Genomic DNA, 288,358 nt, shown 5'->3' on the forward strand with positions numbered 1-288,358 from the left:
CCTTTGACACGGTCGACCACTCCATCTTGGTCGACCGTGTCAAGGCGGCTGGTATTGGAGGGACGGCCCTTGACTGGGTTCGTTCCTTTTTGACGAACCGCCACCAATCTGTTCGAATCTCCCAATTCTCGGCGGATAGGATGAAACTCACCTGCGGAGTCCCGCAGGGCTCGTCTTTGTCCCCACTCCTTTTTAATTTATACCTTACCCCCCTGATCCGCTCCCTCCGGGGCAGGAATGTCACTGCATTTAATTATGCAGATGACATCCAGCTCATCTTCAACCTTGACTCGCAGGAAGCGGCCCAGGATTTCCAGTCCACCCTCTGCCATATCAGTGACTGGATGGGCGCTCACCACCTTAAGCTCAACCCCGACAAGACGGAGCTCGTTCTTGTCGGAGGCTCAGCCAACCCATGGAACTCCACCTTTTGGCTCTTTCCCTTGGCCCCCCTCCTAGTCCCGCCGAAAAAGTAAAAAGCCTAGGGGTCTACATTTCACAAGATCTTTCCATGAACCATCAGATCAGTGCCACAGTATCCTCCTGCTTCCACCAGCTCAGAAAAATCCGGAAAATAGCTCACTTCCTGACCACTGAAGCTCTCACCTTGGCGCTGCTGGCGCTAGTCATCTCCCGGATTGACTACGCCAACGCCCTATACGCAGGCATTCCGCAATACCAAATAAAGAGACTTCAGTTAATCCAGAATCAGGCTGCCCGTCTCATCTACCGTCAGCCAAAACATCACCACGTCCGTCCCCTCCTCAAAGCCCTTCATTGGCTTCCTGTGTCGGAACGCTGCAAGTTCAAACTTGGCTGCCTAACCCATAAATCCCTGGCTGGCATCGGCCCCTCTTTCATCTCCTCTCTTCTTCATCCGTACGCCCCCCCCCAGACACCTCCGCTCCTCCCATCACGCCCTTCTCCAGACACCTAGGTTCAGGCGAAAAAAGCACGGAGGCCTTGGATTCTCCTTCCTGGCCCCCTCACTCTGGAACTCTCTACCTCTAGACCTCAGACTCTCCTCTTCTTACCTTCACTTTCGGTCTCTCCTAAAAACTCACCTTTTCCGTGGTGTCTATACATAATGCTCTCCTTTCTCCCCTCTCTGCCTCTTCATGGGTTAGTGATCAGCGCCAAGAAACCGTCCGGTGAACGCAGCGCTCTACAAATCCTTTTTACATTACATTACATTACAATGATCACTAAGCGGTATACTTCTGTGCCAAGGTATTAATTTGCATGGGGCCTGTGAGGGGACTTCAAATAACCTTTCATGCCACCAGCACAGCACACCTGCAACACAGATAGAGCCATTCTTTAGACAACTTTCTAACGGGAGTTACGTTCTAATAATGGACAACAGCTGTTGTGGCATTGTGCCAGGGAAAGCATATCTTGTAAGCCAGGGGTCTCCAACCTTTTCTGTAGTGAGAGCTACTTCTGACCAGTGAAAATCGTCGTGAGCTACTAAAAGGCCAAGCAACTCGCGCATTTTTTTGAGGGACGCCACACGTCCAGTTTAATTGATTTTAAGCCTTTCTTTGGAGCCCTTACTGTCGTTTGAACAAAAGGGGCCGCACTCCCTCTTTAAAAGTGACAGACAGATGCAGGTTGTGCTACCTGAAGCAAAATCTTGTCTTGCTTGGAAGCATTCCTGGAAAGTATAACGAACTGCAGGATACAAGCCTATGAACTCCTTTTGTGATCCTCGATCAACTTGTTCACACACTGCAAAAGTTAAACCTCAACATATATTCCTTACCAAATGTGATTTATTAAAGTCTAACTTAGATGTGGTCATTAGTTTAAAAAAAAGAGACTCATTTTAGTAAGAAGAACCTTAATTATTTCTCCTTCACCACATACTCTTTTTTTTATAAAGTTTTACATGTTATACTTTGCATTGCATTGGTATGGTTTGTTGGGCCTCATTAGAACAATATAAAACCACAAATATAAATTAAATAAATACCATCACCTCCCCGAAGTCGATGTTCCCCGTAATGAACATGGTTTTAAAAGTTACTTTTCTGCTCATAACGCGCATTATTATTGCCCAGTCCCTTTGGTGATCAGGTGAGAATCGTGGGGAGAGGGAAGATGTGACAAGTCACTCTGAAGAATGTGTGGTGTGAGGACATGTTTGAAGGTTCAAGGTGATACAGCAGGCCTTAAGCCAGCCTTAAGTTGGAAAGAGTGTCTTCTGCTGAAAAAGTGCCAGGAGGGCAGCGACCTTTAACCCTGAGAGGTACAGAGGGGTTTGTGGGCGGTGATCTGGGTTAATAGTCAGTGGTGAGCGCCAGCAATGAAGAGGCAGATGAATTTGGCAAGATATGGGTAAAACGAGGCTGCGCGTGGGTGGCAGCTGTTCTGCTTTGTTACCCCTAGTAGAGCACTTTTCAGAGAAAACTATGTGGCTTATGAAATGAAACTTATCCTGCATGTCGGGGGGAAAAACTTTGCTCGAGAAGAGAGAAGTGGGAAAACTTGCAACCGCCACAAAGTGCAGAGAGCTGGACCTGCTCAGAATTTTGCTAGTGGGAAAAAATTGCAAAAATATATAAGGCTGCAGGTGGGCCTATGGATGTGCAGATTAACATAGTGTGGGACGGGTTCTGTTTCATGCAATATCCATAAAAATGATTCTTTTGATCGAAACAGAATATCACATATTAGAAATGGGACAGCATCACAGAGACTATTTGCAGTAATGTCAGTGAGCTGCTGCTGTGTTAGATATTGAAAACACACGTGACTGTCCCTGAATGTTGGATATGGTCACTCAGCCGATATGCGACTGAAGCAAACATGAAGCAAACATGCACTGTGGCGCCGTGTGAGTAACACTAAAGTCAGGATTCACTTCACTTATGCATGCCCCACAATGAGAACCACGTGAGGGCAAAATCACTCCCCTGCGACACGTGCAGGACAGAGCCCCGCACAGTCAAGCACCGCGTGTCATCACATCCGTGTAACAGAGCGGGGGTCCTTTGTTAGGCCGCATCATCCCGACACTGACACCGGCTAAACTGGGAAAAAGACAACACTCGAGACCACCACAGCCAGTGCTGCCCGCCCAGCGCTCCGTCATGCGTTTCCCCCCACCCGGAGGATTCTTTTTTTTTTTACAAACAATACTGTGCATGCATGCACGTAATTTCAGGTTCATAATTACTGTTGTAAGAGCATAACTCCTAGCAGTTAGTAACACAAGATGGTGTGATCTAAAGACCCGAGGGGTGACTGCGGCACGGAGTGAATCGCTAGTTTCGAAGTTTAGAAAGCTACAAACACGTCTATAGTTTGGATGACCATGCCTGTGCTCTGTCAGTGACCGGGCCACAGAGAAAAAGACATTCCCCATTTTTCAAGAGCCCGTGGCATACCAGCGGCTAAATATAGAAGGCGCACTTCGCAGCTCTAGTCTAGAGAACAGTGTATTATGGTGTTTACTAGCCAGGCAACTGCTTACCGTTTGATCTGCTCCTGATGAAATATGTTCCGAATCCGGACAGAACAAGGCAGGCGGTGGGGGTTCGTAGCAGTTCAATACTGCTTGTGCCAGGCTTTACGAAACCTGCTCCTCCGATCCCACCCGCCTGGCGCTTGCTCAGCACGCGTGTTGCACAATCAAGACTGTGGTGCCAGGCTCTGAAAGGCAGGTAGCGAGGTAACCAGTTCAACAACAGCGTCATCATCTTTGCCCCGCCCCAGCTGAGCTCAGTTAGGCCAATCGGAGCAGCTGGCTTTGGTGACGGCAGGCAGCGGCTACAAAAAAAGGCCTAAAAACAATAAATGGCAATAACAGGCTACCAAATTGAAACGCGAGGCGCGAGCTACTCATGGGGGTTAGGCGAGCTACCGGTAGCTCGCGATCGACCGGTTGGAGACTCCTGTTGTAAGCTTTAGTTCCATGGTCACTTGCTTTATGCAAGTATTGTATCTAAACGGCCCTCCTGATACAGAGGCGACGATTTGGCCTTCTTTGAATATCTCTTCTATACGAATTGATACTTTAAGCAGAATGAAGTCTGTTCTTTTACAGACAACCGTGCCTTTAACGTCATCAAAAGAAACGTATGATCTTCAAGTTGCAAGGACAACAGCAGAGATACATACACTTTTATCATCTAATTGCCCCGTGCATTTCGTAGAAATGCTAAGCCAAATTCTAAATATGTCAGATACCAGTGGCATCGCACATGTATTTAAGACAATTTTTTCGGGACTGTTAACACCCTTCGAAGCAGTTCTGGGCATCTTTCCCAATTTTGTCCATTCTGTCTTTGGGGGCCTACCACTACTTTTGGGACTCGTAGCAGGGATTTTATTTTTGACTCTTCTGCTCCGATATGGCAAGCCAAACCGCAGACAAGACTCCAGCAACGATGGAAGAAACGATCCTAGCTATACGCTATCGGGACCGCATAACTAAAGTCCTTGGATTAGCCCGGCTAAGAGATCTAAATATGACCTGGTTTCTTTCATTCAGACCTATATGGCAGAACTGCATCTTACCTGTGCTTCGATGTATGCTATGCTATGCATGTTGGACACCTGTCTTACACTACAATCAGCAGTACCAATGGATATCGATACTTTGCTAAGTCCTGTAACGGCTCATGCATTGTGTTGTCCCCAGCGGTTACCAATCCTGATGACGGTTAGGTGGCAGTGAAGCACTAGATGAGAGCAACATCACCCAGGTACGACCTTCTGTGAGCATTTCTGATCCTGACATCGATGATAGCAATCATTCTCACGACTGCCCCGTTGCAGCATTTTCAACCATGGTCGAACTTTCACCTGAAGCTGTAGACTGCTTTTTTGCACATCTGTCTGAAAAGATGTTCTCCCCTGAACAGAAAGAATAACTTTTTAAGCAAACCGGCACACAGTTTTCCCCTGAACTCTGAATTCGGCCTTCAGCTTTGATAAACAAAAGCTACTGAAAACATTTGGAACTATTTTCTCCCCTGAAAGCGAAATTATTTTTTTTCAAAATTCCAAAATATTTACCCTTTTTCTGGCACATGTACTCTGCTTAAAGTAGAACTATTCTTAAAGAACAGAGCTTCTATTTTTAGTAATTCTACAGACAAAATAGTACCTCAGCCTCTAACACACTTACAAGCAATTGCATTTATATGTGATGAAATAGTCTCGACCTTCTTTTCTGTATTAAGAGACATTTCATGTGTAATTTTCGCAAATCATTCAGCTAAATATATATGCATCCTTTTTACTGAATGATTACACTGCTTGATAAACGTACAGGACCAATAATCTTTCGTGTATTTCGCATACACCATTTCAAATGTAAAAATGTATTTTGGGGTGGGTTGGAATACACATGCACCTTTACATGTTTATTATTGCTTAGTTTTAGTAATGATGGACATTAGATCGTGGAGTGGGTATTGTGCTTTTATCTAGGAACCTGAATCAATATTGCTATTTTATGCCCTTGTACAGCTATAATTAATAATATCCCTATAACGGCATAAGAAACAGATCCATATTTAAGTAAATAGCCCTTGCAGTCCAAGGCACGGCAAAAGCTACTTCCTTGGATTCCTAGAAAGCACAACGAGTTCTTTTGACACACCAAACCTCCAGCAACCTGGGAAATCCCCATTTTCTTTGTTCTGATTTGTAATAGAACTCCTGCGAGCGCTGTTAGAACGGCCAGTTCTTAGTGACATCTTTATTGACGTCTTATGTCCAAACCTTAGGTCAAACTCGGCACCTTTCAGGTATAAATATACCAATGTTGCCTTAAGCAAACACACAGTGGTGGTTTTGGAGCAGAGCAGCTATCTACTTGCCGAGAGCCCAGCTGATGCGAGAGCCCACGGACGCTGCCCCTCCTCTTTGATGCGCTGAGAAAGACGCTGTCTTTTCTCCTGCCGAGAAAATCCAGCTCCGGCGTTTCCAGACTACCCTTGCGGGTTGCTGGGATATCAAGTCCTGAGGAAAGAGATACCAGACCTCCTACATTCTATTCCCAAGGTACAGTGCTGACTAAACCCTTAAAGAGAATTCTTGAATCATATTCCTGGCAAAACCAACTTAACTTAAACTGCTACTTACTTACTCCTTCCCACGTATTAGGCTTAGGTCAGGTACACCGGGGTAGGCGTATTTTAGAAGCACCAGTTGAGCACGTTAGTCAATGTATATATGTATATATGTATGAGGTATGTCCAGTTCCCAACGTAAGCAGCACAGCGCAATCAGCCACACCAACAAACAGGAACCGGCGAGACCCAAGATGGTGCAAATTAGTCTTTTTATTTAGTTTTCAGCCCAGCACCAGTCCGCCATGACGCGTTTCGGCTAGAGATAGCCTTGATCACATGACAACGTCACGAGGGATGACCACCCCTTTTAAAGTGCAAATAGTGCCATCACATGGTATAGAAAGTAAGGAAATACTCAACTTTCATAAAAACTACTGCATTTGTAGTATATGTATGTATATACTTTATCCATTTTAAAGTATCTTATGGCTAAGAAACCATATCAAGGCTTTTACAGTATTATTTCATAATGCTCCTTTTACTGTACGTACTTTACTTTATATTAAGTATTGCAATTGTGGCAATTCATTTGTCTTGCATGAGAAGGAAGACTGCTCAATAAATAATACCTTTTATTGAAAACGCCCGTCTCTCTCTTCTCCTCACTCTGGTGAAATTAAGAACGCACATTTGACTGAGTGAAATAGTTGTCTATTGTTTTCACACGACTCTAGAGATTTACTCTTATTCTGGGGGAGCAAAGTTGTCATGTTATATGGTTGTCGGAAGCTAATCCCTTCTTATCTATACAGGGAGGTTAAACTCTTCCTTGTTTATTCGAGAAATTTTCTAGTGACCTCTGAGCTAGCTGGCAAACCTTAAGTCTATTATAGTCAGTAGAGACCTAGTCGACCTCAGTCCTTCGTCTACACTGCTGAATATATTATTCCAATACACAAAGCCTATTGAGAATATAGGAACTACACTACAGTTTCATATACGCCGGTATTTACGCTGCTTATAATGAAGCATGGAAAGTCACGCCAATGGAAACTGCAGAACGAATATGAGACATTGATCGTATTCATTTAGAGAAAGCACTCTCTGTAGTTGACAATGGATTAACAACTCTGTCGTCCAGAATTTATTCTTTGGATAGCATCGTATCCTCTGCCATAGACATAATGGAACAAGACTTGCTAATGTTACAACATGGCCAGTCTCAATTACGTTCTATTATGCTGCTGGGCTGGACGTTACAAAACCTTCGTTCTGGCTATGTGCCTTGGTGTCTAATCAACACCATATCATTGTTTATTGTATTTAACCTTACACATGAACAAATCTCTTTGGCACAGAGGGGAGCAGATTATACGGTGCCGAGCATAGAAAAACTGGAGAGATTACCATTAACCGTTTCTGAGAAACCATCCGTTGAATGGATAATACATGGCACCATCACGATACCAGTGACGATTTTCCAGTTTCAATATTGCTTAAAACATATACCAGCAGGCCTGGATGAAAGGTTGGGTAAGGGGTACATAAAGTCGACCTGGGCTTGACCATACACACACAAATGTTGGAGTGGGGGAGAGGTATTTCCTAGTGGTAAAAATTGCAAAACCACATTAAGCGGTACACTTCTATGTCAAGGCATTAATTTACATGGAGCCTGTGAGGGTTATTTCAAACAACTTATCATGCCACCTGCAGGGTTCACCCACAGCAGTGATAGATCCAAGTTTTAGGCAGCTTTCCAATGGAAGCTACATAATGCTGAATGATCACAGCTGTTGTGGAATGATGACAGGGACAGCCTATCTCGTTTTTCAGCCGGGGTCACTTGTTGCATGCAAGTATTGTTTCCAAAAACTAAGACAGACGGGGAGTCGCCACTATGGCCTTCACTGAACATTTCTTCTACACAAATTGATAGTTTAAGCAGAATGAAAGCCATTCTTTTACAAACACTGTGCCACTGACCTCGTTCAGAGAGATGTATGATCTGCAAGTTGCAAGGTCCTCTGCGGAGATCCATGCATTTTTATCAACAAACTGTCACATACATTTCGCAGAAATGTTAGGTCATATCTTAAACATGTCTGATACCAGTGGTATTGTACATGTATGTAAGTCTATTTCTTCGGGACTGTTAGCACCCTTTGAAGCAGTCCTGGGCATTTTTCCGAACTACATGCACTCTGTTAAATCTGCTATTGTTTTTCCTATTTTGAAAAAGGCTGGCCTTGATCCCTCTCTTCCATCTAACTTCAGGCCGATTTCCCTTCTCCCCTACCTAGGGAAGATTCTGGAAAGCTACGTGACATCCTGCCTTTCCGCCTACATTGAGGAGAATCATCTTCTGGCCTCCCACCAGGCGGGTTTTCGTCCTGGCCACTCCACTGAGGGAGCGGTCCTTGCGGTCCTGGATGAACTTAAGGGCAAGGCCGATAGTAACCTCCCCCAGGCCTTGGTCCTTTTGGACTTGTCCGCTGCGTTTGACACGGTCGATCATGCCATCCTTCTCGACCGTGTCAGCGCAGCGGGCATCCAAGGCACTGCCTTCTCCTGGATCGCGTCCTTTCTCCAAGGCAGATCACAGGCAGTTCACCTTTCTGATTTTTCTGCTCCCCCACTCCCGGTCACCTGTGGGGTCCCTCAAGGTTCTTCCCTTTCCCCTCTTCTCTTCAATCTTTACATCCGCCCCCTCATCTCCTCTCTTCTCGAGCTGGGGGTCTCTGTGTATAATTACGCAGACGACCTCCAGCTCGTCTTCGATCTCTCTTCCCCAGCTGACTCTCTCTCTAAGTTCTGTTCTACCCTTGTTTTCATCTCTCAGTGGATGAGCTTCAACCATTTGAAGCTCAATCCCGATAAAACGGAGCTTGTCCTTACTGGCGGCTCGTCTAATCCCTGGTCCTCTGCTCACTGGCCCCTTTCTTTTGGTCCTCCCCCCTCTCCTGTCTCCTCAGTCCGGACTTTGGGTATCAAGATCAGCAATGATCTTTCCATCCACGCCCAAATCAGTTCCGTTGTGTCTTCTTGTTTTTCCTCCCTCCGCCTTATTCGCAAGATCTCCCGGTTCTTTTCTGTTGATGCCCTTAAAACCATTATCACGGCCCTCATTACATCTCGCCTGGATTATGGCAACGGCCTGTACGTAGGCATCCCCGCCTACGAAACTCGCCGTCTCCAGGCCATCCAAAACCAGGCGGCCCGCCTTATCCTTCGTCTTCCCAAATCCTCCCACATCACCCCGGCCCTCAAATCCCTCCATTGGCTCCCGGTTCTCTTCAGGTCCCGGTTCAAATTAGCCTGTCTGGCTTTCCGGGCGCACGCTCGTTCTGCCCTGCTCTTCATTAACTCTCTAATCTCCTCCCACGCTCCCAGTCGATCTCTCCGCTCTTCTTCTCTTTCTCTCCTTCATGTCCCCCGCTTCCGTAAATCCCGAACCGGGGGCACCCGATTTTCTGTATTGGCCCCCCAGATTTGGAACAATCTCCCTCTCTCTATCCGCTCTATCCCCATTTTTTCTCACTTTCGTAAAGCCCTTAAAACTTTTCTTTTTCTTGAGGCATTTCCCGGCTAACCTCTCATGGGACCCTCTGTAGATACTGTTGTGCTCCTCAGCGCCAGGAAGCCGCTTGGCCGCAGTGCGCTTTAGAAATGTCTTTTTCATTTCATTTCTGTGTTCAGCGGTCTGCTTCTCATCTTGGGACTCGTAGCAGGGATGCTATTTTTATATTTTTATTCCTTCTGCTTCGTTATGGCAAGTCCAGTCACCAGCGATACCTAAATTACCATGGAAAAAGCTCTTCTGGCAATGCAGTATCGTTAAGGCATAACACAGACCCTTGGCTTGGCTCGTTTGAGAGATCTGAATATCACATGGTTCCTGTCATTCAGACCAATCTGGCAAGATTGCATCCTACCTGTTCTACGATGCCTGCTTTGTGTGGAGAGAAATGTGTGTTAGATATCTGTCTAAAATTCCATCAGCAATGCCAACGGACGTTGATGCTTTACTGGGTCCAGTAACGGCTCATGTATTGTGCTGCCCCCTATGGCTACCAGTCCTGATGACTTCATTCATTTAGAATTCACCGACAATTCCAGCTGAATGTGTGATACGCGGACTAATAGGCACACAGGTACCATCAACTACGAACATTGCTAATGCGACTGACGCTGACGGCGATTCTTCTCATCTGTGTACGATTGATCTACTTAATGAAGTGGTTCAACTTTCATCTACTGTGGTAGACGATTTCTTTGCCAGCCTAGATGAATTAATGTTTTCTCCTGACACTGAGAATAACTTTTGAAGTTAGCCCACAGCATTCTTTCAACTCTGAAATTCGACATTCACTTTTTCATAACAAAACTTCTAACTTTGGAACTATATTTTTTTACGAATTGATTTGCCCTTTTTCCAAACACAATGAACTTTGGCACAAAGCAATCTGCTTAAAGTAGAACTATTCTTAGAGAACAAGAATTCTTTGAATACTTTCTAGGAACAATATTGACCTAATCCACAAACCAAAACAGTTTGTATATTCTGCTATGAAATGGTCTTGACTTTTCTTCTGTAACTAAGAGCCGTTTCATAATCGTAATTTTGTGATTCATTCGGTTAACATTTTAAATATGATGTTATGTGCTTACGATGAAATCATTGCTTTTTAATGCGTTCAGTACAAATGCTCATTTTTCGTGTGCAACCATTTCAAATGCATTTTTAATGTATTTTTGGGTGGGATTGTAAACACATGCTTTAGCATATGTTTTAGTGCTTAAACTTAGTAATGTTGAAAATGATAAATGTGGAGTGGGTGTTGTATAGCATTTTAGGACCCTACTGTAATTTTCCCGATTCATGCCCTTATATAGGTATAAATCACCATATCCTTATATAGGCATAGAAATCATAACCATATTTAGACATAGCTTATGCAGTCCAAATACGGCAGGGCTACTTCCACTAGTTCCAAAAATGCACAATAATTTCTTGGAAAACTCGGCTTCAGCAGTTAGGGACTTCCCCTTGCTTGAATACTGACTTGTCCAAGAACTCATGGAGTTTTCAAAGAACTGAGACTCTTTGATGTTATCATGTCCACCTTTAAGTCAAACTCTGCTCCTTCAAGGTATAAATATGCCCACACTTGCCTTAGCAAACACACAGTGGTTTGGAGGAGTTCGACTATCTACTTGCCCGACGCATCCAGATTCAGCAAGTGCCGAAGGAAGTCGACCTTCCAGCAGACGTACTGAGAGAGACACTGTCTTTTCTCTTGCCGAGAAATCCAGCTCCAGTGTTTCCAAGCTACCCTTGCGGGTTGTTGGGAAATCGAGTCCTGAGCCTGACCTTCTTCATTCTAAACAAAGGTACGGAGCTGAGTAGACCCTTAGAGAAATCTTGGATAGATTCTTGACAAAGAACACCACATTTATGCTACACGTCACTTACTCGTTCCCTCGTACTAGGCTTAGATTAGGTACATCGGGGTAGGCGCATTTCAGACGCACCAGTTGAGTACTTTATAGCCTCTGTTATTTATGTATGTATTTATCTATGGTCTAGGAACCATAAAATGCTCTTACAGTATTATTTTATCCTACTCTTTTTAGTGTACTCATTATACTTTGCAACCAGTATTACGATTGTAGCAGTTCATTTCTTCTGCTTGAGAAAGAAAACTGTTCAACAAATACCTTTTTTGGGATCACTGACATAATATAGAATGACAAAATATAGACTTACCAAAAATATAGTCACCAAAATATAGAATGCCAAAATATCGAATTCCTATCTACAAACAGGTAAGTACAAAAATATTGAATCCAAAATATAGTCTGTAAAAAATATAGTCAGTCAAAATATCGAATTTTTTTAAATGTCTTAAAAGTAATTTAAAATTGATGAAATAATAAATATAATTAACTAAAACATAATTAAAAATACTCAAAGAACCTTAAAATTAAGATATAATTAATTTAAGTTATTAATAAAAAATGTACAATATTTTACTGTAGGATAGCAGGAGGGTAACATTTAATATTACCACTCCACTGAGTGCAACAGTAGGGAAAGCGTTGGATAGCGAAGGGGTAAAAATTACTATTTCCACTCCAGAGAGTACAACAGTAGGGAAAGCATTGGATAGCGTAGGGGTAAAAATTACTATTCCCACTCCAGAGAGTGCAACAGTAGGGAAAGCGTTGGATAGCGTAGGGGTAAAAATTACTATTCCCACTCCAGAGAGTGCAACAGTAGGGAAAGCGTTGGATAGAGGGAGGGTAAAAATTACTATTCCAACTCCAGAGCGTGCAACAGTAGGGAAAGCGTTGGATAGCGTAGGGGTAAGAATTACTATTCCCACTCCAGAGAGTGCAACAGTAGGGAAAGCGTTGGATATTGGAAGGGTAAAAATTACTATTTCCACTCCAGAGAGTACAACAGTAGGGAAAGCATTGGATAGCGTAGGGGTAAAAATTACTATTCACACTCCAGAGAGTGCAACAGTAGGGAAAGCGTTGGATAGCGTAGGGGAAAAAAAATACTATTCCCACTCCAGAGAGTGCAACAGTAGGGAAAGCGTTGGATAGCGGGAGTGTGAAAATTACTATTCCCACTCCAGATAGTCCAACAGTAGGGAAAGCTTTGGATAGCGTAGGGGTAAAAATTACTATTCCCACTCCAGAGAGTGCAACAGTAGGGAAAGCGTTGGAAAGCGTAGGGGTAAAAAATACTATTCCCACTCCAGAGAGTGCAACAGTAGGGAAAGCGTTGGATAGCGGGAGGGTGAAAATTACTATTCCCACTCCAGTGAGTGTAACAGTAGGGAAAGTAATGATTTAATATATTATTAAAAATAAATTAAATATCAATACCAATAAAACAATAATTGAAATTAATAACCAATTTAATATTATGTAATAATTAATTAGAAACACAACTACATTTTAGTTATTAAAAATTAATAACCTAATCATAATTATTTATCAACTAATTAATTTTCAATAACAAAAACTAATTAGTAATAAAAAATAATACCAATTAAAAATTAACAGTACATTAATTATCAATTCACAAAAAGTATTTTTAATATGTAATTAATTACAATTACATTACTTCCCACCCTATTCCCCTATAAACCCACATCCCACTACAGAAAATACATTAATACAATTATCATAATTATCAAATATTTTATTAATACAAAATAATTACCAATTAATAAAAATGAATTGACAATTAATAGAAATTAATTACCAATTAAAAATTAATTAACAATAAATTTAAAATCAATACCAATAAATGAAAAAAATTATTTACTTTATTACATTTAAAGTACTTCCCACCCTATTCCCCTATAAATCCCACAACCCGCTACAGAAAATAAATTTAGAAAATTAACATAATTAACAATTATTCAATTAATACAAATTAATTGGCAATTATTACAAATTAATTATCAATTAAAAAATAACAATAAGTTCAAAAGGAATACCAATAAATAAATAACAATATTTAAGTAATTAAAATTAAATTACTTCCCACCCTATTCCCCTATAAACCCACAACCCGCTACAGAATTAAATTACGCAAAAATTAAATAACATAAAATTCATTACTTAAAATACATTAAACATACATTACAAAAATGAATATACACTTTTCACACATATACTAACATACAAAACACTTTAAAAAAATTGATATTATTAAAAAATCGATATATTTAATGCCTATATTGTATACTTCGATATTTTGACTTCTATATTTTGGAAATCGATATTACTTACCTTAAATTCGATATTTTTAACCACTATATTGTGTCCATTCGATATTTTGGCCATTCTATATTTTTACTTCGATATTATGTCCATTCTATATTTTGAATCAATATTATGACTGTTTACCCTTTTATTGAAAACGCCCGTCTATCTACTTCTCTGCAAACTCTGGTGAAACGAAGCATGCACGAATGACTGAGTAAAATATCTATCTATCGTTTCCACAACTCTGAAGATCAATTTTATCTTGGAGAAACAAAGTTGTCATGTTTATGCGGTTGTCAGAAATTAAATTCCTTCTTGTGAACTCGAGAAAGTTTCTAGTGACCTCTGAGCTCGCTGGCACTTACAATTAAGTCTAATATATTTCAATAGAGACCTAGTAGACATAAGTCCTAATTCACATCTATAGGATATATTATTCCAATGTGCAGAGCCTATTGGGAATATAGGAACTACACAACAATATGTAACCTTAATTGGACAAATTCGTTTAATGTGGTTGCAGCTGTGTTGCTGGCTACGTGCGTGCGTGTGCGATTGATCATGGCAAGCTTAATCAGCTGTCAGTACATTGTCTGCACACACCACAAATGTGCAGGGAACAACAAAGGTTTATTTTTTTAAAGGGCACGTATGTTCCAAATTTTTGCCTACTAATAAACAGTCTGTCAAAGTTTATTATTGGGAAAATGAAAACAAATTTGGTTGTCTATACATTAACTAAGCAGGCAAAGGGCAGCAATACTTAACGTTATGATGTTACAATTACGATATGGAGGCTACTGTTCTGTTCCAGTGTATTTGGGGAGAAAGTACAATTGTGCACACTGGAAAACTGTTCTACGTTTCTGGAGGGAAGAGATAAAGGATTTTCTCATGGCTAATTTTAAGACAGGGTGGGCAAGATTGCGGTGGTTGCGTTAATAGACCACCTTACAGCTGTAACCTACTCAGGCTGGGCATTGTCACAAACATGCATTTGCAATGCAGTAGGTCTCGTATTTGAGTTTTTTTAGCCATTGGCATTGTAAATGACAATGGGCCCGATGTAGGTCGGTCGGTAACGGCCGAAAATCGGTATTTTCGGCCATTACCGATCGGTAAATAGGCGAATGGTATGTAGGGGGCATTATTTTACCGAATTGGTAAAATTACTGATTCGGTAATTTTACCGATTCGGTAAAATAAGTAATCGGTAAATTTACCGATTCGGTGCCACCCATATGTAGCTGGGACTCTTCAGAGTCCCAGGAGCCTTAACGAATCGGTATTTTACCATCAAATCCAATTTGATGGTAAAATACCGATTCCGGTGTGCATGCACACCTATGCCATGTGACAGGCAGACCTGCCCTTAGGGCAGGTATGCCTGCCACATGGCACCCGTGCCTGTTTTGGGGGTGCCAGAGGGTGTCAAAGTGACACCCCTGCACCCTTGTGTGAATCGGTATTTACCGATTCGGTAAATACCGAATCGGTAATGCCCATTCATTCCAATGGGCTTCAAAGCCCATAGGAATGAATAGCCATTACCAATTCGGTATTTACCAAATCGGTAAATACCGAATTCATCCGATTCGGTATTCCAGCACATCTGGAATACCTACATGTCGGACCCATAGATTTACCGATTTTAAATTACCGAATCAGTAAAATTCGGTAATTTTAAATCGGTAAATCTTTCCTACCTACATCTAGCCCAATGTCTTTTATTTATGCGTTTAACAAAACCTTCAATAACAAAAGGCATTGTCATTTAGAATACCAAAAGGTCAAAGTTTCTAAAATGCGAGACCTATTGCATTGCAAACGCTTGTTTAAATATAGGCAGGACCATAGAATGTGTGATGAACTGAGAAAGCCAACAGTTGCCTTTTACATGTCGATTGATTTACACCTTGGATGTCAATATTATTTGTCTTGAGTAAATAACATTCAGCACCATTTTGCTCTGACTAGGTAGCGCTTGGGCACAGTACATCACTTAGCTGCCTTTCCAGAAATGAAGGTACAGCCACAGGATATGATCCTCTGTGATGGTCGATCTGAGCAAAGCACACAGCACTTTATATTATTTTTGTGATTTTTATATGGATCTAAGAAGATATTCTCTTAAACCAATTCTGCTTGCACTGAATATTAGAGACCACAAAATTGCTTGAAACTATCTGTTTGCACTTGTAAGGGGGCAATACACCTCAGGAAAAGTATTGTATGCTATACATTAATACAAGGGAAGACATGGCTGCTTTGTAGACACACGTTTTTATTCTTACCAGAGCATTTTATGTTTTATATTTGTTGATCAATTGAGTCAAGTCAAGTCAAGTCAGAGAATTTATATAGCGCACTACATACCCAGAGGGTCTCAAGGCGCTTAGGGAGGGGAGGAGGATTACTTGTCAAATATCCACATTTTAAGTTGCTTTCTGAATGCTAGGTGGTTCTGGGTAAGGCGAAGGTAAGTGGGGAGTGAGTTCCATGTTTTAGCTGCCAGGTATGAGAAGGATCTTCCTCCCATGGTGGTCTTGTTGATGCGGGGTACAGTGGCGAGGGCTTGGCTGGAAGAACGTAGTTGGCGGGAGGGGGTGTAGAAGGACAGTCGTGAGTTGAGGCATTCTGGTCCGATGTCGTAGAGTGATTTGTGTGCGTGGGTTAGCAGTCGGAAAGTGATCCTCTTATTGACGGGTAGCCAGTGGAGGTCTTTCAGGTGGCCAGAGATGTGTTTGTTACGCGGGATGTCTAATATGATCCTGGCTGAGGCGTTTTGGATTCGTTGGAGTTTCTTCTGGATTTTAGCGGTAGTACCTGTGTAGAGGGTGTTTCCGTAGTCCAGTCGCCTCGTGACCAGAGCATGGGTGACTGTTTTTCTGGTTTCGGTGGGGATCCAGCGAAATGTTTTTTTGAGCATGCGAAGAATGTTGAAGCAGGATGAGGATACGGCGCTGACTTGTCTGTTCATTGAAAGTGAAGAATCCAGGATAACGCCTAGGTTCCGTGCGTGGTCTGTCGGGATGGGTGCTTTTCCAAGGGCTTCCGGCCACCAAGAGTCGTCCCATGCAGAGGGGGATGTACCTAAGATGAGGACTTCTGTTTTATCTGAGTTCAGTTTCAGACGGCTGTGTTTCATCCATTCGGCAACTTCTTTCATTCCTTCGTGTAGGTTGGTTTTGGCGGTGCTGGGGTCATTGGTGAGAGAAAGGATCAGTTGAGTGTCATCCGCGTAGGAGATGATGTTGAGATTGTGTTGGCGAGCGATGGCCGCAAGGGGGCTCATGTATACGTTGAAGAGGGTGGGACTGAGTGAGGATCCTTGTGGTACGCCACAGATGACTTCAGTGGCCTCGGACTTGAATGGTGGAAGGCGGACTCTCTGGGTTCTTCCGGTGAGGAACGAGGTGATCCATTCAAGTGCTTTTCCTTGTATTCCGATGTTTCTGAGGCGTTGTAGAAGGGTGCTGTGGCAGACTGTGTCGAAGGCTGCAGAGAGGTCGAGGAGGATGAGGGCGACTGTGTCTCCATTGTCCAGTAGAGTTCGAATGTCATCTGTTGCTGCAATGAGGGCGGTTTCAGTGCTGTGTTTTGCTCGGAAGCCAGATTGTGAGGAGTCGAGGGATTTGTTGGCTTCGAGGAAAGCGGCGAGTTGGTTGTTGACAGCTTTCTCGATGACTTTGGCCGGGAAAGGAAGGAGCGATATGGGGCGGTAATTTTTGAGTTCGGTGGGGTCCACTGTGGGTTTTTTCAGAAGGGCGGTGAGTTCAGCGTGTTTCCAGCTTTCCGGGAAGGTGGCGGAGTTGAAGGAGCAGTTGATGACGTCTCGGAGGTGCGGTGCTATGACGGAGTCTGCTTTGTTGAAGATGTGGTGAGGACATGGGTCTGTGGGGGATCCTGAGTGGATGGAGTTCATCAGGCGGATGGTGTCCTCAGTGGAGATTGGGTTCCAGTCGTTGAGGGTGTTCAAGGGGGGAGAATGTTCAGCATATGGTTGGGTGGGTTGGTCTCCGGGTTGGTTGTCGAAGCTGTTGTGGATGTCTGCAATTTTGTTGTGGAAGAATAAAGCCAGGGAGTCGCAGAGGGCTTGAGAGGGGGTGATGTCGTTGGAGTTGGCCGAGGGGTTGGTAAATTCCTTGACGATGTTGAAAAGTTCCTTGCTGTTGTGGGCTTTGTTGTCTAGTCGATCCTTGAATGCTGTTTTCTTGGCCTTTCGGATTAGTTGGTGGTGTGTGCGGGTGGCGTTTTTGAAGGCGTCCTTGGTGCTAGTGGTTGGGTCTTTTTTCCAGGCCTTTTCAAGGGAGCGGCAGAGTTTCTTGGACTTCTTAAGATCATCGTTGAACCATGAGGCCTTCTTGCTGCCAGGTTTGCTTTGACGTTTTTTCAGTGGTGCTAGGATGTCGGCGGTGTTGGATAACCATAGGGTGAAGTTGGCGGCGGCTTGGTCTGGGTTAGAAGAGTGGGCTGGGGTGTTTAGAAGGAGCGATGAGGAGATCTGGTCGATGGTGATTTTGTTCCAGTTTCTTTGCAGAGTTGGTTGGAGGTGGTTGGTGGGTTTCGGCTTGTTGTAGGTGAAGTGAACGCAGCTGTGGTCAGTCCAGAGGAGATCCGTAGTGTGGCTGAAGGAGACATGATTGCTGGAGGTGAAGATGGGGTCGAGTGTGTGACCTGCGATGTGGGTGGGGGAAGTGACCAGTTGTTTAAGTCCGAGGTTGGCGAGGTTGTCCAAGAGGGTGGTGGTGTTGCGGTCGTTGTTCTTTTCAAGGTGAAAGTTGAGGTCTCCCGGAAGGATGTAATCTTTGGAGGGGAGCGCGTGTGGAGTGATGAAGTCCGTGATGTCTTCACTGAATTTTGCGCGGGGTCCTGGTGGTCTGTAGAGGAGGGTGCCTCTGAGTGTGGTCTTGGGGTCGATGTGGATCTGGAAGTGAAGGTGTTCAGAGTTGGCGAGGTTGACGTCAGAGCTGGTTGAGATGTGGATTGATTTTTTATGGACGATAGCGATTCCTCCTCCTGTGTGGCCGGTACGGTCCTTGCGTGTGATCTTATAATCTTCAGGGATGGCAATGGTGATGTCTGGGGCGGAGGAGGCGTTCATCCATGTTTCTGTTAGGAAGGCGACGTCTGGAGATATGGTGTCTAGTAGATTCCATAGGTCAATGGCGTGCCTGTGGACCGATCGGGTGTTGAGCAGGATGCATTGTAGGTGGTTGGGGTCGGGGATCTGAGGTGTGATCGTAGCGGAGTTGTTGACGGTGCCGATGAATTTGCAGGAGTAGCAGGAGAAAGGTCCATGGGTATGTCCAGGCGCGGCTTGGACGCAGTTGGGGGCGCGACCGGGGTTAAGGGCTAGGAGGGTGATGGCATCGTAGGTAATGCGGGTGGGCTGGGCAGCGCGAGGGGCAGGGGGTCTGGCGCTGGGCGCGGTCCAGGCGCGGACGGGCGTAGACGGGCTTACCTTTGGCGCACCTTCGGCGCGGATTGGGCGTGAACGCTGCGCGTAAACGCTGCACGCGGGAACTACTGTCATATATGGAGAGTGGAGGGGGAGGGGCGAGGGCGTCTCAGCTGGGAGGCGGGGCGGGCACACGAGGACGACAACAACAAACAAAATGGAGGCCTAGGGGGGAGCAAACTCGAGGTAAACGCGCTAGCAGACTTTAAACAGCACAATAATATCCACAGAGCGCAAATAAGCAAAGCGGTAAATCAGCACACAGTAGGCAAAATTAAATGGCAATATTGAAAGCAAACAAAGCAATGCAGCGCTACGATACCAGATGTCTGCAAGGGACACTGGGAGCGACCACTCAGCCCGTGAGAGAGGAGCGAGTCACGGCGCTGACTGTTATTCACAATCACTATTCATTGGGCCATCCTGAAATCATGAACTTCTCCAAAACTTCATCATCTTCTAGGGCTTCAGTTACACAATTCCTGCTTTGTGAATTGACTGTGGCATTTAAGCGTTCTGTAGTCTCCTCAAAATCAATGTCTCAGTCTTCCTTTTCCTCCTTTTATTGGTCTCCACAACAAGCAATTTGCATTGTTGTTTATAGAGCCAGCAAATGCTAATGTGGCCAGCCTGACAGTAAATTCACTTACGTAACACATTGTTTCCCCTAGAATGTACATTAACAGTTTGTGGTCTCTTATTAAGGAAAACTTGGTTCCCCAGGTATAACATTTGAACTATTGCACCACCAAAGAGCAGGCAATATCCAATATCCAATAGGCTGTAGCCAATCAGGCCTGACAGAGGCGGAGTCTGAGGTGGGGAACGGCTAGAAAAGCCACAGGCAGCGTGGGTGTGGGCACTTTAACCTCCGTGCCGCTTCCCTGCATACTGCTTGTCACGCGCTTGCTCATTTGAAAAAAATGCCGTACTTTTTAAAATCATTTGGATGTAAAAACTGTCACTGAATTGTGTGCTGTGTTATCTGGGTGATTACAAATATACCTGCTCGCAAAGCCGGCTTCCTCGCGCTCTCCTGATCACACGCCTAGGCTGTAGCCAATCACGCCTGACGGGGGAGGAGTCTGAGGCAGGGAACGGCTAGAAAAGCCACAGGCAGCCCCGGTGCGGACAATTTAGCCTCCGTGCCGCTTCCCTGCATACTGCTTGTCACGCACTTGCTCATTTTTAAAAAAAAGCCTTACTTTTTAAAATCATTTGGATGTAAAAACTGTCACTGAATTATGTGCTGTGTTATCTGGGCGATTACAAATATAACTGCTCGCAAAGCCGTCTCCCTTGCGCTCTCCTGATCACACCCCTAGGCTGTAGCCAATCATGCCTGACGGGGGAGGAATCTGAGGCGGGGAATGGCTAGAAATGTCACAGGCAGCGCAGGAGCGCAGCGGACGGTTGCAGAGAGGCGCGCCGGCGGTACGCCAAAGGCAAGCCCGTCTGCACCCGTCCGCTCCAGGCCAGACCCAGGGGCCAGTTCCCCTGCACAAATCACCACCTACTCCTCTGAGGAACTAAGAAGTCTACACCAGGTGGACTACATACTTTGTCCAGCCATTCATGCACGTCTCAAACATATATACGAATTGGTCAAAGACAGAGTACATTCCAAGGGCTCCCACACATTAAAACTCGCCAGGATCAGATTTCAACTCCTACTCAGGTCAAAAGTACCACACTACGGATACTCTACCTTAACACTCGCTCCCTCGTTAAACACCAGTTAGATATTTTTCTGCTCCTACTGTCGGATAAGCCTCATATCTTTTTTATCACTGAGACATGGTTAAACCTTGACTTTACTCCTGACATCCTGGCTCCCCTTCCCCAAAACTATTACATCCTACACGTCAACCGGACTCCAAGAAAAGTGGGAGGTGGAGTAGCGGTCATCATCCACAAAGACCACATATTCACTTCTATGTCCTCCCTAAATCTCCCCGCCGCAGACAACATGGTTATCAAACTTGACTCTAGTGCTGGGCCACTGATCTGTGTATTGATATACAGACCCCACAACATATGCCATCATTTCCCCTCTCACTGAGTGAGCAGCTGGTAAACCTGGTCACGGACTATGCAAAAATACTTTTACTAGGTGATTTTAATTACTGGTGCAACAACGAATCTGGCGGACCCCACACCATTAAACTGACGGAACTCCTCTCTAACCTTAACTTCGCCCACCACAATTCCTCAGCCACACACATCAAGGTCATATTCTGGACGAGGTGTGGACTACTAATCTCATGGTCTCACACCCACAATATCACTTTGCATCTGGTCCGACCACCACCTGATAAAATGATCCATCTCAATTCCCACTTGTATCAAGACCCCCGTGATCGAGGGGGGTTTGATCAGAAAATAGAGCACCCTTAATAAACAGGACTTCCTGGATAGTTTAACTAGCTCTATTCCTGCAGTGTTGATCTTGCTGAAGCCAACATCTCAGCCTTGGTACTTGCAGCTAGCAATAAACATGTCCCACTCAAAAAACCTAAAATCGCCCGTCGCTCTGAAGCTCAGAGATGGTTTTCCCCTGAGCTCAGAGCTCTAAAACTAGACCAAAAAGAGAGGAAATGAAGACTTACTTATACCCCAGAAGGTAAACATCAATATTTGATGGCCTGCAAAGAATATAAAAAAGCTATTATCTCAGCCACAGCCACCTACTTCTCAGGAAAAAAAATCACAAAGTCGAATATTAAATCAAAGGACATCTTCGCCATAGTGAACGAGTTATCCAACACTGAGAGAATCCTACCCAAGCCTGTTGCCACCTAAGTCCTGTGTGGTTCCCTGAACACATACTTTTTGGAAAAAATTGTTAATATCAAAGCTAGTATTCCTAACTCCTATCTCAAGGAGGCTCCCTTAGCCACGATATCCAACTCCCACACCCTCGACCACTTTCCACTCATAGATGTTCAGTCTCTCCAAGCTCTACTGGCCATGGTAAAAACTGGTTCGCCAAGGGACTGCTGTTCCCCGCATATCCTAAAGGACGCCTTCTCTGTCCTCTCTCCCCCTATCCTGGCCTTCCTGAACAAATCTTTATCTCTGGCCAGGGTCACCAAAGCATTTAAGGATGCAGTCGTAGTCCCCCTCTTAAAAAAAAACAGGAGCGTTCCCCCAGAATCTTTCCAATTACAGGCCTATTTCTCTGCTCCCCTATCTGGCCACGGTCCTTGAAGCTCATGTAGCAACATGCTTGTTTAACTTTATCGAGCAGTCTGACTACTTAGACCCTCATCAAGCAGGGTTCCGCCCTGCTTACTCCACCGAGACAGTAATTCTTGCAGCATTAGATGCTCTATGAGGAAATGCTGACAAAGGAATCCCTCAGGCCTTGGTCCTTCTGGACCTCTCGGCCGCGTTTCACACGGTTGATCATATCATATTAATGGACCGTGTCAAACAGGCCGGTATCCAAGGCTCGGCCCACAGCTGGATCAGGTCCTTCCTCAGCAACCGTACTGAAGCGGTACGCCTAGCTCCTTTTACTGCTCCTAAGTTACCCACAACATGTGGGGTCCCTCGGGGATCTTCACTTTCTCCCTTGTTGTTCAATTTATATCTGTTACCCTTGAAGGAACGAAAAACCATCACCCTCAACTATGCAGATGATCTCCAGTTGATTTTCACAATAGACAATTCCCCTGAATCAATTCGGGATTTCCAGGGCACCATGCTTCACATTCGCCTCTGAATGGACCAAAACCATTTGAATCTGAACCCCGGCAAGACCGAGCTGGTGCTGAACGGGAATAGCCAAACCCTCTGAGGCCCCCACTATTTGCCCACAGACCTTGGCTCTCCCCCCATTCCATCCTCTTCAGTAAAAAGCCTAAGGGTGATCATCAATCATGACCTATCCTTAAAGACCCAAGTAGGCACGGTTGTGTTCTCCTGTTTCTTCCAGCTTCGCAAGATCAGGAAGATCAGTCGCATGTTTACCCACTCGGCCCTGATCCAGGTTGTGATAGCCCTGGTACTGTCGCACCTGGATTACGCCAATGCTATATATTTGGGCCTTCCACTCTGCCTCAGCAAACGCCTCCAACTAGTTCAGAACCAGGCGGCCAGATAAATCCATCAGCAAACAAGATGGCAATCTGCCAGACCCCTTCTACAAAAACTTCCCTGGCTTCCCATCCCCTAACGCACTGCGTTTAAGACGGCCTGTATCATTTATTTATTTATTTATTCATTTATTCAAGAGTTTTATATAGCGCTGGCTAGACCCTGACGGTATCAGAGCGCTTTACATGAGGTTCCACAAAAATTGCAATTACAAGATTACATCAGTTCCAAATTACATCAGTTGCTAGACAAACAATTGCAAGAGTGTAGAAGTCGAGATAATTGAAGTGTAGAGGGGAAGTAGTGGGGTAAGGGAGGTGAGAAAGTGAAGATAGGGGAAGAGACAAACATTAGAGACGAAAGGAAGTCTGTCTAAAGACCAACTGGGTAGGTGACGACCAAAGGAGGTTATCTACGGCCCAACTCCCCTATAGCTAAAACAGGTAGCTCCATTGGGCATCAGACAGAATAGGTCAGTGTCACTACATTGAGAACGGAGAGAAGGAGAGAAATAGAAAGAGGGAGAAAGCGAGCGGAGACGACAAGAGAGATGAAAGGAAGTCTGTCAAAAAACCGACTGGGTAGGTGACGTCCAGGGAGTGAATCCCCGGCCTGTCTCCCCTAAAGCTAAACCAGGCAGCTCCATCGGGTGTCGGACAAAATAGCTAGGTCTCAAATGACGAGGGAAAAATTCACAGATAGAACGGGGGGACTAAAGGGATAGAACGGGGGGACTAAAGGGCCAGGACAGGTGAGGGCAAAGGTCAGAAGCAGGAAAGTGGAGAAGAGTAGAGTGGGAAGAGTAGAGTAGAGTCATTGCGAAGTTCCTTTTTGGAATTTTTTAAACATAGCCGCCAAATCCACTTTTGTGATCGCCATTGCAGTGGCTCCTGCGTCATCTCGCAGCGTCGGGCGTTTGTCTGAAGGAATGAAAAAAATCTGAGACTTTACCCGTCTGCTTGCTCATCGTCTTCTTTGACGGCATAGGGTGTGGACCAGGCTGGCCCCTGAGTAGCTGTCTGAGATGAGGCTGCTGCGCTCCCAGTTGTAGGTGACTGAGTGGGGTGATTAAGGAAAAGTGAGGGCTGTCGGACCCCCAGGCGCAAATTCTGCAAGGGATATGCGGCCTCAAATTTAGGAATGGGGAGTGCATCATGGCTAGTCGGTGCCAGCAATGCCATATAGGAGGACGACTAGCAAGTAAGGACTGATGGGGGGTGGTATGGACTGTGGCCCTTCTGGTCGAGCAGGAGTGCATAGGCAGCACGTTGAGAGTCATTGTTGTGGGCTGGGTCCAGCCTTCAGGCGTTGGTGGCCGCTGGCAACGTGGTGTGTGGAGGCCACAGACCCCCAGGGCGCGATCACTATCGCGGAATCGGTGTTGTCAGAGTCAGATCAGATCCGGAGGGAGATCAAAGTTGCTCTGTAGGGCCTCGAGGGGGAAACATCACTTACAACGCATTTATTACAACGCACTACCATTACAACGCAACCATTACAACGCAAACCATTCCAACGCATTGCGCTGGGGGGCGCTCTAGGATAGGGAATATATTTAATTTACTATCCAACACCTTCCCTACTATCCACGGGGACTGGAGTTGGAATAGTAAATTAAATAAATCACTATCCAGCACTTAAAAGCACTATGCGTTGTAGTGGTATGCGATGGAAAAACCGCGTTGTAACAGCAGGCGTTGTAATAGCCTGCGTTGTAATGACACCAATCCCCTCGAGGTAATCTGGCAATGTCGATATCCCCGGACCATGGTCTAGGCCAAGTAGCAGGCTGGAAATGCAGGGGGAGATCGCAGGCTGAACAGGGAGCTGGTGCGAGGTTAGAGTGAGCCAGATAAGGCACTGATCTTCATCCAACGGTCACCATCGTACGCCATCTTAGAGTCAGGCAAGCGCCTGATGGAATGTCTCAAAGTAGGGCTGCCGCCAGAGTGAAGCCGATATGTGTGCTCCCCGGCCCATAAGAATCAGCGGGAGTCTCCGCACGGTGGCAGCGCGTAGGCAGCAATCCTACCTCCCGGAGGCGCCCTTGGTCAGCGCCGTACTCGGCAATATGACGGCCGCCATTTTGTGCGCAGCCGCTTCTCTCCTCTTTTAGGGATATCAGTCGCGTCCGAGGTCTCAGGAACGGGCAAAGTCGCTCCGCTGGTGCCCCAAGCACTCCTCTTCAAGGAGGGAGTATTTTCGTCCAAGATGAAGCCCTGTAGCCACCCCTTACCGCAACCTCTGCTCCGCCAATCTTCAACTTCTGGCCACTCCATCCTTTGAGCTACAATGCCAGGGTGGCCGCAGGTTTGCAACCCTGGCTCCCAAACTATGAAATTCCCTTCCGTTAGAAATTCGATCCTGCAACAACCTTTTGAGCTTTAGGAAGATGCTCAAAACATGGTTATTCACACAGGCCCACGTGTAGTTCCTGCTTGGTCCCGACATACGCTAGAGTTAGCGCCATGAAACCTCCCGGTGAACGTGCGCTCTACAAGAAATTATTAACATAACATAACATAATATTGCACATGTTGCTCTCTCAGTACATGTGAAGTAAACAAAACAGTGACATCACTGTTCTTCATTGTGTTACCGGTTTCGTGGTCACTTGCATCCATTGTCACACATATTGGTACACCGGAAATTCGCATACACTGTCACACACAGTGACAACCCCAGAATATAAAAACATTAAAAGTTGATTGATGGGTGCACCACCCATCAATCAACTTTTGATGTTTTCATAAGCCTTCCTCTCAGAACTTCACTTAAGAAATCTAGCAAGTGATTTCATTAGAGATGCAAAGTTTAAATTTTTTTTTGATTAAAATGTACAGAACCACAAAAATGATAAGGTCTAATCTCTGTTGGGGGTTGCATCATCTTCCACAGCCATACTAGGTTGATCAAATAAAATGGACCAGACAGAGAGAGCGGGATTAAAAGTAATACAAAGTTAAAACCAAACAAGCGTGTTACTAAAAAGCAATGTTTTTTTTATTTTCTTCAAACACTTGAAGATGAGGCAAGGTGCATAGTTCCAATGGAAGATTGCTCCAGGCCTTAGGGTTTTCAACAGCGAGTGCTATTGTAATCTTTTATGTAAAGGGATATAATCTCCAAGTAGAACTTAGTGTCTGTCCTTTAATGTTCTAAAGGAACTGGTATTACTGTGTGGCAGCGTCGTGTAAGGAGCTGCCTGCTGAGGATCCTTTTGAAATAAATACAACTAGAGCTACACTTGCTGTTGTGTGATCTCTACATTTTCTGGTGACGCGCTGTCTCTGCGCAGGGGGCTGACTACTGGTATCCTCACCCCTGGACTAAATCGAACAAACAATCGCTTATTTCGTGTTATTTTATTAAGTAAACGTGGCAGAGATTCAAACATTTGCCTTGCCTTGACAAAAGTTGTGGATAGAAGATAAATCATCTTAATTTGGAAATGGTCTTATCGTTAAGGTTGTGGCCATTTGAAAATTCCCTTTGAAGAATCTTGTTCTTTAGCGCGTGACATGTTCCCGGCATTGTTTGAGCGAGAGTACAGCATGCGAGTGTATGCGCGAGGAAAAAAGAGCGCATTTACAAAGAAATCGGGTGTGCGGTCGTCAGGGCGAGCGAAGAAAAGCTGTATGCGTTTAAAAGAAGACCAAGAATGCGGTCCCGAGTGCAGCACGTGACCCGCAACATAGGGATCCTTCATTCCTCGAGTGCGCAACCCTGCTAAACCCTGCTAAATTTCGTCTGGTATAGAGTATTCAAACTTACCTAATTTCCTTTCGAATTGCTGGAAGCTGTAAAAGTTAATGAGTCATGTGTCATCAGCAGATTGACAGATGAGAAGTTGAAATCGTGTGAAGATCTTGAAGACACAGTACATCCTTCACACTATAAATCCATTAAGGTATCTGTGAAGTTTTCAAAGGCTCATAGTGTATCGATATTTTACAAATGCAATTTTAATTCTCCTGAGCATAAAGTCACTGAGATTATATAAGTACAAATTGGATTTATCATTACCTACCGTCCTTCATGTCTGACTGGAGTGCTGTAGAACTCAATATAGGACTGGTTTAATTATAAACTAAGAAGAAAGAGATAAAGGAAAAATAAATTAACATCAACAAAAGAAACACAGCTGATGGACTGAAAATAAATTCACATAAGGACTAGAATATTCATTATTTTAGTCCATTGTGTTAGTTTGTTCTATTAACCTTTTGTTTTAGGTATTTGTTTTAGTCTTCTATTACATTTTCTCTTGCAGTCAACATGTCTGACCAAACCAGGACTTCACCACCAACGTTTTTAGCTACTCCAGGGTCACCACCTGTTCCTCGGGAAGAATGGAAGTAATTATTTTTTACTTGCATATTATCTATAGGTGGTGATAGATATGGGCCTGTTGGGCACCAAGCTTTTTTTTTTTACACCGTCTGGGGGTAGAGGGAAAAAGATTATATGAAAAATTACCACAAATATCCCTGGGTATGGGAGACGGGCAACCTAACAATGTGTATGAGATGTCCACAATGATGCTTGATGTAAGATTTATTACTAAAATTAATGTTGTCATGGAGCCACATAAGTTCTTTACACCTGTACAATTGGTGGAAGAAGATATCAATACATATGTAGCAGCTTTACGTGGTTTGTCTCCGACATGTACATTTGAGAATTTGAGTGATTCCCTCGTTAGGGATCAGATTGTAAGATATACTAATGATAAATGGGTAAGAGAAAAGTTGTTAACTAAAGATCTCAATCTTGAGGGAACTATTCAAGTTGTCAAAAGCATGGAGCAAGCATCTAAGTGGTTGAAGGAAACAGATACCTCATTGAAAGTTGGAACTAAAGTTGAAAAATAGTGTACTCATATTTGTGAAGTTCAAAAACCAGTATGTAAAAACATTGCAAAGAATGACACTGATGGAATAAAGATGAATGTGTTGAATGATGCTGGAAAGAGAAATTACTACAAAAGAGGTGAAATGTTAATGTTGTGGAGCTCCGGTACATATTGCAACGAGTTTTAAATGTGCAGCAAGGGGAGTTGTATGCCGTAATTGTGGAAAGAAAGGCCATTTTCCTAAAATGTGTAGAACTAGATATAAACAAAGTATCTTTAAAGAGGTTGAGAAAGTATGTGAAAGTGTTACTGACATCTTTTTACCTGTTTATGATGAAGAATGTGCTGTTTCCAATAATGATATACATGCAAATTAATGTAATGCTGCATACAAAGAAAGCAATGGGAAACTAGAGAAACCACATTGCATTGTGGGTTTGGATAAATTACATGTGAAAATGTTGGTTGATTTGGGGAGTATGTATACCTTGGTGTCAAAAGATACATTATCTAAAGAATTGTATGATGATTGGTCTGAACCCAACATAAAAGCAGTAGGTTATGGTGGAAAACAAATAGAAATTTCAGCCATGGGGTGGATGAATATTTCATGCAAAGGACAAATATTATATGGTAGAGTGAATTTAACTGATTATGGGTGTAACCTTCTGGGATGGCGTCATCAAAAGCATTTGGGGATAATTTTAAATCCTAATGTAAAGGACCCTGTCCTAGTGTCACTACCTGAGTTGCAATACGTGAATTCCGTGGATACATTTGACGAGTGGGTAGTGAAGAAATTTCCTCTTGTGCTGAGTGATGACTTAGGTATATTAAAAAGATTTTCTCATAAAATCACTCTTAAAAAAGGAGCAATTCCTGTTGTACATAAAGTACACAATGTCCTTCCTTTGATGAAAGAATCTTTGAAAGGGGAATTGGACAAATTGTTGAGCCAAGGAATAATTGAGCTCATTGAGTCATCAGAATGGTTGGCTCCTATTGTTGTAGCTCCCAACAAGGGTGGTAAGATCAGGTTATGCATAGACTTGAGAGATCTTTGGGTTGACAGACGACGACTGCCCAATATTTCGGAAATGTTGTCAGCCATGTCAGGAGGAAAAATGTTTGCGGTCCTTTGATATGACAGCAGCCTATCACCAAATTAGTCTGCACAAGGATTCCAGACACCTGATATATTTTATCACTCAATTAGCGCATTCTGTTATCTACGAATGCCATTTGGACTAGCATCTGCATCAGCGGTTATTCAGATGGTGATGTCGAAAATATTTGAGGGCTTAAACGATGCCTGGTATTTCCAAGATGATATCATGATAGCTGGAAAGAATGAATTACATCATGACGAATTTCTGGTTGAGGTTATGAGGCGTTTGGAGCAGTATGGGTTGACTGTTAAACGTGAAAAATATCAATTTAGGAAAAAAGTGTTACATATTTGGGACACGTCATATCTTGCGATGGTATGCAACCTAAACAGAGTATTGTCCAAGGCATATGTGATGCACCCTATCCAGAGAGTAAAGACCAATTGAAGTCCTTCCTCGGGTTGGTTGAATATTGTTCAAAGTTCATAAAGAATTTTACTGAGATAGTGGAGCTATTAAGATTGTTGATGAAAAAAGATGTAGTATTTGTGTGGGACGATTCATGTGAAGGTGCATTCCAGAAAATCAAAGAATGTATTATAAGTGCTTCTTTCTTAGGCCATTTTTAAGTAACAGAAAAAACGTACCTGACTCCTGATGCCAGTGGCGTGGGGTTAGGAGTGGTATTGACTCAAGTTGTTGATGGACATGAAAGAATTATAGGATTTTCTTTCAGGAGATTGCAAGTTGCTGAGAGATCTTATTCGGTGATTGAAAGAGAAGCCCTTGCATGTTGTTGGGGGATCAAACATTTTAAATATTTCCTTTGGAGTTTGCCTTTCAAAGTTAGAATAGATCATAAGCCACTAGTGCATTTGTTCAAGGGTGGCAGATTGTTAAAAGGCGGAGTTACTCTGAGAATTTCGAGATGGATCTTATCTTTTTTAGAGTACAATTTTGAATTAGAATACTTAAAAGGTCTAAAGAACGTAGTAGCAGATTGCTTAGCTGGTTTGCCTACCAATAATCCAATAGTTGAAATGGTACATTTAAACTAAGCTGATGTGAATGTTGAATGTGCTGTTCATAAATGTGTAGCATTAAAGAAAGAAAAGTGGAATGTTGCTATGGAAGATGATTTGGTGTTGAGAAAGATGAAGGAAAATATTTGGAATGGATGGCAACCTGATGTGAGTCTGGAAGAGCTGATAAAAGAATAATGGAGTGTTAGAGAAGAGTTGAGCATCCTGGACAACAAGGTGATGAGGAGGAATTTCATCGTACCTCCTATGGCACTGTGGGATCAAATTGTGCAGCTAGCGCATAGGGGCATCCTGGAAGGAATATGACAAAGAGGAGGATAAGACAAACATATTGGTGGCCTAAACTAGATAGTATGGTTGAGGATGTTGTCAGACATTGTTATGCTTGTGCCAACAGTGATAAAGTGAAAACGTCGAGGGAACCCCCTCTTAAGTGTGTTGCGATACCAGAAAGGCCTTGGGAAAGGCTGGCAATGGTTTTTCTTGGTCCTATAAATAAGTTGCGTAGTGAAAACAGGTTTATAATTGTATTTGCTGATTACCATACCAAATGGTTTGTGTTAAAACCCTTGAGTGTAGTTAATTCCAAGGGTGTGATAGAATTTTTAAAAGATGTTTTTCTGGAAGAAGGTGTGCCAAAGACCATTGTGTTAGACAATGGTGTACAGTTCGCTTCAAGACAAATGAAAGAGTTTATGGAAAAGTGAGGAATTGTTCATGAAAGAGTAGCTTTATTCAGACCACAAGCAAATGGAATAGTTGAAAGAATTAATGGTTTAATTATGGACAACATACAGTTGTTATTGGCCAATGGACTATCATGAAAGAGGAGTTAAAGAAACTGGTGTGGGCACACAGTACCACACCTCATGTTGTCACTGTGGTTTCCCATTTTGTTTCTTTGAAGGGTGGAGAACCAGTAAGGTGGAAGAATACTGGCTGGTTAGTTTCCACAGATCGTATCTGGGTGGATCATCAAGGTATTAAAGCTGGAGTATCGGTAAAACAGAGGTGTGCGGAGGAGTGTTATAACATAAGAAAAGGTGTCAAAGGACCTAACATTGCTGTGGGTGATTGGGTCATTACTAAGAAGTGTGGAGTAGTAATAAAGGAAGACAGTACATGTTCTACTCCATTGAAGGTTGTTGAAGTCAAACGTAACGTGGTTGTGTTGGAGAATGGATCCGTGTGGAGTAATGGAAATGTCTGCAAAGTCATGTATTTGTAATGATTCTTGTTTTTTCAAAGTCATGCATTTGTAATTATTCTTATTGTTGATAAAAAGTCAGAAAATCATGCATTTATAATGATCTTGTTCTTTCAAAGTGATGCATCTTTAATTATTCTCATTGTTGTTGAAAAATGATTTAGTGTTCTATTTATTGTTATTATTAAGTTGTTTATGATCTAATTTGTTTCTATATTCTTTTCTATAAAGGAAAAGATGTGTAATGTTAATCTTTTATGTAATGGAGTGGAATCTCCAAGTAGAACATAGAGTGCCTGTCCTTTAACTTTCTAAAGGAGCTGATATTACTGTGTGGCAGCGTTGTGTAAGGATTGCCTGCTGAGGATCCTTTTGAAATAAATACAACTAGATCTACACTTGGTGTCGTTTGATCTCTACAACTGTGTCTACACTTCTTGTCTACAGGACCGGAAGAAGCCAAAGACTTAGTTAAACTACCCGAATATCACCTAGAAAATATTGGCCTGCCAAAATATCGTAGCCTAAATATAGAGGACCATAATCTTGATAAGGTAAATAAATATAGGTAAGTATAAGTGTACACATATATATCTTCAAGGTATGAAGATGTGGAGTTACAAATAGTAAATATGTACTTAACTATGTGTACTTCTCTTTTTTCCCTCATAATTAGGCTATAATATTTTGTCAGTCAACGTAGCTCAATATTCTGATATATAACAAATTCTTGCAAACAACAAAAGGTGCTGTGGGTTATAAGGTTTGACTTAGGTTGTAATAAAATAGGAGATGTGTTAGGCATTACTCAATTGACATCTATCTACCTGTGCTATTAATTAGCAAACCTTTTGGGTCCAATAAAGAGAATTCATGATAGGACTGATATGATCCCTTCTCCTTGACCAAAACTGAGCTTTGAAGCCCTATTTCAAACCATCTGCAACCTTTTCGTCAGTCTATCTGAAAGGGCAAGATAGCTGGAGTTGACCTAGTCTAGTGACTGAATTAGTGTTCTTATTACATGGATACAATGTTTTATAAGTCCCTTTTTTAAACAGTTTAATGATGTTTAACTTATGTTTTAATGTTATTACATGTATGATAATTTAAGATCAATATACCTACCTTTTTTTATGATATTGTGGTCTTCTATATTTTGTTGTCAATATTTTCGACTTTACATATAAAGTATGTGAAGTTGATATTTGTGTTCTTGGTTTGTTGGTGGAATTTTGGACCCCTTGAGAGAGTCAAATGCTCTAAAGAGGGTGCTTAGTTCCCAGCAGAAGGCAGTTTATGGGTGTATTACTTGTGAACAATCTGCATCCATATTTCCCATATTTCTCATCATTTCTTAGTATAATTCTTTGAGAAGATGTACTGCAACCAGCTATGCTCTCTTACTACCTAATATTCTCCCTTTCCTTTTTCCTTTGATACTGAGGGTAACTTATTTTTTTTGTACTTGACACCATCCTGATCAGGATACCAGTAAATGGCTTTCTCATGGGGTCAAAGCATCAGCATCTGCATTAACCAGAACTGTCATGCTCTAAGCTTTCACAAGATGGTATAAGGATATATACTAGTGCAGCTACTCAATATTTTTATATTTGACATGCATGTTCAGTTGCTTTATTTCTTTGCTTTTATTATCGGATTTTTATCAATATTTTACGCACATTGTTAAACTGGGACAGCGCACCACATTATTCAATATTTTGGAGCTCCTTTGTATGAATTTGCATGGTTGAGGCATTTTACTTACTACTGAGATGTTGCTCAATTATAGACAATTATGATTATAGAACCCATGTAGGCCCACTGAGGTACCTTTTCATAAGATACAAAGCAAAACTTTACCTAAAATGATTTGTCAGGTACAAGTGAAGCATAACAATGAGAGTGGCCTATCATGGTGAAGCTCTTGAAATGTAGACACCTACCTTTCACGAGAAGTGCTGAGTGGGATTGATAATATGCAATGGGAAGGGATAGTTGGCACTAATTGAACTCTGGGACACACTCCAAACATCTTAACTTTAGGAAAATAAATGATCATTTTGTAACACAGATTTCCTCACTGTTGTTATTCTAAGTTAAAAGTACACAATTGTGGTAAATGTGGGAGACCATGTGTGAAGGAATTGGGATCCACCTCATCTTCTCAGGGTGCATGAAGGAAGAGAAGGCATATTGTAAAACAGTACTTTGGAAATAAAGAAACATGTTTTATTTATTATCTTTTTCAATGTCATGATTGTCATTTTCTGAAGTGAGTTAACTTACATTGTGCAAGTTATGCCACTTTTCATCTGTTGTTAATGACATAACATATTAGGTTAGCTCTCATTGCCTTGCCTGCTTTTGTGATTGCAGAATTTGATGTCCTTTAAGAACAGACGTAAGTTTACCTTATGATTACTATAAATTACATCACTTTTATAACTCTTCCTGTAGATTTTTGTCTTTGCTGCCAAATGACTTGATTGAAATGGAAGCAGCAGTTTTGAATTTTGATTTGATGGCAGGTTTTGATGACGAATATTATCATAGCATAGTCAAAGACCAATATTATAGTTTACAGGATAATATATCTTGTTTTTTTATGTAGCATGAAGACAAATTATTGGTAGGATGAAGCTAGTTTATTCAGCAACAGGCCTGGTGCTAAAGGAATGTTATTGTTGAAATGCTTTCCATGTACAGTACAAATTTCTCTGAAGGGGGAGGAGGCGAGACTTAAAACTTCTGTCTGTTAATCAAACTGGTGATTGCTTTATTTTAGTATGTAGTTTGCAGTACTGAAAATAATTATTCTTTTGTTAACCATATTGTAATTGTAGAATTTGAGATTATATGTTGGTTACAGGAGGGACTTCTATTTCTTAAAACGTTTAGATACTTTTGTGATCTGTTTTCCTTCCATCTTTTTTTTAACCCTCCTTTTGCAAAAACACTTACAACAAAGACAGGGTTTGCAACCACAAAATCCCTTTGCCCAATGTATTAAACTCATTTTGAGATTCAGAAAAGATTTTCTTAATCACAAAATCCAGTTTACTGCTACCGTATTGCAGTTTGGAACAGGAATGTTTTGAGCTTTCCTTCCAAGCAATGAGTCGGTAAGGTATGTATGTTTGCTTCTGTAATTCTGGTCATAAACCATAGATCCATTCCCTATTCCCAAATTGGAAGTTTTAAATATTTTGCAAAGGGTAAAGGTCATTCTAGGAATCTCTCCCCCTTTGACAATCAGGGTGGCAACTTCAGGGGGAGTCGGCAATAGGGACTACTGCCAACTCTCTCTGAAGTTTTTCAAAATTACAAGCTTTTTTAAGGAGCCCTATTTTTTATTAAGGAACTCAAACTGCTTAAAAATCATTTTGAAATACAATCATATGGATGGTGGTCTATGTCCCTTTCAAGTTGCCATCCGTGTGAATGTATTCAGTCACAAGCGGTCGCAAATTGTGACCTACCTAAAGGATGTTAATTAAACAGGTGGTTCTGCGACCCCCTGCATTTATTTATTTTGCTAACCAACCTATTCTGGTTCACAAAAAGTGGGTGCGCAATTTGCAACCGCTTTTTACAAATCCAATCTTAGTACAAATGGTCCATAGTCTTGCGCATGGTGAAGCTGTAAAGGTTGATGCTACAACCTTTAGGTCATGTACCATGCCTCTTAATCTATTTCAGTCATTGAAGTTGGATGCTTATGCTCTCTTATGTTTTTCATGGCTTATTAATGGTTGGAGCTTGCCCAGAACAGCCATTGGTGTATTAAGTATGTGGTGCACTTCCAATCTCAGTGCTCATTTACAGTGTAATTTTTAGGGAAGGTGCATCCATTCTAAGTGAACAGAGATTTTTTCTTCTTGCTATTATACATTATACATGTCAGGTAAGTTGGCATTTTGGAATCTCTAAAATAGAATAATTTCCCTACATTTGATTTAGTTGCATATGTACATTTTTTGATGGGATGTAAAATATTGTTTTTATCCCAAACATATTTTAATATACTGAGCCAGAAACTATACCATTTCAACAAAGTTTCTTCTTTTTTAGCGCAGAGAGTTTAAACTGTTTTTTTCACTGGAACTATAAGTGACTTTTAATTTATAAATATCATTCAATATTGAATTTAGCACTTCTTACGGGTTTTAGACTAAATATATTTTTAACAGAGAATAAATGTACACTTACTTCATTTTGGCTTGTAATTGCATCAGTTGTGCACAGTAATGTTTTAACAGCCACTCAGGCAGGTTTGGCAAGAGCTTTGATTGCTTGGCATCTGTTGTATTTATATCCCTGCATTATTAAATATGGTTTTCTGTTTGGTAACCTTTGTACTTTTGAATGTCACCGGTTCAATAATTTTGTTTGAATGCTTTGGTATGTGTCATTGAGCAGACATTACATTTTAATTATTGTTTGATTGAAAGTTTTTTGTAAGTTTGTTATATGAACCTTTATTTTTTGATGTACATATTTAATGACTTGGTACTTATATGTTTTATCAATATTTGTGCAGTCATTATATATGTTGTTCATGTTTTGCATCATTCTACTATGTTTTTTGGAAACAATATTTTAGTCTTTTCCATTTTTGTGGCTATATTTATTTTGCCAATATTGTAGTATTTCAGTTAAAGTATATAGAAAATCGGCTTTTTTTAGTTGATGTTTAGACAGCAATACTTTTGTATCACAGTATTTTTTGTTCATGATGTTGTCACATAGAACTCAGACATAAGCTGATAACAAACATTAGGCATTGGCAGGGCAACTGGAATTATGCGATTTTGCAACCACTGCTGTTTTTGCATAATTATGGTTTTGCCATTTTTGCTACATATCCACCATCTGCTGTAAAATATTCAGATCTTAACAAAACAAAAATTTGCTTGTAGCCCAAACAGATAAAAAGTTACTAAAGTGCTGCAACATGTGCTGACACATAGTGCAAGGCCCTTTGCAAAAGTTAACTTGTCCTCATTTATTTTGCCCATTTCTGTATCTATTTGATTTTGATTTGGGTTTTGTATAGCGCTCTATCACTCCGAGGAGCATCTTGGCGTTTTTGTTCTTGGTATTTAGTTGTAAAACCGACACTAATGAGGTGAAATATTTGCTAAGACAAAATATCCATTTGAAAAAAGACAAAATAATGAATTAATATTATCAAAAATGTGCCACATTATGCCGCATATTTTGGCTTTTCTTGCAGCATAATTTTGTCAACCCTGCCCCATAATTTCGTTCATAATTACAGTGGACCTGGGCATAAGTGACTCTCCTCAACTGGCTGCTTTGAGACCTTGTTATGATATATCCTCAGCAACAACCCAACTACATTACGTTTTAATCACACCAAATGGAATGCTGGCATAGTTTGTATAAATAATTATGGAAAAAAACATGCAAAGAAAAGCATTAACATTTAGGTGACTGAAAACAGTACAAGGAACTTAGATGTTTAACCAGAAATTTGGAAAATGGTCATAGTATAATATTACAATGAGTTGTGCAAGAGGAGGGCACATCAGCACAGTACAGATGGTAACATGTACAAAAACACACAACCCAAATGTAGAGATAAGCAGAATGGAAATTGTGGAAATTGAGGGAAGGGGAAGAAGGAGAAAGGGGAGCAGTGTGAATGGTGAAATAATAGTAGCTCAAAAAGATTTTCATTAAACATAAGGAGCTCCTACTACAGGAAAGGTTGGAGATCCATGTTGTAGAGGAACAAGCTAATAAGGGGTCAAGAACAGGACCTGAAACAGAGGTAAGGTTGATTGATGTGAAGAAGGGCACAGGGTGCCCGGGTATACAGTGTGTGTGATATAACACTTTACAGTCTTTTCGACTTAACACAGTTTTAAGATTTACACAAATGATTTCCGGTAATATTACTAATTCCAATTGCATATCCTTATGGAACAATAAAAGAAGAGAGACAACCAACTCTGAAATTATTGGCCTTATTTGGGCAGCGAAGGATATTAATTTGCTCGCTGATCTCTACTTGGGCTCTGATCCTTTGACCTTTGCTAAGATTAAAAAAGGTTCGCCCTATTCAATCTAGATTTTTAATGAATTTTTGAAAATTAAAGGTAAGATTTTCGGTGTACAGACAAAATATCGACTCCAAAATATCGACTGGACATAATATCGAGTTTTAAATATAGCCTGGACATAATATCGACTGGACATAATATCGACTACAAAAATATCGTTTTTCAGGTAAGTGAAGTAATATCGACTGTATAAAATATAGATAGCAAAAATATCGATTTTTTAATAATACATAATATTTTATAGTGTATTTTTATGTAATAATATGTGTGAATAGTGTGTATTAATGTTATAAAATATTTTATTTAATGAATTTTGTTTTTATAATAATTGCGTAATGTAATTCTGTAGCGGGTTGTGGGTTTATAGGGGAATAGGGTGGGAAGTAATTTAATAATAATTAATTAATTAATATATGTTTGTTAATATTTTTAATTAATAATTAATTGATAATTAATTAATATTAATTAGTTAATTAATTAATATAATTTTGAACATATTTTGTATTAGTAATTAATTGTTAATTAATTATTTGTAATTAGTTAATTGCATTAATTAGAGTAAATTTTTTATATATTTAATTTTGTGTTATTTTTAAGTAATTAATTTGGAAAAAATAATAATTATTAAAATAATTACAGCTAATGTTCTAATATATTTACTTTATTGTTATTGTTAATTAATAATTAATTGGTCATTAAATAATATTGATACATTTTGGGTAAAGGAGCATTTTTAGGGTTCAGGGTCAGTTTTCAGTTTTAGGGTAAAGGGGTATTTTTGGGGTTCAGGGTCAGTTTTCAGTTTTTGGGTAAAGGGGCATTTTTAGGGTTCAGGGTCAGTTTTCAGTTCATGGGTAAAGGGGTATTTTTAGGGTTCAGGGTCAGTTTTCAGTTCATGGGTAAAGTGGTATTTTTAGGGTTCAGGGTCAGTTTTCAGTTCATGGGTAAAGGGGTATTTTTAGGGTTCAGGGTCAGTTTTCAGTTCTTGGGTAAAGGGGTATTTTTAGGGTTCAGGGTCAGTTTTCAGTTTTTGGGTAAAGGGGCATTTTTAGGGTTCAGGGTCAGTTTTGGGTTTTTGGGTAAAGGGTTATTTTTAGGGTTCAGGGTCAGTTTGGGGTTTTTGGGTAAAGGGGTATTTTTAGGGTTCAGGGTCAACTAATAAGATTGTAAAAAATTATTTTTATTATTTTCAGTTATTATTTAATTATTATAATTTAATTTAAGTAGTTTTAAGTATATTTTAGTAATTTAAATTTAATATTAATTTAATTTAACACTGTTTTTAATAAAGTCGATATTTTTTACATCTATATTATTGTTAACGATATTTTGTACTCGATATTTTTGTACTTACCTGTTTGTAGATACAAACTCGATATTTTGACTGTCGATATTTTGTCCACGATATTCTGGCAAGTCGATATTGTGTCCGTCGATATTTTTTCAGTGATCCAAGATTTTCAAATAAGGTCCTTCCCAGAAACCTGCTCTAATTACCTTTCTTGGCCAGAGACTTTTACCCGGTCATGCTGCTTTTAAGATTTACAAACACTCATCATTGCCAAAATGACATCCCTTCGCCCACTCAGATTGAATTGGCAAAGCAATTCCAGGGTATAAGTAGAGAGCCCCTACTTGTTAAATACCTGGACCAAAATTCGTTCTCAAATGCTGCAGAATTAAGGTGTACCTACTTTACTTAAAACCTAGCTATTCACAACTCCAGACATATTATTCAAATTAAATATCCTGGCTATAGATATATCTTGGCCTGTCTTGTAAAGAAGCTAGCGGTGATCAGGAACATATATTTAGTTGCTGCAAATGACTGACCCCCCCCCCTATCGGGATAAAAATGCAATTAAACTTAGATTTTTAACACTACAGTTATCCTTGTTTCCCTACAATCATATTCAGCCCTCATGCAGCCTGTAACTCAGTTTTTCTCCCAGAGACAAATTTCGCTCTTTTGCACCTCCCAACAACTATTGTAATCTAAATCATTCTTATTCAATGTAAGTCTGCTAACCATATTTACTTTCACACATAGTTGCCCCTAGGAGAACAATGCTCAGATGAAGATTTTGGGTAACCCAAAATATTACAGAAAAATTTGGAAAACATCATCTAATTTCATTTGACACTCAAATTAAGTACACAACTCTTCCTTTTTATGTTTACCAAAAAGAGGTGTTTGCTGCTGTAAGTTCATTCCTTGCTCATTCCACATGCCTTCCTCCACTCTAGCCCTTTCCTCTTGTCTTCAGTTCCTTTTTTTCCCTTTCACTATATTCTATTTTCTTCTGTATTACTGGCACTCTCAAGATCCCATTGTGCCTTTCCACAGTTGTTAAGCATATTGCATAGGTGAATTGTGTCAACTTTTATAAATCTATTCAGGTGGATCTGCTGTTGAGCCATTGCGTGCTTTACTATCACTTTGCCTGTGATGTCTTCTCAGCACTTTTATGTGAGACTTATTCTGTTCGCCAGTTTAGAAGCATGCACTAATATATGATGCAATTCTGTATTTCTTTTATTCCGATAAGTGTTGCATATCATCTGATTTGATTGTCTATGCTTATACTACGGGTGGGCGATATAGTGTGACACTCATAATGCAGAATTTCAGCCAAATTTTGCCAACCATAGCATGGCAGAGTTTTTTCTCATGCGCGATTCATCAACAGTAAGTTGGCGGGTAAAATTTGACATCCCGTAGTGTGATTAGGAGTTGCTAGGAGGGCACCCAGTGAGATTTCCCAAGTGCGGGCAGTTGTGATAGTTCGTGGTCAAAAAATGTATGCTCGAGTAGAAAATCTACTTGAGAGGCAGCAAAATGAACTCGAGACGCAGCACCCTCTGATGCAACATGTGGTGCCATGCAGAATGAGCTTGCGGCGCAAAAATTCAGCACAAGCAGCTCGACGTGCCTAATCCACAAATTTGCGGAACTCCACGAAATCTCACTGAGTTTTCATGTAACTCCACAGAATTCCGCTGAGTGAAGGTCTGCAAGTTCAGCTCACCCCTAGCTTATCCTTGAGTACCTGATGGGTATTTCTGATGTTTTTCTCTCTTATGTCTGTCAAAACTCAATGAGATGCTCTGAAATAAAAAAAATCTACCCAGAGAAAATACATTGTAAATCAGTCCTATTTTTCCTAGCTGAAAACAGTCCCTAGACTTTCTTGATTCTGAAAAAGTCCAATGTAAATCAACCCATAATTAATTAGAAAGGTTTTGCCATTCTTTGCACCTTGATCTGTGTTAACCTTGCCACTATCTGACATGAGGAGACATGACTTTTCTGTGGCGATCTATACCTATTTTGATTTTGATACTCTTTGTATTACATTAATAAACATTATATTTTCACTTGGAGTAGCGTAATTTTTATTCAATCCTCAGATACTGTAGGAGTGCATAATAATCATGCGCAGTCGGCACTCAAATATATTCTGTGTGATTAATGATTATTAATAGAAGATGGGGTATTGTGTAGTTACTTCTGGCCTATGTTTCTTAGAATAGAGTTGTTCCTTTTAAGGTAGCTTAAGGAGAGATAGTGTGCTCATGCTTTCCTTTGAGAATCATTTGATGTAATTTAACATTGAATTCTTTTTCCCTATTGCCGGAAATGTACTAACAGAGTTAGATGAATGTTTCTTGTTATATAGGGTAAATCTCTGTAGGAGATTTGGGGGCGAATGTACAACCCTTTTTTGCTGTCACAAATGGGAAATCGGCCCGTTTGCGAGCGCCAAAAAGGCGTCCAGGCATGTACAAACGATATTTTGGGAGTCACTGACTCGCAAAATAGCGTTTGCTATTAGGAAGGGGGGTCCCTTCCTATTGACGAGTCTCCATGCCATGTACTATTGTTTTGCGACCGCATTTGCGGTTGCAAAACACTCACAGTTCATCCCCAACTTCAAGTAAGTGGTAAACTACTTGCAATTTTCCTTTTTGAGTGTGTGTGAAAATATTTTTTAGGAGCATGCAGTGATCCCATGGACCACTGCCTGCCCTTAAAAAATTTAACTGAAAAGTTACATTTTTCTTTTTTAAATGCATTCCGTTCTCCGTTAAGAAAAATGGGTGTTGCAGGGATTCTGCACTTACATAGAACTATGCCCAGGAAAGCAAGATATACTCTTTCGCTCATTCACTCATACTTGTCCACCATAAGAATTGGCAGAGTTACTGAAATAGTTCAAAATATTTATTTTAACTATCATGCTCTACAATACAATATATAAGCCACTACCAGCAATAAAATGCACAAACTCAAAACAGTTAGCATTGTTACAATTACATAGAGTACAAGGGGAGAAGTCATTATATAAAGACAGTGGAAAAACGGACTTTAAGACCTAACCTACTCGTTTCCCCAGGTTTTTTGGGACCTTTCTGCCCTTTCTTGTGACCTTTGTGCCTCTGTGACACTCGTTTCCCCCCGTTTTTTGTGACCTTTCTGCCCTTTCTTGGGACCTTTGTGCCTCTGTGACACTCGTTTCCCCCCGTTTTTTGTGACCTTTCTGCCCTTTCTTGGGACCTTTGTGCCTCTGTGCCACTAGTTTCCCCCCGTTTTTTGTGACCTTTCTGCCCTTTCTTCAGACCTTTGTGCCTCTGCGCCACTAGTTTCCCCCTGTATATCTGTGACCTTTTGCCCTTTTTGTGACCTTTCTGCCTTCTGTGCCACTCGTTTCCCCCTCAATTGTTGTGCCATTTTGTCTTCGATTTACTTCGGCGTCCCTCGCCGCTGCATCCCCTGCGACCCGCCCCCTGACTGCCCATTCGCTGCCCCACCTCCTGCCTCCCAGCTGCTCCTCCCTCCCACTTCCCCATATAGGCCGGCGGCTGCACGGAGAGGAGAGCGATCCTTGACCCTTCCAGATAGGTCGCTCCCCCTCCGCACAGCACCGCCTGTGTGTCCCTGCCCCAGCTGCCGCTGCTGAGGGAGTATGGGGCCCTCCTCCACCCGCAGGCTACCACCTGCGCCTCATCCCTGGTGGTCAGTGGTAGGCGGTAGGTTTGCTCATCCTCCATTGTTTTGCCTGTATTTTCTTTCATTGCTCCAGTTGTAGTGACTGCATTTTCATTGTTGTGTATGTGACTGCTGTTGTCTTCTCCCCCCTTGCCTGTACGTGGTCTGTGCCCGTTCTATCCCCCTGTTCCCCTCGCTGCCCCCGTGTCTCTCTGCCTGGTTTCCCTTCTGCTCCCCTCGTTGCCCCTGTGTCTCTCTGCCCGGTTTTTTCTTCTGCTCCCCTCGCGGCCCCTGTGTCTCTCTGCACGTTTTTGCCTTCTGTTGCTTAGCTGCCCCTGCATTTCTGTGACCTTTGTGCCACTCGTTTCCCCCGTTTTTTTTAATCTTTCTGCCCCTTTCTTGTGATCTTTTGCATTCTGTGCCACTCGTTTCCCCCTTTTCTGTGACCTTTTGCCCTTTGGTGACCTTTCTGCCCTCTGTGCCACTCGTTTACCCCTCGATTGTTGTGCCCTTTGCCTTCTGTTTCCTTTGTCGCCCCTCACCGCCCCGCCGCTGCGTCCCGTGCGGCTCCGCCACTGACTGCTCATTCGCTGCCCCTGCCTCCCGCCTCCCAGCTGCTCCTCACTCCCACCTCCCCATACATGCCGGCCGCTGTGCGGTCCCGCCGCGCGGTCCCGCCGCTGGCGTGCTGCAAGCCCGTCTGTGCCCGTCCGCACCTGGACCGCGCCCAGAGCTAGCACCCCTGGCCCTCGCACCCGCCATGATGACCGCCGACACTATGACATCAGCACTCTGCACGCTCTCAACCCCGGACGGACCCACAACTGCTTCAAGGCCGCCCCTAAAAGCACACACGGACCCTTCACCTGCCGGAACTGCAGCTACACCATCCACAGAGCCAACGAACCACCCGCCAAGAAAGACCTCAACCACCTCCGATGCATAATACTGAACACCAGCTCTGCACACAAACACGCCGTCGAGCTCTGGGACCTGCTCAACAGAACCTCCCCAGACGTCGCCTTCCTGACAGAGACCTGGTTGAACAACTCCTCCGCACCAGATATCGCCATAGCCATCCCAGACGTCTACAAGATCACCCGCAGAGATCGCACCAACGAAGTCAGAGGAGGAATCGCCATCGTCCACAAGAACAGCATCAGGGTCTCGACTAGCACAGATGACGCGCTCAGCACCGCCGAACACATGCATTTCCAGATCCACACAGACCCCAACTCCGCCCTCAGAGGCACCCTTGTCTACCGACCCCCCCGGACCCTGCCCCAGTTCTGCGACTCCATCGCTGACTTCATCAGCACGCAAGCCCTGACCTCCACTGACTACATCCTCCTCGGAGATCTGAACTTTCACCTTGAGAACAACAACAACAACAACTCCCCAACCCTGATCAATAACCTCGCCAACCTCTGACTGAGACAACTCGTCACAACGCCTACCCACTCCGCTGGCCACATGCTCAACCCCGTCTTCTCCTCAAGCCCTCACGTCTCTGTCAGCCACACTACCGAACTCCTCTGGACTGACAACCGCGGCATCCACTTCACCTTCCAGAAACCCACCACACACACCACTGCACCCAACAGATCGCCCGCCGCCGCTGGAGCAAAATCACCGAAGACCAACTACATGCAAACCTCGCTCTCAACCCACCCACCGAACCCTCCAACACCGACGTCGCTGCCCACAACTTCAGATGCTGGTTCCAGGACTGCGCCAACACCCTCGCCCAGCTGAAGAAACCCCCCCACAGAGACAACAGCAAGAGGGCCAGCTTGTTCACAGCATAACTCCTATATTCCAAGCAAGCCTGCCGGAAACGAGAGAAGAAATTGCACAGTGAACAAACCCCGGACAGCCACCCAGCACACAAGGACGCCGTCCGCAACCACCACCACCTCATCAGGGCTGCCAAGAAGACCTCCTTCAAAGTCTGCCTCAACAACAACGCACACGAGAGCAAGGAGATCTTCAAAATTGTGAAGGAACTCTCTAACCCCAGCTCCAACACCAACGACATCCCGCCGTCGCAAGCCCTGTGCGACTCCCTCGCCACATTCTTCCACCGCAAGGTAGCAGACATCCACGACAGCTTCAACACCCAGACAGCCCCAACAGACAGCAACACAACAGACATCGACCATGTCCCCTTACAAACCTGGACCAGCGTGAGCGTCGATGACACCATCAAGACCATGAGCACAATCCACTCCGGCTCTCCATCAGACCCATTCCTGCACCACGTCTTCAACAAAGCAAGCAGCTCCATCGCACCCCACCTACGCAACTTAATCAATCTTTCCCTTGAGAATGCGACTTTCCCAGAGAGCTAGAAAGACTCAGAGATCAACGCCCTACTCAAAAAAACGATGGCAGACCCAAGAGACCTCAAAAACTTCCCACCCATCTCTCATCGAGAAAATCGTTAACAGACAGCTAACCTGATACCTCGAAGAGAACAGAATCCTGGACTCTCCCCAGTCAGGGTTCCGCAGCAACCACAGAACCCAGACCGCCCTCATCTCCGCCACAGACGACATCAGGACCCTGCTGGACAATGGTGAGACTGCATCACTCATCCTCCTAGACCTCTCTGCCGCCTTCGACACCGTCTGCCACCGCACACTACGTGCACGCCTCCACGCCGCAGGGATCCGAGACAAGGCTCTGGAACGGACCACCTCCTTCCTCTCCGGCAAAACCCAGAGCATCCGCCTCCCCCCGTTCCGTTCCGTCCCGAAGCCTCCGAGATCATCTGCGGCCCGACACTGTTTAACATTTACATGGCCCTGCTTGCACAAGTCGCCCGACAGCACAATCTCAACATAATCTCCTACGCCGACGACACTCAACTGATCCTCTCCCTCACCAAAGACCCCATCACCACCAAAGCAAACCTTCATGAAGGAATGAAGGCCATCGCCGATTGGATGAAGATCAGCCGTCTGAAGCTGAACTCAGACAAGACGGAGGTCCTCATCCTCGGCTCCAACCCGTCAGCCTGGGACGACTCCTGGTGGCCAACAGCACTGAGGCAGCCCCGACCCCCACCAACCATACACGCAACCTGGGAATCATCCTGGACTCAACGCTCTCAATGACCAAGCAAGTCAACGCCGTCTCCTACTCCTGCTTCAACACCCTCCGCATGCTCCGTAAGATCTACAGATGGATCCAGACAGATACAAGAAAGACAGTCACCCAGGCCCTCATCAGCAACAGACTCGAATACGGAAACGCCCTCTATGTGGGAGGCCCGACCAAGCTCATCAATCAACTACAACGCATCCAAAATGCCTCAGCATGACTGATCCTTGATGTACCACGACACGGCCACATCACCCCCAAACTGAGAAACCTGCACTGGCTCTCCGTCAACAAGAGGATATCATTCAAGCTCCTCATCCACGCACACAAGGCACTCCACAAGACAGGCCCAGCCTACCTCAACAGACAGCTCTCCTTCCACAACCCCAACCGCCAGCTATGCTCCGCTGACCTCTCACTCGCCACCGTCCCGCGCATCCGAAGAACAACCACCGGCAGAAAATCCTTCTCCCACCTCGCCGCCAAGACATGGAACACCCTCCCACTGAGCCTATGACAGACCCAAGACCTGCTGACCTTCAGGAGGACACTAAATACCTGGCTGTTTGATCAGTAGCGGCCCCCACCTCCCACCCAGCGCCTTGAGACCCTTGCAGGTATGTAGTGCGCTTAACAAATGACTGATTGATTGATTGAACCACCCTCCCCTTGCTGGAAGAAATGTATATAAAGGAAGATCTCTGGGCTTGGACTGCAGGCCCTATACCTTAAAGCCTGGATGTAAGGTTTAAATCATAGGAACAGCGGAGCTCTTCTCCATGGAATGGCTTTCTCCAAGTGTGTCAAAACAACATGCAGCCCCGTAATATCAAAGCTCAAGTCTCCAGCATTGCAGCTGTGTTGAGCATTATATGTCTAGGTGCTAGGGTCTGACCAGAACAGAATAACAAATGGGTATTGTTTATCAACCTTGCACATCGTGTTCAGTCTAAACTCCAGGAAAAGCAGAGAATGCAAAAAGCAGACCGTTCTCATGTGAAAGGGACAAAAAGAGTCTTGCAAAAACAAAGTCATGTAGGAATGTGAACAAAAGCAGCATCATGGCAGCAAAGCTCATGCTAACTTAGCAATGTCGACAATGTCCCTATGGGCCATATAACACCCTCCCGTTGGTAAGGTCATAAGACATCATCAATGGACCAAAACTGAGATCAAAAACCAAGCAGAGTTCAAACCGTATTTGGAAAATCTAATTGAGAAAAAATCAAACCCCCCAAAAAATGTCAATACTCTTATTAGGGATTATTGAAAGCGTGTTGTCTTGGGATAATAAATATGTTATGAAGGAGGTGGTGAATCCATCAAAGTATATGAACTTAAGAATGCAATTCCTTCCAAAAGATCATCCCTATCATTGGTAGAAAAAGGGCTGCCATCCAGTTTAGTAGGTCCAAGGAACAAGCGTGCTCCTCGTCATCATATGCTTCCAAAAGCATAACTGGACAACTTGTGTGATATTTGATGAAACTCTGATGAAGGACTGTCAGCGCAGCTGCACAGACATCCCATTCATCCAATACTCCAAGTGCCGCTGCACGCACCATATGGCCATCCCCAGAATAAGCCTGATCATGAGCCTCTAAGGGACCCATCAACTGGTTAAAATCTGGGACTGGACATGACGTATTGGAGAGGCATAAATCCATAGCCCAATAGAAGGAGCAACATCGACAGTAGAACACGGGTTGCACGCATGTAAAGTAGGCAAAGCGAAAAGTTAATCCATAACTCACGCCAAGCGTTGCTAATGGCAAGCAGCCAAAAACGTGTTGAATCCGATTATGGTACAGTTGCAACTGGCCTGGTCTGTGCATTACCAGAAGATGAGCAGCCATTGCCCAGCAGGAACTGAGGAAGCAGGATTTTATGACCTAACGCCAACACTAAGGGGAACCCTTCGAAGATGCTGGAAAAATGGAACAAAAGGTGTTATTACTCCAAATACCGTCTGACAAGAAGTCACAAGCCCGGAAAAAAATGTGCAAGGCCTTTTGTGTCAGATGCATTAAATATTTGATGTATAAGCTCCCAAAGTGAAGTGGGAGGTTAGTGCTCAGAAGGGACTGTATCTCGTTAGAAATCTTCGCCACCTGTAACTCGAAGGTCTCTCGAGCCGAAGTGAGAGCCACCTCTTGTCGGAATAATAGCCCTTTGAGCCTGCTCAATTTGTTGAAATCCATTTTCAAAGTCAGAATGGAAGGACAAATGGAACTAGCACATTGCTATAACAAGTTAGACGCTGGGAAACTGTTACTAAATACAGGATTTTTGCCTGTAAATCACAGCAGTCTTGGTTGTTCAAAATAGGATTACTGCCATTAGTAAGCAAGGTAAAAGTGGGAATTATTGAGGGTACTTGGGTTCCTCTTAAAAAACAGGCGAGATTAGACGCCGATACATTACAAGCGCCATACAACTTAACATGCTTATAAACCAGGGAATGTCCTACTGTGGAATTGCAGTCCTCCCCTGTTAGAATAACTTCTTTACCCTCCTGCTGACATCTGTAAGTGAAAGGAAGGGACCACAATTCATGTAGAAATGCACTACCCAGTGGTTCAAAAGAGCCAATCAGAAAATGTTGAATGCACAATTTAAAATGAAACCGTGAAAAAGGGAGGGAGATAACCACATGAACTAACCAAACAGCAGAGTCCATTACCACTACCGAGAACGGCAAGGGCTCTAATTGTTCAATATGCAAAAGTGTATATGCAGCATCTTTCATGGACATAAATCTTTGTTTATTAGTTAGATTAATTGGAAAAAACAAAGCAGTGGCATTCAAATAATCCCAAGGTACTTTTCCCATTTTAAGAGTTTGCAATGTCCATTCAAATTGCATTACAGATCTTAATAGATTTTGACCATGATATAACACAGATCCATCGCTTTGAACAATATCAATAACAGATGAGACAATATTTTCCAATGTATAGATGCGTGATGAAAGTGTATTAATGCCATTATCTACAACGGCAAGAACTTTTTCTAAATTGGCTTGATCAATTTTGCGCAGATGAAGAGCAGCCTTAATCTGTGAAAGTTTCCAAATTTCATTATAAGCGACATCAATCAATCTTTCAGATCTAGGAGACCTAGGTCCTAGGATGAAATCAGCCAGATCGATGTCATTCAACAAGAGTGTAAGGTGTTGTTCAACTGATGCTAATGTGGAATGTTCCAACCATTGTTGGCATCATTTCCCCACAGAGTATTTGGTGACCTAATGTGGATAACGAGGATCCGGTCTAGTCTGAGTCAAACCAGGTGTTACATTATGAAAGCACAATTGGCACGCATTTGTATTTGTTTGCCAACCAACCACTTGGATTAATCAATTTCAGAGACATTGAAAGTTTTGTTTCAAAACAATGCTTGCAGTGCATCAATAGTATCATTTGTCTGAGTTCGCCAATTGTCATATTCCACTAAGGACGGAATTAATGGAGTATTTAATTTTTTTACAGTTGCCAGGCCGAAACAAGTTGTTTGGTACACTGTATCATTCAAAAACAAAATTTGAGCTGGGATAAGGCAGGCACAATGTAAAGCCTCAGTTCCCTGAACCTGCCAAGGCTTCATACCCCAGATTGACTTTAAATCAACGGTCTCTTTCCAATGATCTTAACCCTGTGTAGTCAATTTAGTCCTAAATGAGTTGGCGTAAATAAATTTAGTATGGGTCAATATAAATTTTGATTGAGATGACAATTGTAGTTTAAAAAAATAGTATTCCTGATTAGACGTGTCATACTCAGTAAAATAAGTGAGTTTATCTCTTAAGAGTTTTAGAACTCCCCTATATGGGAGTAGGACAATGTTCCCATTGAGTGCGATTAAAAACAGGTCGTAACGTGTTTGTTTTGTGCAGAAAATTATGCCCATAATGTTGATAACAAAAGAGATCAGCATAGTTGGCAGAATTTAAATACACATTTTCAGCATCAAAGCAGCATAATATTTTAAATCTGAAAACAGTGCATGTACAACTTGCACATCCCAATCGTCAGAATGTATATCCCATGTTACCACATCTCCTAATGAGACGCAAAACACGTATGGCACCCTGAGCACCTCAGTCGGACCATGAATTTCGAAGGCTACTTTGCCCCAAACTATGCCATCTGCAACTGGGAATGCTGAAATGTTCACAAGTGTGCCTTGTGAACATTTCCCTGTCCTCAGGCACTGCTGCAACTGTGCTTCTGCCCCTGTATTGTGTTAAATTGAATTTAGCTGTATTTCGTTTTTATTCCTTTCTTTTTGCACTGTTACACTGTTTCTGCTCCCTTTGTCTTCTGTATCCCCTGCCCACTCTCCTTCCTGTTTTTACCACCGCTGCGTCCCCTGCGGCCCGCTCCTTGCTCACCCATTTGCCGAACTGCTCCTGCCTTCCAGCTGCTCCTCCCTCACACCTTCCCTTATATGGCGGCCGCTGCGCAGTGAGGAGAGCGACCCTTGACCCTGTCCTCAGCAGGTCGCTCCCTGCGCCGCACAGCACCCCCTGTGTGTTGCCGCCCCTGAGCCCACTGCTGCTGCTTGCTTGTAGGTTCGAGACTGCCGCTCTCTGTGCTCAATTTGCCCCCTTATTTCTGCCAGCACTGCTGCAACTGTGCTTCTGCCCCTGTATTGTGTTTAATTGTATTTAGTTGTATTTTGTTTTTTATTCCTTTCTTTTTGCACTGTTATACAGTTTCTGCTCCCTTTGCCTTCTGTATCCTCACCCGCTCTCCTTCCCGTTTTTTCCGCCGCTGCACCCCCTGCGGCCCCACCCCACTGTTCGCCCATTCGCCACCCCGCTTCCGCCTCCCAGCTGCTCCTCCCTCCCACCTCCCCTTATGTGGCGGTTGCCGCACGGCCTCGCCGCTGGCGTGCTGGAGGCAAGCCCGTCTGCACCCGTCCGAACCTGGACCTCACCCAGCGCCAGACCCCATGGCCCCTGCCAACACCACGACGTCCATCACCGATATGATGCCAGCGGGGGCGTGACTGAGCACGCAACTATGGCGGATGTGCCTGGGTAGAGCTCTGTAAGAAGCTCCCCTACCACAGGCGATTTCTCCGACAAAGTTGCCCGAATTAGCCCGAAATTGTCAGCAAGAGCGCCCACCACACCTGCCACCTTGCTGCTGAACTTTGGTGACTTCCGCCCGAACGCGGCGCTCTGGCGCTGTTTGTCCCTGAGCGGCCGACCGGCTTGTGCTTCCTGCCGGCGAGGGGTGGATATTGAGACCGGAGTCTTCGCCGGCCGGACGTGCCCTGCGGAGGCGAGCGAGGGCCTCTTGACACCATCGGACCCCGCCCGCCCCTACTGCTGGAACCGGGGAGTGGTGGTGAACCAGTGGGGGCCGGGGTGGCGGTGGCCCCCCTCTCCCTCCGCTGCCTGCTGCGTAGGCGGAAAACAGTCCGTGGGTCCTGAGCTGTGCTTCGCTGGGCTGTGGGAGCCGTTGAACTTTGACTACTATACGCGGCGGCTGATGCGGAGGTGAGCTGCCCCCCCTTTTGCTGAGAGTGACACCCGGCTGCTCGCCCCGCCTGGTCCCGCGGAGCTGTGCATGAACTGCCCCGGGCTGGGGCCACTTCCGGTGGGCAGAGCTTGTTACCTGAGGCCGGGGACGCGGCCTACTGCGGCGGAGGGGCGCGTGAGACATCGCTACTTCACGAGGAGCGTGCTTGCAGCCTCGCTGACCCCGGCACCTGGAGATAGGTGCCCACACTGCTCTCCCCCCCTCTGGTGAGACGCGGCCTCGGACCACCTGTGCCTAGCGCTGCAGGGGTGCTGCAACTGACTCCCCCCCCGCTGAATGCCGATTGTGGGGTTGTTGGCTCTGCAATTCATAGCCCCACAGCGCGATTCACCGAGATGCCATCGAGGGAGTGAGGCAGAGACCCTCTACGCAGTTCACTCGGCCACTTACCCGTCCTTGCTGCCACAGCCGCTGTAGGGCGCTGCAACCTGTGTACTCGATCCAAAATCCGGCTTCAAGCTGAGGAGTTGCCTTACTGGAGAGAGGGGGATCACGACCCGCGGAGTGCCGTCTGATATTGCAAGACACTTCTGATGACCACCCAGAGGTGAGCAACTACCAAGTGCGTCCATCCTGCTTGGATTGCGCTTCCTACAATGCCACGGCTGTCCATAAGTCGTTTCTACCAGCGCGTTAACTACACCTCCTGTCCCCTCCTTGCACTTGAGGCCTGCAACTCTGCTTTGTTCTTCTTGTCCCTACTCGGATCACCCGTTACCGCTCTGAAAACGGCGAGGATTGCCGGAATCATGTAGCTCTGGACACCTGGAGTGATCCCTATGAGGTGCCGCTGAGAAGCTCCGCCCTGCGGACGGCATAGGGAGATCCCCTGAGATACACCTATACCTGGATACTACGACGCCTCCCATGTACGTGGGACCCAAGACGAGGGCTGTGACTAGGGGCACCCAAGTGAAAGGAAAAATGGTGAAGTAAACTGATGCGGACCACACAACTTCTAAATTAGACACGATGTTAGCGGCTATGGAACGGCTGGAAGAGTCGCTGCAACTGACCCGCACCTCCTTAGAGACTAAAATTGATAGCGTAGCCATAGATATGACGCATCTCTGAGCAGATCACAAGAAGCTGGCGGAGCGAACGACCGCGTTGGAGACTACGGTGACTGAGCTGTCCCCCAAATTCACCCAGATGGACAAACACGTACAAAATCTCCTTAGTAGGGTGGAGTTTTTGGAAGATCGTGCGGAGGATGCGGAAGGGAGAGCGAGACGCATCAACATGCGCATAGTGGGCCTGACGGAGAGATGGGAACCAAGGGAGGCACCGGAACATGTGCAGCGCTGGCTGAGAGCCATCTTACCGGAGGGTACCCTCTCACAGCATTTTGTGGTGGAGCGTGACCACCGCGTGCCCACCCGACCTCCCCTTGAAGGCGCAAATCTGAGACCCATGCTCATTCGCGTATTGAACTACCGCGGTCGTGACACCATTTTACGCGAAGTTCGCAAATTACCTGAAGTCAGGGTTGATAATGCAACCATAATGTTCTTTACGGACTATACAATGCAAGTACAGCGTCAGCGTCACTCCTTTTTGGAAGTGAAACAGCGACTCCGCCGCCTGGCTCTCAAATATTCGTTACTATTCCCTGCACGACTGCGAGTTGTGGCTCAGGATAAGACTCACTTTTTCAATACCCCAGAGGCTGTGGAGACCTGGCTCGACTCGGGAATTGACACGGAGACCGGTGGAGTGCCCCCGAGGACGCGTCGGAGGGAGGTGCTCGACGGCGAAGACGAAGACGACTCTCGGTGGCCGGCTCGGTGCAGCAGGAGACAACTGTGGGCCCAACACCTGGGCACCGACAGGAAGAGCAGCAGGAAGCTATTCGCAAAGTAGTGGAGATCAGTGGCTCACTGACAGAACTCCCTGCCCCTGGAGCAAGTCCTGGGGGTCAAGTGAGCGATGATAAATACATATATGGACTGCCGGATTCCCAGGGTTTAACGGATCTTCCAGAGGTTACGCCGCAGACGGCTGATCTAATCCACTGAATTCGCCACAGAGTTGTTGACTACCAGTGCTGTGCAACGCGGATTTCCGCCAGTGATGAGCGGAAAATTTGTTGTGGGGATGACCCGGACATTGAGTGACTGGTTGCCGGGTTCTCCGTCGATGCCCTGCAGTGGCCGGTCCTGCCGGGGGTGAGTACGGCCTGCGGTAAGTTCCTGCTTGTGACTTGCTCAGTATGATCGCTGGCCCCCTGCCTCTCGACCCCTTCAGGTGCTCTGCCTCAACTAGTGGTGGATTATGAGACGCTTACAACCTGTGGTTGGGGGAGCACGCCCACATCCTACCTGTATGAACCTTCTGTACACATAACCTTATAACTCAGTTAACCCCCTGGAATTTTGGAATAGTTAGAGCTCATTAGAGCGTTTGGACGACAGCATGTTCCGCAGTCGACCTTTTGGCATTGTACTTTTGATTTCTTTAGTTACAGGACTGGTGCCTCCATTTCTTAACTCCGATGTGTGCTGGTAGGGAGGTGAGATGATGGGATCCGAATATGTACTGCATTATGTTACTATGCTTTGTGGAGCTACTGATGGTGGTGTGGGGCGTGGGGGGTGGTGCTGGAGGGTGGGGAAGATTAAACGAAATGTCTATGACTACATTTTGCACCTGGAATGTCCGGGGGATACATACCCCTTCACGCCGTTACCAGGTGTACTCATATCTCAAGCGACACCAGGTACAAATCGCACTACTACAGGAGACACACTTGACAGACACAGAGGCACTCGCGTTACGCCGTAGGTGGAGGGGACAGATATATGCCACGGGTTTTTCAGCATACGCGCGCGGGACTCTGGTGTGGATTCGCCCTGGGGTCCCCTTTGCACTCACACGCAGCCACATAGATGATGAGGGCAAATATGTGTTGCTTCAGGGTAAGCTAGACGGGCAGGACATAGTTATAGCCTTTATTTATGCCCCCAATGTTGATCAGGGGCGATTTCTCACTCGCTTGTCTGCGGCACTAGCGGCATGGCCGGGTGTACCACTTTTGCTGGGAGGCGACTACAATTGTGTTCTTGACATCCTATATCACGGCGAGAGCGTTCGCAGATTGGGCGATGCATTGGGATCTTATTGATGCTTGGCGTAGTCGCAATCCCAGCACAAGAACATACTCCTATTACTTGGGAGCCCATGCGCTGCATGTCAGACTTGACAGATTTCTGCTGACTAGTGACTTACTACCCCTTGTCACTGACTCCTGTTATTTAGGCCGCACTCACTCCGATCACAACCCCCATACTCTCGACTTTGCCTGGGAGCGCCCACGCCCCCCGATCCCCACGTGGAGACTCCAGCCTGATGTTCTCTTAGATGCCCCCTTCCGAGAATTGCTCTCGACTTGTATACTGCGCTATTTTGAGGATAACACTGATTATGCATCCACCCCACAGGTTGAATGGGATGCATTTAAGGTGGTCACGAGGGTACACTGCCTAGGAGCACGGGCGGGACTGAGGCGTCAGGTGGATAGGGAATTGACACGGGTGGAGGCTGATCTCCTGATTGCTGAATGTGCAGCGGTGGAAGGTGATGATGCGAGTTTAGCGGAAAGTCGAGGGGAACATGCAAAACTCCTAGACAGGCTGAAGAACTTAAATTACGCTGCACACTCGGCACGTACACATCACGCTGGGGACAAGCCTGGTAAGCTGTTGACTTGGTGACCCGAAAAGACGCTCAAATGCCACCATTATTGTCGATTAGCACAGTACATGGCGTTGTGGTACACACACAGAAGGCTATACGTGAGGCCTTTACGACCCACTATGAAAGTTTATACCGTTCACGTTTGTGAGCCACTAGGGATGACATTTCGGAGTACCTGTCTGACCTACTAATACTGACGATCACCAATACACAAAGTGAGGAATTAGGCGCGCCGTTTACAGCAGAGGAACTCTGCACTGTTATCTTCTCTCTCTCCAACGGGAAGTCTCCGGGTCCGGATGGACTGCCGACGGAGTTTTATAAGGCATATTCTACCATTCTCATCCCAGAACTCCTACGGGTGTATGCAGCAGTGATACATGATGCTGCCCTCCCATTGTCATTAAACAAAGTGAACGTGATATCGCTTTTGAAGCCCAACAGAGACGCACTAAACATGGGTCCTACAGGCAACTTGCCCTTCTTAACACGGACTATAAAATACTAGCAGCTGCGCTGGCCCAGAGGCTAGCGCCCCTGATCCCCACCTTGATCCATGCCGACCAGAACAGCTTTGTCCCCACCCGCAGCACTTCTTACAATATTAGGAGGCTGTTTCGTGTACAACACCTGGCTGTAACCAGATGGCCCCACTCGGGTTGCGTGGTTCTCGATCTCGAAAAAGCGTTTGATTCGGTGGAATGGGCCTATCTCACACTAGTGTTGGAGAAATTCGGCCTAGGTGCTGACTACCTACGCATGTTGGAACTTCTATACTCTGTACCCGTGGTGCGAGTGCGCACGGGAAAGCTCTTCTCTGCTCCGATACGTGTTTGTAGGGGAACCAGACAGGGGTGTCCTCTTTCCCCCTTGAGCATTGCACTCGTGATGGAACCATTAGCGGCACTACTGCGTGCTTCTGGCGAGACCTGGGGCATTCCCTTGGCTGATGGGATACACTCAGTATCCCCATATGTGGATGACCTACTGATCTATGTTAAAGATCTGACCCGCTTCCCAAGCGCGCTCACTGACATATTCAGCGCCTTTGGCGATATGTCTGGACTCCGTGTTAACTGGGCGAAATCAGGTGTATATTCCTTTGCTGCAGAGACCCCGGAGTGTGAGATCACTGTAATGGGAGAAAGACTCCTTTGGTACCCGACAGTCTTTCGATACCTAGGAATACAGATCTACCGTACGCCTGCCGACATACTAGACGGTAACCTAACAAGGACAATATCGTCTCTTACGTCGCAAGTCTCCTTTTGGCAAACACTTCCGCATAATGTGCCCAGCCGCATTGCACTAGCGAAGGCAGTTGCTCTCCCTCGGCTACTGTACTTCTATGCGAATTTGCCAGTGTATGTCCCGGCCCGCATCTTCCGTGAACTGGAAACCTTGACCAGGCGGTTGATATAGAGCAAGGGGCGACCCAGGGTTGCGCTGAAAACCCTCTACGCCACAGCGGAGAGCGGTGGGCTATTGGTGCCCAATCACGAACTGTACTATCTGGCAGCGCAGTTACAATGGGTTGCCTACTGGTTGAGTGAGAGGAATTTGGGAGACACAGCCTCAGGAGATACTGTAATGACAGTCCCACAGATACACGCTCTGTTTCACCCCTTGTCTAGACTCCACACTCCGGACCAGCTACATCTAGCGGTGGCGAGAAAAAGTTACGTGCAAAGCTTAAAACTTACCGCTACAGTGAAACCCTATGCGCCCAATCTACCACTACTTGGCACGCCTTGGGAGGGAGGTACATTTGCGTCGCCAATGTTAGATACTTGGGAGACAGCTGGTCTAGAGGGGCTGGGAGACCTCTTTGAGGATGGTGCACTACTCCTTTTTGCGGCACTGGCGGGCAACACAGGACTGCCAGCCGGGCAATTCTTAACCCATGCGAAACTCCTGCACACACTGACACAGGCCTGGGGTCCGCTCGCGGATGAGCCGGCGACACACCTCCTCATTCAGTATCTACATGTGATGGGCAATGGCTCTCACATAGTACAATGGCTCGCCCAAGCATTGCACGCACATACTCAATTCTCCCCACAACGGCTACGAGACAAATGGGCAGCAGATAGGGGTCGGGATTGGACTGACAGGGAGTGGACACAAATACTGGCTGGGACACGGAATATACCACGCAATGCACGCTTCAAGATCATACACTATTACATTATACACCGGGCGTACCTGTCCCCTGATAAGATTAACCGGTACTTAGGGCTTACCACAACAGCATGCCCCAGATGTGGACTTGTGGATGCGCAGTTCCTACATATCCTTTGGACATGCCCTTCATTGTGCACCTACTGGGCTACGGTGGCAAGGACATTGGCGAAGGCAACAGGGGGCAGCTTGCCGTTTACATGGGAGGCTTGCCTACTGGGCTTATTTAAGAGGACGAAGCAGACGAAAGATCAGGCGAGGTATTGGGATCTAGGGCTTATCATGGGGAAACGCCTCATTACTAAGCGCTGGAAGCATGCTGTCCCCCCCCCAGCCAATACACTGGCGTAACTCGTTGGATAACTGGGCAAGGGCTGAAAGTGTGGCGCTCCATAGAGAAGAGACAGCGGGACTCCGTAAGTTCCCAATAGCTCTAAATTGGGATATCATCTTGGCATCCTATCACCAAATATGCCAGCAGGACGCAATAGTGTGACCACTCCCCCCCCTCCTCCCGGTGACCCCCACGCGCCTGCCCCTACACTTTACACCCTCATAACTGTTGAGAGGCAGTGTGGACCTACTCGTTGCCTACCCCATGACCATCACACATACACAAGCTTTTGTTATCAGACACCACCCACTATTTTGTTTCTAGAATTTGTTGGACTGTTTTTTATAGTTTATTGCTTTAAAAAACAGCTTTGGATGTATGTTGAGCTATTTCTAGGCCCTTTTTCCTTTAGCGTTGCTGTTTCAACACCATTTGCACGTCCGATGAACAAATCTGCAATGCCATGAGAAAACAGTTTCGACTTTCTCCGACACCTAGTGCTGCAATTATAAAATGTTATTCTCTTGCATGTAAGCCAGACTTTATTGCCTTAACCATGCTGCTTCATTTGCACTGTCTTTATCTTGCTCCTTGCTAATGGGCTCATTTATGTGTAATGTTGTCCGCACTGAGCTAGGACGCATGATTTTTATAGCGGCACTGTGTATACCACCGACAACGCACGCAACCTAGGGTTCATCTTCGACTCAACACTCTCCATGGCCAAGCAGGTTAACGCCGTCTCGGCCTCCTGCTTTAATACCCTCAGCAAACTCCGCGGGATCTACAGGTGGGTCCCCACCAAAACAAGAAGAACGGTCACACAGGCCCTGGTCAGCAGGAGGCTAGACTACGGAAATGCCCTGTACGCAGGAGCTTCGTCCAAAGTCTTGAAATGACTACAACGCACACAGAACGCCTCTGCACGCCTGATCCTAAACATCCCTCGTGGCAGCCACATCACACCCCACCTGAGAGACCTGCACTGGCTTCCCGTCAACAAGAGTATCACCTTCAAGCTCCTCACTCATCCACACAAGGCACTCCACAACACCGGACCGGCATACCTCAACAGATGACTCACCTTCTACACCCTGAACCGCCAGCTCCGCTCCATCGACCTCGGCCTCGGCCTTGCCACTGTTCCCCTAATCTGAAGAGCGACCACCAGCGGCAGATCATTCTCCAACCTCGCAGCCAAGACCTGGAAAACCCTCACCATCCCTCTATGGCAGACCCAGGACCTACTAACCTCCAGGAGGCTACTCAAGACCTGGCTATTCGAGCAGTAGAAGCACCCCCCACACTTCCCCCCAGCGCCTTGAGACACTCACGGGTGAGAAGTGCGCTTTACAAATGTTGTGATTGATTGATTGATCACGTTTCATGATATGGGAAGATGTGTGAGGGGCCAGAATTCCATCAACCAAGTTCACAGCAGAGCGCTCTGGCAAGCAATGACAATTGATGAGTAAAAATAACATTGTCACAAATCCAATTGACATAAAGAGACTAAAATCAGGATAAGCACCAACCAAATGTAGGTCCATGGAGGGACCAGGTAAGTCTTTTTGAACCAAGAGAAGGAAATGTCTAATTTAGTTGACGGGACTGCCAAACTGAATGTCAAAGAGAATGAGTCAGAAGATAAGCTGGCATGATCTCTAAAGTCACCACTGCAGGTTTATTAATCCAAGGTGGTAGTGCTGAGCCCACCTGATGTTGTCGAGGACTGTTAGGCACCTCACTAAACGACTCATCTGTAGGATAGGTATACTCGAAGTCCGTATTGGAAGATAGAGGTTGGACTGGTGAAAGGTCAATTACAGTGTCTATCACTTCCTTAGTCACACGAGGACCAGTGTAAGAGGATGAAGTCAGCAGATCCAATGAAATTGTGTTAAACGAAACAGCAGGTGTGACACTACTCAGACTGGCCCACACGGTGTAACTTGACATTGTCCAGTGAGATGTATCTGTTGTCTTTGCGACCAAGTAAAGGTGGTAAAATGACTGTTCGAGTACCCCTCAGTCCAAGCACTGGAACCGGTGCATGATAAGAGGGACCACATTATGTTTTGTTCTCCAGCTTTTCTCATACCAGATCTCCGATTTTGGGAAGCAGCCGGCAACTGGAATACGCAGTGCTACATCAGTGAAGAGGGTAAATGTTCAGTTGCATAGCTGTCGCAAGTCTTTTGTAGATCCTGTGATCACAGTAGAATGATTACCTACGTCAAAAGTTGCGGCAGCGGCCACAAAGTCTAGACCATCAAGGTCTGGCACAAACATTTTAATGCCAAAGAGCATTTTGGATGGGGTCCGCCCACCCAGAGATCTTTTAGGGAGATTATTAAGTGCACGTTGTACCCCACACAAGTGGGCTAGCCAGTTCATGCCAGTACATAAGACTCTAGCTGTCAAGGATTGCTTTAAGTCACGGTTCATTTGCTCCACAAATGAATTGCCCTCAGGCCTGTATGGAGACGAAAACCGCACCAGCACCCCTATCGACTTCATTTCCTTCTTGTACGCCTTAGAAGCGAACGCTGGACCTTGGTCAGAATGGAAGGTGCCACAGGCAAATATCCTGACAAAGACACGCAGACTGTTTGATTTGCTGACAAATGTCACAAGAAAGTGCGTAATCATCCATTAGATAAATGTCATCAACGTAGGAGAATGCATCTGGGTCTATGTTGTGTACCAAAGACACAACACGTGCTGCAAATGCCCCAAAGCTATTCCCTACCCCATAGGCAAATGCGTAAATTCTTCTGATTACCAACTGCAGTAAATGCTGTCAAGTCACGACTCTCAGGAATGAGATTATGACTGTAGAAACCATTGGAAATGTCCAGTGTAGTTTTGTATTTTTTACGAATAAGATTGTTCACTAGCACAGAGCTGTGTGTGTTCTGCACTGCAAACGTGTGACAATGACTATTCAAATCTCAGTAATCCAATACAATCCGATACAAACCATCAGGCTTCGATACCGTAAAGAGTGGATTATTCATCGCTGATGTACAGGATTCAATCACTCCTTGATACTCTAACTGTGTTAGAATGTCACAAACATGAGCCTTTGCTTCACGTCTGATTAAATATTGCTGTTGTGGCTGTGTAAAGGTATTTCATGAGCCGGTGAATCAACATCCCAACCCACCTGATTATGGTACACCGCAGGGGCAAGGGCCAAAGCCCACTCTGCTGCGAAAGCCTTTGCATGCTTCTCAGGGATGTAACGCAAAAAACTCGGAAGTATCCCGTCCTCCTCTCTAGAAGCGACTAACACAAAGGGTGGATGCCAATCTTCCTCCGCTAACAAAATATCATACGAGGAGGTTAGATTCTCCCAAAAAAACGCCTTGATTGAACGAAGTATGTAACTTTCAATTTGAAAAATAATCTCATAGAGCCTATGCGGGGGGCAACCCGGGTGTCTGGAGTCTCTACTGTAATGTACCTATCAGTTGCTGTCACCTCCAGACAGGGACGCAGAACCTCCCGCACTATGGTAACCTCCGCCGCGCTGTCGAGCAGAGTCACCACCCATGTCCAGTCCAGGAGTCACATTCTCACTGTCTGAAGTATATCTCGCTGTTAAAGCAGCAAACTTTTTCTTTTGAAATGGGGGTCGAAAACGAAGCAGGTCCTCTTGTTTGGCTTTAATGTCAAACTGTCGAGGTAGATCTCATCCCTCTGTCACAGGTTGACTTTTGCCATGATCCTGGCGTTCTCCTCCACCAACTTGAGAGCCTGATGGGTCCCGTAAAGAACGAGGAGAGGGCTGATCAGGGACTTGAAATCTATCAGGAGGCTTAATTTTAGCACGGCCTCGCAAGTCATAAGTACGCTCAGAAGACTCAGGTGTCGGTGAACCAGCAGGCAAACCTTGCTTCTGCTATTGCTGCCCCTGTTTTTTGTTCTTCCAGTTCTTTTTAGGAAAAAATGGGTGCCCGCTTTATCAGACAAGGCTTTTTGTTGAGTTTGAGATTGTGTTTGCGTTTGAGTAAAAGGCTTAACTCCCAGACTATTGCGGCCTATGGTTTTATAAGCAATAATCTTTGGTAATTCACGTTGCTTGCCTGCATCTGGGACAGCCTCCAAGCGGTTTGCCACTTGAAAGCTTACCCCATCACCCTTGACATTGGCAAGGATCATTTCAGCAACCACGTCGAACACCCCCACCAGTCTCATCCCCGACTGAACAGCTGCTTCGGCTCCTTGTTCATCTTGAACACGCTTTATAACAGAGGGGAGCACGGTCATGGAGGGAGTGCCGAAGCACTTCGAATATACCGCTGCAAACACCTTGCCCCAGGTGTTACAATCAGCTAAATCTGGAAGTAAGTCTTTAGGTAAACTTATAGTTAATATTCTAGGTTTCTCCAAAGGACTGGCAATTGGAAAAACAGCTTCTAGCTGTCCAAATTTTTCAGCAAGCCAATAAGGTAACTCATCCCTATTCTGTGGATGCTTTCCCATTACTGCATTAATCATAAGGGGACTGATGGTCACACCACCAGGACCCACAGGTTGCACAGCAACGCCAGGTGGTCCCACCTGGAAGTTGCAAGACATGAACTGTATCACAGCTCTATGCACGCTTATTAAAGATGTATGTAACACCCGGAGTTCTGCAAGCGTCCCTGTTGTCCGTCGATGCGGGTGAGGGGTATACCCAGCCAAAACGGGCCATGTGGCCCCATCTATCTATAAAGGGCCTAAAGGGACCGGCGTTATTGGGTGAGAAAGGGTGCCATTAAAGCAAATTTGGTGTTGCCAAGCTGTGAGCGGACTTTCGAGAGCCCTATAAGGCTGGTAAGCTTGAGGAAGGGCCGTGGCAGTATATTCATGAAACAGGTTATCCGTTCCATCCACCGCCAGAACGGTGACCCAAGAAAAAAAACACCTCAAAGTGGTAAGCAGCATCCTGTTCTACCACAAAAATGAGCGCAACACCAGCATTAGAAACTCCATTTTGAGTCAAATAAGCTGTGTGTGCAGCCCGATTAGGTGGAGGAATTGCGACCGTCATATTGAACAACAAAGAACGACAACCTAAAGCGCAGCAGCGCAATAAAAGGTTAAGAATAAATAGAAGGAACCTTTTAAAACTTCAAGCTTGAAAGAACCTATAAAACATCAATATAGGACCATGACAGCCTTTACAACACAACTTTTACAACGCACTACCATTACAATGAAACTTTTACAACGCAACATCCATTACATCGCATGCCATTACAAGGCAACCATTACAACGCATGACACTACAACGCATACAACTACAACGCATGTCATTACAACTCAGTCATTACAACGCATACCGTTACAACGCATACCATCACAGCGCACAGTGCCCTTACACTATCCAATACTTACACTACTGTTGCACCCCCTGGAGTTAGAATAGTAATTTTTACCCCTACACTATCCAACACTTACCCTACTGTTGCACCCCCCTGGAGTTAGAATAGTAATTTTTACCCCTACACTATCCAATACTTCCCATACATGCAATGTAATGGTATGCGTTGTAATGGTATGCGTTGTAAAGGTAGTATGCGTTGTAATGGAATGCATTGTAAAGGTAGTTTTTAAAAACTCGTTGTAAAGGCATGCATTGTAATGGAATGCGTTGTAATGGATGTTGCGTTGTAAAAAATGCATTGTAAAGGTATGCGTTGTAAAAGTAATGGTTGTAACGTCATACATCCAGCACAAGCACTACTCAAGCATTTCGCAGATAAGAACCAGACCAAATGTTGGCGGTACCATGTTCCAGGGATTCTGCACCTACACAGCACTATGCACAGGAAAAAAGGACCTCACTGGAGTCATAATGTTTATGTTAACTATCAGGCTTTACAATACAGTATATGAGCCACTACCAGCAGCAAAATGCATTAATTCAAAACCAGTAGCATTGTTACAATTCCATAGAGTACAAAGGGGGAAGTCATTGTATAAAGACAGTGGAAAAAGGACTTTAAGACCTAACCAACCTCCCTTTGACTGGAAGAAGTTTATTTATATAAAGGAAGATCTCTGGGCTTTGACAGCAGACCCATACTTTAAAGCCTGGATGTAAGGTTTACATCATAGGAACAGTGGAGCTCTTCTGCATGGAAAGGCTTTCTCCAAGTGTTTCAAAACAACATGCAACCCGTAATATCAAAAAACGATTCTCAAGCATTGCAGCTGTGTTTAGCATGTTATGTCTAGGTGCTAGGGACTGACCAGAACAGAATAACAAGGGGCATTGTTTATCAACCTTGCACATCGTGTTCAGACTAAACTCCAGGAAAAGCAGAGAACGTGAAAAGCAGACTGTTCTCATGTGAAAGAAACAGACAGAGTTTTGCAAAAACTAAAGTCATGTGGTAACGTGCACAAAAGCAGCATCTTGGCAGCAAAGCTCATGCTAACTTAGCAATGTTGACAATGTCCCTATGGGCCATATAACCCGGGCTGCATTTAAAAAATAAACTGCTTTATTTGAAAAGCAGTCACAGACATGGTGGTCTGCTGACGCCAGCAGGCCACCATCACTGTGAGTGCTAGCCATTCCCAATGTGGTTGCAAATTGCGCTTGCCTCATGAATAATGATGAGGTATGCAATTTGCCACCCCATTGGGAATCGCAAACAGTGTCTGAGACACTGTTGTACATTCACTTTAGCGAGTCGCAATTCGGCACCATTTGCGACTCGCTAAGGTGAATGGTCATACATCTGGCCCCAACACTAATTCTTTTTGTTCTGTAGTTTTATATGGTAATCTTAAGATTGATCTAGATCAATTTATTTTTGGAATTTATAATTAAAACCTTTACTAATCTGAAACATAGTTGTTAAGTGGATTATTGCATAACTAAATTGGTTACACTATATTGAACTTTAATTTTGGCTCTTTCCTCCGTCTTACCTCTCAAGCAGTTAAAAAGACCATCTCGTTGAGTGGAAACATTTAAATGGACCCGAGCGTTCTCCCACTCCAATCATAAAATTGAGTTGTAAGTGATTTTCATATATAATATAATACTTTGACACAATACAGTAACCTACTTCACTACTGTGTGTGTATGTATATATTTATAAAGAGCCTTTGCTATTGGGGGTGCTCTGGTTGCGTTTCATTGTAAATCCAAACATAACATTTTGTGTCGGTTTGTAACACAAAACCCCACTCAAAGTGAGTTTGAAGCCAATATCGATGAAGTGCGGCATTGAGTATGATAAGCAGGTCGCACCAGATTTTTGCCTTAGAATGTTGGCTTTTTTATGGAGCTCCAAGACCTCAGTTGAACATGGCAAGCAATTGAAGCACACTGAGTCCCTGCTCCCTCAAAGTCAGATTTGACATCAGAGAGCTTGCACTGAAGCTGGTGAAATTAGTGTCAAACGCTCACTTAATCACTCGGGTAGATTTGCTGCCTTGCCCCAGTCAGTGGCGTAACAAAACTTGATGGGGGCCCCCTGCAAAGCATCATGAGGGCCCCCCCCAGCAGCCCAGCTCACCACCTACCACTTTGCCCCACCAACAAAAATAAGCAGTCACCTAAAGCCGTATTTTCAGCACTTATCTGTGCATACTTCGAACAGAAAATAGAAATAGGATGCGCTTTCATTGTGTTCTAGGGCTGCATGAATGATCCATGACTGATAATTAAAGGGAACAAAGACAGAAAAGTCAAATTACAAATAAATACATAGATTTTTATTTATAAACCTACTTAGTGTCAAGACGAGGTCTCTAAGGGTCTTTAAACAACAAATGGCTGGCATTTTTCTTTTGGCAACCCTACTTTGTATTGTATTGTATTGTATATGGCATTTATAAAGCGCAACAACCACCCTACAGGTACCCTGGCACTAGAAGGAACGTAAAATGCAGACCAGCAGGAGCAAGAGAATTGGCTGAAGAAGGAATACAGCCAACATAGGCATTATTATGGCCCAACAGAATTAATTTCTAGGGAACAGCCATGTTTTAATCTTTTTCCTTTTTTCTTTTTTTTTTCTGGAAATGTCTTGTTTTTATTGTCGAACATTACAAATGAAAAACATAAGCATGTATTATTCCCGGCAAAGTGTTACAGCTTTTGGATTGGTAAAATATCATTGATGAGTAAATGGTAACAATTGATGAGTAAATGGTAACACATTTCAGACTGGAGCTCATCAGAGGAGTATTCCTTATTCCATTTTTTTTAAATTTATTTATTCATAGGCAAATTCAGACAAGCAAAACAAGTTACTAAAATAAACAATGCAGATAAGTAAAGTATGCATGGAGTACAACGTGCAAGCATGTCATATGTTGAAGTGAGTAACCAATATAATACCTAAAGCATATGGAACATCCGTGAATTAAAGATATACTAAGGGATTGAAAGTAAAAGCAACCAAAAGCATATACATTTTAACCATACCGAACAGCGTCATAATGCAAAGCCAGAAACACGGAATATCAGATAGTTAATAAGGAAAAAAGGTGAAAAGGAAGGGAGAAGAAAAGAAACAAAGTATCAAAATACACAATCATATATCCAAATCATGATTTCCACTTTCGATATTATACCACCTAGTAATGGGCTCCCACAGCTGTTTTCCTATTGCCCTCATTTTCCTACCTCTTGTGGCATAAATTGCGATTTCCTGTTTATAGATGGCAATAAATCGACTAAGCCACCTATGAAAGGTAGGGGGCTCTACATCTTTCCATCTAGCTGCCAAAATTATTCGAAGTACGGCATATCCCAGAAAAAGTACCACCTGTTCTTCACTATTGTGATCCAGGGAATCGTCATGGCCTAATAAGTGCAATGTTATAGAGTCTCTTAACCGATGCCCAAAGATTTGGGCCCAATACTCCAGTATCATAGCCTTGACTGTTGCCAATGCAGGACATTCAGAGAACATATGCAAGAGATTTGCAAGTGGCTGATTACATCTAGGACAATTGTCATCAGTCCTGAGCCCCCAAGCAAACAATTTGGCTGGCGTATAGTATAGATTATATATGATTCTGTAATATTGGGCCTTTAAATTAGAAGCTATGAAGTACTTTGCTGAGAGAGCTAGCGAGAGATCTATATCTACGTTGGGGTTAACTAATTTCGAGGCCCAAGATTGTTCCGTGCGTTCAAGGTCGTCAGGAGCGTTGGCCATAAACATCTGATATAGAACCCCGATTCTTGTAGAGTTTTTCCCTATAATGTCCAGTAATGGTATATTATCTAGTAGAATTTTTGGTGTAGTATTGCAAATGCTGGACGATATTTGATAGAATTTTAGGAAATCGCGAGCGGGAATGTTGTATCTTTCTTGGAAAGACTCAAAAGATGATGGGATGCTGTTACCAAAAAAATCGCCTATTGTATTAATACCTAGGAGCTCCCACCTCTGAGATCTAATGTCGTTAAGAATGGAGGAGATGATTTTGCAGTGCCATAGTGGTGTATATTTCGTAAATGTAGGAATATCCAGATGTTTACAGCTAGCTTTCCATACCACACGTGCATCTAAAACTGTCTTTAATTTGATTTTTTTGTAGTATGATGGTTCTACCTGCCTTAAAAACAGCCCCTTGTATTTTCACCCAAGCTAAGCTCATATACCGACGGAATATATGGAACTATAGAGGTTAAAACTCCAGGTTTAGCAGTCAGAAGAGGGTCCATATATTGTACTAGTGTTGCCCAAAGATATAATCTTAAATTCGGTAAAGCTAAGCCACCTCTATCTTGAGGTAGCGCCAGCAGAGGGAGGGCCCGTCTTATTTTACCATAACTCCAAATAAACTTTGAAATAAGGGAATCAATAGTCTTAATAAAGTGTTCTCCAGGCAGTAAAGGGATTGCTCTAAAAAATTATAAAACCCGTGGGAATATATTCATTTTAACATAATTGGCCCTGCCTATTATCGACAGGTGCAAGCTATCTATCCTTCTAAGATCACCTTTAATTTTATCAATAAGGGGGGAATAATTTAGATTGCTAATCTTGCTTACCTCCGCAGAGAGGCATACTCCTAAATATGTAGCCTGTTTAACCCTGAGTGTGCCTTCATAATGAGTGTTATTAGTGGCTAGTACCACCGTTTTGTCCCTATTCAAAGAGTACCCTGAATACAACCCAAATGCCTGAGTGATTGTCTCGATTTCAAAAATTGCTTCAGAAGGATTGGTGGTTATAACAGCGACATCGTCTGCATATGCCATGACTTTAGTGGAGAAAGACCCGGTGATGACTGGTTGAATTGCAGGTGAAGTTAATAACTTCTGAATAAGGGGATCGATATAGAGGGCAAATAAAACCGGGGAACATGGGCAGCCCTGCCTTGTGCCTCTTTGTACCTTGATAAACTCCGACTCATCGCTGCCTATGGAGATTTTGGCCGTGGGGTTGATGTAGATGGCTTTAATGGCTTTAATAAAGTTGTTTCCAAAATTTTTACTTTTCAAGATGTTCCAAAGAAACTGCCATGATACTCGATCAAATGCCTTTTCGGCATCGAGGAGGATCATCGACATCTCACCCCCCGTGGCGCCCATGATGTCAAACAGGGTTATGGCTCTCCGAGTATGGTCTGTAGTACCCTTGCCGGGGATAAAGCCATATTGCCACGGGGACACAAGATGTTCGATGACCCCACTCAGCCGGTTGGCAAATATTTTAGCATATAGCTTTGAGTCGGAGTTGATCAAGGATATGGGCCTATATGAAGAAGGATGGTGAGGTGGTTTGCCCTTTTTATAAAAAATTATTATATTTGTTTGCTTCCATGACTCTGGAGGAGTTGTGTGGTACTGCACTCCAAGGAACAGATCAAGCAAAAAAGGGGTTATTTGATCACCAAGGATTTTATATAGATCCAATGGGATTTTATCCGGACCCGCCGCTTTACCGTTGGCCAGCTCAGCTAAAGCAATCTCCACTTCAATGAGCGTAATTTCTCTATCCAGATTAGCCTTGGTCTCGTCATCAATAGCTTTATGTAAAGCCTGGTCTGGGAGCCAATTGTTTAAGAATGTTGTTATTTCGCTATTAGAGTGTGAGATATCGCTGCGTAAAGTTTTTGATAATACTTTTGGAATACTTTAACAATCTCTTTAGGAGTTGTATGCTCATTACCCTCGAATTCAATCTTCTTAATACTGCCCAGTGATTGTTTTTGTCGAGTACGTAATGCTAGCTGCTTCCCCACGTTTTCTCCTGATTCATACAGTCTAGTCTTATTAGCCTGATACGTTTCAGCAGCTTTTTGAATGAGCATACTGTTGATCTCATTTTTTAAGATCATTATTTTGTTTAAAGTTTTTCCAGGATCTGGGGTAGAATCTACTTGACCTCTGTGAGCCTTATTTATTTGTGAGGCGTGATGAGTCTCGAGATTAGAGAGTTCTTGCATAAGTTGTGTGTTAATATGCTTTTCATTCTTTCGTTTATTAGCTACAAATGAGATAGTTTCTCCCCTCAATGCTGCTTTAAAACAGTCCCATACTATTAAACGGGACGCACTAAACTGGTTACAATCAAAAAAAGACTGGGCCAAGGATTTAATATAGGTTATATATTCCTGATTAACCAGTAACCTCCTGTCAAAAGTCCATTGAGTCTTTGGCTTAACCATACTGGCAGTATCGAAGATGAAGGTCAGCGCATTATGGTCGGATATTGTTTTCGGGGATTTAGTTATTTCTATAATGTCTCCCTCCTCTATAGATAACATAATATAATCGATTCGGACGTATTTATTATGGGGGAAAGAAAAGTAAGTAAAACCATCTGTGTTTGGCCCCCGGAGCAGCCCCCAACCGTCCACTAGAATATGGCTTTTCATCATCCGCCCTAGTGCGCTGTATACCTTCGGTTTAAGCCCTTTATAATTTAAAGACAGGTGATTCTCTACGGGCAGCCCTATATCAATATTAAAGTCCCCGCAAAGAATCAGAGGGCCAATCCAGGAAGCCAATTCAATTTCGAGCTCCCGAAAAATATCAGGGTCGTCTAGGTTTGAGCCATAAATTGCACAGATAGTAATACCTAACTGTAGTTGAACTATGACCCATCTACCATGTTTGTCGGCCAATTTACGAATTGGGGAACCTATTATAGGTTTAGCTAAGATGGCTACTCCTCTAGTTTTGGATGTTTGGGATGTAGTTGCCATGAGGCTATAACCAGGTAATTTGAGTAAGTCTCTGTCTGTGTATGCTATATGTGTCTCTTGCAGGCATATTATGTCAACTGGGTTCTGACGTGTCAATTGAAATAGCTGGGCCCTTTTATTTTTATGATTAAGGCCTGCCACATTCCAAGTGCATAAACTTATTCTCCCCATTTACTAACATGAGAGTCTAGCCCAGGTTTTATGTATTGGAACCGCGCACCACCAATGTTCTCAAAATGCAAAATACAGTTTTGCTTTTTATAATTTTGTTTTTTGTTTTGGCTATATTGGTTCAAATCAAACCATGATCTTTGTGTGCATCTCTCAACTTACGACTGAGTTTGCCAATTTTTTTGCATTCCCCCCCCCCCCTTCACCCCCTTACCCACCATCCCCCTCCCCGAGCCCCTCCCCCCACACACCACCCTTTGAGGCATATAGACTCTAGCTAGAGTCTGTAGTGATGGAGAGACACCCCCTGCGCCGTGCGATATTATTACTTCCGTGTTTACTTAGTAGCACATGTGCGGGCTAGCGGAGAGGTACAAAACAGGAGAAAGATAAATCTAGAATAGAATAACCAATTTAGGACCTTATGGAGCCTGCTGAGGCGAAAAGAAACCCCATAAGTGCCAAACAATAAATCATTGGAGCAGTGATAGAGACATCATATTCATACTCTAAGTGACTATCAGAGAGATAAGAATAGGCGCCAAAATTAGGACTACATAATTCCATTAAATGTACTTATACCTCCTATGTCATAAACCACAACCCACCAGCCAGGGGTTATATAGTAATCATAGTAATCACTGAACTTAGAGTTCTTGATGAAAAGTACCATTATCTCATATTTAGGTCAGGCTGTCTAAAAAGGCCTTCGCTTTGATTTCAGAAGTGAAGAATTTAACCTGACCCTTATACAGAACTTTGAGCGTAGCAGGGTTATTCAAATAAACCTTGGCCTTTTTGCCCAAAAAGGGTTTCATTAGCTGTTGAAGCAGCCATCTCCGCTCCACAGTTGTGTGGCAAAAATCCGGCCTAACAAAGTATGAGATGTCACCTCGAGACCGATGAGCATCAGGCCTCGCTTTCTCGGCAATAGCTTGACGTAAAAGAAAGTTGCCGAAATAGACCAGTATCGCCCTAGGGTATTTGCTTTGTGAGTTAGTAGCCCGTAATGTAAACGGGGTTCTGTGGACACGCTGGACTTCTAGCTCCCAATTCCATGAAGATAACTCGGGAAATGTATCTTTGAAAAGTTGAATCACAAAATCGCGTATGTTGTCTCCTTCGCTTTTCTCCGGAACCCCCAATATCCGGAGGTTATTGCGGCGCATGCGATTTTCCATCTCCTCGAGCTTCCACCTTACATCAGTCAGTTCTGCGTCATGGGCATCGACCTGTTCTTTAACCACCGTTGCTTCAGCCTCGTTGACCACTATCCGATCTTCCATATCTGCCATTCTTGCGTTGGAGGCCGCTACAGATTTGGAGAGCTAACGCACCACGCCTTGTACCTTTTGTAGGGCTTGCTGAGCCTTCCGACCATCTTTGGAGGTTTGTTCCCTGTGGGAGGCAATCGCCTGCAGCACCGTGTCCATTACCGATGTTAAGGTAGTGTTTTGCTCCTTCAAGGAAGAGGGACCCTGAGAGCTGGAGGTTGTTGCAGGAGCATAATCCCAGAGAAGACCTGCCGCGCCGTGATGGCTTCTTTTTTTTTTAATCACTGTATGCCTTCCCATCGTGGTTTCGCCCAATAGCTCATCCGCATCGCTATCTTGTGTGCTGGTGCTGGAACCTGTGTGCAAATCGGATAGGGAATCTAAATCGGAATCCAAATCATGGTGCCATCCTGGGTCCTCGCGGCCTTCAGAGATAGTATAAAATTCCGATGGTTCTAGGTCCGTGTCGGAAGCGATCCCAGCTCCACCAATAGGGTCCGGCATAGACGCTATTGACCCCTCTTCATTTTCATTCCCCAATAGTGTGGCTGCTGCCGGAGTGCCTTGTGCCTGAGCCAATGTCTGTACTGGAGGGGGTGATGTTAAATTGCCCCCCTCGTTAGCCAAGTTAAGTGGAGCAAAAAGAGTCCAGTCCGTGGCTGTTTGGGCATATTAACTGTGTTGCCTGTGCCAGTTGTAGGGGCAAGTGCAGCATCGGCCTGTGACTGTAACTGTAACTTCGGTTGTATGACCTCTGCTTGCAGTGACTCATTTGTGATAGGTGTTAATGCTGTAGGCACAATTATTATCGGACCTGGCTCCTGAAGCGGCACATTCACCCCTGCTAATGCTGCTAATACTGCTTGCGCTTGAGAATTCAGTGTTGCCGGTACTGTTAGAATTTTTGCCCCTACCGTCTCTTCAGTAAAACCCCCTGGGCCTTCTACAGAGACTGCTAAGCCTTGCGACGGTGTGGGCAAGTCGACTGTAGCTGTAGCTATAGCTGGAATACTCACTGGACTACTCACTCCCTCGAGAGGCTCGGAGCGGGCCGCTGCTAGCACCAACGAATCCGCGCTGGAGGGCGCCACCGGGATTGCGGGCGGTGCTGCAATCAGCGGCCCGCTTGTTGCGTGATGAAGGGAGGGGGAGGGCGCAGCTCCGGCCGGCGTTTTCCGAAGTAGGTCCACAACAGAGGGACCCGGGCCCGGAATGTTGGTGATTTTTGCCGCTTTCTGGTGTTTCAACTGGGACTGAGCCTGTCCCCCATCGGAGCCGACGGCTTCATCCATCAGGGAGCCAGTGCGCCTTGCCGCCAGCTTCTGATCACGAAGCGCTTGCTTGGCTGCCCGGGTTTTTGAAGCAGCCGCCACCGCTGCAGCATTCTTCGGAGCCATCTGCGTGTTCTGCGTGTTCTGCGTGTTCTGTGAGACGAGGTCAATAACAGGAGCACTTCTAAGCTTGTCCTGATCGCCAGGGGATTCTCTGCTGGCACGAAGCTGAATGAAGAGCCTTAACACCGTAAGGCAGAGGGCTGATGCGATACAGTGGAGTAGCGGCCGTGACTGCCCCGATGAGGATGAAGAGTCTCCTGATGCATCAAGGTAGGCACCATTCATTCTTCATGCTTTAACCCTGTATGCCACTGTAGTTCCAACACGGCTGCCTTCTGATGCCGTTTGTAGCACTTTCAAGCGGGCCTCAGTGAGCGCCAAGGTCCAAACCCTCCTCCTAGCCCATTAGTTAGGCTCGGCACGAGAGAGTGTCTCACAGCGGTCTAGTGAGCCGCCGCCATCTTGCCTCAACAGGCTTTAATCTTTTTCCTAAACAGGGACAGAGTACTGCATTGTCGAATTTCGAGCGGAAGCTCATTCCAAAGTTTCGCAGCAGCGAAACTGAAGGATCTTCCACCCAGTCTGGCCTTGTGAAACCTGGGTACACTTCCCAAATAGGCAGAGGAGGAGTGAAGACTCCGGGTGGGTGTGTACTAAACTATTTTCTTCTGCAGTGGCCTAGAGCCAAATCCATGCAGTGCCCTGAATCCAATACACAATGATTTGAAGAGTATTCTCTGCTGTACCGGAAGCCAGTGTAGATCGGCTAGGCACAGTGAGGCAGAGGAGCCCCTTGGCCTACACAGGGCCAATTTCGCTGCTGTGTTCTGAACACGCTGCAATCTCTGGATTAAATATTTAAGAGATTCTAATAGTAGGGCATTACAGAAGTCAAGTCTACTCAAAATAACGCCTTGAATGATCAAGGCTCTAGCCATCACTGGGAGCAATGGAAGAATCTTCCTTAAGGCCTTCATGAGGCCAAAACAACTCCTCACTGTCTTGTTCACTTGAGTCTCCAGTGAGAGGTTGGTGTTAAACATGACAGCCAAGTTGCGCACCGTCGTAGATGGCGTCAGAGGGGTGGAAGTATCCAGAGGCCAGAAATTACATGGAAGAGGCCGGGCAACCTTCCCAACTGCGCAGTGTAAAATGTCGGTCTTGCCCGAATTGAATTGTAAAGAGTTGTCACGTAACCACAGCGCAGTATTCTGCATGCATGCATGAAAATCCTCTAGGGCTTTAGAATGGATTCCATCCAGGGATAGGATGATCTGGGTATCATCAGCGTAGTTTACTACCTTCACATTATAAGAACGGATGGTATTAATCAAAGGGCTCAGATAAATGTTAACTAGGATTGGGCTAATAGAGGACACTTGCGGAACCCCGTGACAGAGGTTTGTGAAGGCTGACTGAAATGGAGGAAGGGCCACTGCCTGACACCTGTTAGATAAGTAGGATTGAAACCAGGCCAGAGCTGTGCACACTACTCCCACTTCCTCTAAACTCGCCAGCAGGATGTCGTGACTGACCATATCGAACGCGGCAGACAGGTCGAGCAATACAAGTATTGCTGATTGTCCCCTGTCTGCCATCTGACGCAGATCGTCCATCACGGTCACCAAGGCTGATTCGGTTCCATGTTCTGGACGGAATCCGAACTGTACATCTGCCAGACAACCAGAGCTCTCCAAGAAACCTGACAAAGATCTGCTAACCCAACGTTCCAGAACCTTCACTGGATAGGGGAGAAGCGAGATAGGCCTATAATTCCCCGGGCAGTTAGGGTCAAGAGTGACCTTCAAGAGTGGAGTGACTATCGCCCATTTCCAGCCAGATTGTACTGATCCACTGGAAAGTGATTGGTTGCAAATCTTTCGGAGCCTAGGAAAGAGCTCTGATGCCAATTCCTTCCAAATTCTATTCCTTTACATTGAATGCATTCTCACACTACAGCAGTAAATGTAAATTTCAACTGTAAGGAATAGGCAGAGTGGGGGCCCTCCTTTTTTTGGTCACAGCATGCCTAGGCTTTTGGGTGTCAACCTGCCTCAGGCCCATGGTTTGTACTGCTTGCACTCTCTAGTTATGCCTTACTGGCCTACACTCGTCTAATCCCACCTACCTGCACTCGTTGAGGCTACCCTGGTTGTACAGATACTGTATCTTTCATGTTCGTCCACAGCATTACCCTGCATATGTCTCAGAAATCAACATGTCTATCTCTGTTTATCTCTCTCCCTCCTCTCTCTCTCCCACCCCCCTCTCTCTCAGTCTCTACCCCCCTCTCTCCCTCTCTCTCTGCTCCTCCTATCATGGTATCACCTGGCCTGTGTTACCCCATCTTACTCTGGATTGCTTGCTGGCCGGAATGTCTGCATGTAGAGGCCCCCATTCTCACCACATTAAATGCCGTCCTTACTAATGGATTGCGGAGTCTTACAGTCTCCCAAAGTGACTTCCTGTACTTTACTGCCTCCGATTATAAAGGTACATATTGTCTCAGCGACTCCTGTTGTCATCCAGCGTGCCCTTAAGTGTTCATAGATTGGCGACTCACTGGGACAGAAAGTAAGCCTGGCAACAAAATAAAAGTGGCCCTTATTAGCAAATCAGACAGCTGAAAGAGAGGCCCATTTGCAAATAGGGGTCATTTTTATCTTATCAGGACATGCTTTATATGTGTTTTCAAGGTATGGTAGACTGCATGAATGTATGCTTGCTGCTGTGCAAAGTTTGTGGTAATATAATGGATATCAACAGTAAAACCCATCATACCAGATTCAACAGGCCGACAAACAGCCTACAAATCAGCCCACTCACTGAGGTGTCACATCTACTCTTTTGGGGACAGTACTAGCAGTGGGAGAGGCAAGGAAAAAGCAAGCTCTTAGCTGAAGGCTGCCACTTGTTTAGCAAAGAATGTACGGCTGTGTTAATTTAAGGATACTTCCGGCATTGTTTGTTGTATTATCCAAAAATCACCAGTAAAACCCTGAGCACCAGACCATACAGTCTGAAATAAGTCACTTGACACACTGACCTGGAAAGCTGCCCCACAGGACTGTACTGCAGAGGTGGCAGGCCGGCAATGAAAAAAAGGAAGCTGCCACCCATATGCTCTATATATGTTTTATAACTTAGGTACGAGAGATGTTGACTCTGCATTTAAACTTGCTCCGGCAAGGTTTATATAGCAGAGAAATAAGCAAGAAAACACAATGCACCAGAACCTACATGCCCACAAACAGCCAAAACAAATCATCCTACACTGTGACCTGTCACACATAGCCTTTGGGGACGGACATTATTGGCAGTGGGCGAGGCAAGAAAATAAGATAGCTGCCTTCTATCACTTCATACACGTTATAGGTGTTTCCACTTTTCAGTAATTACGCCATGCATTTGAGCTTGCTTCAGGCTTTGCTGTAAGATCGGGAAATCATCAATAAAACTCAGAACAAAAGACCTACATACTGCCAAAATGAACCAGCCCACACACTGACCTCCACAGGTACCCTTCAGGACTATAATGCACGGGCGGTGGGTGCGGCAATGAAAAGGGAAGCTGCAGTCCACTGGCTCAATATAAGGGGCCAATCAACACACTGCATAGATGCAGCTAGGTTTTTCACCACACAAGGCGCTGATAGGCCAGGTGGTATGCTTGAGGGGGAAGCCGGACAAGGCTTGTTTAAATCCAAGGGTCAGGGTCCACAATAAACAGACAAGAGGCTTCGAAAAAAACATGGATTAATGTGTCAGCCTAACATAGTCCAGTGGCAACACCAGAGATATCCAGCCTTTCTAATTTCGAGCACTTCAGGTCTCACGATTTCTGTTTAAAGACATGATTGATTTTGCACGGGAATGGCATGAGGTTTTATTTGCGCTTACTGAAAAGAAAAAGAAAAAAAAATAAGAAATAAATGTATACAAAGTAATCTCACAGGTATGCAGTGGCAGGTTTGTTTGTTTTTAAACATATTCCTGGAACAAGATAAAAAGGTTCTTGTTTTAAGACCAAAAGGGCACAGAGGTGCCCTCACTAAAATTACGAACACCTGAATTGTACTTAGAAATGTATCTGTCGCAGGTGCTTTCCTATTAGTTTAGTTTTCAGAAGAGCTATTTACCAATCAGAGCTCTCCATTTCGTTTAATGGTAGCAGGTTCTCTGAAGATTATCATACCTTTTAGTGGAGCAAGCAATTGAAAGATTGTGTAGTAGATTAGCTACTAGTGGCAAAGAGGCCCTTCCTCAGATAGTTACAGTGAATTGGCTTGACGTGCTGTATTATCTCAAGAGGCGAGAGTAAAGGTGGAAGGAGGTGGGGGGGCTTGGGGGATGATATGATAAGTAGGATTGGGTGAGGGAGATAATTTAGCTTCAGAGCTGAGCTACAGCTACACAGGGAGGTAATTACAAATTGAATGAACTGTGATTTTTTTTATTATGGGTGAAATAGCTGCTAAAATGTGTGCGTAGTCTTGTGGAATTAGAAAATATTGGGTAACAGGGTTCAAGGCCCGCATGGTGATGAAAATAAAGTCAGACTGCAGGAGTCTACTTTTATGGACAATTTAATCTAATGTCCAAATAGCAAACATGAAAGAAGCTGGAACAGTCTCAGGCCTCATCGCTGGTTTTGTTTTAATATTGTTCTGGGCGCGAACGTGAGTTTCTGCCCACGCTGGTATTACTAGAAGTGTGGTAATGCCACACACTTTGGGATTTCCACAGACACATTTCACCAGATTAAACTGACTGAATGGGTCCATAATTGATATCTGAAACGTCGGAATCTCGGTCCACATCCTCTGTTTCCATTCGTCAGTTGAAGACTCCTAATAAATATCATTTTACATTTACATTACAGAATTACTGAACACCTGCAGAATGACAGTAGCCCTGTTCCTGCATCACACGTGATAGTGTCTTTAGTGGCCAGTGAAAGATACTGTGTTGATACTGTCCCACTACAGTCAGGAAACCAAGAAACATCTTGATGTCACACATTTTGTGCACCATCTGCTCTGTTTACACTGATAGAAGCAAGAGTGAAACAAGCATTTGCAATGCAACAGGTCTCACATTAGTTAGAGTTAGAGAATTTGGCATTGTTTATATTCAGCTGGATATGTTTGCTGGTTTGTGTACTGTGTGTGTTAGGGAATGGCAGGTTTGTATGTGTCTGTGGAGTAAGTGTGGCTCAATGGTTAGAGCAGGCAGACCCTGAAGCAGAGGTCAGACCCGGGACCAGGGTTCAATTCCCGACGCGGCAGGGTGTTGAGCTCAAATGTCCATGGACTCGATAATTCTCGCTTCGGTGCCTGACCTAATCATGGGTTCACACTCTGCAACTCTGGGCATTAAGCTTGCTTAATCTCCACAACGGCCCCCCGCAGCGGGATGCCTGGCTTTCACCTTGGGGATGCCCTGTAGGGGCTATCTCACAGGGAAAAGCCAGGACGGGTTCCCAAGGCAAGCGCGGAGATACCCCTTCGGGGGTCGATTCAGGCGCTATATAAGAAACATAATAATAATAATAATAAGTATGTGCATTATAGCGTTCCCATGCCGTGTTTACATTGCCAGTGAGGCTAAAAGTAGACATATACACAGAGACAAACATACAGAGAGACACATGCAGCGATACACACATATGCACACAGAGACAGACACGCACCTAGAAACATACAGACAGAGAGGCACAGACAGTCACGCACACATAGAGACTGACACGTATAGAGACGCACACACAGACAGAGACACACATAGAAACAAAGATGCACACACAGAGAAGAGACGTGCTTACAGAGACAAATGCACATATAGAGACAAGTGGTATTTTGAGTGTATGTGGCATTGAGTGCTGTGTAATTATGTGGTGTGTAATTTTGTGGCACTGAGTGGGATTTGGAGTGTATGTTGCATTGAGTGCAGTGTAATTATGTGGCGTGTAATTATGTGGCACTGAGTGGTATTTGGAGTGTAGGTTGCATTGAGTGCAGTGTAATTATGTGGCGTGTAATTATGTGGCATTGAGTGGTATTTGGAGTGTATGTGCCATTGAGTGCAGTGTAATTATGTGGCTTGTATTTATGTAGCACTGAGTGGGATTTGGAGTGTATGTTGCATTGAGTGCAGTGTAATTATGTGGCACTGAGTGGTATTTGGATTGTTTGTTGCGTTCAGCGCAGTGTAATTATGTAGCAAATAATTATGTGGCACTGAGTGGTATTGTGTGGAGTATATGTTGTATTCAGTAGAGTGTAATTGTGTGGTGTGTAATTTTGTGGCGCTGAGTGGTATTGTTTGGAGTGTATGTCGCATTGAGTGCAGTGTAATTATGTAGCATATAATTATGTGGCACTGAGTGGCATTGTGTGGAGTGTGTGTTGCATTCCCTAGAGTGTAATTAAGTGGTGTGTAATTATGTGTCACTGATTGGTATTTGGAATGTATGTTGCATTGAGTGCTGTGTAATTATGTGGAGTGTAATTATGTGGCACTGAGTGGGATGTGGAGTGTATGTTGCATTGAGTGCAGTGTAATTATGTGGCACTTAGTGCTATTTGGAGTGTTTGTGGCATTGAGTGCAGTGTAATTATGTGGGGTGTAATTATGTAGCACTGAGTGGTATTTGGAGTGTATGTTGCATTGAGTGCTGTGTAATTATGTGGCGTGTAATTATGTGGGACTGAGTCGTATTTAGAGTGTATGTTCCATTGCAGAGTGTGTGAGGGTGCAGAGTGTGAGGGTGCAGTGTGTGTGAGGGTGCAGTGTGTGTGAGGGTGCAGAGTGTGAGGGTGCAGTGTGTGTGAGGGTGCAGTGTGTGTGAGGGTGCAGTGTGTGTGAGGGTGCAGTGTGTGGGGGTGCAGTGTGTGTGAGAGTGCAGTGTGTGTGAGGGTGCAGTGTGTGTGAGGGTGCAGAGTGTGTGAGGGTGCAGAGTGTGAGGGTGCAGTGTGTGTGAGGGTGCCAAGTGTGAGGGTGCGGTATGTGAGGGTGCGGTGTGTGAAGGTGTGGTGTGTGAGGGTGCAGTGCATGTGAGGGTGCAGATTGTGTGAGGGTGAGTCTCCTGGGAACATAAACTATGGGAAAATGGATATTGGGAAACATTACATACGTGCAGGAGTTTGCATGGCAATATGTAATGGCAAATACAAAATAAAGAAACACAGAGGTAAATACCAGCTATAAAAAATCCATTAAGTTGCGAGAGACGCACAGCAGCTGTGATTTCATGTAAATAAAATAAATCAAGTCACTGCGAACACACTGTGTAGCCAATAAATTAAATGTCTGCCCCCTAAGTCAACCAAGCTTCCCTTCAAGTCCCCGAGCGCATTCCTTTGAAGTCTGATGCCGAGGCTCACAGGCTGCCAAATAGTGTGCTATGTGCACGCACCAGGCTCACATGCACTGTAGGCAATCCGCCTTTGGGTGCACTTTTGAAAGCCCTTACTTTAATCTCGCCAAAACATCCCTAACGGGATGGCTTCAGCGAAACCTAAAAACAGGCAAGAGCTGGGTGGCCCTTGTGCGGTGTAGAGAAACCTTTGATTTGTAACACTATTGTCATTCATTTTGCTCCCCCAAAATGACAAAGGGAAGGAGGAGAGAGGGTAATAGCAGCGGTCAGCTGGCAGCCTTCTTTCAGAGGCAGGTGGAGTGTGAGAGTAAAGTGTGCATCACTCCCTGTACACACCCATCCCTGTGAACTCTGCTTTCCCTTTTGTCATCAAAATTCATTCTACCAATTGTCAAAAGTCATCATTTTCTATTAGTTGTAAGATGGTGTATTCATTGCCCACAGCACCCTTTGTCCTACTTCTCCAGGACATCTTCATGTAACTTTTTGCTGCTGTTGAAGTTTTGTGTAGCGCAACTGGAAGAGTCGGAGCGCTTACATGAGCACCATTAACATTACACAAGGTCAAATTCATTTTGTTAGGGACACGGAGATTACGTGATTTGCCCAGAATCACAGGATGTAGAGCTGATGCCGAACTCGAACCGGGTTCCCCAGCTTCTAGATCGAGCGCTCTAGCCGTTAGGCCACATCCTGTCAATGCACCTTCTCTTCACGTTCTTTCTTTTGTAGGTTTGTTTGAAATACACACTACATACAGAAGTCTGGCCTATGTACTGCCTCTGAAGTGTCAGATGCTGCTATGGACATGCAAATATCCTATCTGCCGCCGGTCTCCGCAGCTCTTCACACTTTTAAACACCTCAAGTAGAATGAATACAACTTTGAGGTCACACATATGCACTCACGCACACACACACAAGCGCTTTAACCCACAGGACTAAGCATGGGCGAATTTTGCGAATCTGGCGTTCGCGAATTTTGCGAATTTGCGAACTCGCAATCCGCAAAATCCGCGAATTCTCGCGAATTTGTGGATTTTTTGTTTTTTTTGTGTTCGCAAGGATTTCTGCCAGTTCGCAAGGATTTCTGCCAGTTCGCGAGGGTTTTGTACCAGTTCGCAATTGCAAACTTACATGTCGGCTCGCAACGGTCGCGATTATGTTGTTTCTACGTCTGGTTCATCATCACAGGTTCCAAGCACCCTCTGTTTCACCCCTGCCACCCTCTGTTTCACCCATGCCACCCTCTGGTACATCAATGCCACCCTCTGGTTCATCATCACTGTAGATTATGGGGGGAAAAAGCAAGCACACCTGCCTGCTTCAACTGACATGAATTAATTTGGGGTTGATTTATTAATGTGTCACTGTTTTAATATTCCAGTCTGGCACCTGCTTCCTTATCTGTAATTTGCTTTCTGTTGCAGTGCAATTTTTTTTTCCAGGACCTTTGTGGCCTACTTGTAGCTATTCTATGAGCCTGCTGTGAGTTTCAGAGCAGGGTCATACAATTGTTGCAACTAGCAACTGAACTCTGGAGGGGCCCTTGTCAGGAAGCACTACAGGGAATGGTTACTAATGATGAGTTTGAACTTTTGAACCTGCTGAATGCTTTCACTTTTGCAAAACTCGTTTTTCTGCAGAACAGCATTACAGCAACTGTAATGCCCCAAACAAGCTCATATGAGAAAGTTGATTTCTAATCCAAAAGTTATCCAAATAAAATCAAAAGGCCTCAAATCCAAAAAAGTGCAGGCAAATGTCAACCTGAGGAGTTATTCTGATAAAAATCATCATTTTCAGAAGGTCTATGCTGCTTGCTAGTAGATTTCTTGTGCAGAATTGCAATTTTTGTAATTTCGCGAGTGCGAGATTGTTGCTGCCCGCCGCACCTACATGTTCGCAATTGCGAACTTACACCACACGCCGCAAAATTGTATCACCAAGAAAAAAAAATCTGCTGCGTGCGAATCTGCGGATTTTCGGTAAATTCGCGAGCGTTCGCGGATTGCGAATTTACCGAAAATCCGCAAAATCCGCAAGCGGAACGGATTTTCCGCCCATGCTTACACAGGACTATCTCACTGTCATTGCAATGACGGTGATGGTTCACACCCCAGAATCTAACAGACTGAGCGCCCCTGGCCGCAGCGTCCATATTTCCAGTGTTCTGAGTGCTTTCCCTGACTCCCGGCGCAACTCCCAGATGCGGCCCACTTTTCACGAAGCGCTGCTGCCTCTCATTTGCGCTCGGGTCTGTAGGCAGTGCTGTCCCCCGGCATCTCGGTGCGGTGTAGAGAAACCTTTGATTTTTAACACTATTGTCGTTCATTTTGCTCCCCCAAAATGACAAAGGGAAGGAGGAGAGGGAGTAATAGCAGCGGTCAGCTGGCAGCCTTCTTTCAGAGGCAGGTGAAGTGTGAGAGTAAAGTGTGCATAACTCCCTGTACACACCCACCCCTATGAGCCCCCAGATGCGGCCCACTTTTCACGAAGTGCTGCTGCCTCTCATTAGCGCTCGTGTCTGTAGGCAGTGCTGCCCCCCGGCATCTAGATGCGGTGTAGAGAAACATTTGATTTGTAACACTATTGTCGTTCATTTTGCTTAGCCAAAATGACAAAGGGAAGGAGGAGAGAGGGTAATAGCAGCAGTCAGCAGGCAGCCTTCATTCAGAGGCAGGTGGAGTGTGAGAGTAAAATGTGCATCACTCCCTTTACACACCAACCCCTGTGAACTCCACTTCCCCTTTTCGTCATCAAAATTCATTCTACCAATTGTCGAAAGTCCGCATTTTCTATTGGTTGTAAGATGGTGTATTCATTCCCCACAGCTAACAAGTGGATAGTAAAGCCAGGGAGAAACAGCATGTAGGAAGCACAGAAACCAATTAAAAAGTACAACATTGAATTTATTTGTAAATGTACACATTTAGGGTAAAAACATTTGAAATTTCGAAAAAATACAAAAACATGACAACAAATTAAGAAACCAATAAATTCAATATAAAGAGATTATCTTTCTAACACAGTTATACAGAAATTCATAAAAAAGTGGCAGAAATAATCATCGACGCGTGTTTAGGCGTTTGGACAAGAACGCCTTCCTCAGGAGCCACATTAAAATCTGAAAAATATACATAAAATGAGTTAAAAACACACAGGGGAGTATTAACACTCCTATCGTCAATATATCAATATTTATACTAGGAACTGTGCCCGAAGCTGTGCTTACCAAACATTTCTTCCCTACTTATGCAGTTAATGAATCTAACTGCACAAGGAACAACCTAAATAATTTATATTTGAGCAGTGTCATAATCATTGGGCAGAACAAGACATGGATTAGGGCCCCCCACTAAATTACGTTCACACAGGGGACTACCTGTACTCATTATCAATGATAAACCACTGTAGGCTTTCTTAATTATTTGTAAACATACCTGACAAAGGGGAACATAGGTGAAACTAATCACTCCCTATTCCTTTAGAGAAGTATCACGGATGGGATAAGGATATATTTCTTGCTTGTCAAGTAGGTGCAGTCCCTTTGTACTTACATCAAATTTTAATCTGTGATAATTAAAACATTTATATTCACGATCTATTAAGAGAATCTATACATATCCTATTTATTTAGTGCTTGGATATGTAGAGCCTGTTTTGCTTACCTAAATTGATTGATGTATACACGATATTTGCTGATTCAAACACATAATTCCGCAGTTAATTTGTACCAGCGAGTCGTAGGGATTTAAACGCTGGGAGAGGGGATAGATGAAAGCATTTAGTTGTCTTTACATGAAAATTAGACGGGCCCCAATCTAATCTCAATTCTATTGGCCTCTAAACTATATGCATCTTACCGATTGTTGAATCAGTGTGTGTGGTTGCACTTTAGATAAATGGCGAATTCTTCTGGCAATTTTCACTGCTGTTGATAAAAAAGACCGACCAATGATTCGTCAATATATAGGGGGGAGGTTGCCTTTATTGGTACATTTGCACTGTTTAACGTGGAAAAAAACTTACCGCTAAAAAGTAAATGAATTCTTGCAAATATGTACCACGGAACGCTGAGGACCGAATATCTCTGAGCGTCTACTTTATAGCTTTTGGTGCTGTAGGTAAAAGATAGAGCAAAGAAAGGAACCCTGCCGTTATTAACCTCGTATATAAACGCGCTGCAGCAAGGCAAGTGTAGATGAAAAGCCTTCGTGTATTTGGGTAATGTTTTCAAAGTGACGGCAGCCAATGTTTAATTAAAACATGCGGTTAGGAGGATTCGTACATATGTTTTAAATTATATGCGCTTGCCGGAAAAGTCGAATAAGGTTATTTTGTTTTTACAATTCTTTATCTTTAAAAAAGGGGAAACCTGATACAAATTCAATACTTCGAAGTCGTAGCTGCAAGTATTGAGATCGTCAAGGAAGCATCGGGCAAGTATTATATAAAGAGAAACAAAGTAAAACTAGTGTCCGCGCTCTAGGTAGCGTAAACATTAACAATGTGTCCGCTTACCATTTCCTCCACCAGCTTGATATTTCTAGTGGGAACACGGGAGCCGCAGAAATGATGGCTGCTTGTCTCCCTTTTAGAATTCTCGAAACTACGAGTGAAAAGTAATAGCGCTAATAAAGTTTAATCTGTAACATAAGGTTTGGACAAGAGAATAGTCTCGTATTTACTAAACCCGATATCAGGGTGAAGGGGATCTCAGATCTACTTACCGAGATTAGTTGTAGATGGACGATAACATCAACCTGCGGGCGCCGCCTTCTGCATGTGTCCTAGCGTCCCGCAGCCGTTGGAAAGGCTAATTAACCTGACTGGAGATTCCGGCTCTATTTGAATGGTTCGTTTTTGATGACGTGTGAAAGTAGATATTTAAAGGGAAAGAATCTCTATTTACCGCTATGCATGGGGAACGTGTATTTAAACGGCCAGAACAGAATTTCCCAAAATACAATTGGTATTGGGAAATCGAACATGCCGCACAAGGGTTTAGGGGTGAAGAAAGAAAAATCGAGGGATACTCAAGTCCCTTGCATGCCAGGATATATTTTAATAATAATAGGGAACATTTCATTATAACAATTGTCCCAAGTATTTGTATCGGTTGAGACAGAACGGCAGATGGTCCAAGGTGGTTATTACTTATTTCGTAATGCCGTAAGAATATCTTTAAGAATATAACGAACGATCGGGACAAAAACCGACTGGAGGGATATTAAGACCAGATTAAGTTTAAATTTCCGGAAAGCCTAGAGAGATTAGTCGAACAGTGAAGTAGACACGAGGCAAAAAATTGCTTTGACGTATGGATCATTCCTGCTAGTTATCAGTGAGTGATATGCCTCACTTGGGGACTATGTCATATAGGAGGAAGCCGTGTGATCCTACATAAAGACAGAATCCCTATCAAAATATAGATTTCTGCGGTGATTAGAGAAGGAGGTCCTATTTATTGGCAGATGGCATTCTCCCAGGGTATTTCATTATTAAGGCCCCTTTTGTGTGTATCCAAAACAAAGATCCAAAAAACTTCGCGTTTTTTTCGGATGGCACATCCTCCTTTATTCTCTGGGGTTTTGATCTTTTCCAGGATTCTCCAGTGTATATCTTCTGGAGTATGTTGCAGTTCAAGGAAGTGCTTTACTAAGGGCGCATTCAGTTTTTGGGTTTTAATAGCTGATCTATGTTCGGTGAGACGTGTCTGTACTGACCTGCACGTCTCACCAACATAGCCCATGCCACATGGACAACTGATAAAGTAGACCACATTGGTGGTTTTACAGTTCCAGAGCTCAGTGGCTCTGAAAGTTGAACCATTATGGATGAATGTCTCACCAACCATGATGTTTTTACATGATTTACAAAAGGAGCAGGGAACTGTGCCTCGTACTGGTATATTCGATAACAGAGATCTCTGGGTCTGATTACCGTTGGGCAGTCTAGAATTGAATTTTGAGTGAACTATTTTATCTTTCAAGTTCCTATTTCTCCTGTGAGCAAATAGTGGTTTTGTGAGTTTCAACGTGGAGGAAGGGTTACAATTCAGAATGTGCCAATTGGCATTGATAATTTGCCTTATACGCTCATTCATGGTCGAATGAGTGGTGACACATACAATTTGATCGTTTGCCTGGTTTTCTCTAGGAGTCAGTAGCGCATTCCGATCGAAGAATCGGGCACGTTTGTAAGAATTCCTTATTAATCTGTGTGGGTAACCACGATCACAGAATTTCTTACGCATGATTGCTGCTTGCCGGTCGTAATCCGACAAGTTCGAGCAATTCCTGCGCACTCTGAGGAACTGGGAGAAAGGAATGCTCTCTCTTTGACACTTAGGATGGAAGCTACTGAAATGCAGTAAGGTGTTTCGAGCTGTCTTCTTCACAAATAAATCTACCTCCAGTTTGTTGGCATTGATTCTGATTAGAAGGTCTAGGAACTCAACCTGATTTTCACTATGATGTGCGGTGAATTTTAAATTACTGTCAGTTAGGTTGATCCACTCCAAAAATTCCAGGAGAGTGTCTTTCCCATTGGTCCAGATAAAAAAGATGTCATCAATATATCTGGACCAATGGGAAATAGACTCGAAAAAAGGTGTCATTTCATTGTATATGAAACGTTCCTCAAACTGGGACATATATATATTGGCAATTGACGGGGCGACAGAAGCTCCCATACTTACGCCTCTCAGTTGGCGATAAGTATTCGCTCCAAATTCAATTATATTCTCCGTCAGGACAATAAACAAGCAGTCTATTAGAAATTTCTTGGGACATATGATGTTGTGCTTGTCTATGAACCAGTCTGTTGCTCTTATTGCCTCATCTATCGGAATATTACTATAGAGTGATTCTATATCAAGGGTCACAAGTATGTCCCTTCCAGCTATGATGTCCAAGTTTTCTACTTTGTTGATCATATGGCAAGTGTCCTTAATGTAAGATTTGATTTCTGGGATATGAGGTCTTAAGAAGTGATCGACGAATTTGGACAATGGCTCTGTGGGGGTACCTATAGTAGACACTATTGGTCTATACGGGGGATTTTCTGGGTTTTTGTGTATTTTTGGAAGACCATAAATACAGGCAGTTTTGAATTTGTTAGTGTTTAGAAATTCGTGATCTTTGGTACTAATAACGCCACTGGAGAGGGCATCATTGGTCAAAGCATTAATTTTTTTGATGGTGGTATTAGTGGGATTACATTTGAGCTGTTGGTAGGTGGATCTGTCACTTAACATTCTTATCATGTTTTGCTCATAGTCGCTTGAATTAAGGACAACGATACCTCCTCCCTTATCAGCTCCTTTGATCGTTAGTTCTTTATTGTTAGCAAGTTCTTCAAGAGCGTGGGATTCATTCATACTGAGATTATATTTAGGTTTAGGAATGTATTCTAAAGTCTTTTCTAGCTTTTTCATCACAACCAGCTCAAAGGCCGCAACTTCTGGCCCCAACTGTTCTAACCCAGGGCTGAAGGTGGAAGGTAATGAAATTTCATTATGTCTCTGTATTGAGGAATCATTTAAGTTCTCCTCCTTGTCTTGAAAGAATTTTTTAAGGCGAATTTTCCTAAAAAAGGCAATAATGTCTTTATAAAGCTCAAAGGTATTTCCACGTTAAACAGTGCAAATGTACCAATAAAGGCAACCTCCCCCCTATATATTGACGAATCATTGGTCGGTCTTTTTTATCAACAGCAGTGAAAATTGCCAGAAGAATTCGCCATTTATCTAAAGTGCAACCACACACACTGATTCAACAATCGGTAAGATGCATATAGTTTAGAGGCCAATAGAATTGAGATTAGATTGGGGCCCGTCTAATTTTCATGTAAAGACAACTAAATGCTTTCATCTATCCCCTCTCCCAGTGTTTAAATCCCTACGACTCGCTGGTACAAATTAACTGCGGAATTATGTGTTTGAATCAGCAAATATCGTGTATACATCAATCAATTTAGGTAAGCAAAACAGGCTCTACATATCCAAGCACTGAATAAATAGGATATGTATAGATTCTCTTAATAGATCGTGAATATAAATGTTTTAATTATCACAGATTAAAATTTGATGTAAGTACAAAGCAACTGCACCTACTTGACAAGCAAGAAATATATCCTTATCCCATCCGTGATACTTCTCTAAAGGAATAGGGAGTGATTAGTTTCACCTATGTTCCCCTTTGTCAGGTATGTTTACAAATAATTAAGAAAGCCTACAGTGGTTTATCATTGATAATGAGTACAGGTAGTCCCCTGTGTGAACGTAATTTAGTGGGGGGCCCTAATCCATGTCTTGTTCTGCCCAATGATTATGACACTGCTCAAATATAAATTATTTAGGTTGTTCCTTGTGCATTTAGATTCATTAACTGCATAAGTAGGGAAGAAATGTTTGGTAAGCACAGTTTCGGGCACAGTTCCTAGTATAAATATTGATATATTGACGATAGGAGTGTTAATACTCCCCTGTGTGTTTTTAACTCATTTTATGTATATTTTTCAGATTTTAATGTGGCTCCTGAGGAAGGCGTTCTTGTCCAAATGCCGAAACGCGCGTCGATGATTATTTCTGCCACTTTTTTATGAATTTCTGTATAACTGTGTTAGAAAGATAATCTCTTTATATTGAATTTATTGGTTTCTTAATTTGTTGTCATGTTTTTGTATTTTTTCGAAATTTCAAATGTTTTTACCCTAAATGTGTACATTTACAAATAAATTCAATTTTGTACTTTTTAATTGGTTTCTGTGCTTCCTACATGCTGTTTCTCCCTGGCTTTACTATCCACTTGTTAGCTGTTATTACATTGTCTACTTTCCCTGTATAACAAATCCAGTTGTCTAGCAGGGGGTCCTTGTTATTTACGCCGTATTCATTCCCACAACACCCTTTGTCCAACTTCTCCAGGACATCTTCATGTAACTTTTTGCTGCTATTGAAGTTTTGTGTAGCGCGACCGGAAGAGTCAGAGCGCTTACATGAGCACCATTAAAATTACACAAGGTCACATTCATTTTGTTAGGGACAGGGAGATTACGTGATTTGCCCAGAATCACAGGATGTAGAGCTGATGCCGAACTCAAACCGGTTTCCACAGCTTCCAGATCGAGCGCTCTAGCCGTTAGGCCACATCCTGTCAATGCACCTTCTCTTCACGTTCTTTCTTTTGTTGGTTTGTTTGAAATACACACTACATGCAGAAGTCTGGCCTATGTACTGCCTCTGAAGTTTCAGATGCTGCAATAGACATGCAAATATCCAATCTGCCGCCGGGCTCTGCAGCTCTTCACACTTTTAAACACCTCAAGTAGAATGAATACAACTTTGAGGTCACACATATGCACACACGCACACACACACAAGCAGTTTAACCCACAGGACTATCTCACTGCCATTGCAATGACGGTGATGGTTCACACCCCCGAATCTAACAGACTGAGCGCCCCCTTGCCGCGGGGTCCATATTTCCAGTTTTCCCAGTGCTTTCCCTGACAGCTCCCAGATGCGGGCCACTTTTCACGAAGAGCTGCTGCCTCTCATTAGTGCTTGTGTCTGTAGGCAGTGCTGTCCCCCGGCATCTCGTCGTGTTTCGCGCCGCTCCTCCACTCGCCGTTTTATGGACCTAAACAGACACCATTTCAATATTAGGTTGACGCCGAGCCAGGCCCGTCGCTCTTGTGTCTGCCAGCATTATTGTTCGGTATTTGTAAAGATTACCCTCTGTCGCATGCCACGGATTCCAGGAGCACGGTGGCGACTCTCCAGGCGGAGCATGTTTTATGGGTAAGAAGTGAACCGTCCTTTCCCCAGAGAAAGGCCTTTCTTTGTCTCCGACGGCGCAAACCTCTTCATTAGAAGATGCGAGAGAGGGGTCTGCTGGTGGGCTGTGCCAATGAGTGCTCGCAGGGGCCGCAAAATGTGATCTGCAGCGTGCCCGAGGGCCGCAGGAATGGGCTTTGTGAGGAGAGGGGTTCAGGTGGGCGCCATGACCATCTTGGGAGATCCAAGTGTAACAAGTTGATTCGCCGTGAAATGGATAAAAAAAAACAAGCATATGTCTTCAATTATCGCGGACGTGTCTGGCCGCGATAATGGAAGACATATGGGCTTTGGTGCGCGTAACAGACACCAATAGGCCATAGGCGGAGCTACGCGACTGCGTATGGCCTATTGCGTGTTCTGTTAAAAAACAGCACGCACGCAAAGCCCAATCAAAATGAACCTTGAAATGCACATGCACGAGCTGTGTGGAATTTCAAGGTCCATTTTTGAAACCCTACTAAAAGGGCTTTTCGCTATGCTTCGCTTGCAAGCCCTAAAAAAAATACATGCTAACGCCTGCTACATCAGTGTGGCCACATTGCAGAACAAACTTATTTTTTTAAGAGATTTTTAATTGCACAGACAATGGAGTAAATATATTGCTAAAGGGCGTAAAGGTGATATAACATCCAAACCTGGTGAGTTTTTTCTAGAAATTTACAGTTTCGTGGCAGCACAACTGCAACGTTTGTACATAACAGTAGCAGGACACGGAAATTGCAGACATATGAAGGTGTCAAAAGCGACACATCAGCCACAGCCACAGTCTTACCTGTGAAGCGGCAGCAATTCCAGGGGGCTCCCCAGGTCCGCTTTTGTTTCATTTGCACTTTTAGTCTTCCACAGTTGAAGCACAGCAAGAAGCCTCATTTAATTTATGGGGAGGACGCCCCTGCGTGCATCATTTAATTCATGACTGAACTTCAATCATGAATTAAATGGTACGCATGCAAACCCAGAATTGAGCTCCACTGAGACTGAGGGAGGGGGCCCCCCGCACCGCGCCCCCCCCGCACCCTGTGGGCTGCGGGGGCCTGTGTTACGCCCCTGGCCCCAATCCAACTTTTTTCCTTCCTCAAATTTCACCTACAGGACACAGCTGGAAGATTTATATGGGCAAGGCTATATGAGGACAGATGCCTTGATGGTGAGGTCCATCTGAAGCATTTTTCAGTCCTCCAAAAGACTCCAAGCATGAAAAACCTATTCTTCTTGCCCCCCAAGTTTGTCTTTCCTGGGGAACCCACAGCATCTTATCACAGCACTCTGAAGGAGTAAAAGTTTACTTTGACCATCGTTCTCTATCTGTTGAGAAACGTCCATTAGTAATCAGTTGACCAGTTACAACTGGAATAGGACTAGCAGCCTGATTCATGTACGGGCCGTTTTGCGTGTCCCTAATAGCGATTCATAGCGAATCGCAATTGAGGACACGCAAAACGGCATTCATGTATTTTCATGTGAAAAAATAGCGACTCGCACGCGGGCGCAAATTCCGTTAGCGACCAACAAAAAACGCAGAAAATTCGCAATTTCCGCCCACCAGCGATCGGGATTGCGACACGCAATCCCGATCGCACGGGATAGCGACTCGCAATCCCGTGCGATCGGGATTGCGTGTCGCATTATCGCGGGATCCGGAAATACGGGATTACGCATTCCGAGCACCGTGATGACATCACAACCAGGAAGCTGCCAAATCGCACCTCCAAACACCACAGTGACGCAGTCATCCGACTCGAGACGACGGAAAGCAGCCGCCTAACCGCCGAAAGCGAATCCCGACCCGGCAGAAATTGCGCCCGCCATGGCTGAAGAACCACTGCCCGGCCCCAGCAACAGCGCTAGCCGAAAGCGCAAGCTGAAATTCTCCGAGTCGGAGTTGGAGAGCCTGATTGAAGGGGTGGTGGCCCACCACGCCCAGCTGTTCGGTGCAAACTCGAGGAGGGTCCCCGAGCAGGAGAAGAGGAGGATCTGGCTGGGGATTGCCTCCAGCGTGAACGCAGTTGGCGTAGCGTCAAGGTCAATCGAAGAAATCAAGAAGCGCTGGTACGACCTCCGAGGGCGTGCCAAGGAGAGGGTGGCGGCGCGTCTCGGAGAGTCATCAGGCACCGGAGGTGGTGGACCGACTGTCCCACCCAACACCCCCCTGGAGGACCAGGTTGAGGACACTCTGGAGATGGAGGCGTGTGTTGGTGTGATCTCCCTGGACTCCTCCCGGCCAACCCACAACACCCAAGGTAAGTGGCATGCGCCTGCGACCCTGTCCCTTCTGACCGTCCCTGCCCAAATAGGCGCACTCATTGGCCCTTAATCATGCCTATGTTGTGCAGCAGGAAATGCCCTGAGGCATAGTGGGAGACGTAGTATGTCCACAATGTAGTTGTACCACAATGCGGCCTGAAAGGTGCCCAAGCGCACATATCCACAGCCATCCAGGGAATGTCACCCAGCATGCATGTAACATCTGCACGTCTGACAGTCACATGCACCTAATGAGTATCCACTTACCCTCACAGGTGCAGACGACAGCAGTGACAGTGAGAGGCTGGTGATCGTCGAGGAGGCCCAGGAGGAGGTATCCCTACCCGCCACCCTGCCACCATCCCCTGCCGCTGCGGCAACACCAGCAGCCAGGCCCACCACCTTACCTGCAGCTAAATCCGCAGGACCACCGCCAGCCAAGGTCAGGCCCCCCACCAAAGTGCCTACAGTGCCTGCCGCACCTACAGTGCCTGCCGCACCTACAGTGCCTGCCGCACCTACAGTGCCTGCCGCACCTACACTGCCTGCCGCACCTACACTGCCTGCTGCACCTGCGACGCCAGCTGCCACGACACCTGCGGCTCGTCCTCCAAGATCTGGCCCAGCCACATCCGTAGCACAGCGCCAAAAGAGCAGGAGGGGCAAAGGGCATCTCCATGCCTGCATGTCCGTGGAGCGGCGAATGCTCCGTCTCCACCAGAGGCAGTCGCAGCAGCAAGGAGCCATCCAGCTCCAGCTGCAGAAGATTGGCCGCAATGTGGCAGGAGTGGGCCAGCGTGTGGACCGCATGACGGCGGCCATTGAGCGCATGGCAGTGGCTATGGAGGCCAACACAGCTGCGCTGGGGAAGCAGCGCAGTGCTGCTCGCAGGCGCCAACACCATCTGGTGAGCCAGATGGCAACTTACAGTCGCTCCAATTATGTGGCAGCAAATGCCACCTCCCAGCTCTCCCGACGCTCAATGACCCAGCAGCACCAGCTGGTGCAGTGCTGCGAAGAGGTCACCCGAGTGCTGGAGCACCTCACCACCGCCGTGGTCCCACTGCTCCAACCTGTGGTACCGGCTGTCGTTGGGGGAGACGATGGGAGTGAGGCTGCCTCCAGTGTCAGCAGCAATTCTGCCACGCAGGCCCCCCCACCTAGGCGCAGCACCAGGGCAACGCCTGGTCCATCTGGCCTGGATGAGGATGAGGAGCCGCAAAGGCGGCTGGGAAATGTGCGCAGGAAGCAGCATTGACATTGAGTCAGGGACACAGCCACAGGCTGAGGATAAGCCTGCCAAGCAAAATAACAAGCAGTATGCTGTAATACTGTATTTTTTTTGTAAATAGTTCATTCCATGTCCCTTTTCTGTTGTGAATCAAACAATTACATTTATTTTGAAGCATACATTTGCCTTGTGTTATCATTATATTTAGCATGCATTTGTGATATGTGGGGTGGGGGAAGGGGGTGGGCTAGAAATAGTTGTCTGTGATTTGGTTGCGACGTCTGTGGCCTTCAGCTGGGTTCTCCCCGCATGCATGGTGCGCATTTGCTGGTGGCCGGTCGTCCCCCTCGGATTCACTGCCTGAGATGTCAACTGGTATCCGCCGCTTGGTAGCAATGTTATGAAGCATTGCACAGACAGCCACAATGCGGCAGCACGCTGCAGGACTGTAATACATGGCCCCACCTGTCTTGTGCAGTATACGGAACCTGCTCTTGAGCAGGCCAAATGTCCTTTCTATACAGTTCCTTGTCCGGATGTGCGCAACATTGTAGCGCCGTTGCTGAGGTGTGGCAGGGTTGAGGTAAGGGGTCAGGAGGTATTCCCGTAGGGCGTAGCCACTGTCACCTGAATGAGAGGAGCAGATGTTGATTGCCTGTGCAGCGCAGTTACTTCATAGCAATGTGACATTGTCGACAAAGTGTACTTACCAAGTAGGTGTCCTTCCCCAAACTCTCCCCTGGTCAGTCGTGTATGGAGTCCGCTGTGCCTGAAGATGAAGGAGTCATGGGTACTCCCTGGGTACTGGGCCACAATGTCAGTGATGATGCTCTTGGCATTGCAGACCATCTGTATGTTGAGGGAGTGGTAGCACTTTCTGTTGCGGTACATATACTCCGTGCCAGCTGGTGGGCAGATGGCGACGTGGGTACAGTCTATGCAGCCGAGGACATGGGGAAAATGGGCAACATTATAAAATTGTAGTTTAGTGAGGTCCAATTCCTGTTGGCTTGTGGGAAATGTGATGTACCGGTGGAGCTGGCTGAGCATGGCGTCAACAAAAGTGTGGAGGCAGCGTGACATGGTGGGCTGGGATATCCCCCCAGCAGCGGCTACTATGCCCTGGAAACTGCCGGAGGCCAGGAGGTGCAGGCTGCACAATACCTGCACATGTGTGGGCACAGAATTGTTTCGCCTTGTTGGGTGCTGCATGATGGGGTCGAGTTCTTGTATCAGCCAGGTGATCATTTCCCCATTCAGCCTGTATTTAGCATAAATCTGTTCTCTGGTTTGGCCCAGCAAGGTGACCCGCAGCCGGTAAATCCTTGCCTGCCTCATGCGTCTCCTCCGTGCTGCTCGCTGTAGCCTTCGCCGCCTCACCACCATGTACATCCCTGGCATTGTGGAAAGCCTAATGCTGCTGCTGAATGTCCTTATGTGTGATTGGTCAGGCCTGGCCCTGTTGGTGATAGGTCAACGGTTTTTTGAAAAATTTTTCTATGCCTTTCATGGTTACCACCTGCTTTGAGTTGTCCTTATTTTGCGCCGTGCAAATAGCGATTTCTGGCTTTTTCGCACATTGCGATTGTTCTTGGATGCCGATAGCGTGTTTCTATTGCGATTACGCTATTATTTTCGCAGATTCCGTGGTGTGTCGCTAATTCCGATTCGCTAATGCTCTGCGGCAGGGATTCTGCGATTATTTTAGCGACTACGCAAATATGTGTTAGCGAATTCGCTATTTTGTTGTTGAATGCCGATTACGGAAATTGCGCCCGCAATTGCCTTTTCGCAGCGATTGCGGGCGCAATTTCACTTCATGAATCAGGCTGTAGGTCTTGCTTGTGACCTCTGCTATAGTGAGTACCGGTCCCTTAATAAATTGATTCAGAAAGTCTGAAATGTTGCACTTCCAAGATATTCGGCAGGACTTTGTGGAAAGGTATCCAATTTCGAGAGGTATATATCAAATGCAGGCCTAGGCTTGACAAACTGGGGGTTTTTGAGCTCCAAAAAAGACACTAAAGGCCTGATTTAGAATTTTGGGGATGGCTACCTAATCACAAACTGATACAATGCACTTGTATTGAAGCAGATAGGATATCCGCCGACCTCTATATCATGCAACTAGAACACAGTGTCCTAGGTGAAAGTCAATAGACAATTATCGATAGCATGCACATAGCAATACTTGGGTGGACCAAGAAGGAGATTACTCGTTTTTTTGTCAAAAGGTAATTACTCATCTTTATGTGGTAACATTAGTTTCAAGGTCGGACATATACAGTTAAGAACAGCACTGCATAGATTGTAATGACAACCACATGGAACTTGGTGCAACAAACGTGAATAAAAAGTGCAAGTGGCGACACAAGTGAAAGGAAAACAGCGTTGTTAGCTTGCACAGTGCATAAGGTGCAAGCTATTTACAGTGAGTCTCTTAACGGCGCATGTGACATTGTGATATCACAGTGGGCACAGTTGATTTAATTTGAATCTAGAGCCACGGAGAAGAAGTGCGCCTATAGGTCAGGCTGTCAGGTCGACGGCGTTTCGATCCGAGCATTTCGGATCATCATCAGGACTGGTTGTCTGAATGAGGGAGTGCTTAGAGGATCCTCGATGAGGGGAACCTTGTAACCAACAATTGGAGGATAACTTAAGGCAGCTTGGGTAGTCTCAGTATGAATAGAGTCTGGACTGCTGGGAGAAGCTGGCTGGACACTGTGTTCTAGTTGCATCTTACCTACCCAGTCCTGACTTGGTCTATGGGTTATACTCCTGTCTTGTTTATAAGACCTCTATATCAGGCACTAAATACAAGGTAAAAATATTGACTGGACAAAGGCATGAAAAGTATCTGGTCAGCAACGGACGTCGGCAGGCATGAAATCAGAAGTTTATTACTCTGAGCTTTTCCTGAAAAATCAATGGCATTAGTGAGACTTTGTCTTAAGTCTATCCAACTTCGAGAAGACTTCACCAGTTACAGCCTGCAACATTGCCCCACTGGAAGATTTAAATTTCCAAAAAGTAGACTAAGTCTGAATGTAAAAGCCTCAACTGAGACACCAACCTTGTGTGTTCCATTGCAGTGGACCTAAAATTGCTCCTAGGTACTGCTAAACTGTGAAAACTGACTTCTGATTAGGGCTTTACTTTTTTTGGGTGCTTTTCGTCCTAAAACATTAAAAATTCATATCTCTGGTTCTACTTAAAAAATCCTCTCTTACATTCTTTTGCCCTGCAATATTCGTCACTTTGCAATAAAACTCCGATAAATTAGTTGCCAATCTGGACAATCTAGCCTTAGTTTTCTTTATTTGAATGCCATATAAAATGCACACTAAAAGTCTATGGTCAGTTCTTAAACAAAATGTCCTTCCTCATAAGAATGGTTTGAACCTCTCTTGTTCCCCAGACACAACCTAGAGGCATGTTCTATCAGTGAGTATCTAGGCTCCACCTCTTTCATTCTTCTAGATACAAAACCAGTCATGAGGTCTTTACCCCCATCCAACTGTGACAAAACAGCTCCCATGCCATAAGCACTGACATCAACCATTACAAACTTCTGACAACCATCAACAAAAGCGTAGGATCAGAGACAATGCTTTGCTTGATTAATTCAATATGTGCTTGAGATATTGATGACCACTCAAATTCTGAACCTTTCATTAACAATCCTCTGAAACACTCAGTAAGATTGGAGAAGTTCTTTATAAACTTCGAGTAAATTCACAAAGCCCAATAAATGAACATGTTATGTTGATTTGTATAGCGCATTAATGACCTGCGTGGGTATCCAGGCATTTGAGCAGGGGTGTAGGTAAGTGGCCCCACCACTTTATTCGAAGAGCCAGATCTTCATCTTGTTGTAAAACTCGATCAGTGAGTTAAAAGCAGTGCTTTTAGGCTGGGCCCTAACCAGAGCACAATGGTGTTCTCTTCTAGTCATATTGTTTTGTCATATATGTGGTGGTACATACACACTGCATTTCATATATGACAATTACCTTTCACACTGCTGGTGCTTTTCCGGTGCCATGTACCATTATCTCACAGGAAAGTTGAATAAACAAATTAGGTGAAACCATTGCACAGTACTTGTCTAAGGGCACAAAATCACAACTCAAATGTTGTTCTTCATTACGCTTGTGCTATATGGAAATCTGCAATGCCTGCATGACCTCTAGTGCTTAATGTGCAGTCAATCTTTTGCACTACAGAAGGTCATTACGCAGAAGCAGCAATGCATCTGGTCGTTGCCACACATTCTGCGCCACAGCCAGGTTTGAAAGTCACTTACATTAAACTGCTTACAATATGTTTGCAATAAATTACAAACTGCATATTCACTTATTTTAATTCAGAGTACATATTCCACATGCATTCTACATAACTGCACCACAATATTTATTTCATAATAAAGCGCAGACACCAACGATATAAAGAGGGCAAGAAGAAGTGTTTTAACATATGGGAGGGTGTACTTTATCCCATAAATTATAGCATTTGTAGAGTGTGGTCTGAAATACACAGGGAGCTGTAAAACGAACCCAACATGTAATTGACAAAGCACAAATAAGCATTAAAATATCTGCATGGAACAGCATTTCAGGAAGGACCTGTTCGGAGAATGGTAGCAGCAAATAAAAGATACAAAGAGCAGCCATCAATTCAACAGACAATAATCCAGGAGGCATGCAGAGGCTGATGGAGGATCACAGAATGCAAGAAAAGCTGTAAATAAGGGAGACAGAAAATGGAGAGCAGGTGTAGTTTTCTGTACATGGAAATCTCTGACAGAAACATTATAGCTGTAGCATTCCCCCTGAGCTTTAATGTCAATGAAATCCAGAAAATTGGTTTCTGACAATGATGGAAGGAAACAGAGAAAAGGAGGGACATTTATTATGTTTGTAACTATTTATCCAACGCGTCGGTTTAAGGCTCAATGCTAATGTTACGCAGCGAACACCACATCAGACAATCCTCACTGTTAAAGTTAGTCATAGTGGCAGCCCAGCCTGGTACATACTTTGAAATTTAAGATAGCTCAGTGAAATAAAGCCTCTTCCAGGTGGCTCTCTATGAATTGTACAGGGTTTTATATCAGCAGTGTCTTCTCAAAGCGTAAAAATGATCACCATTGAGTTTTACAATAATAACATTTGATATGTTGTGGCCAAGGATATGGTATCTGACACCATAACAGATACCCTACAAAACAACAATGATACAACAGCTATTAAGAATATGGACGAAAAATAGTAAATTGCCTCAGGGGTGAATACCATGGTGCAATGTTCTGTAGGGATAATTATCCCTAGTACAATCTTGTCATGGGCCAATCTTACAGAGTACTAAGTTGAAGGATTGCCTCTGTCACTGCTGTTCCATGGTGGAATGCAGCTGTCAGCATTGAAAGTAGGGACATTTGGAAATGCTCTCTGTGGCTCTGTCTTCAAATGATAAAAGCATGCTGGTGACAATCTATGATGTCCCACTTATGCAGAATAACTGCAGGCCAAATATTGGTTTGAGGAGATCTTATTGAGGAAAGGCAAAAAAGAAAAACCCCTAATGTTCATTTTTCAAAATCTCAGTAATATAATAAGTCATAGTATGTGTGGGCTGGTGGGGGTAGCAGACCGGAATAACAGGCGTGGAGGCCGTATGTAGTGGGCTATTTCGTAGCCGGTGTTTATTAATGTACAAAGGGGCAAATGGGATGATACAAGGAAACAGAGAGTTCCAAACGGATTGCGGGTTCCGGGTCCGAGGTAGGGAGGGTTCCGGGTGTGGTCTTCCAGGGACAGCTGTTGGTCTTGTCGGTAGTCGGGCCGATCCTCGAGGTGTCAGTAGGTTCGGCTCCCGGACGGTGGTTCCTCGGAGGGGGGGAAAAGGAGAGAGAAAATAGGACCGTTAGCTCTGTCGGTGGATCTAAGGGTGAGATCCTGTTCCTTCACCGGAGTGTTGGGGTTAGAACGACTGTGAGGAAAGGGAGGGTAAGGTAAGAGGGGGCAGATATAGCGCGGACAGGGAATAGGGTGACGTGGGTGGTAGGACGTGCAAGGGTATTTATCTACAATCGTGATAGTGCCACTCTCACTCGTATATACAATCTATGCACAGTGCACGGTGAAACGTGAGGAGGGAACTATTTTATACACGGAGCTCTGTACAGACTACTTATTTACACACTCTCCTAACGCCTAATATTTACACGCACGCGGAACTGGTACTCACTTGGCCCGCCGCAACTCCGTCCTTGAGTTGCGGCCGCTCTCCAGCGTCCTCCTCTGGACTCCACCAGTCCTCCGTCCAGACCTCGTCTCCTGGTTCCTGGTCGTCTCTCTTCTCCGGGGGTTCTTCGCACGCCGTCTCCTGCCACGAGTCTTCCTGCTTGAACGCTGTGTTGTTGTTTCTTCCGGCTTTTCTGTGATCCGCCTCCGGAAAGGGGGAGGGACTTCCGGGGTCACGGGGATGTACTTCCGCTGTGTCCCGCGTTGTGACTGGTTCCTGCAGGGAAAGAGAAAGGGGTGGAGTCCGGGTTGTTTTGGTAGTCCGGGCAACAGGGGATTGTGGCGGTGATCGCGAGGGATGACGTGATATCCGTGCTGAAGAGGCCGTGTTCCCATCACATCCCCTTCCCCTAGCTGTCTTTCTTGTTCGGGTACTTTGGCAAGGATATCGAGAAAGATAGTCAGCGTTGGCTTGATCTGCGCCCTTCCTGTGGAGAGTCTTGAACCTGAAGGGTTGCAGGGAAAGGAACCAACGAAGGACTCTTTCGTTGTGTCCCTTGTTACGGGCCATCCATTCCAGTGGGGCATGGTCAGTGTATAGTACGAATTCTCTACCTTCAAGATAGTAGCGGAGGCTGTCCACCGCCCATTTGATGGCGAGGGCTTCCTTCTCCACTACTGCATAGTTTCTCTCCCGGGGAAACAATTTTCTACTTCAGAAAAGGATGGGTCGTTCCTCTCCATTCTGATCTTTCTGGGAGAGAACTGCTCCCAGTCCCTGCTCTGAAGCGTCAGTCTGGAGTATAAAGGGCTTTGCATAGTCTGGACTGATGAGAACGGGACTAGATAGTAGGATGTCTTTCAATCGGTGGAAGGCATCCAACAAGGAGGGGTGTGGTTGCCTCAGGGCTTCTTCGGTTTTTACGGTTTTCTTTAATAGGTCTGTGAGGGGAGCTGCTATCTGAGAAAACCGGGGAATAAAGCGTCTGTAATATCCTAAAAGGCCTAGGAAGGCTCGTAGCTCTTTTTGGGTCTGGGGAAATGGAATGGCGTGGATAGCTTCAATTTTATTGTTTTGAGGGCGGATCAGCCCTTCCCCCAACAGGAAACCCAAATATTTTACTGTCTGTGCAGCCAAGGTGGTTTTCAAGGGGTTGATCGTGAACCCATATGACCCCAGAGAGTGTATAACTTTACTCAGGTGACATAAATGTTGGTCCCAGTCATCACTATAGATGATTATGTCATCCAGATAGGCCCCAGCGTAAGAAACATGGGGCCGCAATACCAAATTCATAGCCCGCTGAAAGGTGGCTGGAGCCCCGTGGAGCCCAAAGGGCATCACCGTGAATTGGTATAGGCCTTCGGGGGTAGAGAAGGCCGTCTTCTTCTTGTCGGCAGGACGCAAGGGGATCTGCCAATAACCTTTACAAAGGTCTAGCGTGCTGATGAATTTGGCCCTACCAATACGCTCGATCATCTCATCAACCCGGGGTAGAGGGTATGTATCGAAGGAGGAGATCTTGTTGATTTCTCTGAAATCGATACAAAAACGGACCGATCCGTCTGGTTTGGGGACTAATACAATCGGCGAATTCCAATCGCTACTGGAAGGTTCGATGATCCCCATGTGGAGCATCTGGGCTACCTCGTCTCTAATAATGGGTCTACGAGCCTCAGGTAGCCGGTAAGGCCGCTGACGGACCGTTTTCCCGGGTTCCGTGATGATGGCATGTTCGACCACTGAGGTGAGGCCAGGAGAGGAGGAGAACACCTGCTGTAAGGGTTGAAGGGTGGAGCGGAGTTCCTGTTTCCGTTGTTCCCCGAGTTCTGAGTCTATACAGACCTCATAGGGGAGTTCCGGTTCTGGACAGTTGTTCAGAAGGACAGGACGGGGTCCCACCCACTCCTTTAGTAGATTTACATGGAAGATTTGTGTGGTCTGACGGACAGGGTCGAGCTCGATTTCATAGGTCACGGGAGTGACCTGTCTCAGAATCGGATAGGGCCCTTGCCATTGCCCTAACAGTTTATGGTCGGAGGAAGGCATTAAAAGGAGGACCAGTTGACCAGGAAGAAAGGAACGAGGTTTGGTACCCTTGTCATATTGCTGTTTTTGTTTGGCTTGGGCGGCTACTAGATTCTGACGTACAATGTCTCTTATCTGCCCCAGGTGGGTTCTGAGGTTTTGTATGTACTCTGGTAGAGGTCGTGTTCGGTCGGGTTCTGCCTCCCAGGCCTCTTTGGCCATATCTAGTAGGGTCCGAGGGGGTCTACCATACAGAAGTTCATAAGGGGAAAAACCTGTGCTGCTTTGGACCTTGCAGCGGATGGCAAAGAGGGCTAGCGGTAGCATTTCCTCCCACCTCTTACTTTCCAAGGCCAAGAGTTTCTTCAGGGTAGTTTTCAGGGTGGCGTTATACCGCTCCACCAGACCATCGGTTTGGGGGTGGTATGCGGATGTTCTGATTTGTTTCACACCTAGTTGGGAGCATACCTGTTTCATGAGGGAGGATACAAAGGGAGTACCCTGGTCAGTCAGGATTTCTCTGGGAAAGCCTACCCGAGAAAAAATGGATATTAGAGCTTTCGCAATGTTCTGACTGGTAGGCTGGCGGAGAGGTATGGCTTCAGGGAAGCGGGTGGCGTAATCCACTAGGACTAACGCATACCGACAACCACTTCGGGATGGGAGCATGGGACCTATAATATCCATTCCTACCCTACTGAAGGGGATGTCTATCAAAGGAAGGGGTTGTAGAGGGACTCTAGGAGGGCGATACCGGCTGTTCTTCTGGCAAATGGGGCAGGCCCTACAGTACTGTTTGACTTGCTGGTGGATGCCTGGCCAGAAGAACTTTTCTAGGATGGCCTGACTCGTCTTTTCGTCACCGAAGTGACCCCCAAGTAGATGGCTATGAGCCAGAAACAACACTTTGTCGCGGAAGGGACCTGGAACTATTAACTGGGACGGTTGTTGGGGTCCTCCCTTTCTGTATATGAGACCGTTCTTTTTATAAAAGTGGGGACCTACATGCAGCGGATCTTCATGGTCTAGGGCCCTTCCCCAGGCTTCTTGTAGTATAGGGTCTTCCTGCTGAGCAGCCCGAAATTCCTGGTCGACTTCCCAGGGATGTTCTTCTACTCTTACTGGGAAGGCTGTAGAGTAGTTCCTTTTTTCCTTTTTCTTTTGGGTTTTAGATTTGGTCATCCGACTGGTGTCTATTCCGCCTACAGGAGGACTGTCGGGAAAAGGAGCCTCAGACCACCACTTCTCTAAGCTGGTGGTGGTGTCCTGGAGAAGGCGAGGAAGACCAGGGTAGTCGCTGCCCAAGATAACCTGTTCAGGCAGGGAAGGAATAAGCCCGACATTCAGGGTACTTCCAGGATCCAGGGAGTGTTGTACTTTAACCTCGGCCGTCGGGTACACCTTTGTGTCCCCGTGTACACATTGGATGGCCACTGTACCGGTTATGGGCCCGATCGGGTGGGGTATCTCTTGAGGTCTGAGCACACTTTGTCTGCATCCAGTGTCTGCAAGGGCCGACACCTGATGTCCCTCTATTCGTACAGGTCGATGGAAAGCGGGAGGAGACGGGCCAGAGGATAGACACACATAGTTTCGGGCCATTCCCACCTCCATCGGCTCTTCTTTTTGAGGACACACCCGAGCAATGTGTCCGTAACCTCCACAATGGTAGCACTGGGGACCAGGTGGTGGGGGTTTGGACATCACGGGATAAGGAAACACCGGGGGAGGCTCAGGTTTCTTGGCGAGAAATGGACGGGGTCCTCGGGGTTGGCCATGGGGCTGTGTTCGGTGACCATGTTCTTCCTTTGGTTTCTGCAAGTCCTGAGCGCGACTGTACGCGCTGGCGATTTCAATAGCGTTCTCCAGGGTTAGACGGGCGTGCTGACGGACCCACTTTTGAGTGGCCGGATGCAGGGAAGCAAGGAACTGCTCCAAATATATTTTTGAAAGAATTTCTTCTTTAGTAGCGGTCGCGGACTTCAACCACCGGTCAGCCAGATCTTTGATCCTGAAGGAGAGGGCTCTTGGTGTTTCCTGTGGTCCCTCTTTTGCTTGGCGGAGCCTCACCCGATAGGTCTCATCATCGATACCTAATCTTTCAAGGATACAGGTCTTGATGTCGGCATAGGGGGTCAGTCCTTGTACATTAGCCTGTTGGAAGGCTGCCTGCAGTTCACCAGTCAGTAACGGACCCAGGTAATGACCCCAGCGGTCGGGTGGCCAGGCAGCGGCTAGGGCCAGCCGTTCGAAATTAGTAAAAAAGAAATCCGGGTCTTCCCCCGGTACGTATTTCTGGAGAACCACGGAAGGAAGCGACGCGGTGGGTCGTTGTTGACCTAGGACATCTGTGAGCTTCCCCAGAGCCTGGTCCTGAGCGGTTCCCTGCCCCTTCAAGACATCGTGCAATTGCCCACGGTCTTCTTCGGCCGTCTTCAAGAAGAGCTCCAACATCTTCCCGAGTTGTTCTTGGGAATCTGCTAACTTTTTCACCGCGGCCTCCATGCTTCCGGTTAATCCCACTTCTGACACCACTTGTGGGCTGGTGGGGGTAGCAGACCGGAATAACAGGCGTGGAGGCCGTATGTAGTGGGCTATTTCGTAGCCGGTGTTTATTAATGTACAAAGGGGCAAATGGGATGATACAAGGAAACAGAGAGTTCCAAACGGATTGCGGGTTCCGGGTCCGAGGTAGGGAGGGTTCCGGGTGTGGTCTTCCAGGGACAGCTGTTGGTCTTGTCGGTAGTCGGGCCGATCCTCGAGGTGTCAGTAGGTTCGGCTCCCGGACGGTGGTTCCTCGGAGGGGGGGAAAAGGAGAGAGAAAATAGGACCGTTAGCTCTGTCGGTGGATCTAAGGGTGAGATCCTGTTCCTTCACCGGAGTGTTGGGGTTAGAACGACTGTGAGGAAAGGGAGGGTAAGGTAAGAGGGGGCAGATATAGCGCGGACAGGGAATAGGGTGACGTGGGTGGTAGGACGTGCAAGGGTATTTATCTACAATCGTGATAGTGCCACTCTCACTCGTATATACAATCTATGCACAGTGCACGGTGAAACGTGAGGAGGGAACTATTTTATACACGGAGCTCTGTACAGACTACTTATTTACACACTCTCCTAACGCCTAATATTTACACGCACGCGGAACTGGTACTCACTTGGCCCGCCGCAACTCCGTCCTTGAGTTGCGGCCGCTCTCCAGCGTCCTCCTCTGGACTCCACCAGTCCTCCGTCCAGACCTCGTCTCCTGGTTCCTGGTCGTCTCTCTTCTCCGGGGGTTCTTCGCACGCCGTCTCCTGCCACGAGTCTTCCTGCTTGAACGCTGTGTTGTTGTTTCTTCCGGCTTTTCTGTGATCCGCCTCCGGAAAGGGGGAGGGACTTCCGGGGTCACGGGGATGTACTTCCGCTGTGTCCCGCGTTGTGACTGGTTCCTGCAGGGAAAGAGAAAGGGGTGGAGTCCGGGTTGTTTTGGTAGTCCGGGCAACAGGGGATTGTGGCGGTGATCGCGAGGGATGACGTGATATCCGTGCTGAAGAGGCCGTGTTCCCATCACAGTATGGCATTACAAACTCTATGAACCACTGAGAGAGGCTTAGCTGAGGTGGCATGCAATTCAGCAGATCAGGGAAGTGCTATCTTAGTAAGGTTCTCGTACGTAATATTATCCCAGTTTACTTCCGGCCTGACTTCGAGTTTGTAGGAGGGAGGGATGTCTGTCAGGGCGACGGAGCGATTTACTCCGTCACCCTGACAGACATCCCTGTCTCCAAATCTAGAGAAGTCTGCTGGCTATGCGAACATCCTAAAACGCAGGGGCGTAACACAGGCCCCCACAGCCCCCGCGGTGCGGTGGGGCCCCCACGCTCCAGGGGCCCCCTCACTCAGTCTCAGCAGAGCCATCAAGCAAGCCTCAATTCTGTTTGCTCACGCGTACCATTTAATTCATGTTTGAAGTTCTGTGGCTGTGGCTGATGTGTCGCTATCGACACCTTCAGCTGGCTGCAATTTCCGTGTCCTGCTACTGTTATGTACAAACGTTGCTGCTGTGCTGCCACAAAACGGTAAATTTCTAGGAAAAACTCACCAGGGTTAGATGTTATATCCCCTTTACGCCCTTTAGCAATATATTTACTCCATTGTTTGTGTAATCAAACATCTCTTAAAAAATTCCGGCCTGTAAAAAAACCTTTAAAAAAAAAGTTTGTTCTGCAATGTGGCCACACTGATGAAGCAGGTGTTAGCATATATTTTTTCACTCTTGCTTCTATCAGTGTAAACAGAGCAGATGCTGCAAAAAATGTGTGACATCAAGATGTTTCTTCGGGGCATATTAGCAAGGAACGGTGATGAATGACACAAAGCATGCTTAGCACTTTGTTATTCATCGCCGTCTATCTCTGAAATTTATCGACCTGGTAGCCCGTTATCTACAACGCGTCACTCCAGGGCGATAAAAATTTCAGAGATCGTGGGGGAAATTGCTGTTTTGCCGGGAACATCTCTGGTTTTCCAGCAATGTTCCCTGCAAAAGGGCGATAACCTTGTTGATACAACCCTGTGGTCGTAGCAGCATAATCCACCCCCTATGTTAGGGATGGGTAAGTCAGGATTTTAGCAGACGTTAGTTTTTGGAGAAAACCAGCAGTTTTCTCCAAAAACTAACGTCTGCTAAAATGCTGGGGCAGCCTTGTAAATATCGCGATGTGCACATCAGCGATATTTGCACTGCTGTACTGCCCAGTGATGCCCACGTTGCATCTCATTAGAGATGCAAAGGGAGGCGTCGGGGAAGAAAGGTGCTAACAAGCGATTATGCATGCTACAACCCTCTTGTAAATAGGGTTATGGTTTTATCTCCGCTTTTTTGGCTATTAAAGTCCAAAAAGAGGAGATAAAGTCCTTGTTAATATGCCCCTTGGTTTCCTGACTGTAGTGGGACAGTATCAACACATTCTTTCACTGGCCACTAAAGACACTATCACGTGTGATGCAGGAACAGGGCTACTGTAATTCTGCACAAATTTCCAACTCTGCAGGTGTTTAGTAATTCTGTAAAGTAAATATAACATGATATTTATTAGGAGTCTTCAACTGACGAACGAGAAAACAGAGGGTGTGGACCGAGATTCTGACATTTCAGATATCATTTATGGACCCATTCAGTCAGGTTAATCTGGTGAAATGTGTCTGTGGAAATCCCAAAGTGTGTGGCATTACCACACTTCTAGTAATACCAGCGTGGGCAGAAACTCACGTTTGCGCCCAGAAAGATATTAAAACAAAACCGGCGATGAGGCCTGGGGCTGTTCCAGCTTCATGCTTGCTATTTGGACACTAGTTTAAATTGGCCATAAAAGTAGACTCCTGCAGTCTGACTTTATTTTCATCACCATGCGGGCCTTGAACCCTGTTACCCAATATTTTCTAATTCCACAAGACTACGCACACATTTTGGCAGCTGTTACACCCTTAATAAAAAAATATAATATTTCATTCAATTTGTAATTACCTCCTTGTGTAGCTGTAGCTCAGCTCTGAAGCTAAATTATCTCCCTCACCCAATCCTACTTATCATATCATCCCCCAAGCCCCCCCACCTCCTTCCACCTTTATTCTCGCCTCTTGAGATAATACAGCACGTCAAGCCAATTCACTGTAACTATCTGAGGAAGGGCCTCTCTGCCACTAGTAGCTAATCTACTACACAATCTTTCAATTGCTTGCTCCACTAAAAGGTATGATAATCTTCAGAGAACCTGCTACCATTAAACGAAATGGAGAGCTCTGATTGGTAGATAGCTCTTCTGAAAACTAAACTAATAGGAAAGCACCTGCGACAGATAAATGTCTAACTACACTTCTGGTGTTCATAATTTTAGTGAGGGCACCTCTGTGTCCTTTTGGTCTATAAAAAAAGAACCTTTTTTATCTTGTTCCAGGAATATGTTTAAAAATTAACAAACCTGCCACTGCATACCTGTGAGATTACTTTGTATACATTTATTTCTTATTTTTTTTTCTTTTTCTTTTCAGTCAGCGCAAATAAAACCTCATGCCATTCCCGTGCAAAATCAATCATGTCTTTAAACAGAAATCGTGAGACCTGAAGTGCTCGAAATTAGAAAGGCTGGATATCTCTGGTGTTGCCACTGGACTATGTTAGGCTGACACATTAATCCATGTTTTTTTCGAAGCCTCTTGTCTGTGTATTGTGGAAAGATTAGAGAGGTTGTTTGTGGCTCATCATGTTGCAAGCTGTGCTCTTTGTAGGTGAGAGGCGGCTTTGCCCAAAGGGCCGCCTTATAGTGCTGCTGCTGAGGAAATAAAAAGTCAAATTCATACGTATTCTAGCAGGAACAGTAGTTTAACGTAAAACTACCACCCCCTCAGAATGTGAGAGGGGCCCCTAAATCTGCTATAGCTCATAGATAATCATGAGTTTAGGTTGAATGGGGCTTCCCTGAAGGGATGTGGGCCCTTGAAGGGGTGGAGTTTCTTGCACTACAGGGGTCATCGGCCCTGTGTTATGCCCCTGAGTGGGAAGGAAGGGAGGAGAACAATCTTTTTAATGGAGAAGGGCAGTTGTCCACCAGGGTTCCTCCAATGTTTCCGTGTTAATTACCACCACCACCACCACCGATAATGCCACCACCCCCATGGGCATCTCAACTTCAAGCTCCACGTGGACAGCAGGAAAACTATCAGACGCACCCTGGCATACCGACCTTTGGACCCGCACTCTAACGTCTGCAACAGCATCACAGACTTCATTGCACCCCTAGCCCTGGACTCCAAGGATTACATCTTCCTTGGGGACCTCAACTTCCACAACAATAACCCCAAAGACAACAACACCGCCCACCTCCTTGACAGCATGAGCAATCTCGGGTTCACCTAGATCATTGATGACCTCACGCACACACTGTCTCAAAGATACTTTGGCCTTTACTTACATCGGCCAATGCACTGACTTTATAGTTACTGGTTTAGATCGCTGACCCTGACCCTTGGATTTAAACAAGCCTTGTCCGGCTTCCCCCTCAAGCATACCAACTGGTATACCAGCGCCTTGTGTGGTGAAAAACATAACTGCATCTATGCAGTGTGTTGATTGGCCCCTTATATTGAGCCAGTGGACTGCAGCTTCCCTTTTCATTGCCGCACCCACCACCCGTGCATTATAGTCCTGAAGGGTATCTGTGGGGGTCAGTGTGTGGGATGGTTCGTAGGCCAAGTGTGTCTTTTGTTCTTAGTTTTAATGAGGATTTCCCCAAACTTAGATCAAAGCCTGAAGCAAGCTCAAATGCATGGCGTGATAACTGAAAAGTGAAAACACTTATAACGTGTATGAAGTGGTAGAAGGCGGCTATCTTATTTTCTTGCCTTGCCCACTGCCGATAATGTCCGTCCCCAAAGGCTATGTGTGACAGGTCACAGTGTAGGATGATTTGTTTTGGCTGTTTGTGGGCATGTAGGTTCTGGTGCATTGTGTTTTTTTGCTTATTTCTCTGCTATATGAACCTTGCCGGATCAAGCTTAAATGTGAGACGACATCTCTCATACCTAAATTATAAAACATATATAGAGCATATGGGTGGCAGCTTCCTTTTTCATTGCTGGCCTGCCATCTCTGCAGTGCAGTCCTGTGGGGCAGCTTTGCAGGTCAGTGTGTCAAGTTACTTATTTCAGAGTATATGGTCTGGTGCTCTGGGTTTTACTGGTGATTTTTGGATAATACAACAAACCTTGCCTGAAGTATCCTTAAATAAACACAGTCGCACATTCCTTGCTAAACAAGTGGCAGCTTTCAGCTAAGAGTTTTCTTTTTCCTTGCCTCTCCCACTGTTAGTACCGTCTCCAAAAGATTAGATGTGACACCTCAGTGAGTGGGCTGATTTGTAGGCTGTTTGTCAGCCTGTTGAATCTGGTATGATGAGTTTTACTGTTGACATCCATTATATTACCACAAACTTTGAATAGAAGCAAGCATACATTCATGCAGTCTACCATACCTTGAAAACACATATGTAGCATTTCTTGATAAGATAATAATTAGCTCTATTTGCAAATGGGCCTCTCTTTCAGCTGTCTGATTTGCTAATGAGGGCCGCTTTTATTTTGGTGCCAGACTTACTTTCTGTCCTAGTGAGTCGCCAATCTATGAACACTTAAGGGCACGCTGGATGACAACAGGAGTCGCTGAGACAATATGTACCTTTATAACTGGAAACAGTAAAGTACAGGAAGTCACTTTGGGAGACTGTAAGACTCCACAATCCATTAGTAAGGACGGCATTTAATGTGGTGAGAATGGGGGCCTCTACATGCAGACATTCCGGCCAGCAAGCAATCCAGAGTAAGATGGGGTAACACAGGCCAGGTGATACCATGGTAGGAGGAGCAGAGAGAGAGGGAGAGAGAGGGGAGTTAAGACTGAGAGAGAGGGGGGTGGGGGTGAGAGAGAGAGAGGGGGGAGAGAGATAAAGAGAGATATAGGGCCTGATTCATCAAAGGGTTTTGCCCATTCTGTGTCTATGGGAAAATGTGTTCATGAATATGGCCCATAGACATGTTGATTTCTGAGACCGTGGACGAACATGAAAGATACAGTATCTGTACAACCAGGGTAGCCTCAACAAGTGCAGGTAGGTGGGATTAGACGAGTGTAGGCCAGTAAGGCATAACTAGAGAGTGCAAGCAGTACAAACCATGGGCCTGAGGCAGGTTGACACCCAAAAGCCTAGGCATGCTGTGACCAAAAAAAGAGGGCCCCCACTCTGCCTATTCCTTACAGTTGAAATTTACATTTACTGCTGTAGTGTGAGAATCCATTTCATGAAAAGGAATATAAAGTAGGGTTGCCAAATGGAAAATGCCAGCTATTTGTTGTTTAAAGACCCTGAGATACCTCGTCTTGACACTAAATAGGGCTATAAATAGAAATGTATGTATTCATTTGTAATGTGACTTTTCTGTCTTTGTTCCCTTTAATTATCAGTCATGGATCATTCAGGCAGCCATAGAACACAATTAAAGCGCATCCTATTTCTATTTGCTGTTCGAAGTATGCACAGATAAGTGCTGAAAATACGGCTTTAGGTGACTGCTTATTTTTGTCGGTGGGGCAAAGTGGTAGGTGGTGAGCTGGGCCGCTGAGGGAGCCCCCTCATTGTGCTTTGCAGGGGGCCCCCTCAAGTTTTGTTAAGGCACTGCCCAAACGTTGGCAGGAACTGCTGTCACAGAGGTTCCTATCAATGCTGTAATGTTCAAATGTCTTTAAACTTTTTCGGTGGCTCCTTCAAACAAGACAACCTTCAAACTTTTATATAGTTTTAATTTTTCAAAAACAAAGGGCCCGATTCACAATGGTAAACGGAAACGAAAGTCTAACTTTAAGACTTTCGGTATTCACCAACGCCCTTCACAAGTAGTAAAGTTAGACTTTTGTCCCAGTGAAACTTACATTTTGATCTTAAGATTAACTGAGACCAAAACTGAGACAAATGTCTAACTTTACTACTCGTACATGCCCTTTTTGAATACCAAAAGTTGTAAAGTTAGACTTTCATCTCAGCTTACTTTTGTTGTTGTTGAATATCTTTATTCGGTAAAAATTGTTCACCATAAAAGAGTAAATATACACAATAAAAGTACATTTCTCCCGCTAAAAACAATGATAAAATATAACAGTATAATTAATATAGACCTAGGACGAAGCATCCTCAAGAGTTCACTTAATTAAGTAGGAGAGCCATCAATTACATACAGTCAATCAATTGGTAGCCTAGAATGCAGCTTCAGTAATCTTGAGCGCGTCAGCCATGCACTACTCAAAAATGTTGCCACCCCGCATATCATGGCAGTGGAAGTTGAGTCAGTAGAGAGTACACGTAAGGCCAGACTGTGACACCTCAACCCCAACTCCCTGCATACAGGTTTCAGCCAGATCTTCCGAGCCACTTTGTAGGCGGGGCAGGCAAAAAATAGGTGGGCCACAGACTCCTTAGGGGCTGCGCAGCCAGGGCACGAACGCGAGGGGACACCAGAGTTGGACCACCTCGCGGTGAATTCATGCACCGGGAGGGTCCCGTACCTTAGTTTTAAATATAGCGCTCTGTCTAAGGGTTTGGTTATCAGATCAAAAAGGGGTTTCAGCTTTCTAGCCCATTTGAACTCTAAAAACCTATCGGTGAGTGAACCCCCAACCATACCGCGTAATGCCTCGCCCTGTACCTAATCCCAGTATAGCTTCTTGATCACTAGTTTGGGCGGCAGCATTTGTGTCTCCCATGCATCTCTCAGTCCAGTTGGAAAACTAGGTGTCTCACATTGTTCAGCCATCCAATCTTATTGCCAGTATCAAGCAATAATAGGTCATCCAACCCTTCAGCATATTTAACAAGCTCCTTAGTCCTTCTTAAGCGGACCCAGAAGAGCAATAGGCGCAGCCTCACTAGGTCCTTAAGGGCTCGTCTACCCAAGTCTAGTCGCACGGGGATCAGCGGGGTAGAGGCGGGAAGAGCCACCACCTCCCTTAAAAACTCATTTTCCGCTAAGGAAAGTTCAGAAACATTTTAGAACCCCCAAAGCTCGGAGCCATATAATGCCGCCGGGAGTATCTGACCCTCATAAATGGCCATGGCCGGGGAGACAGGTTTACTGGTTGACTCTCGAAACTCCCTCAGAGTCACCCCAGATACTCTTTTGTGACTAAGTAACATTTTGGCCAGATGGTCCTTCCAGTTCATTCGACTATTTATCCGCACCCCTAAATAGTCGAATGAATCGACCACCTCCAGGGGGGCCCCATTAAGCGAAAGGCTATTTTTAAATCTTTTGGAGGGTGAGAAGGCCATCAGCTTGGTTTTCGAGGTGTTGATGGTTAAGCCTCTATTTGTACAGAAGGAGCTGAATCGATTCAAGAGTTTTTGCAGACCCACTGGGGATTTGGAGATCAGTATAGTGTCGTCGGCGAAGAGTAGAGTGGAGATTCTTTCCCCCGCCAGGGATGGGGCATCCGACTCATCCCCTCTCAGATGGTCCACCACTCCATTCACAAACAAGGAGAAAAGAGTCGGAGCCATAACACAGCCCTGGCGTACTCCACACTTCACAGGGACCCTATCAGTTAACTGTCCCTGGGTACCCCATCTGATCCTCACGTAGTTCCCCTCGTGGAGCTTTACAATTAAACTCAAGAGTCTACCGGGGAAGCCCATCCCCCCTAGAATCTCCCACAATTTAGCCCGAGGGACCAGGTCAAAAGCTGTTTTAAGATCTATGAAGGCCATATATAGACTGCCCTTTTTGAAGGTAACTGTCTTCCAATAGATAACAAAAAAGCGAAAGACCTGGTCCATCGTGCCTACCTTTCCGCGGAATCCAGCTTGGAAGTGGGAGAGGATGCTAGCCTCCTCCATCCAATCGCCAACCCTTGAGATAATGACCCTGCCAACCACTTTCTGGATTACATCTATCAAACTGATAGGTCTGTAATTGGCAGGGTCATCTCTTGCCCCCTTCTTAAACACTGTTACCACCTCAGCCCCCTTCCAAGAATCAGGTACAGGGTGGCCCCTTACAATCAGATTCATTATTGTGGCAATTAGGTTGGCCCAGGCCAAAGGTTCCGCAATCAAGAGGTCCCCAGGGATCCCGTGCGGGCCGGCCGCCTTCTTGGGGGTTAGGTGTCTAATAGCCACTGCTACTTCAGAGGCCGTAAATGGAAGCTCGTCCTCCCCTGTAGGATCCCCACCCCCACAGCTGACTACCCCGAGGCTATTTGAGTCCTCACTTCCGCCACATAAAGCTGAAAAGTGATTAAACCATTGCTGGCTAGTTATATGAGCAGCTTACTTTTGTGAATCTGGCCCAAAATTCGTACGGCGGAGTTTGTTTGAAAAAAAAAGAATAACTAATGACCCCTACAGAATGTAAGTTGTATTCCATGATGTGGTGGTTCCTTTCTTATTTTTACAAGAACAACCATTTGACTACCCACTCTGAATTGAGCAGACGGTGGGATGGCTAACCTCCAATGGCCTGTCCTCTGTTATGCCATATAAGGACAATGTTGTTTTTGGTGCCAGAGTAATCTCCATTGTTGCAATATATTGGTCTGCCCACCTCTAAATCATGCCGGTGGACCATGAGTTTGCAAATGAGGATACTACATCACCGTTGTGATGGAGTACCCTCTCTTCCAAACAGTAAATCAGCCACTTCATTTTTTCATTTCTGGCAGTTGCCCAACCTTGCTGTAATGTTTATTCTCCCCAGTGCAATGCTACAGATCTTACACGTGAAATCAGGTATGTCATGTGTAAATGGGGCACAGCTAGTGCAGTGACACCTGTGCAAGGTGAAAGGAGGACCAGTCTGTCCTGAACCAGCTGAACTTATTTTACAGGCTATCTTTTCATTTTTTTTTAAACACATAGCATGCCTGGGGCCAGGCTCAGTTTATAATCTACATGAAGACTGGAAGGACGAGGGGGTACAGATAGAGTCGAAGATAAGAGAGAAATAAATAATGAAATTAAAAGGGATAAAAGAAGAGGAGAAGGTTAAAGAACAGAGAGGAAGAGAGTGAGAAATGACAGAATGTCAGAAGAAAACAGGGAGGAGAGAGCAAGAGAAAAGAGATAAGAATAAGCAAAGCAGGCAAGGGAAGCAGGAGAGAAAAGTGCCAGAGATAAAGGTGTAGGGAAAGAAGGGGGGAGAAGATGAGTATGAGTAAGGGACAGAAGAGGGAGAAAGAGAGAGAGAGAGAGAGAGAGAGAGAGAGAGAGAGAGAGAGAGAGAGAGAGAGAGAGAGAGAGAGAAGAGAAAGAGGAAGGGAATAGGGAGGAGAGCATGTAAGGCATGAATGAGATGAGAGGGATGGGTATGGGGAAGCAAGAAAGAAAGACAGGTAGAATGATTAACCCAGAGAACCATAACAGAGGTTTAGCACTCATAAGTGCAGCAGGTGCAGTAACACCGGGGTACAAGTATGCGATGGGCCCACAGCACCACACTTATATCAGTATTTTATTATCAAGCCACGGTCCTAATTTCCTTCTCTGCATTAGGGCCCATGGTATCCAGGCTGCGCCATAGATGTGTAACATGACTCATGGGTTATATTTAAGCATGGGCGGAAAATCCGTTTCGCTCGCGGATTTTGCGGATTTTCGGTAAATTCGCAATCCGCGAGATTTGCGAATCTCCCACAAAATCCGCGAGCAGCGGATTTTGCTCGCACTGTTCGCGTGAGTTCGCGGCTTCCCAGTACAATTTCGCGCCCCGCGAATAAGTGCAAAATTGCAGAAATACGATCTTAGCAAAACTGAAACTACTTACCAGGTTCAAAAGTTCAGGCTCATCATTAGTAGCCATTTCCTGTAGTGCTTCCTGAGGGGCCCCTCCAGAGTTCAGTTGCCAGTTGCAACTATTATGTGACCCTGCTCTGAACCTCAGAATAGTTACACATATGCCACAAAGGTCCTGAATTACAGCTAAGGGAGACAAGCAGGAGCCAGGCTGGAAGTTCAAATCCATTAATCAGCCCCTAATTCATTATTGTCAGTTGGGGCAGGGCAGGTGTTGTAACTAATTTTGCAACAATGAAAGCACTTAGCAAGTGCAAAAGATCACTAATCAGGAAGCACTAAGGAAGCAGGTGCCACCTAAAAAAATATTCTGTGACACATTAATCAGCCCCAAATTTATTCAGGTCACTTGAGGCAGGGAAGGTGTGCTTGCGTTGCCACAATAATGTACACTGACTGGACAACCAGAGGGTGCTGTGATGAAACAGAGGGTGGCATGGGTGGGCCAGAGGGTGGCATGAGTAGTCAGAGAGTGGCAGTGGTGACAGAGAGTGGCAGTGATGAAGAAGAGTGTCCCAAACAGGCTGGACACGTAGAAACAACAAGTTCGCGAAACTTGCGACCCGACAGGTAAGTTCGCAATTTGCGACATTGTACAAAACCCTCGCGAACTGGCAGAAACCCGCGCAAACACAAAAAAAAAAACCCCGCAAATTCGCGAGAATTCGCGGATTTTGCGGATTGCGAGTTCGCAAATCCGCAAAATTCGCGAACGCGAGATTCGCAAAATTCGCCCATGCTTAGTTATATTATGCCAGTCCTAGTTTTTTAGGTGTTAGCCAAGACCTTTTGATTTTACTAAAGTTACATGTATAATATATGTACTTAAAGGAGCTTCCACCTTGCTTCATCCATTGGTCTGGTGTGTAATTTGCATTTTGCTTCTTCCCACTACAGCATACAGCATGGGGCAATGGGCCAGCCAGCCACTGGGTAACTACACTTTGAGTGGCTGCATTTTGCTCTTCACAATGATCACATCCACAGAAGGGAGTCCCCTTCATTCCCAGTGTTTTTGCAGTTTATACTCTAAAATTACTTTAGGGTTGCATTTATGTTTAAAGTAGAATGCAAGACCCTTCTACCCGATGCAGGCGAAGGCCACATTCCATGCTTTATCAGTTCCTGTCTCCTGCCAACACTGTGTTAAATTCCTTTTGAAGTGTAAGTTGACGTTTTCAAAGCATAACAGATTGAGTCCATTAGAAACTGTCCTGTATTAAGTTATTCTTCTTTTTACTATGCATGCAGTAAACAAACCAAACACTTCATGTATTCTTCAGAACACACTTATTCTGGATTTGATTCTTTAAATGGTTCTTCAATAAATTTTGCCCAGGATGAAAATCAGTCTTTATCGTGTTTAATTTGGATCACTTGTAACACTGTTTTTGTAATTCATTAATTTCTTTCTTTCTTTCCTTCTTTCTTTCTTTCTTTCTTTCTTTGTTTCTTTCTTTCCTTCTTTCTTTTTTCTTTCTTTCTCGCCTATTTTCTTTGCATCTTTATACCTTTACTTCTTTTTTCTGCCTCCTTTTTTCATTTTTCTTGCTTTCTTGCTTTTTTTCTTTTTGTCTTTCTTTCTTGCCTCCTTCTGTTTCATTTCTTTTTTCTTTCTTGCTTTCTTTTTTTGTCTTTCTTTCCTGCCTTCTTCCCTTTCATTTTCTTTCATTTTTAGGTTTCGCCTATTACCATTCGCTTGCGAATGGAATAGGCGAAAATTCATGGGCTTGATCGAATAGTGAAACCACTGCGGTTTCCACTGCGGTTTCTTTACAGTGCATGTGAGGTCACGTGACCACAAAAGCGGGTCACGTGACCACACACGCACGAGCATCTCCCTAATCCGCCTGCCCCCACCAGGCTCTCCCGCCCCCATCCGGCTTCCCTCCGCGCATCTGCCTATCACACTTCTCCCCTCGCACGCATTCCCGCCCCCCCACCAGGCTCTCCCGCCCCCATCCGGCCATTTGCTTTTTCGAGCCGAGCATGGCGGAATAGTCTTGCTTTCCCGGTTTTAGCTTGTTTTTCTTTCGTTTCTATTTTTGGATTCCCATCGTTTTCTCGTCATTCTATACCTTCCCGCCCCCCACCAGGCTCTCCCATCCCCATCCGGCTTCCCTCCGCGCAGCCATCTGCCTGCCACACTTCTCCCCTATTCCCATTGTTTTCTTGTTTCCCCCCTCCCTTTCTCATCACGTTGCTCGTCATTCTATACCTCGTAGTTTTTTTTATATTCATAAGTGTTGTTTGCTTTTCAGCCGTCGCTCATGTGCCCCTCTCTCCCAATCTACTTTACATGTTGCTCTGTCGTCAGCGTCCTTCTCCCCCACCCGCTCTACACTGCTCTTTCACCCATTGCTTCTCCTACCTACCCACGCCCTCTGTTGCTTCACCTCACCCGCACCTCACTGCTCGACTCTTCGCCCCCGCTCTCTGGTGTTCCTCGTGCACTCCTACCTGCTCCCTCCATGTGACTTCCGCCACAAACCCTGGCCCTCTGCGTTACTTCTCACAACCTGCGCCTTCAGCATTGCTTCTGCCCACACTGACCCTCCGTCTTTCTCTGCTATCAGCAGTTTAAAAAAAAAAATTGTTACCTTTCCAGTTCCGTAAATTAAAAATAACTGCTCTTTCACCCATTGCGTCTCCTACCTACCCACGCCCTCTGTTACTTCACCTCACCCACACCTCACTGTTCTCCTCTTCGCCCCCGCTCTCTGGTGTTCCTCGTGCACTCCTACCTGCTCCCTCCATGTGACTTCCGCCACAAACCCTGGCCCTCTGCATTACTTCTCCCAACCTGCGCCTTCAGCATTGCTTCTGCCCACACCGACCCTCCGTCTTTCTCTGCCTATCAGCAGTTAAAAAAAAAAAATTGTTACCTTTCCAGTTCCGTAAATTAAAAATAACTGCTCTTTCACCCATTGCGTCTCCTACCTACCCACGCCCTCTGTTACTTCACCTCACCCACACCTCACTGTTCTCCTCTTCGCCCCCGCTCTCTGGTGTTCCTCGTGCACTCCTACCTGCTCCCTCCATGTGACTTCCGCCACAAACCCTGGCCCTCTGCATTACTTCTCCCAACCTGCGCCTTCAGCATTGCTTCTGCCCACACCGACCCTCCATCTTTCTCTATCAGCAGTTTAAAATTGTCATTTTGTAGGCATGAGCATTGGTGGATCATACACACCTTCAAAATAACGTGACCGCCACTGAGGTTCCGTGACAATTGTAAGTGGTGCTTTCGACTCGTACGAATATGGTCGAGTCTGGTATCTTTGAACCGCAAATGACGAGTTTAGCAAGTGTGCGCAGTTTCGCTGTGCTGACTTAAACCGTTCGTTTGTTATGTGGGTTTTTCATCTGTACCCACGGGTTCCATTTTAGATACAGCATCCATTTTGTCTCTTGCCCTCAAGTAGCCAGCGAACGGACGCTGTCCGCTTCGCGACCCTGGGACTCCCAAGATATTTGCGGAAGACACATGTTCTTTGTAAGTGTCTTTATGACGAGGGGGATGCTGCTGTAAGGCAGATGACGCCGCATGAGGCTCATCTTGCCGCTCGGGCTTATTGTCTCAGCCGTGCATCCCATTAAGCACGTCCCTTTGATGCCTGTATCTCGTGTTTCCTGATACCTCCCCTTTTTACACCCTTTCCGATCTCCCCACTGTCTCCGTCTTCCTCTACACCTGTCCTTGTTCCTATTTCGATCTGTTTTACTGCCGATTGGAATTTGCTAATGGTGGGAAGATGGGTTTTTACAGTTGGGAACCGCCAAATGTTTCCGCACTTATGTTCCGGACCTCATGTGTTTCAAAGTGACCAAAGCGACCCCTCTGGGGGATAATTGTGGGAACCGGGTTGTAAACTTTTGTGTTCAATGTTATCCTATGGGTACAAACTGTATAAAAGGAGCGATCCACAGAACCAATTTGAAGCAGTCTCCCCAAGTTGCACGCTGTGTACTTGTCGTGATCTCTGTGTTCCCTGCAGCAAATAAACCTTGAATCTTTGACGCCGAAGGAAGTGTCCCGTGTCTCTGTGATTTGTACGCCGGAGCAGGTTACCCACGAAGGTTTCAGGTGTTGTGCCCTGGCACCGCTGGGTCTTACAGAACCCAGTCCTTCAGTTGGCGCCCAACGTGGGGCTGCATCAGTGGTACCGGTCCAAGCCCGACGATCGTGAGGAACTTCGTGTGAAATCTCCGAGGGAAGGTGCACTCCGCTTCATCGATCCTGTTGTCGAAATAAGTGGCCCGAAGACTTTTCCCGCGAAGATTCCCGCCTCCGGACGGCTGCGACGGACTGCTGCCCTGACTGTAGACCTGTTTTGGCGCCTGGCGTAGACCTTGGTATAGCGAGACGATTGACGGGCCTTCCTGGTGACGCCATCGATTTTTGAGTTAAGTATTTGTGGGTCGCTCCCATAGTTCTTGGTTGTTGACACTTTAGCGAGTGTTTTTGTTGTACACGCTGTGTAAGTGTTTTTGTCGGTGACACTTTGCCAGCGTACTTTGTTGTGTTGTTTGACGACTGCAGCCGCCAAAGATCGAGGGTTTTGTTCTTTGCTGGGACTTGGTAAATCCCGTAACCCTTGAAGTTTGTGAAACTCGGCTAGTGTGCAAGATGCCTGGTCGCAGTACTTTGTTTAGTTGTTTCAGACCTTGTGGTGCGGATTCCCTGCTGGAGGACTCGTGTCCGATACCTCCGGTTGGAACTCCTACTTATGATCTATATAGCAAACATGGGCTAGGCCCGATTACCTTTAACGATTATTGGGTTAAATATACAAAGAAGGACGGCGACCTTCGTTGGCCACCTCACGGTAGCTTCGAGGCGTCGATCTTAGATAATCTAGAAATGAAGTTGTTCGAACGAAAATCAAGGCCGGCCATGTTTGATGCCTTTCGGTTGTGGCGCAAGGAAGCCCGACAGAAGGAAATCAGACAGAATAAACGTAGTCAGCGAGATAATGTTGCTACCATAGTGAAGAAAGCTGAGCAGTTCCAGCGTGATAAGGAGGATAAGGATAAGGAAGTGTTTGAGAGGCTACAGCGTATGACCATAGATAAATGCTATCCTGCTTTGCCTACGGAGTCGGATAAGAAGGAAGAGGCAGTTGAGGATCCTTTAATGTCCTATCTTATGAAGTCGCCACCTCCGTACGTACAGGGTACCGCAGCTCCTGTGGTCCCTGCCGTACCTGTCCTTCCACCTATTCCTCCTCCACCTGTTCCTCAACCTGCACCCGTTCTTCCGACTGTTCCTGCTCCTTTGCCTGCTTCTATCCCTACTGCTCCTCCGCTTCCTCATACTCCTGCTCCCGCTACTGCTCCTGTTTTGTTAACCCCTGCTGTTGCTACTGTTTCTACTCCTTCTCTTGTTAGCCCTGTGTCGTATCTCTCCCCCTCTACTCGTAGTCGTAATTCTCCTCTTGCAGCCAGTTTCTTTCAGTCGCTCGGACCTGTTCATGGGTCTGCTAGCTCCGATGGTCCTCAGAGACGTAGTCAGCTTCCTGGAAACAGAGAACGCGTTGCGCTATATAATATGGCGATGGGTTGGATGGTAAACCCCCTTAGAAATCCGCCTCGTGTTGTCCTCGAAACGTTTAATCAATTCAACATACCAACCCAAAGATACGTGTTCGATGAAATGTGCAAGTTCCTACATGATCAGATAGCGGCCAATGCGCCTGACGAGGTGCTGACCGCCCTGTCTGAACTTCGGCTTCAGTTCGCAAATGGACTGATAGTAGATACTAACGTCCGACGTGCTATTGAACGGTTACTATCTCTTCGTCCTGCTCCCATACCTCATGCATTGTTTGTTGAGGATATTGGAAATCAACCAGACGAATCTGGCCAATATCCTATGCGTGAAGTTCCACCGGTTTGGATACCAGCTGATGCTAATGCTAATCCTCCGGTAGTGGCGCACTTCGAGAGAGTGTGGATACACCTCCCATGGAAACGATCGGAAGTGCTTCAGGTGAAGCAATCTTTGCCCGATCCTCGTAAAAATCCTACTGGGTATTATAAGGAATTATCGCAGCTAGTAGATGCTACGGTAATGAATCTTGCCGATATCGATATGTTGTTTGGCAACGTTGTACCGCAACCGGTATGGGCTAAAATTCGTCACCAAGATCACGCAAATGAATTAGGCGGTGATTGGGCTGCCATCACAGCGGCAGACGCTGGACAAGTGGCTGCTACTAAACCCGACCAATTGATTACTGCTCTTCCCCAGCGTATAATAACATTGATGAAGACTCTTATGCCAGCTATGAGGGTAAACTGGGACAAATTGTCAGCTTGTAAGCAAAAGAAAGATGAGAGTGTTTCCGACTTCTTTACGAGGTTTGAGGAAGCATTCATTGACCACAGTGGACAGGATATGGGTACTGAGGGTGGACAGAGGTTGTTTGTGGATAAATTTGTGTCGAATTTATTGCCCGACTTGAGCAATAAATTGAAGAATTCGGAAAGTGCATGGGCCGTTTCTACCTCAGCTCAAATATTGGCTACAGCACAATATTATGAGAATAGAGAGAAAGAAGAAAATGACCGTGCTGACAAAAAGACGAAAGAGCTTAAAACTAAAGTGTTGTTGCAACAAGCGTATCCTCCGCGGTCAAATCAGAATAATTCACAACAAAATAGATCGCAGTCGCAATCGAATCGGTCGCAGCCGCGTAATGATTCCTCCTCCCAAAGATCATCGTTAGGGTACAATCAATGTGCTTATTGTAGACAGGAAGGACACATCAAATTCAACTGCCCTGTTCTAAATGAACGTACTAGTGGTAATTCGTCTAAAGGAGGCCGTGGTGGTTCACAGCAGGCATCACGTGGTAGAGGTCGTGGTGCTCAGAACGATCGTTCAGATAACTCATCTAATTCTAATAACTGTTTTGATCAACGTGGATCGTCGCAAGGGCGATCTGCGCAGTACAATGTAGACGATTATTACGTCGATCAGGGAACTGACGACAGTAATTACTAGGACAGCCAAAGACAAGGAGAGGGAGTGGTATCAGTTCCGGTTGATCAGAGAGGGCCTTACGTCGCAGTTGCTACATCGGGCGTCGTTGAGCCTTTTCTGTTGGACACTGGTGCAGCGAAAAGTTCTATCATGCATTCGAAACTCCCTGGCGCACCTTTGTCTGGCTTAACAAATGTTTCCGTTGGATTTTCTGGCGCCCCCGTTAGCAATCCAGTTTCATGCCCTTTGCCCCTTCAAATTGGGCCACGTGAGCTAGAAGCTCCGCTGATTTTAACCACGGGTTGTGGTGAAAATCTATTGGGCCTGGATTTGCTTAAACGTCTGTATGCAACTTTGTACTGTTCTCCTGCGGGTGTAAAGCTTACGTTAGGAGAGAGGGTTGTCTCTCCCATGTACTTGTCTCTCGACAAGCTCCCACCGGAATTGAGTTCTCTTCCTGCGTCTTTGTGGGCGACGGGTCCAAATGACGTGGGCCTACTTGATATCTCCCCTTATGTTGTTCAGTTGAAATCGAATGTGCGATTGCCACGTATTCCCCAGTATCGTATCTCCCTTGACGGTGAACGAGCGCTGTTGGCGATCATCTATGATTTGATCGAGAAAGATGTTATTGAAGAGACTCGGGGAAACGTGTGCAATAGTCCTGTACTACCCATTCTTAAACGTACAGATCCTACGAAACCGCCTGTTTATCGCTTTGTTATCGATTTACGGGAAGTGAATAAAATTGTGGTTCCTCAATTTCCCGTCGTGCCTGACATCACGGCGCTCCTGACTCTGATTCCAGCTACTGCATCATGGTTTTCGGTGATTGATTTGAAAAATGCGTTTTTCAGCATCCCGATTGCCGAAGAGAGCAGGGACCTTTTCGGTTTCTCTCTCGGTGGACGTAGCTTCCGGTTCAAACGCGCTCCTCAGGGCTACTGTGAAAGTCCATCGATTTACAGTCAAGCCTTGAAGGGTCAACTGGATGCGTTTCAGTTGCCGGTTGGTGCGGCTTTAATCCAATACGTCGATGACTTGTTGGTAGCTGCCGACACTCAGGACATTTGTAAAATAGCTACGGTGTCATTGCTGCAACATCTCTGTGAGCTAAATCATAAGGTGTCACCTTCTAAACTCCAATATTGTTGTCAAGAAGTAACCTATCTAGGTCACTTATTGTCAAAGGAGGGAAGGAGATTGACCCCAGAGAGAATTGCAGCGATTGCGCGAATGGCTGTGCCAAAAACTCAAAGAGATGTGCGTGCCTTTCTAGGTATCACATCATACTGCAGGCAATGGATTCCTAATTTTTCATTGCTAGCGAAACCATTGGTGGCTCTTACGTGCAAGGATGTTTCGACTCCTTTACCATGGACGGAAGAATGTCAGAAAAGTTTTTCTGAACTACGTGATTCATTGTGTTCGGCTCCTGTGTTAGGTACTCCTGACTATAGCAAGCCGTTTACGCTATATGTTCACGAGAAGGAAGGTTGTGCTTTGAGTGTCTTAACGCAACCTTTTGGTGGTAAGCAGCGTCCATGTGCATATTTTTCCTCGACCTTGGACCCAGTAGCTAGAGCATTGCCGAGTTGTTTACGAGCAACAGCGGCAGCTGCGGTCTCTATCCGACAATCAGCAGGATTGGTCATGGATAATATGCTTACGGTGATGGTTCCGCATGCAGTCGATACTCTGTTGAATCGTACGAAAACTCAGCACTTGACGAGTGCGAGGTTGTCTGGGTATGAATTAACGCTCTTGGCAAGCCATATTCAGATAAAACGTTGTAATGTCCTAAATCCGGCAACTTTGTTACCAATTAGCGCAGAGTCAGATGAAGTAGCAGAACATGACTGCTACTTGAGGACTGAAGAAGAAACGAAAGGTCGAGTGGACCTTAAAAACACCCCACTGGAATATCCGGATGGCGCTCTGTATGTGGATGGGTCATGTTTTAAGTTGCCGAATGGTGATGTGACTACCGCTTATGCTGTTGTAACGTTGAATACTGTTGTTGAAACTGCAAGATTGAATCAGAATTCTGCCCAAGCTGCGGAATTGATTGCTCTCACTAGAGCATGTGTGTTAGCGAAAGGTAAACGTGTGAATGTGTACACCGATAGCCAGTACGCTTTTGGTGTAGCACATAGTTTTGGACGATTGTGGCGAGAGCGTGGTTTCTTGACGTCGCATGGTACGAAGATTCAGCATGGCCAGCTTGTGAACGATCTTTTGGATGCATTGACTTTGCCTACACAAGTTGCGATTGTTAAGTGTAGTGCGCATCGTAAAGTTACGGATGATGTTGGTCGTGGTAACGCGTTTGCAGATGAGATTGCTAAGGAGACTGCCCGGAACCTTAGCACTCGAATGTATGTGACGAGTTCGGTTAGGTGGCCTACTGAATCGAGTATGTGTGAAGACACCATCGAAAGTGTGAAAGAAATTCAGAATGAGGCCACCGAGACTGAAAAGGCGAAGTGGAAAGAAAGTACGGGAAAGTTGGATGCGAGTGGTTGTTGGATTGATTTGTCAGATCAGAAAAGATGGTTGTTGCCTGACGCGTATGTACTGGCCGTTGTGACAATGGCACATGGGTTAGCACATATTAGCGCGAAAGGTATTTGTAAGTTGTTGTCGTCTGTGTGGAAGAATGATGGCATTACGAAATGTGCTGAACGTCTGGTGAAGAATTGTATGGTGTGTATAATGTACAATCCTGGCAAAGGAACCCCAACTCCTCCTGGCAGTTTTGCTCCCCCTTCGTATCCCTTTGAGGTGGTTCAATTGGACTTCATCCATATGGAGCGATGCAATAACCTGAAATACGTTTTAGTTGTGGTTTGCGCATTCTCTCGATGGATCGAGGCCTATCCCCTCAAAGACAATACTGCTTTGTCTACTGCGAAAATCCTACTGAAGGAATATTTTCCTCGGTATGGAATGCCTAGAGTCGTGTGGTCAGATAATGGAAGTGAGTTTGTTGGAAGTGTGATGAAGAGTGTGTGTAAGGGCCTTGGAATAAATCAAAAATTCCACAGCGCCAATCATCCCCAGTCAGCTGGATTGGTTGAAGGATACAACGGCACCCTTAAACTAAAGCTAGCGAAGATTCAGGCTACGACTGGTCTTTCGTGGCCTGACGCTTTGCCCTTAGCATTACTGTCAACTAGGGCGACTGTACACTCCCGAATAGGGCTCAGCCCCTACGAAATAGTGTTCGGCCGTCCTGCGAATGTGTGGGGGGTTCCTAGGCCAGGAATATTCTCTGATCTTGAGTATCCAATGCTGATTGACTATTTACATGACTTGACTGCTAAACTGAGGTTAATTCATCAACAGGTTTACGACGCATTGCCGACGCAGACAGAGGGTCCAGGCCACCAGCTCCAGCCCGGAGACTGGGTGGTAACACGCAACTTTTCACGAAAAAACAATCTGGACCCCAGGTTTACCGGACCTTACCAGGTGCTCCTGGCCACGAGGACTGCCGTTCGTCTAGAGGGGCGCAAGAATTGGGTGCACGCTACGCACACCAAGCGAGTCCCTATCCCTTTGCCGGCAGACCCGTGGGTAAGGAAAGGCATTGCGTCAACAGAAACAGAAACATTGCCGGCGTTTGTGCCTTTTAGCGACGCACAGCTTGTTGGAGAATCCTCAGCGCAGCAGAAAGACACCGTTGAACAATTGTCAGCAAAGGGCTCAAGTCCAGAACAATCGACTGATCAGCAGGACGCTGTCTCTTCAACGGATCCTTTGTTCGACGAGCAGACACGTCCTGGGAAACATCGATATTCTATGCGATCTCGCGTTAAGGACAAATAAAATATTTTTTTTGCTTTGCTGAAATTGAAAACTGCATTATCCCCGATTTCCCGTGATCAGTTTGACTATTCGTATCATTGAAATTTTGTACATATTGAGTTTCCTCCCTGTATTTTTTTTTTTTTACTTCCATAGCTGAGAGACATTGTGCTTGTACATACATATTGTGTATTGAAGGCCGTAGGGCCGCGCGCGTACTTCCTTCTGGATAGTAGGTCTTGACGCTAGGTTAAAGACCGTCGGTTCCTGGGAACTCCTGGGGATTGACTATTGCTACACAGAACGAAGTGCGTCAAGAAACGTTGCGGACGGTCGTAGGGAATGGCATTCTCGAAGCTGAATGATTTGGAGGGAGCTAAGGCGCATCGATTCAAGCTGCAGCAACTCAGTCGTACCAAATGTTTTATATTCCAATTGTTTGTATTGTTTTTGACTGCTTCTGCATTATTGGCGGGTGGGGTGTACTATACGATGTCTTACTTCTTACCTGCTACACCTACTCCTACTCCCTACCCTAATCTTACCTCTACTGCTTCTCCACATTCCTTTCACATGTTACCGGAACACGAGCAGGCTAGACGTGTAGAATTCCGCAACAATTCCTTTATTCAGCTCCTCCATCAGCATCAGTTAGTGGTTAACACTACTAATTGTTGGGTGTGTGGGTTGATGCCACATACTACGGATAAGGGAATTCCATATCTGGTGTTACCGTATAGTTCCCAAGGGTCAGCTCGAGCATTTCAAACAATGTTTCGAAGCGCACTGGGTTTCCACCCCATTCGAGAACCACGTTCCCCCTACTCTGGTCCTACCTCGTATCAGAAGCCTTTGTCGATAGCCATAGAGGATTTAGATAGCGATATCTATGATCCTTCGCTTATCCCTGAAGAAGAGGTACAAGCTTATAGGGTCCTAAGTAGAGGCGAATATAGTGTGTTCACTAGCGAAAAGCAGCTTAAAAGCTCGCCTCCAATATGGGTCGTACCCCACACTGGTAATTTTTGTCTTATGGGTCGTGGCCGAAGATCGCAAGCCCGACTTGGAGCAAGTGCTTGCACTGAAAATTACATTTTGCCGATGTCCTCGTCCCCTGTGTTTCTGGCTGCCAAGGGTACATACTTTATCTGTTATGATCGTGCATATGCATGGTTGCCCGCTGACTTCATGGGCTCATGCTTCATTGCAAATTTGTTGCCTCCGACGTTCACTGTAGATGCTGATTATCACAAGACTAGAGTTGTGCGAGGCGTAGTTAGCGAAGAGGATACTGCCGGTCAAGAGGCAGGAGACTTTTTCAAGGGTTTCCTCCCGTTTTGGGGACCTATGGTTAACAGTAGGAACCTGAGACAGTTGACTCGAGTGGTAGAATCAACAGCTAATATTACTGCCAGTGCCCTTGGTAATATCACCACAGAACTTCAGGCGGAGAGACTTATGACGTTACAAAACCGTATGGTTTTAGATGTCATCTTAGCAGATCGTGGTGGGGTATGTAAGGTGATCCATTCGAGCTGCTGCATTTTCATTCCAGATAATGCTCCAACTGTTTATCAAGCCATCTCGAGGTTGCATAAGACCTCCGAATCCATACACGTGGATGTAGGGGATTGGACGTTGCTAGGATGGTTTTGGGGCCTGATGTCGACTTGGGGTTGGATAATTCTGATGATCATCGGAGTTGTGGTAGTGTTCCTGTTCACGTGTTGCCTTTGTGTGCAGTGTGGTCCTGCCTTATGTGGCCTCTGTGCTACAACGTGTATGAGACAACCATCTGTTACCAAAGGGACTCAGTTGGACAGAGCTATGCTACAGCAACATCTCGATGGTCTGATGAATATCGAATATGATTCCGACTAGTGCTTGCCTACATGAGGGCAAAAGGAGCGTCTGAGGTTCCGTGACAATTGTAAGTGGTGCTTTCGACTCGTACGAATATGGTCGAGTCTGGTATCTATGAACCGCAAATGACGAGTTTAGCAAGTGTGCGCAGTTTCGCTGTGCTGACTTAAACCGTTCGTTTGTTATGTGGGTTTTTCATCTGTACCCACGGGTTCCATTTTAGATACGGCATCCATTTTGTCTCTTGCCCTCAAGTAGCCAGCGAACGGACGCTGTCCGCTTCGCGACCCTGGGACTCCCAAGATATTTGCGGAAGACACATGTTCTTTGTAAGTGTCTTTATGACGAGGGGGATGCTGCTGTAAGGCAGATGACGCCGCATGAGGCTCATCTTGCCACTCGGGCTTATTGTCTCAGCCGTGCATCCCATTAAGCACGTCCCTTTGATGCCTGTATCTCGTGTTTCCTGATACCTCCCCTTTTTACACCCTTTCCGATCTCCCCACTGTCTCCGTCTTCCTCTACACCTGTCCTTGTTCCTATTTCGATCTGTTTTACTGCCGATTGGAATTTGCTAATGGTGGGAAGATGGGTTTTTACAGTTGGGAACCGCCAAATGTTTCCGCACTTATGTTCCGGACCTCATGTGTTTCAAAGTGACCAAAGCGACCCCTCTGGGGGATAATTGTGGGAACCGGGTTGTAAACTTTTGTGTTCAATGTTATCCTATGGGTACAAACTGTATAAAAGGAGCGATCCACAGAACCAATTTGAAGCAGTCTCCCCAAGTTGCACGCTGTGTACTTGTCGTGATCTCTGTGTTCCCTGCAGCAAATAAACCTTGAATCTTTGACGCCGAAGGAAGTGTCCCGTGTCTCTGTGATTTGTACGCCGGAGCAGGTTACCCACGAAGGTTTCAGGTGTTGTGCCCTGGCACCGCTGGGTCTTACAGAACCCAGTCCTTCACCACGTAATAGCGCCTTCATATATACAGGCATAATTTTGTGTTATCTTGTCTCTGTTTATATTCGTGCCTGACTTTCATGACTTTGTACAGTGATAAAATGACGCTTCTAGCTATACATTATATGCTTCATTTAATTGAGGTTATTGTTTATTATAGTTCCCAATAAGCAGTAGCTCGATATTTTGGACTTTTGAAAAGGCCATTATATCCTTTTTATGGTAGACGTTGTCAAGTATCACCAAATCTGTACCCCAAATAAACTTTTCTATTGCTCTGTGCCATTGTCTGGACTGTGAAGTAATTTCACCTCCTCTTTTTGTGGAAGGTGGTTCTGTTGTGTACTGGCAACAACACTGTAATATTTAAATAGAGCAAGCAAGGGGCCCAAGTGTGCTCACTTTTGCTGCCTTGCTGTGGACTTATAGGACGGGGCTCTATGCAAGACATCACCTTGGCCTGCCACACTTCTCCCCTCGCACGCATTCCCGCCCCCCCACCAGGCTCCCCTCGCACGCATTCCCGCCCCCCCTCCAGGCTCTCCCGCCCCCATCCGGCTTCTTCTTTTTCTTGCTTTCCCGGTTTTAGCTTGTCATTTTTTTTCTTTCGTTTCTATTTTTCGATTCCCATCGTTTTCTTGTTTTCCCCCTCCCTTTCTCATCACATTGCTCGTCATTCTATACCTTCCCGCCCCCCCACCAGGCTTTCCCGCCCCCATCCGGCTTCCCTCCGCGCAGCCATCTGACTGCCACACTTCTCCCCTATTCCCATCGTTTTCTTGTTTCCCCCCTCCCTTTCTCATCACGTTGCTCCTCATTCTATACCTCGTAGTTTTTTTTTTATATTCATAAGTGTTGTTTGCTTTTCAGCCGTCGCTCATGTGCCCCTCTCTCCCAATCTACTTTACATGTTGCTCTGTCGCCAGCGTCCTTCTCCCCCACCCGCTCTACACTGCTCTTTCACCCATTGCTTCTCCTACCTACACACGCCCTCTGTTGCTTCACCTCACCCACACCTCACTGCTCGACTCTTCGCCCCCGCTCTCTGGTGTTCCTCGTGCACTCCTACCTGCTCCCTCCATGTGACTTCCGCCACAAACCCTGGCCCTCTGCGTTACTTCTCACAACCTGCGCCTTCAGCATTGCTTCTGCCCACACCGACCCTCCGTCTTTCTCTATCAGCAGTTTAAAAAAAAAAAAAATTGTTACCTTTCCAGTTCCGTAAATTAAAACAAGCACTGGCGTTGCCAATAGGTTTCGCATTTGGAAAGTTGGAGCTATTGGTTTTGTAAATGACATTTTATATTTATATATTGTTATTGACCATGCCAATAATGATATATAAATATAAAATGTCATTTACAAAACCAATAGCTCCAACTTTCAAAATGCGAAACCTATTGGCAACGCCAGTGCTTGTTTTCTTTCTTTCTTTCTCTTTACTTTCCTTTTGGCTTTCTTTCTTTGATTCTTTCTTTATTTTGATTGCTTCTCTCCTTCATTCCTTACTTCCTTCTTTCCTTCCTTCTTGTCTTCTTTTCTTTCTATATTTCATTTCTACTTTCTTGCCTTCTTTCCATCTTTCCTTCACTCCTTCTACCTATACTTTCTTTTTTCTTTCTTTCCCTGCTTCCTCATTTGTGTCCTTCCAGCCAATCCTTCTTTCCTACCATCTTTCTTTCCTTCTGTATTTCCATTTTTCCATTCTATCAGCCTTTCCTTCTGAATTTCTTTCTTTCCTTTTATATTTCCGTATTTCTATTCTTCCATTCTTTCTTTCTTTCTTTCTTTCTTTCTTTCTTTCTTTCTTTCTTTCTTTCTTTCTTTCTTTCTTTCTCAAAGGCAATAGGCTGGCAGTCAATGGAAGAGAATGTTGTTGTTTTAGGCCTGTGTTAGCCAAGACCTTTTGATTTTACCAAAATTGGGTGTATGACATAGTTAATTATAAGGGTTTTCGGCCACACATCATTCATTTGTCTGCGATTTGTCATTGACATGTTCTCCAACTGACTCAAGCATGTGTGAAGGGGCAATGTGGCAGCCCACTTCAGCCATTAGCTGACTTCATTATGAGTTGCTGCCTGCCACCCTTTCACAATGAACACATCCACACACAAAGTAGTTCCCTTCAGTGCCAGGGAGATCTATGGTGGCCTGTGCTTTTTTGAGACCTAAAAATGTTTGCTTTTAATCAATGTGTTTTTTAGGTTGGTGAACACCTGGCAGCTTCCTGAACAAAAACGTTTTGAAAAAACCATGACAAACAAAACAAGAATTGCCAAAAAGCTGGCAGACAACGCTTGTTGGCTTTTGTTGCAAGTTCAGAGGAGCAGAAACTGTGTATACACTGAGACCCTATTTTACTGTTCCAACTAGGGTCCAAAAGTATTTTGGGGAACACATTATTCCATGACTGGAATAGGAGGGTAAAGTAGCCTCTGAACCTAGTTTGCAAAAATTACACTTTTCCCAAATGTTCTGGATTTAGAAAAGAATATCATTGTTTCCAGCTGCCCATTTGGTGATACTGAAGACTAACATCCCATGACACTGTTAATCTCATCTTAAAATACATCATTAGTAACACTAAACTCGAAATCCTAATCTCATGAAGTATCCCACATTCTCCGCTGTTTCTAGAGCAGTCACAACACCAGAGTCTGAGCAAGATCTATGAGCGGAACTATTTAAAGAAAGGAAAATAATTGCAATATTACATATTACTTTTAAGAAATTCTTATCTCTTCCTGCTGGTTGTAAACCCCTACAGAACACTGATAGGGGATGCAAGAGTGGAAGATGGGGGGTTAGAGAGGGACACAGGTGACCAAGAGTGGGTAAACTGAGAATCTTTCACTGGAACATTGAGAACAATTGATCCAGGAGTCCCCAGGTGGGGGCAAGAGGGCAGTGATCTTTGCGCCCATTAATCACAGTCTTTAAGTCTGCTCACCAAGATGTTCCTGGGTCTATTGTCCACAGGATTTCACCTCCAGAGAGAGCAGTGTCCTTGAGGGTTGAATTAAGCTCTGTGTTCCAACAGGATCCAGTATAAGTCCTGCTGGACTGATGTTATGTGTCTGACATCTTCAGGCCTTGCAGTAAAATCCTGTACCTTTGCCACCTGAATTAGTAACTGCTTTAAGAGCTATACACATTTCTCAGTATTCCAAGTGTGAAAGGCTCAAGTCTCAGATGATGTCCACTTTGTAGTCAAATCTGATCCTGGATATGACATTGTTTAGCTGTTGTGTCTAGAACTGGGTACTGGACACATGTATGCGTTAAAGCAATGCACACAACTCCAGTACTTGGGGCTCCATACATATCACTTTAAAGTGGGTTTGTGCTTGCTGATGATCACAACCCTATTGGATTAGCTGATCTGCTCCATGGTTGAGCCTTGAAGGTATATGAATTCTTCCAAAGTGCTGTAGAAGAAGACTATTAGTGTGTGTTTTATGTGATGTTATTGCCCATAACCTGTATGGTAAATAAAAACATCTAATTCTTCATGGTAATTCACTTAAACAAATGTTCTGTCATTTTTAGAAATAAGCCATTACACCTCCATGTAAGGGAAAGAGATCACCTTACAAGAAAATAGCGGAAGCCTAATAATGCGGTCTGTAACACATTAGATTTGTTTTATCAGTAAGTAGGTACACAAAAAGTGTGTCAAAATATAAATATACCAACTATTCAAATCACCAAACATTACGGGTGTACATAATTAGGGGTGGGTAGAGTTCCGCCAATGGGTGGAATTATACATGTCGCTCTGCAATTTAGTGTCAGTGGTGCGACAAATTTTGAAAAATCAGTGCAAACAGCACCTAGTGGTGTGCAAGAGCGCGCAGCCAATCGAGCTGATTTTGCTGCAGCTCAAGTAGAAAATCTGAGCCTAATACCAAATCTATACACAGTCAAAAAAATTATTTACTTTAACCCATACATGTGTAGGTAATCGTATTATACATCTGCATGAACTACATATTCAGAGGGAATCATGAGCACAGGGAAACATTTGTGCACACAATATTTACAATTATTTTTATGTAGCATATTTTTCCATTAAATCCCAAATCAGTTTTTGGAAACGAAATGCATACTCAAATCATCAATATGTATTGTCTGGTCATGTAACTTTGCTTTGATACAAGCTAGCTTTGCTGATGAGGGGTGATGCCCTAAAACGGGTCCCAGAATGCTTGCTTCCGGTCAAGGGAGGACCTGGCTTTGCAGTTCAGGCCAGACTGTTCCCATGAGGCACAGGGTCAAGACTGATTTGCATATGGTTGGGTCCTTACTGGGTAGCGTGGTGAGCAAAAGAACAATGTAGTAAACTCAGATCTTTGTGACTGGGGGTGAATGTTTGCATTGTTCAGCAGTCCGTCCATCATTTGTTCCTTTTGCGCCCTAAGTGGGAAGGGTAGGCCCAGAAGTGGATCCTGTGCTCACTGCTCCACTAGATTCAAGGTAGCCTGGCTTGGCAGTTCGGAATGGACAGTTCCCCTGAGGAACAGGGTCAAGCCTAATTTGTATATAACTGGGTCCAAACTGGGGTGGTGTGGTGAGCAAAAGAATGATGGATTACACCCAGATCTATGTGACTGGGGGTGAATGTTTGCATTGTTCAGCATTCTGTCCATCATGTGTTCCTTTTAAATAATGATTGCTTTCATTACTCTGATTCTGACGTTCTCACCCCAGTAGCCACTATAATGAGATATAGGCTCTCACCTCCATCTGCACTCTGTATAAATCTTTCTTTTTCCATGAACTTCCACATATTATCCTTCCCTCTTCCATAGAGTGCATACTCTCTGGGCTTCCTATTTCCTTTAGCAGGCCACAACAGTTGACCAGTTCTTTGAAGAATAAGTACCAAAAGAAGAGGCAGTGGGGAGAGCACCAGGACTGGAAAGGCAGAATCAGATCTGACTCCATCACAATCTGATATTATCTAAAAGAAAACACAGGCATAAAACAATGGCATAAAACAAAGGCAGTGCAGCTAAGTAACCTTTATTACAAACACTCTAAATCAACACAAGGTGAGAACTTTACTAAACAGTTTCCAGAAAATACATTTGAGCCAAAGATTATTTCCCTCTCCCGAGTCATGTTCGATCTGTAATGAGAAATTAATGTTAACAGAGTAGCCCATGTGGCTGTTCTGCAAATGCCAGAAATGGCTTGAAACACACATGGAAACTCTTTACCTGTACAGTAATGTAACTTGATTTTGAAGATTTATAACCCATTTAAGCTCTCTTCAATGCACTGTCTTCCTTTGCATCAACAGGACCAGAAACAACCTTATCTTATGTGATAATTACTGTTGGTCCTATAGGATCTGTCAACACAAGGTCTGGGGAGTTCTATATCACCATTAGCCATAGAGTACAGTCTTCCCACAAATTATTGAACATTAGATCTATATGTATCTTTCTTTTTTCTCTTTAAATGTCCTTGAACTGCTTGTCCATTGGAAATTTTAGTACCAATGATTTGTGGAACAGCCTCAACCAGTCCCCCTGGTGCTTGGCTGCTCTTCATCAGGAGAAAACTTCAGAATTGAGGAGAGATAGAACAATAACGACTGAAACTCCACTTTCAGAATATGTGTTCCACTTGGGGTAGAAGAATGCCCTAAAAACCTAGCTTTTCTACATCGTAATCTGTGGGAGGCCATGATGAGGACTCCAGAGATGTGGAGCAAACTGAAACCTGAGATTTTTTTGAAATATCAGGAGAGGTCTGTGGAGGAGAAGGCATCCCTTTGTTTACAAATGGCAAACGGAAGAAGACAAATATCTAATCACAATCTCAAGTTGATCCTTAGAAACATGTGGATGAGATCTGTGATGTGCCCTTCTCACACCATGTTCATTCTCCTCTCTGGTAAAGTAGGAGAGGAACTATATTATTTCTGAGCTACAGACTCAGGAACCAACAACCTGAACCCAGCCAAAACACAGCTTATAAAGAAGGAAAGGGGCTTAAGCCATGGTTGTCATGAGAAGTGCCTGACAAAAACAAACAACACTTTCAGACTTTTATTTGTTACAAAATAAAGTATATTGTTGCGTGAGGAATTATTCACTACTTTTAAAAAATTTTTAACACCCTTAAGACACCTAATAAAAAGAAAATCAATTTTACATAACAAATCACCCAACGACATTACAAGATCCACATGTACTGAAGAACCGGGTTTTAGAACCCAGCGGCGCCAGGGATAACGCTCGATGTCTTCGGATTCCCCTGCCTTGGCAAACACAGACACGGGACACTTCTTGATGACGTCAAAGACCAAGTTTATTGGCTGCAACCAGGAACAGAGGTCTACGAATCACAACACGGGTGGTTCGCTAGAGATCGCACAAATTCAAGGAGCGGAGCATCGTCTTTTATGCCAAAAATCACATTCCTGGCTAGCATCAATTACATACAAACTGACCAATGAAACAGTGACATTTCAAACATATCGCATGACGACAATCCCACTTTCCGTTGTCCAGCCCACCAGAAATGACAAAGCACATTCCAATATTCCTGTTCGATCAGGCCGAACAAACCCATCATAAAGACCTCAACCCAAATCAGTGATTAAGCCATAAAGGAAGGAACAGAAACAGATGAGAAGCAAGATAGAAGGGTGTGTGCGTGTACCATAAACTCAGCAATGTCCTGCTCTTTGATCTTAATCTGACCAGCTGCTTAACAAGGAACTGGCTCAACGAGGTCAGCCTCGGACAAGGGAGTCAGTTCGGCCAGGTCAGACGAAAGTCAGTTAACGTGTACATGTCCCAAAGACTCGTTCGGCCATAGTCATCGGCCTATGTGAGGGCAACCACACAAAATGGCTGCCACACCCAAAATGGAACCCGAGGGTTCAAACGAAATCCCTGAATACGTAGTGTTCTCATTGATCGATTATTCCGAAAAACACTCGTACAAACCGCACTCGTGATTTGCGGTCCGCTGATACCAAAATATTCTATATCCGACGACCTTCATTGAACGGGTTCAGAATCTCCGAAACACAGACCCTCGAACCATGGAACCACAGACCCTCCTTTTGCCCTTACATAGGCAACAGACCCAAACCCATGTCAGTCTAAATCCAGGTCGGTCTATATTCATCAGATCATCAAGATGTTGCTGTAGCATCATCCAAGTACTTAGCAACTCTCTCTGGACAGGTCTCCTCGCACATGATGTAGCACAGAGGCCACATATAGCCGGAGCACACTGTACACAGAGACAGAACAGGAAAAGGATAGCTAAGATTATCCCAATGACCATCAGAATCTTCCATCCCCACGTGGATATCAATCCCCAAAACCATCCCATCAACGACCAATCTCCCTCGTCTATATGTACAGACTCAGAGATCTTATGTAGTTCGGAAATGGCCTGGAAGACTGTCGGAGCGGTGTCTGGAATGAAAACGCAGCAGCTTGATTGAATCAGTTTACACACTCCACCTCTATCTGCAAGTATGACATCAAGAGCAACTCTGTTCTGAAGTGTCATAAGTCGATCCGACTGGAGCTCAGCAGTCAAGTTGCTCAGGGCACCGGCAGTTTCGACTATGGTGGACTCAACCACTCTCGTCAACTGGCGAATGTTTCTGCTGTTAGCCATCGGTCCCAAGAACGGCAGAAAACCCTTAAAGAAATCTCCCAACTCTTGCTCTGCGGTATCTTCCTTACTGAAGACACCTCTAGCAACTCTCGTCTTATGGTAATCTGCCGCAGCTGTAAAAGTGGGAGGCAACAGGGATGAAACAAAACATGTGCCCGAGAAGTCAGGGGGAAACCATGTGTATGCTTTGTCATAACAGATGAAGTAGGTACCCTTAGCTGCTAGGAACGCTGGGGAAGTCTGAGACGCAAATACATAAGTCTCAATGCAGACACTCTTCCCTAACTGAGCTCACGGATTCTTGCCATTACCTTGCAGACAATAACGACCCTGATGGGGCACGATCCAAATCGGTGGAGAACTTTTCGCTCGCTTATTAACACTCAGACTAACTCCATATCCAGTAACGCTCCAACCAATATATGCTTGTGTCTCATCTCTCGGGTTAGTCTCATACGAACTAATTCCTCTAATCATGTCGACTATGCCCTTGACCAGAGCACTAGTCTTCGGACTATCTTTCACGGAACGTTGGGGATAGACACTATGAGCATAAATGAACATTGTTCTATATGCCCAAATAGAACCATTATAGCTGAAAGGCAGAACCAGGTAAGGAATACCTTTATCGGTCGTATGGGGCATTAGGCCACAAACGCAACAATTTGTTGTGTTCATAACTAGCTGGTGTTGGTGCAGGAGTTGAACAAAGGAATTGTTAGCAAATTCCAGTCTTCTAACTATTTTATGTTCGGGCAGAGGGTGAAAAGAATGAGAAGAAATAGTAGGAGGAGGTATAGGTTGCGTAGTGGGCATGAACGTCACTTGAAAAGAGAATGTCACATATCCAATTAAAAACATCATTAAGCTAAGCAACATAAATAAACACAATATCAAAAATCTTTTCCGGCTCATCAATTTACAGATTTTGCTCTTTAAGCTTATTGTCTCAACAGGTCTCTCCATCTCGAAAAACTCCATCCTCTCTAATTTGCTGCTCGCGGTGGTAGGGTGTTCTATGCTAAGGAATGCTTCTGTCAGCCCAGGGCAACTCCCTTAGGCCAACCAGAACCGTCGACCTATTGTCTTCGGCTTGCACTCCAAAGACTTCGGCAACCGCGACCCTACAGCTGAACCCGGATGGCGGTTCGAAAAACAAAAATCAAAGTAGTTCCTCAGAGGAGAGTTAACCTGCAAAAATCATAAAAAGAAAACTTTATACTTTTATTTTTTCCACGACTCTCGGTCGCAAATTGTAACGCTCTTTGTCAGGCAATGTTTGTTCACGGAAAAGTAGCTCAGGTTCAACAGTGTTCGAACGGTTCAATGGAGGCACAGCTTCTTGGAGAAGATCGTCACTTTCTTGCTCAGTGTTTGTTCCAATCAAACGGGCATTGCTGAATGGCAAAAAACGAGGCACGGTCTCAGTCTCAGAATCAGGAAGTCCTTTCTGGACCCACCGGTTGTAAGGCAGAGGCAAAGGAGCCCTTTTGCAATGTACGCCGTGGATCCAGTTCTTTTTACCGTGCACTCGTACTGCAGAACGGGTAGATAACAACACCAAGTAAGGTCCGGTCCAGCGGGGCTGCTCGTTCTTGGTTCGATGGAAATTCTTCACGAGCACCCACGCGCCGGGTTCAATGGCGTGCCCTGGATCTTTAGAAGCTTGTGGCAATGAATTGTGAACCTGTTGATGCAAAACACGCAATTTCATACAGGTAGTCAAGCAACACAGGATGTTCTATTTCACTAAATTTTGTTGGCCTCGGCACTCCCCAAATGTTCGCCGGGCGACCAAAAATTACCTCGTATGGACTCAAACCCATTTGTGAATGCACAGTCATTCTAGTGGACAAAAGGGCTAGAGGCAAGGCATCTGGCCATTGTAAACCAGAGCTCGCTTGAATTTTGGCTAACTTCAATTTTAGGGTGCCATTATAGCACTAAACTAGACCAGCTGATTAGGGGTGATTTGCAGCGTGAAACTTCTGCCGGATACCTAACCCATCACATACTCTCTTCATCACTTGACCCACAAATTCACTCCCATTGTCACTCCAGATCATTCTCAGCAAATCGTACCTAGGGAATAATTCTTTAATAAGGGCTTTCGCTGTGGACAAGGCAGTATTGTCCTTCAAAGGGTAAGCTTCCACCCATCTAGAAAAAGAGCAAACAACCACTAACACATACTTTAGGTTGTTGCACCTCTCCATGTGGATGAAATCTAGCTGCAAAGCCTCAAACGGATACGTTGGAGGAGCAAAATGACCAGCTGGAGTTGGAATTCCCTTACCAGGATTGTACATCAAACACACCATACAGTTCTTAACCAGATTCTCTGCACATTTAGGAATTCCAGCATTCTGCCAAACCGGAGCCAACAACTTGCAAATCCCTTTCACACTGATATGAGCCAATCCATGAGCCATTGTAACCACTGGAAGCACATACGCATCGGGTAACAACCATCTCTGATGCTCTGACAAATCAATCCAACAACCATTCGAATCCAATTTACCCTTGCTCTCTCTCCATTCATTCAACACTTTCTCTGTAGCTTCAGCTTGGATGGATTTCACACTCTCAATCGTATCTTCACACATACTTCCATCTGGAACCCATCTCGCCGGACCTGCAACATACATTCGACTCATCACATTTCTTGCAGTTTCTTTCGCGACTTCATCTGCAAACGCATTACCACGACCAACATCATCCGTAACTTTCTTATGCGCACTGCATTTCACAATCGCTACTTGCAATGGCAAAGTAAGTGATTCAAGAAGTTCATTCACCAACTGACCATGCTGGATCTTGGTCCCATGCGAAGTCAGGAACCCAAGCTCTCTCCACAAACGTCCAAAACTATGAGCCACACCAAATGCATACTGGCTGTCAGTATACACAGTCACTCGTTTTCCTTTCGCCAACACACACGCTCTTGTTAATGCAATCAACTCTGCTGCTTGCGCTGAATTATGTGGGATACGTGCAGCTTCAACAATCGTATGCAAAGTCGTAACAGCATATGCCGCAGTCGTATCACCATTCGGAAGCTTGAAGCACGAACTATCAACCCACAAGGTACCATCACATTCTGGAAGAGGAGTATCCCTAAGATCTATCCTCCCTTTCGTTTTTTCCTCAGTTCTAAGGAAACAATCATGCTGTTCGATATCATCTGACTCAATTGAAATCGGCAACAACGTGGCTGGATTCAACATGTTGCATCTCTTTATATGCACATGACTCGCTAACAAGGTCAATTCGTAACCCGACAATCGAGCACTAGTTAAGTGCTGTGTCTTGGTACGATTCAACAAGGTATCCACTGCATGTGAAACCATCGCAATCAGTGTATTGTTCATTACCAAACCAGCAGACTGTTGAATCGAAACAGCCACTGCTGCTGTAGCTCTCAAACAACTCGGCAACGCTCTAGCTACCGGATCCAAAGTCGATGAAAAATAAGCACATGGACGCTGCTTATCGCCAAACTGTTGAGTCAAAACTGACAATGCACATCCCTCTCTCTCGTGGACATACAATGTGAAAGGCTTACTGTAGTCGGGAGTCCCCAACACAGGAGCCGAACACAACGCATACGTAATTCTGAAAAGCTCTTCTGACATTCGTCAGTCCAAGGAATAGGATTTGGAGTATCCTTAACAGTAAGAGCTATCAAAGGCTTCGCAAGCAACGAAAAATTAGGGATCCACTGTCTACAGTACGACGTAATACCTAAGAAAGCACGTACTTCTCTCTGTGTCGTAGGCACACTAATTTTCGCAATAGCTTGGATTCTTTCTGGGGTCAGTTTCCTTCCCTCCTTCGATAAGAGGTGACCTAAGTAGGTAACTTCTTGTTGACAATATTGCAACTTCGAAAGAGAAACCTTATGATGGAAATCAGACAAATGTCGTAACAACGACAAAGTAGCCTCTCTACAAATCTCTTCATTGTCGGCAGCAACTAACAGATCGTCAACGTACTGAATAAGAGCAGCACCGTCAGGTAAAACCAGCAAATCAAGTTGCGTCTTCAAAGCTTGGCTATAGATCGATGGACTCTCACAATAGCCTTGAGGAGCGCGCTTAAAGCGGAAACTTCGTCCTCCTAAAGAGAAGCCAAAAATATCCCTACTCTCCACGGCAATCGGGATGCTGAAGAAAGCATTCTTCAAGTCAATCCCCGAAAACCACGTGGCTGTAGCCGGGATCGAAGTCAGTAAAGCGGTGATATCAGGTACAACAGGAAATTGCGGAACTACGATCTTATTCACTTCGCGGAGATCGATTACGAACCTATATACAGGAGGCTGTGAAGAATCAGTTCTCTTCAGAACAGGCAAAACCGGACTATTGCACACATTACCTCTCGTTTCCTCAATCACACCCTTCTCAATCAGATCATAGATGATAGCCAAAAATGCTCTTTCACCATCACTAGAGATGCGGTACTGTGGAATGCTTGGCAATCTAGCATTCGCCTTCAACGCCACAACATATTGCGGAATCTCTAGAAAACCCACATCGTTCGGACCAGTAGCCCAAAGAAGATCAGGAAGAGAAGACAGTTCAGGTGGAAGTCGATCTTTAGATAAATACATCGGAGAGATCACTCTCTTACCCAATGTAAGATGTACTCCTGAAGGAGAACAATATAGCGTCGCATACTATCTCTTTAACAAGTCCAATCCCAACAAGTTCTCACCACAACCAGTCGTCAGAATGAGGGGTGCTTCGAATTCACAAGATCCAACAGAAATAGACAACGGACTAGAAATTGGATTCGTAACCGGGGCGCCAGAAAAACCTAGTGAAACATTCTTTAAGCCAGACAAAGGTGTGCCAGGGAGTTTAGAGTGCATAACAGAACTCTTCGCAGCACCAGTATCCAACAGAAAAGGCTCTGACACACCTGATGCAACCACTTCAACATAGGGTCCACTCTGATCTACTGGAACTGAAACAACTCCCTCTCTTTGTCTATGACTGCCCTAGCAATCATTACCATCCACATCCTCACCTTCGACATAGTAATCGTCCGCATAGTACTGTGGCGTCCTACCAGACGCACCCTTCTGCTGATCAAAGCTATTCATAGAATTCTGTGGAGGCAAAGAACGCGTATTCTGACCACGACCTCTACCTCTAGGCGCTTGATGAACACCTCGACCTCTCACACCAGAAGCACCATTTGTGCGCTGTAACAGAACCGCACAACTACTCTTGAAATGGCCCTCTTCTTTGCAATACGCACACTGATTAGGACCTACGGGAAAACGCTGTTGAGAAGACTCGAACCTTTGCGAGTTTCTCTGATATTGCTGAGGCTGCTGATAATAGCGCTGATTATTACGGGGCGGATAAGCTTGCTGTAGAAGAACTTTAGTCTTCAATTCCTTAGTCTTCCTATCAGCTTTCTCTATCTCATCTTTATTCCTATTCTCATAGTACTGGGCAGTAGCCAAAATCTGCGCTGACGTAGAAACAGCCCCAGCACTCTCAGAATCCTTCAACTTATTGCATAATTCTGGAAGCAAATTATGAACAAACTTGTCAACTAACAACCGTTGACCACCTTTGGTACTCATGTTCTGACCACTGCGGTCTACAAATGTCTCTTCGAATCTAGTGAAAAAGTCGGACACAGTTTCGTCTTTCTTCTGCTTACACACAGACAACTTGTCCCAATTGACACACAAAGCAGGCATTCAAGTCTTCATATAATTAATTATCCTACCAGGGAGTTCAGCAATTATATATTCAGGCTTAGCGCCACCTACTTGTCTATCATCTGCAGCTCTAAGATTGTTCCATGTATCACCTAATTCCTGCGCATGATCCGAATGACGAATCTGTCCCCAAATAGGCTGTGGAACAACATTCCCAAACAACATATCTATATCGGCTAAATTCATGATACATGAATCCGCAGTCTGAGATAGCTCCTTATAAAAACCTGCTGGATTTTTGCGCGGATCAGGCAAAGTCTGCTTAAGGGCTAAAACTTCAGCACGCTTCCAAGGAACATGTACCCAAACACGCTGAAAGTGTGGCTGAATAGGTGGAACAGCTTGTGCATCACCAGGTCTCCAAACTAAGGGAACCTCACGCATTGGATATTGACGCGCCTTTCTTCTAACTGACGAATCAGGCTCAAACAATCGCTCAGAAGGAGATGCATTCCTAAACGACAACAACGTCCCAACTGCTTTCGCAACCTCGAGACCCACAACAGTCCCTTTCGCAAACTCAGAATGTATACGGTACAACTCAGGCGGAGTTTGACCTACCTCACTATCTTCCCTATGTTTACGAAGGAAAGAACACATCATATCAAATACAAATCTTTGTTTTGGTGCTTCCCGTTGATGGAAAACATCCATAACACCCTCAAGATCATAGTGCGAAGGATACGTAACCCATTTACGTGCTAAGTGATCTAACACAGTCCGTTCATTAGCATCAGGCAATTGACTACGCGATTGTCTACGCTGGACAACAGGAGACATACCCAATGAACCCAACAGAGGTGAAAAGATACTAGCAACCGCATCAGTCTTTCTCTGTCGAGCAGAAGGAGAAGGTGACAAAAGAACAGGAGACGGAGCAGAATGAGAGGAAACCAGAGACAAAACAATAACAGGAGGAGTACACAAGACAGGCGTAGGAGTAGCAGACGAAGGAGGTAGCAAAGGCGGCGGCCCTTGAGAAGGCTGCACCAAAAGTATAGGAGCCAATGGAAGAGGAGCTGGCTGTTGAGGAATCGCAGGTGGCAAAGCAACCGGAGGTTGCGCAACCACAACTTGTGGCGGTGCCGTAGCATTCTGCACATAAGGGGGTGGCGAACTCAATAGATGCGACATTAAAGGATCTTTCACAAGATCTTTCTTCTCTTCTTGCTGTTGAGGTGGCAAAGCTGGGTAGCAGTTATCCACCGCTAGTTTACGCTGCCTAAGCATCTGTTCGCTCTCTTGTTCTTCTTCATTATCCCTAAACTGTATAGCAGCTTGCACCATTGACATACCTTGTTCTCTTTTATTTCGCTTCGCTAACTTAATTTCTTTCTGTTTGGCTTCCTTTCGCCATAAGCGGAAAGAGTCAAACATCGCCGGCCGGGCTTTCTTCTTGAACAGTTTAACTTCGAGATTGTCTAAAATCTCTGTTTCAAAGCTACCATAACGGGGCCACTGTAGGACACCGTCTTTCCTGGTATATTTAACCCATATTTCATTATACGCGATGGGGCCCACTTCATGTTTTACGTAGAGCTCATAGGTCGGAGTTCCAATCGGAGGAACCGGACACGAATCCTCCAATCGGGAATCCCTAGTACAACCAAAACCAAATATCTTTCCAAGTCTGCTAAGACCAGGCATCTTTGCTCACTAGTCTAGCTTCAAACTTCAAGGGAAATCTTAAAACAATAGTCTCGAGAATACACGAGTCCCTCGGCTTTGGGGCCTGCAGGTACCAAATCAAAGCGATCCCGAAGGATACCCAAACAAAACTAAGGACTGGGAGACGCTCCACTCATACTTAACTGAAATGTCGATGGCGTCACCAGAAGACCCGTCTATTGTCTTGCTCTACAAATCGTCTAACGGCTCCAAGACAGGGCGACAGTCAGGGCAGCAGTCCTTTGTAGCTGTCGGAAAGCGGGGAACCTCGCAGCAAAGACTTTCGGACCACGACGACATACAGTGGTCGATGAAGTGGCAGGCCTTCCTCCAGAATTTCCACACGAAGCTCCTCACGATCTTCGGGCTTGGACCGGTACAGCTGAAGTCGCCACATGTTGGGCGCCAACTGAAGAACCGGGTTTTAGAACCCAGCGGCGCCAGGGATAACGCCCGATGTCTTCGGATTCCCCTGCCTCGGCAAACACAGACACAGGACACTTCTTGATGACGTCAAAGACCAAGTTTATTGGCTGCAACCAGGAACAGAGGTCTACGAAGCACAGCACGGGTGGTTCGCTAGAGACTGCACAAATTCAAGGAGCGGAGCATCGTCTTTTATGCCAAAAATCACATTCCTGGCTAGCATCAATTACATACAAACTGACCAATGAAACAGTGACATTTCAAACATATCGCATGACGACAATCCCACTTCCCGTTGTCCAGCCCACCAGAAATGACCAAGCACATTCCAATATTCCTGTTCGATCAGGCCGGACAAACCCATCATAAAGACCTCAACCCAAATCAGTGATTAAGCCATAAAGGAAGGAACAGAAACAGATGAGAAGCAAGATAGAAGGGTGTGTGCGTGTACCATAAACTCAGCAATGTCCTGCTCTTTGATCTTTATCTGATCAGCTGCTTAACAAGGAACTGACTCAACGAGGTCAGCCTCGGGCAAGGGAGTCAGTTCGGCCAGGTCACACGAAAGTCAGTTAAGGTGTATGTGTCCCAAAGACTCGTTCGGCCATAGTCATCGGCCTATGTGAGGGCAACCACACAAAATGGCTGCCGCACACAAAATGGAACCCGAGGGTTCAAACGAAAACCCTGAATACGTAGTGTTCTCATTGAACGATTATTCCGAAAAACACTCATACAAACCGCACTCGTGATTTGCGGTCCGCTGATACCAAAATCGTCTATATCCGATGACCTTCAATGAACGGGTTCAGAATCTCCGAACCACAGACCCTCGAACCATGGAACCACAGTCCCTTATATTTTAAATAACTGAGAGGACTGCCAACAGACGAGCACCAATGATAAGTAATACTTCAACGTACTTATTATCCCTAAAAGGCAATGATGACCTTCCGCTGTGCTTCCACGCACATGTATCTAATTAGACCATGGGCCTTAAAACATATGCATTTCCATCCCGGCATTATAGGCCTCTGCACCATCCAAATCAGTCCTGAAAATGGAAACATATGTTAAAAATATTTACCTTTTCTCGAACACCTAAACATTTTATGACAAGATTGCATTGAAATCAATTTTCCCTACTCAAGACATTTATTTTGCTAAAATTTGTCGTTTTATGACAGCTTACTCCAATTATTATTCCTGGCAAATTTCTTAAAGAGATGTAAGAGGAATTCACTAGTCCTAAAGGAAATCCTTGAATAAGACATACAGAATATGCGTCTATAAAATTGTGGGACTCAGAACTACTATATTTCCAGAAGCATTATGTGGGAGTAACTCTAATCATTCATTAATTAACTTGATAAATGGGAAATCCACATTTGTAGATATTTACATATAAGTGCAAAGTGGTCTTTTACACTGCAACTTGTGCTGCAGGCCTTTCTCCTGGGCCAGAGCACATGCCTCCGTATAGAAGAGCACTTTCTGACCGCCAGCAAGGCAGTCGTATCCTAATTTGGCAGTCAGACCGTTGACTACTTGTTGGGCTGTCTCCTGACTGCTGCGTTAGCAGTCGGCGGTAAGATTGTCGACATCCTAACAAGGCACTAAATTACAGTTACAAACATGGATCCCCCTAGAAAGCCCACAATTGAGGAATCAACCCTAAATTTACATAGTAATTCTGCACACTGGCAGATGTTCTACATCCATGCGTGTTCTTTCCAAATGTAAAATTCCACCATTGTAGTCATTATGTGCATCATTGTCTGATAATAAGCTGCTTTTGCACATGTAAGAGGTTTCAAATTGGTGTTTAAACAAAATATAGGAAAAAAAAATTGCGTCAAGAATATCTAAAATATAGTTAGCAGGAATATCCAAGGTAAAAGTATTTTTTAGTGTTGTTTTTAATATCTTTGTAAAATATATTGATGTAGAACATATTGCTGTATTTAATATCGTTTGTAAGTGTTAATTAATATGTAATTTATTGTAGTGTGTTTGATTTTATTTGTATATTATTTTTGTATTTGTGTTTTTAGTTCTCTAATTGTTTTGTTATGAAATTTCTACCATTTTGTTGTTGTTGTATTTATGTATATAATTCATTGTTGAATACATTTTTGGTAGTGGGGTATTGATTTTTAGTGACTATGGGTAGGGAGATATTAAATACAAGTGTGTTTTAAATTCAGATTTTAAGTACATAATTTTAAAGATATGCAAATTAATGTGGATTTTTTTATTTTATTTTGTTATATTAATACTTTTAATATTGGTTAATTTGATGTTAATTTAAATATATATAATAATAGAATTAAATAAAGAAAAAGATTGTAACATTTAAAAATATGTAAAAAAAAGTATTTTATTAAAAATTGTATAAAGATTATAAAAAATAGATTTGCAGTTTTTATTTTCCTTTATTCAAATTCCTTTAAAATATAAAATGTATGTAAATTGTTTGAATGTATGATTGTTACTTTTGTTTTATGATTTTATATTCAGTTTATTCTTCAAAGGTTATGAACGCTAGGAAATATTCTCAACAATATATACATTTTTAATAGTGATAAAAATATTAATTATATATATTACATTTTTAAATATGTATATAAAGGTTTGTAGTTTAGATTAATGTGTTTTAGATAACATTGTAGTTAATTTTGTATTTAAAAAAATATGTGTGCATTTAGAGTATTGATTGTGTATGTAGAATTTTTTATTTGCATTACCTCGTGTAAACTGTTTTAATTTGAACTAGCTACTGTAAATGTTATCTCTTAAGCATCTACCATATTTTTCAAATAACAATAGATTGGAGTAGAAACAGTGATGGGTCTATTTCGATATGGGCAGAAAAGAATATGCTGATCGGATTCCTTTCCGACTGCCTCATTTTGATGGAGGCAGTCGGAAAAGAATCCGACCAGTCATTCCGGCTGGCTTCCAAAGGGCTCGGGGAGCCTGTCCACCAGTTTAAATGCGACCTGTAATCTCAAAAGTGCCTCTATTTGCCTTTGAGCTTAAGATGACGGTTTCCGACATGGTTTCATGATTTAATAGATTCGATGATTTTAGGTTGTGGCAATCTCATCAATTCAGATGTCACCTTCTCAACTAAACAGCATTATTCCATATCTTATGTATATTTGTTCTAGTTTCAAATTTCAAAATAATTTCTTTCCTTCAAACCCCTTAGGAAATGTTTTCATCACCTAACACTTTGCTTTTACTTGCAATGGAAATCGACCCAAACTCACCTAGCATAAACGTTTTCTGCAAGTGTTTTCTTTAATATTCAACACATCTTGGAGCATATTCTCAAGGACTCTTCGCCGATGTATCAGCTCTTTTTCGCCACTAAAGTGACAATAGATTTATCGCCCTATTCACAAGCCTGCGCCAACAGCCTACATCGAATGTTTTCCTGCAAAAGCTGCCGCCAAATCCATCGCCAAGGCAGACCGCGACATTCAACGCTAATCATATGCAGAGTAGGCTTTCCCGTCCAAAAAATCACGATAACCCCACTTTGCCATATTCTCAACGACCAGCCAGATCTGCGAGGTGGGCCAAAAACAGGCGATAAGGCACGTTGGCAGCAGGGATTTAAGACCTTGTTTTTTGTCTGGTCTTAAGTAGGACGAAAACCTGCAGTAGCAAGGGAGCCCAGCCCAGAGCCACATCCGAAGACAAAAAGATGCCATGGAGCCACTAATCATGCAGCTCAGAGAAGCAAGAGGGCCACCATACCCACGCCACCACCCTCAGGACCACTCCCACCCCCAGGACCACCCCCGGACTACCACCCAGGCAGCGCAGAACAAGACAATCTCACGCACCCTCATACTTGTCCACAATTGAAATAATCTGCATCACCAAATAAATCCAAGATGTTTATTCTGACTATGGTGATTCATGACACTGTATGCGAACCACGAGGAGCAGCAAAATGCATGCGACAAGCATCATCAGCATTGTCACAACACCATAGAAGACAAAAGTATCCATCATGTCATAATGACTGTGAAAAAGGCAGAACAACTAGGCAAAATCACCCTCCCCTTGGCAGAAAGAAGTTCTTAACAAAAGATCTCCAGGCGTGAGTAGCAGACCCCCAACATGAAAGCCCAAACCCAAAGGTGTACATCATAGGAACAGCAGAGCACAGCTCGATGGAATGGCTACCTCCAAGTGTTTCTCAAAACCATGCAACCACAGCATATCAAAGCACGATTATTCCATATTGCAGCTGCTGCTGCTAACATGTCATGACCAGGTAATGGAGACTGACCAGTACTTTTTGCACATCATGAACAGACAGAATCATGAGTGAAAGCTGAGGACGGCAAAATAAATCTGTAAACATGCACAAGGCAGAGGCAAAGTGCCGCAAAAAAAACTCCAGCTGAGGTGGGTGCAAAAGCAGCAGCACATAGCAAGCAAACTCGTGCTGACTTAGCAATGTCGACAATGTATCCAAAGGGCACGATAACCCCAGATGATACCCTCCCCCTGGTGAGTCTGTAGGGCATTGACAGAAGAAACAAAACAGAGTTCAAAAGTCATGCAGTGTTCAAAATATCAGTGAGGAACTGCTAAAAAATAAGACAAAATCGGCGGAACAATGGAAAGTTCGCAGACAAGAGCTAAAGGCACATTGAGCCTTTGGAAGAGAAGTCAATAATGCAGACAGCACAGTTGTGATGACCTAAGCAGTTAAACCATGAAGGTACGTGAGCAAAGAAATGCAATTCCCTCTAACAGTTCATCCCCATCGTTGTCAGAAAACAGCAATGACATCCAATTAGGTAAGTCAAAGGAACGTTCATGTACCTCATAGGCAGGAGCATCCAAAACCACAATTGGGAGACTTGCGTGATTTTCAATGAAACTACACTGTAGGAAAGTCTGCGCAGCCGTAGAGATGTCCCATTGAGCCAAGATTTCAAGTAAAGCTCCAAGCGTCATTTGACCATCCACAGAACAAGCCTGGGCCTGTGCCTCCAAGGGACCCATCAACCGGCTGAAATCAGGGACTGGACACCACGTGTTCGATAAGCAAAGTTCTATCGCCTAGGAAAAATTACTTCTCTTGCAATGAAGCACTGGTTGAACGCAAGTATAATGTGCAAATAGAAAGGTCAAGTCGTAACTTATGCCAATCGTTGCTAAGGGCACGCATTCAAAAGCCTCATACAGGCGTCGGCGGTACAGTTGGAGCTGGCCTGGCTTGTGCATAGCCTCAAGTTGAGCAGTCATTATGAAGCACAAAGAGGAGATGTGGAACACCAGCTTCTAGCACCAATATGATGTGCCACCCTCCAAAGACGCTGGAATGTATTGAATGAATGAAAGATGGTAACACCCCGGATATAGTTCGAACAGAACTGACCATGCCTGGTCCCACACATTTAAGAAAATGTGCAAGGACTGCCATCTCAGTTGCAGTGCATATTTAGTGAGTTAGTCCCACACAATGAAGTGGGAGGTCAGTTGCAAGAAGCGACTATATCTCACTCGATTTCCGCAGCTCCTGCAACATGAATGTATCTCTGGCATAAGTGAGGGTCACCTCCTGTTGGAACAAAAGGGCTTTGTGCCTGCACTCTGTTGCACTCTGCTTCCAAGCTCGGAATGTAAGGCCAAAGTGTAGAACCTATACTCCCTTGTGTGGGCGGGAGAATGACCTTGCTACAGCAAGGTGCGCCCTGGGGAACTTTTACCAACAATGTGACTGCAAGTCACAGCTGCCTTGATTGTGTAACATGAGTTAGCTGCCGTTAGTAGGCAATGAAAGACAGGCGTGAAGGATGGTCTTGGTGTCCCATTTGATAGGCATGCTGGATTCTGCTCTGACACGTTACATTTGCTGTGCATTTGAACGTTTTTGCACACATGTGGGTGACCCACTGTCGAGTCACACCCCTCCTCTGGAGGGATGACTGCTTCATCCTTCCTCAGACAGAGATGAGCAGAGGGCAGCTCCCATGATTCATGCAAGGAAGCGCTACAAAATGGTTCAGAGTGGCAAACAGGAAGGTGTTGTTGTCAGTGTAGGAGAGTAGGGTCTGCTTCCTATGGTTACACCCACTTTTTGCTGTGTTTCACAGATTTTTCGATTTTAGTATGGCTGTGGCCCTGCTAATCAGGCCCACAGCCTAGCTGTACTCTCTCTGAATTAATACCATGTACTTTAGGTATATACCAGATACTGGGTCACCCTTGTGAGCCACTGTATATGGTACCTTAGGTACCCAGGGCATAGGTGCACCCTAGGCCTACCAGGGGCTGCAACATGTATTGTGCCACCCCTGGTTAGCCTTCCAAACTGACACCACAGGTCTGTACTTACAGCCTGGGTAAGGTGGTATAATCACCCCTTACTTAGATATAGTATATCTATATCTACATCTACCTTATATATAGACACATAGTAACCTATAAGTCACTCCTATGGCAGGCCTTGACAATCCTGGAGGCAGAGTGCTTGGTTTTGTGTGAGAGGATGCCCTAGCATGAGCTGAGCCCCTCTGCAGCTTTCAGAACTATCTCCTTATAGCTGTTCTATGATATAGCCATACCATATACTCTTAAGTGCATTATAATCCTCGCGGTTAATGCTAACTTTGGTTTCGCTTTATCAAAACATGTTGTGTAAGGTATCAAGCACTTTGGAATACTACCCCCCCTGGCGGCGGGGGTAGCATTCCACACTTCTAGAGGGAGAAGACATGTAGTTACTTTTAAACCCGGTTAAAGTTAAACAGAGCCCTAGCATCACAAAATTGAGGCTGCTGTCACAGAAACGAGTCTGCCCTCTTGCTGCTGGATGAAACTCCAGCAGGAGAGACCTGGACAATAGGTTTCTTGTCCAGGGAGGGGCTCCCACCTCCCCTGACAGGCTTTAGTGTATTGGGGCAGGTAGGGCTGCATTCAGTGAATGCTTTTCAGACACAGCCTGGGGCACACAAGGTGCTCCATGCATTTCCCAGTTCAAACTGGTTGCTGGGGCACTCAACCACAGCTCTGGTGTGAAACTGGACAAAGGGGAAGGGATGTAACCACCCCCTCCCCAGGTCCACCCCTAGGATGTAGTGTAGTTCCTATATTCCCAATAGGCTCTGCGCATTAGAATAATATATCCTAGAGATGTGACCTAGGACTTATGTCTACTAGGTCGCTATCGAATATATTAGACTTAATTGTGAGTGCCAGCTAGCTCGGAGGTCACTAGAAACTTTTTCGAATTTACAAGAAGGGATTTAGTTTCTGACAACCGCATAAACATGACAACTTTGTTTCCCCAAGATAAAACTGATCTTCAGAGTTGTGGAAACAATAGATAGATATTTTACTCAGTCATTTGTGCATGCTTCATTTCACCAGCGGTGCAGAGAAATAGAGAGACGGGCGTTTTCAATAAAAGTATTTATGGAACAGTCTTCTTTCTCATGAGGAAGAACTGAACTGCTACAATCTTAATACTGGTTGCAAAGTATAATGCGTACAGTAAAAAGAGTATTATAAAATAATACTGTAAAAGCATTGTATGGTTCCTAGACCATAGATAAATACATACATAAATAACAAGAGGCTAAAAAGTACTCAACTGGTGCTTCTAAAATACATCCACCCCAATGTACCTAACCTAAGTCTAGTACAAGGGAAGAAGTAAGTGAGGTGTAGCATAAATGTAGTATTCTTTGCCAAGAATCTATCCAAGATTTCTCTTAGGGTCTAATCAGCTCCGTACCTTGGTTTTAGAATGAAGGAGGTCTGGGATCTCTCTGTCTCGGGACTCGATTTCCCAACAACCCGCAAGGGTAGCTTGTAAACACTGGAGCTGGATTTCTCGACAAGAGAAAAGACAGCGTCTCTCTCAGTGTGTCTGCTGGAGGGTCGGCTTCCTTCGGCACTTGCTGTAGCAGGATGCGTCCGGCAAGTAGATAGTTGAACTGCTCCAAACCACCGTGTGTTTGCTATGGCAAGTGCGGGCATATTTATACCTTAAAGGTGCCGAGATTCATGTAAAGGTGGACATAATAACGTCATCAAAGAGTCTCAGTTCTTTGAAAACTCCATGCGTTCTTGGACAAGTCAGTATTCAAGCAATTCCTAGCTGCTGTAGCCAAGTTTTCCAAGAAATTGTTGTGGATTTTCAGAACTAGTTGAAGTAGCCCTTCCGTATTTGGACTGCATGAGCTATGTCTAAATATGGTTATGATTTCTATGCCTATATTAATTAGAATTCACAGAATGGGATGCATCAATAAAAGCGAATAAAATAGGCGATTCGCAGTCAGCCGCAATTGCCTATTGCGATTTTCGCAAAATCGTACAAAAATCGCAGAATCGCCTGTTTCCCATGTTGAAATTGTGATTTTGCAATTACCGGAATCGCAAATTGCGATGCCGCTAATTGCGAGATCGCAAAAATGAGAAGTCGCATTTCGAGCACAATGATGACATCACAACCAGGAAGTAGGCAATTCCCTCACTCATTCTGAACACAGAGCCTGAGAGTGGAAGAAGCACAGCACAGAGCTCCATCAGACATACCCTGCAGCCCCACAACAGGACACACATTCAAAACCAGAATGTCCCAGGAAGAAGCAGGAAGCAGTGCACCTGGCAGAAAAAGAAAAATCAAATTTTCAGAGCAGGAGCTGGAGTTCCTCATCGAGGGTGTAACCAGGGACCATGTTAGGCTGTTTGGGAAGGAATCCCGGAAGGTGCCTGAAGCAGACAAGAGGCACATTTGGCAGCGCACCCGGTCCAGGGTAAACTCTGTTGGAGTGACCCAGCGCTCCATTGATGAGATGAAGAAGAGGTGGTATGACCTCAGAGGTCGTGCCAAAGAGCGCATTGCAGAGAGGCTGGGAGAGCAACATGCCACAGGGAGGAGGACACCCCGCAGTTGCGCCCAACACACCACTTGAAGACCTGATGGAGGACACGATCAACCCTGCAGCCTGCATGGGGGTCACCCAGTTGGACACCTCCTGACCCACCCAACAATCCCAAGCTAAGAGCCATGCAACTACGACCCCGTCCCCTAACAATGCCCATGCCCCCAGAGCTAGCCATTTGCTAACCCCAGTAATGCAGGCCATGCACATCTGAAATGCCATATTGCATTGTGGGACCTGTAGTGTAATAATAGTTCCCTGATAGCCACACACAGCCAGACCTGTCAAGTGAAACATGTCCCTAATGCCAGTCAGGAAAAGCAAGCCTGCATGCATGTTGCAACATCCCATGTGCAAGATGCATATCATTAATCATGCACCCATTTACATCACAGGTGCAGCAGAACCACAGAGCACTGACAGTGAGGTACTCCAAATTGAGGAGAACACAGAGGACACCGAGGGAGAGAGCCATCCTGCCCCACGACCTGGACCTTCACACACACCAGCACCAGTACCACTACCTGCCCATGTGGACAGGGCCACCCCTGCAGTGACAGGAGGCGCGCAACCACCCCATGCGTCACTAATGGCAGTGGAACAGGCCACACCGCCACCCAGGAGGCAGACACGGCGCACAGCCACTGTGCGCTCGCAGTCAAGCGGTCAGATGAGGCAACGTGGCAACACGAGCTGTCTGGGGGTAACATGCCCAAGATCCTGGGCTTGATATTGAACGCCGGATGCTAGCAGTCCACCAAAAGCAGACACGGCACATGGTAGCCATGCAGCTGCAGCTTTACAAAACAGCTAGAAATGTGAGCCAGCTCACCGACAGCATGCAGGTGTTAACGGCTGCTGTGAGGGAGAACAGCCAAATCATGGTGTCACAGCAGGACATCAGCCGCCGCCGCCACCGCCAGCTGCTGACCCGGCTGTCAGCAGATGGTGCAATGCTGCCAGGATGTTACTAGGGCATTGGAACAGGTTACAACTGCTATCCAAAACCAGCAGGTGTGTGGCCATGCCCATGCAAGGGTGGGGGGTAATGATGCCAGTGAGGGCACATCCAGTCTAAGCAGCCTGTCCCTGCCGGTGGCACAAAAACGACGCAGCAGCACCAGGCCCAGTGCGGCATCATGGCCCAATACTAGCGAGGTGGATGTGGAGAGGGGACAGGGCACGTCTGGCCGGAGGCACTAAGGATTGTATGACCATTAGCAGCAGTGCCATGCTGCAGTACAAAGCAGACCTGCTTCGCTATCATGGGGCTGTATGTCGTAATACAGTTTTCATGTTTTCTGAACAAAAAAGAGTTAAGGAAATATCCTGTTAACATAATAATAAGAATTTATTCCAAACGCAAATCCGACTCATGTCATTATTTCATTTGGCATGCATGAGTGCAGTGTTGTGTGAGGGGTATGGGGGCACTAGAAATAATTTAGTGTGATGTTGTTGCGGCACCTGTGTCCCTCAGCAGGATTCTCCCCACGTGCATGAAGTACATGTGCAGGTGGCCGGTTGTCCCCCTTCGACTCACTGCCAGAGATCTCCACAGGTATCCTCCGCTTGATAGCAATATTGTGCAGTATGGCACACACGGCCACGATGCGGCAGCAGACCTCAGGCTGGTATTTGAGGGCCCCACCAGTCTTATGTACGATGCGGAATCGGCTCTTTAACATCCCAAATGTCCGTTCAATTACATTCCTGGTGCGAATGTGCGCAGCATTGTAACACTGTTCCTGTGGTGAGGCAGGGTTGAGGTATGGGGTGAGGAGGTACTCACGGAGGCCATAGGCGCTGTCACCTGAAGGAAAGGAGCAGAGGGTCAGTGCATGTCATGCGCAGCTACATGGGCTTGACGTACTGTTTGTGGGCATGTGTACTTACCTAGGAGGTGTCCTTCGCCGAAGTCACCCCTGGCTAAGCGTGTGTGCATGCCGCTGTGCCTGAATATGAAGGAATCACGCGTGCTCCCCGGGTATTGTGCCACTATGTTGAGGAAATAGAAATTTTACGTGGCCAGTGTGTCCCCTACATGCACCCTATGCCTGTACACATACCCCATGTATGTCCATGTCACCATGTAATTCCCTTCTCATGCCTGTAATAATAGTGCCTCTGCATTTCCGTCCAATGTTAGCACGTCAGTTATCAGGCCCTCCATGAATGAAACGTTAATTCTGCACTGAGGCCTATGTTGCCAATGCATTTACATGGTACACGTTTTAATGTCGAGATGAAATCGTTTTCGTGGATCAACCGAGCCAGGACCCGAATTCAGGCTCCAAGCCTCCTGACACTCTGAAAGCTGCAGTTTAGCTATGTATCCCTGACCTCTCACATACTTCCTGCTCAGCCGAGAGGTGCCCAGCCTGGCCTGCCAAGACAGTATTTTGCCTACAGTTATCTGCTCTGCTCCACAGAAACACATTCCTCTTTAATGAAAAGGATAAACATATTCCGCCAGCAGAAGATAGGGCCTAGCCTTTCTGTCTCCATTCAAGTGATTTACAGAACCCGAATCTATAGAAGGCCCATGGCCCCACGCATTGCACGAAGAAATATAGGCACACACTAGCATTTAGTGATGAGCAGCCTTTTCAGCCTTTGCTCCAGCGACCTTTAAGTCAGACAATACATCCTCCAAGATCAAGATATCAGATAATGCCAGAGGTGCAGGTCGTCCTGACATCCAAGACTCCTCTACTAGCACGAAAGTCAGCTCCTCCTAGCTTTCCCCAGTTATACGTCAATTCTACGTCATGACCAGTTTTGCGCGCACAAGTAGGGTAAAGGTTCCTGCTGACCATGCAGACCCCCTCCATGTATCCACCCACCTATGACACACCTATGACTCATCAAGTGAACACCCATGTGTACGCCTTCTTACACGCCCTTTCTCACGCCCATGTGCTCTTATCTCTCTCTTTCACTTGCTCCACCTGGAGCGCTCTGCCTTCTCTATCCAAGTCAATGTATGTTTTAACTATATATAATGTGCTCTGTGAATAAAGATTCAGATGATGATCCTTCCTGATCCCTAGTGGAGATGGAACCCGATTCTCCAGTAACTCGAGTTATTGAATAAAGCCCTTCTGAATCGGACACCACGGACTCTGCCTCTCATTATATGCATGATCCTTGTTAATGTATAGAAACTCCGACAGGGTAATTTTTATTTACCACATTAATCTGGCGCCCGAACAGGGACCAGTCCCTTTCCCCACGCGCCGGCGATGTAGGTCCAGCCCCCTGCCTCCTTCTACAGCCGTGACGGACTTCAAGTGTACACGACAGCGGGACTTCCTGCCTACTCCCTCAGGCCCACGGAGGAGACGGAGACTGCGACCAGGCATCCACACGAGGCGGTGAGGATCGCGGACCATCCCAACCAGAGCCCAAGCCGAGAGAGCAAGGTCCGAGGTATCACGAGGCCCACCTGTTCCGAGGCGCATGTGCAGCAACAGCAGCAGTAACAGTCATGCAGTATCGAGTTTCCGAGGCCTTCAGTTCTGCTTCCCGGTGAGTACCGTTATTGGGAACGCATAGAGACGGGTTCATTTATTTGAGCCCGGTAAAGACGTGTCTGGGTACACAGACACGGTAAAGACGTGTCCATTTTGGTGGACGCGGTAAAGACGTGTCTCTTTATGAGACCGGTATGTTTGTGCTGTTTTACAGTACATAAAGTAAACAGTTTTTCAGGATCATGTTTCTTTTTCTATGTACCAGTTAGGACGTATCTGTTTTAATGTTGTAGTGTGAATGGTTGTTTTCTTGTGTATATTGTCTTTTCGTGAAAGTTAGGTCCATCCAACATGCCACTGTTTTCGAAATTACGTCAGATAGGGACCAGGAAAGGGATACTCGAAGAGGCAGTCCCTGTCCCGCCTAGAGACACCCCTGGTCATTTTATGTACCAGAAACATGGGTTAGATGCCATATTGTTTTTAGACTTATGGGTAGATTACACGAAGGATCTGGAAGAGAAATATAGATGGCCTGCCTCAGGGACATGGGATGCTGATTGCATTATGAGAGTAGAGGAAGCACTATGGAAAAAGAAAGCCAGACAGTCCCAGAAAGATGCCATTGAGTTATGGCGTAAAGAAGCACATAGGAGAACCGAGAAAGAATTCCACAAAGCAGAGAGAAGTAAAGAAGCAGCAGATAAAGCCAGAGAAAAAGAACTAAAGGAAGAAGGGGAACGGGTCAAGGCAGAACAAGCAGATAGAGAAAGAAATGCCCTTATCAGAGGCATGTATCCCGTCCTCGCTGAAGGACTAGCTAAAGTGACCCCGGAAGTACCCGGTAATTTGCCGTCACCACTGATTCCGACTAAAGTACGTAGTCATAAACAGACAGCCGCGGAGGTCTTCCTTTCCTCCTATTTAGAGGAGCCTGCTCCAGAGTATGCTAATGCAGGTTTTCCTCCTCCTCCTGGCAACAATCCTTTTCTCCCTCTGATTACGTCACAGGATCAGCATGCACAACTGCCTCCGCCACCGACTGTGAAAGACGATTTAGGACAAGGGGCAGTGGGAGGGGGGACGACAAATACGCCGCAAACACCGCCACCAACACGAGCACTCCAAGAGCTAGCATTGCAACGAACGCCGCAAATGACGGCATCACCCTATAAGCATAATGTAACGATTTCACACTGTATATACGATCCAGTACCAGGTGTGGGCCCAACGCTCATGTTCTCACTACGATTAAGACGCGTTGCAGAGTATTTGATCACATTACCAGGCATGAAAGACAATTTAGACAAAATATACCATTTTATTAGAACGGGGGAGGGACCTGAGAGTATACATGAGGCCATGGCACAACAAAAAGTGGAGGTTCAACGCGCACTTTTACGTTTTTTGATTAATTGTCTGATCAGGGAACAAGACCAGCAAGATAAAGGAGTAACTAGAGGTATGATTGAGTGGAGTGACAACATAGCTTCCTGTAAACATGATACAATGGCAAAGATAGAATGCATGTATAGGAAAATACGAAAAGAAATTCTAAAATTACACAGGAAAGAGTCAGACGAGAAAGAGGACGACTTAGCATCTGATGATGCTGAGTCCGAAACAGAGGAAATAAATAAAATGAATTACGTAGGCAGAGCAAGACAGTTTGACAGGCCCAAGTGCCTCGACTACAGCAAACAAGGACCTCCCATACCAGAAAGATATTCTCTCGAACACCTATTCCAAGCTACCGAGAATGCACTGAAAAGACGAGTAGGGGGCGGTAGACACCACACTATACACGAACAGGAACTAGCCCGGTCAGCCGTTCAATGGGTGACTAATTCTAATATATATAATAGTGATGTAGTGGCTCAGACCTTTTTGAGCCTTCCCCCGGTAGAACAGCGTTTGGCTGGTATTTACATGGTTCAACATCTGATCACGTTGTACGAGAGTCAACGTTCTGATCCCGGTCCCTTGTATAAATTACTGGATGATATACTCCTAGAGAGATGGATAGGCCTAGGTACCGAATTAATTAATGTCATTCTAGACCAACGACATAAGTACTTGACATTTCTGACCACGCACATGATTCCTGCCCCACACCACGACAGAAAGAGTTTACACATAGACAGACAGAACCCCCTACGAGAGGTACATCCCGTCAAAAATGCAAATAATGAACTTCAACGAGTATATGTTTACACACCCTTGACGAAATTAGAAATACTGGAAATGAAAAAGTTGCTGCCCTGCCATGATAAAGACCCAGGGGGATTCCACCGTGAATTAAAAGACATTCTCCGCATAGGGGATTACACGTACGCCGACATCATTAAATTATTAAAGGTACTGTTACCAGCAGGCATTTATGAAAAGCTTAAGGAGAAAGAATGGGAGGTGGGAGAGAAAAAGATAAATTGGACAGAATTGGAAGATGAGGATAGAACACGGCTCCCTGGTGTTGGTCTTGGGGACAAAGCTAAGGAACTACCTGAACTCTTGATACAGGTACTGCCAAGGCTATTGGTTATTAAAAAGGAAGATTGGGATGCTATTTCAGCATGTAAACAGAAACCAGATGAAGACACCAGGGATTTTTATTCCAGATTCGAAAAATGTTTTACTATTAATAGCAGCCTTAAGCCAAGTAGTGAATCGTATCCACATCTTTTTGTGAGCAAATTAGTAGAGAATTCCTTACCCCTGATCAAGAATAGAGTACTGAAGGTTGAGAGTACTTGGCAAGCAAACAGCCCTTCTCAAATGTTGCAAATGTTACAATACCACCAGAACAGAATTAGAGAGGAACAGGAACATGAAAAGAGACGCATGAAAGATACGAAAATGAAAGTACTAGTCGCACAATCAGTACCAGCTGATGGCCATAAAAAGGGCACGGCACCTGTTAAAGGGAACTGTAATTATTGCAAGCAACCAGGTCACTATGTAAATGAATGTGCTGTCCTGAAACACAATATAGCTACAGGCAAGACAAAAGAAAGGCCGCGTCTTCCCAGACAGAATAGCACCGCACAGAACACGCAAACGCCACAGAACACGCAACAGACAGTAGCTTTACCGCAACCAATCGCTGCCACACAACAGGTCACGCAACAAATGTACCAGTACGCACAGTCAGACTATCCAGAATATCAACAGTACTCATGAAATAGCCTAGAGAGGGAGGTTGGCTTGCCCCTTATTGAGGTTCCTGTAGATCAAGAGGGTCCCTATGTACATAGTCGTGTACTGGGAAAAGACAGAAAATTTCTGATTGACACGGGGGCGAGCAGAACTGCCATCAGTCATGCCGAGGTTCCAGGGGCACCCCTCTCAGGCTCACAGAATGTTTCCCTGGGATTTTCAGGAAAGCCTATTGTTAACGAAGTGTCAAAGCCAGTTTCCCTAGGAGTCGGTCCATTGTCCCGTACTACAGACTTGTTACTTACTAAGTCATGTCCAGAAAATTTGCTTGGTATAAAGACCTTGAAAGAACTAGGAGCAGTAATTTGTTGTTCTCCGGAAGGAGTGCGATTGTTTTTACGTGATTTTAAAGGACATTATGTGTTGAAAGATTTTGATCCCAGACTCCAGAATGTACCACAGTATTTATGGGCACGAGGTCCGACTGATGTAGGTTACATGCACATTACGCCACACCGTGTCACTCTCAAACCAGGAGTAGTACTGCCCCGAATCCGACAATACAAGTTGCCACCTGATGCCGTAGTAGCATTACTGAAAATTGTTGACAAACTCATTGCACAAGGAGTGGTAGTAGAAACTGACTCGAATGTATGTAATTCACCTGTCAATCCTATTCTTAAACGAACTGACCCTAATGCACCACCAGTCTACAGACTAGTGATTGACCTTCGAGAACTGAACAAATGCATAATACCCCAGTACCCAGTGGTCCCAGACATTTCTTCATTACTGACTGCAATTGATTCCGAGGCGACGTTCTTTACTGTAATTGACCTAAAGAACGCCTTCTTCAGTGTCCCAATACATCCAGAGAGCCAATACCTCTTCGGATTCTGTTTAAATGGACCCAGCTTCAAATTTACGAGAGCTCCTCAAGGTTTCACAGAAAGTCCTAGTATTTACAGTCAAGCATTAAAGAGACAACTAGACAGTATTCACATGCCTGCCAACACCGCACTGCTCCAATATGTAGACGATATCCTGATCACAGCACGTACAGAACCAGACTGTGAACGTGCATCACTGACAGACTTATACTTTCTGGCAGACAAGGGGCAGAAAGTGTCCCCTTCAAAGTTGCAATTCTGTGCACAGCAAGTGGTATACCTTGGACACTTGCTGTCCAAGAGGGGTAGACAGCTGACACAAGACCACATTCAGTTAATTGCCAATCTTTCACAGCCCAAGACACAAAAGGAAGTATGGGCCTTCATTGGCCTCACTTCTTATGCAGACAATGGATTCCCCAGTATGCATATCTAGCAAAACCACTCATACAGTTAACAACAGAGGAGGCAGCGTCTTCGACTGTCCTCCCTTGGACACAAGAACATACACTTGCATTTGAAGAATTGAAAAAAGCTCTATGTCAAGCACCAGTTTTAGCGACTCCTTGTTACAGTAAACCTTTTACACTTTTTGTCACCGAACGAGAAGGTACAGCATTATCTGTTCTTACACAAGATCAAGCAGGAAAACACAAGCCTTGTGCTTATTTTTCTAGTACATTGGACCCAGTGGCCCAGGCTCTGCCTGCGTGCCTGAAATCAGTTGCAGCAACAGCCCTAGCAATAAGACAGAGTGATTCCATAGTGTTAGGACACCCCCTGACAGTACAGGTTCCACATTCAGTGGAAGTTCTCTTGAACAGGACACAGACACAACATCTGACTATAGCAAGACTGACAGGATATGAACTGACATTATTTCAGCCACACATAGAGATCAGACGATGCAATATACTGAACCCTGCTACACTCTTGCCTTCAAGCACAGCAGACACTACACCACATGACTGTGTGGAAGTAATTAATACAGTGACGAAGCCAAGACAAGACTTGGCAGACATTGCATTACCAGATCCCGACCTGACACTTTATGTAGATGGTTCATGCATGAGAACGAGCACAGGAGAGTTAGTGGCCGCATATGCAGTGACCACTGATACTGAAGTCATAGAGACACAACGAATTGACACATTGTCAGCACAAGCAGCAGAGCTCATCGCTCTGACACAAGCCTGCATACGAGCCAAGAACATGAAAGTAAACATATACACAGATTCACAGTATGCCTTCGGGGTCGTTCATGACTTCGGAGTGTTATGGCAGGAGAGAGGTTTCCTGACCTCTCATGGGGCCAAAATTCAGCATGGTACCCTCATTCAGGCTCTGTTAGAAGCTATACACTTGCCAACAGCCATAGCCATTATGAAGTGCAAAGCACATACGAAAGTCACTGACATCATTTCCCAGGGTAACGACCTGGCAGATCGAACAGCTAAACTTACAGCCCAGACTCCAACAGACACGACAAAGACAGAAGTACCATCACTGACAAATTGCATGACAGTCAGGGATCCCTCACAAGATGTACTCGACATACAGACACATGCCACTCTAGACGAGATAAAGAAATGGACTGAACAAGGAGGGGTCCAGACTGACCAGGGCTGGATGACAAAAGGCAAAGCTACATGGTTTCTTCCTGACTCGATGGTTCAAGTCATCATAAACACAGCACATAATCCGGCACACTTAGGAGAGAAGGCTATGCTAGACAGTTTACAGAATATTTGGTTCAACAAGCACCTGCGTGCAGCAGCAAAACAGAAAGTACGTACCTGCATGATCTGTTGCCAGTTCAATCCAGGCAAAGGCATTCCAGTGGAACAAGGTGGATTTCATCCTCCTGACCACCCTTTTGAAGTCCTCCAGATGGATTATATCCAGATGGACAGATGTCGAGGATACAAATATGTCCTAGTAGTTGTATGTGCATTATCTAGATGGACAGAAGCGTACCCAGTCCCAGATTACACTGCTGTAACAACTGCCAGGCAGTTGGTTCGAGAGTTCTTTCCACGTTACGGATTGCCCCGTGTCGTGTACTCAGATAACGGTCAGCCATTCTCCTCTGAATTAATGAAACAAGTATCTCTTCTGTTAGGGTACCAGTGGAAGTTCCATTGTGTACGACACCCAGAGGCAGCAGGCCTTGTAGAGAGACACAATCAGACACTTAAGACAAAATTAGCGAAAGTCTGTGCAGAAAAAGGCGTGGATTGGATGGTAGCCTTGCCGGTTGCCCTCTTTTACATGCGTATGGTAGCTCATTCCAGAACAGGACTGTCCCCTTACGAGGTGGTTTTTGGTAGACCGCCGAATATGTGGGGTACGCCTATGCCAAAAAGAATTACCGATGTTGACAGTAATATGCTGACAGATTACCTGGCTTCCTTGATGTCTGCACTCCTTTCTTGTCGTTCACAGGTTGCAGCCGCCTTCCCCGACAACACCGAAGTTAAGGAACATTCCATTGTTCCTGGAGATACAGTGTTAGTTCGGAACTTTGATCGTTCAAGTCCTCTCGAGCCCCGCTGGCGAGCACCGAAATTAGTACTGCTTACAACGAGGACCGCCGTCAAGGTCGAGGGAAGGAAGGGCTGGATCCATGCCCAACACGTCAAAAGATTCCATGGACACGGAACTGTAATCAAAACTAAGGACTGCCCAGAAACCAGTGACTCAAAGCCCCCTTTGCTAGAAAAGACTCCGCAACAGGAGTTACGGTCTAGTAAGTCAGACAGCGTTTAATTGTTTAAGTCCACCCTGTGGTGAATCGGTTAGACAGGTTCCTGACATGTATAAGATCGTAGACCCGAGTAGTAGACAGAGAGATAAGAAAGAGAAATACTGCAAGACCTTACGCAGCAGATGTATAGTAACTCTGATCATTATGTTTCTTCTAAGCATATTGATTATATGTATCAGCTTGACGCTACATGTTTTCTTTCCTCCTCTTGGTTCACATATACATTCTCTCTTCAATGACACTGTAGAGCACACATTCAGTGATCTGCCACCTCATGAACTGTCATATCAACTAGCACTACGCAACAATACCTTTATTCGCATGTTGCACCATTCTCATCAGACCAGCAATGTAACAAATTGCTGGGTATGTGGCCGACTCCCACCTTATCAAAAAATGAAGGGAGTTTTGCCCCTCTTTCCTTTCCCGTTCTCGCACAATGGTTCGTGCGGAGCATGGTTTGCTTTAATGTCATCACAAGACAGAAGGTTCACAGATTCCCAGAGTGAAGGGATTTGGGGAGATTTAAATAAAGTAATGAATAAGGCATGTTTTCCAGACGAAGATGGTCTTCCCCAGAGAAAAGGAACAGATCTAGAAAATGAAGTGTACGACCAAGGAAATGTTTCCCTTAACTTTATGATTCTGAATGTCCAGTCCGAGAAAAATACAGGTTCACTGTTCATAACAGTCTTACCAGTAAAAGGTGAATTATGCATTAGAAAGAAAGGCTCAGTGCATTTAGGACACAGTGATTGTAATACTGTAGTCAAGTTCAATGATAAAGGAAAGTCTACTTTCAAAGCTTCCCGCCATTCCTATTTTATTTGCGGTCAGACAGCCTATGTGCGTCTGCCCTTAGACTGGGGTGGGACGTGGTACATAGCGTTCCTACTGCCACCCGTTTTCCTAGCCCCATCCCATTATCATCGAGATTCCCGACTAGTACATGTTAGAAATAAGAGGGAGACCGATTCCCCAGTTGTCGATCAGACTGAGACAGCTTTAGAACAATATACAGATTTCAATAGAGGATTCTTTTTCTTCATAGGTCCCATCCAAAACAGTAAATTAATACGTAGGTTAACAAGAACTCTTGAAGCAGTAGTGAATGAGACTACTTCTGCTCTAGCGAACTTGACAGAGGAGCAGGCTGCGATGAGACTTGTTGTTCTTCAGAATCGCCTTGTTCTTGACGTCATTCTGGCAGATAGGGGCGGGGCTTGTAGAGTGATCGGCTCCAGTTGTTGTGTGTTTATTCCAAATAACGCGCCATCCGTATACGCAGCAATAACAAGACTCCATAAGATAGCTCACGAGATACACCAAAATCCAGGCACATGGACTTGGTCCGGTTGGCTCTGGAATGTAATATCAGCATGGGGATGGAAAGTACTGTCGTTCCTAGGAATAATACTGCTTGTTATATTCAGTTGCTGTCTCTGTTTACAATGTGGGCCAGCGATTTGCGGCTTGTGTGCCACTGCCTGTATTCCCCGTCCACGTCCACGTGCACGTGTACAAAAGAATAAAGATGAGCAAATGATGCTGCATGATCATATATGTGGTATCATGAATATCGATGTGTCCTGAAGGGCACAGTAGGGAACAAGGAGGGAATGAGGAAATAGAAATTTTACGTGGCCAGTGTGTCCCCTACATGCACCCTATGCCTGTACACATACCCCATGTATGTCCATGTCACCATGTAATTCCCTTCTCATGCCTGTAATAATAGTGCCTCTGCATTTCCGTCCAATGTTAGCATGTCAGTTATCAGGCCCTCCATGAATGAAACGTTAATTCTGCACTGAGGCCTATGTTGCCAATGCATTTACATGGTACACGTTTTAATGTCGAGATGAAATTGTTTTCGTGGCTCAACCGAGCCAGGACCCGAATTCAGGCTCCAAGCCTGCTGACACTCTGAAAGCTGCAGTTTAGCTATGTATCCCTGACCTCTCACATACTTCCTGCTCAGCCGAGAGGTGCCCAGCCTGGCCTGCCAAGACAGTATTTTGCCTACAGTTATCTGCTCTGCTCCACAGAAACACATTCCTGTTTAATGAAAAGGATAAACATATTCCGCCAGCAGAAGATAGGGCCTAGCCTTTCTGTCTCCATTCAAGTGATTTACAGAACCCGAATCTATAGAAGGCCCATGGCCCCACGCATTGCACGAAGAAATATAGGCACACACTAGCATTTAGTGATGAGCAGCCTTTTCAGCCTTTGCTCCAGCGACCTTTAAGTCAGACAATACATCCTCCAAGCTCAAGATATCAGATAATGCCAGAGGTGCAGGTCGTCCTGACATCCAAGACTCCTCTACTAGCACGAAAGTCAGCTCCTCTAGCTTTCCCCAGTTATATGTCAATTCTACGTCATGACCAGTTTTGCGCGCACAAGTAGGGTAAAGGTTCCTGCTGACCATGCAGACCCCCTCCATGTATCCACCCACCTATGACACACCTATGACTCATCAAGTGAACACCCATGTGTACGCCTTCTTACACGCCCTTTCTCACGCCCATGTGCTCTTATCTCTCTCTTTCACTTGCTCCACCTGGAGCGCTCCGCCTTCTCTATCCAAGTCAATGTATGTTTTAACTATATATAATGTGCTCTGTGAATAAAGATTCAGATGACAATCCTTCCTGATCCCTAGTGGAGATGGAACCCGATTCTCCAGTAACTCGAGTTATTGAATAAAGCCCTTCTGAATCGGACACCACGGACTCTGTCTCTCATTATATGCATGATCCTTGTTAATGTATAGAAACTCCGACAGGGTAATTTTTATTTACCACAATGTCGGTGATGATTGTCTTTGCGTTGCAGACCATCTGGATGTTCCGTGAGTGGTAGGACTTGTGGTTCCGGTACATGTATTCTGTCTCAGCGGGTGGGCAGATATAAATGTGGGTACAGTCAATGCCTCCAATTACATGGGGGAATTGCGCAATGTTGTAAAATTGTAGCTTTGTTTGATTTAAGTCCTGTTGGGTGGTTGGGAAGGTAATGTAATGGTGTATCTGGGTCAGCCTGGCGTCCAGGAAACTCCTTAGGCAGCGGAACAGTGTGCTCTGGGAGATCTCCCCTGCAACTGTAACTATCCCCTGGAAGCTTCCGGAGGCCAGGAGGTGCAGGCAGCACAGGACCTGGACATGGGTGGGCACGGCATTGGTCCTCCTTGTTGGTTGCTGCATCAGGGGGTCAAGGTCTTGGATGAGCTTGGTTATCATTGCTCCATTCAGCCTGTACTTCGAGTAGATCTCCTCCTCAGTCTGGCCCAGGAGTGTGATCTGCAGCGGGAAGATGCGCTCCTGGATCCTGCGCCTGTTCCGGGCTGCAGCCTGGAGCCTTCGCCGCCTTACCACAATGTAGAGTCCTGGCATTGTGAATGTCCTCATGCTCCTACTGTGTCTCCTTAAGTGTGTTTGTTTAGCCCCGCTGTAGCCCCTGTATCTTGTTAGGAAATTATTATTATTTTTTTTCAAATTGAACTTTGTGGTTACCACCTGGTTTGAGTTCTCCTTAAATTGCGCCTCGCTATTTGCGATTTTGTTTTTTTCGCTAATTGCGATTTTTGATGAATTTGCTTTGCGATTATTTTGTGAGTTTGCAAATGAATTTGCAGAATCAGTGGAACTTCGCTATTACATAATCGCAAAAGGGGTTCCACCTTGATTCTGCGATTTTAATTGCAAACTCGCTAAATATATTTAGCAAATTCGCTATTTGGTTGTTTTTCCTATCATGAATTGCAGTTAATGAAATTGCAATCGCAATAGCTGTTTCGCAACTATTGCGATCGCAATTTGTGTTGATGAATCTATGCCATGGTGATTTATTCCTATATAAGGGCATGAATTGGGAAAATTACACTAGGGTCCTAAAATGCTATACAACACCCACTCCACTTTATTATGTTCAACATTACTAAGTTTAAGCACTGAACCATATTCTAAAGCATGTGTTTACAATCCCACCCAAAAATACATAAAAATACATTTGAAAATGGTTGTACACGAAAAAATGAGCATTTGTATTGTACTGCACGCATTTCAAAAGCAATGATTTCATTTCAATCAGGTAGCATTTTGTTACTATTGCTGACTGAATGAATCATAAAAAAATTACATTTATGAAATGGCTATAAATACAGAAAAAAGGTTGAGACCATCCCATAGCAAAATATATATAAATTATTTTGGTTTCTTGATAAGGTCAATATTGTTTCTAGGAAGTGTTCAAAGAATTCTTGTTCTCTAAGAATAGTTCTACATTAAGCAGACAGCTTTGTGCCAAAGTTCATTTTTGGAAAAAAGTCAAATCAAATCATATTATAGAAAAATGGAGTTCCAAAGTTAGAAGTTTTGTTTTGAAAAAGCGAAGGTCGAACTTCAGAGTTGAAAGAACCCTGTGTGCTAACTTCAAAAGTTATTCTCGGTGTCAGAAGAAAACATTAAATTGTCAAGGCTGGCAAAGAAATCGTCTACCACAGTAGATGAAAGTTGAACCACTTCATTAAGTAGATCAATCGTACACAGATGTGAAGCATCGCCGTCAGCGTCAGTCGCATTAGCAATCTTCGCATTAGATGGTAACTTTGTGGCTGATGGTCCGCGTATCTCACCATCAGCTGGAATTGCCAGGGATATCTCTATGAATGCCGTCATCGGGATTGGTAGCCTTTGGGGGCAACACAATACATGAGCCGTTATCGGACCCAGTAAGGCGTCAACATCCGTTGGCAGTGCTGATGGCAGTGTTAGACAGATATCCAACACGCATTCCTCTCCACAAAGCAGACATCGAAGAACAGGTAAGATGCAATCTTGCCAGATTGGTCTGAATGACAGGAATCATGTGGTATTCAGATCTCTTAAACGAGCCAAGCCAAGAATCTGTGTTATGTGTTCACGATACTGCATTGCCAGAAGAGCGTTCTCCATGGTAATCTGGGTATCGCTGCTGACTGGACTTGCCATATCGGAGCAAGAGGAACTAAAATAGTATCCCTGCTACGAGTCCCAAGATAAGAGGCAGGCCGCCGAACACAGAGTGCACCAAGTTAGGAAAAATGCCCAGGACTGCTTCAAACAGGGCTAACAGTCAGACATGTTTAAGATACGACCTAACATTTCTGCGAAATGAATGGGGCAGTTTGTTGATAATAAGGCATGTATCTCTGCAGAGGACCTTGCAACTTGCAGATCATACGTCTCTCTGGACGAGGTCAGTGGCACAGTTTTTTGTAAAATAATGACTTTCATTCTGCTTAAAGTATCAATTCGTATAGAAGACATGTTTAGTGAAGGCCATAGTGGCGACTTCCCGTCTGTGTTAGGTTTTGGATCAATACTTGCATACAAAAAATGACCCTGACTGATACACTAGCGAGATAGATAGGCTATTCCTGGCATCATTCCACAACATCTGTGATCATTCAGCATTATGTAGCTCCCATTGGAAAGCTGCCTAAAAATTGGATCTATCACTGCTGCCGGTGGCACAATAAGTTGTTTGAGGAACCATCACAGGTTTCGTGTAAATTAATGCCTTGACAAAGCAGTGTACCGCTCAATGTTGTTTTACAATTTTTACCACTAAGAAATACCTCCTTTTCCCCACTCCAACATTTGTGTGTATATGGTAAATCCCAGGTAAACTTTATGTATTCATTACCCAACCTTTCATACAGGCCTGCTGGTATGTGTTTTAAGCAATACTGAAACTGGAACATCGTCACTGGTATCGTGATGGTGCCATGTATTATCCATTCAACAGCTGGTTTCTCAGAAACGGTTAATGGTAATCTTTCCAGTTTTTCTATGCTCAGCACCGTACAGTCTGGTCCCCTCTGTGCCAAAGAGATTTCTTTATTTGTAAGGTTAAATACAGCAAACAATGACGTGGTGTTGATTAGACGCCAAGGCACATAGCCATAACGAAGGTTTTGTAACTTCCAGCTTAGCAGCATTTTAGAACGCATTTGAGACTGGCCATGTTGTAACATTAGCATTAGTTCCAAGGGTGGTCACCTTAGACTTTAAGTTATCCTGGGAGGCGTGTCTTTTAGTCAAGTTATGTCCTAGATCTATTAGTAATGGTTGCCCAGACTTTGAGGACCCTTTGTTATGTTTATTTGTCAGAGTTTACCAAATCCTTTCTTAAGTTGACCGAAGTAGTTAGGCCTCATTTAGGCCCTTTGTTGTTTTTATTTCACAGACATTTCCCCACATCAATAGATTTCATTAGTTATCACTAGAAGTTGAGGCACATTTAGTTCAAGGGTGCTTTGGTTAGTTTTTGTTGTTATCAGATCAATTTTAGTTACATTTCAACATTTAGGTCAAAAGTGCTTTGATTTGTTTTCAATTGGTTGTCAGATTTACATTCCCTACATCAAGTATTAGGTGGTATTTTCTTAGTTGTCATTCATTTTAGGGATTCTTTTTGTTTTTGATTTTGTTGATAGATTATGTTGATGTTTGTTTATTTGTTTGTTGTTGTTTACGGATGTTAGCAATTTAAAGTCAAGGGTGCAATGTAGTGACCGGGTTTTTGCTTCTATTTCTTAGTGATGGTGACTTTAAGCTTGCTACCATCCTAGATCCCTATTCTTAGCTTGTTTTGGTCCTTTTCAGGCCTCTTTTCAGACCTAGAAGCATAAACTAGAGGATAGCCGCTTTATATGATGATAGATCCCTTATTTCTGACTCTAATCCATCTATTGCCTATTGGCTTTGACATAATTATGTGTCCTTTCATCATCCTACCTATAGTAGAGGGTGGATCCTGTAGTTCTGACTTTATATTACCTATTGGTAGGGTTTGTGTATAGAGCTAAGTGTCTATTTCATCCTTTTCGGGCCTACAAGGCCCAGAACCAGAGAGTCTCCATTTTGCTTTCTGCCTCTGCAGACTGAGATGCATGTAGGTCAAGTGTGATGTTTTAGTTATGAGGTGTAGTTCACTTGGAGAGAACCGGTCTGGGCCGGCCCTTATCAGTAGACTGTATTTTTCTTTGTGTCGAAGACACCACAAAAGGCCGGCCGGCTAGGTGTGTGTCCTTGGCGCGCAGTGATGCAGGGATCTGATGGGCGGCAGGCTGCTGACTGGAACTTTCCACTAGGGGAGGGCATTCCATATTAGCGAAGTGCAGAAGAGGCAGAGAGTTCAGTCGGTTTTTGGAATGGTAGAGTTCAGTTGGTTTTTGGAATGGTAGAGTTCAGTTGGTTTTTGGAGTAGTCAGAAGCAGTTGTGTTCAGATGGTGTTTGGAGCTGAAGAGAGAAGTCAGATGATTTTTGGAGCTGAAGAAAGCAGTCAGAAGCAGTTGTGGGCAGAAGCAGTTACTTGTCAGAAGGAGTTGTGATCAGTTGGAGCAGGCAGTTAACAGCTGGAGTTTGGAGTGATGCCTTTTGGAAGAGACTGAAGTTATATTGTGGATTAGTCTGTGGGAGCAGCTGGAGTGAGTTGGACATTGGAGCTGGAACAATCAGACAGAGTGAAGAAGCTAGTGGAGCGAACGGTTATCAGAGCGGCAGAAACTATATCATTAGACTGAAGTTGGAAGGTGAAGACAGTTCGTGGGAGAGAGGAATCCAGTGCAGAGTGATCGGCGCAGATGTGTGTCCAAGAGTGCAGGGGAGAATCTGAGATGAACCAAGGCACAGATGAGAGAGGAACCCAGATGACAGCTAGAACAAGACTTCATAATAATCAGGTGATTTCTGTCCTGTTATATTAGTGCCCATATATATATATATATATATACATTAATCTTGTCCTTTATTTCCTAAGCTATATTCCCTACTGTATTGTTATACTGATTAATCCCTTTTCTTTCAGCGGGATGCAGTCTGTTATAATCCATTTCCCTTTTTAGCTATCTACAGTTCCTGTCAGCTATATGTGGATGTGTTAGTAATAAAGCTTTATTCCTTGGATGTGTCTATTTCCCTTTACTTTTCAGGCTATGTCTAGATTGCTAGTTATTGTGATGTTATAATTTGCTATTTTTTAATAAAGGGACCCCAGTTCTTAGTGAACCATTGTGTAACAGTTGTTTTCTTATAATAAATGTAACCTTTCATCCAGTCAGATGCTGTTATGTGGACGGATGCGTCTCCCGTCCAGGTAAATGGTAACTGAGCAAGGGAGCAGGGGGAACTTGAATTAGAGAATAACCTTTGCATATTGTAATTTGGCCATTCTTGTGTGAGAGGATTGAACTGTCTATCTATCACATAACCTATATTATTACATCCCCAGTAGATATTAGATATATAGAGAAACTTCCCAACAGAGACAGAGAGTTAAAGGTATTCATAAGACAGAGATTGCGCTAGAGAGAGTGGCATTAGTGAGAGCATTGATTATGGCCAATGTGTATACCCACAGGATTGTGGCTTGAGTAAATACCCACAGGATTGTGGCTTGTGAGAGCACCGGAAGGACACGGTGTGTAGTGAGATTGCTGCTAGAGAGAGTGGCATTAATGAGAACATTGATTGAGGTCAATGTGTATACCCACAGGATTGTGGCTTGAGTGAGCACTGATTGTGGTCAGTGTGTAATGGTAAGTAATCGGAACTGCCCCCTTCATTATGAGTAGGAGGGTAGCCTAGTCTGGGCCTGAGTTGCCGCAAGACTATAAGGTATGAGTGTGGTGTGGAATAATCAGTGAGTATTTCTAGTAATCCTATAGATTTAGTGGTGTTTTTGATGTTATGAGCTTGTATACTGCTAATTCCCCATCCTCGGGTAGGTACCCAGGTGCCTTGGTAAGTAGGTCCTGAGGAGGGAGGTGGTTACGTTTCGACTGGATTGGTGGTGTCTTGGTGAGCTGATTCTATCTAGTCCGAAAATCCGGTTGTTACACAAGGGGATGTGGTCGATGGTGTTCGGAGGGTCTGTTGTGTTGCTGTCTGTTGGGGCTGTCTGGGTGGTGAAGCTGTTGTGGATGTCTGCTATCTTGTGGTGGACAAAGGTGGCAAGGGAGTCACACAGGGCTTGCAACGGCATGATGTTGTTGTTGTTGGAGCTGGGGTTGGAGAGTTCCTTCACGATGTTGAAGAGCTCCTTGCTGTCGTGTGCGTTGTTGTCGAGGCGGTCTTTGAAGGTGGTCTTCTTGGCGGCCCTGATGAGGTAGTGGTGGTTGCAGACGGCGTCCTTGTGTGCTTTGTTGCTGTCCGGAGTTTGTTCACTGTGCCATTTCTTCTCTAGTTTCCGGCAGGCTTGCTTGGAATCTAGGAGTTCTGGGGTGAACCAGCTGGCCCTCTTGGTGGTGTCTCTGTGGCGGGGTTTCTTCAGCGGGGCGAGGGTGTTGGCACAGTACTCAATCCAGCGTCTGAGGTTGTGGGCAGCGACGTCGGTGTTGGAGGGTTTGGTGGGTGGGCTGAGAGCAAGGTTTGCATGTAGTTGGTCTTCAGTGGTTTTGCTCCAGCAGCGGCGGGGGATCTGTTAGGTGCGGTGTGTGTGGTGGGTTTCTGGAAGATGAAGTGGATGCAACGGTGGTCGGTCCAGAGGAGTTTGGTGGTGTGGCTGACAGAGACGTGCAGGCTTGAGGAGAAGACGGGGTCGAGCGTGTGGCGGGTGGAGTGGGTGGGCATTTTGACGAGTTGTCTCAGTCCGAGGTTGGCGAGGTTATCATCAGGGTTGTGGAGTTGTTGTCGTTGTTCTCAAGGTGAAAGTGCAGGTCTCCGAGGAGGATGTAGTGGGTGGAGGTCAGGGCGTGCGTGCTGATGAAGTTGGCGATGGAGTCACTGAACTGGGGGCAGGGTCCGGGGGCTCGGTAGATGAGGGTGCCTCTGAGGGTGGAGTTGGGGTCTATGTGGATCTGGAAATGCATGTGTTCGGCGGTGCTGAGTGCGTCGTCAGTGCTATTCGAGACCCTGATGCTGTTCTTGTGTACGATGGCGATTCCTCCTCCGACTCCGTTGGTGCAGTCTCTGCGGGTGATCTTGTAGCCGTCTGGGATGGCTATGGCGATGTCGGGTGTGGAGGAGTTGTTCAACCAGGTCTCTGTCAGGAAGGCGACATCTGGGGAGGTTGTTTTGAGCCGGTCCCAGAGCTCGACGGCGTGTTTGCTTGCGGAGCGGGTGTTCAGCAGTATGCATCGGAGGTGGTTGAGGCCTTTCTTGGCGGGTGGTTTGTCGGCTCTGTGGCTGGTTTAGCTGCAGTTCCGGCAGGTGAAGGGACCGTATGTGCATTTCGGGGCGGCCTTGAAGCAGTTGTGGGTCCATCCGGGGTTGAGAGAGTGCAGAGTGCTGGCATCATGTGGTGGCGGGTGCAGGGGCCAGGGGTTCTGGCGCTGGGCGCGGTCCTGGAGCGGGAGGGCGCAGACAGGCTTGCCGCGCGCCAGCGGCGCGACCGCGCAGCGGCCGGCATGTGTGGGGAGGTGGGAGTAAGGAGCAGCTGGGAGGCAGGAGCACGGGGCAGCAAATGGACAGTCAGGGGGGTGGAGCCATAGAGGACGCAGTTGCGGGGGCGGTAAGGGGCGACGAAGGAAAAAGAAGGCAAAAGGGCACAACAATTGAGGGGTAAACGAGTGGCACAGAGGGCAGAAAGGTCACAAAAAGGGCAAAAAGGTCACAAGAATACAGGGGAAAACGAGTGGCACAGAAGGCAAAAAGGTCACAGGAAGGGCAAAAAGGTCATAGAAAACAGGGGGAAACGAGTGGCACAGAAGGTCACAAGAAGGGCAGAAATGTCACAAAAAACGAGGGAAACGAGTGGCACAGAAGGCAGAAAGGTCACAGAAATGCAGGGGCAGCTAAGCAACAGAAGGCAAAAATGGGCAGAGAGACACGGGGGCGGCGAGGGGAGCAGAAGGAAAAACCAGGCAGAGAGACACGGGGCAGCAAGGGGAGCAGAAGGGAAACCGGGCAGAGAGACACAGGGGCAGCGAGGGAGAGAATGGGCACAGGTGGTGCTATGCGGAGGGGGAGCGACCTACCTGGAAGGATCAAGGGTCGCTCTCCTTACCGGGCAGCGGCCGGCCTATATGGGAGGTGGGAGGGAGGAGCAGCTGGGAGGCGGGAGGTGGGGGCAGCGAATGGGCAGTCAGGGGGCGAGGACGCAGCCGCAAGGGGCGACGAAGAAAACAAGGCAAAAGGGCACAACAATTGAGGGCGAAACGAGTGGCACAGAGGCAGAAAGGTCCCAGGAAAGGGCAGATAAGGTCACAAAATATGTGGGGAAATGAGTGACACAAAGGCAGAAAGGTCCCAAGAAAGGGCATTAAAGGTCACAAAAAACGGGGGGAAACGAGTGGCACAGAGGCAGAAAGGTCCCAAGAAAGGGCAGAAAAGGTCACAAAAAATGGGGGGAAACGAGTGGCACAGAGGGCACAAAGTTCACAAGAAAGGGTAGAAAGGTCACAAAAAAATGGGGGGAAATGAGTGGCACAGAGGCAGAAACGTCACACTGAAAGAACAGAAGAGGACACAAAAAGCGGGGGCAATGGGTGGCACAGAGGCAGAAAGGTCCCAAGAAAGGGCAGAAAAGATCACAAAAAACAGGGGGAAACGAGTGGCAAAGATGCACAAAGGTCACAAGAAAGAGCAGAAGAGGTCACAAAAAACAGGGGAAACGAATGGCACAGATGCACAAAGGTCACAAGAAAGGGCAGAAAAAGGTCACAAAAAATGGGGGGAAACGAGTGGCACAGAGGCAGAAAGGTCCCAAGAAAGGGCAGAAAAGGTCACAAAAAAGGGGGGAAACGAGTGGCACAGAGGGCACAAAGGTCACAAGAAAGGGCAGAAAAGGTCACAAAAACGGGGGGAAACGAGTGGCACAGAGGGCACAAAGGTCACAAGAAAGGGCAGAAAAGGTCATAAAAAACCGGGGGAAATGAGTCGCACAGAAGCTAAGCAACAGAAGGCAAAAACGTGCAGAGAGACACGGGGGCAGCGAGGGGAGCAGAAGGGAAACAGGGCAGAGAGACACAGGGGCAGCGAGGGAGAGAACGGGCACAGGTGGTGCTGTGCGGAGGGGGAGTGACCTACCTGTTCCTAGTTCTCATAGGGTTTTTTTATTATTCTGGCCAGTTCATATGGTTGCTCAGTTACATCAAGTTCTTTTAGTTTTTGGCGGATTGTCACGGATGCTGCTTCACCTTTAATATTTTCTAATATTATAGCTGAAACCTGTTTGAAATCTTTCAGTAACTTCATACCAAGATTTAAAGCAGGTTCTGCCCCATATTCATTTTGAATCTGTTTCAGGATGTCTGGTATTACCACTATGGACGGAAGACTATGGAGCAGATTTATGTTGGACTTGCGCCACGTTTGCGTCACGCAACAGCGGCGTAAACTTGGCGCATCCCTGCGACCTATTTACAACGTGATCAAATCTAGGCAGATGCGTCACGTTGTAAAGCCCTGCGCCACATGTGGGCGTTCAGGTGCAGGGTTGGCGTTCCGGAGCAGGTGCGCCTCGCAAAAGTGGCTGAGTGAAATCTACAAGATTTCACTCAGTCACTTTTAGGTCAATGCTGCGTCAAAACCCTGCCCCTGCTTGAAGCAGGCGTAAGGCTTGACTCAGCATTGAACAGATAGGGCACCCCCGAGCCTTGCTGGAGCTGCGTCGCGCTTGCAACGCAACTCCAGCAATGCGTCACCTTTACTGCACAGATGCGTCACGCATCTATGCCGTTTTTGCCCCATGGTGTGCCGCATTGTAAATGCGGCGCACCATGGGTGGCGGAGCTGCGGCGCACAATAACTGGTGCATCCCTGGGGATGCGCCAGTTATTGTAAATCTGCCCCAAAGTGTTTTGGTGTAGATTGCAGCAAAGACTGTACCCCAAGTGTCACAGTCCTCCAGGTGTGGTGCGATCCCCATTGGTATGCCACCCGCAGACACCGCCATCTCATCAGATTAGACAAGAGATCCTCCTTCAAAGACCGATTGGATAACAACGCACACAACAGCAAAGAGCTCTTCAGCATCGTAAAGGAACTCTCCAACTCCAGCGCCAATGACATCCCGCCCTCACAAGAACTGTGCGACTCACTAGCCATCTTCTTCTACCGCAAGATTGCTGACATAAACGACAGCTTCAACACCACGACCGCCCGACTCCGCCAGACTCCACCTCCCCACTGAACACCATCAGCGCCAACCATCTGACCTCCTGGTCCAACGTCAACGACGACGAGACACGCAAGGTCATGAACTCCCTTCACTCAGGATCTCCGTCTGACCCGTGCCCACACCACGTATTCAACAAAGCAGACGCAGCCATCGCACCCTACGTACAGAAGTTCATCAACATCTCCTTCGAAACAGCGACATTCCCGGAAAGCTGGAAGCACGCCGAAATCAACGCCCTCATCAATAAGGCCAAAGCGGACCCCAAGGACCTCAAGAACTTCCGGTCCATCTCCCTGCTCCCGTTCCCAACAAAGGTCATCGAGAGAATCGTCAACATGCAACTGGCCCGCCACCTCGAAGACAACAACATCTTGGACCCGTACCAGTCCGGATTCAGAGGAAACCACAGCACTGAGATAGCCCTCATTGCCGCGACAGACGACATCAGGCGCCAACTAGACAACAGGGAAACATCAGCCCTCATCCTCCTGGACCTGTCAGCCGCCTTCGACATGGTCTGCCATCGCACTCTAAAGACACGCCTCCTAGAAGCCGGAATCCAGGAGAAGGCTCTTGACTGGACCACGTCCTTCCTCTCAGGCAGAACCCGGAGCGTCCGCCTCCCACCCTTCCTATCCGAAGCCACCAACATCATCTGTGGCGTCCCCCAAGGCTCATCCCTCAGCCCAACGCTGTTCAACGGCTACATGGGCCCCCTCGCACAAGTGGCCCGCCATCACGACCTCAACATCATCTCCTATGCTGACGACACCCAGCTCATCCACTGCCTCACCAAGGACCCACACACTTCCAAAACAAACCTCCACGAGGGAATGAAGGCCGTCGCCGACTGGATGAGGAGCAGCCGTCTGAAGCTGAACTCGGACAAGACGTAGGTCCTCATCCTGGGACCCACACCCTCAGCCTGGGACGACTCCTGGTGGCCAACCACACTGGGAACAGCATCAACACCCACCGACCATGCACGCAGTCTAGGATTCATCCTCGACTCCTCCCTCTCCATGTCTAAGCAGGTCAACTCTGTCTCCTCCTCCTGCTACAACACCCTCCGCATGCTCCGCAGGATCTACAAGTGGATCCCGACCGAAACAAGAAGAACGGTGACACAGGCCCTCGTCAGCAGCAGACTGGACTACGGCAACGCACTCTACGCAGGAATCCCAGCCAAACACCTACAATGACTACAACACATCCAAAACGTCTCCGTCCGACTTATCGTCAATGACCCCCGCCGCAGCCACATCACCCCCCACCTGAGAGACCTACACTGGCTCCCCGTCAACAAGAGGATCACCTTCAAGCTCCTCACCCACGCATACAAAGCACTCCACAACGCAGGACCAGCCTACCTGAACAGCAGGCTCAGCTTCCACACCCCCACCCGCCAGCTCCGCTCCGCCATCCTCGCCCTCGCCGCATTCCCCCGCATCCAACGAACGACATCCGGCGGCAGATCCTTCTCCTACCTCGCCGATAATACCTGGAACACCCTCCCTACCCACATACGGCACACCCAAGACCTTTTCGCCTTCAGAAGACTCCTCAAGACCTGGCTCTTCGAGCAGTAGCAGCACCCCCTCCCTTCAGCGCCTTGGGACCCTCACGGGTAAGTAGCGCGATTTACAAGTACTCTGACTGATTGATTGCTAGCATCCTGTGTTTCTCATGAGGTGTACTATCGAGAAATACTGCCTCGATCTGAGTCATTTTTTGAGCAAACGAGAATGGAATTTGTTCCCTTTTTGTAGGTAATTTATCAATGACTGATTGTATGGTCTGTGGTGTAATTTTGTTTGTGTTCCTTTGATGAAGGGTTTGTTGTAGAATTCTGATAGCAGGTTGGACTGTTAGTGTCCGCACAACATATTGTACCAATTGTCTATGTATTTTAATTAATTGTTTTAACTGAGCTAACAGTTCTGGACCTGTCATTTGTTCTATGGCAGGATGTAGTGTACAGCTAGCTAGTACCGGCCATGTTGCTCCTTGTCCACCTAGTGGACCGAGCCTGGTGATGTGATTTTGATGTTGAAGGGCCCCTTTAAACCAGAGCTGATGCTCTTGGTAAGTTAGTGGAATTTCAATGTCCTCGAAAGGAACGTTTTCCGCTGGATGTTCCTCTATTTTATAGAAGTGGAAGGAATTTGCTTGTGGAAAGATAATCCATGAATAGAATACCTCTGTCTGCCGATATTCATGTGCCTCTATGACAAATATAACCCTACCACCTCTTGGTGATAAGTCATTTTCTATAAGCCTTATAGCTATTGTTTTCCTTACATTTTCCGGGATGATTATAGCATCCGGGTCATTTTGTTGGAGGCCTGTAATGTCTAAGCCCGGTTGGGTTGCATTTACTGCAGTTTCACTACCCCCTGATTATTTTCGTCTGGCATTTTGGTAAAATTTTGCAGAGCAAGTTTCAAGGAAAAATAAAGATAAGGTGCACAATATATTGGAACACTGTATCCTTCAACGTTGAACAAACCAAAACAAATACATAGGATTTTTCGTCCTACTCAGTAATAGCGGATTTTTTATCCTTTAACCCACTCCAGACATCTATTGGAGTATTTTACGGGATAAAGGTGTCTCTGTGAAAAGCACGACTGAGTTACTCTAGTATCTAGCGTTAAATTACTGCCTTACCAAACGTTGGGCACCATGTAGTGTAGTTCTTATATTCCCAATAGGCTCTGCGCATTGGAATAATATATCCTATAGATGTGACGTAGGACTTTTGTCTACTAGGTCGCTATTGAATATATTAGACTTAATTGTGAGTGCCAGCTAGCTCAGAGGTCACTAGAAACTTTCTCGAATTCACAGGACTGGATTTAATTTCTGACAACCGCATAAACATGACAACTTTGGTTCCCCAAGATAAAAGTGATATTCAGAGTTGTGGAAACAATAGATAGATATTTTACCAAGTCATTTGTGCATGCTTCGTTTCACCAGAGGTGCAAAGAAATAGAGAGACTGGCGTTTTCAATAAAAGTATTTATTGAACAGTCTTCTTTCTCATGCAGAGGAAATGAACTGCTACAATCGTAATACTGGTTGCAAAGTATAATGCGTACAGTAAAAAGAGTATTATAAAATAATACTGTAAAAGCATTGTATGGTTCCTAGACCATAGAAAATGCATACATTAATAACAAGAGGCTAAAAAGCACTCAACTGGTGCTTCTAAAATACGCCTATCCCTATGTACCTCACCTAAGTCTAGTACGAGGGAAGAAGTAAGTGAGGTGTAGTATAAATTTAGTATTCTTTGCCAAGAATCTATACAAGATTTCTCTTAGGGTCTAATCAGCTCCGTACCTTGCTTTTAGAATGAAGGAGGTCTGGGGCTAGATGTATCAACATACCCTTTTGCGATTTCCAAATAGCGATTTTTAAGGAATCGCTATTTGGGAATTGCAAAATGGCATGTATGTAGAAATTCGATATTTTTTAGCGATTTCTTAAAATTCCTTATTTGCGATTAGAAAATTGCTAATCGCAAATAAGGAATAATTTCCCATTCATTTCTATGGGCCAGGAGGCCCATAGGAATGAATGTGAAATTATTCTCAACTACAAGTTGGTGGTAATTTGCGATTTCTTAGCCGGAATTCGCTAAAATGAAATGTTTCATACATAGCATTTAAGAAATCGCAATTTGCGATTTCTTAAATGCTTGCGCAATGTTAAGGAATCACAAAATGTGCGATTCCTTAATATTGCAAACTTTTTGCATGATACATCTCATTTCCCGTTCTTCTTGTCGCAAACGCTGCTATTCAGCGTTTGCGACAAGAAAAAAGCTTGATACATCTACCCCCTGGTATCTCCCTGTCTCTGTCTTGGGACTCGATATCCCAACAACCCACAAGGGTAGCTTGGAAACACTGGAGCTGGATTTCTCATTGTGTCTGCTGGAGGGTCGGCTTCCTTCGGCACTTGCTGTAGCAGGATGCGTCGGGCAAGTAGATAATCGCACTGCTCCAAACCACTGTGTGTTTGCTATGGCAAGTGCGGGCATATTTATACCTTGAAGGTGCCGAGATTGATGTAAAGGTGGACATAATAACGTCATCAAAGAGTCTCAGTTCTTTGAAAACTCCATGAGTTCTTGGACAAGTCAGTATTCAAGCAAGGGGAACTCCCTATCTCCTGAAGCCGAAATCATTGTGGATTTTCGGAACTAGTGGAAGTAGCCCTTCGTATTTGGACTGCATGAGCTATGTCTAAATATGGTTATGATTTCTATGCCTATATAAGTATAGGGTGATTTATACCTATATAAGGGCATGAATCGGGAAAATTACACTAGGGTCCTAAAATGCTATACAACCAGGAGGGACCTTAGAGTTAGTCCAACCCCTAAACTTACTATAAGTGTACAACCCCAGTCCCTAGGACTTTAGATTACCCTGGACTAACCTCTGCAACATATATCTTGGACCTTTGTCATTCCATATTGACTGAAAGATGGAAGAAATCTCCCTTGTGGTCACGGAGTGACCACCCTGTCCAAACAGGCACCAACAGCATCTTTGCTTGTCTGCATTTTTGAGGCTCCAGCCGGATCCTGAAGAATCTGTGACAAAGGGCATAGACTTCAAGACAGCTCTGATGCTGACCTGCGCTCCCAGCTAAGCTGAAACCTGTGGCGGACACGAGAGACATGGGACTGGAACTCCTGGACATCCTGCATTTTTGCTACTGCACCTACTTCCCGAGGAATCCCGAAGTTGTGCATTGGGGTATTTGAAGCCCCTGCCCCGAGAACCTTTTACATCGAAGCTCAGAGGGCCACACTCCACGAGTGTCCTGTGGGCTCGGTTTGTGCATTTCAACTCAATGCATCTTTGCATTTCCTAGTGCATTGGCTAGTGAGCCCCCATGAAAACCAATCTTCACTTGCTTCAGCTTTCCTGGTTGCTCCAGGCTTGCTCCAACTTCTCTTTAAAGGAGGAGTTCCTCAGACCTTGCTGGTCTTCACCGAAGCCCATCTTGACATCTTGCGTGCATTGCGTTTGCCAAGGCTTGATGGGTCCAATCTGGATACCGACATTGCAGTCAACTAGATCCTTTATGGGACAGCTCAAATCCAGCTCCTGGATGTCAATGCCTCCTGGTCCTCGTGGCTAAAGAGACAAGCTTCACCTTCTCACCTGAAATCACCCGACATTGGCTGGCATCTTCCTATCGCCATCCTGGTCACTGGCTAGTGACCCAGACTTTGTCTCCTCTGCTTTCAGGTTCTTCACATCTCTGATCCACCCTTGGATCCACCCGGACACTTTTTCTCTGGTCGCCTGCAGCACTTCTTTGCAGCTCTCCATTGGAATCGACGACGAAACCCGACACTAAAAGAGACCTATGCACCCGGCTTCCCTGGGTAAGGTAACACGAGTACTCCGGTGCTCCTGTTGGTCTTCGATCTCGAAGTGTCCTAGTCTAAAAGCGTTCCATCGTAGTTCACCTAGAAGTACACTTAAACTGTAACTTTGTAACTTGTTCGTTCTCCATGGAAAGTCAATGGTAACCCGCGGCTGTGCTTAGACACTGCACTCGTCTCCCGTGGGGCCTCTTACATCCTAACCTTTGGTGGTTCTAGGCAGCCCCAGCGATCCCACAGGCCCTAGGCCTGCTTTCTAACTCTCACGTGGTTCTTATACCACTATTTTAGTATGTGGTTTGTGAGGCCCCTAGGGCATAACGTATACTGTTCAACTTATTGTATGCTAATTACGTTCCTTGCATTGTACTTTTACCTCTGACCTCATAAAGAGTCCAGAGGGGTTGTGTTTAGAACAAATACTATATTTGATATATACATTGTATGGTGTGCTTTTCATTTGATCATTCAAGAGATTATAATTGGTAAAACAACTTGCTTAACTGGTCTCCAAGTCTTAGCCTGAAGGCTGCTCTCCACAGCTACCACTAGGATAGATTTCTACAAGGTTGACTTTATAACCTACCATCAATAAGGGTCATTTGGACTGGTGCAAGGTGCTCACAAGAATAGTGGACATCATATACCAGGCCAACTTCTCACAGTCAGGCATGCGGACATGCGCAGACGGGCATGACGATTGTATGCCTTAGGAGTGCAAGTGATGCCACTGTGCAGCGCAGACAAGGGAACATGCTCGGGGGGAGGGAGGAGGAGCTGTGTGGGTATGTGCTACACATTAATCCCACACATGTGCCAGTAGCAAAACATGTCAGACGTGAATTCCAAAGTCGCACAAATCACACGCCACAGCACTTGTGAGTCTGCCAATGCAGCATGCAGAACCACCAATTCACCCATATCTCACTTGCCTCTCACAGGTGATCAGGGATATGCACTCTGGCCGTGGATGATGACACCCTCCGAGCCCCGGAGACACAGGCCCATAGGTAGTACAATGTGGCCCACAAACGCACCAGGGGCATTGTTGAAAGCACTTTTGGCGTGTTGCAGTCACCTTTCACGTGCATGGATGTCACAGGTGTTGTGATCTTGTGTAGCCCAGTAATGGTGTGCAGGGAGGTCACTGCATGTTGTGTATTGCACAGCATATGTGTGGGCAACAGTGTCTTATGGATCCAGGTGCCAGATGCACCGGGCGATGAAGAGGTAGATGAGGCAGGTGGACCACGCCCCACTGTGCTGCTTATCGCTGATACTGTTATCGCTGTTGGGCCCATCGCAACTTTTTTCACGTTCAGGGTTCCTTTCGTATCGGCGTCCTGGTGGGCTTATCGCCGACATCTGATGCGTTGTCGGGATACTATTGCCTGTTGCCGGCGTGTTGGGAATACGCGGTTAAGTTAACACAGCGTTAGTTTACAGCGATGGACGGCGTTATGTGCAGGTGCATTCACCTAGGTTGGCGATGATTATCATCTGTTTTTGAGAATATCCCCCCTTATTTTTTCATCAGATTTATCCTTCTAACCTTTGTTGCACGAGACTGAGCTATCTTCATTCTCAGAAATGCATTTAACATGCCTGTTCCTTGTTTTATTCTTGCAAGCCCAAGCACAAAGTCCAATACACCGCACTAGAAACACTTCATATTCTTATTAGGGCATTTCAGGAAACTGATGGATTCTATGTATTGCCACATTTAAAACAGGTCATATTAGGTCTTTTGACTGCAGTTACTCTTTCCTATATTTATATGTTCCCTTGATATTTTATGGATAGTTTCCTCAAACCATTTTGCCACCTTTCTGTAATGCAGCTTTGTCCCACCCTTCAAGTACTTTAGCTTTCTGCACTAATGTAATGATATCCTTCCAAGCACAATCTTAGTTCACCCATGATTTCCTTTTTTTGCTATGCACGACTACCTGCTCACGAATCAGTTCATCATGAATGCGTGAAATGTCAAAGGCTATAAAGATAAGCCATAATCTTCAACAGCTCATTTCTGTGCTGTTTGGACTGAAAGAAACTATGTGTAACTGCAACGCACACTAAAGGGGAGAATTGTTCTTCTATGTCCATGAAAGGCATGGGCAAAAAAGTCCTTTTCACCAACACCTTAACAATGATTTGTAATTGGTTGTAAATCATTAGGCATTCAGGGCCTATATTGTGTAAAAGTATTGTTTTTCTTTCAGGCGATTACACCACACCTTCCTCCTCATATGATCAATGTAACTTATGAAGTGCTCTTTCCATGCACACCAAGACATGGTAGGGTGACATGGAACAGACACAAATCTACTGGGACTACTTGTTGAAAAGTTGACACAATTCCAGTATCAAGGAGTTCAGCCTTTATTGCACATTTGCACTTCTCCACAACTCTTCACTGTACCATAGGGGCAGGTGAACCAGGGGATATGACATGAAAAACAATAATACTACACTACTCTTTTCCTAATTTGTGGAACACGATTAGTAAACCAAATAATGATAATGTACAGCATTGCCCAATTGCCCAGTTGCCCACTGCAGTCTTGAATTCCGATACGGGTAGGGCGATCCTGCTTGTGGCTCAGGAAACACTAAAATGGCACAAGCAATATTTGATAAGGAAATGTTTGTTTGAGTTCTTGTCCAAAGTGTATTCTTTTCCCAAAGCTGTGCTCATAGAAGTAATAGCATAGCTGAGTACTGAGTTTTCTCCTCACAAACATGCTCAGATTGTGGCTAGGCAACCTCATATTGGGACCAAAGGAAACCTCTAAGCGAAGCATGGTAGCGTTCAGATCAAATCAAACCTGCTTCGTGAGAGCTTTCTGGGAGCAGAGATCCACTTTTGAAGTGTGTTAGGCTTCTGCGTGTTCAGTAAAGCCACTGTCGTTTTTCAAATATTTCAGTCTTATTTTTTCCAATTTTGTTTAAAGGCTCGCTGAATTTCAAGTTCTTGAAGTTGTCTCTTTTTTGGTGTTTGTGAATAACATATTTTCAGCTGCTTGCAAGCGTTTTAATATGTTGCTCTATTTTCTGTCAAAGGAGTAGGAGTTGTGAGGCCTGGGCTCGAAGCACTAGCGGGCCTATTTATGAGAACATGTCGGAGTGTGGAGCTGCACCACATTTGGCAAGGCAGCAGTCCGACATTTTTAAAACTCAGGGATGAGCCAAAAAAGCAATGGGTGTTGCCGTGGAACGGCCGCCGCAACAGTCATTGCCGGCCCTCTGCCGCAGTCGACTGCGTCAGAAACGGGCATATTTACAAGGTGGGGTTAAGCCACTTTAAGTGGCTGAGCGCCACCTTGTAAATATGTGAAATGGTGCTACACCACAGGTGTGTCAGAAAAAGAGCCGAACTGGTGGTGAAAGGGGCTTGTAAAGATGCCCCAGGGATGTGCTGTTTTTACAAGAATACGTCGCACCCCTGTGGTTTCCCTAACGCTGGCGCAAAAATAAGCTGCCCAGCACCAATGCTGTGCCATAGTGCAAGGGTGCCTGCATTGCAGGGAATTATTGTCGGTGTTCAGTATGGGTAACCTTCCTACACATAAACAATCATGAATGGCTTTTTTCTCTTTCTACGTGTGCTGAAGAATGCAGTACATATAGAAAAAGCAAAAACGAAGAGAAATTAAAGCATTTTTCCCCATGTGCCATTCGAACGCCTGCTCTTGCGTGCTGTTAGTTTTTGGCACTGCCACAGCTTTACATCTCCTTGTAAATGTGGGTCAGCAACAAAAAGCAATGGGTATTGCGGTGGAACGCCCACAGCAACACCCACTGCACTCCCCTTTCGTACAGGGTAGCATATTTACAAAGTGGACTTAAGCCACAAAAAGTAGCTTAAAGCCACTTTGTAAATATGATGCAGGGCATGCCACCACCAGAGCGTCCAAAAAAGTGATGCTCGGGTGGCGCTAGGGGCTTGTACATATGCCCCTTGATCTTTTCTGTTGCTGAATCAGGGTGGTGCAGACAGTGCCACTTTCCAATGGCAGCCCAGCTTGTTTTGACTGGAAGCATCTGTACCAGCATGAGCTACTTTGGATAGTTGCAGTGCACATTGTTTTTTCTGATGATTTAATAATTCTATCCTTTTCGCCAAAATGTTGCAGCTGGAGGGCACATAAGAGTCAGGAGTTATGCAAATAGGAGATAAGATCTTTGTGCACCCTCCATGGAACAGGTAGGTGCATTTAAAAATAATACAATAAATAGTGATGTAGACCTTTCTGACCTGTAGAAAACAGTTGAAGTATGATGAAATATGATGAAATATGTCTCTCTCTGTGCTTTAAAATGCCCTTCTTTGTTAGCTGTGTCCTAAAAAGTGAATGTTTGTAACTCTGTCCACTGGAATTATGTAATTCTGCTGCTGCAGAGTTTTCACGGTAAATATGCATTTACAGTGATTTGCCCCATAACCACTCACCTGCCTCATAATTTGCATATTTCATCAAAAAGTTGTTTGTGGCTCACATGGATTGAAGATCACTAAAAATAAAGCTCCACACGTGATGCCATGTAGGGGAAAACCCTTTGCAATGGTTAACTAGTTACCCTTTAGTTGCTAACTGTTGTGCTCAGGTGTTAAACTGGTACTAATCAGGTGAAACATTTGTGTAGGCAGAATGAATGGGTGCAAAATAAGAAGGCCATACAATGTGCTGCATTATGCCGCATAATTTGCCTATCCTTGCTGAATAACGCGGACAGACTGCTGCATAATGCGGTCGCATATTGCAGCTTGATTCTTGTGGCCCTCTTTATATTCAACACCGTTTCATCCTAGGAAGCAAACGATTTGTTTCTTTCAACAAAAATATAAAGGAGCGTTTAACCTACTTCACATTCTGTGGTTCACAGAATTAATTAGAATATCAAAGATACATTCTGAGGCTCAGTTGGAAATGATGCTGTGTTTAGTCATAATGTAGATAACTGAATGAATACAACTGAAATATGATTATAGGAAAGTACTTTTCATCCCATCTCCATGTTGGAAATTGAGGCACCGAGTGCAGTTTGCCATCAACATATACACAATGCAAAGGCATGCAGACCTTATTTGGATATACAGGGTAATGAATTCCTATAGTTCTTGAGCAGATCCTTCATGATAAAAAGAATGCCTGAGAGCTCTTTGCTGCAAAAAGGCACTGAGTTAAAATGCTGTAATAGATCCACAATTGAGCCATACGTCTAATCATCCCTGCAGGAAACGTGTAGGATCACAGGCGCACTGGCTTATTTGACTTTGTTTGAAAATGCAAGCACATGGTTTCTTCTCCTCAATCGTTCATTGTCACTTCTTTGTGAGGTTAACCCTTTGTGGTAATATATATTCTGGACCACTTGTTTAGACAGGTGGCTACTAGACCCCACATCATCTTGCAACGTCATCAGCCATGCCACCTTGATCTGCACAATCTAGGTTAAGCCTGTCTGCTCTGGGCTATAGCTACCAGGGGGTTGAGCCCGGGATTAAATGATTGATGCTCTATTTTACTATTATTATCAACATACCAAAATGATGAATCATCTTGATCAACAGGGTGGTGGACCCATGACCTGAGAAAAACCATCTTTGCCCAGATGGCGCTGTACATGGTGGTGAGAACTAGCTGAGTTTTTGCAGTTCTGGGCGTTAAAAAGTTACTTGACATCAACTACCTGATGTGAGAGAGGCTGTTACCTAAGGTGACCTTGTCATGAGCTTCTCCTTTAAATGACAGCTCAAATGTAACCTGTTTGTGCAGAAATTGGCTGCTACAGAGTGAAGGGCTGCAGGCTGCTTCTTAAAGGAACTGAACTAAAATGAGGATAGTGTTGACACTTGTGGAATACCAGAGGTAGCCTCCCTCTTTACAAGGGTGAAAAGGAGAGCATGACAAGTCTAGAATGTATCTGCTCGATATAAATTCTCACTGTTTAGGACTGAGCCTGTAAAACCTGTTCAGACTAAGAGCCTAATGATGAGTTTGGCGGTCCACCCATGGTGGCGGTCCCTGAACTAGTAACAAGAAGAGGGTACAAAGTTCCCCGGGAAGAGTGGTAAGGAAAGAAGATGTGTGTGCCAGTAAGAGGGGGGAATCCCCTAGTTGGAACTAAAACCCTCACACACCCAGCAAGCTAGGTGTCATGCTTCATCATATGGGTTCTACTCTTTGTCAGGGCTCCCGAAACCGGGGCTCTTTATCGGAGATCTTTTGTTCCGGCCATATGGTGCATGCGTGTAAGAGGGCAGGGGGAATGTGGTCGTGATAGGAGAGTGAGGATAAAAAAGGTAAGTCAGTCCACAACCTATTTTAGTCCCGTGGTTGGCTTCCTTAGTTAAAAGGGGTGTAAGGGGAGGTAAGTTGCCCTGAGACTATCAGAGCGGGCTTAACTACTACCCTAAAGTATGGTCAACATGTTTCATGCCTGATGGCAATTCTTCAGGACCTTAATAAAACAGTACCACACAGTGAAAGCTAATGGTGAATGAACAATTTTGCGGTGAGGTATACAACCATATGTTGTTGATAATACTGGGTTGGCAGGCCGATTGGTCCTGCTGTAGTATTAAAACCTGTAAGGGTAAAGATGAACACAATTCACAAAATTATCAGCGTCAGTGAAGTCTTTCAAAGTGAAAGATTTACCCAACTGTAGTGCAGGCACACACACAAAACCTATTGTGAAAGATAAAAACCGTGCATATATCAAAACAAGTTGTTGTTGGATTTACAGAATCAACTTATATGTGACACACCATGCAACGGTAATAACTATGAAGATATATAGGTAAAAAATGCTGCAATGCAGGAAAGGATTGTTGTAGGGAACAGGCTTACCCTGGAAGATTCCCTGAGGTACCTCACAGTCTGCTCCCGTGGGACCGGCTGATAGGTAAGGTACCTGGTAGGGGGGGAATCATTGTGACATTGTCAGGGAGTTGTTAATGCAGAAAAAATGGGTCGTCGGTTACTGGGATTGTGTGGCTCCCCACCAACACGGGCATGAAGAGGGAGGTTTGGCAAGTTGCCTCTCACTTAAGCTGGTGAGGTAGCCCATGCTCCCTGTTGTAACACAAGGAGTCAGGTAGATGCTTGTTCGAAGATTATTAGCAGGAGACAGCTTGAACAACCACCATGAACAAGTACACAGGCTTAACTGAACATTACTAACATTAGAATGTCCAAGTAAGAAAGAACCATAACAATTCCAATTGGAACATAGAAAGTGGAATACTACACACCTTCCCCCCTAAAAAAACCCACAAAAAAACAAAAAGAAAAACTCAATGAAAATAGTCACGCAACTTTACAGGAGTATGTTTAACACGTACACTTTTTCTTTGGACAGAATCATTAGAAACATCAGAATTCTGTATGGGAACATTATCATTAACAGAGTTTTCATCATGCGTAGCACTAGACTGTTCACTATTCTGATTGCAATTGTCAAACATGGGAATAGGACTATCCTAATTTTGACTTTCACATCCAAAAGTGTCAAGCAAAGGAGAATAAGATGCATCATTTTGTTCAACAGAAACATTGGGCTTAGAAATGGAATGATCACTGGTGGAAGGCAAAGCAGAACACGATTTAGTGTCTGAATACAAACCAGGATTCACACCTTTGCACAAAGAAACCCTTCTAAAGTTCCATATCTTGCCATCCTCAACTCTCACAGCTTTGGAAAATACCTCAGTAACCTTGCAAGGATCCGACCATTTGTTCCACTTGTTATCAAAAACCCTACCAAACTTGACACGTACAAAATCACCCACCTTGACCTTCCGGCAAGAACTTTTAGATGACAAAAAACTGGTTTTCACTTTCTCTTGATATCTCAAAACTCTGTCCTTAACTTTGTCAGGATCTACTGAGGATTCGCAGGAAAAGTTAACCTTCATCCACCAGGGAAGAAGTTTGGATCCAGATTTCCTACCTCTAAGCAACTCAAACGGAGAAAAACCTGTGACAGAGTTGGGAGAAGTACGATATGACAGTAAAGTGGCACGCAAAGTTTTCTTCCAATCTAAATTACTCTTAATAGCCAGCTGAATGGACTCTTTGATGACTCTGTTGAAGCGTTCCGTTTGACCGTTGGGCTGGGGGTTGTAATTTGACACCCTTTTGTGCACAACACCACACCTCTGGAGAAAAGACAAGAACTCTTTGCTAATAAATTGCGGGCCATTGTCCGACACAATTTCAGCAGGTATGCCTTCCCTACAGAAAACCTCGTCTAAAAACTGAATAATTTGGGTAGACCCAGCCTTGTCAACAATCTTTAATTCTGGCCATTTGGAAAAATAGTCGATGAGAACCAACCCAAACACATTTTGGTGAGAAGATAAATTAAGAGGTCCAATTATGTCAATGCCCAACTTCTTCCAGGGGCAAGAAACAAATTCAATAGGGGAAACATCCACTGCCAAAGGTTTGACAGTTTTGTCACTTTTAACACAAGGAGAGCATGAACTAACCCATTTATCGACCATTTTATCAATACCAGGCCACCAGTAAAATTCACGAATGCGTCTCTTAGTACTAGACATGCCCATATGCCCCTCGTGAGCCATAGAAATAATTCTTCCTCTCAAAGAAACAGGAGGAATGATCTTATCACATCGGATGATGAAACCTTGGTCAAACATAAGTGCATCTTTCACTTGAAAAAGGAAAGAATATCGCCAGACAAATTTCGTTCTTGAGGCCAACCATACTGTAAGTACCTAGTTAACAAAGGCAAACTAGGATCATTCGCCATCGCTTCTCTCCACTCAGTTTCAGAAATACCACCAGAAGAACCTGCAGTACCGCAATCATTAACATCATCAATGTTAAAAATAACATCAGAATCATTGTTCAAATTGCCAGAAAAGACAGAATTGACCAAAGGCAACCTGGACATGCAGTCAGCGTGCACATTTAAACGACCAGGAACATACTCAACAACACATTGGAATTCCTGTAATTTTGCAGCTAGACGTGCTAGACGCGCAGTTAACGTTCTACCACCACCAGCTGCCAGCATGTTAATTAAAGGTTTATGGTCAGTTCTTAAACGAAATCTAGCTCCCCAAAGAAATTGCCTAAAATGTTCAGAGGCCCAAGTGCATGCTAATAACTCTTTTTCTATTGTAGAGTAGTTGTACTCAGCACCCCGGAGAGTTCTTGAAGCATATGAAACTACGTATTCTTCACCTTTGTCTTTCTGCATTAAAACAGAACCCAAACCTACGTTGCTTGCATCCATGCACACTATACACTCTTTCCCAAGATCAAACGGCCTTAAAAAAGGAGCATTGGTAATTTCCTGCTTCAGCAGATCAAACGCATGTTGCTGATCATTGTTCCATGAAAATTTTGCATCTTTTTTTAATAACAACCTAAGAGGATGTACTTTTGAGGCATAGTCTTGAACAAATTTACTATAAAATTCAGTAAGGCCCAAAAAAGAAACTAGCTGATCCTTGTTTAAAGGCGCAGGAGCTTTTTATATGCTTTTGATATGATTGAGTTTAGGTTTAATACCCAGGGCAGAAATTTCGTGACCAAGATATTCAACTTTACTTTGCCTAAATTTACATTTGGATAGCTTTAATGTCAACCCATTTTCTTGAACACTTTTTAAAACCTTTACAAGATTTCTGTCATGTTCCTCGAAATTTTTCCCATGTATTAGAATGTCATCCTGAAAGGCAATTGCTCTCTCACAGCCTTCTAACACTGTCTTCATAAGACGTTGGAATACAGATGCCGCACTGGCTAGACCAAAAGGCATTCGACAATATTGGAACATACCCTCAGGTGTAATGAAAGTGGTCAAAAATTTCGAATCTTCATGCAAAACTACCTGATGGTAAGCTCTAGTTAAGTCTAGTGTAGAAAAAACACAAGCACCTGAAAGGGTAGAAATAAGTTCATGTATGTGAGGTAAAGGATGTCTATCAATCCAGATCTCCTTGTTTAGACTGCGGAGATCTACACATAGACGAAGTTCGCCATTGCTCTTAAGAGATAAAACTACTGGCGAAACCCATGGGGATGACTCAACCGGTTCAATTATTTTCTTGGAAACAAGATCTGACAAAATTACTTTCAGTTTGTCACGATATGCCAAAGGTACATTCCTGACTCTATGTCGGATGGGAATGGCTTATTCATTAAGAATGATACAGTGTTTGAAGTTAGCAAAGACTCCCAAATTATCATTAAAAATAAAAGGAAAATCCTTTTTTAATTGGGCAATAAAATCATTTTCAGGTGGAACTACATATACAGGAGGAGAAGCATTAGGGTCAAGCTTGATCCCTAAATTGTGTTGATGAGGCCAACACAAGATAGACGCACCTTTGGCGGAGACATATACCTTCCCTCTAGTAGTCCTATCTTTAAATTTAATGTCAGCCCACATGTAACTCTCAAGATCGATTTTCTTTCCAGTGTACCCCCCCGGATGTATATCAGGTGGTAACAGTTTCGTTGAGCTCCAATATCTGTCAAAAATATTTTTGCCAATTGTGGTATACCAGGCACAAGAATCAATAAGCATCGATATTTCTTCACCATTAATAGAAATCATATCACTGGGAAAGCCTTTGCATTCAGTATCACCAACACATAACATAGTGTTAATTTCAGACGGTTGTTCAAGAACATCACATTCTTCATAAGACAAATAATTAACTTTTTGTGAGGACTTACACATTTTGCTAAAATGACCTGACTTTTTGCATTTAATGCAAATTTTGTTCCAAGCTGAACAATCTCTATAATTTCCTACATCAATCAATCAATCAATCAATCAATCATAGGCATTTATAGAGCGCTCTACTTACCCGGAGGGTCTCAAGGCGCTAGGGGGGAGGGGGTGCTGCTGCTACCCGAACAGCCAGGTCTTGAGCTTCTTCCTGAAGGCGAGGTGGTCTTGGGTCACGCGCAGGTCGGTCGGGAGGGAGTTCCTGGTCTTGGCGGCCAGGTAGGAGAAGGACCTTCCTCCTGTTGTCGTTCTTCGGATGCGGGGGACGGCGGCGAGGGCGTGACTGGCTGATCGGAGGTGTCATTTGGGAGCTTAGAAGTTGATGCGGTTGTTGAGGTAGCTCGGACCTTGGTCGTGAAGAGCTTTGTGTGCGTGGGTAAGGAGACGGAAGGTGATTCTCTTGTTGACCGGGAGCCAGTGCAGGTCTTTTAGGTGTCCGGAGATGTGGCTGTGTCGTGGGATGTCGAGGATGAGTCTGGCTGAGGCGTTCTGGATCCGTTGGAGTCTCTTCTGGAGCTTGGCGGTGGTTCCGGCGTAGAGGGCGTTGCCGTAGTCCAGTCGGCTGGTGACGAGTGCCTGGGTGACAGTCTTCCTGGTCTCGGTGGGGATCCACCGGAAGATCTTCCGTAGCATGCGCAGGGTGTTGAAGCATGACGAGGAGACTGCGTTGACTTGCTTGGTCATGGAGAGGGAGGAGTCCAGGATGAAGCCCAGGTTGCGTGCGTGGTCTGTCGGTTTGGGTGCGGTGCCCAGGGCGGGGGGCCACCAGGAGTCGTCCCAGGCGGAGGGCGAGGATCCCAGGATGAGGACTTCCGTCTTGTCCGAGTTCAGCTTCAGGCGGCTGGTCGACATCCACTCGGCTACCTCTTTCATTCCTTCGTGAAGGTTGGCTCTGGCGGTGGCGGGGTTGTTGGTCAGGGAGAGGATCAGCTGGGTATCGTCGGCGTAGGAGATGATGTTGAGGTTGTGTTGGCGTGCGATGGCCGCGAGGGGGCTCATGTAGACGTTGAAGAGGGTTGGGCTCAGCGAGGATCCTTGAGGGACGCCGCAGATGACTTCGGTGGCCTCTGACTTGTACGGTGGTAGACGGACTCTCTGTGTTCTTCCGTCGAGGAAGGAGATGATCCATTCCAGCGCCTTCTCCTGGATTCCGACGTTGCTGAGGCGCTGCACTAGGGTGCGGTGGCAGACGGTGTCGAAGGCCGCGGAGAGGTCTAGTAGGATGAGGGCCGCTGTTTCTCCATTGTCCATCAGGGTTCGGATGTCATCGGTGGCAGCGATGAGGGCGGTCTCGGTGCTGTGGTTGGCTCGGAAGCCAGACTGTGAGGGGTCGAGGGATCCGTTCGTCTCGAGGAAGGCGGCCAGCTGCTTGTTGACGGTCTTCTCGATGACTTTGGCTGGGAACGGGAGCAGCGAGATGGGGCGGTAGTGCTTGAGTTCGGTGGGGTCCGCTGTTGGTTTCTTGAGTAGAGCGCTGAGTTCGGCATGCTTCCAGCTCTCAGGGAAGGTGGCGGTGGTGAAGGAGGTGTTGATGATGTCCCGCAGGTGGGGTGCGATGACGGCATCGGCCTTGTTGAAGACGTGGTGAGGGCAGGGGTCGGTCGGAGATCCGGAGTGGATGGAGTTCATCATGCGGACGGTTTCTTCGGTGCAGATCGGAGTCCAGGCGCGGAGGGTGGTGGTGGGGGGCGGTGGTTCGGTCGAGTTGGACGTGGCATTCATCGGTTGGGTGTTGAAGCTGTTGTGTATGTCCGCGATCTTGTTGTGGAAGTAGGAGGCGAGGGAGTTGCAGAGTTCTTGCGATGGGGTGATGTCGTTGTTTCCGGCGTTGGGGTTGGAGAGCTCTTTCACGATGTTGAAGAGTTCCTTGCTGTTGTGTGCGTTGTTATCCAACCGGTCCTTGAATGCACTTTTCTTGGTGTCGCGGATCAGTTGGTGATGCTTCCGGGTGGCAAGCTTGAGGGTGGTCATGTTGTCCGGTGTTGGCTCCCTTCTCCAGGCTTTCTCGAGTACTCGGCAGTTCTTCTTGGAGCTCTTGAGTTCGTCGGTGAACCACGGGGCCTTCTTGCTGCCGGGTCTGCTGGGCGGGGTCCTCAGTGGGGCGAGTTCGTCCGCGCAGTTGCTGATCCACTACGTGAGGTTGTCGGCGGCCTGGCTGGGGTTCGCTGAGCTGGCGGGAGGGTGCTGGCTCAGGGAAGCGGCGATCTGGTCGGCTGTGATCTTGCTCCAGCTTCTGCGGGCGACCTGTTGCTGGTGGTGGTGGGTCGTCGTTCTTCTGAAGGTGAAGTGGACGCAGCTGTGGTCCGTCCAGTGGAGTCCTGTGGCGTGGCTGAAGGCGATGTCTTTGCTGGATGAGAAGACGGCGTCGAGTGTGTGTCCGGCGAGGTGGGTGGGGGTGGTCACCAGTTGGTTGAGTCCGAGGTTGGCGAGGTTGTCGAGCAGGGTGGTGGTGTTGCGGTCGTTGTTGTTCTCCAGGTGGAAGTTGAGGTCCCCCAGGAGGATGTAGTCAGCGGAGGGGAGGGCATGCGGGCTGACGAAGTCGGCGATGTCCTCGCTGAATTGGGTGCGTGGTCCCGGGGGTCGGTAGATCAGGGTGCCTCTGAGGGTGGTCTTCGGGTCGGTGTGGATCTGGAAGTGTAGGTGTTCGGCGGTAGTCAGGATGTCGTCGGTGTAGGTCGTGATGCGGATGGTGTCCCTGTGGATGATGGCGATGCCTCCTCCTATCTGGTTGGCGGTGCGGTCCCTCCGGGTGATCTTGTAGCCCTCTGGGATGGCAATGGCGATGTCGGGTGCTGAGGAGGCATCCAGGTCTCCGTGAGGAATGCAACGTCAGGGATAATCATTGATCATTAGCTCCACATCTATAGCATATGATTTGAGATTGTTTAGCAAAAGATTTATTATCTTTACCAAATTTATCTTTTCTAGTAGGAAAAAATGCAGGCTTCCTGTAGTTGGAAGGATTCCTTACTAAAGAAACCTCAGGATTTATTACTTTACTCTTTACCTCGTGACCTCTTATTTCATTTACAAATAATTCAGATTGCTCAATACCCTTAGCAATGTTTAATACAGCACTGAGGGAAGATTCAGTGCCCATCCACAAGCGTTCTTGGATCTTTTTACTCTTGGTGCGCATCATAATTTGGTCCCTTAAAACTTGATCAAAATTTATAGTTTCAAAAGAACAAGAGCCAGCCAAAGTGCGCAAAGCAGCTACATAAGTCTCAATGGATTCATCTTCTTTTTGTACTCTAGAGTAGAACTTAAACCTTTCCATAACAGTGTTAATTTTTCTTCCAAACCTGGTACTTAGTTGCTTAATAACAACCTCAAAAATGTTTAAATCACCAGCACCTATATTTTCAATGGGAGGCAAACTTTCTAATTCTTTGAGTCCAGCACCACCTAGACAGTTCTTTAACAAAGCAAGTTTCCTTTTAGTAGAACAACCGTCTTCCTCCACTACATCTACATATGCTAGGAAAGTTGGATACCAAAGATCCCATTCTACTTTGGGATCACCAGCTGAAGGTAAAAAATGTGCAGGTGAAATAATGTTATTAGACATTCTTTTTTTTTTTAAAACATAAAATACAAATAAAGGAAAGAAAAGAAAATAACAAAGGTAGTCACCGTTGTCTAGTTGATTTCGTTGTCCAATGTTGATAGATGTGGTAATGTAGATTGTTTTTTTTTTTTTTATAAACAGGGAGAAATGTTTACCCAAAAGGAGTTTATGACGTTCAAAGTTTTAGTTGTGGAGAAGAAATCAGTAGAAATGTATCACTAAAAATAATAGGGTAAAACACAGCTTCACACGGACTTCCGACTTGTTGCTCGTTGCTATGGAGACAAAATGGCTGCTGGAACGGAACGTTTTAACGCAACGTTATGCGTGAAAACGTGATGACAAGACAAGTGCGCGGTGACAGACTGCGCTGTGGAGTGGTGAACACGAAGAATCCAGACGCGTAGTGAAGAACATTGAAAAACATGGAGCGCCACCACGAGCTGGAAACTACAGTAGGTTTAAAAAAATGCTTCACAGGATAGATGCCGAACGAAGAAAAATGAAAAGTAAATAAATATGTTGGGAAAACAGGATTTTAGGGGGAGCTTCACACAGGGAGAAATAAACGTCGGAATTACACGTAGGAGTTGTAGAACAGATAGAAAAAGTCTCAGAGCGTTATAAATTGAGTAGAAATAATAAAGCTGCCGCAGGTGCGATCAGAGCACATAAGGTGATAGGAACTGCCGCTGGTGCAATCACTTAACACAGAGAATAAAATAAAAGTACCTTCAATTGATCTTTGATAGGAAAGGTGAACGCTGTCTCCAAACTTAATTTTTAGGAAAATAAAAAAAAAAAATTGTTTTTGAAAAGAAAGTGGGTCCTTTTCTTGCTTCACGCTTTTGTATCCCATCCTCGTCGCCAAAGTTGTGTTGTAACACGAGGAGTCAGGTAGATGCTTGTTCGAAGTTTATTAGCAGTAGACAGCTTGAACAACCACCATGAACAAGTACACAGGCTTAACTGAACATTACTAACATTAGAATGTCCAAGTAAGAAAGAACCATAACAATTCCAATTGGAACATATAAAGTGGAATACTACACTACACATAGTATGAGCAGGTCCGGCAAAGTGGCCAATGCGGTAGAGTACGCGCCGCGCCAGGCGCCCGCAGCAACCGAGTCGCGTCCCCAGAAACAAAGTAAAGGGAGCACAACAAGGAGCCACAAAGCAGCCCTGAACAGTGCCCAAACCCACACCGCCACCGTACAGGTCTACATAGAAATACTGCTGCATGGTCGCGACGGGCCACACAAGAGACCCGGCGCCCCGCCGAACCGAGAGAGCAAGTGGCCAAGACTCACCGCCTATCTGGTTCCAGGATTTCGTAGAGGACAAGGGTTATTTCTTACCTATGTACGCATCCGGTCCTGGCCGGTGCACCTACCCCACGATCGGCGTCTAGGACAAGACGCAGAGCAGCTGGTAACGGCCAGTGTTTGGAGACCGTGGATTAAGTATCCAGCTTCCGCATACGTAATCGAGTCCTGCCGCCTGTGTACCGCCCCCGTGGTCACACTCGCGCATGCGCAATGGGTCTGCATTCTCAGTATTGGATCAACTGGTTATTGCGGTGCCCATATTGGAAGGGAGCGATCGGTGGCTTAGGGTGGTTCCAGAGTGGGGATTTCAATGGAAGTCAGATTCTCTACGAGGGTGTACGTTAATCCCCATGCAGTTAGCTGTCCAGCCATAGAGCGTGTTTGGTATGGATACAGAATGGGTGCAATGGGGATTCATACAGCAAAGCAATGTTCGAGGGGGAAGTGGAGGACCCAACACCCGGCGAGATTAAAAGTAAACATACACATCATGTGTACTGACAGGATGTATTTGCACAGTATGTGTAATGGCTGGCAAGGTATAGTGGGGATTTTTTCAAACAGTGTATGATCCCAGGGAGAAAACAAGGTTTAATGACAAGGTCAATTTAGTTACATACCCAGGGGGGTCCCTGGAACTGAGTTATTCAACCTCAGGCTTAATGACAGGATCATTTTAGTTACATACTCAGGGAGGCCCATGGAACTGAGTCATTCAAACCCAGGGAGTCCAATTGGAGACGGTGGACCCATCTTTGCTCTATCCTAAATAGAGCTTGTTTGGAAATAGTAGGATGGGATTCCAAAACCAGCCATGTGAGACTGTCTGCGGAATGATTGTTTAGGCAGTAATGTTCATACAGTTTGGTATGTGTTTTGGAGCACCTGATGTTGCTTTTGTGCTCCATTATTCTCACTTTGATCTGCCGCAAGGTCATCCCTATGTAGTTCTTTCCACATGGGCAAGTGATCATATAGATACACCTTGTGCTATTGCAGTTTGTGTGTTTACGTAGTTGCCACAAGAAGGTTTCTGAGATTCGCACTTCTTTACACTGAACTGTCTGTGGACAAACGGCACAGCCACCACAGGGGAAGTGTCCCACCTCTGGAGGTAGGTCCCACAGTGTTCTCTGATTGCCAGTCGTGTTTTTCTTAGGACATGCGTGTATTAAGGCATCCTTAAGGTTAGCTGTTCTTTTAAAGGCGAATCTGGGACTAGGAATTTGAAGTCCACTAGAGTTCACTATGGGCCAGTGTTTATTTATAGTTTTTTTCAGGAAGGACGAATTTGGAGTGAAACAGGTAACACATGTTATCTGATTATCTGTGGGTTTAATTCGTTGTTCCAATAAGTTCTCACGTGGGTTGTTAAGTGCTCTTTTTCGTGACTGGTTTAGCAATCTGGTGGGGTAACCTCTGTCCTGCAATTTATGTTGGAGTTGGGTTGCTTCCCTTTGGAACTCTGATCTTTCTGTGCAGTTCCTCCTGACCCTGAGGAATTGCCCGAATGGGAGATTGTCCCTCAGGCCTTTGGGGTGATGGCTTTTGTACAGTAACAGGCTATTTCTATCTGTGTTTTTGCGATAGAGGGTTGTACTCAGTCCAGTAGGCTTGAGATTGATACAGAGGTCAAGAAAAAGGATGGTGGTTTCAGAGATGGCACCCGTAAACTTGAGATAAGGGTTTTGAAGATTAATCCAGGCACAAAAAGCCACACAAGTGATCCGGTCCCCTTTCCAGAGGATGAGGATGTCGTCAATATACCTACGCCACAGGGTGATATTGGCGAGGTAGGGGTTGGTTTCTGACCTTATATTGTTTTCCTCAAAAGTAGCCATATAGATACACGCCAGGCTAGGGGCAAAAGTTGAACCCATAGATGTCCCCTGGATCTGATGGTATAGTTGGGATCCATATTGAAAGAAATTTTCAGTCAATGCAAGGGAAGCGCATGCCTTTATGAACGAAACTGGAGTGGGGGATGACCATTCCTCCAATAGCAAAGTGGATTCAACAGCCTCCAATGTGGCCTGCTGAGGAATGTTTGTATATAAGGCCTCAACATCCATGGTAAGGAGAAGATCAACGTTTTCCCTCCCCTCAATGGATTCGATGAGGCAGAGGACATCCCTGGTGTCTTGTAAGTAGGATGGTATTTTGTTTACCACTGGTTGGAGAAAATAGTCACAAAATGTTGACAGTGGCTCAAGCACTGAGCCAATGCCAGTGACAATAGGCCTCCCGGGTACTGGTGATGTCCCTTTGTGAATTTTCGGGAGGGTGTAAAAGTACGGAATGACATGGTCTGTGGTGACTAGGAATGCTGCTTCGTTCTTTGAGATCCACTCATTTGTCTCGCCTTCCAAAACAAGACTTGCAATTGTCCCGCTAAGTCGTTTAGTGGGGTCTGCCATGAGTGGTCTGTAGTAGGTGGTATTGGACAGTTGGCGTTTGCATTCAATATCATAGTCGATACTATTCTGGATAACAGTAGCCCCACCTTTATCGGCCTGTTTAATCACTATGCTGGTGTCATTACCCAGTGTTTGGACAGCCAATTTCTGAGCGTTGCTAAGGTTTTGGTACGAGTTGGTGGTTGGTTTGTTCTCGAGGCTTCTGAGTACTGCCTTCTCAAAGGCTAGTATTTCAGGGGGTACCATTGAGTCAGAAGGGGTGAAGGTAGAAGGTTTACGTAACCCTGTATCTGTTCTGTCTTGGTCAGGTGTGTCTGCGAAGAAGGAGCGAAGGCGAACCTTCCTAAAAAGTTGTTTCACTTCGCACATTTCTGTGAAGCTATCTGGTGAAGGAGTGGGAACAAAACCTAATCCCTTCTCAAGGATTTCTGTCTCCAGTCTGTTCAATGGTCTACTGGATAGGTTCACTATTAGACTTTCCTGCCTCTGGTTGTGCTCCTGGTCTCTACCGCTGTCTGTGCAATCGGTTGGTCTTGCCATTGGACAGTCTTTTGTCCTCCTCGCTTGCGCCCTCTCCCTCTGCCCCAACCTCTGCCTAAAAAAGGTGGGTTAACTGGATAGAATTGTGGAGGGCCCTGAGGATAGAAGGGGTATTGCCAAGGAGGTGGCATCTGTGGATGCCCTTGGTACATTTGGCCTTTGTTCGGCATTTGGTTCCATCTGGGGCGGCGTTGATTGCCTCTATTGTTGGACGGATACCTATCATTGGAATCACTTCCAGAGGAACCCCTCCGACTGTCATTACCCGAGCTCTCATCAGCAGAGTAGCTGGTCTTACTATTGGTGTAACCCTCCTTGAGATAAGGATAAACCTTCTCCTTGTCGAACTTGGCTATGTCCTTTTGCAGTTTTGTCATTTTTTGTTGTATCAGAAAATCTTGGTTATCAGTGATTTCCTGGTTAATCTCCGCCAGTTTAGCTGTGAACTGAGTTTTCTTCATTGTGCTTTGAAGCGATGTTTCGATTGCTGCGATCTTGACGAGAAGAGCGTCAGCTAATCTTTTGGCCGTTTTGACAATCAGAAACAGAAGGTCTTTCGTACACTTCCAAGAGATATGACACCAGTCAATTTTGAATTGACCATCTTCAAGGAACAACCTTGGCATGATGTTTACTGTTAATCCCTGGGGGGCAATTTTGGCCCTGAGGTACTCTGTCATCATTGCCCCGTGTACAGTAATCCTTAGCCATTCTTTTTTAAGCAAGGTAACCGTAGTCCAATCCTCATTAGCAGAACTTGAGGCAGAGGCCCCACCCATTCCAAAGAGTGAGGGAGCCGATCTGAGTGCCCCTTCTATGGTCTCTTCATCGAAACTTAGACCTGGTATATCCTCCATGGTGAGAGAATATGTGTACCGATCCAAGTAATGACTAGTGGTGAGATGAGTGAGTAGAAATCTCAGAAAAAAGAAAAAAGAAAGGAACCCAACTGTACGAGAACTGTGTCAGTGGGTAACTTATGGTCCTCGCAGTAAAAGATGATTACTGTAGGTAACCTCAAAGTCCCGCGAGAATACACGCGGTCCCTGAACTGCCAGATTGGTGATCCACCCGCTATGTTACAAGTAGGGTGGTGGGACCACCACAGGACCTCTGCAACTACCGGGGATCTCTGATCCCATGTCGGTGGCGCAGCAGTGTGAGACTGTAATTATGCTGGCACTGCCACTGGAGGACTGCTGAGCATATTACGAGTTTCGTCACTGCAACCCTTTTCATGGCAGTGAGCCAGTCATGAAAAGGGTGGCGGTAAGGAAACTAAGGGGGCCCTACAGCGCCCACTGTTGACTCTGGGCCTGGGGGTGCATGCAGGGGGGCACATGATGTGTCCCCATGTAGATATGCAACTCCTATTCTTGCACGTCATGGACTGAACAGCCCATGACGTGCAGGAACGTGCTTTGACACTCCCATGGTGCTGCCTTTGTAAGGCTCACGTACGAGCCTTTGAAAGGCACCACTGCTGCAGGACTGCAGGACCACCCACACCAGATACAACTTGGAATCCGGCAGGTGGTCTGCCTGTGGGTTCGTAATCTTGCCCTCAGTCCAAACGCAGGAATCTTCACCCCGTCTTCGTCCAGCAGCCCCAGCGATGACGCCTCCGCCTCAAACACCACCGGCGGCCTTGGCCCAATGAACTTTTTCTTCTCAGACATATTTCTTCAAAATATTTTCTTAAGTACGAAGGTAAACAGAGACCGGGCCCAATCCACTTTGTGTATTTGACCTGCAGTCCATCATGGTCATCCATAATTTACAACTTTTCTCCAATCTTTCAGAACTAGATGTCCTTGGTTGACACTTTGAACTTTTAGGTGCTAGTTTACGCTTTAGAGATTAATAATTCATCATTCTGTGTTTACTGGTTGGATTTTATTTCTAAAAATTTACTCTAATTTTCTAAATTGGTGTGGGAATTTTATTGTGTTGTGTTTTCACTTTATTACAGTTTGTGTGCTGCATACATGTTTTATACATTGCCTGGATGCTTTTGTGCCAAGCTACCAGAGAGTTAATAACAGGTTAATTTTGTGAGTTTTTGTGGTTCACCCTGATAAGAATTGTTGGTGTTGCTTGAGTAGGATTTCACCCCCTCAACCATCAACTGATTTCTCAAACTACTACATATAATTCAGAGTTTTTCTACCAACCCTCTTCATCCAGCGATATGCTGCAGAGGCATTAGCAATTTGCTTCTGCCTACCAGAGCAGGTAGAGAGACAGCCCACTTCAGCCATTGACATACCTAACTGTCAGTGATGGCATTTTGTTTTCGTATAATGTAAACAACCTCACAGTAGGCCGTCTCCTTCAGATCTAGGGACTACTGGCTCAAAGTCTGCTTTTACAATATCTATAGACTTTTAGGAAAAACATGTTTTACACAATGCATGCTTTCTTGCAAATACCATTCACAAACAAAATAACCATTTGCAAACCCCAAAGGTCAGCATCCAGCTCAAGACCAATTGGGTTTACCAATGCTTGCTTACTTTTGGAAGCATTGAAAAGAGAAATTACCATCCTTAAGGCCTGTATGTTTCTTGTGACCTCCTCATTCAAGAACTAATTGGAAATGAATGGCTGCCATCTTGGGTGAGTCTCGACTATTTAGGCACAGACCTGCTGTACAGCATTGCTTGCCATTCCATTTTTCAGGTGGTGCACACCTGTAGCTGTTTTCTCCTGCAGGTGTACTGTGTCTTCCAACTGTGCTAGGACTGGACACAAAAGGTCATAAGATGCGTGCTGTGCCTATTGAGTGCTCTGTGTAGAGGCTTTTCATTCGGCTGAGCAACTCCTAACACTCTGGGTAATGCTGCTCCTGGACTTGAGATGGGACCGGAGAGGTCTAACAATGATTTCTTTTTGATCTCCACGTTCAGAGAGTATTGGGCAGAGCAAGACTAAGACTACTATGAGGAGACACCCACATCCCTCTTCTCGATAGTCTGTGACCCACTCACCACCGCTACTTTCCCGGACGCCTGGAAATACACCGCCACATTACTGCTAGTGAAGAAACCTGCAGTGAATCCTAGAATCTGCAGGACTGATCTTTTTACTGCATAACTCTCAAGTTTAGCTATTGTTTTTTTCTGCTACTTCAAGTAAGTCAAGTGTTTCTCAAACCTTTGGTAAACTTTTGGTGAGTCCTGGCTTACTAGTTTCCGCCCAATCAATTCTGAGCAGTACTGGTAGGATGGAAGGCCAAATCTTTGACCAAAATCTATTGTTTGGTTATGCTGTGCATGAAGCTCAGGATCCAACCTTGGTAATTTTCCCTAGTCGCCAAAAGCATTTTAGCCTTTACATTCTTGCCTTTGTGTGCTTTTTGGCACTAGTTTAGGAACTGTCAGGAGCAGTCTGAATTTCGAGAACAAAGGATGATCACAGCAGTATGGTACCAGCTTGCATACATAAAGACCTGTGTGACAAGTGATAAAAACAAAGGTACACAAAATGCACCATCAAAATGGATAGCAAGTGATACATCTGAGGTGGCATGACAGAGGACAGTCTGACTGTCAGGTCAATCAGTCCATCAATCAATCAAGAGTATTTGTAAAGCGCGCTGCTCACCCGCTAGGGTCTCAAGGCGCTGTGGGGGGGGGGTGAGGGGGGTGGATGGGGGGGGTGCTACTGCTCGAAAAGCTAGGTCTTGAGTTGCTTACTGAAGGAGAGATGGTCCTGGGTGAGTCGTAGGTGGGTGGGGAGGGTGCTCCAGGTCTTGGCCGCCAGGTAGGTCTTGCATTCTCTGAAAGTTACATTTCGAAATAAATAAACAACATAGATGCAGCACATCACAATAGCCTACTTTGTTAGCGATGAACACATCGGAGATGTTAGAAGAATAAAGGGGCAAGAATGGCCAAATGTAAAACAAGGGCCTATCACTGTTGGCTATGGTTCAATGACTTGGTCTAAGTGGGTTCATGCAGACAGGCGTACTGCCCATAACTAGTGTAAAATCGGTCTTGGGTTGCTTGTGTTCCGGTTTAGGGAGGCCCTGGCTTGGTAGTTCGGGCTGGATGGATCCCATGAGAAGCAGGGACAAGACTGATTTGTACATGGCTGGGCCCAAACTGAGCTGACATGGTGAGCAAAAGAACAATGAGTTGGAGTGCTCCCTGAACTATTGCCAGTGGTTAGACTTATTGTAAGCAGCTTTCCAACAACTTTTGTGTATTTCATGTACCACCCCAAAGAGGAATGCCCAGGTATTGGTCCCATGCTCACTGTGTCACTGGAAACAAGCTGTACCCAGCTGATAAGCCCAAAACCAGGGTGAAACAAGGTCTGGATTGCTTGTTTTTGGTTCAGGGAGGACCTGGCTTGACAGTTCGGGCTGGACTGTTCCCATGTGGAGCAGGGTCAAGACTCATTTACATATGATAGGACCAAACTGAGGTCGCAAAGAGAGCAAAAGAACACTGGGTGTGAGTGATACCCCGAGCTATTGTCAGTGGTTAGACTTATTGCAAGCAGCCTCCCATCGCCTTCTGTGTGTGTCAGGCAAACTGTGCCTGGAGCCCGTAGTTTACATGTGATGTGCAAACACAATTTATCATGCGCATGTAGAGTCCACTAAGCCTTGGGTGGTCAAACCTTCTACTCTTGGAGAATCAAGCATACAAATATATTTTTGACTAACCATTGGCACTGCAATAGAAATCACAAAATCTATTTTTACGAACTCTTCTCAAATTGCTTCATGTGTACTCCTGAGGTACTAGAGAACACAACAGGGGCATTTGTTGGTTGTGGCAGAGGGCACCAATGGCAACTATCTATGCTGCTGATGGATAGAAGTGGCCATTGTAGCTCAGTCTAGTTAAGGTCTGTGTTGTACCTATCTATGTTAAACAAAGTCAATCACATTAGTTTATTTGTCAGCCTTTAGCGAGTGTTATCTTTCATATTCTGCTGGCGTTAGAATGTTTACCCTCGGTTCTATTCTAGGAGATTGAACCAGCATTGGATATGAGAGAGGGTTTGCTGTGCACCGCACTTGTTACTTGCTGTCATCCTTTGTGGGACTGTTTACCTCTTTGCTCATTAAAGAATTTTCCTGCCCCTTTTGAAGTTCATTTTTCTTCTTTAATGCTCTGGCCTGACAGTCTGGCAGAAGTAAGACCGGGTTGCTGTTTTGTAGAGATGGGAAAAGCAGGGACATGTTTTCTCGCTAGACCTTTGAAAACTATGAAAAGGATGCAAAGCTACATTCGATTAGGTTTTTGCATGCAAATTGGAACTGATTTTAATACCACATATACCTAATTGTTCAGCCTTCTATATGGCGAGTGTCAATTGGCATACCTTTTAGATCGAGTCTACTGTGATGAGAAAATGTGCAAGATGCATTCGCCTGATATAGTCTGATGTTCAAGCTGTCATCTGCTTCTTGCAGAAGATGAGAGAGTTTAAATCTATTTTATCACATGTGTGCTAGTTAGACCTGCCATCCTTGATGTGGGTGTCCCCTAAACAGTTTGCCTTCTCCCTTCCTGTTTTTCCTGAAAATATTGTTGTTGACATTAAGACTCTGTGCACTTTACTACTGCTAACCAGTGCTAAAGAGCTTTTGCTTTCTCTCTAAAACATGGTAACATTGAACTACACCTTATTGGCACCTTTAATTTACTTATAAGTCTCTAATATATGGTACTACATGGTCCCAGGGCCTGCAAATTAAACACTACTAGTAGGCTTGCAGCACTCACAGTGCCATCCTCTGAAATAGAACTTTAGAACATATCACTGGTCTGCAATTGCAGCCTGTAGTGCAGTTTAAAACTGCAAATTCAACCTGGCAAAAACATATTTTCCTAGCTCTACAACTCCCTTTTTAATACATATAAGCCACAACTAAGATAGGCCCTATACAGCCCACAATGCAGGATGCATTGTAATGAAAAATCGGACATGTGTTTTTAGGCTTTACCAGTCCTGGTAGTGAAAAAATCCCAAATTCTTTTTTCACTACTGTGAGGCCTCCCTCTCCCATAGGATAAAAGTGGGTCACCTTATTTCATTTAATAAGTGCTAACGTTTGATTGAGAGAAGGTAGAAATATCACTTTTGCTCTCAAATGAATTGTCATCTATAATTCTCTTTAATGGTAAAGTTGGATTTTGAGTCAGAATTCTGAAATTGTTTTAGAAAGTTGACCTTTTCTTGTCCCAACCATTTGGTGTCTGCAGCCTGTGTCCTGGGTCACATGACTGTGACTAGCTTAGGAATTGACATTTTGGTGTTCTTCCCACACAGTGAAACAAAGGGGAACTAGGTGTTGGCAGGATGGGCCATCCTGCCAGGGTGGGTGGGGTGGAGCTGTTCCCTGTCCCACTTACATTTTAAAGGGCCGCCTCCAGCACACTCACAATGGAACTTAACACCAGTCTTAGATCAAACTAGACCACTTGAAGCATAGGCAGGGAAAAGAAGGGACTTTCCAGAACCAAATATGGAGGTAACTAGGTAGATTCCTCCACTTCAAGTCTTTGCACCAGGTATAAATATTGGTACCTCAGACCAACTCTTCAGTACATTCCTGGACCTGTGGAGGACACCAAAAGGACCACCGTGTACTTCTGAAGACTGCCCTGCTGCTTGAGGCCTTATTTGTGCTTTAAAGGGCTGCCCTCCAGATACCAGAGGACTGCCCTACTGCCTGATGCATGCCTTGTTGCTTGAGCACAGGACTGCCAGAGTGACTGCATGGACTAAATAGTAGGCCAGGATGCCTTAATGCTTGAGGCCTGTCTTGCTGCTTGAACCCAGGACTGCCAGAGTGAGTCCATGTGCTAGTTGTCTGGCTTCTTTTGTGAGCTACAGCGATAAAGCAAGCTCCAGAGATCTTGAACCCTGCAGCTGGCCTCTGCTTGAGTGAGTCCTGACCACCCCGATTGGTGCTCGTCAAAGTCCTGGACCCTTGGTTGTGGTAATGGAGGTGCTGCTCCTGACTAAAGCTAAAAGTTGGGACTTAGAAACTTTTTTTACCATAGTTTTCCTGAGAACCAAAAGAAGACCGGGACCTACCTGCCTGGCTTTCTGCCCAGGGTACATCACTGGTTGGTTTGCCTTCGCTGTTGCTCCCACTACATTATTTTTCTCTGCAGCAAATCCTGTTCAGAAGAGCCCCGAGCAACAGCATCCGGCCTCGTGTAACCCTCATTGGCTGCAGACTGCAGTCCTACTGGAGATTTTTGCCTTTCAAAAAATGACAAAGTCCGAAGGTAAAAATCTTCACCATGACTCTATCCAGTAGTTCCTCGATGACAACGCTTCTTCTTGTTCAACCATACACCCGTGGTTGATGTTTTAGGTGCTCTTTTTCACTAAAACAATAAAAATTCATAGATCTGGTTCTACTGATTGGACTGTATTAGCTTGTGTCATTTTATTTATTAAATTCTACTCTTTTTTCTGGATTGGTGTGGGAATTCTCCTGTATTGTGTTTTCACTTTTTTACTGTTTGTGTGGTGCATAATTCTTAACACAGTGCCTCTAAGTTAAGCCTGACTGCTTTTGTGCCAAGCACCAGAGGGTTACGCACAGGTTAATTTAGAGACTTTTGTAGCCCATCCAAACAAGGATTGTGGTTGTTGCTTTCTTCCCCTTCAACCAATAACCCCATTTCTTGCAATGTGCAAGGCCAGTTGAGTGAATTACATTTTGTCCTGATAGGCGTTGGAGAAAGCAGAAAACTGTGGAGCACGTGAAGGCCAATATTCAGGATTTACGCCTACCTTCACTTTTGTAATAAAACCTTTGCATTCCCACTGCTCCTTTCAAACAAGGACCCCCTTTACATTCAGGGTAACTGTTCCTTGCCTCACACCCTTGCTCCTTAGAATAAGTACGGGGGCAATATTCTCCAATTCCCTCTTTATTATTCATTGTGACTTTGCATGTGACGCCATCATGTTTAGTATTAAGAGAAGCCTGGATGTGTCTGGCTCACTGTAGGTTTACTCACCTGGAACTCCGGACTCCTTTTGTGCAACAAATAGACACTCTCTGCAGCTGACATGAATATTTCCCCATAATTGTGCTTCAATGCTCCAAGTTGCGGCTGCACGCCACGCCGTCCGCAAGAAGGGCAGAAATCAGAAGCCGCCTCTCATGGAATTACTAATTGGGCAAACCATGGATAAAAAGCGGCTTATAAACTCACTATTTCTGCCAATAAAGATGAATTACAAAATGAGCAAGCTGGCAGCTCTCCTCTTTGCTTTGTCGAAGATAAAAAAAGGAATGTGAAATCCAGAGATGTGTCCTTATAAAATGAGATAATAAAAGCGGAGGTTTATTGGGTATTGGGAGGGTGTTGCTGCCGCAGGCAAACAGCTACCTGCCTTCTCTTAACAGTCATCGAAATGGACGAAAAGTAGCAGCAGTTTACAAGATTGGAGAAGAGCAATGGCTGCAATTTGGGAAATATTGCCTGGTGAAAAGTTCCAAATGTGGATTTACACTAAAGGCCAGGTAAAATGATTATAGAGGTCAGGAAACACGAAAAAAAATCTAACAAGTTTTCTGTCTGCAAACTCCAAACATTTTTCAACCATTAGCAAGGGTCACAGTCTTCAGGACAGGTGCAGGAATTAAAAAATCACATAAAAAATTATATGTAGATGCAGGTTTTCCAGAATAAAATGCAAATATGTTCACAGAAACAGCACTCATTGCCGCCACAGGCGTTATCCGCATGATCCTTGACAGAGGAGACACATCAGCCCTCAATCTCTTGGACCTCTCTGCAGCATTTGACACAGTCTCACACCCCATCCTCATCAGGCATCCAAGTACCCGCTCTCCAATGACTCTCCTCTTTACTAATGGACAGAACACACGCTGCCAGTCTAACACCATACTCCTCGGAAGCCTGAAAAACTCACCCGCAGTCTCCCAAGTTTCATCGCTCCACCACACCCTTTTCAATGCATACTTTATTCCTCTGGCCAATGTCATCAGCACACACAGCACCAACATCCTTGCCTATACAGATGACACACAACTCATACTCTCCCTCTCGGACAAGACCCCCAACACTAGAAACAAGTTCACCACCTGCATGACTGAAGTTGCAAACTGGATGAAAGCCAGCTGTCTCAAGCTCAATACGGACAAGACAACAATAAGGATCTTTGGTAAGAACACCTCACCATGGAACTCCAACTCTTAGCCGGCCAAACTCGGACTCACACTCAAACCCAAAGGGTAACAGCATATAGGGATGCAATCACACGGCATCCTCTCTGTGCATAAATACAATGCAGAACTAATAACAACATGGGATGCAATGCACGTACCCCTGCAACTTTCCCCAGGAAATCTTCATACAAGGCATCTCTCCAAAACCCATACACATTCCCACAAAAAGGGAATCTTCAAAAAGTGTATCTTCCAACCCTTACCCATTCCCATGCACAGGAAATCATTGCACTGGGTGTCTCTAAAACCCCACCACCACATTCACATGTCATCTTTGCAATGGGTGTCTCAACCCACATCGCCCTACTCACAGGGCAACTTATCACTGAGTGTCCCGCTATCCACATCCCATGCTCACATAGTATCTTCGCACTAGGTGTTTCTCAACCAATACCGCCACACACATCCCCTACTCACAGGGCAACTTAGCACTGAGTGTCTCGCGATCCACATCCCATGCTCACATAGTATCTTCGCACTGGGTGTTTCTCAACCGATACCGCCACACACATGGCATCTTCACACTCAGATATCATCTTCACACAAGGTATCTTTCAACCCTCACTCCCACACACAGAAAATCTTCGCAGAACTAACAACAACATGGTCACACACAAGGACGAACAAGTCACACTCAACAAAACATGGTCACCCTTCAGGACCAAGGATACCCTTCACTCAGGTCTCACATAAGGACCAACCTCACAACATGGTCTCACAATAGGACTAAAGATACTCAAACACGGTCACACCTCCAGACCAATGGGCAGCTCGCATTCTTAAACCTTTGGGCGCACCTCCCATGCACAACACATACACCTGCCACATAAGTTTTAAAACTTGTCATCATAAGCATAGCATTGTTACAAATACAGTGTTAAAAATTGATCTCAGCAGCATGAGGCATTGCCAACATAAGCATAACATTCTGCAATCCAAATACAGTATTAAAGATTAATCCCAGCAGTGGCAGGTATTGTCATAACCTGCTTCATAATGAGCCCTGGTTGGCAGGGTTTAAACCTTGAATGATCCTGAGAATAGCAGTCACACCTGTCCTGCCGCCTACAGTGTTCTTTAAAGGCTTCATTTATCCTCCTGTTCACATGAGTTCCAAAGCACACAGAACCCCCACTGTTCACCTAGGATGAGATACACTGCTCACACTATGACTGGCACGCAGCTGCCTGTAACCCGCACACTGCTGTGATGGCCCCATTCTGGTCGTTTCCTGTTCCTTGTGATGTCGGGTTGATGTGCGACGAGGCAGCACTGCCTGACGTCACTCGTGCACCCTTTTATGACGTCGGATAGGGTGCACAGATGTCAGCGTAGGCTGGTCCACCTGACATCACCGTACTTGGCTCGCTCCGCCTTACACTGCCATGACCAGTCCACTCAAGAGAAGCCTTAATGCTCCTGCTGTGAAACCCACGTGCTCGAACTGCGGCACCCACCAGTCAGATATATCATTTCAAAACGGACAGTCTTTAGACTGCTTGCGCTCCACGCCAGGCGCATCACTCAAAAGTAAATACTCAGCCGCACCTCACACCTCCCATGGCCTGCTCGCACCGCCAACTGCTCATCAGAATGTGGGGGTTCAACGCTGAAAATGTAGCGCCCCCTCACAGTGCTGCAAAGTTGCTTTAAACCTGAGAGGCAACTACCGTGCCCACCACGTGCTCATGCCCAAATCCATTACACATGAGGTTGGGGGTGACATTCAGGCATCTAAAGTCAACTCTAGTTGCAGCAGGCATACAGCAAAACTAGCCCATTGTAGTGAAGTACTCCAAACCAAGGTGTAGTTGAGGTATATATTTATTTGTAGAAAGTTAGGTAAATAACAGGTGGGAGCCAGGGAAGCGATGTCCTCATCTCAACAGTTCAGCATACAATGAATGTCTTACATGGAATTCCCACATCATACTATTCTACATTCTGACTCTCGTGAAACTTAAAGAAACATACAACATAACACATCCCCCCCCTTATACAATGAAAGGAAACAAAAACAGAAGAAAAGAAACACAGCAAGAAAGAAGAAAAAAAAAAGATAAGGCAACAAAAAAAGTCAAATAAATTACATAGCAAAGTCTTTAAGCCAACCAGGCAAAGCTCTAGTTCTTTTGTCAGGTAAAACATCAACGACCTTACTCTGAGTATCAGGTGCATCCAAACGAGTAGTTGTCTGAACATCAGAACTGCAACCCTCGCCCACTCCCCCCTCATTACACAAAGGCGAACTGGATTGCTTGGGTTCAGAAGAAGTAGATGCAAAATCATTAGCAAGTTGAGACTGAACATGACTATTCTCAAAATGATCTTCTACCCAATCAAAACTATTGACATTAAGATTGGAAAACACCTCTACACAATCTTGATCAGGGTTCATTGCAATGTTTTTAAGATTCCACACCATTCTATCGTCTAATCTTACTGAATTCCTTAAAACTTCAGCAACCTTACATGGTGGTTCAAAGCGACTCACGCCCTTAGGTACCTTAAAGGGTTTCTTAACTCTCACCCAATCTCCAACCTTGACAGAAACATCTTTAGTGTTATGATGACAATCATAAAACTCCTTGCTTTTGTCATGAGTAGACAGCAATTTATCTTTAACATCAACCGGAGACCAACATGCTATTTTCCCATCAAAAAGCCATCCAGGGTTAAACTTACACCTCGCTGTTCTGCCTCTCATCATGGTGAACGTGGACATGCCAGTGCTGTTTTGCACAGTAACTCTATATGACCAAATCGCCTTCTGTACTTGCACCTTCCAATCAAGTTTACTATGCACAAAGGCCTGAATGACGCCTTTGATCACTCTGTTGAACCTTTCAACAGTGCCGTTCCCACTAGGGTTGTACAATGCAGTGGTCTTATGTTTAATACCACATCTGTCAAAATACTCCTTAGCCTGCTTGGACGTAAATTGGACACCATTGTCAGACAGTACACAAACAGGCAAACCTTCCACGATGAATATTTTGTCTAAGAATTTAAGCACCGTCTGAGTGTCAATTTTCTCCACAAATTTGACAACTGGCCACTTGGAGAAAAGGTCAATAGCAACCAGCCCATACTTTCCAATAATATCAACGGCAATGGTGTCCCAAGGAAAATCGGGTATTAAACCATCACTCATTTTAGGCTTAAAGGTCCTTAGTGTTTTGTCAGCGGACATGCAAACCACACAATTCCTTACAAACTCCACTATTAAACTGTCCACACCTGTCCACCAAAACATCCCTTTAACAATAGATTTGGTTCTCATAATTCCAAAATGCCCCTCATGACAAAGTTGTAAAATTTTCCTTCTCAATGACACAGGTGGAACGATTCTATCACCCCTAAGGAGTATACCATTTTCAGAGGACAACTCCATGCGGATTTGCCAAAAGGCATCCAATCCAGGAATACTTCTCTTTCTGGGCCAACCCTTGCAAATGTACTCTAATACATTTTTCAAAACAACATCCTTTTCTTGTTCGGCCAACCATTCAGTCTTATTTATGGCAGGCACACCACAATCATGCACTAATGCCACACAGTATTCACTCCAAGGTTCATCCTCGCATTCTTCAAGAGGAGGTGGAAGTCTTGATAAGCAATCAGCAACACGATTATCTCTCCCAGGTAGGTAGACCATTTTATAAATGTACTCCTTCATCCGCATAGATAGTCTTGCTAATCTTGCTGACGCACCAGACGTACCCTCACATGACAAGATACGGATCAATGGTTTATGATCAGTACGAATGATCACAGGCTTGCCCCAAACAAATGCTCGAAAATGTTCTAAAGCCCACGCACACGCAAGGGCTTCTCTCTCGATGATAGGGTACCTACTCTCAGCAGGGGAAAGAGCCCTAGATGCAAACAAGATTATCTTTTCTTTACCATCCCGATCATATTGTGACAACACAGCACCCAGGCCTTTGTCACTTGCATCAGTGGTTAACAGGCAGTCAATATTGGGGTCAAAACTGGCAAGTGCATTCACATTTTGCAACTCGGTCTTGACCAATTTAAACTCTTCCTCACACAATTCACTCCATACTAACTTAATGTTCTTCTTCAAAAGTGCATGTATATTGAAAACTTTCGCAGCAAAATGTTTTATAAACTTGGCACAATACTCGGCCATGCCAAGAAACGCTCTCACCTCATCTTTTGAAACAGGTGCAGGGAATTTTACTATATTCTCTACTAATGCGGGTTTGGGTTCAACACCTTCTTCGCTTATAATGTGTCCCAAATATGAAACACTTCTTTGGCTGAATTTGCACTTGGATAACTCCACAGTCAGGCCTGCTGACTGTAGGGTTTCCAAAACTTGTTTTAATTTAGAGTCATGGCCCTCTTTGTCTTTCGCCGCAACCAGGATATCATCCTGAAAAAATGAGATATTTTCCTTGTCTCCAAAGAGTTTATGCATCAGCCGCTGAAAAACAGCAGCGGCTGAGGCCAACCCAAAAGGCATACGCCTGAATTGGTAACAACCAAATGGCGTTATAAACGCCGTAAGGTTCTTGGAGTCGGGATCTAACATAACCTGGTGGTAAGCGGCGGAGAGATCAACCGTGGAGAACCATGTTGCACCTTTAAGGGAAGATACCATTTCGTTGATTTTGGGAAGGGGAAATTTCTCAACCACAATGTTATTGTTCAAATGGCGCAAATCAATGCACAAACTGATTTTTCCATTGGGTTTCCGGGCAACCACAATCGGAGAAATCCATTCAGACGTCTCAATTTCCTCTATAATGCCTTTAGCAAGCAATCCCTGAATCTCCTTCTTAACTTCCTCCCTAATCAGTATAGGTATGGGTCTCACCTTGTGAACCTTAGGTTGTGCATCAGCTTTTAAAATAATCCTATGTTCGAACCCCTTTAGAACACCCAGCTCTTTGCTAAACACCTTGGGAAAGCTCTCAGACAATGTTTCTCCCATTTTGCTGCAATCATCCAAAATCAGTACTTTATCTTTAGAATTTGGATCTAAAATGATGTGCAATTTTTTCTGGTCGAACCACCCTAACACTGATGGTCCTTCCTTTGCCACATACAACTTCCCTCTAGTGGACCTGCCTTTAAACAAAAAGGTAAGCCACCTAAAACCAATCATGCAGATTCTATTTCCTGTATAACTGATTGGGCAAACATCAGGTGGATTCAATTGCTCACCAATCTTGTTTACAAATTTCTTTCTCCAAACCTCCTCATTTACAATCGTGTATGGAGAACCGGAGTCCGCAAACACACTTACAATCACCCCACCAAGAGATATTTCACAAATTGGTTTACCTTTTAAGGAATCCTCAGAAATGTTAATTACATAGTTCCCTCGAACATTCTTAACGCAACATTCGTCCTCAGTTTCTATTTCATCCATACTCTCTACATCTTCCTCATACATATACTTCACATTACTGCGTCTGCGACACATTTTACTGAAATGACCTAAAAGTCCACATATACCACATTTTTTCTTTAACGCTGGACAGAGTCTACTAAAGGCTAGATGTTCTTTGCTATCACATCTGTAGCATCTTCTCTCCTCTATGTTCTTATTCTGAACCCTTGTAGGTTGGTTAGTCCATTTTCCTTGCTGTTGCTGTTGGCGAAAATTTCTATTAGGAGCTTGAATTTTACAAATGGTTCCAGAAGTTTTGGACAAATCTTTTTCAGTTTCCTTCACGACCGTAGCGCACCTCCCAGACATTTAGATTTCCTCATGATGGCTACCACATCATCAAGAGGTGCATCTCCATTATCCCAAAGACGATCTTGTAGGGCAGAGTTGTTGTTGTGCATCACTAGTTGATCACGTATTAGGTCATCATGTAAATTGTCAAATTTACAGTCAATGGCAGGTTTTTTAAGGTCATCCATCCACTCATCCACAGTTTCTTCTTTAGTTTGCTTCCTTTGAAAGAATTTGTGTCTTATGACCCCAATACACACTTTGGGTGCAAAATACCTATCCATATTTTTGATTGCATTCTCAAATTCATCTAGATTGGAATCATCAGACTTACTCATCCTAGAAAAGGTCTTTAACCCTATGGGTCCTAAAGAATGTAGTAAAATTCTCTTTTTCCGTTCAGGTTTCATTTTCTTTGTTTCATCAACAGCTTCTAAATAATTAACAAAATATTCTTTCCATTCTACCCATTTAATACTGGGTTGAGCAACTTTAACCCAAAATGGTTCAGGAGGACTAATTGAAACATTTTGTTGTGCCATGTCTCTGTCTTTATCAACAGTGCTCACAATGCAGTCACCTTCTTCCATGCACTGTGAAGTACATATGAATATACAAAATCAATTAAAAAAAACAACCTTCTCCCGACCTCCTCACCTGTTGTAATATTAAGAACCAAAAATAATTGCTTTATATTTACTTTGTGAAATCTGACAACTTCGATGTACATAGACAGCATTCATTTCACCTCTTCTCCCACTCCTCTCCTTGTGAGCACCTTGGATACTGTAAATTATTGACCGTATCACCCTGCCAGTAAGAACCCGTACCCCTATGCATATGTACAGCCATTCTAGGCACCATGACCTTTTTACCCATTAGACTCCCCAGCTTCCCTCCTGCGCGTATCTTGCACCCCCTCTCTCATGTATAGGCCATGAAACCCCGCTCCCTTTGCGCAACCCTGACGTGAAAGGTAACCCTCCTGCTTGACCCAGGCCTTCTCCATTCCCCTCTCGAAGAAGTATCCTTCGCCTCAGCTGACTTAGCCCCCCCAATTGTATCTGACTGCCCCTGTTCTCTCATGTACAGGTCATAAGATCTCTCTCTCTCTCTCTGCGCGACTCTGGCCCTGCACGCACCCTGATCCCCCCCCCTCCTTCTCCTCACATGAACAAGTCGTAAACCCTCTTCTTCCGCAAAGCCCCTGTCCTTGAGAGTCACGGCCGCGCCTGACCAGCACCTCCTTCCCTTCCATGAATGCCCCTCTGTTGACGAGCCTTCCCTCCACGCTCGATTGTCCACGCAGACATGAATACCACTCCTTTGATGACCCCTTCCCCCGAGTCCGGCTGACCACACATGTCCGAGGCCATCGCCTAAGCCAGGAGATACCATTTACTGCCCTTATTGTATGCCTAGCCACCCCACCCCCTGGGCCATGATCAGGCGCACACATCCTACGACACACTCAGCTGCATGATTGCCCTCCCCTCTTATCAGCAGGTCAAGGGTCCCCATTGTGAATGTATGTGGAATAGGATCATCACGAGGATTATAGGAATGTTTCCCTTTTGCGACACATTGACCTGATTGTGTCATCAAACGTTCTGCAAATGTATAAAAGCCGGAGTCTCACGCTCACTTGTTAGAGCACCTCCCGAAAGACACTGTGTTTCGTGTCCGAAATGACATGCTCTCCTCATGAGTAATAAACTCTGTTCTTGATTCCTGCTCCCAGCGCCCGTCTCTTTATTTGCTAATTATTCAGAATGGGAACTGAGAGGCGGTTTGCGCCAGCAGCCTGGGCATCGTTAGAATTATGGGCTCACTTTCCACAATTGGCGTCCCAACGCGGGGTCCATCAGTGACATAGGGTTCGGTAAGAGAGATCCAGACGAAAAAGTGAACGTCTAAAATGATCGGGGTATGCCTGCCTTGAGAGGGCCCTAGCCCGGCTGCCGATCGACAGAACTTCACCAATTCTGAACGGACCTCTCTTGAGTGACCTTTTGTCCTGACTGGAATCCCACAGGAATGCTACATGGAGTAAGAGAACGATCGGGTGCTGGAGGAAGGAGTCGAAGAACTGTCCGTATGGTCCGGTCCGGGTAAGATTAAGTAGGGTGTTTTTACACCTGATTGGTAGGGTGGCTCTGTCCACCTGATTGATTGATTGTTTGTATTGAAAACCAGTATTTTTATACTGGCATTATTGGTATTGGTTCATTTAGCTTTGAGGGCTACTTGACATATTGGTTCTCTTGTGAGAACGAGACATTCTCTGTTTGCAAACAGCGGCGAATAGGAACGTCGTCCCTCTTTGCAGATAGAGAAGGGTAGGTAATGCAGACTTTTGTCCCCGTTGTAATCCGTCATACCTACTTTTCTCCCCACTGAATTGTTTGAAGTCGATTAATAATCGATTGTTGCTCTTTGAGATCTTCCCTGTCCACAAACAGAGATGAATAGGAATATTCTGTTCCCTTTATGGATAGCGAAGGGCAGGTAATGCAGACATTTGTCCCCGTTGTAATCCGTCATGCCTGTTTTTCTCCCCACTGATTGGTTGGTTGCCTGGACATTGTTGTTCCAGGAATTGTTTCGTTTGAGGTATTTTCTATTTGCAAACAACGTAAAATAGAAACACTCTGTCTAGTCTTTGCAAGTAGAAAAGGGTAGGTTATGCCCCTTTGTGAATTCGTCAGTCCTACCCACTCCCCACTGGTTGGTTATTGTGGGGTAGCTCGCATGGTCCGCCCAGGAGACTACTCTTATGGAGGACATATGCTCTCTACTCATGGGCCATTTAATAGAAATAGACCGACTGGTCCGTCCAGGAGGCTACCCTAGTAAGTGGAAGTACATCGCTCGGTCTGTCCAGGATGATACCCTAATGAAGGAATATATGTTCCCCTTTTGATCGATAATCTCGTTCCACCCCGGACCATTTATTGGAGGGGACTCGTCTAGGTCCGTCCAGATGTACCCCCCTAGTGAAAAGGACACATAAAAATATGAAGTGATCACCGTTCCCTACTAACAGAAAGCTTTAGCTCGAAACACGCTAAGGAAGAGAAAGAAAAATAAAAAGAAATCAGGCTAAGTCAGTAACCCCCTGATGAGCTTTTGACTTCACCAAAAATAAGAAACATTAGAAGTAGTTCGTGATAAGAAATGTAAAATGGCGAAACGATTCGATATCAGAACATAGCCACGAGGTAGCTAGGCTTCTCTGCCTGTTCCTGTTCCCAACATGTCTGCCTCATTGCCCGCCCCGCCCAAATAACGGTCACATGAAATAGAAACAACTCAATAGGTACCTACCCCCATTCCGGAAGCTCCCGAAGTGCAACAGGCCCGCGGTTACGCCCATCCGGAAGGCGAGGCCTGGAGGCACAAGGGACTCGCCTGCCCACGGTCAGAAGGAGACGATGTTGGGCAGGCGGTCCAAAAGGGATGACAAGGACCTCTCCGTCTTCTCCCTTCTGCCGCCCTGCAGGCCGCGGGGAGAGAGGGGGCTGTCTTGCCTCGGCCGCCGACCACCCCTCTCTCTCACCCGATCCGGCTCCTGTTGAGGGCCGGAGCCAAGGCGAAACGACAGCGAATCAAGTAGTCCCGCCACATTTCAAATTCGCCGCATGCCATCATCTGCTGGTCCAGAGCCGAAGCCAAGGCAAGAACGGCGGCAGATCAGATAGTCCCGCCACATGCCAAATTCGCCGCCGCTTGCATAGGGACAGGCAGTCCCGCCACATTTCAAGCTCCCTGGAGAATCAGGTAGTCCCGCCACATGTCAAAAAGGGAGGGGGGGGGCTGTCTTGCCTCAGCCACCGACCACCCCCCCCCCCCCATCATCAATGGCTGGCATGGCCGATGTCGAAAACCATGGAGCCGGGGAACGGCGCAGGGTCGCTGGAAGGGGGAGATGCCGCGAACGGCCCTCCCCCACCTCCCTCCAGGTGGAGGCTTCCAGCGACACCCCAACGCTCTTTGCTTAAGGGTCAACATCAAAAAGAGGTCCTCTGCCCAGGACGGGCACACGCTCCATATCGCCTCTCCTCGACCTTGAAGATTCTATAAGAGCCGGGGGGCCCCCGACCCCCTGCATGGGTGCCCCCGTCCCCTTCGCCGGGAACCACGACAGCGGTGCTGCTCCTGCCGGCACCAGACTTGGATCGGAAATGGCTAAGATACCGCCACGGCACAGGCTTGTTCAGTTCCGGAGGAACACCAGAATGACCCGGTAGGAAAATTGTTGCCGCCCTTCCCACTCTTTGACTCATGGTCCATATTGTTAGACTGTTAACCACATTGCACGAGACTTTCTGAACTGCCGATGGAAAGTTCTGGGCCAACCTTGCGAGACTAGAGACACTCTGACTATGCTAGAACTCGCCTGACCCCACCCAAAATGGCGCAGACGCAAAATGTGACGTTTTCAATGAACTTTGTTGCACCTTGAACGCGCAACCTTTTTGCACCGAGATATATATAACGTTTGGATAATGAAAGTAAATATGAAGGGTATTGAGTATGTGCTTAAACAATGAATTGACTTAAGGGTGGGTACTGTTTATGAGTTGGGAAATGAATTGGTATAAATGAATGATTATTGGACGATGTATTTATGAACGTATTTAAGATGAATTACTGACATGCATCATGCTTGCTCTGTAGGAAAGTTTAATATGATTTTATTGCACTGCCGCACTTTATACAATGAACTGCCACTAGCTTCGTTCTTCCCATGCACAGTTCCAATCTGCTCCGTGGCTAGCCCACCGGGTTGTAGGCCTGTATTTATGTGTCAACCCTCTTTTATTAAAGGTATTTTGGAAACGAAAGCATCATTGTAGCGGATTGCATTAATGAGTTTTGAATGAATTACTACTATGAGCAACGAGAAAGTATGATGAAGGTTAAAGGTTAAAAGGGACCCGATATTTAGCAGCCACACTATGTGTGACAGGCAGCCGGAAAGGTGCTTTAGAAGCCCTGAAACGACACCACAGAAATGCCACCTGGCCGCCACCCTTGTACCCGATCAAAAGAGGGTTACGACCGAGTAACTCATGTAGATAGGCAGTTCGCCAATGATTATCTGCCTGACCTCTCTGGTCAAATCTGGGCTTAAACGCCGAGATGGTAAAAAAAAAAAAAAAAGGCGGTACGTGAAGATGGGTCGAGTATGTGGTAAGTAAAAGCATTTTCGGGCTACTACATGCTGATGTACTTTGAATGCTGCCACCCCCACCCCTTCTTTTCCCTCCCTTCTGCAGGTCACGTCGGAACGTCGGCTGAAGTGTGGAAGAGCGACGGTCAGACCACCGACGAAAAAGGGAAAAGAGGGAATATGTGTGAAGTCTTTATAACGATAGGTTCTTAAAAGAAAAGACGTAGACTTAACATGACTGTTCTTCCTTAGGACATAGCGACTGAGAGGATGGACTGACATAGAGACTGGACAGGTACTGAGTGACAAAAATAAAATTGACTAAGAAAAGACGCGTTAGATGAAATGACTGGACGTTTTGACTAGGTAGGGAAAGGACAAAAAGAAAATTGTACGTATAAGGGTTGCCACGGCGCCACCCGTCTAGGAAGTTAGAAATGTCGCCGATGTTCAAAATGCACTACTCCCTTTCTCACACTCTTGCAGATATAGCCAAGCTGTCCGACTGTTTTCCCGATCAATACTTGCCGTTGCCTCAGCCTGGAGAACTTCCCACCACAGGAGGGAACAGAAAAATGGTTTAAGATCCAACCATGGGTAACTAGCATGACCAGGTTAATTTCCGATCAGTCAACGAAGGTGTGAGTATTGGTAATTGGGAACGCTCACAGGCGTGACAAACGAGAAGAAAAAGGGGGGAAAGGCAGAAAGAGCTAAGCACGTAGATAAATAGGATAGTAAAGATATGTAGGATATATATATATAAAAAGCAGATGTTGCGGACTAACAATTGTTTCCCGTCTTGTTGTGAATGTCTTGTCTATGTGTAAAACATGTGCCGTCTTCCCTGTCTGAGTTTGTGTGTGTGTAACGTACGAATATATGTCTCCCCTCTGTCTATATCTGCATGTTACCTGACCTTTTGCTGTTCCGTGTTGTGAACGCACTAAATGACCTATTTTCGTACACGTCTCTCTCTCCACCCTTCTTTCTCTCTCTCTCCTTACATGTCATACGTGTACCGAATGGCTCGTTTAGACTGCGGACGACTCTCACTCTCTTTGAGAGCCTCCCTATTTTCTGTCCATCCTTTTGGTAAAATTGTGCCCCACCGGCACCACCCCGATTTGATACGTATTTTGAACACGAAGGTGTTCAGCAAAATTGACCAAAACTAAAATGACTGTATCTTGCCATGTTACTGCCTCTCCTTTCTGCAAAATGAATGAACTTGAATTGGCTAAAAAGGAAAGGACAGGTAAGACGACTAAAGTCCCCCAAATCAGGCCATTTCTAGGGGAACTGTATGTCAATGGCATCCTATGTCTGTTCTTCAGAGACGAACGCCAACGTCTAGATTGACACCCAATACCCAGATCGCCCCACCCCTTTGCACCCAAGCGCAAGCGCCTGAAGCATCCCCGCCCCACTTTTTGATAGAACCGCTTCCGTTGTCCCAGGTATGAACATAATGACCCTGGGTAGCTGCTGACCCTTGAGGAAATCTTGTTTTGCCCGACCCCCGATGATGGCATCTCCGCCCTGTCTGAAAATGTTAGCCAAGTCCTGAAGGGAAATGCTCTGTAATATTGAATGCAATATAACGCACAGTTGATGGAAATGTCATTTATCCTCGCATAAGTTATAAATAGGACAATGAATATACCTGCCATAAACCCAGTAGGAATGCTGACACATGCACTGCTTGGTAATAGACCTCTGACTGTGACCAATGACCATAAGAACTCAAATGCGGAAAATTGAGGGAGGAATTCACATGCGTAGATATCTTCTTCTGCCATTTCTCTAAAACACTGTCTTGTACTCATTCAAAGATGCACGATCACCGAAGGAGATGGGTCGGAAGTGACGTACAGCCTGGCTACAGATCTTGGGACACGTGTGACCTCGACCGAAGGTGGAGCTGCAGAGCAACAAGATACGGACGAGACAGCACTTTCAACGTGGAAAATGAAAAATGACGGGCTGCCCTGAAGCCCTCCGTCTGCTAACCCACGTGTGCCTGGAGTCTCCGTCCCCCTTCTTTGGGCCCGATTGATGGGCCTGCCTGCTTGTTATCCTTTGCTCCCTTGGTCCCTTTTGTGTGTCCCAGGAACTCTGACCCAACTCCGCTTACTCTTTCTCCCATTGACTGTTTGAACGACATCCACCCGCCTTCCCACGTGACTTTTTGCCAAAGGAAAGAACTGCAATTTTATGGGAAGAGGGTGTTGCCATAGAACTCTAGGTGCCGAGCATAAGGCACCGCCAAATGGACTGTTTAGGGAACAGGACTGTGGTCTAACAGCAGAGGACTGACCGCACCCTGCAACGCGTGAGGATGGAACCGAGCTGGACCCGTAGCTCCATCGCCGGTGCTCAACAGCGCCAACGACAACCACTGGGATTAGAGCCTACCAGTGATGGCTCGCTGATAAAAAGACACTGTGACGAAGAAATACTGTACATTGAACTAAATTCCGCTCTCAACTGCCTGGTCAAAACTGTTCATTGGTCACATTTTTTAAGTCAGAAAGCCTTGTGCTATGTAATGCGTTTAACTGTTAGGAACACACCGAAAATGTAATTTCGTATGTACTGCATTCTTCCCTTCACCTTAACTGTCTATGATTGTACGCCACATGTTAGTATCGACAAAGTGCTAATTCGTCATCGATGCTTGCCTGCCCGTAATGTCATCAGCTGAAAAAAAATGACTGCTGCTATGTAAAAAGGGGCGACTGTGAAATCTGACAACTTCGATGTACATAGACAGCATTCATTTCACCTCTTCTCCCACTCCTCTCCTTGTGAGCACCTTGGATACTGTAAATTATTGACCGTATCACCCTGCCAGTAAGAACCCGTACCCCTATGCATATGTACAGCCATTCTAGGCACCATGACCTTTTTACCCATTAGACTCCCCAGCTTCCCTCCTGCGCGTATCTTGCACCCCCTCTCTCATGTATAGGCCATGAAACCCCGCTCCCTTTGCGCAACCCTGACGTGAAAGGTAACCCTCCTGCTTGACCCAGGCCTTCTCCATTCCCCTCTCGAAGAAGTATCCTTCGCCTCAGCTGACTTAGCCCCCCCAATTGTATCTGACTGCCCCTGTTCTCTCATGTACAGGTCATAAGATCTCTCTCTCTCTCTCTGCGCGACTCTGGCCCTGCACGCACCCTGATCCCCCCCCCTCCTTCTCCTCACATGAACAAGTCGTAAACCCTCTTCTTCCGCAAAGCCCCTGTCCTTGAGAGTCACGGCCGCGCCTGACCAGCACCTCCTTCCCTTCCATGAATGCCCCTCTGTTGACGAGCCTTCCCTCCACGCTCGATTGTCCACGCAGACATGAATACCACTCCTTTGATGACCCCTTCCCCCGAGTCCGGCTGACCACACATGTCCGAGGCCATCGCCTAAGCCAGGAGATACCATTTACTGCCCTTATTGTATGCCTAGCCACCCCACCCCCTGGGCCATGATCAGGCGCACACATCCTACGACACACTCAGCTGCATGATTGCCCTCCCCTCTTATCAGCAGGTCAAGGGTCCCCATTGTGAATGTATGTGGAATAGGATCATCACGAGGATTATAGGAATGTTTCCCTTTTGCGACACATTGACCTGATTGTGTCATCAAACGTTCTGCAAATGTATAAAAGCCGGAGTCTCACGCTCACTTGTTAGAGCACCTCCCGAAAGACACTGTGTTTCGTGTCCGAAATGACATGCTCTCCTCATGAGTAATAAACTCTGTTCTTGATTCCTGCTCCCAGCGCCCGTCTCTTTATTTGCTAATTATTCAGAATGGGAACTGAGAGGCGGTTTGCGCCAGCAGCCTGGGCATCGTTAGAATTATGGGCTCACTTTCCACAACTTCACCTTAATTTCTTGACCGGAATATATAATTTTGTAAAATGCAGTTGTTCCTCTCTTATGCGCTGTGAAGTTCATACACTGCTGAAGTCTTTTAGTCACAATGTCGACATCCTTCGTAACAAAAAAAAATGTAAACAAATATTTTTTAAATGGCCGCCACGTCAGGGTCACGCTGCGTGACCTGCGTCCGACGTCAGTTCCTGAGGACGCGCTATCAAGGTGTGTTACCACTACAACGCATCTTTTACAACGTAATGCTGTTACAACGCAGCTATTACATCGCAAATACCATTACAATGCATGCCATTACAACGCATGGCATTACATAGCAGATGGTATTACAACGCATACCATTACATCGTAAGTATTGGTAAGTATTTAATTTTTTTATTTAATATGTTATTATTGATTTAATTATTATTAATTATAAAAAAATATTTATTTCGTTTTTAAATATTATAAATTAAATATATTAATTTAAGTATTTTTTAAAATAAGTATGAGTATAGGAGTATATGTTTTGGGGTACTGATGTATATGTTTTGGGGTGTTTGGGTATTTTTAGGTTTTAGGGCAGTGTTTGGGTTTTGGGGTGTTTGGGTATTTTTAGGTTTTAGGGCAGTGTTTGGGTTTTGGGGTACAGGGGTGTTTTTAGGTTTTAGGGCAGTGTTTGGGTTTTGGGGTACAGGGGTGTTTTTAGGTTTTAGGGTAGGGTTTGGGTTTTGGGGTACAGGGGTGTTTTTAGGTTTTAGGGTAGGGTTTGGGTTTTGGGGTACAGGGGTGTTTTTAGGTTTTAGGGTAGGGTTTGGGTTTTGGGGTACAGGGGTGTTTTTAGGTTTTAGGGCAGGGTTTGGGTTTTGGGGTACAGGGGTGTTTTTAGGTTTTAGGGCAGGGTTTGGGTTTTGGGGTACAGGGGTGTTTTTAGGTTTTAGGGTAGGGTTTTGGGTTTTGGGGTACAGGGGTGTTTTTAGGTTTTAGGGCAGGGTTTGGGTTTTGGGGTACAGGGGTGTTTTTAGGTTTTAGGGCAGGGTTTGGGTTTTGGGGTACAGGGGTGTTTTTAGGTTTTAGGGCAGTGTTTGGGTTTTGGGGTACAGGGGTGTTTTTAGGTTTTAGGGCAGTGTTTGGGTTTTGGGGTACAGGGGTGTTTTTAGGTTTTAGGGCAGGGTTTGGGTTTTGGGGTACAGGGGTGTTTTTAGGTTTTAGGGTAGGGTTTGGGTTTTGGGGTACAGGGGTGTTTTTAGGTTTTAGGGCAGGGTTTGGGTTTTGGGGTACAGGGGTGTTTTTAGGTTTTAGGGCAGGGTTTGGGTTTTGGGGTACAGGGGTGTTTTTAGGTTTTAGGGCAGGGTTTGGGTTTTGGGGTACAGGGGTGTTTTTAGGTTTTAGGGCAGGGTTTGGGTTTTGGGGTACAGGGGTATTACGACTTTATATAAATTAAATTAATTAAATTAATTTTAAATAATTTAATTAAATTGATAACAATATTTACAAATATTAATTTAATTGTATTAATTTACGATTACAATTAAATTATATTATTTAAAAAAGTTTAATTAATTAAATTCTTTTAATTTTATTAAATATTATTATTTTATTTTTTATTTATAACTTAATTAAATTATAATTATATTTATTGTAATTAATTGCATTATATTATTTTCTATTTATAAATTTTTTATATATCATTAATTATATTATTTTAAATATATTAAATTAATATATTATTAATTTAATTGTATTAATAAACGATTAGAATTAAATTAGATTATTTAAAAATGTTTAATTAATTAAATTCTTTTAATTTTATTAATTATAATTATATTATGTGTTATTTATAACTTAATTAAATTATAATTATATTTATTGTAATTAAATACATTATATTATTTTATATTTATAAATTTTTTATATATCATTAATTATATTATTTTAAATTACTATAATTAAATTAATTACTGTTTTAAAAATGTTATATTATTTTTATTATTTTAAATTAATTTAATTAACTTTATTACATTTTTTTTAAAAAAGATATACTTACCAATACTTACGATGTAATGGTATGCGTTGTAATACCATCTGCTATGTAATGCCATGCGTTGTAATGGCATGCATTGTAATGGTATTTGCGATGTAAAAATCGCGTTGTAACGGAACGCGTTGTAAAACATCGCGTTGTACTGACACCAATCCCGCTATCAATCACAGTCGTGTAAGCAAGGTGACGCGCGTAGTCCTTCTCGAGTTTGCCGGCGCGTGTAGATCGAATGGCGAACACGGGTCAAAAGATGCAGGTACCCAGTGACTTCAATGGTTAATGCTCTCAGTGGCGCTAGGCATAGGTGTAACAAAGCGCAGTCAGGGCAACAGCGGTGGCAACAGCGATATATATGTACAAAATACAACTCACAGCGTCAGTTCTTACCGGTCCGTTTCTTGTTTAAAACAAAAATGTTCTTCATATTTCCTTCAGTATTCAGTATCCATCCGTTGAAAAACGTGTAAAACTCCAGTTTCCCTCATCGCCAATTTGTAGTGAAGTACTCCAAACCAAGGTGTAGTTGAGGTATATATTTATTTGTAGAAAGTTAGGTAAATAACAGGTGGGAGCCAGGGAAGCGATGTCCTCATCTCAACAGTTCAGCATACAATGAATGTCTTACATAGAATTCCCACATCATACTATTCTACATTCTGGCTCTCATGAAACTTAAAGAAACATACAACATAACACCCATGTGCACTCACCACAGGAACGATGCAGCCAATTCCCTCCAATTAAATGCTGGTGTTGAAATGGTCCAAACACACTACCAGTTCACTTCAATTGAACGCTGCTGCTGGTTCACTTCAAATGGATTCTAATTTAACACTGCCAGGTCATACTAGTGATACACTGCAAGTTCACTCCCTTGAACAGTGTGAGTTGTTGATGTCATGAGGTTGAGTCCAAAGGGCCCTCTCTGTCTGCTGTATACCTTACGCTGGTCTCTTCAAAAGCCCTGGATTGCAGGCTCTCTGGTGTAATCGACACTGGTGGGGCTGCCAGGCGCAATTCTTCCTTAGAAGCTTCAAACTCTTTTTCTTGGTAATCCTCTTAGCTTCTTCTGCATTTCTTCTAGTCTCTCCTTATTTTCTTGTTCTACGCACGTGGTTTCTCTCCTTAACCATCGCCAGGGTTGGAAATGAAGTATGGGTCTTTTAGGTTAATAGTCCAGTAGCCAGTAGAGTAAATTATGAGAGATGGTTTAAGAAATCAGAGTTACAGTCAGTTCCAAGTAACTGGTACGATGGCAAGTAAACTGTTAAGTAAGCCCCAACAGGAGCAGCATCCATGCTGCTCAGCCTACTCACTCCAACTGTTCACTCATCCAAGCACAAACACTCTCGACATTTTAAATGACCTCACACACTGGCTGAGCAGCAAGGAGCAGAGCACTAGGGAAGAATGCATTGCAGAATACAGGATACAACATGCAGGATCCTACTCATACACAAAACCAGATCAGTAGGACGAGTATTGTCTTACATCACTTCTAAAGCATGGCTCAACCTCCCTCTCCACATCAGAACCTACTTCTCTCTTCCTGAATTTTGCAAGAAGCTTAAAACATAGCTGTTCAATTAACCAACCTAGCTAGGCAGCACTTGGCACACACTCCTGCTCAGCACCAAGATACTCCGTGGGTACAAATACACATAGCATATCATAACATATAATGGGATAATTGTATCCTAAATATAAAATTCATCTGCAGAAGCCAAAGGTTTTAGAGTATACACAATTTTGTAAACTTACCAAAATAGTACAGAGAAATGCTCACACCATTCTCTAAGCAGAGTTTTAACTGGAGAGTATCAGAGACCATGCACAAAAGGTTTTATGTCAGAATATCATATATAAAAATATCACCTGGTGTACATATTGAGTCTTAAACATTGTTCTAAAAAATATTGTCCCATTTTGTGTAGATTTTCTATTGATATCTCCAATGAGGTGATATTTTTGTGAACGATATTTGGAACACAATGTTTATGTTAGAGTACATTTGGATTATGATATTCTGGTACCACACCACACAATGGACTCATGGGGGGGTGAGGAGGGGTGGGGGTGAGAGTGTGCAATAAAAAGTAATTCAACTGCAATCATGTACAACAATAATTGAAGCTCAGGGAGGGTTAACAAGCTGGGATCATATAATATGCTTGGACTCGAGTAGTAAGTATCACAATTCAAGAACAGTGCCAGTGAAGTACCTGATAATGGAGATCTTGAAAGACCCTGTGGTGATTGTACAGTGGATGAGTACATTTTTGCTGCCAGCCTCTAGTACACATATGTTATTTTTTATTGAAAAACATTAATGTTTCAACGTTTTGAATGGGTTTAAGGATGGACACCTGTGAACATGCATAAACTTAAGTCGGACAAGTGATTGAGGTAAGTGTGTGACAACAGTGACCCTATAGAGCCAGCAGGACTGGGAAAAAAGAGGGAAGAAAAAAAGGTAAACCCACATTTCTCAGTGAAGACACAAAGAACCGTACCAGTTTATAGTTTACTTGAACTGAGAGGACTTCTTTATGAATAGACTCTCAAAACCTCAGTAAGCAAAGACCCCTGACCATCAACGACTGATCATTCAATAGAAGATACATGGGGGATTGCTGAGATACATGAGCCTCTACATCCATGCTTCCTTGTTGTAACTAACCACTGCTGGTGCTATTGCATGGGTGGCAGGGTATCCTCTTGTCTAGAATAGACATGCACTGTGAGTGAGCTCCCTGGCACCATGTGATTAATCTCTGGGAGGTCACAAACCCAGGTTAACTTGGATACCTCCATAAGAAAGACTTATTATATAGGCCCCTCTGTGCAATTCAGGCTGGCCTCCTAAAATCTAGTATTTTACCTACTGGGCTAACTTCTCCCAATGTAGGGGGCATTTAAGTTTTTGGGGAGAGGTTTAACAAGCATCATTCCTTTATGAACGTCAAGTCTTTTAAGACTCAATACTCACTGCCATGCATGCAGATCTTCAAGGTTAGGGAAACTTGGATCACTTTAGGACTAGTCCATCCAGCTGTCAGCTTTCTTTCTCAGCCCTATGACTGGAAAAGCTGCAAGACAATTGATACCCTCATTAGCCACACTCTCAAATGTGAGGAGAGTAAAGTAAAGTAAGTAAAGTAAGTAAGTACTTACTTACTGAGGAGAGTGTGTGGAGAAGAAACTGTACAGGCTCTCAATGCTCTTTGAATTGATCAAAATATACACAGTCTATTCCCCTGATAATCATTGAGGGGGTAGTCAGTACCTATCCTCCAGACATGCTATTTATTCCTTGGTTCTCCACCCTTTGTTCCTGCCCTCTAAATATTTTACAGAATCTCAAACGTGTGCTTTAAAATTGGAGAGGGCAATGCTGGTTGCTCCTTCTCCTTCCCTGACCAAAGCTGACCACTAAACGATAACAACTAACCGATGCCCCATTTCATGTCATAGAACTTTCTCTAGAGCAGGGTGAGGCTTATAAGTGTCTAGGTGTAGCCATACGTAAATCCAGACAAATGTCTACATGCATGTTTTCTTTTTGGAGTATCAAATTATGTCAATGTGATGAGTATTGTGCCCTGCTCAGGGCCTGTGATGTTTGCCTGTCATATCCGATGTTCTCATCCTCTCTGAAAATCGGCAAACTGACCTGGAACTCTCATGTTTAAACCTTAAAATAAGGCCCTCATGATGTCATTCGGAAAGCATTCCGACCGACTCCTTGTCGGAATCGTTTCCGACCGACTTAGGATCGGGTAAACTGACCGACCGATTACGATGTTTTCGAACACCGTTCGGTCGGACTCCCATTGACTTCAATGGGAGGCTGTGTTCCAACGACAACCCAGGCTCCCATTGAAAAATGGTGTGGTTGCAGAAAACCTTGCACCCTGTGGCGAGTACCCCATGGTGCTTGCTACACTGTGCATGATTGTAAAGAAGGGACCCCCGGGTATACCTACAGGCCCCAAACGGAGGCCTCAGAGTGAAGGTGGGCCTGCTAAGGGCCCTAAAGTCAGTTTTCTTTAGCCAACCTGTGTCGGTCAAACCAAGTAGGAATGGCTGTCCGAATATGACATCGTAATCGCTCGGTCGGAAACGCGGTCCGTAGAGCTGTACAAGTCAGCTCAGACCAACTCCGACTCTAGGAATGCCGATTGGAATCGAGGAGGAGAGACCGAACCGTTACCTTCCATAGTAATTGGGCAGTCGGAAATGTTTCTGAGTCAGTCAGAAACATGGGTTCCGACACGGGTTTGGTAAAACCCAGTCCCATTTGGAGCCTTTTGTAATTAGCTCCTAAGTTGTTTAGAAAAGAGTTCAGGCTCGGGCTTGGACACATATGGACAGGCAAGCCTTCTAAGCAGTAATGGGTCGAACTCATAACAGGAAAGCTCATCACAAAGGACAAATCAGGCACCATTCTTGAATATTATAGTTCCAAAGTTTGGGATGTGGTATTTGGTGTATTAAAGACTGATTCCACATGTTGTGCCTCATTTCCAAGTTGAAAACTTATATTGTGAGGTATTTACCACCCCCATGAACAACTTCACCCAGGAGTAATGTTATTTACCCCAGTGTCCATCCTCCTTGTCACATTCCATTACAATTGTCACTATATGGAAATATCTGAGTTCCATCTAAGTGCAAAGCTGCCATTAATGGAAAGAGACTGGCCAGAGTGGGCACTCCTCAGAAGTGGAACACCCTTGAAGACGTATGAATACACAGCACACTGTGGCTGCCATCCTCACCTCACACCCATGCTACAGCACCAATGTGCGAGGAGCACTTGGATTCCGCTTCTGCTTCAGAACGATTAATTCATAGGTAAGTAAGACATTGTCTTACGTTAGTGTGTCCTGTTCAATAGGACAATAAGCCAAAAGTTACCGGGTGGAGGAAGGGGCCCTTATAGTGTGAGAGTAGAGAAACACTTAAAATCAAAAAAACTATTGTAGATTTGTGGGTATACAACTTGGGTAGTGTGGCCTGTCCAGGGAGGCAGGCCTCAATGTGTTATGGACGATGACAAGGAGGACCTAGATTAAAGTAATACAATGTTCTGGCAGGTAAATGTTCTTTTTGGGTGGTATAAATACCTCATACTAGTCTACACAACTCATAATCAAGGCCTAAGTGTTAAATATTTCAGAAAGAGTGTATTTGATTTTCTATAAACAATATAGAGAGTTACACTAGCCTCTACGAATCAGCAATCTTCCATGCTTCCAAGGAATGCCAACTATTTATGAGCTATACTTGTGGCATTTGTAAGGCTCTTCAGGCCTTCAGATACAATTGCTATATTGCCACAGAAGATGACAATTAATTTATTTCAAGACTTTTTGGTGCATAGGTTCTGCCATCTTATTGACCACCTGTCAAATATGAAGAGAATACTCTACTGACTGGCAGTTTTGAAGGGATGCTTTTTTTCCATGAAGACTATACCATAATCAATATCCCAGCAAGATCTACATCTTGAATCCCAGCCTGATCTAGGTTTTGAACCGGGAAGCAATATGCAAAGCCCTGTGGCTCTCCTGTGGAACTGCCAGGTGTGCCTGTGGCTTATATTGGAGTACTGACAAAAGCAATGGGAGAAACTGAACGGGGAAAGGGTACAACAAAGGGTCAGTGGTTTGCAGCAGAGAGGGAAGTCATTCTGGGATAAGACTTGCTGGAAAGGCCAAGGCAACAAGGGGCGTAACAGAGCCGTGGGTGAAATAGCGGTAGAAGGAAGGGTTTGAGAGGGAACACTTGAAGGGAGCTTCAGTATGTTATGTTACCGTGTGATAAGGTATTGTCTGCAGTGATGGGTTTTTATTGAAGATGCATTGAGGTGATGGAGAGTCATGGATCTGGATTGTGACAATGTTCCATAGACTAATATCTTGTGCCTCGTCTTCATTTGCAACTGTTTCTTGACTTTCAGTCTGGCAATCCTACTGCTGTGTGTGCCACAGATGACTGACTTGTACAAAGTGCGGCAGGTCTTAATGTTGTATCAATGTTTTACTACACATGGTACTGCCTTAGAATGTTCAGGGGTCTAGAAAGTTCTTTTTGTGTCACTTTAAAACATTTTTTAAACTTTATCTCCCAAAGGATACTCCCCAACTGACAATAGATCCCACCAAAACCCAAGCCTACGCCAAAATTAAGGGAGAATGGAGTGTGTATTGCAACAAAGAAAAATTATCTGCTGCACAGAATCAGGCTTTCCAGGAGAATTTCATAATTTCTTAATAAGCCATGTATATTATGACATATAATGTGTTCCCTCCTTCAAGAGCAACATGTGTTACTCAGAAGCAGAGTGGTCCTGGCTCAGGTAAATCAAGGGCCAATGCCTTCTTGTAAGTGGGACTGGCATCAACTAGCACTATGCACTGGAAGAGTTTTCTTGCCAAACCTAAAGTACCACAGCCGCATCACCATGAATCCTACAATTTATGCAATACAATATCCAACTATCAATTTCTTTACCGAACAACAGCACTGCAGTACTGAGTGGAAATTTGGATCCTGATCCCTGACAGACCACGACACACACCATCAACTACTGCTGAAAGACTGAATAACTCATTTACACAAAGTGTGTGGGGGCCAAGGGATCCGAAAAAGTCTTATTCCGCTGAGACGCTTCTGGTACCTACCAAAGAAAATCAGTTTAGAATAAGATCTTGTGGTAAATTGAAGACGGTGTGAGGTTCCGTGACAATTGTAAGTGGTGTTTTCGACTCACACGAATATGGTCGAGTCTAGTATCTATGAACCGCAAATGACGAGTTTAGCAAGTGTGCGCAGTTTCGCTGTGCTAACTTAAACCGTTCGTTTGTTATGTGGGTTTGTCATCTGTACCCACGGGTTCCATCTTAGATACGGCATCCATTTTGTCTCTTGCCCTCAAGTAGCCAGCGAACGGACGCTGTCCGCTTCGCGACCCTGGGACTCCCAAGATATTTGCGGAAGACACATGTTCTTTGAAAGTGTCTTTATGACGAGGGGGATGCTACTGTAAGGCAGATGGCGCCGCTCGAGGCTCATCTTGCCGCACGGGCTTATTGTCTCAGTTGTGCATCTCATTAGGCACGTCCCTTTGATGCCTGTATCTCGTGCTTCTCGACACTCCCCTTTTACACCCTTTCCGATCTCCCCACTGTCCCCGTCTTCCTCTGCACCTGTCTTCGTTCCTGTTTCGATCTACTTTACTGCTGATTGGAATTTGCTAATGGTGGGAAGATGGGTTTTTACAGTTGGGAACCGCCAAATGTTTCCGCACTTATGTTCCGGATCTTGTGTGTTTCAAAGTGATCTAAGCGACCCCTCTGAGAGCGACTTGTGGGAACCAGGTTGTAAACTATTGTGTATCATGTTATCCTATGGGTAGAAACTGTATAAAAGGAGCGATCCACAAATACAATTTGAAGCAGTCTCCCCGAATTACACTCGATGTACTTCTTGTGACTTCTGTGTTCCCTGCAGTAAATAAACCTTGACTCTTTGACGCCGAAGGAAGTGTCCCGTGTCTCTGTGATTTGTACGCCGGAGCAGGTTACCCACGAAGGTTTCAGGTGTTGTGCCCTGGCACCGCTGGGTCCAAAGAACCCAGTCCTTCAGTTGGCGCCCAACGTGGGGCTGCATCAGTGGTACCGGTCCAAGCCTGACGATCGTGAGGAACTTCGTGTGAAATCTCCGAGGGAAGGTGCACCCCGCTTCATCGATCCTGTTGTCGAAATAAGTGGCCCGAAGACTTTTCCCGCGAAGATTCCCGCCTCCTAACGGCTGCGACGGACTGCTGCCCTGACTGTAGACCTGTTTTGGCGCCTGGCGTAGACCTTGGTATAGCGAGACGATTGACGGGCCTTCCTGAGGACGCCATTGATCTTTGAGTTAAGTATTTGTGGGTCGCTCCCAGAGTTCTTGGTTGTAGACACTTTAGCGAGTGTCTTTGTTGTAGACACTTTAGCGAGTGTCTTTGTTGTAAACACTTTAGCGAGTGTTTTTGTTGTAGACACTTTAGCGGGTGTCTTTGTTGTACACGCTGTGTGAGTGTTTTTGTCGGTGACACTTTGCTAGCGTACTTTGTTGTTGTTGTATTTGTTTGACGACTGCAGCCGCCAAAGACCGAGGGTTTAGTTCTTTGCTGGGACTTGGTAAATCCCGAAATCCCGTAACCCTTGAAGTTTGTGAAACTCGGCTAGTGTGCAAGATGCCTGGTCGCAGTACTTTGTTCAGTTGCTTTAGACCTTGTGGTGCGGATTCCCTGCTGGAGGACTCGTGTCCGATACCTCCGGTTGGAACTCCTACATATGACTTATATAGCAAACATGGGCTAGGCCCGATTGCTTTTAACGATTATTGGATCAAATATACAAAGAAAGACGGCGATCTTCGTTGGCCACCTCACGGTAGCTTCGAAGCGTCGATCTTAGATAATTTGGAAATAAAGTTGTTCGAACGTAAATCAAGGCCGGCCATGTTTGATGCCTTTCGGTTCTGGCGCAAAGAAGCCCGACAGAAAGAGATCAGACAAAATAAACGTAGTCAGCGAGATACTGTTGCTACTATAGTGAAGAAAGCTGAGCAGTTTCAGCGTGATAAGGAGGATAAGGATAAGGAAGTGTTTGAGAGATTACAGCGTATGTCCATAGACAAATGCTATCCTGTTTTGTCTACGGAGTCGGATAAGAAGGAAGAGGCAGTTGAGGATTCTTTAATGTCCTATCTTATGAAGTCGCCACCTCCGTACGTACAGGGTACCGCAGCTCCTGTGGTCCCTGCCGTACCTGTTCCACCAGTTCCTCAACCTGCACTTGCTCTTCCGACTGTTCCTGCTCCTTTGCCTCTTTCTATTCCTACTGCTCCTCCGCTTCCACATACTCCTGTTCCCGCTACTGCTCACGCTACTGCTCCTGTGTTGTTAACCCCTGTTGCTGCTAACGTCTCTACTCCTTCTCTTGTTAGTCCTGTGTCTTACTCTTCTCCCTCTACTCGTAATCGTGATTCTCCCCTTGCGACAAACTTCTTTCAGTCGCTCGGACCTGTTTTTGGGTCTGCAGGTTCTGATGGTCCACAGAGACGTAGCCAGCTTCCTGGTAATAGAGAACGTGTTGCGCTATACAATATGGCGATGGGTTGGATGATAAACCCTGTTAGAAATCCACCTCGTGTTGTCCTCGAAACGTTTGATCAATTCAACATACCTACTCAGAGATATGTGTTTGATGAAATGTGCAAGTTCTTACATGATCAGATAGCGGACAATGCGCCTGACGAGGTGCTGACCGCCCTGTCTAATCTTCGGCTTCAGTTCGCAACTGGACTGATAGTCGATACTAATGTCCGACGTGCTATTGAACGGTTGCTATCTCTTCGTCCCGCTCCTATTCCTCATGCATTGTTCGTTGAGGACATTGAACAACGAGATGGGTCTGGCCAATATCCTATGCGAGAAGTTCCGCCAGTTTGGGTACCCGCTGATAATACTAATGCTAATGCTCCAATACCAGCACATTTCCAGAGAGTGTGGATACACCTCCCTTGGAAACGATCGGAAGTGCTTCAGGTGAAACAAACTTTGCCTGATCCTCGCAAAAATCCTGCGGGGTATTACAAAGAATTATCGCAGCTCGTAGACGCTACGATAATGAATCTGGCCGATATCGACATGTTGTTTGGCAATGTCGTACCGCAACCGGTATGGGCCAAGATTCGTCACCAAGATCACGCGAATGAATTAGGTGGTGATTGGGCTGCCATTACAGCGGCAGACGCTGGACAAGTGGCTGCTACTAAACCCGATCAGTTGATTGAACTTCTTCCCCAGCGAATCATTACGTTAATGAAAACGCTTATGCCAGCTATGAGGGTAAATTGGGACAAGTTGTCAGCCTGTAAGCAGAAGAAAGATGAGAGTGTTTCAGACTTCTTTACGAGGTTCGAGGAAACATTCGTCGATCATAGTGGGCAGGATATGGGTACTGAGGGTGGACAGAGGTTGTTTGTGGATAAATTTGTATCGAACTTATTGCCCGACCTGTGCAATAAATTGAAGAATTCAGAAAGTGCGTGGGCCGTTTCTACCTCAGCTCAGATATTGGCTACGGCACAATATTACGAAAATAGAGAAAAAGAGGAAAATGACCGTGCCGATAAAAAGACGAAAGAGCTGAAAACTAAAGTGTTGTTACAACAAGCATATCCGCCGCGTTCTAATCAGAATGCGCCTCAGCAGAATAGATCGCAGTCGCAATCGAATCGATCGCAGCCGCGTAATGATTCATCTTTTCAGAGATCTTCGTTGGGGTACAATCAATGTGCTTATTGTAGACAGGAGGGACACATTAAATTTGATTGCCCTGCTTTAAATGACCGTAGTGGTGGTAATTCGTCTAGAGGAGGTCGTGGTGGTTCACAGAACGCATCACGTGGTAGAGGTCGTGGTGCTCAGAACGACCGTTCTGATAACTCGTCAAATTCTAATAATTGTTTCGACCAACGTGGATCATCGCAAGGACGATCTGCGCAGTACAATGTAGACGATTATTACGTCGATCAGGGAACTGACGATAGTAATTACTAGGACAGCCAAAGACAAGGAGAGGGAGTGGTATCAGTTCCGGTTGATCAGAGAGGGCCTTACGTCGCAGTTGCTACATCGGGCGTCGTTGAGCCTTTTCTGTTGGACACTGGTGCAGCGAAAAGTTCTATCATGCATTCGAAACTCCCTGGCGCACCTTTGTCTGGCTTAACAAATGTATCTGTTGGATTCTCTGGCGCCCCCGTTAGCAATCCAGTTTCGCGCCCTTTGCCCCTTAAAATTGGGCCTCGTGAGCTCGAAGCTCCGTTGATTTTAACCACTGGTTGTGGTGAAAATCTTTTGGGTCTGGATTTGCTTAAACGCTTGTATGCGACTTTGTATTGTTCTCCTGCGGGTATAAAGCTTACGTTAGGAGAGAGGGTAGTCTCTCCCATGTACTTGTCCCTCGATAAGCTTCCACCGGAATTGGATTCTCTTCCTGCATCTTTGTGGGCGACGGGTCCAAACGACGTGGGCCTACTTGATATCTCCCCTTATGTTGTTCAGTTGAAATCGAATGTGCGATTGCCACGTATTCCCCAATATCGTATCTCCCTGGATGGTGAACGAGCTTTGTTAGCGATCATCTATGATTTGATCGAGAAAGATGTCATTGAAGAAACTCGGGGAAACGTGTGCAATAGTCCTGTACTGCCCATTCTTAAACGTACTGATCCTACCAAACCGCCTGTTTATCGTTTTGTTATTGATTTACGGGAGGTGAATAAAATTGTGGTTCCTCAATTCCCTGTTGTGCCTGACATTACGGCGCTACTGACTCTGATTCCAGCTACGGCTTCATGGTTTTCGGTGATTGATTTGAAAAATGCGTTTTTCAGCATCCCGATTGCCGAAGAGAGCAGGGACCTTTTCGGTTTCTCTCTTGGTGGACGTAGCTTCCGGTTTAAACGCGCTCCTCAGGGCTACTGTGAAAGTCCATCGATTTACAGTCAAGCTTTGAAGGGTCAACTAGATGCGTTTAGGTTGCCGGTTGGTGCGGCTTTAATCCAATACGTCGACGACTTATTGGTGGCTGCTGATACTCAGGACATTTGCAAAATTGCTACAGTGTCGTTGCTGCAACATCTCTGTGAGTTAAATCACAAGGTGTCACCTTCTAAACTCCAATATTGTTGTCAAGAAGTAACCTATCTAGGTCACTTATTGTCAAAGGAGGGAAGGAGATTGACCCCAGAGAGAATTGCAGCGATTGCGCGCATGGCTGTGCCACAAACCCAAAGAGATGTGCGTGCCTTTCTAGGTATCACATCGTACTGCAGGCAGTGGATTCCTAATTTTTCATTGCTAGCGAAACCATTGGTGGCTCTTACGTGCAAGGATGTTTCGACTCCTTTACCATGGACGGAAGAATGTCAGAAACGTTTTTCTGAATTACGTGATTCATTGTGTTCGGCCCCTGTGTTAGGTACCCCTGATTACAGCAAGCCGTTCACGTTATATGTTCACGAGAGGGAAGGTTGTGCTTTAAGCGTCTTAACGCAACCTTTTGGTGGTAAGCAACGTCCATGTGCATATTTTTCCTCGACCTTAGACCCAGTAGCTAGAGCATTGCCGAGTTGTTTGAGAGCAACTGCGGCAGCTGCGGTCTCCATCCGACAATCAGCAGGATTGGTCATGGATAATATGCTTACGGTGATGGTTCCGCATGCAGTCGATACTCTTTTGAACCGTACGAAAACTCAGCACTTGACGAGTGCGAGGTTATCTGGGTACGAATTGACGCTCTTGGCAAGCCACATTCAGATAAAACGTTGTAATGTCCTAAATCCGGCAACTTTGTTACCAATTAGTGCAGAGTCAGATGCAGTAACAGAACATGACTGTTACTTGCGGACAGAGGAGGAAACAAAAGGTCGTGTGGACCTTAAAAACACCCCATTGGAAGACCCGGATGGCATCCTGTATGTGGATGGGTCATGTTTTAAATTGCCGAATGGTGATGTGACTACTGCTTATGCTGTGGTGACATTGAATACTGTTGTTGAGACTGCGAGATTGAATCAGAATTCTGCCCAAGCTGCAGAGCTGATCGCTCTTACTAGAGCATGTGTATTAGCAAAAGGTAAACGCGTGAATGTGTACACCGATAGTCAGTATGCTTTCGGTGTAGCGCATAGTTTCGGACGATTGTGGCGAGAACGTGGTTTCTTGACGTCACATGGCACGAAAATACAGCATGGCCAGCTTGTGAACGATCTTTTGGATGCATTGACTTTGCCTGCTCAAGTTGCAATTGTTAAATGTAGTGCGCATCGTAAGGTGACGGATGATGTTGGTCGTGGTAATGCGTTTGCAGATGAGATTGCTAAGGAGACTGCCCGGAACCTTAGCACTCGAATGTATGTGACGAATTCGGTTAGGTGGCCTACAGAATCAAGTATGTGTGAGAATACTATAGAGAGTGTGAAAGCAATTCAGAATGAGGCCACCGACACTGAAAAGATGAAGTGGAAAGAAAGTACGGGAAGGTTGGATGTGAATGGTTGCTGGATTGATTTGTCAGATCAGAAAAGATGGATGTTGCCTGATGCGTATGTACTGGCCGTTGTGCAAATGGCACATGGGTTAGCACATATTAGCGCGAAAGGTATTTGCAAGTTGTTGGCTGATGTGTGGAAGAATGATGGAATTACTAAGTGTGCTGAACGTTTGGTGAAGAATTGTATGGTGTGTATAATGTACAATCCTGGCAAAGGAACCCCAACTCCCCCTGGCAGTTTTGCTCCTCCTTCGTATCCCTTTGAGGTGATCCAATTGGACTTCATCCATATGGAGCGATGCAATAACCTGAAATACGTTTTGGTTGTGGTTTGCGCATTCTCCCGATGGATCGAGGCCTATCCCCTCAAAGATAATACTGCCTTGTCTACTGCGAAAATCCTACTGAAGGAATACTTTCCTCGGTATGGAATGCCTAGAGTCGTGTGGTCAGATAACGGAAGTGAGTTTGTTGGAAGTGTGATGAGGAGTGTGTGTAAGGGCCTTGGAATTAATCAGAAATTCCATAGCGCCAATCATCCCCAGTCAGCTGGATTGGTTGAAGGGTACAATGGCACCCTTAAACTAAAATTAGCGAAGATCCAGGCTACGACTGGACTTTCGTGGCCTGACGCTTTGCCTCTAGCATTACTGTCAACTAGGGCGACTGTACACTCCCGAATAGGGCTTAGTCCCTATGAAATAGTGTTCGGCCGTCCTGCGAATGTGTGGGGGGTTCCTAGGCCAGGTATATTCGTTGATCTTGAGTACCCGATGTTGATTGACTACTTACATGACTTGACTGCTAAACTGAGGTTAATTCATCAACAGGTTTACGACGCCTTGCCGACGCAGACGGAGGGTCCAGGCCACCAGCTCCAGCCTGGTGATTGGGTTGTCACCCGAAATTTTTCGCGCAAGAAGAATCTGGACCCCCGCTTTGTTGGACCTCACCAGGTGCTTTTGGCCACGAGGACTGCCGTTCGTCTTGAGGGACGGAAGAACTGGGTACATGCTACCCATTGTAAGCGAGTCCCTATTCCTTTGCCGGCAGACCCGTGGGTGAGGAAAGGCATTGCGTCAACAGAAGCAGCGACATTGCCGGCGTTTGTACCTTTCAGTGACGCACAACTTGTTGGTGAACACTCAGTGCAGCAGAAAGCCATTGTTGGAACATTGTCAGCAAAAGACTCAAGACCAAATCAGCAAACTGATCAACAGGACGCTGTCTCTTCGACAGATCCTTTGTTCGACGTGCAGACACGTCCTGGGAAACATCGATATTCTTTGCGTTCTCATACTAAGGACAAATAAATTTTTTTCTTGCTTTGCTGAAACTGATAACTGCAATATCTTCGTTTCCCCTGATCAACTGTGAACAATTCGTATCACTGAAAATTGTTTTGTACATATATCAAGATTTTTTTCTTGTATCTTTTTCCTTCCACAGCTGAATTATTTGTGCTAAATAAAATACATATTGTGTATTGAGGGCCGTAGGGCCGCGCGCGTACTTCCTTCTGGACAGTAGGTCTTGACGCTAGGTTAAAGGCCGTCGGTTCCTAGGAACTCCTGGGAATTGACTATTGCTGCACAGAACGAAGTGCGTCAAGAAACGTTGCGGACGGTCGTAGGGAAATGGCATTTTTGAAGCTGAATGATTTGGAAGGAGCTCAGGCATATAGAGTCAAGCTGCAGAAACTTAGTCGCACGAAATGTTTTGTATCCCAATTGTTTGTATTGTTTTTAACTGCTTCTGCATTTTTGGCGGGTGGGGTGTATTACACTATGTCTTACTTCTTACTTCCTACCCCTACTCCTACTCCTTACCCTAACATTACTTCTACTGCTTCTCCTCATTCCTTTCATATGTTACCAGAACACGAACAGGCTAGACGTGTAGAATTCCGCAACAATTCCTTTATCCAGCTCCTCCATCAGCATCAGTTAGTGGTTAACACTACTAATTGTTGGGTGTGTGGGTTGATGCCACATACTACGGGTAAGGGAATTCCATATCTGGTGTTACCGTATAGTTCCCAAGGGTCAGCTCGAGCATACCAAACAATGCTTCGAAGCGCACTAGGTTTCCACCCCTCTCCAGAACGTTCCCCCAAAGCGGGTCCTACCTCATGGCAGTGGGTGGTATCGATGATAATACAGGATTTGGAAGATGAGATCTATGATGCTTATCTCATCCCTAAGGCAGAGGTACAAGCCTATAGGGCACCGAATAAAGGGGAATATAGTACGTTCACTAATGAAAAGCAGCTTAAAAGCTCGTCTCCAATATGGGTCGTACCCCACACTGGTAATCTTTGTCTTGTGGGTCGTGGCTCGCAAGCCTCACTTGGAGTAAGTGCTTGCACTGAAAGTTACGTTCTGTCAATGTCCCCGATCCCTGTGCTTCTGGCTGCCAAGGGTACGTACTTCATCTGTCATGATCGTGCATACACATGGTTGCCCGCAGACTTCATGGGCTCATGTTTTGTTGCAAATCTGTTGCCTCCGACGTTTACTGTAGATGCCGATTACCACAAGACTAGAGTTGTACGAGGCGTAATTAGTGAAGAGGATACTGCCGGTCAAGAGGCAGGAGACTTTTTCAAGGGTTTCCTCCCGTTTTGGGGACCTATGGTTAATAGTAGGAACCTGAGACATTTGACTCGAGTGGTAGAATCGACAGCTAACATTACTGCCAGTGCCCTTGGTAATATCACCACAGAACTTCAGGCGGAGAGACTTATGACATTACAAAACCGTATGGTTTTAGATGTTGTCTTAGCAGATCGCGGTGGGGTATGTAAAGTGATCCATTCGAGCTGTTGCATTTTCATTCCAGATAATGCTCCTACTGTCTATCAAGCCATCTCGAAGTTGCACAAGATCTCCGAATCCATATACGTGGATGTAGGGGATTGGACGCTACTTGGTTGGTTTTGGGGCCTGGTGTCGACTTGGGGTTGGAAGATTCTGACGATCATCGGGGTTGTGGTAGTGTTCCTGTTCACGTGTTGCCTTTGTGTGCAGTGTGGTCCTGCCTTATGTGGCCTCTGTGCTACAACGTGTATGAGACAACCATCTGTTACCAAGGGGACTCGGTTGGACAGAGCTATGCTACAACGACATCTTGATGGTCTGATGAATATCGAGTATGATTCCGACTAGTGCTTGCCTACATGAGGGCAAAAGGAGCGTCTGAGGTTCCGTGACAATTGTAAGTGGTGTTTTCGACTCACACGAATATGGTCGAGTCTAGTATCTATGAACCGCAAATGACGAGTTTAGCAAGTGTGCGCAGTTTCGCTGTGCTAACTTAAACCGTTCGTTTGTTATGTGGGTTTGTCATCTGTACCCACGGGTTCCATCTTAGATACGGCATCCATTTTGTCTCTTGCCCTCAAGTAGCCAGCGAACGGACGCTGTCCGCTTCGCGACCCTGGGACTCCCAAGATATTTGCGGAAGACACATGTTCTTTGAAAGTGTCTTTATGACGAGGGGGATGCTACTGTAAGGCAGATGGCGCCGCTCGAGGCTCATCTTGCCGCACGGGCTTATTGTCTCAGTTGTGCATCTCATTAGGCACGTCCCTTTGATGCCTGTATCTCGTGCTTCTCGACACTCCCCTTTTACACCCTTTCCGATCTCCCCACTGTCCCCGTCTTCCTCTGCACCTGTCTTCGTTCCTGTTTCGATCTACTTTACTGCTGATTGGAATTTGCTAATGGTGGGAAGATGGGTTTTTACAGTTGGGAACCGCCAAATGTTTCCGCACTTATGTTCCGGATCTTGTGTGTTTCAAAGTGATCTAAGCGACCCCTCTGAGAGCGACTTGTGGGAACCAGGTTGTAAACTATTGTGTATCATGTTATCCTATGGGTAGAAACTGTATAAAAGGAGCGATCCACAAATACAATTTGAAGCAGTCTCCCCGAATTACACTCGATGTACTTCTTGTGACTTCTGTGTTCCCTGCAGTAAATAAACCTTGACTCTTTGACGCCGAAGGAAGTGTCCCGTGTCTCTGTGATTTGTACGCCGGAGCAGGTTACCCACGAAGGTTTCAGGTGTTGTGCCCTGGCACCGCTGGGTCCAAAGAACCCAGTCCTTCAGGTGCCTCATAGTTGGGTAGGAGTCCAGAGTGGTTCACATAAATAACCTTTGTTGAAGAAGGCACGTTGTACACTTTACCTCAAAGACACATCTGAACATCATTGTATTGTTCAGCCAATAACCTGGAAGGCATTTATAAAAGGGGACTGCAGATTTTGATTGTGAGAAAAACAGTGTCAGCATTTCCTGTGATGATTTGCCATAATTTTGGAGGACCTTGCAGTGGTGCAGGGAGACTCCCACAAAGCATTAGTGTAACACAAGCTATGTGATAATTAGAAGAACTGGACAAGGTAGATGAGTGTGCACCAGAGAATCGGACACTAAGGCACAACAGTGTTTGTGTTGTTACATTCATTGAGCATCATTATAGCATTTGGTTTTTCCTTCCATTGAGTACATTGTCCCATACACAAAACACACATAAAATCCATTAAATAAAGTATATATTCATAGCTGTATAAGAGCCAGAATGGCCAACATGTGTCTCCATAATCAAATTATAATGTTATCAGAATGTGTGCATGAGGAAATGCTTAGCTAAGTGTGCAAGTGTCTCCCTCTTGAAAAGGAAGCACTTCATTTAAAGGTAACAGTGCTAGACATGCACAGAAAGGTCAAAAGAGGCAGTAATCAGTGACGCTGATTTATGTGCACCACTCACCAAACCAATAGACACACAAAGCAAACAACACAAACCAAATAGCAGGTAATTATAAAATGTAATCCTATCTAGGATGCACAGATGTATCAAATATGTATGTATGAGTGTATGCATGTTGTAGCATTCTCCTATATGGAACCTACACCTGGATGGAACGAACTCCCTCAACACATCTGATCCTCCTCCTCAATTCTTGTATCAGGAAGAAGCTGAAGACCTGGCTCTTCGACTGACTCTGCTGGGTGGACGCCCAACCACTTCAGTCCTACGCATGCATGCCTGCTCCAGCACCTGGGTGTCTTCACTGCAAGGAAGGAGAAGGACCAACCTCTGCATCTGATCCAGTCGGAATATGGCTGTGGCGTTCCATCTGATCTGTAGTCATAGGAGGATTTGAGCTGCAATCCCTGCTTAGAGAGTGTTGCCGTAGTCCAGTCATCTGGAGTTGAGGGCCTGGGTGATGGTGCATTTCGAGCTTTGGGGTAGCCATTTGAATATCTTACAAAGCATATGAAAGATGAAGAAGCAGGAGACACAGTGACCAGTTTTGTCATGGTTAGCTTGTTGTCCAGAATGATGCCAAGGTTCCTAGTGTGGTCAGTGGGGTTAAGAGTAGGTTCAAGTTCTAAGGACCACCAGGATGTGTCCCATGGGGAGCTTTTGTTTCTGAAAATCAGTACCTCTGTCTTATCCTAGTTGAGCTTTAGGCAGTTGTTCTTCATCCAGTTGGCAACGTCTGTCATGCAGTTGTGGAATTGGTCTTCGTGTTGTCTTCGGTGACGGAGAGGATGAGTTGGTTGTCACGGGCATAGAATAGGATGTTGAGCCTGTGTTTTTTGGCGAGGCTGGCCAGAGGTGTCATATAAGTCTTGGAGAGTGAGGTGCTCAGTGAGGATCTTTGGGGTATTTTGCAGATGATTTCCTTGGGTACAGATGTGAAGGGGGAAGGCAGACCTTTTTCATTCTGCCAGTGAGGAAACAGGCAATCCATCCGAATGTGGCTCCTTGGATGCCTATGTTGTGCGGCCTTGTGATGAGTGTGTGATGGGAGACTGTATCCTAAGTTACAGAGAGGTCTAGGAGGATCAGAGCCACAGACTCTCCTTGGTCGAGTAGGGCTTGGAAATCATTGGTAGCCACAATGAGGGTTGTCTCAGTGCAGTGGTTGCTGCCGGATCTGGATTGGGAGAAGTCGAGTAGGAGGTTCTGTTCCAGATGTGAAGAGGGTTGTTGGTTGATGGCTTTTTCTAATACTTTGGCCGGGAACGGGAGCATGGAGATTAGTCGGTAGTGATTGCTGAGTTTGCTTCTGGCTTCTGAGAGGCCAGGACTGTCCACTAGAGTCACTGCAGTTCACACCCAGGTTTTCTCTAGAATGCCCAGGTAAATTGTTCCTCCTGTGAACTAACCTTTGCGCTCAAGAAACAACCTGATCTTCTAGCGTTTGACTAATTTTATTTTAGCAATGTTATTGTTTTCTAGAAGGGAGGGTTTATAATGTGTGAAGACAGTAGGGGCATATGTACAGCTGAATGTCAGAACGCGTTGTTACGCCATCAATTCGTAACACAGAGCTCCGACATTCTGGAAACACTGGATGCTCCATATTTACAATATTACTGCACACCCCTGCATTTCCCTTAACACCAGCGCTTAATTTAGCTGCCTATCGCCAATGCAGGCACCCTTGCACCATAGTGCAAGGGTGCCAGCATTGCAGGAAATGATTGTTCATGTGCAAAAAGGGACACGTTCCTGCACAGGAACAATCACTAATGCTGATTTGCTCTTTCTTTGTGTGCTGCAGAATGCAGCACACAAGGAAACAGCAAAAAGAAGGAGAAATTCATCATTTCTCCCCATTGCGCCAGGTTAAGAGCAGGTTTTCACTGGTCTTATTTTTGGTACTGCCCCATATTTACACCATCCTTGTAAATATGGGCAGCATCAAAAAGTAAAGGGTGTTGCAGCGGAACGGCCACTGCAACACCCATTGCCTGCCCCATTCACCCTAAGTGCTGCGTGAAAGGGCCATTGTTTACAAGACGGCGTTAATCCACATTAAGTAAATAAGGCAAAGGGGTTATCACCACCAGGATGTCAAAAAAGTGACGTTCTGGTGGCAATAAGCCTTTGTAAATGTACCCTGGAGGAGGTTTGGTCTGGTGACTGAGTGGTCTTTTGCATCCCCTCTACCTACGGTCTGACACTGAGGTCACAGGTAGACCTGGGCACAGTTACAGGGCAAATTTAAAAACTGACCAAATTTGCCTGGAACAGCATCAGGGTTGCTACACAGATGGATAAAAACCTGAAGCATAACACAGTTACTTTTAGGAACACTGTGAAGGGTTAGACAGTGTCATTACCTTATTGATAATTGCATGAAGGCGATGACATTGCCCAGACCCATGACAGGGAAGCTTGTATGCAGCGCCTACTTGCATGGTCCTCAAGGCACTCTAGGAGGCAGGTGGCTCTCGGTTTACAGAACCTACTGTCGTGCTGTCAAGGATCAGCCAATATATTTAAGTTAATGCAGTTACCATGAAGGTCATTATATTACACTGCCCCTGACGGTGTTGAGTGATGCAAGCACCCCCTTTTGTCTACATTCCGCCTGTATTGTGTCTTTTTTGATTCAGAGCAAGTGGATATGGAACCATGTGAAATAAAAAATAATAATTTGCCAAATCCTAATGACTGGTCCAAAGCTTGCTTCGTTCACTCAGCTTTTCATCCTGCTGAGGTCTAGACAATGAGTACCACTGAGTTGGGTAACGATACGCGTGCATAATTCAGTTCCAAGATGCCTGGAAAGCTGAACATCCACTTTACAAAGAGACATGTTCTTAATCACTTCGAAGTTAGGTGCAGGTTCCAGAAGAGCTTCCAGCTTCCGTATTGAGATTTGGAAAACATCTGGCCGGTTGCTTTGCCTTTTCTGCTTTTCGTGCCTTAAGCTCAGATATTTGTATTTAAGTAGGATCATTAAAAACAACCCAACAATCTGACACATCACCAATAACTTTTCCATTTGGAAAGGGCTTGGTCCCAACAGCAGAGACACCCCATCCACACTGTTTGGGCTGCCAAGGGGCACTGATTGCTCTGCCAGAATTAATGGTGCAACAGCTGGCCCACTTTGGGTGACTGCTGACCCAGCATGTCTGGCAGACTTTAACCCAGAGACGTGTGGGTAATGACAGTCTACCCTGCGTGGGAGGCATTATTTCAAGCTCACACATTGATGACGGAAATCCCACCACGCTGCTTGGGCAACAGCGGAACTCCAGCCAGCGGTCTGTCATCCAACAGTGGCTCCTCCCACTCCATAGGCGGCCGGTGGTTGGAGACATTATTGGATTGTGGAAGAGCATCCCAGAAGAAGCAGCATTTCCTTCTGCAGTGTGGTGGAGAAGATCCCTGTGGAGGTGCCGTGACAACCATCGACAGCAGCCTGATGATTCTGCCACCATGGAGGGGCTTGTATACGGGGAACAGCGTTTACAACGCAACTTTTATAACGCAGTACCTTTATGACACAACCATTACAACGCAAGTCAATACAGCGACGTGCGCTGGGGGGCGCTCCAGGATAGGGAATAGTTTTAATTTACTATCCAACACCTTCCCTACTATCCACGGGGACTGGAGTTGGAATAGTAAGTTAAACTATTCACTATCCAGCGCCCCCCAACGCAAGTCGTTGTAACGACTTGCGATGTAAAAGTTGCGTCGTAAAGGCATGCGTGGAAACGACGTACATCCCTTGTATACAAATCTAGCATCCTGTTTAGTGCTTACGGTGAAATCGCTGCTGCAGCAGCTGTCCTGTTGTCTTCCAATCTCAGCATGTGTTCATTTGCCATCAGGCCTTATTGATTGGCTGATAGACGCTGACCCCATGTGATTGAGGTCACATTAATGGGTGGGATGCAGGGAAACAACTAAATGAATAGAGTGAAATTGACAGCCAGCCCTACACCTCCTCTTAGTCCACATTCAAATGATGGTGTAAAAGCGCTTGACACGAACACAAAGATGACATTGATCCCTGCAAACATTGTATCATGTACTGAGGTACAGGAAAAGAGCTCCTTGTTTGGAGAGCATCTTCTCAAATGGGATTAAAGGATTGATGAGTTCATTTTGAACAGGCAATTCCGGTCAAGACATCTTAGGATTCTAGAGAATGAGAATTGATTTGTTACTTCATAAGACAAATGTATTGAGTTTGTATTACAACCCGGCCATCTACAGTGGCCCAATGTCATCCCCCCAGCCATAACATGTTATCACCTCTCAGCATGCGACACCTGCCCTAGGAGGAGGCCAAAACGGACAAGAGAGCAGAAGCTAGGACTTTGTAGATGCCAGAAGTATTTTGCTTATCCTGTTTCCCAGTCTGACTTGCAGGAGTTTAAAATCGTTCAGGGATGCCCTGGTGTAAGTCTTGTTTGTCTAATATTTTTTTGTAAGCAGCCACATGTGAACTGGGGGCTTCCTCTTCCAGGGCACTCTCTTGAGATTTCCTGCTTTGACTGAGATTCAAAAAGAAAAGGAAATGTGAAAATATTGTGGACAAATCTGTGCAGAGCTCATGGAGTTGCCATATTGAGATCTGGAGAACATCTGGCCATTTGCTTCACCTGTTATTAACTCATATATTTGTATCGAAATCGGGTCAAGTCATATTGAGCTTCACAAACGAGAAATGAGAAAAGAACAGTCTCTGTTCATTGTAGAAACTGAGGTCTTTTTAAAATGTTAATACGCCAAACCTCCAGACCCTCCGGCCCTGACATACCTTGTTTTTTTATTTAATATATGGTGGGGGGCCACCATTTTTTTCTTTATCTAAGCTGCACATCCACAGCTCCCCTGTGGGTGCTCAGCAATGATAAAAATACATATCTTGTTTCTGGCCCTAGGGGTGACGGGTCACCGCAGGGACCCCACCAGGCCTCGCCGAGCAGGGAGTTCTTAATCTCCCCCCTTATATTTTTTAATATTTTTTTCCAATAGGAGACTTAGTGCCCAAGTCCCAAGATGACTGAGATCACATATTTATTCATTTATTTATTTATTGATGTGGTAGCACAGTGGATCCTCTGAGGCATGAGATATATATGTTTAACACACAACTGTGACGAAATGCACGTACTGCTAATACTTTAAAGTTGACAAATCTTTTTAAAGGACATAAATACTCGTGAATCATGCTCAGATCAACACTGCAAAAATATACAGAGATTGTTCATTGTTTTAACGTTATGTTATGCAACCAAGCAATATGTCTAAGTTCTTATTGAGCGTGTATTACACATTCTAGGGAGGGCGGGGTATCAGATTTGTCAACTTTAAAGTATTAGCAGTACGATTCAGTGTACCGACATCAACACAGTCACTAATAGCGGGGAGGCATGCTGGGCGATGTAGTTTGGTTAAACGAGGATGTCTTATGGTTGGATGGAACAGTGGGTGGAGAGCATAATGACCTCCTCTAAAAGCGAGAAATGTTAGTCAGAAGGTTTAGACTGTGAAGGAAGGAAGGAATGAAAATGGCGGAACGCTTTTAGAATGTTATAATTTGAGTACGAAGAGTAGAGTTGATTAAGGGGTTATGTGACAACATAGAATGAGGGTAACTAACTAGCAATGAGTCATGGATGGATTTACGCTGTAGTGGGGATGAAAAGCCGTTTTTGTTTAAACATCATACAATGTACTGCATAAGTAGAGGGAAACCGCTGAATAAGGACCGGGGTTTAATAGATACGAGTAACGTTTGATGTACAGTGAATTATAACATTCAGTGTCACGAGGTAATGATGTTGTTTTGAATATTTGCAGTTAATCCCTGACGAAGGGCTGAGATAGAGCCCGAAATGCATTGGATGAAGGATGTTTTTGTAAATGTATCCGCCGTGCTGGAGGAAGAAAAGGCCTGCTTGGCAAACTGCAGCACTTGAAAAGTTGGAAAGGCTTTTAAGTGTCTTATATGTGATTGTTGATTCACACTCATAATACTCTAAACATTGGAGGAATGAAGAAATAAAATACACAGATTTAAAATGGAACAGACAGAGTCATCATTTGTTTAAATAAGGAACCCGCTGTGCGTCCGTGAAGGAGTGTGAAACACGCTCCATTCTTGAGAGATATATATTTTTAAGCCACAATTTCCCTGAAAACTACTGAATGCAATTATATCACATTACAAAAAACACACTTTCTGAACCAAGGTCTTGCTTTCTATCAATATTTTTGTAATTCCGTTCAGTCATTTGGGCTGTAGGTGTATCTAATTTTCCTACGAAAAAATAAATGAATGAAACACGTTTTGGGACCCCCCATTTTTCTCAGCCCCTGCTTACCGGATCCCCCTGAGACTTTGTAGGAATAAGCTGATGTGGAAGAGCCTTTCCTATGGTAACTTGCTTCTAATTATTACTACCCAGGCGACCACCACAAGACTAGCTTGGCCGTTTTACTTTTGCTCTAATCCATTCTAATATAATAAAGAGAGAGCCCAAACATTTGAGGCGGGTAATCTCAGGAACCACAGCACCAATCACAACACCCAATGCAGCGTTGGAAAGGGCAGTTGCAGCAGAAGGACATAGGCTATGCAGACGCCCACCATATACATTTAAAAGGTAAAAGAACCGTGCCAGCAAAGTAGTCCCTTGTGGGCGTGTCTGCGTTGTGCTGTGGGCGTGTGCTGGGGGCATGACAAATGCTGGGGGCGTGTGGTACGTTCCGCCCTTCATGCCATGTCTCATATTGTGTGCTAAACCCACCCTGCTCCCTTTAAATACCCCTGCACCCCATAATCATAACCCACCTTACTCCTTAAAATACCCCAACACCCTTAAACACTAACCCATCTTAACCCGATAAATATAGCCTGTACCCCAAAACCCAAACCTATCCCTAAACCCTAAAAATACCCTGTACCTCAAAGCCCAAACCTACCCCTGAACCCTAAAAATACCACTGTACCCCAAAACCCAAACCTACCACTGAACACTAAAATACCCCTCTACCCCAAAACCCAAACCTAGCCCTGAACCCTTAAAATACCCCTGTACCCTAAAACCCAAACCTTCCCCTGAACCCTAAAAATACCCCTGTACCCCAAACCTAGCCCTGAACCCTAAAAAAAACCCTGTACCCCAAAACCCAAACTTACCCCTGAACCCTAAAATACCCCTGTACCCCAAAACCCAAAACTAGCCCTGACCCCTAAAAATACCCCTGTACCCCAAAACCCAAACCTAGCCCTGAACCCTTAAATACCCCTGTACCCCAAAACCCAAACCTACACCTGAACCCTAAAAATACCCCTAAACCTCAAAACCCAAACCTAGCCCTGAACCCTAAAAATACTCATGTACCCCAAAACCCATACCTATCCCTAAACCCTAAAACTACCCCTGTACCCATAACCCAAAACTATATCTGAACCCTTAAAATACCCAAACACCCCAAAACATATGCCTCAGTACCCCAAAACATATACCCCTATACCCAAACATTTTAAAAAAAACATGCTTTTACCATTCATGCATTTACAACGAATTTCGTTGTAAATGTATGTATGGTAAAAGCATATAAAATGTAATGCCATGCGTTATAATGCATAATGGCATTGCTGAGTCATGGTAATTTCGTAATGAAAGTATGCGGAGTGATGGTATGGGGAAAGAAACCGTGCCAGCAAAGTAGTCCCTTGTGGGCGTGTCTGCGTTGTGCTGTGGACGTGTGCTGGGGGCGTGACAAATGCTGGGGGCGTGTGGTACGTTCCGCCCTTCATGCCATGTCTCATATTGTGTGCTAAACCCACCCTGCTCCCTTTAAATACCCCTGCACCCCATAATCATAACCCACCTTACTCCTTAAAATACCCCAACACCCTTAAACACTAACCCATCTTAACCCGATAAATATACCCTGTACCCCAAAACCCAAACCTATCCCTAAACCATAAAAATAGCCCTGTATCCCAAAACCCAAACCTAGCCCTGAACCCTATAAATACCCTGTACCTCAAAACCCAAACCTACCACTGAACCCTAAAAATACCCCTGTACCCCAAACCCCAAACCTAGCCCTGAACCCTAAAAATACCACTGTACCCCAAAACCCAAACCTACCACTGAACTCTAAAATACCCCTCTACCCCAAAACCCAAACCTAGCCCTGAACCCTTAAAATACCCCTGTACCCCAAAACCCAAACCTACCCCTGAACCCTAAAAATACCCCTGTACCCCAAAACCCAAACCTAGCCCTGAACCCTAAAAAACCCTGTACCCCAAAACCCAAACCTACCCCTGAACCCTAAAATACCCCTGTACCCCAAAACCCCAAACTAGCCCTGAACCCTAAAAATACCCCTGTACCCCAAAACCCAAACCTAGCCCTGAACCCTTAAAATACCCCTGTACCCCAAAACCCAAACCTACCCCTGAACCCTAAAAATACCCCTATACCTCAAAACCCAAACCTATCCCTGAACCCTAAAAATACTCATGTACCCCAAAACCCATACCTATCCCTAAACCCTAAAACTACCCCTGTACCCCATAACCCAAAACTATATCTGAACCCTTAAAATACCCAAACACCCCAAAACATATACCTCAGTACCCCAAAACATATACCCCTATACCCAAACATTTAAAAAAAACATGCTTTTACCATTCATGCATTTACAACGAATTTCGTTGTAAATGTATGCATGGTAAAAGCATATAAAATGTAATGCCATGCGTTATAATGCATAATGGCATTGCTGAGTCATGGTAATTTCGTAATGAAAGTATGCGGAGTGATGGTATGGGGAAAGAAAGTTGCGGAATAATGGGTGTTTAGCCTCCCCCGGTAAGTACATTGGTGGCACGGCGGCCCACATCTCCAGCAACATACTCATATTTTTCACCACCCATTTGAAAAATGCACAGGTCTCTCTCATTAATGGCCAGCACCGACATACACTTTTAGACACACCTCCCACCACAAGTTCTAGAACTGCGAGCTTCGAGCTGGGGAGCTACGTTCGAATCTCGGCATCAGCTCAACATCCTGTGATTCCAGGCAAATCGCTTTGTCTCCCTGTGCCTACCACAAATGAATGTGTTCTTCTGTAATGTAAATTGTGCTCATGCCATGTTGTCGAGTTCCCTCTATATAATATTGCAAGGAAAAATAAAGTAGGGAAACTCGAGTTCACACACTACTGAACGCGCACTCTTAAGTGCATCAGCAGTGCACAGTGAATCGGAGCGTTTCACAGGCCTGTCACAGATAAGAAATGCTATCAAAACGAAATCCTACAAAACAATATACTACTGGCTGGCAGCAATTCATACCCGGACAACGTTGGGACGGGCTTCTAGTTACATTGATAAAGGCATTGGGTTAAACTGTACCTCTATGTGGACGACATCCTGCTCACCCTCCCAGACCTATACTACTCACTATCATCTCTGCTCCAAATGGTTGACGCCTTCTCCTCCCTCTCTGGGAATAAAATAAAATGGGGTAAGAGTGAATCATTGTAAATGTTGTTGTTGTAAATGTTTTTGTACTTGTATAGCGCACAGCTACCCGCAGTGGGTTTCCTGGCGCTTGTACGAATACCACAAGGGAACACTTCCTGGCTTTCCCTGTGAAGTGTCCACTCCTGGGCACCCCCATGGTGAAGACCAGGCATCCCTCACGTTGTGGGGGCTGTTGTGGAGACTAAGCAAGCCATTGCCCAGAGTTGCAGCGTGGGACCCATGATCAGAATAGGCACTGAGGCGAGAATATCCGGTCAGGGGAATTAATGCGCCCGAGACCCACCGAGGCGGGAATCGAACCCTGGTCCCGGGCCAGAGCTCTGCATCAGGTCTGCCTGCTCTAACCATTGAGCCACACTTCTCCACATTTCACATGGGAACACAAGTGCGGCTATCCATGGTTTTCCATTCCACTGGCAACACTTGCGCCTTGAATATCTGGGCATCCTAGTGAACAAAGGCCTAGCATGAATGCTTGAGGACAACATCAACTCACTGATCACTTAGATGCACTGTGATTTTGAGAAATGGAAGACACTGGGACTCTCTATGTGGGGCAGAGTGCAGGCCGTCAGCATGGTAAAGCTCCCGCTCTTCAACTACACACTGGGGATGCTCCCTATGCTCCCTATGCAGATACCCCTCACCACCCTGCGACAGATAGACTCCAGGGTTAGATCATTTGTATGGGGCTCCTCGAAACCCCGCACAGCGGCGTCCAAACTGCAAGCCCGCCGCACTTATGGGGGACTGAGTTTCCCCTTGGCAGAACTTTACACCCTGGCTCTTCACCTCACCCAGCACGCGTACGTACTGCCAGAGATTCCGGACACGCCACAATGGGTGCCATTGGAGTGCTACTTGCTTTCAGCCGAGACAGGGCTATCTGCCCTATGCGTGACAGGGTCCCAGACACGACACACCAGCCACCCGATACTATCTGCTATGAGCAAGGCCTGGTATCGAGCGCACCGACTGCTGGGTTCGCACCCCCAGCTACTGGAGAAATCTCCCCTAAGGGGAAACACCACCATACGCATAGGTGGGAGAGACCTATAGTGGCCCTCATAGCAGGTGGCGGGTATCCATATGCTCGATTAGCTTATCAGCAATGGCTCCCTGCAAATAATTGCGCAACTGGGAGAAGAGTTTGATCTCCCCGAAGCGCAGTACTGGAAACATACCCAACTGCAGCACTGCCTGAGGCAATACCTGGCACCCCACCTGTCGTCTATCCCCATGTCGCCGGTGGTAATGTATCTATCCACGTGGGGGAAGCACAAAGGGGTAATGTCTGGCCTGTAAGGAGTACTCTAATCTCATCTCTTCTCGAAGCCTCTGTCACAGACTCTAAATACCAGGTGGCAATAATGGTTATCAGACTCATATGAGGAGGATGAATGGGAGGATATTTTAGAAGCCCTAGACCGAGGTGACCGAGGTAGACCCTCAACAAAACACAGAGAGGCCAGCGCCTCCTTCTGCCTCAGGCTCAGGGCCAGCACCATAGCCCCCTCCTATTGCCATCATCCTCAGTTACTCAAGTATTTATTTTTCTGCAGCGCCTCTACATCTTACGCCCCCTTACAAAGCCACAACAGCACAACATCTTTGCCCAGCTGTGGAATCATGGACGGTAGAGAGATTACTATGGCAATATGGGGACATGCACATCTTGGGATAATGGGGAACAGTGGAAGAGTCAGGGGGCATGCTCTCCTCCCCCCACTCACTCTCGATGGCCCTTCTTCCCGGTGGATGAAATCAGACTCAACCCAGTCCCACTGCATCTACCTTTTCTTGGGCAGTCAAACCCCAGATCTGCTTATAGCAGCCCCTGTAATATTTGCAAGATACCATACCAAGGCAAGCTTCCCCCTACCATACTCACCCCTTCTAGGATGTTGTCTCCTCTCTTCTTGGATCCCGATAAGATGCTAGCATCCTCGATAGGACTCTTATGAACAACCCACCTGATTTGATACCTGGGCCAGAGGGCCCCAAAGGCACCAAGAAGCACTCAGCGACTCCGACACGCAACCCTACTCCTGCAAAGATTAGACCCCACCGATGGAGGATCCGAAAAGCGCAGCGTGGAAAGTACAAAAGCGCCCTTGGCATACCCTCTGGAACACTATTTTCCCTCCTCCCCTCCCTTCTCCCCCCTCCCCTGTCCCCCCACACCAGGTTAGCACTGTTTGTTGCTCATGTGAGCTAGTCACCAAACATCTGAGGCTGCCCCTCACTAATGCAGATTGGAGATAATGCACTGATGGCTGAAACCCATTAGGTATGTGTGTATTCACCTCTTCTGTGCACATGTTGGAATAACTTCATAAAGAATTACCACACAAAAAATAAAGGTGTCTGTGAGGTGCAAATAAAATAGATACAGATTACTCGCTGAGTGCTCCACCTTTTCCTTAATAATTATTCAGTGTGATGCCACTTTCACAATATGGAAGCACTAGTTCGCTGGAGTTCAGCGTTTCATTTGTGGCTCTGCGGTGCTTCACAGGTATGTGGCAGCTGTTCAATAGCATTGTGGCAGAATGAAGTATGTGAGCAATCAGTTGTCATCTAAGTGACTCGCTCACTGAACAATTCCACTTGAGAACATGAGAGTTGTGTGAGTCACTTGAGGCTGTTGAACTGGATATAAGCTTGTGGTGAATACTACACAGGGCTCCCGTACAAGAGGTGTGGCTATCCTTACCTGGAGGAGGGACGTACGGTTATAAGAAAGCCTGCTGATCAATGGGGCAGGTGGGCGATGGTTGAATGGTCACTGGGAGGCGAAAAATTCCCATTATGTTCTGTTTATGGATCAACATGGGATGACCCGGATATGTTTGAGTTTCTGGACTCTAACCTGGCAATGTGGTCTACTCCAGTGATTGTTTGCAGGGATTTAATTATTAATGGGTTGGGGGTACAATGGGGCATCCCAGGAAGCAGATATCCTGGTAGGAAAAGAAGGGTCTGTGTCGCTCTAACAAATTTAATTATTAACAATGGTTTAAGGGATGCATGGGCATATTTGAAACCCACAGACCCTGGTAGCACTTTTTTTCTGCACCACATAAGGCTATTTCCCGAATAGATTATTTGTTTTATCTCACCAGTTCATCTCTAATTTTAGGATTGAGAAGTACTCTTGGATACTCTCAGATCATAATCCATTAGCCCTTTTAAATTAGCCTTTCTAGGGGGATAAGCAAATGCGGGTTTGGACTTGATGTGTCTCATATGAAGGGGTGGATCAAGGAATTCTGGGATTTTAACTGAGGGTGCACAAATGCAGGAACAGTCTGAGATGCTTTTAAAGCCAGGGTCAGGGGAGAAACCACTAGTTATACTTTGCATCGTCAGAAGAATGTGGTACAGCGGGAGGAGGCGGTCAGGGACAAGCTAACTAAGCCAGAAGAGGTGCTGGCTACTGCTGTCAATACTGGAGGGCCAACTGAAGACATAATGCTTCAACTAGCTATAAACAAGGCTGAAGCTGGAGAATGTATAGCTATCAAAGCGGCATAAACTTATATGGCAAAAATAGAGCACTGCCACGAGTATAATGAGCGGGTGGGGCATACCTTGGCCGTAAGAGTAAGACAAAAAGCTGTTGCAGGAGAGATATCGGTAATTTTTTATACAAATCGGAGTGCAATAGCTGTTCCCCAGGGATTCAAGAGACGTTCCGGCATTTTTATCAACAGCTATATCGCAAAGAATCTTCTGAAATGCCGATGGCAATACGAGAGTACCTAGATAAAATATCTTTGCAGCAGGTAAAATTTTTTTTTTTTTTAAATTTTTGAAAACCTTTATTTGAGAAAATGGATGCATACAAATACGGGCCTACAACCCGGGGGCCGGCCACGGAGCAAAACTGAAAAGCACCATCATCAATTAAAGGCACAGAGTGGTTAGACGATATTATCAAGCGCAGCAAGTAAATATTATCGGCCGACTAGAAACACTCGACACAGGATTAGAGGAGGTTAATTTTATATATTTAAAGAATAAAGGATCGGACGTATAGATAGCAACCTGGAGTACTGGCGGGAGATAGTCCAACTGTGTCGTTGCAGTACAACAAAAAGGCAATAATCAGACAGGTCCATAGAATGCAAAACATATGTCCGCTTACAATTTCACAATGGCAGTGTCCACGCCCAACCACATGTACCCAGAGACTAACTGAACAGCAATTCCGCAGTAATAAAAACCATCAGGGAAACAGATAGGCTGCAATCACTATACATCCCAACCCCAGAAATAAGAAAACGAGAAGACCAAAGAAGAAAAGAAGTAGGGGGACTCCACGTTATTGTACCCGCCCCTCAAGAATAATGGCGAGCAATAATACAAATAGCGAACGTGCTTGGAGGCGGAGCAATAAATCAGGGGGAAACAGTGCCATGAGTATCATGTGCCGTAAAATACCTATTCCTCCTCTCACAGTAACTCACCCCTAGGGGATATAGACAGTCATGGAGACCCAAGGAAAGGATACAAAAGAGCCATAGAAACAAAGAACTACCTAATAGACCCTACTCCACCCATCCCACCCTGCACCCCTGCAGAAGGCTACGGCCTACCCCCCCCAGCAGCGTGCCTGTCGCCCTAATAATGAACCCGAAATATAGAAAAAGAGAATATAGGGAAACGGAAAAGGAAAGAGAGAAAGAAAGGGCCTGGGGAGAGGAACCATGGCATATGGTACGGCCCCCGCCCCCGCCCGCTTACACTATGAGTGATGCCCAAAACGAAACCAGCAAGTATTCAGCCACACGCCAATACGAAGGAGTCAACAAAGTATCACAATGTAAGGCAGTCCATAACTCCAAATACCAATCAGTAGTCCTCCGAAAAGAACCGGGTTCATCCTAGTCCCTCCTTGGCCATCGTCGCTATGTACGTAGATCCAGTGGGCATAGGACATATCGATGAAGAGAGGCCACGGAAAAGTTGCTGGAGTATAAACGGAAGCAGCCAAGAGGATCCCATCTCACGTGGGCAGCGCAGATACTGTTCACGGCAGCCGTGTATACCAATGTCAGTGAACTCCAGCGGTTCCAACCGTTCATGAGTAGGACCATCGCCTCCCCAGCCAGGAAGCGGGGAACAATCAACGTCAGCACCGGACCCATCCGCATCCTCAAAAGCTGGCCCGGGAGGAATGGCGGCCATTACTTCCCTCTGCACGCAAGAATCCCGGACCAAGGTCGACCTCCAGGACCTCAAAGCTTGCAGGACGTCGCTCACCGTGGGTTCGAGCTCACCAGTACAAGCCCAGGAGGAATGCAAGGGCAAGAAATCGGCATGCTGGGACCCTGCACAAAATATGTCAGCAGCCGCCATTTTGCGGCAGTTACGCCGTCTTCCCGGATTGGTTTCCAAGGGTGAACTCAACAGCAGAACCCCGGCGGGACCCCCTCAAGCGCTCAAGCGGCACCCACAGCGCTGAAATAGTGGTCACAAGGGAGGGGGACCCGCCAGTGACATCGCCCCACCAAAGTCCTTCTTCGCCACCAAGTGAGGGAGCCCGGGGCGGCCGGACGGCAGCAAAGGGGGGAGCCACCAACCACGGCGCCCCCAACCCACAACTTGCCGCACACCACCTCTGGAGCACCGGACGAGTGTCCCAGGCGCGTTCATTTGCCTCCGGCTCTTCGCACATCGGCATCTTCCGGCCGGCCCCAGACCTCCACCCGAGGCCGCCGCCGACACCGTCTCGCCGGCAACTCGCTAAGGGCGAGGTCCCGGTCTCAGCCCCGGGAAGGCCGCACTCTCCGGGAGGGCACCGCTGTGGATCCACCGAACACCGGACCCACCGGGATGAATGGTAAGTTGCTGCAAAGCTCTGCATGCAAGTTGTTGTCCGTTTGGGCAGGATAATCGACAGGATATTAGATTTCAGGCAGGTAGGGCGGCGGAGCCGAGCTAACGTGCGGCCATCTCGTTGTCGAGCTTGGCTCCTCCCCCCTGCAGCAGGTTAATTTATCAGATATGGAGGCACTTGAGATGGTGTGAACACAAGATGAAATATTAAGGGCTCTGCAAGATCTACCATCTAGCAAGGCAGCTGGCCCTGATCAGATCTCTTTAGAGTTCTACAAAACTTTTGTGGACATAATAGGACCGGATCTGATTGAGGTTATCCGGCTAGCTCCCGGAGGGGGCGGGGGGGGGGGCAGCACCTGAGTCTTTGGCCGTAGCGGATGTAGTAGTCTTCTTAAAAAAGAATAAAACACCGAGGGAGCCAGGCACTTTTCGGCCCGTAACGCTGTTGAACAGTGATGTTAAAATCTTTGTAAAAGCTATGGCCACAAGGTTAAATAATATTATGAGGAAAACAATCCACCCCTTTCAACATGGGTTTATAATGGGTCGGGGGACAATGCAGCATGTGCGACGAGTGATAACACTTTTTGATGCAACAGAGATCTCAGGAGAACCTATGTCCGCTTTGTTATTAGATGATGAGAAAGCATTTGATAGGGGCTCCTGGGATTTTCTGTGGAAATCAATGAGATGGTTTGGTTTGGGGGAGGGGTTTATCAAAGCCATCCAGGTATTGTATATGGCACCCACAGCTCGCTTAAGGCTAAATGGTGGTTATACATCTCCTTTTATTATTCAGCAGGGGTCAAGTCAGGGTTGCCCATGTTCACCCCTGCTATAGTAGAAGGGGCTACTGGGCAGGACGTTCCCTCCGGAACAGTGAGTAGACACGCATGGGGACGTATGTCTGTTTTGCGGGGCAATGGGTGATGCATGACATTTCCCTGGGCTTTAGCCGGTGCATGCACATCTTCCGACGACGTGATTTGTCGCCGGAGGTATGAATTGCATTCCCCTCTCTGTGAATGGCTATGAAGCACTGGGGATAGCGCTTGGTTTTTAACTTCCATGGAGTACCCATCCGCTAATTAAGTTTTTGGGGGTCGGCCTGACTCGATGTCAGTACCGTGTTTGTTATACTGTGACGAATGTTAAGAATCAACTTGATATGTTTTGCCACTGTGGGCCCTACATACATGCCTCGACGAGTTTTTGTAAATGCAGAGAGCTGGAGTAACATTGTATTGCTGGCATTGTTTGTCTCATATCAACAGATACAGCCATGTAGACACCTGAAGAATACAATGTTTGTATGGCATTTCTTCTCACCTACCTGCACTATGTTCTCTGTTGTTCCCTAAACAAAGGTTGTGTTCTTTGGGATGCCTCCCACCATGTGCCAGGTCAAGTGACTTTTTCTAGTAAACTCGGTGAGTTGTAATTCAATATACTCTTTCTCTTCCAGTCCTTACTGTGCGACACTGGTGATATCGAGTCCCTTACTTGAGGGACGGTTGAGAGTTTCCACTTTCTTATATTTGATGTTGATTGATATAGATCTGCACACTTCTTCACGTCCTATGGGTGGAGTGACTGATTTCACGCACAGGATGTATGGTGCACCTGATAGGTGGGGGGGCACTCGGGAGATAATATTCTCTATGGATTCATCTGGCATGGAGCATCCTGTTAGGGCACATATAGTGGACTGTGCAATTGCGGGTCCCTATGGTGTTTATTGACACACATATTTTACTTGTTTTTCAGTAATGTCACCGTGTTGGCGGAACTCCCTCCACATAGCTCATTATTGATGGGTAAGAGTGACATACACCCTTCTCAACACCTAATTGAGGTAAGAGGGGTAGTGTGTTAGACTGGGACAACTAGACGTCCTGACGAAGACCCAGGTGACCCATTGATTAAGGGCAATTTAAGGGTCGAAACATGTTGACGCAAGTAGTAGTGGGTCATAATAACCCTTTATAACACCACCACCCTACCATTCTTTAATCCTGTCCGTGGAACCTAATAATAAAGATGGTTTTGGTATCCATGAGTCAGTTTTAATATCACCTATTGCACTTTGAGTTGTCTTGTGTTGTATCCAGTCTCGAGTCATTGTATGTGGACCTGAGGGTCACGTCCAGTGTCTGTGTGTGTGTCTTTACATTTTGTTTGTTCCCCCCTCCCTATGCTCCGTCCGTTGTGTGGCTACGCTCGGACGTCGCAGCAGACCCGATGATGAAGCATGTCACACACATTGTGTGTGAGTGAGGGCAGTTTTTCACCACCCAAAAGTGTGCCAACATTTGCACCTGGGTGTTGAGTCTATGCTTGTTTTGTTTGTTGTCTCCACCCCTCTTTTGTGTGGTTATTATAGCTGTTACTGGGGGTTCGGGGTGGTAGACAGTAATGTAGACCCTCTCCCCTCTTGTGTGCGAGATCACCCCTGCTATTTGCCATATATATTTATATATTGACCCTCTAATACAGTTACTTGAGGTTAACAATGGAATAACCCCTATCGTCTGTCAGGGCTTGGAATCGAAAGTTTTGGCCTACGCGGATGATGTCACTATTGTTACGGCTGATCCTTCTTCTGCACTGATGGTGGTGAAGTCAGTGGCACAAGATTTTGGTAGATGTTCTGGGTATGCTTTAAATAGAACTAAAACCCAAGTTATAAAGAATAGGCATGCCAAAGTTGTTGATTCCCGTGTTTCAGAATCAGCAGTGTGTTTGGGAATAACGATTATGAGAGTTGGGAAACTTGGGAATATGGTAGCTAGGAACATCGACCCAGTAATCAGGAAGGCGAGATCCGATTTTGATAGAATCAATAATCTGCATTTATCATTAGTCGGCCGCTGCAATGAGGTGAAGATGATTATTTTTACTAAAAATTATTTATCTGGTTCGCGCAATTATTTGAAAGTTTTTATATAGCGCGAACAAGATCTTTGCAGATATCAGAGCGCTTTACAATGCAGGGGATACCAACAAGAGAATGAAAAACAGGTCATTAAGGAGTAAAGTAGCAGCGATACAACAATAAAGCAAATATTACAGATAAATGTGTGCACCGATAGTCAGGTAAGTCAATAGTACAGGTAAAACACATAGTCATAGGAATCGAACAGAATAATAAAAATCGGTGCAGAATCTTTACAGCTCAACATTAATAGGTCAAGTGTATTTGGCCATGAGGATAGCTTTTACTTCTTTCTTAAAAAGTGTGAAGGAGGAGATGAGCCTGGTTTCAGGAGGGAGTGAGTTCCAGATCCTGGGTGCCATTCCTGAGAAAGAGCGTTTATAGGTTTTTTCCTTCCGGAATCTTCGAGGTTTTAGCAGAAGATTGTTTGAGCCTCTAGTGTTTCTAGAGTCGCCCGAGATAGACAGCTTCTGAGTGAGGTATCCGGGGGAGCTCAGGTGTACAGCCTTGTGTGTCATGCAGGCTATTTTCAGATGTATTCTGGCTTCAAACGGCAGCCAGTTCAAGGATTTCAAGTCAGGGGAGATATGTGAGTGTTTTTTTGACCCCGTGATGAGTCTCGCTGCAGCGTTTAGAGAAGCTCTTAAGGGTGCAGTAGTCGTTAGCGGGAGACCGCAGAGGGCGATGCTGCCGTATTCAATTCGCGGGATTACTAGTGCTTGTACCGCTATTAAAGCCCCTCTCCCTTGTTAAAGGCCCTCGCCTTCGACTCGGGGCCTTTAACGCTGGAGAGGGCCTTAAATAGCCGGTATAGCCCTCTACGGCGGGCTATAAGGCTATATTAATGCAGTCAAACAGGGCAAAGCCCCTGTCCCAGATAGAATACCGGGCGATCTCTGGAAACATGAGAACCTTTTATGGGCCCCGTATATTAATTTACTGAGCAACGAGATTTTAAGAGGAGCTCCAATTCCCGAGAACTAGCGGGGCGCAGAAATTGTTACCATCTTTAAGAAGGGAGACAGATACAATCCATCGCACTACATACCTATTAGTCTGATAGATGTGCTCCAAAAACCTTTCTCCCGACAGCTGTTAAGTACGTTGAATATGTGGATCGAGGAAAATTCTTTTTTTACAAAATACCAGGCAGGTTTTAGAGCTAGAATTAGTACGGTGAACCAGGTTTTCAGATTTTTAAGTTTAATCTGGAAATACATTAACATAAGGAATTCCCACTTATATGTCGCTTTTGTGGATCTTAGGGCGGCCTTTGATCTGGTCCCGAGGGGGAAATTATGGAAATCATTAAGGGACATGGGTGTCCCAGGTGACATCCTCTACCACCTGATCAGGCTGCATGAAGGAAATTATGCAAGAGTAAGGTGGGGACCTAATGGAGAGTTAACAGAGAGAATAGACATAAAAAGAGGTGTTAGGCAAGGTTGTGTTATGCCAACCCTCTTCTCTCTATATGTAAATGACATCCCAGACACCCTCTTGGGCTGCGAGCATGACTCTCCCAAGCTGTGTGGTCAAGCCGTTCCGGTATTATTATTTGCGGATGACAAGATTTTAATCTCACAGACCCCTATAGGCCTGCAAAACCTGTTGAATACATTTCAGTCATATTGTATGGACAAATGCCTTGAAATTAACTATTCCAAAACCAAGGTTATGGCGATCAGCCCTCACAAAGGTTTTAATACCATTTTTAGTGTAAATAATGAAAAGATTGAACACGTCCCAAATTTTAAATATCTGGGTATTACCCTTGACACTAAAATGAATTGGAAGCCACAAATAGAAAAATAGAAGCTATTATTAACACAAATCCAAGCCCCCATTATTAGGAAGCACAAGAATAGCTTCGTTAGAGCAGTCTCACCAGCAATTGAGCTATTTAAGTACAAAGCTCAATCGGCTACTTTGTACGGGGCAGAATTATGGGGCAATATATGCAGCGATACCTTCTCTGTACAAGAGAACAGCTTTTTTAGATAACTCCTAGCTGTTCCAGGTTGTACTCCCCTAATTCCCCTATTTTGGGATTTAAACATACGCCGCTCAGATGATTATGCATCTCTACGCCCATTGCTATACAGGGGCCGCCTGTGGTCTACTGATGAGTTAGTGGACCACAGGGAAGCATTAAAGGAAATAATGCAAATAAAGAACGTTACCCGGCTGGCATGGTTAGTGCACATTGAAAAATGGTTTTTAAAATTGGGCCTATACAACTTCTGGACAGATCCTGATTCCCTAACTAACCTCTCTAAAAAATTGTTGAAAGCAAGGGACTGGGAATATATCCACAGTTGTATATTACAAAATTCTAATATTGGAAGACTGACCCTCAAATTCTTTGATGTTAAAACTGAAAGTAAAATTGGAATGCTTCATGAACGAAATTCTGCCAGCAATGGCAAAATCACTGTACCTAAAGTATCGCTAAGGCATTCTGCAAATTAAATCTAGAAAATCTAAGTGGGCGGGTGACAAGGGGCCCATAGTAGATCCCAAACCTGATATGTGTGAACTGTGTGATACAGGCGCTAGGGAAGACGAGGCTCATGTCTTATTTTTGGATCACTGAAATAATATCGAGGGTCAAAATATCGACTTGCAAAAATATCGTGGACAAAATATCGACAGTCAAAATATCGAGTTTGTATCTACAAACAGGTAAGTACAAAAATATCGAGTACAAAATATCGTTTACAATAATATAGTTATAAAAAATATCGACTTTGTTAAAAACAGTGTTTAATTAAATTAATATTAAAATTTAATTACTAAAATATACTTAAAAATACTTAAATTAAATTATAATAATTAAATAATAAATGAAATTAATAAAAATAATTTTTTACAATCATATTTGTAAAAACATATATATATATTAATATACTATAATTAAATAAGATACTATTATATTACCGTACAATACCAGAAGTGTAAAAAATACTATTCCCACTCCAAAGAGTATCGACGGTCACATTATCGACTTGCAAAAATATCGTTTAAAAACTGAAAACTGACCCTGAACCCTAAAAATACCCCTTTACCCAAAAACCCAAAACTGACCCTGAACCCTAAAAATACCCCTTTACCCAAAAACTGAAAACTGACCCTGAACCCTAAAAAGTGCCCCTTTACCCCAAAACTGAAAACTGACCCTGAACCCTAAAAATACCCCTTTATCCAAGAACTGAAAACTGACCCTGAACCCTAAAAATACCCCTTTACCCATGAACTGAAAACTGACCCTGAACCCTAAAAATACCCCTTTACCCAAAAACTGAAAACTGACCCTGAACCCTAAAAATACCCCTTTACCCTAAAACTGAAAACTGACCCTGAACCCTAAAAATGCCCCTTTACCCAAAAACTGAAAACTGACCCTGAACCCTAAAAATACCCCTTTACCCTAAAACTGAAAACTGACCCAAAACCCTAAAAATGCCCCTTTACCCAAAAACTGAAAACTGACCCTGAACCCTAAAAATACTCCTTTACCCAAAATGTATCAATATTATTTAATTACCAATTAATTATTAATTAACAATAACAATAAAGTAAATATATTAGCACATTAGCTGTAAATATTTTAATAATTAATATTATTTTTTCCCAATTAATTACTTAACAATAACACAAAATTATATATATTAAAAATGTACTCTAATTAATGTAATTAACTAATTACAATTAATTAATTACCAATTAATTACTAATACAAAATATGTACAAAATTATATTAATTAATTAACTAATTAATATTAATTAATTATCAATTAATTATTAATTAAAAAAATTACAAACATATATTAATTAATTAATTATTATTAAATTACTTCCCACCCTATTCCCCTATAAACCCACAACCCACTACAGAATTACATTACGCAATTATTATAAAAACAAAATTCATTTAATAAAATATTTTATAACATTAATACACACTTTTCACACATATTATTACATAAAAATACACTATAAAATAATATATATTATGAAAAATTCGATATTTTTGCTATCTATATTTTATACAGTCGATATTACTTCACTTACCTGAAAAAAGATATTTTTGTAGTCGATATTATGTCCAGTCGATATTTTGTCCAGTCTATATTTAAAACTCGATATTATGTCCAGTCGATATTTGTGGAGTCGATATTTTGTCTGTGCACCCTTATTTTTCTGTCCTGCATATTTGCAAGCCAGGAAAAAGGGGATTAAACCCATCTGCCTACTTTTAGGCTTTCAGAAAATTAAAGATGGGGAAAGAGTGTTCAAGGGGGACACATCACAGACTATAGTATTTAGCCTAAGCCGCTTTCTTCTTGCTGTGGCAATAGTCAGGAAAAGATATGGACTAAATATGTAATAGGACTGTACCAACAAGAAATGAATTGGTTTTAACTTAACTCACTGAATGGTAATAGGTCAAGCAAAAGGTTGTGTATCAAAGTCACCCTTATACATTTAAGTTTTAATATCTCCTTGTATAATGTTTACAGATTGTGATGATTTGGATACTTATTTACCGTACTACCCCTATTGCACTAGTTCCTGGTATCTTTGAAGTCTTTTTAGATTGTATTTATTTATATATATATTTTTTAAAATGTATTACCTCAATAGATGAACTCACATTGTCTTTGTAAGATTTTCCATTCTGACAAAATGTTGTGCCCTAGAAACCTAACCCCTAACTGTGCAGATATCTTATGCACGTTTGAACTAAGTTTACTTTTCATTGGTACCTTATCTTATTTTACGATGAATGTATAAATATGTACTGCATTCTTTTATGGTTGTCCTAACCGAAATAAAGAATAAAGACCTCACATATGACATCATTTATGACATCACAGATGACATCTCTAATAACATCAATGATGACATCATCCAATGAGTGAGTATGTTTGTTTCATATTCAAAACCCATATAAGCTTTAACTGCACACCCTTATGTCTATTCTTCAGTCCAACATCGGTATAAGTTGATGTTGGGTGTTAGCAATATCGGTAATACTTTTCACTTTGCCGACGGCCAGCCGTGCGAACAGTCACTTTGGAGAATCACCAGAGGAGAGGTACATTCGTATCATGGATTTGTACCGATATTGCTAACACCCACGTGGAGGCTTACTTTACTTTGGCCGGACCGCGGATCATGTTTTATTTGAAGGCTCACCAATATTAATGGACTTCAACTGGTGCAGTACTATACGGTCGTATCTGGATATCCATGACTTAAACGCCACCAATACTCGCACAGTGGCTAATGAATATCAAGATTGACGGGAACTCCACAGCCGACCCTGACGCGGTTCGATGTTTTTTTTTACTTCGTTTGAGAATTGTTAATATCAACGCCAGTTACTCCCATTTGCCTTGAAAAAGTCTGAGTACAGACAAAATACGTGTCGGCTAGATCGTGTGCTGGGAATTCTTTTATAATCAATAAAAACAAGAATCTACAAACTGGTTTCACTTGATTTGGACTCTCTGGGGCATATTATCAAGCCTGTGCGCTAAAATTATCGCCGCTTTATCGGCCAAAAACGGCCGATAAAGCGGCGATAATGGGCTTGATAATATGCTCTATGGAATTCCAATCGAAGCACATGTTAGATGTGAAGACATCTAGCATGGGCTTCGATTGGAATTCCACAGAGCATATTATCAAGCCCATTATCGCCGCTTTATCGGCCGTTTTTGGCCGATAAAGCGGCGATAATTTTAGCGCACAGGCTTGATAATATGCCCCACAGTTTGTTATGAGGAACATGGTGTGAATCGACCTTTTCAGTATAGTTACATTAGATTTGTGTCTTTGAATCAACTTATACCGATGTTGGACTGAAGAATAGACATAAGGGTGTGCGGTTAAAGCTTATATGGGTTTTGAATATGTGCATGTTATTGATTTATTGTGCTGGTGACGTCTTTAGGTAGTAGATGTCAATAGCTGTTCGAGCACCTCGACTCAATTCGCAGAGTATTACGTAGCAGGCCAATATTTCCTAGATACATACATATTGTTATAACCTGATGTGCGTTTTTTCCTTATTAACGAACACTACTACCTGTATTATGTTTTGATGTACGTTTGTTTCATAGTTTACGTAGTGGTGAGTAACAAGGTAGTATGGTGGATATATATATATATATATATATATATATATATATATATATATATATATATATATATATATATATATATATATATATATATATATATATATATACACACACACATATATATATATATATATATATATACACACACATATATATATATATATATATATATATATATATATATATATATATATATATATATATATATATATATATATATATATGTGTGTATTGTTGTTTTGTATTTCTTGCATGTCCACTGCGCAAGTTGAATGGACCCGCCCTAACGAACCCAGCACAGCAGTGGCAATTGGAGAAGTATCGTGGTAGCAATTGGTGCTGGGTGCGCTATGGCCACGGGAGGGCAGGAGTTCGGCCACAAATAGGACTGTGACTACACGGTGAGGCACACCGCATTGTCATGTGTTTCCTGGAGAATTGCCCAGAACGGAGGCTGCAGAAGGTGTTGGGCAGCTGGGGCGGCGGTTGTCCATGAGGAGAAATGATTCTGGTTCCAGATAGCCTCCGTGCATTCCGTCCAGAGGGATGCTGGATCCTGTAGTCTTTCTATTTTCCTTCATTGGGGGAGTGGCATTTACCATTAAAGGAAGAACTACAGTGGGCACTTGTGCAGTAGGAGTGGTATCTGAGGAAGGAAGTGTATCCGAAACGCGTCATGCCACTCACGAATAACCCTACCTGAAACTGACCCGCTGTGTCCCTTTTCGTTCATTTACGGAGGCAAAGTTGTTTTGTCTTTCTTGCGTGTCCACTGCGAAAGTTGAAGGGACCCGCCCTAACGAACCCAGCACAGCAGTGGCAAATGGAGGAGTATCGAGGTAGCGATTGGTGCTGGGTGCGCTGCGGCCACGGGAGGGCAGGAGTTTGGCCACGAATAGGACTGTGACTACACGGTGAGGCACACCGCATTGTCGTGTGTTTCCTGGACTATTTCCCAGAACGGAAGGTGCAGAAGGTGTTGGGCAGCTGAGGCTGCGGTTGTCTGTGAGGAGAAATGATTCTGGTTCCAGTTAGCCTCCGTGCATTCCGTCCAGAGGGTTGCTGGATCCTGTAGTCTTTCTGTTTTCCATCATTGGGGGAGTGGCACTTACAATTAAAGGTAGAACAACAGTGGGCACCTGTGTAGTTGGAGTGGCATCTGAGGAAGGAAGTGAATCCGAAACACGTCGTGCCATTCACAAATAAACCTACCTGAAACTGACCCGCTGTGTCCCTTTTCGTTCTTTTATGGAGGCAAAGTTGTTTTGTATTTCTTGCGTGTCCACTGCGCAAGTTGAAGGGACCCGCCCTAATGAACCCCACACAGCAGTGGCAATTGGAGGAGTATCGTGGTAGCGATTCGTGCTGGGTGCGCTGCGGCCACGGGAGGGCAGGAGTTCAGCCACAAATAGGACTGTGACTACACGGTGAGGCACACCGCATTGTCGTGTGTTTCCGGAACTATTGACCAGAACAGAGGCTGCAGAAGGTGTTGGGCAGCTGAGGCGGCGGTTGTCTGTGAGGAGAAATTATTCTGGTTCCAGGTAGCCTCCGTGCATTCTGCCCAGAGGGATGCTGGATCCTGTAGTCTTTCTGTTTTCCATCATTGGGGGAGTGGCACTTACCATTAAAGGAAGAACTACAGTGGGCACCTGTGCAGTAGGAGTGGCATCTGAGGAAGGAAGTGAATCCGAAACGCGTCATGCCATTCACAAATAAACCTACCTGAAACTGACCCGTTGTGTAGCTTTTTGTTCTTTTATGGAGGCACAGTTGTTTTGTATTTCTTGCGTGTCCACTGTGCAAGTTGAAGGGACCCGCCCTAATGAACCCAGCACAGCAGTGGCAATTGGAGGAGTATTGTGGTAGCGATTAGTGCTGGGTGCACTGCGGCCACGGGAGGGAAGGATATTGGCCAAGATTAGCACTGTGACTACACTGTGAGGCACACTGCATTGTCGTGTGTTTCCTGGACTATTGCCCAGGACGGAGGCTGCAGAAGGCGTTGGGCAGCTGAGGCAGTGGTTGTCCGCGAGGAGAATTATTCTGGTTCCAGGTAGCCTCCGTGCATTCCGTCCAGAGGGATGCTGGATCCTGTAGTCTTTCTGTTTTCCATAATTGAGGGAGTGGCACTTACCATTAAAGGAAGAACTACAGTGGGCACCTGTGCAGTAGGAGTGGCATCTGAGGAATCCGAAACAAGTCATGCCACTCACGAATAAACCTACCTGAAACTGACCCGCTGTGTCCCTTTTCGTTTTTTTACGGAGGTGAAGCTGTTTTCGGTGATGTCATCAGTGATTTCACTGACCATGCCATGATCTAACTGAGTATCTAGTGTATGATTCTAAAAAAATCTCACAACACGGAAAGGTGCTCCATGTAGTAGTGTACCTGAGTTGAGCTGCATCTGCCTAATGGGTCAATTGTACACGCAAACAACAGTACCCCGCGAACTGTGCATCGGGTTCAGACATTCAAAGTATGGTTTAAGTCGCCCGTGTCACCAACTGCTCAACCTACCTCTGCCGCCGGGTCCGGGTGGACTCCCTGGACCCGGCGGCAGGGGTAGGTCGAGCAGTTGGTGACACGGGCGACTTAAACCATACTTTGGATGTCTGAACCCGATTAGGCAGATGCAGCGGAACTCAGGTACACTACTACATGGAGCACCTATCCTTGTTGTGGGATCCCATAAATGTAGACAGTTTTCCTTAAAGATACTTTCTTTATTGAGGTCCTGAAGAATCGCGAGTCAGCGTACACACGCGAGAAACATGTCGACCGTTTAGAGAACACACTAACCGAGACTCATAAAGGAAACATAACATTCCAGCGAGTACCGGCTAGTTATTCTTTTTAATTAAAGCAGGGGACCTCCAGAATAAACTTGATCCTGGTACTCCTAGCTTTATTTTACACATACGTCTACGCTATTCTGGCCCCACACCCGCACTTCACCTGACGGCAGTTAGATAAAAGATCTCCGCCAAAGTGCCCCTCTTTGAGGTGTCCCCCGTTGGTTATTGCACCGCCGACCCAACGAGGAGCAGCCCAGATGATGAAGCATGACACCTGAAAGGGTGTGTGAGGGCAATACATCCAACAAAATGGATGCCCAACTGTAGGACTCATTGAGTCCACACAGTATCCAGACTTTAGTGTGACACATACATTCATTCATTTGAGGAACAACCCAGCATTCTTTGGAACACTTATGACTTTAGGGCACACGCTGGCCTTGGACCTACCACTTTGGATGAGTGGAACTTGCCCAAACAAATCCTCTCCCCCTTGTTGTAAACAATTTCCAAATAGTGTATTCTTTAGTGGCCGAACTTAGTTCCGTGGCCGCCTTGTGTTGCGCCGGCTCATCTTCTAATGTGGAAATCCGGGCCTCTGCCTCATTAAATCTGGACACAAATTCTGCGTGTATTTTAACCAGTCATCACACGGAAATCTGTAATTTACGAAATTAGTTCTGAACTCTTTGACTTTCTTCTCTCATTTCATCCCAATGAGACATAATGGAGGGATAAATCATTGTTAAAGAAACCTCCTCCCACTCAACCCCTCCTTGTTCCCCTTGGAGCAAAGGTTTAATCAAAGCATCTTTCTTGGGGCACAAATCAAGCTTCCTGACAGTTTTAAGTGGCCCATCCTCTAATTCTTCAGTCTCTTCCAACATTAGGCTACTGTGATAACTACTATCCAACATTGAGAGTTGAGCAGAATATTGCAATGTCAAGTCCTCACACAACGAGGTAGATTGCTCCGAAAGAGAAAAAAAGTCACCAGAATCTGCTTTGGGGGTTAGTGTACCCTGCCCTGTTTCCTCCGTAGTGAGCCCTCTATGAGTGTTTCTTTCATTCGGCTTCGTAGAGTTTCTATCTGCCCCTTCGAAGAGCTCTGCTGAATTACTAATATTGTCACCATCCCCCGTAAGATTGGAAGCCACCGGGAGATCCAGATGGCGCCTGTTAGTACTACTATCCAGCACGGGGTTTATACTATTATCAGCGTGGCCATTGTTAGGAGCATTAACTAAATCCGTAGAAGCAGGAGCACTAGCAACACAAGCGTTATTTCAACATTTAGATGTTATTAATCATAGGAATGCAATTGACACAGTTTACCGGGTAACACTTTTTAAACTCTCCAACGTATGTAGATATTAAGGACCTTATAGCTGTTACGATGGAAATCGAAACCTTTACAGCTTCACAGTTTGTAACTTTTCCCAACACGTGCACAAGTTAAACAGTTAACCGCTTAACAGCGGCGGTAATTCCGCCGCGGTGCAGCCGTTTAGTGGAGTGAGCAGGGCTGCGTCGCCCTACGGATGTGCGCTGCACTACGGAGGCAGTGCTTGCGACGGCTGTTGTCCGAGAAACGCAGTGAAGGGGTTAAAACATCAGCATGTGTAAACTGTAAAACATAACATCTAAATGGGCAGAGCAGCATCTTCCTTCCATAGACTACTCAATAACAAAAAACGATATAAACCACACCCCTTGTGCGATTAGTTTCGTTTTTGCGAGTTATTTCTCTGGGTCCTTTCTGTGATGCAGGTTCCATTTTCTAGCGTCGTATTCTTCTTTTGCGTCAACAAAACATATTCTATATGTGTAAGTTGTTTGATTATGGCATAGTAGATATTTATAATATGTAGTTATTTGTCAACATTTAAACATTTATATGTAGAAAAAAAGTGTTATTGCATGTTTTTGCCTTTTTTTTCTGTAACGTCAGCAGCTTGTTTTCAGAAACAGACAGATTACAGCAAACATTGCTCCTTTTCCTTTGAGCTCATATACTGTGACTTTGTATATTATAATATTGACACTGTGCTTGACCTCAGAGGTGTTGGTGACCCGTTGGCGCAAACCCTAAACATTTACAATTAATGTCACCACCTTCCAGTTGTTACTCTGTTTTCCCCTAGGGATCATATACTGTTAAGATGTATATTATAATTTTCACAGTATAATGATCTCAGAGGAGTTTATGACCTGTCGCCACGAATATCATACTTTTCGACGTCCAGGAGAAAAGAAGCTCAGAAAATAATTACAGCTCGAAAGTATTTCGTTATGGATCTTCTGTTCTATTCATAACTTTATTTTCCTTTTTTTTGTGTGCCAATGGTGGCATTTGTTATATTGTAATAGACTGTCCTATTGTTACAGAAGAGGAATTGGAGATTTGTCGGCACCACCTGTAATACAGCTTTCGAAACATTATAACGTACTTGATCAGATATTTTTTCAGTGAGCATATTTTACGAAATTGCAGTATAAAAAAATAGCTTTCATACATACTTTGTTACTTTAAATATTTTATAAACCCTACATTTCTGAATGTTATTTTCTAATTTCTATTCTTCTCAGTTGCGGTTCCTATTCATGTTCTCCCTGTAGAATATATAGGACCAGTACTGTTTATTATAATAGTACTATTCTATACATTCTTAAATGAGTATGTGATTTGTTAGCGGAACAGTATGCGAGCTCTAAGCACTACCACAGAGCGTTCCCAAATTCTACAAAATGCAAATTTGAAAAATGATAATGCATACATTTCTATCTAATATGAAGCCATTTGTATTTAACAGTTTTTTACTTGTTCTTCTGACCTCAGATAATGTAGTGTGGTCTACTTTATCTAAAAGTAAGTGATGCCCTCTTATATTATCAAGAATATGGGGCAACACTTTTACAAACTATAGCAGAAAAAAGGAGGGTGTTGCCACGCTTAACTTAATTTTATGAAATTCCATTTTTATTTGTCACCCCTCTGATATATACTGCAACAGTTTCTGAAGAAAGTTTATTTGTAATTGCTAAATAAAAGCTGTTTCAAACCTAGACTGAAATTTTTGCTGCGCAACCACACCTCCCTGTCAGAAAAGTAAACACCACATTATAAGTAAATAGTGCTCCTGGGAAGCATCCCACCCCCAAACTTAAAAAGAAGACTGCAAGACACTGTTATTTTTCCACCGTGATTTGTACACCCCACGGCAATTATATAAATGGCCCTTTAAATATATAAAAAACAATTTTTATCTTCACAATCCCTGTCCACCACCGTGTGACCACTGTACAGAGTTAATAGTGTTCCTACCCTCCCCTCTACTACTTTGTTTTCCCGTACTCCTCTGGAAGTGTGTCACAAAATGACAGATAACAGTGAACCGTTCCCACCCAATAAGGAGCAAACTTGTGCTCGGAACACTTTAGCCAATAAAATGTCCATGTTGTTCCGCAGAGGATGAGGGAATGGCTGCCAACACTTCGACTTTTAATGCTTCACAGCCAATGAACATTAAGCTCAAGAAGGTCCCGCTTGGAACACTTTACAACCGTTCCCACCCAATAAGGAGCAAACATCTGCTCGGAACACTTTAGCCAATAAAATGTCCATGTTGCTCCGTAAACGAGGAGGGAATGGTTGCCACCACTTCTACTTTTAATGCTTCACAGCCAATGAACATTAAGCTTCGGAAGGTCCCGCTTGGAACACGATACCCAATGAAATATCCCTAATACTCTGCGGAGAGGGAAGGAACCGCTGACAACACTTCTACTGTCAATGGTTTACAGCCCATCAACATTAAGCTTGATAAAGTCCTCCTTGGAACACGTCAGGCAATCAGATGTCCCTCCAACTCCGCGGAGCACAAGTGAATGGCACCTAACACTTCTACTTTCAATAGTTCGCAACCAATCAACATTGGAAGCTCCTCCTCACACCCAATGCACATTAAGCTTGTTGTTGGAACACCTCAGCCAATTAAACGGTCATTTTGTTCTGCACACACATACAGAATACGCCCTCCCCCATATTAATAAATTTCCTTTAATAAAGTGACTCTATCCATAACAAAAGTGAACACTGCATAATAAATAAACATTATTCCACATTATATTAAAGAAAGGCCGCAATACGGCGCATTGTTGTTTTTCTGCTATATTATTTCCACAGCCTACTGCACCCCCCTCCCAACATGAGTGAAGCCCCGGGACTGCGGGGGCCCCAGCGAGCCCTCTGTATTATGTTTTTAACAAATACCCCCAGTACCTATTTCCACAGCCTACTGAACCCCCTACCAACATAAGTGAAGCCCCCGGGACTGCGGGAGCCCCAGCGATCACCCGCTATTATTTTTTTCCCAAACACCCCCGAGGCCTTACCCACCCAGGGGCCTCATTAAAATAAAATACAGGAACCAGCGACCCCTGTGCCAATTGCGGTGAATCATTTTTTTTACATTCTTTTTTTTGGGCCCTGGGGGTCCTTCCGGGACCCCCAGGGCCTGGAAGGACCCTACAATCCTGAGGGTCCCTGGGGACCAATTAGCCCACCAGGTACCTCAAGTTAGCATCACAGGGCTGCGTTGCAGAGAGGTGGTCTGAGGCCACGCCCCTTTTTACACCTCTCTGCAACGCAGCTCTGTGACGCTTACTGGAGCTACCTGGTGGGCTAGTTAGACCCCAGGGACCCTCAGGATTGAAGGGGACTTAATCCCCCAACTTAAAATGCATCACAGGCCCGTTTGCACAGTGGTGAAGGGAGGGGGGGGCGGGGCTCATGTGACATGTGTGCAAACAGGCCCTGTGGCACGTTTTTAGTTGGGGAATTAATTCCTCTTCAATCCTGAGGGTCCCTGCAGGCCATCTAGCCCACCAGGTACCACCAGTAAGCGCCATAGAGCTGCGTTGCTGAGAGGTGGCCCGAGTCCATGCCCCTTTTTACACCTCTATGCAACGCAGCTGTGTGGCGCTTACTGGAGGATCCTGGTGGGCTAGTTGGACCCCAGGGACCCTCAGTATTGAAGGGGACTTAATCCACCAACCAGATGCGATGCAGAGAGGTGTAAAAAGTGGCGTGACCTCTGAACACCTCTCTGCTGCGCAGCTCCCTGGCACAAACCGGAGGTACCTGGCGGACTAGTTGGCCCCCAGGGACCCTCAGGACTCAAGGGGAATTAATCCCCTAATTTACAATGCACCAGGGGGCACATTTGCACAGTGGTACACGGAGGGGGCAGGGCCTGACATACCAAGTATGCAAATGCACCCCTTGGCATATTGTAAATTGGGGGATTAACTCCTCTTCCATCCTGAGGGTCCCTGAGGGCCAACTAGCCCACCAGGCACCTCCAGTAAGCGCCAAAGAGCTACATTGCAGAGAGGTGTAAAAGGGGCGTGGCCTCTGAACACCTCTCTGCAATGCAGTTTCCTGGCGAATACTGAAGGTACCAGGTGGGCTAGTTGGCCCCCAGGGACCCTCAGGATTCCGGGAGAATTAATTCCTCAAATGAAAACCTGCCACAACGCTCGTTTGCACAGTGGTGAAGGGAGGGGGTGGGACCTGATGAGACTTGTGTGTACTTATACAATCACTCCACAAAAACCCAAGCACTTATAAATTCACCATGCACTCTCCTTGCAGCACTCTAATCATCCAGTCACTTCCCATGCACTCATGCAAAGACTCATGCACTAACGCATGCACTGCTACAATACCTTGAGCAGTACCCATGCAGTCCAGCCATTGTCCTGTCACTCCCCATGCACTCCTCCAATCACCCAGTGAGCACCATGTACTTATCCAATCACTCCGCCAAAACCCAGGCACCTATAAATTCATCATGCACTCTCCTTGCAGTAGTCTAATCTTCCAGTCAGTACCCATGTACTCATGGAGTGACCCCGGAACTAACACATGCACTGCTACAATCCCCTGTGCACTACCCATGCAGACCTCTAACCACCTACACACTACTGATTCACTCCTCCAATTACCCAAGTTGTACCCATGCACTCAAGAAATCCCTCTGTCACTACCCATACAATGCACTCCTCCAACCACCCATCCAGTATCATGTACTTATACAATCACTCCGCCAAACCCCAAGCAGTTATAAAATCACCACGCACTGTCCTTGCAGCACTCTAATCATCCAGTCAGTATCCATGTACACATGCAATGACCCAGGCACTAAATCATGGCAAATACAGACGAGGTCATGCTCATTACAGGTGTACCCCAACGCATAGTGTTCCCTAGTGTATGTAGGTATCTTCACTGTATTCTAAGTGTCTTTTAGCATAGCACTGGCTCCAGTCCTGGTTAGTCAGAGTCAGTTACCACCAGTACCCGTCACTAACCAGTTGGGGGCACAGGATGACTTTCTGCTCCTCTGTTGGTTCTTTCTGCACATCTCTTGCTTCCTCCTGCACTTTTCTTCATCTTTCTGGACTTCTGTTGCCTATTTCTGCTTTTGTGTTACTTCTTGCTGTGCTTTTCTTCTTCTTTCTTCAAATGTCCTAACTTTGTAGGCATTGTTAGAAATTAGCATTTAGAAAACCATTGAAATTCACTGAAAAAACCCTAGGTTTCAGGCATGTTATAGTTAGAAATTAACATTTAAAAAACCTTCGAAATTCACTGAAAAAACCATAGGTTTTAGAGACGTTATATTTAGTTGGACATTTCCCTCATACAAAACCATAGAAATTCCCCCGTTATAGTTAGTTCAGCAAACTATAGCTTGCGCCCCCGTAATGCACTGCTGATGACGTCACATATTACATAATTCATGACATGGTCAGTGACATCACTGATGAAATCACGGATGACATCATCCACGTCAAAATCTGATGCACCTCCTCACACTCTAATATAATCTTTGATACGCCCACTGTAAAATACAGACTACCATTTTCGAAACCATCGACACACCAATACTAGTTACTACATACGCACTCACTGATTCCTAGGTCTACACACACATCCACTCATTCACCCGTCCAATCACTCATACATACAGTCACTCATGAATGCAACACTATCATATGCACTCATACACCTATACAGACACTCACACACCACCACTCATCCATGGAGTTACTCACACACCTAGTCAGTCATACAAAGAATCAATCACACTCCCATTTCCTCACCTAAACATGTACTAACACATACTTAATATCTTATACAATCACTGCTACAAGTAGACACTCATCATTGCAGCCATTCTCACAGTCACTGACTCTCATGTATAGTCATTTATATACTCCAAGTCTCACATACACTGCCTTTTACTTATGTAGTTACTTGGACATGTACCACTGAGACATCCAATCTCTCACCAACACACCCATACACACACTCACCCACCCATACAGCTGTTTCCACATGCGCTCTTGAACCCATACACCCAGTGAATCAATCACTCACACATCTATGCACAGAGTCACATACCTACCTCCCACCCACACACACACTCAGTCTCCCATACAAATACTCAGGCAACCAATCAATAACCCATATAGACACTCGGGTAGCTACTGTCCAAAACATACAGCACCTTACACAACAACAGACATACTGCTACACACATTCAGACAGTTAAGTCACTAACCCATGTACTCAGTAGGACACATTTAATCACCCACTTATACAGTCAGTCATGCACATACTAAATCCTCTATTCAGACACTTATACACCCACTCATTTTTCAATACACCTTGGCATATATATATATAAAACATATTTAAACTTTAGAGAAACACACAGTCACTGAATGATGTCATCAGTGATGTCTTCAGTGATGTCACTGACCATGTCATGAATGATGTAATATGTGACTTCATAAGCAGTGCATTGCGGGGGCGTAAGTTATAGTTAGCTGAACTAACTATAACAGGGGAATTTCCATTGTTTTGAACGAGTACAATGTCCAACTAACTATAACATCCCTGAAACTTATGGTTTTTTCAGTGAAAATATATATATATATATATATATAAATTACATCGGAAAGCCACAGCAGGGAACTCGACACTTCATGCCACAAGCTCACATGTGCACCACCTAATCACCAGCATCCCCTATGGGGAGATGCTTAGGTTAAGGCGGATACACAGCAAAGACGAAGACCTACTGAAAGCCCAGCTAGAGAGCAAATCTAGATTTCTAGAACGGGGCTATAGTGACAAACTCATTGATACTGCCATCAGTAAATCCATGGTTAAAGAGCGCTTCAATCTGCTCTTAACAGGCAGGAATAACCAGAGCAATTTGGAAATACCTAACAGTACTGATACCACTGTGAATACAGTCTCTAAAAAGGACAACTCTTTTAGACTGTTGATTCAATATAGCCAACAACATAGGAAGATTGAATCTGTAATAAAAAAAACACTGGCCACTAGTATTGAGTGACCCAGTAATAAGTTCTAATCTACCCAAGAGACCCTCAATTCCCTACAGTAGAGGCCGCTCAATGAGAGATGAGCTTATAAAAACTAGCCCTGAGGTAATTGAATCTACAGATTGGTTAAAAACACACAGTGGATTCTATAACTACAAAGTATGCAAAGCCTGCCAACAAGGTGTGAATACTAAAACATATATTTCACCTTTTGATCAAAAGGAACACAAAATCAAACAGCTGTTAACCTGTAAGACGGAATTCGCTGTTTATGTGTTGTCCTGTCCTTGTAATCTTTTGTACGTGGGAAGTACAAAACTCCAGGTACATAGACGTATCTTACAACATCTAAGAGCAATCTCTAATCAGGACAACACATATCCAGTAGCCAGGCATTTTAAATCCACACACAAATCCAACAGCCGGGAGCTCAGATTTTATGTAATTGACTCCGTACTAGCAAGCAGAAGGGGAGGCAATCGAGAAGAAAAGCTACGTCAATTAGAAACTAAATATATCTTGGAGCTAAACAACCATCCGGCTTAAATATGACAGAGGATTTGTCCACATGCCTTTAGTCTCTCCCTAGCTCAGGTTTACAGGTTACACTGCTCTTTCTGAATTTAGCTGCTCTAAACATAGCCGTACACCTCTTACAGTAACAGCTATCGAAAACTGATGTATTTTAAACATGTATACTTATCCATGTGGTAATGATCTTAATCGGTATTTATTATATATTTATGGTTATTTATGTAATATGTATGCATTTTTATCTTACTTATTTATAAACAACATAAATGTTATCTGTTATTTGATATTTTTCAAAAAATTACTACATCATTGTTTTGAAAAGATGTATATACTTTTCTTGATATTTTAGTATTTACTATTTATGATGTATGAAATTAACCATACATACCGATACAATTTGGATCTGTCACTGCTTGGTAATATTACATGTATAATAACTCATTTGGTCGAGTTACAAGGGTCACTGTATTTAACAGCTAATAATCTTCTGTGCCCTGATCCTCTGGTACTGCTCCACTGATATGGCCGGCCACTCCCCATCTTATCTACAAAGTTAATTGTATTGGGACCCCAATCAATTGGGTGGGGAAATAGGTCCCACAAGAAATGCCGGATGCTCTGGTATTTATACCGTTATTTTTCTTATATAGTATCACTAAATGAATGAATATTTTAAACAAGTTATGAGATTGGGATCAATCTTCTCTGATTGTTACACTGCAGAAAAAGTAACGTTTTGCACTTTGCACTTGCACTTTATTTTACTTTATCTATTTATTTCTCTACACTCAATACTCTTAACATTGGTTTTACTTTTAATGTGAAATATATTTTATTTACTACTCTCTAATAGGTTTCATTTCTTTAAATGTACCTATTATTGTGATGTGGTTGAAAGAATTCTTTCATGTCTATGAAAGTTTTGAATTACACACTACTGACGTCACCCATCCATGTGAAGTATTTAAACCAATGTAATTGGTTTCACTGTGTCATGTGATCAAGGTCCAAGGCAGGACCGAAACGGGTCATGATGTCCATGCACTGAATTAAACACCAAGAAGCACCGGTCGCCAGTAGGTAGTTATAGTTATGATTTTTTTCAATGCAAAATCTCAAAATTCTATTTGGAATAACTTTGGCGCCGGTTGACGAATCTGCCTGAAAATTTCCTCAAATTTGCCTCGCGGAACTCCGGTCCTTCCTTGAAAGTTTTGGGGGGGTTCGTCAAGCGGGGGCTGAGATAAAAGGGGGTCCCAAAACGTGTTCTCCCCATGTTAATTTCCATAGGGCGGTCAACCTCACTTTTAGCCCGAACGGCTGAATGGATTTCCACCAAAATTGAAAAAATTGTAGGGACTGGTAGCCCGATGTGCCTTTGCTATGTCTCAAGATATGTGCTCGAGTGGTTTTTGAGTAATTTAGGTTAAAAAAAATATATATCTATGGCAGCGCCCCGGTACGCGCACGGGGGAGCGCACCGGGGGCGCCACGCGACTTGCGCACGGAAAGCTGATTGGCTCTCGGGTGTCTGTAAACATTCCAAACAGTCCGGAGCGGCCGCCATCTTGTGTCTCGGTAAAATCGAGACACAAGAGGTGGCAAAAACAAAGGGGGAAATGACCACAAGGGGGCAGAGTAGACCCCCCTGACCCCCTAGGTTTGATGTGGGGGCTATAAAAGGGCCCGTGGGGCAAACAAAAAAAAATATTTTTCTCGATTTTCGCGGGGGGAGCGCCCGGTACGCGCACCGGGGAGCGCACCGGGGAGTGTACCATGGGGAAAAAAGTATGACAGACTTTAAAAAAATGAAGCCTTTTTTTTATAAATTGGAGGTAGTTCTAAAAAGAACTGTTTTTTTAATTCTTTTTGATGTTTTATATTTTTTTTATTGTTTTTTTGAACATTTTTTACTTTTTTTGGCTTTTATGAACAGTTTTATATATTTTTTGTATTTTTTATAGGGAAAAACAAAAAAACAGGGATTTGGAAACGGCTCAACTAGAGCAACAAAAAAAAACAGGAAAAAAATTAAGGCTTCTTTGTGCATTTGTGGTTATCACCAGCAAGCATGATGAGTGTAATGCTCTGGTCACCATAAGTGATTAATTTCCCACAATGTACACAAACAATTTTGTATCCCCCAAACTTTGGTTGGATACTTGAAATCAACTGACTTGCTTCTGGACCCGATGGAGTGGGTTCTTTGGTTCTTGAGGTTGTGCCAGATGATTGGGGTAGGTTTTTGCAGTGTTCTCTCATCTCTACTGCTGAAAAGTTAATAGGGTGCAAACGCTGCATATGCCGAATCATTGTATGATTCCCAAAGGAATATTTTTTTGTAGGGTTCCCCCTGGATAGCACAGCACCACAGATGAGACAGGTCACCTTTGCAGCGTTTACTTTTTTTAAACCAGTTGGGATTTTAAAAAACTCCCATATGAAGTGCTCCTTAGGTTTGTATGGTGGAGTGTTTTCTTGCAGGAACTGCCTTGTCCCTTCCTCCTCTTCCTCCTCCTCCTCCTCTTCTTCTTGACCACCAATGAGATGTTCTGGTGGTCCTTGTGGTGGTGGTGGTGGGGGGGCAGATGATCCAGCTGCTGCTGCTACTGTAGCCATTTCTGAGTAGAAATAGGTAGTAATAGCTCTGGAAACAGGTCTTCCTCACTCAAAGTACAAAGTGAGAATAAGGAAAAAAGGTGGGGGCTTTCATCATTTGGAAAAAAAACTGTTCTGAACCAATGAAAAGTGTTATTTTCAGGTCACAAGACCAGGGGTATCATCATTATGAAACCAAAACTGTTATGAACCAATGAAAAGTGTTATTTTCAGGTCACATGACCCGACGCGATTACGCTACGCGCCCCGGGGCGCGCCCCGGAGCGCGCCCCGGGGCGCTTACGTAGCGAGTTCGTATGCGCGTGGGTGCTTCCGGGCGCGCTCACGCCGTGCGTATCACACGGACGCGACTACGCGATACGTCATGATGATGTTTTCGTTCGCGCCAATAGCGCTAACGGGACCCTCACCGGTACGTGCCCCGGGGTGCGCGGCAAAATTGCACTGACCGGGGCGCTCCCCGGTACGCGCCCTGGGAGCGCACCAGGGCAAAAAATAAATAAATAAATAAACAAAAATAATAAAATAGTATTATATAAAAATACAATATAGGATTCATTATAAAACATATTACATTTCATAGGTTTGAGGTCCTATATATAGTTAGGAATTAGCATTTAAAAAACCTATGAAATTCACTGAAAAAACCATAGGTTTCACACCAGTTATAGTTAGGAATTAGCATTTGAAAAACCTATTAAATTCACTGAAAAAACCATAGGTTTCACACCAGTTATAGTTAGCTGGAAATTTTACTGACATAAAACCATTGAAATTCCCACGTTATAGTTAGTTGGACTCACTATAACTTGCGCGCCTGCAATGCACTGCCGATGACGTCACATATTACATCACTCATGACATGGTCAGTGACATCACTCATGACATCACTGATGACATCATCCTTGTGACAGAGTGACAGACCCCCTTTCAGTGTAATGTAACCCTTGAAACACATATTCAAAAATAGAAACAAAAATTTTCTAAAAAATAGAGATACCCATACCAGTTCCAACAACCAATTCAGTAATACCACCATCTATATACACATCCACTCATTCACCAACAGTTCTATATAGTCACTCATACATATACTCACTCATCATATGTAGTGAAACACCTATACATCCTTTTACACACCGACAGTCATCCAAAAGTTACTCACACACATACTCACACATGCAAATAAACTATTGAACATCCATTTATTTGCATATACAACTATACACACACTACCACCTTACTTCTAAAGAAACTTACACATACTTACTCTCTTAAACATCACTTATAGAAACACATACTTATTTAAACAGGAACTCTTTCAATCTCTCTCTCACAAATACTCACTTATATACATCAATACTCACATATACTAGATTAAAACATATGTAGTTACTGATAAAGACACTAGTGAGACAGTCATTCACTCACTAACACACACATATAAAAAAAACATACATTAAGACACTTATTTCAACATTTATTTTTCCATCGACCTTTACATATACAAACAAAAAACATAGATTAAAACATATGTAGTTACTGATAGTGAGACAGTCATTTACTCACTAACACACACATATACACACTCATCCACCCATACAGTCCTGCACATATGCTGTCTTCAAAACACATACAAACAGTGAGTCAGTCATTGATGCATCTATGTGCTAAGTAATACCCCCACCAAACCATACAGACACTCATACTGATACTAAAAAATACATCTAATAACCCATATACACACACAAGTAGCTACTCACCAACCCATGCAGCCACTTATACACAAAGTGAAACACTGATACATATATTTAAATATTTAAACATGATTCGCTAATATATGTATTCACTAAGATACACTTAATAAGCCAGTTAACAAATCAATTTAAAAAAAAATCAATTTAGACACTTATTTAAACATTTATTCTTCCATCGACCTTTACATATACATAAATAAAACATATTTATTTTTCAGAAAGACACACATTCACTGGATGGTGTCATCAGTGATGCCATAAGTGATGTCACTGACCATGTCATGAGTGATGTAATATGTGACGTCATCAGCAGTGCATTGCAGGCGCGCAAGTTATAGTGAGTCCAACTAACTATAATGTGGGAATTTCAATGGTTTTATGTCAGTAAAATTTCCAGCTAACTATAACTGGTGTGAAACCTATGGTTTTTTCAGAGAATATATATATGTGTGTGTGTGTGTGTGTGTGTGTGCAAAAAAGGAGAGAACTCTGGGTTGTTCTCAAGTTTAGGTGGAAAGCAGCTCCTGTTAGAGCACTCTCAACACCAGCGACACTCTAGATCTGCTCACCTCAAATGTCTGTTTTTCTAACAAAGTCTTTAAGCATATGATTAGCACAGTGCCATCCATGCCGAGATAGAAAAGGACAAAGTGGGTGCTCCCTTGTTTCTGGACAAAGCTATACCTCTGTGAAGAGCTCTAATTAGAGCGAAACACTGAGTCTGGGGTTGTTTTTACTCATTTCAGGTTGGCTTGAGTTTGTACTTTACCAATTTAAAGCTGTAATACTGTGCCTGGAGTGATAAATGGCTTTTGTAATTTTACAGCTTGGCAAGGACAGCACTGTGCTAGTCCTATGCTTAAAGACTTTCCTATAGAAATGGCAAAAAACGTTGTTCTTTTCTATCTCGGCGTAGATGGCACTGTGCTAACCCTATGCTTAAAGACTTTGATAGAAAAACAGACATTTGAGGTGAGCAGATCTAGAGTGTCGCTGGTGTTGAGAGTGCTCTAACAGTAGCTGCTTTCCACCTAAACTTGAGAACTACCCAGAGTTCTCTCCTTCTTTTTTGCATAATTTATGCGTCACTCCATGCCTGAAAGGGTTTTGTTTTGATATATACATATATATATATTGAGTTTCACAAGTTGCCCTTTTGGATAGCACTCCCAACAAGATTTTCAAAAGCATTGGACAACCTTCGTGCAGCACAAGTAATTTAATCAACACATGCCTTGCCTCACGCGTTTCAGAGTTAACACTATTTCTTCAGAGGCAGCATGACAAACAAAGTTCGTTCCGTGAGCACTCCAACTGACAAATCCCTTCTAAATAATATCCTGCCCAGCTGGGCCTGGAAACAAAGAATCACAGGAGTTGGAGTCATATTTAAATCCCAAGTGGGTCCGGACACAGAACCTGTTGAAATATAAAGTACATATTTTCCTTTTGTTAGCATTGCTTGCACAAACACCAAAAGATTGTTCCAAACATAAAGCGCCGCTTGTTGCTCCAAAGCATCACTCACGCAGAATGTCACTGGATTTGCATTTCATATCCGCAAAGGTGCATATCCCCGACCTGGCAGGCCGTAATATATTGAGTTTCACAAGTTGCCCTTTTGGATAGCACTCCCAACAAGATTTTCAAAAGCACTGGGACAACCTTTCGTGCAGCACAAGTAATTTAATCAACACACGCCTTGCCTGACGCGTTTCAGAGTTAACACTCTTTCTTCAGAGGCAGCATGACAAACAAAGTTCGGTCCGTGAGCACTCCAACTGACAAATCCCTTCTAAATAATATCCTGCCCAGCTGGGCCTGGAAACAAAGAATCACGGGAGTTGGAGTCATATTTAAATCCCAAGTGGGTCCGGACACAGAACCTGTTGAAATATAAAGTACATATTTTCCTTTTGGTAGCATTGCTTGCACAAGCACCAAAAGATTGTTCCAAACATAAAGCGCCGCTTGTTGCTTCAAAGCGTCACTCACGCAGAATGTCACTGGATTTGCATTTCATATCCGCAAAGGTGCATATCCCCGACCTGGCAGGCCGTAATACATTGAGTTTCACAAGTTGCCCTTTTGGATAGCACTCCCAACAAGATTTTCAAAAGCAGTGGGACAACCTTCGTGCAGCACAAGTAATTTAATCAACACACGCCTTGCCTGACGTGTTTCAGAGTTAACACTCTTTCTTCAGAGGCAGCATGACAAACAAAGTTCGTTCCGTGAGCACTCCACCTGACAAATCCCTTCTAATTAATATCCTGCCCAGCTGGGCCTGGAAACAAAGAATCACGGGAGTTGGAGTCATATTTAAATCCCAAGTGGGTCCGGACACAGAACCTGTTGAAATATAAAGTACATATTTTCCTTTTGTTAGCATTGCCTGCACAAACACCAAAAGATTGTTGAAAACATAAAGCGCCGCTTGATGCTCCAAAGCGTCACTCAGGCAGAATGTCACTGGATTTGCATTTCATATCCGCAAAGGTGCATATCCCCGACCTGGCAGGCCGTAATACATTGAGTTTCACAAGTTGCCCTTTTGGATAGCACTCCCAACAAGATTTTCAAAAGCAGTGGGACAACCTTCGTGCAGCACAAGTAATTTAATCAACACACGCCTTGCCTGACGTGTTTCAGAGTTAACACTCTTTCTTCAGAGGCAGCATGACAAACAAAGTTCGTTCCGTGAGCACTCCACCTGACAAATCCCTTCTAATTAATATCCTGCCCAGCTGGGCCTGGAAACAAAGAATCACGGGAGTTGGAGTCATATTTAAATCCCAAGTGGGTCCGGACACAGAACCTGTTGAAATATAAAGTACATATTTTCCTTTTGTTAGCATTGCCTGCACAAACACCAAAAGATTGTTGAAAACATAAAGCGCCGCTTGATGCTCCAAAGCGTCACTCACGCAGAATGTCACTGGATTTGAATTTCATATCCGCAAAGGTGCATATCCCCGACCTGGCAGGCCGTAATACATTGAGTTTCACAAGTTGCCCTTTTGGATAGCACTCCAAACAAGATTTTCAAAAGCAGTGGGACAACCTTCGTGCAGCACAAGAAATTTAATCAACACACGCCTTGCCTGACGTGTTTCAGAGTTAACACTCTTTCTTCAGAGGCAGCATGACAAACAAAGTTCGTTCCGTGAGCACTCCACCTGACAAATCCCTTCTAATTAATATCCTGCCCAGCTGGGCCTGGAAACATAGTAATCACGGGAGTTGGAGTCATATTTAAATCCCAAGTGGGTCCGGACACAGAACCTGTTGAAATATAAAGTACATATTTTCCTTTTGTTAGCATTGCCTGCACAAACACCAAAAGATTGTTGAAAACATAAAGCGCCGCTTGATGCTCCAAAGCGTCACTCACGCAGAATGTCACTGGATTTG

The sequence above is a fragment of the Lissotriton vulgaris genome, chromosome 6 (assembly GCF_964263255.1).
Source record: "Lissotriton vulgaris chromosome 6, aLisVul1.2, whole genome shotgun sequence".
NCBI lineage: Eukaryota > Metazoa > Chordata > Amphibia > Caudata > Salamandridae > Lissotriton > Lissotriton vulgaris.